Source organism: Pantherophis guttatus, chromosome 5, assembly GCF_059756535.1.
Source record: "Pantherophis guttatus breed Tessera chromosome 5, ASM5975653v1, whole genome shotgun sequence".
Lineage (NCBI taxonomy): Eukaryota > Metazoa > Chordata > Lepidosauria > Squamata > Colubridae > Pantherophis > Pantherophis guttatus.
In genome coordinates, this window is record NC_142067.1 from 54011543 (window position 1) to 54221523 (window position 209981).

At 41.9% G+C, this 209981-nt stretch overlaps 1 protein-coding gene and 2 long non-coding RNA genes across 7 annotated transcripts; 2 read left to right on the forward strand and 1 right to left on the reverse strand.

Annotated features, from left to right (window-relative positions):
- Nucleotides 1–6288: 6288 nt before the first annotated feature.
- LOC117654995 (uncharacterized) lies at nt 6289–8574 on the reverse strand. Its single transcript, XR_015728213.1, has 2 exons — nt 8469–8574; nt 6289–6444 (listed from the first exon to the last, which is right to left on the reverse strand). It is a non-coding gene; the product is annotated as an uncharacterized LOC117654995 (long non-coding RNA).
- A 154-nt stretch (nt 8575–8728) lies between these two features.
- Nucleotides 8729–196485, forward strand: DYRK1A (dual specificity tyrosine phosphorylation regulated kinase 1A). Of its 5 annotated transcripts, XM_060686405.2 has the most exons (14): nt 8729–9588; nt 53915–53984; nt 57452–57520; nt 135791–135934; nt 137665–137864; nt 173614–173706; nt 175160–175348; nt 175993–176140; nt 182498–182784; nt 189503–189649; nt 189752–189892; nt 191652–191958; nt 192177–192301; nt 193252–196485. In XM_060686405.2, exons 5-14 carry the CDS (start codon nt 137742–137744, stop codon nt 193876–193878), a joined length of 2187 nt encoding a protein of 728 aa, XP_060542388.1. In that variant the 5' UTR covers nt 8729–9588; nt 53915–53984; nt 57452–57520; nt 135791–135934; nt 137665–137741; the 3' UTR covers nt 193879–196485. The 5 variants fall into 5 exon arrangements, with proteins under 5 accessions (XP_060542388.1, XP_034257723.1, XP_087727384.1 ...); XM_034401832.3 differs by lacking the exon at nt 135791–135934; XM_087871258.1 differs by lacking the exons at nt 57452–57520; nt 135791–135934 and adding an exon at nt 82316–82482.
- Nucleotides 128046–128527, forward strand: LOC148113372 (uncharacterized). Its single transcript, XR_015728214.1, has 2 exons — nt 128046–128182; nt 128391–128527. It is a non-coding gene; the product is annotated as an uncharacterized LOC148113372 (long non-coding RNA).
- Nucleotides 196486–209981: the final 13496 nt, after the last annotated feature.

Below are 209981 nucleotides of genomic sequence, written 5' to 3' on the forward strand. Positions count from 1 at the left end.
TGATCTAAAACAGCGGTTCTCAACCTGGGGGTCGCGACCCCTTTGGGGGTCGAACGGCCATTTCACAGGGGTCGCCAAAGCCCTCTCTCGCCCTCCCCCACGTCTTCACTCACCCTCACCCTCTGCCTCTGTTGGATCGCCAGTCGCTTACCCCGCCCACTCCCAATCTATTGCTGCCTCCTGAGTCCCAGCTGATGGCTAGAGGGAAACAAACCATTTAAATTCTTGCCGCAGGGCTTCAAAGGGCCGCCCTACAGCTGATCAGTGTTAAAAGAAAAAAAAAGAGAAGACCGGTGCCTGCAAAAATAGAAAAAAACAGCCCCTTTCAGCTTCAGCATAGGTTAATTACCATAAGTTGATTTGATCAGCCTAGGACTCTCAGCTGATTTGCTCACAGCTGTTTTGCGGAGGGCTCTGTTGCTAGCTGCAAAGAGAGGAGCAGATTTTTTTCCCCCCTAGCTATGCTGAAAAACAAAACTGAAAGTAAAACAGGATCTTTGCTGCAACGTGACAAAATGAGGCAGAGAGATATTTCTTTTTCTTTTTCTTTTTCCTCACCAAAAAAGGTAGGTGCAAAACTGCAAACATGGGAAATTTAGGGCAAAAGAGGAGGTTCAAGATTTTAAAACACAAAAGAAAAAAAGCTCTATTTAACTAGGGAATTGTAATAATTGAGATACTATTAATTGTATATTGTGTTGAAAGCAGAAATGGTTAAGTTGTAGTTTGGAGGAATATATGGGGGAAAATATTTGGTTTATTATTATTGGTAAATATAATTAATTGATAAATAAGAAATTGGATTGCCTGGAAATAATTGGAATATTCATGTTCATATTGATTAATATACAAAAAAGATAGTTATATAACTAATTGATTTATATTAAAATGTTGAATTTGTATTAAACAACTGTATTACATAATTACATAATTAACCAGTGTGAGGATGGATATAAAAATAGATGACAATGGGAAGGGGTATAATATAGAATAGAAGGGAAAAATTGAATTTGATTAAGATTAGAGATGAGGATGAAGGGTAATATTGGCTTTTTTAAAAAAATAGATGAATAAATATGGCAAAAAGGAAATATAGAAATTGTAAATTTAATTGAAATGACTAAACACTGGTTAAATTTGTGAACCAGCCAAATACTCTGTTCAAAGAAAATACATTATATGTTTGTATGTGTGTTTCTAATTATTGCTATTTATTCATATTTGTTCTCTTATTCTTTAAAGTTTAACACTTCATTCTTTATCTTAATATCTTTATATTTGTTTGGGGTTGGTTTTCTTCCCTTTCATCTTTTTTATTGTACAGCAATCTTTCTCCTCAAACCTACCACCTCTCTCTTTTCTTTCCTTCTTACTTTCTCTTCCCCCACTCTTCTTCTCCTTCCTACTTCCTCTTCCTTTCTCCTTCTCCTCCTCTCTTCCTCCCTCTCTTACCCTCTCTTACCCTCACTCCTACTCTAATTTCCCTTCCCTTCCTTCATCCCTCTCTATTGCTGTATCCTTTTATGCATATGGACTACTCAGAGGGCTGAAAAAGTTATTTTTGACTGGTCCTCGCATTTTTGACCAGTCCTCGAACTTACCACTGTCCTCACATTTTACATTTTTGCCTTATCTTGTCACTATGGTGAAGAGAAGCAGTTGTGAAATGAGTGACACGGTTGTTAAGAATGCTACAATGGGCATGATGACCAGTCATAAGTGCGAAGACCGGTCAAAAGTGCGAGGACCTATCAGAAATCACTTTTTTTAGCCCTCTGGGTAGTCCTTTTGTGCACATGGACTACTCAGAGGGCTGAAAAAGTTATTTTTGACTGGTCTTCGCACTTTTGACCAGTCCTCGAATTTACGACTGTTTTCACATTTTACGTTTTTTGCCCTATCTTATGACCATGGTGAAGAGAAGCAGTTGTGAAATGAGTGACATGGTTATTAAGAATGCTGCACGGGCATAAATGGGAGGATGGTCATAAGTGTGAGGACCAGTCAAAAGTGCGAGGATCTGTCAGAAATGACTTTTTTCAGCCCTCTGAGTAGTCCCTATACACATAGCTATGGCCACCCGGTCACATGACCAGCTAGCCACGCCCACCCAGTCACATGACCTCCAAGCCACGCCCACAGAACCAATAGTAAAAAAATTTAGAACCCACCCCTGGTTGGGGGTCACCACAACATGAGGAACTGTATTAATGGGTCGCGGCATTAAGAAGGTTGAGAACCACTGATCTAAAAAGACCTGAACTATTTCCTTGGCAGTGGGCAATCCTGTTCAAAGGATGAAATGACCCATTTTTGTGAAAAAAACCCTACTATGATTAGTATGGATGTGACGCTGTGGACTGGACCAGATAACTCAGTAATAAAATCCAGAGACTTATGCCAAGAATGGAGAGGCATAGGGTTGTAACAGCCCTGCTGATTTCTGATGGTGGAACTTAGCTCTTTTGAGGTGTGGCAAAAGGCTACATAGCTCTTGATGTCTGGCCCTATTTTAGGCCACCAAAAGTCTTTTAACATTCTGTGCAATGTTTTGAACACTCTCCCCATGCCGTGCTCTCTATTGTGGCAATGCTGCAAAATTTCTGTCAAATATGGCAGTACCACTATTTTGCCTTGTACTTCAATGCCTATCTCTCCAACAAATATAGGAATATAGTATTTGGTGGATGCCCCTGGAGGTCATCCATCTGAACTCTCAAGAATTGGTCTAGTGGTTGCTATCTCTTAATCCTGGTGAGCAAATCTCTATGTGGTTGTGTTGCCCCAACAATTCAGTCATCATTTGCACAAGTACACATCAGAAATAAAAGGCTGTAAAATGCTTGCAGTTACTGGAGCTTGGTGCACTAGTAAGTATTCCAGTTTATGGGACAATATATCTGGCATCAGATTTTTTGAGCCTGGGACATACTGGATGCAAAACTCATGAGAGAAAAACTGGCTCCATCTCACTTCCCTGGTGAAAATTACTTGGTTTGGTGCAGCATTTTAGGATTTTTATTATCAATGTTGACATCTATGGATTAACATACTGCTTCAAAAAAAAAAAAGTATTATTTAAAAACTGACTTGATTGCTAATAGTTCTTTGTTAAAAATCTCAGTTTCTTTCTGGAGCAGTCAAAGCCCTTGAGAAAAATGCAGTTCCCCCCTCCCAGTGCTTCTTGTAAGATAATGGCCCTGAGAACCACATCAGAGGCATCAATCTGAATGGGTTAAGGTGTTGAAGGTGGGGTGGGGCACAAAAAGTTGTTTTAACTCCTTAAATGCTGTTTGCTGGGCATCTATCGAAACAAACTTTCCGCAAAGAGTGGGATGTGGGATAAACTTTCTGTACAAGTTTGCAAAGCCTAAGAAATTCTGAATATCCTTTGCTGTGCGGGGAACACTACTTGCATTTTCTGGGTATCCATTTGAACTTCTTATGTGGAAATGCAGTAACCCAAGAAATCTAACTGTTTCAACTCAAAAGCAATTGTTCTAATTTAGTAAAAAGGTGGTTTTCCCTCAGTCTATTCAAGACACTCTACTTGGTGGTCATAGTGAGATTCGTCTTCAGAATACATCAGGACATCATCCAGGTAATAGCAATAATACTTAGACTTATATACCACTTCATAGTGCTTTACACCCCTTTCTAAGCAGTTTACAAATGTCAGCCTATTGCCCCCAACAATCTGGGTTCTCATTTTACTGACTTCAGAAGGATGGAAGACTGAGTCAACTTTGAGTCAGTCACAATTGAACTGCTGGCAGTCGGCAGAATTAGCCTGAAGTAACCTGAAATACTGTATTCTAACCACTGCATCACAACAGTTCTTAAAAGTACCATAAACTTGTTAATCGTATCACTTCTTCCTGCCCATGGGGTAGGGTCAAGGCAACAGAAAATTTTAATTTCTTGATGGAGAAATCTTTCTTAATCTTTTCAATAGCTTTTCCTGTGAACTTTTGTGAGAGGCTATTGTCATTTTTCTGATTCTGGGCTGTATTCATATGGTATTCTGCTGCACCCCGGCTGGGGAGGGCTACTTGCTTATGGTAGGGCGATTCTCCACAGTAAAAGCAGAGTACCAAGTCTTTGCACCCATCTTTCTTCTGTGGTGGTTAATTTCTTGTCCCTATTGGGAGAGGACTCCTTCCTGTTTGGTCCCCACTGGCATCATATATTTATGTATATTTTATATATATATATATATATATATATAAAACACCATACAGCACTTTTCAGCCTTTTCTAATAGAAAGAGATTTCCAAAGTAGAGTCCAATTTCCTAGGGAGGGCATGAACTCTTCTTCGCTAGATGTATTCAACTCTCTATTAAGAATGTTTTAATATGGAAATTTACACTGACAGTGCAGTTATCCATATTAAATATCCTATTCTAACTCTATGATGGCATGATTCTAATATTTTAGTTGCATGAAGTTCTTTGGATTGGAATATTAGTTATACAAAAAAATGGTAGCCAGATCTGAAATAGATAGATTTTTCTCTGTGAATTCAAAATATTTTCCACCTAAAAAGACATGGCTGAGACTTCAACATTCAGTAATTAACTCTAAATTTACCTTAGTATTATTTGGGTTTACATCCTGTTCTCAGGAATTTTTTAATTTATCACCTTCTATAATGTGGTTCTTTAAACATTTCTTATATTTTATTATACATTTATGTGTCAAATTGCAAAAGTTGAATTTTGGAATAATATTCTGATAAAATTCAGCATGGAACATAGTCCAAATATCCAGAACGAATTGTTTATTCTACAATAGGTCATGTTCTAGATACTGTACAAGATTTTGTTTACCTATGGATAAATTAAGTAGAGATTATTTACCCACTATATGCTGCACAACACATTGTACTAGACCAGGGGTGTCAAACTCACATCGTCACAGTAGCATCATGTGATGTATCAGGACTTTTTCCCCCTTTGCTAAACCGTGCGTGGGTATGGCCAGCGTGTGACATATCCAGCCTATGGGCTGGGAGTTTGACAGCCCTGTACTGATTGACACTGATTGCATTGGCTGACTTCATCCAGCATCCTAGGTTAAAATGTGATTGGTTACTCAAGACTGTATACCAGTCGGAAAGAGGTTGGGTGGAGTCTGTTGAGTGTCCAAGCCATTGTACTGATCCAGAGCATCCAGGCATATATCAGTAAGATGACACTCAAAATGAGCTGCTGAGAGAATGTCTAAGGCAGCAGCAGACGTGGAAGGAGGATCCAGCAGAAGTGTCATGGCAAGACAAGACCCTGCATGGGATGTACCATCAATAAATAGCTAAGGTACTGACTTTGGGACATCCTACTAATGGCTGTAAAGGGCCAGACAAAAAAAAAACACAATACTTTAATAGCAGCACATGATCAGGCACTCAGCAACTAGATCCATAGCAGCAAGAGTCACATTAGATAGAAACCATGAATTGATGGTTCAGAAATAGAATTCTCACCTGCCACATTAGATAGGACCTGAAGTGAAGACTATGCAGAAAGGCGTCAGAGACAGTCCAACACAGTGGCAGGGAATAAGATACAGGCAGGAACACTGAACGGCACAACCAAGTATGTAGCATTGTGTACAGGTACATCTGTACAGTGTATAGGTTAGATCCTCCCAAGCCCAGATGGGAGATTGCACAGAATGTTGTGGATAACAGAGCTAAGATCCAGATGGACAGATAGGTAATAACCCAATGAATCAAACATTGTGGTAATATACAAGGAGCAGTGGTGGTGATAGATGTAGCTGGTGCCAAGTATAGCAACATCAGGAAGAAAAATATGGGAAGCTGGAAAAATATTGGGGCCTGAAGGAGAAACTAAAGAACATGTGGATACTAAAGGCCAAATTGGTGCTAGGACCACTCGGGGCTGTAACCCCTAAACTGGGGTCGAACATCAAAGATGTTTGTCCAAAGGAGTACAGTGCTAGGAACAGCTAAGATGCTGTACAGAGCCCGCAAACTCTCAGGCCTCTGGTAAAGAACTCAAGATTGAGAAGGCACATACCACCCACAAGGGGTGAGAAAAGGAATTTTTTATTTGGGTTGCATGAATTTCCTATACAGCAATATTTTTATTATAATTTGCTTGTAGTAACCAGCCTGTCACATGGTTAGAAAGCTTCTAAAGTTACCATTGTTAAGAATGTTAATAATGGAAACTGAACTCAGCACAAACACATGTATACATTCAAATGTATCCACAATTTAGGATAAGTAGACATAGGTAACAAGCAAGGTAGACATGCAATATTGCAGATGAAGAATCCTCTTTATAGCAGACTGGATAGAATTTGCTCCTCTCCATAATACTCCATTCCATTTCCTCTGTCAGTAGTGTAATCAGTCAGCATTCTGTAATCATTCTGTATTGTCAGTCACCATTGGGATGTTTTTGGAGTTCTTCCTCTAGGAAACATTTGCATGTTTTTAGTGTACTGTTGTTTTAATGTATTCATAACTGGAAATCCATGTTTTAACAACTGATCTCTCCTTTTCAAGCAACCATTCATACATCTGAGCATGAATGGAAGCTGCATTGGTCTGTCTAGTGGCTGACTTGGGAACGGGATGCCCCGGTAAATCCCCTGGGCATGAGATGCCCTGGTGGAGCTCCTAGACATGGGATGGAAACTGTATTGTTGCCCTGGCTGATAACTTGTTTTAGGACAGGGATGGAAGGAATGTACTCCTCCTCCTTTTGGGTTTTTTCCAAGGCATCCTTCTGGACAACCTATGAGGGTTACAATTGGGCACATTGGTTTACAGTTGTTACTGCTCCTGTCCAGAGTCAGTTAGTGATAATAGGGAGGAAGTCATACCATGTGTTTGGTCATTTGAAGTTGCTACAGTGTTACCTTTTTCTCTACCTCCATGTAATTTCTACATAAAGCCACTGGAAGTGGCTCAGGATGAGGTATCATTGGTATGCCAATAGCCAATTACACATTGGCACTCTGGGCTGCAATGCACCTGATCTAGATTAGGTGTCTAGTCTAGATCAGAGGTGTCAAACTGGCGGCCCCCGGCCGGATGCATCATATACATCCGGCCCACCCCGGCTCCACAAAGACAAAAAACGCAGTAATACGTCACCTGACACGATCGAATTTGACACCCTAGAAGTTGTTAGGGACTGGGTGGAGATAAACAAACTGAAGTTGAATCCCAGCAAGACCAAACTGTTAGTTCAGAAACATTCTAGCATGTAGCCTGCCAAAATGATAATTCAGCATGGGGAAACACACCCCACAAAAGAACGTCCACAACTGGGCTGTCCTCCTAAATTAACAGCTAGTATACCAGCTGAAGCTCTTCTTGAAGTATAATTGATAAATATCACTGATAAATATCTTCATCACCACTGAAGCTGAGTATTGCAATGTGCTTTAAATTGGGCTTAAAATTTAAAACTATAAAGAAGCCACAACTGGTGCAAATGCAACATTCCATCTATTAGTGGGTGCCCTATATCACTGGTTTTGTGAAAACTACACTGGCTACTGTAAGGCTTCCAAGTACAAAATACTGGTTTTGACCTATAAAGTATTTTATGGCTTGGCCTCCAAGTCTCTATGGGGTTGCCTATTTCAGATAGAACTAACTCACCTGTTCTGAAAGGATAAGTTGTGTGTCCCGTCCACCCCAGGTGAGATAAGACAGTGGAGTTTGAAATTCCATTTTTCTAGCTCACCTTAAGTATTATAGAACTTACCTCTGAATATTCAAATGAAATCTCCCTAACATTTTTGGGGAAAATGTCAAAAGTTGTTTTGTTGGGGACATGTTTTTGTGGTTTTATATTATTAACCTGATAGGACTTTTTGTTAAGCTAGCAATATAGAAATACTATAAATTAAGACAGCCAATTAGAGCAGAAATTAGAAGTGTGGTCCTCCAGATGCTACTGGATTTCAAAACATCTCACCACATTGTCCATGCTGGCTTTTGTTAACAAAAGTTGTGTGCTTAAGGGATATGAGGTATCTATAGAATTATTTGCACATAAAAATAAAAAGTTCAATGATGAATTAATTCCAGTTGTAATCGCTGATGCATCTTCCAGACATTCCCAAGTTTTCTACCATTATCAGTTGATTTCTTGCAAGAAGCCTGAAGTTTATAACAGAAATTATATTGGTCTCTAGCAAAAATATAGAGTCCCAGGGCCAGGCAATCAGTCGTTTGCGCTTGTATAAAAGAAATTGGCCCTCGCAAACAGAGGAACGCAATCCCGCATCTTGGATTTACTTAGGTGGTAGTCAGACAGAAAAGATTGCACTCTCCTGCTCCGGACTTGATCTACAAGTACGACGGATATTTGTGCCTGAAGCTATTTTGACTGCTTCCCACCATCTACATCCATAACAAATCCAAAAGCAGACGAAAAAAGGTAGCAGCTATCGCTTGTGCGGAACAGGTTCAGTTCTAACCTTGGAGCATTCTTCCCAGATTAATATTGAAAAGATTTAAGTCCTCCTCATTCGGTCCATTCCGAAAGAAATCCACTTAGATGACGGAAGCTAGCGACCGCGTTCTTCCACCAAGGGCTAATGATCACGAAAGAAACCCGTCTCGGAATTTATATCACAGAATTGGGAACGGAATGAAGCAGCAGTCGCCAAGGCGACCAAGCTCCGCCTTCGGCCATGCCTTTCTCTCCTCTCTTCTCAGCACGGATTCCCGCCTGGCATGGGCGGGACTCTTGTGGAGTGATTGACAGTTGCTATAGTAACAGGCTCTTCTCGTCGCCATTTTGTCAGTTGGGCTTTTTTAAAAATAATTTTTCTTCCCGCCCGAATTATAACTTTACGTGGATTATTTTTCCTTCGGATTTCGGTGGCGGAGGGGTACCTTCCCTTTGGACAGTTGCACCGGAACGAAGCGGGACGACTCCGGGAGCACGCGTGTGCGGTCTGAAGTGATCCGAAGCGCAGTTCCTGAGAAGCCGGTTCGGCGGCGGCGCTCAGAAAGGGGGAGGAGAGCAGGCGGCTGGCTGGCTGGCAGCAAGCAGGCAGGGAGGGGGCGCGAGTGAGTTCCCGGGGGCTCTGTTCGGCGCTGCGCCGCGTTCCCCTCTCGCCCGTGCCGCTCTGACTCTCTCCGCTCTCCCTGCCCTGGGCTCAAGCAGCAGCTGAAGTCGCCACCACCGAGCTCTGCCCGTGCCCCGCTGCCGATCGCTGCGCAGGTTTGGAACGCGCGCCATTTTGTGAGCGATAGAAAATCTGCCCGGCCAGGAAACGCCGCGGATCCGCCCGCCGGGCCGGGCTGCCCTCCTCCAGGAGAGGGAGGTGCGCGATTGGCTCCGCTTCGGGGCCAAGGCCCTGGTCCCTTTTGCACGGGCCCCGAGCGTGTCGGGCGAAGTGATCCACGCCGGGTGGGAAAGACTGCGGAGAGGCTGCTGGGCTGGGCCGCTGGCTGAGGAGGGTAATGAACTGAACCCAGCCGCCGCTCACTCCCCTCCTGAATCCCGAGACAGGAGGGAGGCCTTGGTCAGCACAGGACAACTGCGGCAGCCCGGACAGTAACCAGAGGCGGCCACCGCCCCGATATACGGTAAGTGGTAGAGCCTCTAGCAGTGGGCCGCCGGCTCAATGGCATTGGGAGAGAGGGGCCGCTGCCATCTTGAAGAGGGAGCCTGGGCCGCTTCGGTGGTTAGGCAAACGAGGAGGCCGACCTAGCGGAGGGAAAAGCAGACACCGGTTTCTTGTACCCTTTTATTCCCGGTTAGCTTTGCAGGGAAGTTCTGTTCTAAGTTGTGAAGGTGAGGCTGAGGCCTTTTCCCACCTGGGTAATGGATTGGTTCTGGTAACTCGGCGTTGCTCTTACCTGGCCCGAGATGGTGGAGGAGGAAGAAGTTCTGGTCTTTCCGCAACCTTTCGGGCAGGTAGGCAGAAAAATCGGCAGGTTTGAATTAGCACCTGTTATAAGAAGAGACGAATGTAAGGACTAGTCTGTTAACCTCCTAGGTACTGGTATAATCACAGCAAGTCTTCTATTTTTATTCATCTAGGGTCATTGCAGTATATACATATTCTAGAGTCTTGTCACAGGAAGGTCTTAATTTTAATATAAAATGAACTAAAAATAAAATAGATTTAGCATCAAATATCAGCTAAAAGGAGAATTTCACTAGAATAAATGCATTCAATTGATTTCTAAAGTACATTTTATCTTGAACTACACCTACTCAGAGATAAGCATTGATTTTTACAGAATTCTGTAATAAGACTGGACATTCCAGTCAAATCAGATTATTTCTCCATGGAGACTAGGCTATTTATTATACTTTCATTAACTTACCAGAAAACACAAAATATACTTTTATCTTCTGTAAACTCTAAATCAATACTCCATGGTTTTGTCTTACTATTTATACTGAATATATTGTTTAACTACACATACTGTTTTATGTAAATTCTATCCCTGGATTCCACATAAGCAGAAATTTAACTCATTAAAGATACACTTATCAAGGAGCAAATCCTGTTGAAATGAAACAAACATCTGAATATGAATCCTGTACACATAGGAGTTGGGTATGTCTTGATTTCCAAATCAATCAATTCTTTGATTAGAACAAAAATTGAACCTCTTCCGGTGTAACTTCATAATAACTGATTAGGACTATGGGAGAGCAGTAAAGAGAATTGATTAGGACATGTAAAAAAGATTCAATCTCAATTCCAAAGAATTGTATGTGTGTAGTTTTCATTCTGAATAATTTGCTAAAAGAAGTTACTGTAGCACAACAATCATTTTATGACATCCTAGATTACATTTGCTTGAAAGTAAAATTTTAGGATGGGTACATTGCATAGTATTTCTGGTTAAAAAGAAGTGTAGAAAGTGGTGTATTGTTGGAAAATGTAGGTTTTATTGCAGTAAATGCCTTGTATAAAATTATGTGCATTTCAATATTTTAAGTCTAAAGTTGACTTAATTCTAAAAGTGCTATGTCAGTGGCATGCACTATTGAAAATTGCAGCTATTTAATTCTCAAGATCACTTCCACTAATTTAGAGTTTGGTTCATCTTGCAGTTCTAAATATAGTAGACATTATTAGATTTTTAATAAAATTATGTTTGTTCAATTTAGGCTTACTTGATTTTGAACTAAATTTATAAATTCTTTAAATATTTGTTTTGTAGAAATGCAAGAAGAAAAAAGGGCTTGCTATGTGTGCTTACTTAGCAATATATCAAACTTTTAAAAGTGCATTTTTCTTCTTAGTATTGTATTTGGAATTGGAGCCTAACTTCCCAATCTTGTCTGCATGTGTTAGAAGTAAATCAGTTGAGCTTAGTGTACTAACTAAAATAAAATAAAATATAGGATTGAATTTGTAGTATAAACCTAGACTATCTTCCTTTGGAGTAGGCTGTTCTATTTTATTAGACAAAAATGCTTTAATATTGTTCTGAAGTATGTAAAACAAGGCATGTTACAGTGAAATGTAAGTAATAACTCAATTCCTTTTAGATTTCCTAACCAACTTTGCTAGAAGTAGCTTTTCAATTGGTTATTATATGTATAATGAATGACTTACATATTAAAAGATTTGTTGCCGATATCTTACATTGTTCAATTATTTTATTAATGTAAACTATCTGGAGTCCAATGATAATGGATATTATTAAATTTTAGCCCTGTCGCTTTATGCAAATATTATAATAAATGTTCTTTAGCTTTGAAATATGTGATACATAACTATCGAGATATGTGTAAGAGTAAATTAAGTCTTCAGAGTTAAAAGTTCCTTTCCTAGTACAGAATAATATGATTAAATGCAGAATATAGATTGATATTGATGCTATATTGTAGCTACTTGCACTTGTTTAAAAGTACTCTTAATTATAGAGTGATGAAATAAAGAAGAAATCATTTTTATATGGGAGATGTTCAAAGAAAATTTTTCTTTGAACATATCTATAATATGTACATGTGTGTGTATATGTACATATATATCAGGAATTCAAATTATTACACATTTATACAAGGTGGAATAGTGACAGACGTTATTCAGAGGCCAGCCTAATATATTTTTATTCTGAAAGTAAGTCTTAATGAATTCACTGGTCTCTCCCCTCTCCCTGTAAAAGTGCATGATTTATATTGAATGTTAACTGCACAATCCTGTATTTGTCTTTTCCGAAGTGAATTTATTTATAAGCAGAGAAGCTTATTTTCTAGTAAATGTGTAATGTTGCATCCAAGCAGGGCAATCTTAAAATTTCTGTTGGAGTGCTCCAATTTGGAGGAATCTAGCAGATAGTTTCTACAGCTGGATTTTCCTATTTGAGATTGAACCTGTTTCTGTAATAATTTACAAGAGAAATCTGACAATGCTGGGAAGTGTAAGACTGCAATCTAAATACAATTTTTAAAAATGCTTATAATAATTAAATGGCTATTACTCTTGTATTACTTTCAAAACATAGCTTGACAGCCTAATTGGCATAATGTGGATTGAGGCTTTTATATTGGTTATTTATAATACTTATCTTCTGGTTCTTATTAAATATATAGTCAGATAAAGTTTCTTTTATTTAACTTGACATTGAATATGAAAATATGAGGCAATGAAATAATTTAGTTAATTTTCCTATTTTAAATTTTTCATGCTCTGTTTAGAAATATTTTCTTTAATGTGGAAGAGTATGCTATAGCTAGTGAACAGCATGGATTGCAGAATTTATGCATCACAATTTAAAATTCTGTATAAACCAGTTACAGTAAACTAAATTGAATACACTATTGCCTTTCTGGAGAATGAATTCTGGCAGGTTATTTATTTAATGTATTTATTTGTTTGTTTATATCTTGCATTTATTATAAGCGAATATATCCAACACTCCTTTTTATTACCTCCTATTAAGTGGATATAGTTGAAACCTTAATGTTTAAAATTTGGAATACTTTGTTTAGTATAATTGTTTGTAAATAAACGATATGAAAATTTGAAAAATCAGTTTTGTAATGCTGATTCTGAAAGGGGTAAATTATTTTTCACAAATACTTTAAGTGGTGTAGGAAAATAAATAAATTTGTTGAACAAGATATTTCCTGTTGTCTGATAGAGTCATATATTTTAAATTTTGAAAACTGAGTATAATAAGATTCTGTAAAAATAAACCAAGATCACTACAGAATCAATTTCACTTTTAAAGTTATTGCTGATATATATGTGTGTATGTATGTATATGTATATGTGTGTATGTATGCATGCATGCATGTATGTATGTATATGTTTATTAAAAGTTTCAAATAAAATTCTAATTTTCCTAAAGTCAGAGATTATTTTTCTATTAGGTTGGAGCCAGACTAAATTCCTATTCATTACTTCATTTAAATAATAACTTATTTGTTCTGAGGATTTCAGTATAGGCAAAGTAAACTAATAGGCAGAGCAATTGTTTGTGGTCCCAGGAATGAAAGACTTTCATCATCAGTAGAGGAACATCCCTGGTGTATGTCAGTCTGCCTTGCTATACTTTTAAACTAGCTTTAACTTTTGATTCAGAAGTGCTATATTGTCTTACAACTGCAGGTGGTCCTCAATTTACAAGCATTCATTTAGTGACCATTCAAAGTTACAAGGGCACTGAAAAAAGTGACTTATGACTGGTTTTCATACTTACAGCTGTTGTAGCATCCCCATAGTCATGTGATCAAATTTGGATGTTTGGCAAGTGATTCATATTTATGACAGTTTCAGTGTCCAGGGTCCTCTTGATCACCTTTTGCAACCTTCTGACAATCAAAGTCAATAGGGAAGTTAGCTTCATTTAACTGTGTATTAACTTAACTACAGTGATTCACCTAACAGCTGTGGCAAGAAGGGTTGTATAAAATGGGGTAAAACTCACTCTTGTTTAGCAACATAAATTTTTGGCTTCATTGTAGTTATAAATAGAGGAGTACCTGTAGTAATAAAGTGTTAGTGAAGATTGTACTTCATGTAAATTCAACTGTAATAATGCTAGTTGAGGGAGAGATTTTTTGAGCTTGAGCAGAGATTCTTTGAGCATTTGAAAAGCTGCAAATTTGGACCATTATGTTTGAAAAGACATTATACTGCTGACAAGGGTCAGATGCAACAAAGTGCATTATGTTTCAATAGTATCTGTTATATTTGCATGTTTTTTATCAATAATTTTGGCTACTATGACTAGTATATATTATTATCAATATTAGTATAAAGTATTAAGTATTAGTAATAGTTAAAAACAGAAGAGAATAGATTGGAAAAGAAAATTAAACCCTATAATATTATTTTGATCAATTACATTTTGAATAAATAACATACAAAATAGAAAGTGTAAGCTTTTCTCTAACAGATATTTAACACCTCAGTCCTAAATGCATTTTCTTGTAATCAAATCTGTAGCTTTTATCTTGTGGAGATTTTATTTGAAGTCTCTATAAAGAACTCAGTTGAGCAGTGTTTCCCAGACATTGTTCAGAGTAGAGTTCCACAAAAATTGAATAATGATTGTATGAAAAAAAAAATCATTGGTTATGTGGCTTCTTGGCAACTGTGTCAAGAATTTATTCTAGAATTTCCTGTCCCAGTCCAGTCTGGGACTGATCTGGTCCAGTCCAATGGTTCTAAAAGTTGAGAATATGGTCTTCTCTTGGCAAAGACAGTTTGCTCCAGAAAAAAATGGTTACTGAGTATAGACACAGGGAGGGAGAGAGAGAGGGAGGGAGGTAGGTAGGTTAGAAAGATGACTGGTTGCTGCCATCTCTTGTGAAGCAGCATCAGTATTACTCTCTTTCCAGTGTGCAATAAGGGTCTGGTACATAAATTTGATCATAAGTGCATGCATTGGTTGGAAAATGATTTTTTAAAATGTTTATTACTGTCTTATTTGCAAATGGTTGCTACTGAAGAAGTTGCTAAACAAGGACTGATTGTATTAGCAGTGCCATTTTAGGGTATCTGCATGATTTCTGCTTTGCTCTTTTTAGGATATTTGCCATTGACAAACAGTACTTGAGTGCAAAATGTATTTGTAATTGCTCTTAGACCAGCTTGCTTATTGAGAATCAAACTTAATTTCTAATGCTCAGCTGAAGAAACTGAAGAAACTTCCACTAAATGAATTTTAGAGTAACCTAATTCAAGAGCGTACAGATAGTCCTTGCATAATAACAGTTTGTTTAGTGACCATTCAAAGTTAAATGGCACTGAAAAATGTGACTTATGACCGTTTTTCACAGTTACAGCCTTTGCGACATGTGATCAAAATTCAGAACTTGGCAATTGACTCATATTTATGATGGCTGCAGTGTCCCAGGGTTGTGTGATTCCTTTTTGCAAACTCTGACAAGCAAAGTCAATGAGGAAACAAGATTCACTTAACAATCGTTTTACCAACTTATCAACTGCAATGATTCACTTAACAACTGAGGCAAGAAAGGTTGTTAAATGGAGCAAAACTCACTTAACAAATGTTTCACTTAACAGTTGAGCTCAATTGTGGTCATAAATTGAGGATTACTTGTATAGTAAAATTTGCAGCTTGAATGTTTTTCGTTTATTATGTATAAATACATGAAACAGGATTTTCATATTTTCTTCTAATAGGAGAAAAAAGAAATAAATTGACTTAATGCTATAGGATTCAACTTTCCATCATTACTTATAACATTAAGTGGCTTGTGATCAACTGAAGTAAGAATAGTCATCCTATTCAAAATTATTTGTGCAAAGAAATATGGAGTCAATACTGTATTCTTTTTGAATTCAAACATGAAGTAGCTGTTGTGAGGAAAAATGCTTGTAAAACTAATTAAGGTTTATCAATGTTAATCACTAATTCAAGTTTTTCTTGGTAACTTTTAAAATCTTTAACATTCTATTCAAAATTTTCATTATAAAAATCTATTTCTGAATTTAAACCTACAGGTAGTCCTCGGGTTATGACTATTTGTTTAGTGATTGTTTAAAGCTAGTCTTCGTAGTTCACACTGTCACAATGTTCCTGCATCAAATGATCATGTTTTGTGATGTTCTCTGCAGAATTCTCAGAAGCAAGTCAGTGGGAAGACTGTCAGGAAGTTGGTAGTCATGGTCATGTCAGATCCCCATTTATTGACCTGTGTGGTTCTCATTCAGAAATTGGCAACTATGACTGCTAGGATTACTATTGCTAAGCAACCTGGTCATGTGATATCACACTTTACAACTGTGGCAGTTACTGATAGTAGTTATGGTCCCAGTTGCCATCGTAACTCATGGAGTACTCTTACCTGTATGAGTTTTAGTAATTTATTTGAAGCTCCAAATTGCTCTGTTGCAAAATAAATTTGGAACCACTATAGTTTAGTATATAAGAATAGAATTAGAATAGAATTCTTTATTGGCCAAGTGTGATTGGACACACAAGGAATTTTATCTTCAGTGCATAAGCTCTCAGTGTACATAAAAAATACATTCATCAAGAATCATAAGATACAACACGTAGTGATAGTCATAGGATACTAAATAAGCAAATCATACTAGGAAACTATCAATTCTAAATACATTTACTTGATATGAAGTGATAGCCAAACTTCCTTACTTAAAATCTTATGGAACTCAAACTAATTAAATTCTGAATAATGTACCATTGAATATCTCTCACATGAAGTTCTGCACATAAAAATTTATGGGTTACATGGCCAGAAAAAGTGGTGATGATGGTAGCAGTTGAAAATTTTTAAAATTGATTAAATTCAGAGATCCAAAATAATTCATCCAAATAATTGTGATGGAAGTGTTTCAGATTCCAATACTTACATTTCATACATCCTGTTAGACATAGTCATAGAAAATAGATTGATCTGCAGTTATGACTAATGACAGTAACTAATCTTAGTTTAAAAAAAAACACAGTTCAGATTATCAATTTTAGCAGAGCTATTGCATCTATAGAAAAGAGATGCTGGAATAAGTAAACATTTGGTCTGGGATAGCAATACTATGTAATAGGAATATTTGGGTTGCAGTTTGAAAATATATTCTATGTGTTTAGAAATGAAATTAATAAATGTAATGCTAACTGAAGAAGAAATAAAGTTTGATTATGTGCCATCAAGTTTCTAGTTCCTAGTGACTATTTATTTATTCTCTTAACAATCTGTCCCCAATCTGATCTTTCAAAAGTGCCAGTCATCACTACTGTAAATAAGTCTTGCTACTAGTTGTCTTTTTTCTTCTATCTTTCCTAGCATTAGGACCTTTTCCACAAAACTAGGCTTTGCATTATGTATATGCAAAGTAGCATAATGTGTCATTTGTGGCTCAAATGAGAACTCAGGATTGATTTGTTCAATGACCCATTGGTTTGTTTTCTTGGTTGTCTATAATATTCTCAGGAGTCTTCTCTAACACCAAAGTTCAAAAACATCAATATTCTTCCTATTCTTCAGTTTTCACTTCCATAGGGTGTCATGGGGAATTCCATGAGCTGTATGATCTAATCTTTGTAGGCATAGATACATCATAGGTTTGAATATCTTTTCCAGGGCTCATGCGGCTGCTCTACCAAGTTCTTTATTGTTGTTAGTTGTGAAGTCGTGTTTGACCCATCGCGACCCCATAGACAACTTTCCTCTAGGCCTTCGTGTCCTCTATCATCCTCTGGAGTACATTTTATTTAGAGACCAAGTTCTAGTCTGTAGTATATTTCTTGACTGCTGCTTCTTTGATTGTTGAGAGTTGATCCAAACAGGCAGAAGATATCCACCACTTAGTATCTTTATTGTAAATTCTAAGGCTGATTATTCTACCTGTGGTCATTAGGTTAGTCTTGTTTTAGTCTTATTTTTAAAAATTTGGCCTTGACTTTTATTACTAGAGCTTGTAGATCCTTTGCATTTTCAGCTTTCAGCATAGTGTCATCAGCATAGTACAGGTTATTCATGTTTCTTCCTCCAGTTTTAAAAACATATTTTTTCCAATCCTTCATCTGCATATAGGATGTAAAAATAAGGAGAGAGTATGCAGTTTTGTCTCATTTTTTTGGAGCCAGTCTGCTGCGCCCTGTTCTCCCTGTACTTGCTTTCCTGACCTGTGTATAAGTTTCTCATGAGGACAATGAGAACTTCTGGGATTCCCACTTTTCTGAGCAGATTCTATAGCTTAATGTGATTGACGCAATTGAAGGCATTTCTGTTCTCTATGAAGCACATACTGATTTCTTTCTGGTATTCTCCGCCTTTCTCAATTATCCAGTGTGCATCAGCAATAATGTCTTGTGTTTTCTAAAGCTGACTTGAGCATCTGGCATCTTTTTACCCATGTATGGCTCTAATCTGGTTTGACGATCCTAAGCATTATTTTGTTAGCATGTGAAATTAAGAATATTGTCTGATAATTTGAACATTCAGTTAAATCTTCTATTTTTTTGGTGTTGGAATGTAGATTGACCTCTTCCAGTCTGCTGACCATGACGTCATTTTCCAGATTGCTGGCATAGCATAGTTAGAACTTTTATTTATTTTTTTGTTGCTTGCCCTAATTCGGTGGGTATTCCATCAATTCCTGTAGCTTTCCTACTTGGTAATGACAGTGTTGATTTAACTTCACTTTCTAGTACTAAAGATTGTTAAAAGTAAAGAAATACTTTCTAGGCTATTGTTTCTTAAACTTTTTGCTCTCAGGACCCTTTACCATTTCTAAAATTTACGGAGGATTCCAAGAGAGCTTTTGTTTGCATAAGTAACATTTATTGATATTTACCATATTAAAAATCAAAATTAATGCATCCATATAATTTACTGACTCATGTAAATAACAATTTAAACTATATTAGATATTAATATTAATACAATATATGTTGTGAGAAATCCCTATTTTTAATAAATTAGAAATTTGTTACAAATTAAATTTGTTACAAGTTGAAAATTTACACTGAGAAATGTGACATTGTTTTAAATTTTGTCAAATATCTTCAATATCTGACAAATTTTAATCTTGTGGAATCCTAAGAGTGTCTTGGGGGGACATCCAGAAAAAACAGGAGGGGCGGGGAACAGATCCAGGAAATTACAGACCAATCAGCCTGACATCAATACCTGGGAAGATCTTGGAAAAGATAATCAAGCAAATTTGTGAATACCTAGAAACAAACAAAATTATAACCAGTAGCCAACATAGGTTTATCAAAAACTGGTCATGCCAAGCAAATATTCTTTGACAAAGTGACTAAATTAATGGATCAGCAAAATTCTATAGACATAGTATACTTAGATTTCAGTAAAGTACATGATAAAGTAGACACAACCTACTTCTAGGCAAGCTAGAAAAAGTGGGATAGACAAAACCCATACCAGATAGATTGATAAGTAGCTGACAAATTGTATTCAACCTGAAGTCCTCAAAAGAACTACATCCACATGAAGGGAAGTAAACAGTGGGGTACCCCAATGTTCCGTTTTAGGCCCAGTACTCTTCAGTATCTTCATAAACGATCTAGATGAAATAGAAGGGAAACTCATCAAATTTAAGAATGACACAGCTGGTGAGAACAGCCAACACCCCAGAAGACAAGCTCAAAATCCAAAAAGATCTTGACAGACTTGAACACTGGGCCCTATCTAACAAAGTGAAATTCAACATAGATAAAGTAAGGTTTTACACTTAGGCAAGAAAAACCAACTGTATAGGTGCAGACCAGTTGAAACTTGGCTTAATGCCAGTAACTCTGAGAGAGATCTTGGAGTTCTAGTGGACAATCATTTAAATGTGAACCAACAATGTGCAGCAGCAGTTTAAAAAGCCATTCTTTATAAAGCCTTAGTAAGACCACACTTGGAATATTGCATCCAGTTTTAGTCACCACAATATAAAAAAGATGTTGAAACTCTAGAAAGAGTGCAAAGAAGAGCAACCAGAATGATTAGGGGGCTGGAAGCTAACATATTGAGAACAGTTACAGGAATTGGGTATGTCTAGTCCGGGTGTCGGCAACCTGCGGCTGTTTGGGCCCTTTGCTGTGGCTCCCTGTCGGGTGACCCCATCACTGGCTGACCCCACCCCTTGCCTTCCAGTCACTTCTCGCCTGAGAAGGTAAGGGTTAGGGTTTAACAATAACAATCAATTTGATTTCTATATACTATACCTGATGATATCCATGTGTAAAGGCAGTGTTTTGGCTGTAAATAATGATTGAAGATAATAACGTTAACTATGAAGAAATCATGGAATTACAGAAATTGATACGTTGATATTTTGCTTCGTTTTTGTTTCAAGCCATACACTCCAACTACATTTTTCTCCTTTATGTTTCTAACTTTAGGATTCTAGTCTCCAGTCACAAGCAGCAAATATTGCTTGCATGTTCTGTCAATTTGAAATTAAACTTGGTCATAAACTTGATCTCTTTTTTTGCATTGGTGGTTGGACCATAAACTTGAATTATCATCATATTAAAGGATTATCCTCCATGTCTAACCAATATTATTTGGTTATTGATTACTTTGTAGCCAAGTACTGCTCTTGTTGTTTCCTTCCTAAATATAAAAGCAATACTATTCCTTCTTTGTTTTTCATGTCCTGAGTAATAATCAGTGTGGTCTTCTGACTGAAAGCATCTGGTCTCAGGCCATCATTTGTTGATGCCTAAGATATTAATTTATAGTTGTTTCATTTCATGTTTTGTTGTGTTGAGCTTTTCTGTGTTCATGTTTCTTACATTCCATGTTCCAACTGTAAAATTCTGTTTTTGCAGTTCAGATTTTCTGTATGGCAACATCAGCTACTAAACCATTCTGAAGGCTTTAATCTAACCATGTCATGAACACCATTAGTAGTCTGAAAGAAGCATGTTGAGTGCCATCTGACTTGAAGTACCCATTATCTGGCATTATATTATTAATCTTTTTATATTTTCTAACAATGTGAATTTTTTTTCATAAAAATACAGGAGTGTTTTACCTCTGTCTTCTCCTATGTAGTATAAATGTAGCCTTTGCCATTGTCAATAAAGTTATAATCAGTCTCCAACAACTTCCTATAAATGTGTTCTTTTTGATGCTCTTTTTGACATACCTTTAATGACTGCTAATATCCTTCTAACTTACACTCCTGACATTTTTCACTCATCCCTCCCAGGAATATCTGCCCACCGCAGTGTGGCAACACATCAGAACTGGGGGTGAGGGATAAAGTTAGCAGGCTTCAAATTGATAATGCTTTATTATGTAAGTGTTTTGTACTCAATGATGAATTTCTTGTATTATTATCATGGCCTCTGTTCCTCACAATTACCTATGTTTGTATTCCTGGTTCTGTTACAGAGAGTCCTTGTTTAGTGACCGTAATTGGAACCAGCAGGTTGCTAGTGCTATAGTCGCTAAACAGAAAATCGTGTGACTGCAATGTGCTTACTACCTAGTTCTTTGACCATTAAGCAAAATGCTGCAGTTACTAAGCAAAAAATTGTATTCACAAATTAACAATTTTACTTCTGCCTTCTCTATTAACTGCTTGTTGCAAGGTTGTCTGCAAAGCATATGAATGATAATGTTGGATATTGGAATGATTGTAATTGCAGAGATTGGTTGCACAGATAGAATAGAACTGCATTTTAGGTTTAAATACTGCCTGACAGTACTTTACAGCACTTTCTGGGCAGTTATTATTTGTACATTACCCCCGACAGTCTGGGTTCTCCTTTTACTGACCCTGGAAGGATGGAAGGCTGAATCAACCTGAATCAATTGGACACGGCTCCAGATTCCCTCCCCTGATTTCAACTCAGTCTTCTTGAGTAGAGACATTGAAATTGATTCGGCTTTGTAGAATTTATTCCTGGATTCTCTTCCAATGACTGTGAGGAAAAAATTGTGATATTTTCGCTAGGAAGCGATTTCGGTGGCTCTCCGGTCTGTTGGGAAGCACCCGAACGGCCATTTCAAAGAGCCCAGTTCCTGCCGTTCCTGCGCTTCAACGGAAAGGGGTAAAGCGCTCAGGTGGCTCAACGCCATTGAGCAGAGCCCCTGGCATTTCCCGCTGCACAGCGGAGGGGACCCAGGCCCTGACCAGTACTCCTGGTCACACTGACAGCGGACAGCGCGCAAAGTGCAGATCCAAGCTGCGGCAGCTGTTGTTCATTGCGAGCCTATCTATCTATCGAAGTGCTGGAAAATGGAGGCTTCTGAGCCACCCACCAGCTTTAGGAAGTAAGTGGGGACAGTGGGGTTTCCCCTATTCAATCCCTAGCCTGCGGACAGGGATATTTTAGCCAAGGAGCGGTTGTTACAGGCGCAGCGGCTAGAAGCTGCGCTAAAGCCAGTTCAAGCTCAAAAAACTCAAAGGCAGCGGAAAAAGATGCCAGGAAGCGCCGGAAAGCCATTGAAAGACAACTGGCTAAAATGGAGAAGGCAGCAAAATCCCAGAGCCTGGGAAGCTCTCCCAAGGGAGGAGCTGTCACTTCCCGCCCTTTTGCCTGTGCAGCCTTGCAATGCAAGCCTATTGCAACCTACTTGTTATAGTGCCTGGTCACCGGATAGCGCCAGAGAGCAAGTCTCTCCATTTCAAATAGGCACAAATGACAGGAATGAGGTTTTTACTAATGCATCCTGTCTGTCTGTAACATCAAGTAGCTATGCACCTCCTGAAAGAGCTAGACCTCCCTCTGTAGCAACCTTTTCTCCCACAGCGGTGGGGCTCCGTCCAAGGGAGGATCAGGGGCCAGGATTACCTGATCAACTGAGATCAATCATTTCCCAGGCTATAATTCAGGGAATAGCCATAGGTATGCACTAAGGGATTCAATCCACTCCGCTGCCCTCCAGCGTTCTCTACTTTCAAGGCCAACAGTTGGATGGAGTATCAGAGCATCCCTCCAGGGCTCCTTCCATCCAGAGCAGAGATTCTTCTGGGGAAGAAGATCAGTTCCTGGTTCTATCTGAAGATGAAGGTGTGGCTCCAGAGCCAGCACCTTTCACAGTCCTGTTTTCCCCTGACCTATTTAAGTCCTTGATGCACAAGACCAAGACCATGGCCAATTTGGGACCTGACCCCATTCTTCCAGAGGCTTCTCTGGGGATGGTGAACTTTGGTCACATGCTCTTTTCAGAGCCGACCATTGGGTGTGAGGTGATTCCTTCACCCAAACTTTTCCTGGATGTGATCCAGAGGCAATGGACCAATCCAGTGACAGGATTATCCCCAACTGCGACCAAAAAGAGGCTCTATAACGTAGCCACAGATCTTTCTGAGGTCCTGCAAACTCCAACTGTTGATGGACCGGTGGCAGCTTTGGCTTCAGCCACGCTTCACTCCACCGATGCAATCAATACCCTCAAACCAGAGGATAAGAAATCAAAATTTTCTCCTGTGCGCTGCTTGGAGAGTCCAAGCATGGGTTAAATCCATCTGTTTCGTCAGAAGCTGAGTTGGGAAATTCTTTGGCCACGCCTCCTCCCGGCCAAGCCTCTGTTTTTTTCAACTCCATCTGGAAGAGAGACTTGTTGAGTTGGCTCTTCAAATTATTGATTAATTTGCTCATAATTGGTTATTTAAAAAAAGAAGAAGAGGAAGGAAAAAAGGACAGCCTCTTTAAAAGTTTTACTGGCAGGGACTGCATGAGGAAGTGAGTCAGCACTGAGGGCTGCGTTACAGTAGCGATCGGATCGCTACTAAGGCAGCATTGCCACATGGATCGTTTTGGTGCGGTGAGGTGGCAGAGGCTTGAAAAGGCCACCGCTGCTGTTTGGAGAACCAAGGCTTTGATTCTCCGTCCTTTCCTGGCGCGAGGGAGCCGCAGCAACATCGCCACAGGGAATCATACTTTTAAGCAGGGTGGATAAAAATCAATGATTTTTTTAAAAAAATCAAAAAAATCAGATTTTTTTGATTTAAATCGGATTTTTTAAAATAAAATGCTTTTTGAGGAAAATATATTACCATCCAAAGGTTATTCCATCATGAAATAAAGATTAGTTTTTTAATTATGTAGAATAAGGCTGTATATGTTTAATTTTTTTGGTAAATACATTCCATTAATCCATTCACAATGTCATACTCTTCCAGAGGATTTTGTAAGATTATTGGGCAGTTTCTTTGCCTAGAAGATATTATCACAGATGCTTGGTTTACTTTTGCAGTTCTCAAAACTGAATTTGACTCAGCAGAGATCACATGCCTCTTCTTCACAGCAAAAATGTTATAACATGAACATAGTTGAGAAAAAGACCTTAATCCTATTGTTCTACAAACCTATGAATACAGAATCAACCCCTTCAGTACTAAGTTTCAAGATGGTCCCTCATGAAAGAGGCTGAGCAACTAGGCCTCTGGACTGAGAGACATCTGTCTCTCGGGGCAGAACATATCTTGGGGGCGAGCAATGTACAGGCAGACTGGCACAGCAGAGCCAAAGTAGACCAGTCAGAGTGGCGCCTGCACCCCTCCATGTTCCAGGAACATACTGTCCATTTTGGCGTTCCAGTCCTGGACCTGTTTGCCACACCGTCCAATAGCCAGCTGCCTCGGTTCTTCTCCAGGTTTGAAGCGTCGTGGATGGAGGGGGTGATGCTCTTCGAAGCCCATGGCTCCGTGGGCCCCTGTACATTCTCCGTAATAAGGGAAACGGCTGTCACTCTGGGGGTTCAACAGTTCCATGCATGTGACCGAGTCCTATAAAATAACGTAGCTCCGCCCCCTTGGCCCAGTGTTTCGACTCGGTCTATGCTGACCGGTTGTGTCTCCCTCTGTAGCTGTTGCCTGCTGCAAGCTAGTTGTTCCTGCTTATCAGCCTTTGGACTTTTCCTACGTTTATATTGTTTTTTATTGTTTTTTCTTCCTTCCGGATTGCCAGCGCTGCATTTTTTGCCGCCTCGCGCTCCCCTCAGCCATCGGGTTGAGCGCGGCGGCGCTTTTGCGCGCGCTTTCGCCTTCCAGCCATCGGGTAAGACTCTTTATTTTGACGGCGATTTGACTGTGAGGAGAGCGCTCCGGGATCGCTATTCGGCCCTTTGGTCTGCGATCGAGCCTCATTACAACCTCGGCTCTCCCTCGCTCTCCCGGTTGCCGCTTTAACAGCCCTTCGGCTGGCGGCGTTTGTTTGAAGTGACTGACGGCTCTAATTACCTCTTTAGCCGCGATCGCAGTAATAGCTTTGAGCTAGCGATCTGACTATTGCCGCCTGGATCGCTGAGCCTGCGATCGTCCCTAGAGACTTCAGAGGTGATTTTTTTGGATTTTGCGTTCCAGATCAGCGGTGGCAGTTTACCTTTAGTGTCGGCGGCCATTTTGTCCTGCCGTTTTTTTGCTGGGGCCTTCAAGATGGCGGATAGGCATCATTCTGCCTCACCTCATTCGAGCAGAGCTTCAAAGAGGCCAGCCCAGGAGGACCCGTTGGAGGGTCCCTCCTCTAAGCAGCCCAAATCCCACCGGGCCAAGTCTACTAGATCTGCCTCTGCAATTTCCAAGTATGAGCAACGGCGTCACAAGGCCATCGAGAAGGCCTTTACCAAGGCCCAGTCTCACGTGGCACAGGCCGCTATTTCTAATCCAGTGGCCACCTCAAGGGCGCGCTCTCCCACTTTGTCCCGAGCTTCCAGTGCCGCCCGGGAGCTTTCACCTGATGGTTCAATTGCACCTGAGCCTCCTCATTTGCCTGGCGCTGAGCCGCTTTTTCAAACAATTCCTAATTCTGAGGTTCCCCAGGGGCCAGTCACGGAAAACCCTATTGCTTTGACTCCTCCTGTGATGTCACCTCCACCCATACCTGAGGCCTTTGAGCTCATGCTGGCCAGGGTCATTAAGCAAGGTCTTGCTCAATGTCTACAACAGAGCAACCCCACACCGGAACCTCATCTGTTGCAAAATCTTCAACCGGTCCAAGCCAGAGATTCTGTATCGGAGCTGGATCCGGCGGATTCCGTAGCATCTCCGGATCACGTTTCTCTGAGTTGGATGATGTTCCTGATTCGGCTCTATCCGATGACGACGGACTGGTTTCTGAACAGACCCCCTTCATTGGACTTTTCAAGCCGCAGCTTTTTCGTTCTTTGTTACGCAAGGCCATAGTGACTACCCGTCTGGGCAATGTTTCTTCTGCTCCACCTGATCCTGTAGTCCCGGATCCAGCTTCAGCTGTCTTTGCGGAACCTGCGGTAGACCCGGAGACTATCCCTGCTCTTTTCTCTCCTCTTATTTCCAGGGGTGATCAGGGAGATTTTTGCAGAAAGGGCAGAGATCTTACTCCTGGCTCCCCATTAGCTAAGAACACCGTGGTTTGCTGACCTGGTCAACCTGTCGGTTGCACAGCCCTGGAGGATTCCTCAGGAAAAAATTTCCTCCGCCAGAAGGCCCTGATCCATCCAGACCCACAGTGGCTGTAACTGACTGTCTGGCAATTGAGCGGAGAGTCCTGAGCCAGGACAATTTCTCCGCCACGGTAATCCAATTTATACAGGCTTCTAGGAAGCCTTCCATCAACAGGATATATAATGCTACCTGGAAGGCATCTGAAGCTGGTGCTCCAGGACAGACATTGACCCTTCCTCATTGTCAATTGCCCAAGTCCTGGATTTTCTCCAGGAGGGGCTGGACAAGGGACTGACTCCTAACACCATCCAGAGACAGGTGGCTGCACTCTCTTCGGTATTGTCGTTTGGGTCCCTGGAGTAACTTTCCCAACATCCTACCATGTGCAGGTTTATAAGGGGTGCAACAAAAATGAGGCGTCCAGTGGTGCACAGGTACCCCACCTGGGACCTGGCAAAGGTGTTACAAGCTCTCACTGAGGAGCCCTTTGAATTACTGAGATCGGCTAGCTTGCACTTTCTCACCTGCAAGGTGGCCTTCCTCATTGCCATCACGTCTGCCAGATAGATTTTGGAGCTGGTGGCCCTCTTGGTGATGCAGGACCTATGTATAGTTCACCCTGACAGGGTGGTCCTGCAGTTGGTCCCTTCTTCGTTCCCAGGTGAAATCCTGATTCCGTAGGCTCAGGAGTTAATACTGCCCAACTTTTGCCCAGAGCCAAAACACACACTGGAGAAAAAATGGCACACCTTGGACAAGAGGAGGGCCCTCCATATATAAAGAGGCCTCATCCTTCAGGAGATCAGATGCCTTATTTGTCTCCTTCCAGCCCTCTGCTCTTGGCGGCAAAGTCACATCATCAACCATGGGATGGTGGATTCGGGCCTGTATCGCCAAGGCCTACGAGCTCCAGGCTCTCCCGGTGCCTCGGTGGCTTACGGCCCATTCCACTAGAAGTGTGGGCACGACAGAGCCATGGGCAAAACAGGCCTCAATTGAGGAGCGACTTGGTCGTTTCTATCCCCTTTCATCAAGCACTATAAGTTGGACACCTTCGCTTTGGCTGAGGCAGTCTTTGGCAGGCAGGAGTCCTCCTGAGGGTCCATTTTTAAAGGAGGACCTTGGACTAGACTGATTCCCACCCGTAACTCAGGCTGGCTTTGGTAAGTCCCATTCCTGGATTCTCTCTCCACCACACTGGAGAAGGGGCATTGGTCTCACGTGATATGCTCCTTCTCGGTGGGTGGAGAGAGAATCCAGTCCCACCCTAGCGACCATCTGGTCCACAGTCTGGGAGGGGCTCCTGTTTTCACAGGTCTCAAGTCTGGTCATCGATGTGCCTTTGTCAAAATCTGGGGAGACACCAGACAAGGGAGGCGAGTCCAAAAAAGATGACAGACTCAGTCTCCAGTCAGAAGCAGAGTCACCATCCATTCCTGGATTCTCTCTCCACCCACCGAGAAAGAGCGTATCAGGTAAGACCAACTCCCCTTCGCCCACAAAATGTCTCCTACAAGGAATTTCTATCTTGGACTCATACGGATCTTTTGCTGTTCCAGAGTTGATAGCTCATTTGGGTCCTTAGTTATACTTTACTAGGAATTACAGTAGAAGATTGGGAATGGCGAGTTGTAAATAATTTAAAATAATCACTGACTTGAATAAGATGTACTGGTCAAAATAAAATAAACATTCCCTGGAAGACAAATTCTGTATCTCTCAAATGGTTCAGGCCAGAGCAGGGAGGAGTCAAGCAAACAAGCACAGGAAACTAAGCAACTCAATAATCCAGGTTTTACTCCCCATCCATAGACAGGAGCCTTGGTACTCACTGAGTGTAACACAGTTCCGTGCAAAATCAGCACTGGGAGCTCTTGTCTCCCACATCCAGTCAAAGTGGCGTGGCCGGGCCAATGGAATGGAGCCGAGTCCTGGGACGCAGAGCTGAAGCCATGTGGGCACATGAGTGGCAACGGGAGAACAGCTGACGAGTGGCTGCGGTGTTGCTGTACTCTTCGTGTCGGCCTTGCACCCTGTTGCCTGCCGGTGCCACCCAGGAGAATGTCCCGTTGGCCGACGCTGTTCTGATGTGATCCGCTGCCACGGCCTCCGCAGCCTTTCCCGTTGGCTCCCAAGATAATAGCTCCATGCTCCCCCCCAGGTATGGCGAGCCCCGAATTGGGACTCGATAGGCGGCTCCCCTCTACCACGACCGCACCTGGAAGATAGGAGACAGACGGGTTAGGCACAGCACCTGACATGCATTTCCCACCCGACCCGCCCGATTTGTTGGGATAGGGCCTTGGAACAAGGTAAGCAGGCACGGGGCCTGCACATCCTGCTCTGCCACCTATGAGGTGTCAGTGACTATGTACCTCTTCCACCATACCAGGTACTGCAGTTTACCCCTATGGAGGCGTGAATCTAGGACCTGGTCTATTTCATATCTGTCCTCCTATACAGGCCCTGGTGGCTGGGGAAGGGCCCGGATGTTGCCCTCCTCTACAGGTTTCAGGAGGCTACTATGGAACACGGGGTGCACCTTCCCCAGCAAGGGTGGAAGTTTCAGTTCCACGGTGACAGGATTGATCACAATCACAATCGGGAAAGGCCCTAGGTACTTGGCCCTAGTTTTTTGCATCCCTTAATCTGAGATATTTAGTGGAGAGGTACATCCTGTCCCCCACCCTGAAACGGCTTATGGGATACGCGTTTTTTGTCGACCTGGGCCTTATGGATTTCGGCTGCCTTCCGCAGTGCCGTCTTTACATTATCCCACAGTGCCGGTATCCTGTTCGCCCACTCGCTACTAGGGAATGGAGGGTCTTGGGACCACTCAGTAATTGTTGATAGGTGACTTAGCACCACAGATAAGCTCCACCATGGCATTTGTCCATTTGTTTGCCCCGTTTGTGCTGAGGTGGAATGCTGTGCTGAGGCCTTGGGAGTACTTGATCATTTGCACTAAGTCTTGTCAGAACCGAATTGTACCCCCCCTGTCCGATATGATGTGCCGTGGAACCCTGTGGAGACGGTACACATGTCCAATAAACAGCTTTGCCAGTTTTCATGCTGAGGGTAACCCGGAACACGGCACGAAATGGACCTTTTTGGAGAATAGGTCAATAACCGTCCATATCACAGTGTGTCCGTTACTTTCAGGTAGGTCGACAATGAAGTCCATGCTGATCTCCCATGGCCGGAAGAGGTCAGCTACGGCTTGTAAGAGGCCAAGCGGTTTCCTGTCCTCTGTTTTGTAGCTGCAGAGACTGGACAGCCTTTGACGTGGCTCTCTATTTCGGCCTTTATTCGTAGCAACCAGAAGTGCTGCCTGGTAAGTTGTAGGGTTTTTAGGAATCCAAAATGGCCTGCTTGTTTAGTGTCATGGCACCATTGCAGCACACCGGGCCTCATGGTGAGTGGCACCTACAGCCTGCTGCTTTTCCATGAAATGCCGTCCTTTTGGGTGACTGTTAGTTCCCTTGAAGCCATGGGTCGGTTGTTCCGACCTTGCACCCTGTTGCCTGCTGGTGCCGCCCAGGAGAATTCCCTGCTAAGGAGTGGCTGGCCAGCACTGTTCTGATGTGATCCGCCGCCGCTGTGGCCTCCCCTTCCGACTCCGAAGGTAACAGCTCCATGTTCTCCCCACTCTCCCACCCAGGTATACCAGATCGGGACTCAACAGTATCAAGTACTTGCATGATTATTTTGTATACTCATTGTATTAAACTGTAAACATCATTTTTGTGTTGTGATGTATCATGTTAACTACCCAGAAACAACAGGGATTTTGTAAATCAAACATTTCAATTTCAACTTCATTGGTATTAGAAACATATATTTAAAATATATGTTCAAAATTACGTATGTAAATACATCTATTGCCCACTGGCTGACATTCTGCAATTTTACATATCTGACTTTGCAGTTGACATGATTTGTAGAACCTGGCTGACCTTCTTGGCATGGAGGCAAGAAAAATTTGGATCTGGTTTTTACTTGGATGGGGGAATACTAGGGTTGTAGGTTACACTGGGAAATCAAAATTATCGCAGAAGAAGGCAGTGGCAAATCAATTCCATACTGTTGCCAAAAAAACATCAGTGTGTCCTTGAAGTTACTGTGAGCCTCATTTGAAGCAAGCTTTGTCTTTAATACTTAATAGTATAATACATTAAGAAGTAAAATTTATTAAATAAGTCATGAGTTGCTTTTGTTAAACTAGATTTTATTTTAAAATGTTGGCCTTTTAATTTAGCTGGTCGAAACTGAAATGATGTGACAAAGCTGTTTGGAGAAGCAATCTGAAGGTAGTTTTGAAAAGGCAATCCAAACACTTGTGGAAATACAAAAAAGTAAATGGCTCAAGCATAGGCAAATTCTGTATTTAATATGTATATAGTTAATGTCTTGCATATAAATTCTAGTTACCATGGAGATAGTAATCCTATATATTTGTGGTATTCTGATAATGTGGCGACTGCTGTGATTGAATGGCCCTCCTTCTAAATATGTATTTAGAAAACTAGAATAATGGTATGCAAAAAGTTTTTATCCCAAAAAAGTCTGATTGTTTCAAACTGAGAAGAAAACCATAGGTTATGAGAGTTTTGTTTCAAATTTGGATTAAAGCTCACTATTTTGTCTTTGGGACAAATGTTAACCATTTTGAACATAGTTTTTAGTATTATGTATATTGCTACTTGGCTTTGGAATTGTGGCTTCTGATAGGATTGCTCTACCCCCGAGAGTTCCCTCCCCTAAAGAGTTTTGATGACTTAATGAGGTGATATAACTAAAAATCAAAAGCAGGGGTGAAATCCAGCAGGTTCTAACAGGTTCTGGAGAACTGGTAGCGGAAATTTTGAGTAGCTCAGAGAACTGATAAATACTACCTGTGGCTGGCCAGAGTGGGGTGGGAATGGAAATTCTACAATATCCTTCCCCTGCCATACCCACCAAGCCACGCCCACAGAACCGGTAGGAAAAAATTTTGGGTTTCACCCCTGACCAAAAGCTCACTATACCAATTAGCTTCTCAATATTCTTCATTAGCTTTGGAGAATTCTCAACTCTCTCTTCCAATTAAATATATGATTTGGTATTGTTTCCTTCATTTTTGTGGCATGTTAGATTTAGAATCATATGGTTTGATTTGAATATAATGTGAAACATTGTTTCCTTTTTAAATATAGGTAGTAACTACACTACAGTAACCATTTGATCATTTGCAAAAAACGGAAATTAGGCAAAACTGGTATAAAATGCAGTTACATGATTGTGGGATGCTGCAAATGACTGTAAATGTGTCCATGTTGCTGAATAACCAAAGTTTGATCACTGCAGAGAAGGCCTGACCACTGGATCTTTGAATTCAGATAGTCTCTCTTTTTTGGGGGTCAGCTGTAACTTCAAACAGTCGCTAAGCAGCCAGTCATAAGTCAAGAACTACCAGTACTATTCCTTTGCAGTTTGGTAAAACATAACTGGTTTCTGAACCAGACTTGATGGCAAACTAGAAGAAATCTAGAAACCTGTTTTACCATCACTAATCTGAGATTGCTTCTTTTTCTTTTGCAGTGTAAAGAGTCAGTTTCAATTGTTAAGAAAAATAAAAATTAACATGCAGTTTTTAAAGAACACATTTTTAAAAAAACAGTTGTTTTCTTAGGAATCAAGAACATCAAGCATAATAAAAAATATATTTAAATCAGAAGTATCCCAAAATACTTCCTGGATGCTCTTACCAAAAGGTTGCTTTGGGGTATATGCAGTGGTGAAATGCAGCCAGTTCTATTCAGCTCAGGCAAACCGGTAGCGCCGGTGGCGGGGGGCTCCGCCCATCCACCCGGATGTCATCACGGCCCAGTTTTGACACTATGCATGTGCATAAAGTCCTGTGCATGCACAGAGGTGTTGCGAGCAAAGCGCACACGCGGTCCCATTTGCAAACTGGTAGTGAAGGTAAGTGGTTTTCACCCCTGGGTATATGGTGTCATAAAATATTAATATGCTACAATTAGATACAAATTATTGGAAGATGGTAAGAAAAGGATGGATTGACTTGTCTGTTCCTGCAGAGACCGAGCTGTCAACTTTTTCTGGCCATGCCCCCGTCGTCCTCTCTGGTCCAGTTTCGGCTCGGTCTCAGCCTGAAGCTTTCTTGGACATCAACAAGGTTTCAGTGAGTTGGGAGTTTTTTTCGGAGCTGCACTTTTGCACCGGAGCTGCGGCTTGCCACCATGCACTCCGATTAGCTTGTAAAGTTGTCAGGCTGCGACGAGTCTTTTCGAGGCTTGCAATAGCCGTGGCATGCCACCACGATCTCTGCGGTGCTGACGGGATCGTCTGCTTCCTCATTTCGGAGCCTTCAGGGCTCAAATTAGCCGTGGCGCATCCGTGCATTTACCACTGAGTGGCAGGCTTGTCAGCTCTCTATTGACAGTCAGATGGGGCGTGCGAGCTGTCAGACAGCTCTGAAATGGAAAAGAAGACCATTGCTTTTTCAGGAGGCTTAACAATAGCCTCCGAAGACATATGAAGTCCTTGCCTAGTTCCGGCTAGGCATACCCATGGCCAAATAGTCTCAGGGGAGGTGCAGAGTCCCTGCCTAGTCGCGGCTAGGCACACCCACTCGACAAGTGCCTGAGGAGAGGCTCAGGATAAAACTGAGTCCCTGCCTAATTTTAGCTAGGCATACCCGTAATTAAGGCAATTGCAGATTGAGGCAGTGACCGTCTGCCAAGCACATAGCCTTAAGCCCCTGCTAGCCTTGGAAGGCTTGAAATCCCTGTCTAGTTTAGGCTAGGCATACTAGTACAGCAGGCAGGCAATAGCCAGCAGCAGCAGCAACTGTTGAAAATTTGAAAAAGAAAATGGCGGGCAGAGCTGCTGAACAAAGATCTAAAAAGCAGCTGTCTGACAGCTCTCACTCTAAGGTGGAAGCTGCGCTTAGCGAAAAGGCTAAATCCAAGTCTGAGGCTCCTGGTAATAAGAAGTGTTCGAAAGCTTCTGAGAAGGATGCCAACAGGAGACACAGCCTTAAAAAAAATTTCTCAGAGCTGAGAAAGGAACTGTCAGAGCAACCCTTTCATCTGACTGAGGGAGAAAATTCCTGCCCTTTTCAAAGTGAGCCGTTGCTTCCCTCAGGAGATGTAATACTACAGGCCTGGTCACCAGAGGAAGCAAGTGAGAATTCTTTTAATTTATCTCCTCAAGATGGCAATGAAACTGAAGTAAACCCCTTTTTCTGCCCAGCAACTGAATTACAGCAAGGCTGCAATGGCAGAAGGGCTGCTTCTGCAACCTTTACACCTACGTCTGCAGGCTTGCGGCAAGGTGAAAATTTAACTTCTGATTTACCTGCTGATATTAAATCATTGATAACACAGGCTATTTCTCAGGGCATTGCTGCTGGATTACAGCACATTCCTGCCCCAGCAGCCCTAACCACTGAGCCTTCCATCAGTTTCCAGCAGGGCCTTCAGACATCAGGGGACCAGGCAGGATACCCAATCACCCGATGCTGCCTCAGATGGTGAGGACTCACTGCTACATGAGGGCCAAAGAGAGGCAGATTTATCTGAGGAAGATGGGTTAACACCCGATGTGCCAGCCTTCACCGGACTTTTCCCTCCTGCCATCTTTAAGTTGATTTTACATAAGGCACGGGTGACATCAAGGATGGGACTAGATCCCAAACTAAGAACCGGTGGGCCCAAGGGTCCCAGTGATCATCTGTTTTCTGAGCCAGCCAAGGCGCAAGAGGACATACCTGGACCACAGCTTTTTATAGATGTACTTCAACAACAGTGGGCACAGCCAGGATCATTTCCGACCCCAAGCGGGCATGATCGACGACTTTATAATTTGGCACCCGAGCTGGCTGACCCACTTCAGTTGCCCTAGATAGATGGTCCGGTGGCTTCTCTGGTGTCTTCCTCTCTTGTGTCAGGCGACATAGCTGAAGGGTTAAAAGCTGAAGATAAAAAGAATTGACCTTGCACAAGGCGCACCAATCTTCAGCCTGTGCAATCAAGGCTGCATGAGCAGCCTCATTTTTTAATTGTACCTCATTAATCTGGTTGCGCCAGATGCAGCAGAGGGTTCCATCAAGTGAGACCAGGCTCCATCAGGACCTGAATAAGCTCATAGTGGCTACATAATTCTTGGCTGATGCTGCTATAAAATATGCCTCCAGAACCCTTGCTTCCTCCATAACATCAAGGAGGATGCTTTGGCTATGCAATTGGCAGGTGGATGCTAAGTCCAAATGGAGGCTAGCCTTGGCCCCCTATACAGAGGGCATCTTTTTTGTGAGGCTCTGGAACTGGTCCTTATTGAAAATAAGGACAAACGAAAGGTCCTTCCATCATCTTTTAAATGGGCAGATCGACGTACAACTCCATACTACCGCAGACCATCCTTTTGGCCACCCGAATCGGATTCCTCAGAACACCAACAATTCTTCCCTCAGCGGTCAGAATGACAGCCAGACAGGGCGGGGTTTTGCAACCAGCCCAGACATCATCTCCAGGCCAAACGGCCCTTTCAAGAGGCAGGAAGTCGTGCCTTTCGAGGACCACGATGACTATCCAGCCGATCTCCCTATTGCCAGCCAATTGGCACTTTTTGCACCCCAATGGGAGATGATAACAACGGACCTCTAGGTCCTCAATACGGTGAGGCTTGGCCTCAGCCTGGACTTCCTCTCCACACGCCCAAACCACTTTATTTGTTGCCCTGTCCCGAAGAACAACGAAAATGGAGATGCCATCCAACATCTGTTGGAGATTCAGGCCATCGAGGCAGTCCGAGAGAGCTAAACAGGATGGATTTTACTCCATTCTGTTTGTTGTTCCAAAGTCTTCGGGGAAGGGTGGAGATTAATTCTGGATCTAAAATAGTTGAATCTGTATCTGGTTTACAAAAGGTTAAAAATGAACTCCCTCCAATCTATCCTGGAGGGGGTTCGGGAAGGCGACTTCCTGGCATCTATTGATCTAACGGAGGCTTACCTCCATGTGCCAATTCTGCCGGCTCATCGTCAGTTTCTACATTTTTGCTACAAACGTCCACTACCAATACAGGATTTGCTCTTCGACCTGGTGTCGGTGCCCTGAGCCTTCACCAAGGTCCTGGCAGCGCTGACTGCATGCACTCTGGTCGATACCGATACGCCTGCAATGTTACTTAGACGACATACTTATTCAAGCATCCTCTCTCGAGAAAGCGACAGAGGATTTGCAATCTACGATCAAGGCCTTACAAGATCACTGCTTTTCAGTCAGTTTCCAAAAAAGTCATCTAATTCCCGCCACAAAACTCTTGCATCTGGGAACGGAAATTGACACCGTATTGGGACAGGTGTTCCTGTCACAGGACCACAAGGACAGCCTGGTTGCCCTTGCAAGGGAAGAACACATGGTTCCCATAGCCCTCCTAGCTCGACTATTAGGGAAGTTGGTGTCGTGCATTTCAATAGTGCCCTGGACGAGGCTGCACACCAGGATCCTTCACTGGTTCTTGCTCCTATATCAGTGGGTAGACAGCAGCAACTCCTGTACCAGGGCACAAGTTGCCCTGGAAGCGTTCTGGTCCCTCCAATGGTGGACATCCCCAGCTCTGGACAAAGGCTGTGCCTTCAAGGAGCCCGGCTTCCAATGTAATCACGATTTGGCTGGAGGGGGCATCCTTGATCCCACATGGCTCACGGCTGTTGGACTCAGGTGGACCTGAGCCACAACATAAGTTGGCTGCTGCTTTGGGCGGCACATCTTGCCCTTCGGCACTTCAGAGACATGATCCAGGAACAACATGTTCTGGTTCTCACCAGCAATGTGATGGCTAAAGCTCACATAAACCGTCAAGGGGGCACCCAATCCCAGGCCCTCATGATGGAAACAGAGCAGCTGGGGATTTGGGCGGAGATGCATTTGCTCTCCCTCAGAGCGGAGCACATCACGGGAGCAGCAGATATACAGGTAGACTGCCTCAGCAGGTCCACAATAGACCATACCGAATGGAGTTGCATCCCAATCTCTTCCAGGAACTGACCAAGAGGTTCGGTCAGCCAGTGGTGGACCTGTTCACCTCCCCAATGATTGCTCAATTATCTCGATATTTCACCAGGTTTCTGATACTGGGAGCAGAGGGGACCAACACCCTCCGCAGCCCAGGGGACTGCTATATGCCTTCCCATCTCTCCCCCTTATCACAGGGGTCATAAGGAAGGTATTGCTGGAGAGGGCAGAGTCCTGCTTGTTGCCCCCCACTGGCCCAGATGCCCGTGGTTCGTGGACCTGTAGCCCTTTCGATTTCTCAGCCCTGGAGGATTTCTCAGGAGAGAATCTCCCTCAGCCAGGGGTTTTTCACCCACCTGGAGCCACAACATCATCGCACAACATCATCTGTCAGCAAGTAGCAGCCCTGTCTACGGTGTTGGTCCGTGTGGAACAGACATCTTTGGCTCATCACCCAATCATTTGGAGATTTCTCAAGGGGTGACAAACCTTAAACTACCTGTGATTCACAGGTACCCCATTTGGGACTTGTCTAAGGTCCTGCAGGCCTTAACATGTGCGCCTTTTGAGTCTATATGGAGTGTGAGCTTACACTCTCTGACCTTCAAGGTCACGTTCCTGGTGGCTATCACCTCAGCCAGGCGCATCTTGGAGCTGGCAGTTCTTTCAGTCAGAAAAGACTTAGGCATCTTCCATCAGAATAGGGTAGTCCTCCAAATGGATCCGTTCTTCATCCCCAAGGTGAACTCCTGGTTCCATAGGGCCTAGGAGGTCATTTTGCCAGACTTTTGCCCAGGGCCAACTTATGCCCTGGAGAAGAAATGGCATACCTTGGATGTAAGGAGGGCCCTCCAAATTTATATCAGGAGGACATCCCCTGCTAGGAAGACGGAGGCACTTTTCGTGTCTTTCCACCCCTCAAGAGGTGCCAAGGTGACTCCTTTGACCATCGGCCATTGGCTGTGAGCTTGTATAGCTACGGCCTACCAGGTTCAGGCCTTACCGACTCCCAGAGGGGTGACGGCCCATTCTACATGGAACGCGGTCACAATGGCGGCCTGGGCAACACAGGCATCCATTGAAAACATCTGCCATGTGGCTACATGGGCCTCCCTTTCATCCTTTATCCGTCATTACAAATTGGATGTTTTTGCTTCAGCAGAAGCGTCCTTTGGATGGAGGGTTTTGCAACGTGTACATGTGGATATGGGACTTCTGACCAAGTTATGCCCCACCCTTAGGTTGGTCGGCTTTGGTATGTCGCGTTCTTGGACACTCCCAGGAGCTCTCAGGGGAAGGGGCATTGGTCCTACCTGATATGCCCTTTCTCTGAGTAGCTCTGGGAGTGTCCCTTTCTGCAGTCCAGGGGCTGCTACTTAACTTTGTTGAGATTTGATTCACAGCTACGTCCTTGCCGAAACTGGGCCAGAGAGGAGGAGGATGGGGGCGTGGCCTGAAAAAGTTGACAGCTCGGTCTCTACAGGAACAGACAAGTCAACCCATCGTTGGACACTCCCGGAGCTACTCAGAGAAAGGGCGTATTAGGTAGGACCAACGTCCCTTTGCCATCGGTTTACATATAAACTACTGAAAGAAAGATTTAAACTAGATAAAAAGATGGGTTTGATTTAGTTAAAAATGAATTGGAAATCTTACTTTGTGGTAGTGATGAACATATTATTGCTAAGATTTATAAAATGTTACTGAAACTGAATTTGGAAAATGAACATGTAAAACATTGTGTGATTCAGTGGGCAAGGAATTTTGGATATAATGTGCTTGAACAATGGGAAAATATGTGGATGAAAGGTTTAAAATTCACAATTTAAAAGAAAATTTTTATAAATGATGTATTGCTGGTATTTAATACCGCATAAGTTACCTAGAATATATAAAGGTATTTCAAATGAATGTTGGAAATGTAAAAGTAAAGAAGGGAACGTTTATCATTAATGGTGGACATGTGATAAAGAAAAAATTTTTTGGAGTAAGATTCATATATAAAAATGAAACCAGAAACTTTTCTTTTGGGGTTAATGGAAAAAGACCTGGGAAAAAAACCTTTGCTCTCATATATATTGACAGCAGCAAGACTGTTGTTTGCACAAGAATGGAAGGACATTTCGATTCCCACCATGGACGAATGGCTACAGAAGTTGATGGAGTTGGCAGAGATGGTTAAATTGACAGTTTTGATCAAAGAAAAGAACATGTACTTTTGTTACCACATGGAGACCGTTTCTGGACTTTGTGCTTGAAGTAGAAAAAAATGAAATTTGGGATTTTACTGATTAGATTGATTCGTTGTTATAGAAATGGCGAGTTTATATTATTATGGTAAAGTAAAAAGTTGAGGTTTGATTTTTAATGCTTTATTATACTGTGACAGATGCAGTCGGAAGTCAACACTTTTTTTTTCTTTTCTCCCTCCCCTCATTTTTCTTTCCTCTTCTCCTCCCCACTGTGTCCTTCTATTTCGTTTTATATTTTTGTATTTTATTGTATAATCTAATAAAATATTTCAAGATAAAATATTAATTTACTGAACACAAAGACAGAAATAGAAACTACTGCAAAATATAAAACTTTCAGTATGCACCCACAGTCTTTTGTCCAAATAGGTGTTTTACAACAGATAAACTGATAATTATAAGAGGTGTGTAATTTATTCCAACTGATTGACTCCATGGAAAATTAGGAATCATCGGTGATCCCTAAATGCCAAATTAGGTATTTCTTCCATAAAACAAAATTAAAACCAGGATATTTACATCTCCATTGTCTTGCCTCTTAAATCAGTTTCTTTTATTTTGTGGAAGTGGCCTCATGTCAAAGAAGTGATTTTTTTGCAATCATACACCCCATTATTATTTATTACATCTGTGCATGTAGATGGAAATCAAGATGGTGCTGAAGGTCAGCACTTTATTCTGTAGCATTCCAGCTTTCTAGTTAAGTAAAAAAAAATGTAAGAATAAAGAAAAAATTGTGAAATATTTGTGGGCTTTATGTTAAACACAGATTTAAACTCTCATTTGACATGAAACTTTCATTTGAGTAATACTGATTTGTTATGCAGTAGGTGCGTTCATGCAACATGAACTTAGTCTAATGTATCCAAAATGATCTATAGTTTTAATTTCTAAATTTAACTCTTATCCTGTTTTGCTAGTTCTGTCTCTGTAATGGGAACAAAATGATTTCAGTCTAAATTTATCCCTTTTTCTTTCATGGCTACCTGTGGTCCTACTTCTTTACCTGACCTTTGGGCTGTTATACATGATCATAATAGGTTCTTGTTGTATCTGAAATAGGTATATGTGTTATTTGATTAGCAGATTGTTGATCTTGTTGATGCATGAAGCTGATTCATGATAAAATTGAAGAGGCAGTGGTAGGAAGTTCTTATATTTACTCTTTGCCAAGCATTCTTGACAATAAGGAATTTTGAAGGCTCTGCAAATTCTAGATAGCCAACAGAAAATATTCCTACTGAATATATTTGGTAACATGCTTTTAGTGACTTTTTATCTCTAAAACTATATATATCTGTAATATCCATACGGCAAGATAAATTTTAAAGACAATGCTTCTAGGTTTGAGTCATAACACATTTTATAATTTGACATTAACATAAGGGTGTATACATAAGATACATTTTGAATACACATTTAAAACCCAATTTTATTTCTAATTTGAAGAGCATTAGGAGCAGCACTGCTTAGAAAATTCCATTTCTCTTTTTATACTTGCACTGTCTAGCTCTTGCTGAGGTCAGATGATCAAAATTCCTTTTGTTCCCTGTTAGGAGTCATGGTCTTTGTCAGAACTGCTGAATTAATAAAACTCAGTAATATTTTATAGAACACTGAAGTGGGGATAAATTATTACAGTTTAGTAATAATAAATTATTTTCTTGCCTGGCAAATATTTTGGAAATCTTTCACCTTATAACAGGGGTGTAAAACTCGATTTCATTGAGAGCTGCATCAGAGTTGTGTTTGACTTTGGGAGGCCAGGGTGGGTGTGGCCAGCTCAATGTCACTTGTGTTGAGGGTGCCTGCAGTGACCCAAGAGCTTTGCCAGTGAAAATGGGCTCCTGAGCTCCGTTTTCAGCTGCAACATCTTACTGAAACCCTCTGCCAAGAAAAATGGAGCTCAGGAGACTCCGTTTTTGCTGGCAGAGGCCCTGTGGGCTGTTTCCTTTGCTGTTTCCAGGGCAGCTCCATGGGCCGGCTCTAAGCACCCCGCGGCCAGATCCAGCCCCCAGTCCTTGAGTTTGATACCCCTGCCTTATAATATAATTCAGTTCCTCTGTTTGTTCCCCTCAGAAGAACAAGGTTTTGCAAGTTTTAAAAATCTAGCTTTATTTGTCTTTTGACTTGCATGCTGGGACCATCTTCTAAAAGAAAGCTAAGATTTGAGGGAAAGATGGGTAAAATTAATTTAATTTAAAATAAAGTAAATTTACAATTTAGATTAATATTAAAAATACACCAGGATTACTCACATATTTAATAGTTTCTCTTTTTGCTAACTTAAGAATATTTAATAGCTTAAGAACATTTGGAGGCTCTTTGTTCACTCTTAGAAATTAAACAGTGTCTCTTGGCTACACTGGTCCGCGTCTGGGCGTTTAATGTCGAAGCACCAAAAACAGAATACCAACCGGCACCAGGAAACTCCGAGTTCACAAAGAATGAAATAAAGTCAGCTCTGAGCATTCCAATTACACAGCTGCCTTTAAAGAACCCGCGCTGACCGCATCCCCACCCCACTCCCTTAATTGCTTAATTGCCTCAAGTGCCTCCGTAATTGCTCTTTACCCGCTCAAGAGCTGGTTTCAGTTCTTGAGCGGATGTAGTGTTTCTGTGGTTGGTAGCCTGGTTTCGTAGTCAAACTCTCTTAGTTAGGTGATGTATTATCGCAGCCTAAACACATCTAAACCACCACCATCATTAACAAACAAGCCTACCCGTCACCATCCCTAAACCCGAGTAGTGTGTGTGCTCATTCTCAGTTGACATGGCTCCATCGAACTGCCTCTCCCTCCAGTGAGTATGGTGAGCAGAGCAGAATGCGGGCTCGACAGCATCTGCACTACTATATAGTCAAGATATATATTCCAGGCTGCAGAAGTGTTGATGAGAATTGGCTTGCTCCTCAGCAGATGAAATTATTTGAATAGGTTGATCACTTTCCCAATGGTGACTATGTTTTTTTTATTTCTGCACATGTCACATGAATGTTTTCCATTAATTCCTTTGCAGAAAAATAATGGAATATATTTGAACAAAAACATCATTTCATTTTAAAGAACACACACACACAAACAAACATTTTTAATGTTTTATTATGTTTGTCTTACTTTTGCAAACTTCTTTCAACAATATAATTTATGGTGCATCTATTGAATGTTCCTGGGATTTTGTCAGATTTACCAGGTAGTCCAGACAAGTAATACGACCAGATGAGATTGTGCTACTTTATTGTAAGCTGTGTTAACAGAATCTTGCAAGTCTGAAGGTACAACTCTCCCACTGCCCCTTTTACAGCCCAAGAATTTAGGGAGGATCTCTTCCTTCTGAACATCTTGTTCTTCAGTGTGCTGAGCCAAGAATCCAAAGCATGGGTTAACTCCGCCTTTCTGCCCAGAGACTGAGTCCTTTAAACTTTGCAGCTCTGCCTCTCTTGACTGTGTCCCAGTTTCAACTCAGTCTGAGCCCAAGAGAGACGTGTTTTAGCAAGAGTCCATAGAGCAAAAAGGCAGAGCTAAATTCTTTGGATTCTCAGCAGTTTTTCGATAATGAGCAATACAGCTGCAGCAGCAACCAACTGTTTGGCGCGAGAGCAGCACAGTTAGCAGCAAACCAGCTGTTTGTCGGAGAATAGCATGGTTTTCGGCGAGCAATACAGCTGCCTCAGTATTCAGGTAATTTGCGGGCGAGGATTACAGCCACTTAAGCAATCAGCTGTTTTTTGGCTAATGGAGCAGTTTTGAGGGAGTGATCCTGCCCCTGCAGCAATTAGCTGCTTATCAAATAGTGAGCCACCCCCACGACTCAGCTGGCTTCCCCATTTGATTGGCACAGCCGCTGCAACGACTAAACTCAATCTGGCATAGTTGTAGAGCAACGACTAGGCTCAACCTGGCATAGCCATAGAGCAGCATGGCTGGAGCTTTTTTTTTTTTAAAATTTTTTTTTTTTAATTTTCAAACAAAAAACAACATGAAAGCATCATCCTTTCAAACAATTACAGACAGTGTTTTGGTCGGTTAAAATCTTTTCGTGCTCACAAACTCTTCAAGATATCAATATATGACACATGTTTCTTTTCCACTAAGAAAAAAACAAATGTTTACACATTTTATCTTAATTTCATTTCATATATCATATGTTTTTATTGTTTGGCTGTGCACCGCCCTGAGTCCTTCGGGAGTAGGGCGGTATAGAAATCTAATAAAATAAATAAATAAATTTCATCTCCATGTTTTATTATCTATCCATTGATAAAATAAATCCCATATCAAATAATATTGTTTATCTTCCTGTTCTCTTATTTCAAATGTCAATTTACTCATTTCAGCACAATCCAATATTTTCTTAATAATTTCTTCATCAATAGGTATCTTCTTTCCAATTTTTGGCAAATAAAATTCTAGCTGTTAAAACATTCACAATTAAATATTGCAATTCTTTATTAAATGTTTCTGGTAAGATCCCTAATAAAAATGTCTCTGGTTTAAAGTCAATATGTCTCTGTCATTTTTTCAAACCATGTGTGTATCTTAGTCCAATATCTCCTTGCTTCTACGCATGTCCACCACATATGGTAATATGATCCTGGGGTCTGATGACATTTCCAACACTTCTCCGATTTATTCTTAAACATTCTGGCTATCCTTGCCGGGGGTAAGTGCCACCTGTAAAACATCTTATACAAATTCTCCTTATATGCTGTAGACATTGTCATTTTATAATTATGCGACCACAATTTTTGCCATTTCTCTAAGTCAATACCATAACCAAAATTTTTCTCCCGTGCTATCATTGAAATACTAGATTATTAAACTTGGAGGGACATGATTTTTTGATGGGATGGCATTCTATGGTATAAAGGAACTAAAATACAGGGGTACTTTTGAAGACATCAGATACAGGAAGCTTTATGGTTGAATTGGGAGAAGGTTAAAAAACATCACTATCTGAAGATTCCAATCTGGGTATCTACAATTGAAGCTTTTTCATATACAGTAATATTTAAAAGGGAACAAATTATTAGATATAGTGAATTATTGGATGAAAAGGGTGAACTTAAAGCAGGAACTAGAAGATCAGGGATGTAAGATGGACTGGTTTTCATATATGCAAATATTTTCTAGATATCGAAAAGATGTCAAACAAGGGTTTTTATAATGTTTTGACTAATTTAGATAAGATTTTAATGGGTTCTGATGACCATGTAATTAAAAAGTTATACGGATATTTGCTAGAGGAAAAATTGGAAGAAGAACAAGTTAAAGAATCAATGATAGTGTGGCTGGAACTTTTGTTCAGCTCAGCTCAGCTCCCCAGCCATCTTCCCGCTCATTCAAATAGAGCCAGCATTTGGCACGCTTTTCAGAAGCAGACACCCTGGCGCCTCCCCAGCAGGGGACCAGAAAGCTGCTCTTACAACAGACAGTAGGAGAAACAAAGGATGGAGGATACTGCTGCCTCAGAGGACCACGAGATGGCTCACGTGAGCGGGGAAGAAAGGCCCCCCCCAGTGCAGCCTAATATTAATCAGAAAGATTCCTCAGCAGCGAGAGCAGGCAGTAGAAGAGTGGCTGCCCGAATAAGGGGCAAAGCCTTGTATTCCAAAAAAGCCTCTAAGGCTGAGGAAAGAGATGCCTGGAGACCCCAAAAAGCTCTGGAGAAAGAAATCTTCAAGGCTGAGAGCCAAGCTGAGAGACGAAGAGAGACAAATTCTCCTGGGGAAGATTCCTTCACTTCCCATTCATTGTCTGATCCAACCAGGAAACAGGAAACTCTCAGCCCCCAGATTCGGCCACCAGAGGGCACCAGAGAACAATCCCCACAGCTACCTTTTATAAAAGGCAGCATTGAGGATCCCTTTTCACCACAGTCAAACAGACTGCTACCAGAGGGTCATTGGGAGCCTATTTTAAAAAAGAGGCAATCTGTCCCAGAGGCTACATTTACCCCCACAGTGGCGGGGCTCTGCCCAGGGGAGAACCAAGGACCTGAGATTTCTGAGCAAATGAAACTCCTGATCTCCATAATGCAGGGGATTGCTGCAGCATTGCAGCAAGGAAACCAAGCTGATTCTGTGGCATCAAACTCATCCCTAGAGCAGAGCCAACACCTGATATCTCAGGTTCATGCAGACTTGGCGAATATTAGGGAACCTTACTCTCCTACTTTATCCATACAGAGTAAGGATTGGTCTTCAGTAGAGGAAGACCAGAGAGAACTAATACTCTCAGAGGATGAAGTGTTAGTTCCTGACCCTCCAGCTTTCACAGGGCTAGCCCAACCCTCTTAAATCCCTGTTGTTTAAAGCCAAGACCACAGCCCATATGGGAACTGAACCAAGCACATCAGAGCCAGCATTGGGGTTACCAGACCCAAAGGAGCTCCTCTTTACAGAGCCAACAGTGAAGAGTGAGGAGATCCCTTCATCGCAATTGTTCTGTGACATGGTCCGGAGACAATGGGTTCACCCAGGAACCTATGCCAACCCAAGTGGGAATGATAAAAGATATTATAATCCAGAATTTGCTGAGGAGCTGCAATTACCAACGATAGACGGACCTGTGACAGCCATAGCATCCTCTACTCTCCTGTCTCGGGACACGGCAGAGATTCTGAAAACAGAGGATAGAAGGGCTGAACTGATCCTCCGCAGGGCTCATCAGGCAGCAGCCTGGACAGTAAGGGCAGCAAGTACTTCTTCAATAGAGTCTCTTTACTCTGGCTTTGCCAGATGCAAACGAGAGCTTCACCTAATGACCAACGCCTCCAACAGGATATCAACAACTTGATATCCATTGATAGCGGCAACGGAATTTTCAGCTGATGCTACCCTAGATGCAACTAAATTCACTTCCAGGGCCATCGCATCATCGATAACAGCCCGCTGTCTGCTGTGGCTTTGCCATTGGCAGGCGGACACAAAATACAAATGGAGGCTAGCTTCTGTACCCTTCAAGGGTGGAAGCTGTTTGGAGAGGCCTTGGAGCCCATCTTGATGGGAACCAAAGACAAGGGAAAGATCCTCCGTTCACTATACAGGTGGGCAGAACGATGCCCCTCGCCTTAATTTTGCAGGCCTTCCTTTCGGCCAACAGAGACAGGAGTGGCCTACTCTCAGAGAACATACCCCCTCGTAACTGATCGCCAGATGGATAGAACCGGATTTTGAGACAGAAACAGACAACAATTCCAGAACAAAAGACCATTTCATGGCTCTGGAGGTTGACCCTTCCGGCGCTACAAGTGACCCCAGGTCCAACCCCCCCATTGGTGGCCGCCTAGGGCTATTCACAAATCAATGGGAGGCAACCACGACAGACACCTCAGTCCTAAACACAAAGAGACCAGGCCTCACGCTCAAATTTCTCTCCACACCCTCAAGATTCTTCATATGTTGCCTCATATCAAGAAACAACACAAAAAGGGGCCTCAATCCATCACCTATTGGATATTCAGGCTATCCAGCCAGTTTCGGTGGACCAACAGAGGCAGGGATTCTATTTAATCCTATTTGTAGTCGCAAAGTCCTTTGGGGGTGGAGAGTGATTTTAGACCTAAAAAGGTTAAGCGATCATCTTATCTATAAGAGATTCAAGATGCAGTCTCTCCAATCCATTCTGGAGAGCATCTGGGAGGGCGACCTCAACATCCATAGATCTGACGGAGGCATACCTCCACATACCTATTCTACTGTCCCACCGCTGGTTCCTCTGTTTTTACTACGCAGGATAGCACTATCAGTACAGAACCCTGCCATTCGGCCTGTCTTCAGCACCCAGGGTTTTCACCATAATACTGGTGGCTCTGGCAGCCCACCTCAGGGTGATCCCAATCCCAAATGACATCTTAATCCAGACCTCCTCCAATCTTCGGGTGGCAGAGGAGCTGCAGATCACAATCCAAGTCCTGCAGGATCACGGATTTTCCATCAATTACGAGAAGAGTCACCTGACTCCACACATTTTACCACATCTGGGGGCGATCATAGACACCTCATTATATGAGGTCTACCTATCGCAGGAGCATCAGGACAGCATAAAAATATTGGCAAACTGGACCTGAACGATCTGGTCAGTTCCACTGGTCCTCCTCTCACAGCTCCTGGGCAAGATGTTATCTTGCATTGTAATCGTTACCTGGGCACGTCTCCATGCCAGGATCTTGCAGTGGTTCCTCCTACTCTACCAAAGGTCCGGGAAGAGCAACTCTCCCACCAAAGTTCGGGTTCCACACAAGGTACTCCGGTCTTTCAGTGGTGGATGTTCCAGGCCATGACAATGGGATGTGGCTTCAAGGAGTCCAGCCACCCAGCTATCACTACGGACGCCAGCCTCTTCGGCTGGGGCGCTCACATTCAATCGCAGATCGCACAGGGACAGTGGTCACAGGATGACCTGACGAACAATATCAACTGGCTGGAGCTCGGGGTAGTACATTTGGCCCTCATATCGTTCCAGGACAAGATCTCTGGCCATCATATTCTCATTCTGATGGACAACGTAGCTGCCAAGGCACACATCAATCATCAAGGGGGCACCCACTCCAGACTCCTCATGCAAGAAGCAGAGAAATTGGATCTCTGGGCAGAGAAGCAGGGCAGAACACATCTCCATCAGGGCAGAACACATCTCGGGGATAACGAATGTACAGGCGGATTGGCTCAGCAGGACCACAGTCAACCACTTGGAGTCGCGCCTGTATGCAGACCTGTTCAGAGAGCTATCAGAACGGTTCGGGACCCTGGTCCGGGACCTGTTCACTACCCTGTCAAACAATAATTTGCTGAGGTTTTAATCCAGGTTTGCAACACCGGGGGCGAAGGGGACCAATGCACTCCACACTCCGTGGCCTCGAAGTCTCTTATACGCCTTCCCCCCCCCCATTCCACTGATTCCAGGAGTAATCAGGAAGGTGTTGGCAGAAAAGGCAGAGGTATTGCTCCTGGCTCCTCATTGGCCCAGATGACAGTGGTTTGCAGATCTGGCCAGTCTGTCCGTATTCAGGCCATGGAGTATTCCTCAGAGCAGAATATCCCTCAGTCAGGGGACCCTAGTCCACCCAGAACCACAATGGCTTCAACTGACTGTATGGCATTTGAGTGGGGGTTTTCAGATAGGGCAAGTTCTCTACTAGGCAGACCTTTAGGAGGCCATCAACCAACAGAATCTATGGCTCGACTCGGAAGACCTTCTATAGCTGGTGCTCCAAGGGCAACATTAATCCCACTTCTGTATCCATTGCCGAAATCCTGGAATTCCTTCAGGACGGGCTGGACAGTGGCGTATCCCCCAACACCATATGCAAACAGGTGGCGGCTCTGTGGTCAGTGTTGCCATGTGGGGATCTGGAGTCCCTCACATATCACCCTATTGTATGCAGCTTCATTAAGGGATCAACCATCCTAAGGCCTCCAGTGGTACATAGGTATCCCACCTGGGACTTGCCCAAGGTCCTGCAGGCACTCTCTTTGGCTTCCTTCAAGCTGTTACGGATGGCCAGCCAGCATCTTCTCACCTGCAAGGTAGCCTTCCTTGTGGCTATCACCTCGGCTAGATGAATTTCAGAGCTGCAGGCCCTCCATAAGGGGGGACCTGTGTGTATTCCATTCAGAGTGGTTCTGCGGCTGGATCCCTCCTTTCTTCCCAAGATTAATTCCTTGTTCCACAGGGCACAGGAAATTATTTTGCCAGACTTCTGTCCAGGCCCAACTCATGCCCGGGAGAAGAAGTGGCATACCGTGGATGTCAAGAGGGCCCTCCACATGTACATCAAAAGAATAGCTCGTTTCAGGAAAACAGAGTCCCTATTTGTGTCATTCCAGCCTTCTATGCTGGGTAACAAGGTCATGGCATCGACAGTGGATCGGAGGATAAGGGCATGCATCGCCAAAGCATATGAGCTTCATGCTCTTCCGTTGCACAGGTGAGTGATGGCCTACTCTACCAGGAGCGTGGCCACTACGGTGGAATGGACAACACAGGCCTCTCTCGTGGAAGTCTGTAGGGCAGCGACTTGATCCTCACCATCACAGTTCATCAGACACTACAAGCTGGACATGTTTGCTTTGGCTGAAGCGGCATTTGGCAGACGAGATCTCCAAAAGGTACATTCAGACCTGGAGACTCAGGACTAGACTGTATCCAACTCTTAGGAGAAGCTGGCTTTGGTATGTCCCATGCTTTGAAATCGGCTCAGCACACTGGAGAAGGGGTGTTGGTCTTACGTAATACACTCCTTCTCGGTGTGCTGAGAGAATCCAACTCTACCCTGGTGACTGCCTGGTCCAGAGTCCAGGAGTGGATAACAAGATCACTAATGCAGCAATTCAACAGCTACGCCTTTGTCAAAGCTGGGACACAGTCGAGAGGTGGGGCTGCAAAGTTTAAAGGACTCAGTCTCTGGGCAGAAAGGCGGAGTTAACCTATGCTTTGGATTCTCTCTCAGCACACTGAGACGGAGCGTATCAGGTAAGACCAATGCCACTTCTATCCATTATGCAGCTACAGGCTATGTTGTCTCTTGACCATTTCTTTAGCAGCAACTCTTTGCTTCATCTCCCAGGTCTTTTCTACATACAGCTAAAGATTTTTGAATATATTTTCAGATTTTGTTGCAGCCTTCCTGAACCTGGCATATTCCTGAAGTACTGGAACTGCAAGTTTCAAAATTCTAAGGCAACATGGCTGATTTTATACAAAAATTGTTGATCATTATTCTGTTGGCCTGCTAAATTATGATTCAGAATTATGCAGGGGAGCTTTAGGTTTATCTTCTCCATCTTCTTTTGATGTGACTACAAGGAGAATATTGGAAGTTTTTATATTAGATTAAGTATAGTATGCTGCAGGGGTGAAATCTAAAATTTTTCCCTACTGGTTCTGTGGGCGTTGCTTGGTGGGGGGGGTGGCCTGTGACTGAGTGGGCATGGCCTACTCGATGTCACTCACAGCCATGCCCACTCAGTCACAAGACCCCCTCCCACCAAGCCACGGCCACAGAACCCGGTCAGAAAATTTTTAAATTTCTTTCTCCTGCAGCTCCGCCTACCCGCCCCATTCCCCGGACTCCTACTGCTCACCTTTCTTCCGCGACTGGCTGTCCGGGAAGGCAAGCGCCCAAAAGGTACCGGAGTCGCTCACTCTCCTTGAATGAGCCACTCTGGTCCATGCGCCGACTGTGCAAGCGCACACCGTTTATTTAATTCAGTGGCAGGTTGGGTGTGCGCTTGCGCAGCCGCCGCGTGGACCAGAGCGGCTCATTCAAGAAGGAAAGTGAGCGACTCTGGTACCTTTCGGGCGCTTGCCTTCCCTGACAGCTAGCTGCGGGAGAAAGGTGAGCAGTAGGAGTCCGGGGAATGCACCATTCCCCAACTCTGGGGAACGGGGTGGGTGGGCGGAGCTGTCTGGCAAAGGGCGAGCAGGCAGCGGCTCCATGGCAAGGCTGGAGTTGAGAAATGGTGCATTCCCCGGACTCCTACTGCTCACCTTTCTCCCGCGGCTGGCTGTCAGGGAAGGCAAGCGCCCGAAAGGTACCGGAGTCACTCACTCTTCTTGAATGAGCTGCTCTGGTCCACACGCTGGCTGCACAAGCGCACATCCAACCTGCCACTGAATTAAACGGTGTGCGCTTGCGCAGCTGGCGGGTGAACCAGAGCAGCTCATTCAAGGAGAGTGAGCGACTCAGGTACCTTTTGGGCGCTTGCCTTCCCTGATAGCCAGCTGCGGGAGAAAGGTGAGCAGTAGGAGTCCGGGGAATGGTGCATTCGCCGACTCCGGGGAATGGGGTGGGTGGGCGGAGCCTTCTACTGCCATTGCTACCAGTTCTCCGAACCACCGGCCATCATCGCTACCTACCCGCCCGAGCCAGTCCGAACCGGGAGCATTTCACCCCTGGTATGCTGTATCAGTCTTAACTGTGATTAATTTTCATTAAGTCACTTTCAAACCATAGATTTATTTGCTAGTCTGTAAAATAGCATCCATAAACAGAATGCTAGTAGTGGGGAAGGATTAATTTTTAAACCAAGGATTGCTTATGTTAATACTTTATTTTGTTCAAACCTGTCAACAGTCTTATCCTAAGGACCTCCAACCTTATGCCTTGCAGTTTTTGAATTAAAACTCCAACTAGTATACATGGGCAGTGTTTAGGGACATACGAATTTTAATCTAAAACTTTTTCAGATACTTAGTTTTGAAAGATTGACCCATTGTTTTTTAAATAATCAAAGAATGCTGTAGTCTTATACTGTACTGTATATATTTTATATTGAAGTCATTTGAATAATGGTTGAGAGGGTTTTGATGCATTTATAACATTTCTAGCCTACATTAATGTTAAAAACAAGTAGTGTGGTGGCCTAGAGGTGAAGACGTTCGCCTCAAAAGGTTGAGAGTTCAATCCTAGATAGCAGCAGATGTTTCTCTCCTAGGATGCAAACAAAATAATATCTGTTGCAAACTTCTCATAGGCATCAGGAAGGGCATCCAGTTAGTAAATGCTCAGCTCCATCCAGTCGCTTCAACTCTGTTCTGAATTAAGGGACTACAGGGCCATAAAAAGGGAATTATTACTGTTAAAAATAATCCCCAAATGATTATTCCATGCCCCCCAAATTTTGAGCAATTAATTTCAGAAACAGAAGAAAGAAATGATCGTTTTTCTTTAGTAGCATCCTCTTTCTATACTGTCACATGTAAATGTATTATTTTTTAATTATGTGCAAATGTTTTGATAAATTGTATCTTTGGTGGGGCAGAACTAACATCAACCCACTGCTTTTAATAAGTAAAAGTGCCATATAAGAGCCATGGTGGGGCAGAATGCATTATTGCAGGCTAATTCTGCTGACTGCCAGAGGTTCATTCCTCACCAGTTCAAGGTTCATTCAGCCTTCCATCCTTCCAAGGCTGTAAAATGAGGAGCCAGATTATATTGGGGGTAATATGCTGATTCTGTAAACCACTTAGACAGGGCTGTAAAGCACTATGAAGTGGTATATAAGCCTTACGTGCTATTGTTATATATCGGCTGTTAATGTCTCATTGTCATAGGGTCTTACTCACTGAATGTATGAGAAGCTTTAGATTGTATTTTTAATTCATTTCTGTTTATTCCATAACATTTTAAACTTTTTCTGAAAGCTTTTATGTTTGTAGTATTTAATATATCCTAGTTACTGAAAGTTAATGTGTAACATCTGAAATGACAAAAAAATGTGAAAACATTTGGTTTTCAGTTAAAATCTTCGTGGAATTGGGAATATAAGTTTTAAGTGAATTGTGATAATTAATTCATTAAAATTGTTAAAACTTAAAACAAATTATATGGATTGGTGATGTTTAGATTGCTTTTAGATTATATTAATATAAAAATCCATGTATATTATATGTGTGAAATTATGGAGAAAAATTATAGCAGTATGTTGACTTCAAGTGTATTATATGTAGTCCTTGGTTTATCACAACGATTGGGGCCAGGCTTAGTGTCACTAAGTGATGCAGTCATAAAGCATGACTTCACATGACTGCATTGCTTAGCGACAACAGCAATCCTGGTTACCATTGTAAACCCAATATTCAAGAATGTGGGGGATGGGAAGTGGAGTATTGCAGCTCAGTAAATGTAGAAAATTTGGGGTGTGGGACATGTGAGTACAGGAAGGATGTGGATGGCACAACACTAGTTTAGGAAAGCCAGAAGGATTTAACAGAGTGACTTGCAATCTTCCCTGCCAGTTTCTCCATTGATTTTGCTTATGAGAAGTCATAGGGAGATCTCAAATGACAATCATATGATTGTGGGGATGCTGCAACTGTCATGTGAGCTGGTTGGGAAGTAGCCAAATTGCAAATTATGGTGCTGCAACAACCAGAACTTTGTGGCCTGAGTGTTAATAATACTAAATTTCAATTTCAATTGGTTATTGAGCAGGTAGTTGGTAAGTAAGGACTACAATACCCTAAACCAGTGGTTCTCAACCTGTGGGTCGGGACCCTTTTGGGGATCGAATGACCCTTTCACAGGGGTTGCCTAAGACCATCCGAAAACACATATTTTCAATGGTTTTAGGAATAATTTTATGGTTGGGGGTTACCACAACATGAGGAACTATATTAAAGGGTCGCAGCATTAGGAAGGTTGAGAACCACTGCCCTAAACTATGAAGAAGAAACAATGTTGATGTTAAGTGGTAGATAATAATTTTCTTTAAATGGCATTTTTATTAGGCTAGATGTCCATTAAAGCTGAATATTTGTTAAAATTACATAAATTCTACATGATGCACATAAAATTTATATAATTTTGTGCAGTTTATGTAAAATGTATGAATATTGTCTTGATTTATTTGCCAAACAATAGAATGATTCTTATTTGAGAATTCAGACTTTGTCCATTACATCTAGAATCTGATCAATAGAGAATGAGGTTTTATTATGCTGCTAAAAAAGTAAAGTAGTTTTTAGCATTGTACACATGACTCATAAAATTAGATCTTCTGAAAAATCCTTGAATATGGAAAACAAGAACGTTCTGTTTAGTGGAAAGATCTGATTGTTCATATACTCAAGTTCACTAATGTATTCTATTGTTGTATGATAGTATTACTAAGAATAGGTTGTAACAGTAGTGCAAAACAATATAAATAAAACTGGGACCTAATTCTACTAAGTTCTGTTTACTTTATCAATGTAAAGTAGTTAGATGGTTCTTATAAAAAAAGAACCAAAACATTTCACAATCCCTTTAGTACATCTGCTACCTATGTTATTAGTTGAAGTGTGATCAAGATGAGTTTGAAAGGAAACATTCAAGCAAGATTTTAGTCTAAAAGAATGTATTCCCATTAAAAAATTGTAATTTCAGAGTCAGATTATGGTATGAAAACATACATAATAGACATTAAAACTGAATGGAATAATAATACATTAGAAGAAAGAAACTTTATATGGGGATTAAGGTCCATTTAAGAATATTTTTAAATTAAAAATATTTATTTTTAAAATATTGAACGTCACCTAATGTCACTCTGGATTTATCTGTAAGTAATGATTTGCCAAACTCTCCCTGATCTAGTATGTTTTAATAACCTTGAGGCATAGCTTCTGTTTCCCCATATGGAGGCCACGAATTTTCAAATTAATAATATGGAGAAAAATCTTTTCCATAATTCAGTGTGATACACAGATGTGTGAAAATCTTCTTCTCGAGACCTTGGACAGTTACTAACTCATAGTAACTAGTACTGACATGACTTGTTAAAGGCAGAATCATAGCCTGTTAAAGAATTCTCCTGATATCATCTAACTAATTATTCTTTATGTTAAAGGGTTTGCTGCTGGCCTCTTCCCCCCACCCTACAGGATGGTATGAGATTTGAAAGAAGACGATGCATACAGGTAACTTTTTAAATTTCAAAAATCTATAAAAATGTTTTGGGATTATTAATACTATACTTTGTTTTTATTGAATTTTAGCTTATAAATAGCTATTTTTCTGTTATAATTAAGTTATCATTTGAATAGTTTTATGTACTTATGGAATCAGTTGGAAGCAGACATTGAATTTGGTATATTTCTCAGTACAGAAATTTAAGTTAAAGCATTTTTATCAGAGTTTGTGCAGGTATCCAGGAAAGGAGAATTCACTACCTCTCTTGGTAATTTAGTTCTGTTGTCAAATTGCTATTACTATGAGCATTTATTTTTTTAAAAAACATTCACCTCCAATCTGGTTACCTGTAACTTAAAACCATTATTCTATGTCATACCTTCTAGGAGGTAAAAACAAGTTTTGATCTTTTCCTATGTGAGGTCAAATGCATATCTAATTTCTTCAATCTCTCCATGTAAGATTTAAATTTCAGTTCCTTGATTATAGTTGTTGCCATACTTATTTGAATCTTTTAAAAATATAATGATTGGAATATAGCATATGTGGTAGAACCTGCTGTTTTTAACATGATGTTGGTGTGCCACATATTAGTTATCATGGAACATAGCAATGTCACACCAATGACACTTTAAAAGGATATCTGGTTCTGTGAGACTCCAAAATTAAATAGAGCATAATTATTAAAAATAGTGATTGAAATCATACAAGAAGAGATTTCATGAAAGTTTTTTGAAATATGAGCTGGTTAAAAAATAATGATCTATGAATTTATTCATGTACCAGATCAAAGGTATAGAGATAACTATTCCATTCTGGACTGTAAGCATAATATACCAGTTCTGAAAGCCCTTCAACTCTCTACAAATGCAGATTTAGTTCATTGGATGTGGGCTATTATCATTTAATGGTTACAGAAGCATTTAATAAGTAATACTCCATTTGTTGGCTGCTGGCTGCAGTAACCCTGTTTCTTCACTTAATAATGCTAGTATATATTCTATTTTATATGTTTGTAGATTAACTAAAAGCTTTTTTAAAATACTTATCTCCAAGATAGTTAAAGTTACTAAAATGGTATATCATTGATAAAAGTATATTAAAATGGCAACTCCAACATTTTGAAAATAAGAAAAGTGTTGGAAGTATTCAGCAATAAATCTGCTTATGGATCATATTGTAGCTTTAGCTGTGGCTATATAAAAGTTCTGAGAAATAGTGCTTACTTTTATTCTTGCTCTGTGTTAATAAATACTCCCCCCCCCCCAGTGATTTAAATCACATCAAAACATTACAAAGTAGTTAACAATCCTGCAGCCTGGCATATTTTCTACTAAAATTAGTTTGTAATTTTCCCAGTAAAGATTGTGATAACTTTGTTTATCAAAAAGTTAACGACTTTGTGATAAACTAGAGATTTTGGTTAGTGTATTGCATGACTCTAGGAATCATAAGAGTTACATGCTAAATTACATGTATGTTAGATGTAATTCAGTTTCATTTTTTTATTTGCTATCATGAACTTTTGTAACATTAATATTTAAAATACATTTTACATAGAAGTAAAATTCCTTATAGTAAAACAGTGGAAAATGAGAAAAATGAAATGCATTATATTGTAGTATATTTGTCTTTCATTCCATTCTTTTTTTCCAAATAACTAGAAAAAATAAAGGACAGAAAAAGATGCTAATGTTGCTAATGCAACCTCAACATTAGATCATAATACATGTGGTATCTTCTAATTTCATAATTTCACTATGCCTCATCTTTCCCCCTTACATGGGAGAAATATATTAAGGAAAGGAAGAAGTGATGTCTACATTTCCTAACTAGGAACCATCTCTGCAGGTCCTGGCTGAGGCTCTTTCTTTGGGCCTCATTTCTTCCTCTTCAGGAGGAATAGAATATGGATGCAGTATGCAGGAGGAGCCTAACATGATTCCTGTTTGTGGGATATAACAGACAACTCCTGTTTCACCTGTGATTCATCCTTCCTATTTAGGATCAAAATGACAGATATGGCCCACTATTTTCCTTTGAAGAGAAAAGATGGACCATAGGCAAAGGATTGGTAAAATAAGCTAAAATGGGAATATGGAAATGGGTAGGCAATATTCAGGAGGGATATCATTCAGAACATTGCAAACTGGATGGGTTGGCCATATAGACTGGGGTTTTCCCATTGTTGGTTAATTATTCTTCTTGTGTTATTCAAATTATTCTGTGTTATAAAAATTATTCTCACAATTTTTGTACCAATATGCCTTTTGTGAAGATTCTGTAAAATTAAAACTTCTGGCTTCAAATACATGCTGATTGAAAATATAAAGTAGCATTAGGTGAAGTGGGGCTTTCAATCATACATAGACAAACAAGATTATTGTAAACTATCATAAAATTCCTTGGAGAAAGGTTTAAGGTTTTATTTATTCATCAAATTTATTTGCCACCCATCTTGCAGTTCACATGGCTCTTGAGTGGAGGTAATATGCCATTTGAATGTGTAAAAGAAAAGTAGACGTACTTTGGATTTCTATTTTTTTTTTTTAAATTTAAAATTAAACCAGTGTCAAAAAATAAAACAGAAGAATTAAAACAATGCTTCCAAAAGAAATTTGGAAGATGTATGTCTAATGATGCATACATTTATATATGATGTTAAGGATTTAAGTGTATTCTGTGTAGCTCTTCTTGGGTCAATTTTTTGACCAAAACAATTTCTTTTGCTTTAAAATGCATTGATCCAGTCTTCAGTTTTCCAATATTTGAAATAACAAACCTGGCATATAATAATAATATTAATTTAATCAATTGCTTATGTTTTATCAGTTTATCAGATTTAGAAAAATGGATGGTACACACACAAAAAAAAAACCAATACCCCTGTGTTGTTTTTAGTGCCTAAAAGTTTTGAGTGACTTATAGAGCAACATCAAAAATTCTTAGCCAAAATAAAAGAAATAATTTGTTGGGCATTGCTATCAACTCAATCAACAGTACCCAGTAAACATATAAGTAGTATATAGTGTATCTTTGGCTGAATGTAGCATCACGTGTGGATTATCTTCATTGGCGAGTTTTTGATAATTTAGTGAGATAGGTTTAAATGACATTCTGTGCCACAGAGTGTTTCAGTGAGAATTCATCAAATTCATATCCCATAATTTCCAGACATTTTTCAAACTTCAAGAGAAAATGCTACACTAATGTACAAGTTTTATAATATATTGAAGAGTTTCTCTTGATGTTAAGTGAAGCAGGTGTGTACAGTTATTCTAAGTTGTAAATAGTTATAATAGTACTTACAAAGGAGCGACTGAATATATCTTATTTGGAACAGCATTTGTGATCGTTCCTTTTGCTGAATATATTCAGCATTAATGGGTTTTCCATTAATAATCAAATCTAATTGTATAAAATCCTCTATCTTCCCACTCCTTGTATTGAACAAATTTATTCTCGTGCTTAAAAGAGGGTGATCGAGGAATGGGAGAAGAGATCAGGAGCCAAGGATTGTTTCCATCTTTTCAAAACTTCTAAAGTAAGTTTTAAGTATGAATTTGTAACAGTAAATATTTCTTAATATCAGGAGGAACAACATAAATTTAACTGATAGGAAGTCCAGTGTTAATGCAGTACACATCCTTCGAATGTTATTTTATTTCCTAATGATTTAATTTTCTTAATTTTAAAAGCATGAAAATAATGTTTCAGTTTAGCAAACTTTCATCAAGCTTTGGTTATCTTTCACAGTTGCCTAATACTAGATTCTTAAACTAATGCATAAATGAGGGAATTCTTTGCTATGTAGGAAATCAGGTGTTAGGCAATACATTTAGGAGTATTTGTAACAAGAAAAATAATATTAGAGTAAGAATCACATTTTATGATCTGTTTTGTTTAAAAAGAATCTATATCTTATCCATTGATATTAATTATGGCTTGTGCCAATGAATATAGTTAAATTTTTGACATGCAAGGTCGCTTAACGTTTGGAATTGCAATCTTGTGCATGTTTAGTGAATAGTGAGCACAGGACCTCTCAGCAACAGTTCAAAGTTACAATGGCACTAAAAAAATGAACGTATGACTAGTTCCTAAATTATGGCCCCATGAGCATGTGATTAAAATTTGGGCACTTGGCAGTCCACACAGTTACAGCTACAGGGGTGCTTTAACTACCTCCCACCATGTGCCAATCTTCCCCCTATTTTTGCCTTTTGAAGTGCCTTGCACTTGGCTACATACCTCTGTAGCTCCCTGCAGCCACTGCCACCTGCTGCCTGTAGCTAACCTTTACGGTCATCTTCCTCCTGCTGGCCCAGGGTCCAGGCACTGAGTGAGGGTGCAGCTGTGAGATATATGATAACGGAAACTCTCACTCTTGGATTCACCTCCTGCAAAGTCTCGCCCATGGAAGCATCTCTACAAATTTTGGCCCCTGGAAGTGCACTCACAGGGAAGTGAGGCTTTCCAGTAGCCCATTGATCATAAATACTTCCCAGTGCCAGGAGCAAGAAGATGGAAAGCTTAGCAGGGGGCACCAATGGTAGGGTCCTTGAAGTATAGGGTACTGAATGTGACTGTGGTTGGGACTGAGCTGGGATGGCTGGGGCTTCCCAGGGCAGAATGGCTTTGTGGAAGTGAGCTAGTGCAGTGGTCCCCAACCCCCGGTCCGCGGACCGGTGCTGGGCCGTGGAGTACCTGGCACCGGGCCGCGCAGCGGCCGGGGGACATGAACGCTGCAGCGCAAAGGCTCCTGGGCCGTGCGCAAAAGCTCCTGGGCCATGCGCAATGGGCCGTGCGCAAAAGCTCCTGGGCTGTGCCCCTACCCCTGCGCGCGCTCAGCGGGCCACGGCGATAAAAAGGTTGGGGACCACTGAGCTAGTGGACTGCAGTGGGGATGGGCTTTTGCTTGTTGCTTGGGCTTTTTGCAGCCCCAAAGTGGTGGTGTGCCATAAAGCCGTTTAACCACAGTGTATTCTTTCACTGGCCTTCCTAAGCTTGTGCTGCATTTCAGCAACCCCTCCCCCAACTTCTGCAGGTTGCACCAGGCCTTCCCACCCCTGCAGCACTCCCATGCTCTGTACGTAGGATTACCACTTCTTCCCACCTAATGAACTGTGTATCTTGGGGTTATGACAGCAATTGGAATTCCTGGCACAGCCGTTTGTATGTAATGCAGTCACATGATATCTTACTTCATGACTGCATCACTTAGTGATGGAAATTCTGGTCCCAGTTGTGATCTTAAGTCAAGAATTACCTGTAATACTTACCATGCTCTTGTCTATTCTTTCTATTCTTTCATAGGAGAACATTTTAACTACTTTTTCAACAGAAGTTTACCCAATTTTAAGATTTAAATTTAGGCTTTAATAATTTTACTAAACCTGATATACTTTTAAACTGATTTATCTTTAGAAAAGGTCTTTTTTTTTAAAAAAGTAATGTTTAAATTAGTGATTTTTGCAACTTACTAATATGCTACAAGAAATTTTTAAATGATGGTTCTCATAAATTCTGGGAGGTTCACTGAGGTTCTTTTGTTCATTTCTTAGTCTTTGGGAGATGGAAGGTGCTAGACTGAATTGTTCATCTCAATTTAATTCAGATGTTTGGAGAATTTGTGGGCCTGTCATTTAAGGTGGAGAACATTGTGTTACTGTAAGAAATCAAGTTTAAACAATCCAAATACTGGTTAATTAATAATTAAATCCTCCTCCTTAGTATTAATAAGTTCATTCTGTAGATGATAATTTGTGGAATTTATTATATATAAATTATAATTATAATTTATAACATGTAATATTTAATGAAACTGAAACCAGGGCCATACCTTTGGAAAGTTTTTTCCTTCCTTCCTTCCTTTGTATGCATGAAGACGGTATTCATGTACATATACAAATTATTTGATCAATAATTTTTCATTGTTTTAGTGCCTTAGTAATTGAAATGTATAAATGTTTCAGTTATAAACATTTTATTTCATAATACCGTAAAAGATGAAAGAGTCAATTTAAGCCATCAAGTCTGCACTTCTTTTTCAGTGCAAGACTGAACTGTGGGTTCTATCTTTGTCAGTTCATGATCTTAATGGCAAAACGTAAAAAAAAAAAGTATCAAAAGGGTCACTGAGTAATTTCTAAATTACTTAGATGATATGCAAAGTCCTATTAGATATAAGCCATGATAAGTAATTTCTACTCAGTGCATTGCATCTTTTTCACTGTCTTTCTGATCTTCAACTAGTGTTGATATGTAAATATTTATTTATTTTAAACCAGTAACTGTTGCTTTCCTTATGTAGAAATGTGCCATTTTTATCTTTATTGAATTTGAAATAGTAAGTAGTATGTGTATGTGTTTTCAGTGAAAATGAAGAGTATATAGTATATATAAGTGCACTGCAAGATAATTCAGGTGGTAATTACTACTTAGAACTAAGTGTTATGGGGAGGGAGCTACCTTCTGACTCTTAAAGAAAGTATTCACTGCTGGGGATTTATAGAAAATAGGTTTTGTTTTTGATTTAGAACAAAATGATACTTTGGAACATTTCAAGGTAACTTGTGTTTTATTAAGCTTGAGACAGCTTATCTGTTCTATGTTCTATTAGAACAAATGTCACAACATTTTGAGTGTCATGCCAACAGATTATGAGGACTCCAGTTAATTTGTTTAATATGGCTTCTAACCTTCATCAATAAATATTACCTATCTGAAGTTATGGTTTATTTCTACCTGTGGGGCAAAATCTGACAAAGTAGTAACTTCAGTGATTTCAGAACAAAACTATGGCAAAATACCCAATTCCTATTATATTTTGTTGTCTTTTCCGCTACTTTTTGAGACTGTCTGGTTTGTCTCTGCTTTGTTTTTATAACTGATTAGCTATTATTATTTTTAACTGTATGAAAACTTTTTCTCACAAGAAGTGGGTACAGAGCCTGAGCTAGAGTATCACCAAAACAGAATACAATAAAGTGATTACTCTCTGTGATTTGGAAATTATATTTCACTTGATGCAGAGTAAAATTGTATTTGTCTTCTTGCAACCAAATCAGAGTGTTAGTGTACTACTTCTTGTCTTTACTGAACACTCAGGGCCAATGTTTACGGTTTCAGTTTGAAAAAGAATGGAAAACCTTAGGATGATCAATTCTTTTAAGGGGGTAAGATAAGTTGATGTTCTCTGAGTCTGTCAGAGTTGTTAAGTCCTGTCCTTGTTGCTAGGGGCTCCCAGCTTTTGACTCAGTCCTTCAGGCTAGACAGATGTGTGGGACTGTGTCACTTGCCATTTCTGATTGCTCTTCTTCTCAAACATGGATTTCTGAAAATTGTTAACCTAATAGTGAGTGACAGGATGATTCCACACCTGGGTTGAATCGTGCCCATCCCCTGCAGCTAGTTTCGGATTGCCTGTTAACAGGGGTATCCCAGCCCCTCTACTTATTACTATATAGCAAAGGTATCTCTGTTGAACAGCAGGCATTCTGGCGCGGCGTGGAGCTTTGCGCTCCCGTGGGGGCTGGGTTTGGAGCCTGTGGAGTGTTCACAGTCCCTGCAGCCGGGACATCTTGAGTGGACTTTGCAGGCTGGTCGGGCGGCCATTTGGCCTTTCATCTTGCAGAAGCCGCCCAATGTGTTGATTGACTGTCGGAGCTTTGCGCTCCCATTTTACCTGCCTGCTTTCTAGAAGCGACAGCCCAGCTTGATTTGTTTCCCCAGCTTGGTGGCGGCTTTGGACTTCTAAGACAGCCACGTGAGCCTGGAGCTTTAAGTTCTTTGTCCTGCCGCCAGAGGAGCTTTGTGCTCCACAGTTGCTGTCAGGCCGACATTTTGAGCTTCGCGCTCAAATTTCAAATAACGCAATTGCGCTTTCCAGCTGAGCTCCGCGCTTCAGCCAGAGATCTCCGTCCCTTGCTGCCTTTCCTTGCTGGAATTTAAGCCTTTGACTTGTGGATTGAGCCTTCCCTTTAAAAGGCTTCGAAGGAGCATTGTGCCCTCAGTGATTTGGGCTGCACCACTTTGAGCGGCCATTTTGCAAAACTTGCCTCTATTGCTGCCTTTTCTGTACCATACCTCACTTCAATGATTGACAGAGCCTGTGTCAGTGCCGGACTTGTTTCAAAATAAACACAAACACACACACACACACACACACACACACACACACACACACACACACACATATTGATAATACAAACGAAGAGGGATAAAATCTTCCTTTGTTTGCAGTAGGGTTATCACCCTTCGCGTACTATAATAGCCGGAAGGCCGAATCTGCCAAGCAGATGAACTTGGTTCCAGTGGACACGTGTCCAGGAACTTCTCAGGTCTGCGCTCCAATGGACAGGGCCACAGGCAGCAAGGGCTCATACTCCCATCATAAGCCTTGCAGCCACAGTAAGGCAGCTAGTAGAGGTGAGAGTCGTAGGGATCAGGCCTTGCAGAAAATCTGCAACAAGGCCAGCAAGCATGCGTCCTCGGACATAGTAGCCAGTATTAACTAACATCAGGTATGTATGTATTTTTTTCTTCTGCTTAAAATCTGCTTGAGTCTCCTAGTTTCTCCTGTATTGTCTAGTTTCCTTCATTATTGCTTATCTTTTGTTATGAGTTGCAATATGACTACAAACAATGGCATGACAAAGTAGCAACAATAGTGCACTGGAAAATCTGCAAGAAATATCATTTGCTTGCAAGAAATAACTCTGTTGGGACCATAAAATAAAAAAGGCATAGAAAGTGAAGAAGCTAAATTGCTTTGGGACTTTAGAATTCAAACAGATAAGACACCTGTCACATAACACCCCAGACTTAACAATTGTCAATAAGAAAAACACAGAAGTCTTGACTAGTGGACATGACAGTACCCGGAGACAGCAGACAGGCACATAATATCTTTCTTTCAATCATCAATCGGCAAAACAAAGTTTTGAAAAATAGGTTTATAGCTGATATGATGAAATGATAGCACAAAGTATATACCGTATTTTCCGGCGTATAAGACGACTGGGCGTATAAGACGACCCCCAAATTTTCCTGTTAAAATATAGGGTTTGGGCTATACTCGCCTTATAAGACTACCCCTCTTCCAACGCACACCAAATAAAAATTAAAAAAACATCAACTGGCTCACCCACAATGTAAAAGCAGCTGTGCTAGACCCAAAATGGCCCCTGAAACAAGCAGGAACCTCACACAGCCACAAAAAGCCACAAAAAACAACTTTCACACTTTACACACACACAACACAACACAACACAACTGGCTCATCCACAATGTAAAAGCAGCTGTGCTAGACCCAAAATGGCCCCTGCAACAAGCAGGAACCTCACACAGCCACAAAAAGCCACAAAAAACAACTTTCACACTTTACACACACACAACACGACACAACTGGCTCATCCACAATGTAAAAGCAGCTGTGCTAGACCCAAAATGGCCCCTGTAACAAGCAGGAACCTTACACAGCCACAAAAAGCCCCAAAACCCAACTTTCACACTTTACACACACAAAATTCCACATACAGCTTTGTGAGATTTTGTGTGTTTGTGTAGTTAGAGTGAAACACTACAGAAACACACTAAATCTCAGAAAGCTGCACAAATATTATTTTATTTTATTTTATTTTTATTTTTATATGAAAGCTAAATTTAAAACTTCCTAAACTTTAAATGGCTAGGTCTAAAAAAGAACAACTAAAAAAACCCCCAATTAACTTTTTTTTTTTTAAAGATCCCAAAGGGGAAAAAAACTTACCCAATAGAACAGGGGTCTCCAACCTTGGCAACTTTAAGACTTGTAGACTTCAACTCCCAGAATTCCTCAGCCAACTTTGTTTTGCTGGCTGAGGAATTCTGGGAGTTGAAGTCCACAACTCCCTGCCTGCTTGATTGCAGGCAGGGAGTTGCTTGCTGATGGAATGGATTCAGGCAAGCGAAGCAAGGCAAGCAGCTAAGGCAGTGGTTCTCAACCTTCCTAATGCCGCGACCCTTTAATACAGTTCCTCATGTTGTGGTGATCCCCAACAATAAAGTTATTCCTAAAACCATCAAAAATATGTGTTTTCCGATGGTCTTAGGCCAAGGGTCCCCAACCTTTTGGACCTCAGGGACCACCAAGTTCATAATTTTAAATTTTGCGGACCACTAATACGAATCCAGTGCACCGCTTGCTGAAGCACCTGGACTCCCAGTACGGGATGGGGTCCTTCAGGCACTCTCCCTCCTGTCTGTCTCTCTCTCTCTGTCTCCCACTCTTTCTCTCTCATTCTCTCTTTCTCTCTCTCTCATTTTCGCGCTCTCTCTCTCCCTCTCTTTCTTTCTCTCCCACTCTTTCTCATTCTCTCTTTCTCTCTCCCCCTCTCTCATTCTCTTTCTCTCTCCCCCTCTCATTCTTTCTTTCCCCCACTCTTTCTCTCTCTCCCCCCTCATTCTCTTTTCCCCCCCTCTTTCTCATTTTCTCTCTCTCTCTCTCATTCTCTCTCTGATTCTTTGATTCTCTGTCTCTTTCTCTGTCTCTCATTCTCTCTCTCTCTCTCTCTCTCTGATTCTCTCTGTCTCTGTCTCTTTCTCTCATTCTCTTTCATTCTGTCTTTTTCTCTCTTTCTCTCTCTGTCTCACTCTGATTCTCTCTCTCTCATTCTCTCTCTGATTCTTTGATTCTCTTTGATTCTGTCTCTTTCTCTGTCTCTCATTCTCTCTCTCTCACTCTCTCTGATTCTCTCTGTCTCTTTCTCTCATTCTCTTTCATTCTGTCTTTCTCTCTCTTTCTCTCTCTGTCTCACTCTGATTCTCTCTGATTCTCCCTTTCATTCTTTGTCTCTTTCTCTCTCTGTCTCATTCTGATTCTCTCTCTTTCTCTCTCATTCTCTCTCTCTCTCATCTCATGGGCCAGCCAGTGTCTTGGGGCTGAGAGGAAGTCAAGCATCTCCCTGAGAGACTGAGGGCCGAAAGAAGTGTGGGAGCGAAGCACTACTTGAACTTGTGCGGCATGAGCATTCGCCTTGGTATATTTGCGCCAGCCGATGGCCAAGGCAGCCCTCATCTGTCTGCTGAAAGTGCAGCATCAGGATTCTGCCTTGCTATATTTGCGGCGCAAGGCAGCCTTTGTTTCCTGCTGCTTGGGACTCAGAGCAGTAAATAGCGTCTGATCCGGAGAGCAGCTGGATTTTGCTCTCTAATCCGGATGCCAAATCGGCCCTCTGCAAACTCTCGTCTCTCGAGGAGCGCTCCCTGAAGCGGGGCTGGAAACTTTGGTTGGACTGCTTGAGAGAGGAGAGCTTGCAGGGGGGCGATTTGGTGTCTGCAATGGAGAGCGGCATCCGGCTTTTTCTCTCCGCTGTAAGAGCGCTGTAAGAGTGGCAGCCCTCATCTCCTAATGCTTGGGACTCGGAGCGGTAAATGGTGACTGGTCCGGGAAGCAGCTGGATTTTGCAGTCCCAAGCATTAGGAGATGAGGGCTGCCGCTCTTACAGCGGAGAGAAAAAGCCGGATGCCGCTCTCCATTGCGGACACCAGATCGCCCCCCTGCAAGCTTTCCTCTCTCAAGCAGTCCAACCAAAGTTTCCAGCCCCGCTTCAGGGAGCGCTCCTCGAGAGACGAGAGTTTGCAGGAGGCTGATTTGGCATCTGGATTAGAGAGCAAAATCCAGCTGCTCTCCGGACCAATCACCATTTACCACTCCGAGTCCCAAGCATTAGGAGATGAGGGCTGCCACTCTTACAGCGCTCTTACAGCGGAGAGAAAAAGCCGGATGCCGCTCTCCATTGCGGACATCAGATCGCCCCCCTGCAAGCTCTCCTCTCTCAAGCAGTCCAACCAAAGTTTCCAGCCCCGCTTCAGGGAGCGCTCCTCGAGAGACGAGAGTTTGCAGGGGGCTGATTTGGCATCTGGATTAGAGAGCAAAATCCAGCTGCTCTCCGGACCAGTCACCATTTACCACTCTGAGTCCCAAGCATTAGGAGATGAGGGCTGCCACTCTTACAGCGCTCTTACAGCGGAGAGAAAAAGCCGGATGCCGCTCTCCATTGCGGACATCAGATCGCCCCCCTGCAAGCTCTCCTCTCTCAAGCAGTCCAACCAAAGTTTCCAGCCCCGCTTCAGGGAGCGCTCCTCGAGAGACGAGAGTTTGCAGGGGGCCGATTTGGCATCTGGATTAGAGAGCAAAATCCAGCTGCTCTCCGGATTAGGAGCCATTTACCACTCTGAGTCCCAGGCAACAGAAGAGGAGGGCTGCCTTGCGCCACTCCTGACACAAATATACCAAGGCGGAATGCTATTGCCGTACAAATGAAAGTAGTGCTTCACTCCCACAGCTTCCAGCCATCGCAAACGCCGCTTCTTCCCGCTTCTGCCGCCCCCTCCCCCACCGCCACAACAGCACCATTCATTCCGGATGGCGAGGGCTGCGCTCGTTTTTCTGTATTGCACCACCTGCAAAACCCCTGTGAAAGGGTTGTTTGACCCCCAACCACTGAGCTAAGGTAAGCAAGCCGGAGGGGGAAAAGTTTTTCCCTTTTCCGTGGCTCTGGCGGTCCCAGCTGAATTGCCTGATTAGCAGGCAAAGCTGGGATCGTCAGAGCTTAGATCGCCAGAGCCATTTAAGGCTCGTCAGAGTCTTTCGGGCTGGTCTGCCTGGTTACAGGAGAACGACACCCGGCGTATAAGACGACCCCCGACTTTTGAGAAGATTTTCATGTGTTAAAAAGTCATCTTATACGCCGGAAAATACGGTACTACAAAAATTGATTAAATTACCATCACAAACTATAAAATCATAGACTAATACAAGTAAAATGCTAAGATTTTAAACATGAGAATTAATATAAGGAACATTTTTAAAGTTTACATGAAGCTGTGTCTCTATATTATTTATTACATTGATTTATACAGCAGCATGTGTTATGAATGTGATTCTTGAGTGGCTGATATGTTAAAATAATATTAAAAAATAAAAACTTCCAGTGGTCACTGAGGGTAAAAGCAGTCAAAATTAATGAAAAAGACCTTTCCATGGGCCATTAAAGATCCCCAACCTTTAAGCCAGGCTGTGGGTTGTGGACCGCATGCAGCCCTGAATAGCTAATGGCTAATAATGTGGCTCCATAAAATACTAAAAATATTAAAAAATAAAGGAAGTTTGATATTTATATACAGTAACTACATTATATATTTTATAAGTGCCTCAAGATAATTCTTTCTTCATTCAGTGAGGCAATCAAAAGTATTGGACAACTGTGCCCAGGCTCTACAAAGGTGAAATACAAATTCAGTTTGTAAATAAATACTATTTATTAAAAGTAATAAATAGATAATCTATCATTTTAGCCATTGTCTGTCCTCTGCAGGACGAAGGCTTCTTCCACATGTTTCCAACCAATACAGTCCTGAGCTTTCTTTTGCTGATTGGGCCTGCAATACTTGCTGATGTCATCAATCCAATAACAATATTCTTTCCTGATTCTAAATTCAAAAAGACTATAGAATCACTATTATATGATGTTTTATTTTGTGGGGGACTTATTTTTCTGTCCCTCTTAGCAAACTATAATTTAATAAACACTCCCCCCCCCGTGCTCCAGTTAATTATGTCCAGAAGAGATCCAAACTACTGCAGAGAAGTAGCAAAAACTCTTCAGCTGAATAACATTTAGCATTAAAAGTGTCAGAGGAAAGGAAAAAGACTGATTGGTTCATGGGTCTAGAAACCATCTGAGCTTGGAACTGAAGCTTGGTCTTCATAGGTTTGCTGATAAAGTTCAGACACTTTTTTTTTCTCTGATATCCTTTATCAAACAGATAATCAATTGTGTTCTCTTCTGTGCATCGTGATATTTTACATATTGTGTAGTTCAAACTGCTTCTGTTATGACTTCTGTCAGAATTTGCTTATAATAGAATCTATAATTTGAGAACACCTTCCTTCCTTCCTTCCTTCCTTCCTTCCTTCCTTCCTTCCTTCCTTCCTTCCTTCCTTCCTTCCTTCCTTCCTTCCTTCCTTCCTTCCTTCCTTCCTTCTTCCCTCCCTCCCTCCCTCCCTCCCTCTGTCTCTGTCTCTGTCTCTCTCTTTCTTTCTCCAAAAAAATCAGAGAATTCTGCAGAATGAGAATCAATAGACAATTCCACATCGTTCTCTCACTAATGGAACATGCCAACTCCACTCACACCAGCGGAAGAGGCCTGCTACGGATCCTGTCTGCTAAGAATTGAAATAGACAGGGTCAAAGAGAAGAGCTTTTTCTTGTGTGGCCCAATCCCTGTGGAACACTCTACCACCAGAAGCGAGAACAATACTCTCTATTTTGGCCTTCTGGAAGGGTATTAATTTTTTTTAATTAAAGCTTTTCCAGGTGGCTCACTGCTGAAGATGGCTGAAGGGACCAGAAGACCTCATCCCTGTTGTATCCATCTCTTAGCTTTCTTCATTTTGGTTTTAGTACAGTTTTTAATTATATTTTAATCCATGTAGTTATAATATTTTAATATTTTAATTATTTTTTACTTGCGTTATATATAATTTATAAGCCAAACAGAGTCACTTTGGGTGGCATAAAAATTTAATAAATAATAGTAATAATAAAAATTCTTTGGTGGCTTATTACTAAATATCATTGGTACAGTTTCTGATAATCCAAAGGATGGAAGAAAAGTGGTTGGATTCTAGGTTGATCCTACGTTGCCCGTGAAGGGTGTAACAAAATATAGTATAATATTAAAGATAGAGAATTATATTATTTACAGACTTCTCATTCAATATTGAAAAAATAAATTTATACTCCCGATTATTGAAGATTTTATGTATCTTGCGTCGTATGAGTAAGTGGCTTGTGGATATGGATTATATATAAACAGAAATAATGTTACAGATGTATAACTTTTGTGTTGTTCTTTCTATATCATGATTCCTGTTCTGCTTATTTAATTAAAAGCACTGAAAAAAGAGAATTATGTCTTTAATCCTTAGTATGGATTAAGATTTTTGTTTATAATGAATTTGGTAAATCATGCAAGATTAAAAGTGGCTTGATTGTATTAAGTTCAACTTGTTTTCCAAATTTGTTGTCACTAAAACAGGCTTGCTTATAAACTGTTATGAATAGTTGGTTGAACATTAAGTCCATGTTTAGAACCTTAGTTAATTTTTGGAAAAAGGTAAAAAAAATTGTGGGCAGGATAGTTGGAAGTTATAAGAAGGACTGAACTGGCATGTAATTTAATTAATTTAATTAACCTGTTTCCAAGTAACCTGCAGCACTGTGCTTAACTAAAAATATTTGGATATTTTATATATTAAATTTCATTCAGTCATATGACAGTGTTTTGATTATAGTCAGAGTTGACAGACTATGGAATGATTGGAACTTGGAATGCTGAGAGTTAGAAATCTTAGAGCAGCTGGTAAGGTTTTAAAGTTACTTCTATTTTGAAACTCAGACAGCATAATAATAGTTTGTTATTTTCATATTTGTTAATTAAAATATTGTCAGTTTCAAAAGAAACTAACAGTGTATTAAAAGTTCTGTATATTTTATATTACCTTATTAAAATACCTTTCAGTAATGATATATTACGAGGGACATGTTATATGAAATAATGAATATAATATGAGGGAATAATTTGCTTAAATCTCCTAAGATTGAAAAATTTTAGAGTTTGGTATAGTGGGTTAAGATGCTGGGATAGAAACTAGAACTAGGTGAGTTCTCCAGCGCGCTGCTCGGAGAATCCAAAGCATGGGTTATTCTTAGTTTATTAGCCAGAGACTGAGTGTATGTTCCTTTAAATTTCTTGGTCACGCCTCCTGTGCTTGGCTGAGGTCAGTTTTATTCACTCAGTTGAGCTGTGGTCCTTGCTTAACGACCACTTATGCAGCAACCATCATTTCTGACCTTTGACAGCTTCTGACAAGCAAAATCAATGCAAAAGCTGACAAGAAGTCGTAAAGGGCAACCACATGATGTCCTCTTTGAACAACAGCACATGATACTCTTATCAGTCTAATGAGCAGAAAGGCAGAGTTAACCCCATTCCTTGGATTCTCTCTCCACACACAGAGAAGGAGTGTGTCAGGTAAGACCAACGCCCCATTTCGGTTATTGCTAATGTTTGTTCTATTTGCATATTGCTTAAGTTTTGATGGTGGTGCTCCAAATTTGGTATCTCTGGGTTTCTTCAGTTAAACAGTGTCATTTTTTGGGATCCTGGAAATGTGCCTTCTTTGCCACAGTGCCCTTTGTAATAATAATGGATAGCCTCCATCCTGCTGATATTTTAGGGAGCCCTGAAGACCTGACTCTTCACCCAGGCCTTTATTCCGGATGATTGAAGCCCACTTTTGAATAATGTGTGTTTGCTTTGGTTGTTACCCAGTTGGTCTCATATTTTGTTCTCTATGTAAATTATTTAATTTTATTGTAATTGGTGTTTGCTCAGAGTCAAATGGTGCAAAAATTTAAGTAAATAGGTATTCTGTAGCTCCAAAGTGGTAAGAGAATTGGTACTCTGATGATGTGATGGATACTGTAAAAGTACTGTTTGTTAGTTATTTACATGTCAGAATTTAATCACCTCATCTGATGAGAAAATCTTGGGAAGTCCTCTTAAGAGTCATTCTCTCCATTCTCTGGATAGATGGCAGGGTTCTTTGGCATTTCCCTCCTCCATGATTCTAGAAGATCTTTAAAGACATTTTTATCATCACATATTCAAACTTAGGTAAGTTTTATTGGTGTCCAATGTGGGTTGTGTTTCCTTATTATTGCTTTTATAGATTTATTGTTGGATTGATTATGTAACCTGTCCAATGTCTTTTGATATGAGAGAGTGATCAATAGTATAAAATGAATTAAGTATTTATTTAGACAAATAATTCTCTGAGCAATAATTTAATGGTTTGTTTTGAATATCTGTGAACTAGTATATATTTTGTTCATCAAAGTGGCTAAACCAATACTTATGAAGCTTTATTAATTTTTTTCTGCAACAAAAAATTCCTAAGGTTTTAATTTTATTGCTACTTTTTATCATTGCAATTATTTTATGGTTCTATTTTGCTTTTACAATGTTAATAATTGGTAGCTTTTTAAAAAGAACTATATAACATGTTTAACATGGTAAATTGTTCAGCATCAAGCAGGAAGTAAGAAAAAATTGGATAGACCCCCATTGCTGTTCATTAGTATTTATGGGCAAGGAATGCTTGTGATTGACACAGTTTAGTTTAGTTTAGGGAAGTGAGCATGATTATATTTGTCTTGAAAATTATGCATGTTATCTATTGAGGGCCTGAGTAGTTCTCAACAAAGTTTAGGTAATATGCATGATGCTAGAAGTACGGATCTTAAAATCATTTGATTGAAAATCAAAATGGTTATGAAAAATGGAAGAATTTAATTTAATTTAATTTAATTTAATTTCGAATTTATATACCGCCCTTCTCCCTGAGGACTCAGGGCGGTGTACAGCCAAGATAAAAAACATAGAATACAAATATTAAAACATTTAAAAATATATATAAAATTTGGCCCAAAAAATTAAAAATCACAGACTAATTAAAAGGATTTAAAAGTTTTAAAATTTCTTCTTAAGCCAACCCGGCTTGCTGGAAAAGATAGGTTTTCAGGGAACGACGGAAGGCATTGAGGTCCTGGATTCTTCTTATCTCCGGGGGCAACTGATTCCAGAGGGTGGGAGCCCCCACAGAGAAAGCCCTCCCCCTGGGGGCCACCAGCCTACATTGTTTGGCTGATGGCACCCTGAGGAGGCCCTCTCTGTGGGAGCGCACGGGTCGATGGGAGGTCATCGGTAGCAGTACCGAATGATTGCCAAAATGATTGCCAAAAACCAGAGTAAACCGATGCTCTGACAGGAATAGAGACATTTTAGTATGTGCAAATTGCTTATAAAGTGATATGAGGCTTATTGTGGACAATAAAAAAGTTGGAAAAATTATGTATAAGAAATGGACAATTCAGGAAGCTTAACTAACTTTGTTCTTCTACAAATGGCTCTTGAGCTGGTTTGGACGTTATGGTAAGGAAGTGTAGGTATTATATATTGATTGAAGATCAGCACACTCTTTCTGTATAGCATTGTCCTTTTGCACCCTGTGTAAAGCATCAGGAGAGATGTACATGAAACAGGGAGAGAGGGAGGAGATATCTGCCTAGCTAGCCAGTTCAGCTGAATGAATTGTGGTGATCAGTGGAATGACAGATGTCATAGCTGATCATCCTCATGGTCTTAAAAGTCATAGCCAGACGATCTAAAGAGAGTTAAGAAAATAAAAATTTAAAAATACAAACAAGTATATAAAGTAGCAAAAGGCATAAAAACATTGATAGTGTGTAAGGAGAGGAAAATATGCTACATATAGAGAATAATGGTGTAAATCACATGCTTTAATCTCTTTTGCCTATTTCTTCTCACTTTTTCTCTCAGTTTAGGATTCTTCCCTTGAACAGATGTATTAAATGTTCTTTGCTTGCTTGCTTCCGTTCCTTTTCAGCCTGGAGTCAAGGTAAAATTTTTAAAAGGGATAGAGATTGAAGAGCAAAGGGGCAGAGTTTAGTTTTTGCACCTAACTGAGGGTGGGGGTGGAGAAAGATCAACAAGTTCACCCCCTCAGCTTTTTTCTTTTTTATTGAAAAACTATGTCTTTTGGGGGAAGGGTGGGGGTTAAATCAAGGGAAAGGTTTTGGGAATCTTGTCCTGAAGCTGCCGCCTTTGCATGCAGGGGTTGGCTTTCTAAAGCCTCACAAGAGGCAAGAGAGGCTTGCAGCCTCCCTCTGGCCAGCGGATCAGCAGCCAGCTGATGAGGCAGAAGGGTCTGAGATTCAATCTGCCAAATTGCTGTCAGCAGAAGTATCCTGCAGTACTGCATTCTAACCACTATGCCACCACGGCTCTTATATAGCTGAGTTCCTTGAGGATCTGTGGTCATTTCTGAAATTACTCTGAAATTACATTGGGAGACAGTATGAGACTTGCAAGGTTGATATCAGCCTTACTAGGTAGACCAGACAAGAAACACAACCAGATGAGCTAGTTCTACTTCATTCTAAAACTACATTAACAGAATTTTGCCAGTGTGAAAGTACAATTCTCCCACTGTGATATTTACAGCCCAAGAAACTAGGGAGGTTGAGCTGTAGGCTATGCAGTTTCTTTTCTGACTTTTCGCTAGGTGGTGTCTTTTAGCCCTGTCTCCCAAGGTTTTTTTCCATGTGTCATTACATTAGCATGTGTTAGTGTCAGACACATGAAATTTTGCTCATAAGATCAATGTGCACATGAAATTGTGCATACTGATAAGAAAATGATTTTTTTAAAAAAATTACCATTACCATTTAGTGAATGGTCAGTAAACAAGATATTTGCTAAATGAAGAAATGCTGTATTTACTGAATATGCCCATTAATAATTTTACTGGTGAATTCTCTAATTAGACCTGAACAAGTCCTTCCTTGATAATCTCTTTATAAGAAATTCTATGTTGATAATCAACTTGGCAGCAATCTTCTTCCTAGTATCTCAGGGATAAGAATATTTGATAACCTGTTTCTGGAATTAGATCTAATTAGTTCTCTATTGCGCTGAGGAGAGACAATTCAGGAATGGGTGTTGTTCGTCTGCCTGGAGACTCAGCCTGTCATCTTTTTGGTGACTTCCCAGTTTGGCTCAGTCTTCAGCCAGACGAGACGTATGAATAAGAACAGCTTCAAGCATCGATTCCTGGATTCTCTTCAATAACTGTGACATACAGAAGGGCAAATTAATTGTTGATCGCAGGAAAGTGATCTGTGCGGCTTTCTAGTCCGCTGGAAAGTTGTCACTCCAGCTTCTCTAACAGCTGAGGTCCCTGCCATTCCCACGACTTAGCAGAGGGGGGCTTAAATTCCCAGCCGGCTCACAAATAACGAGCCGAGGCCCCTGGCACCATCCCACATTGTGGAGGGGACTCAGTCACTGTCCAGATCTGTCCGGGCACACTGACAGCAGCTAGCATGATCAGCGCAACTTCAAGCTGCCACAACATTTGTTCTTCATGAACCAGTCTGCATTCGATGAGCTGGAAAATGGCAGCCTCAGAGCCCTCTACCAGCCACCAGCCTCAGGAGACAAACAGGGACAATAGGGATTTCCCTATGCCCTTCCCAAGCGGCAATCAGGGCTCTTTCAGCCAAGAAAAGCTGTCCATGGGGCAAAGCCTAAAAGCCGTGTTACTGCCTATACGAGCGGCAAGGGCTCGTATAGGCAGCGGAAAAAGATTCCAGACAGCGTCAAAAGGCCATTGAACAAGAAATGGCCAAAGCAGAAAAAGCTGCCAAGTTACAGGGGTCAGGGAATGCTCCCAAGGCAGGAGCACTCATTTCTCATCCTTTTGAAGAATAACTGTTGCAGCCTTGCAATGTAACAAGCCTTTCACAGCCAGTCTGCTATTGCGCCTGGTCACCAAATGGCGCCAGAGAGCTAATTTCTCCTATTTTAATGGAGACATTTGACAGTGCTGATGTTTTTACCAATGCAGCTTCCAATCTGCCTACAGCAGGAACAGGGAGGCAGGTTCCTCCTTTGAGGTCAAGACCACCTCCTGAGGCAGCTTTCACTCCCATTGCGGCGGCGCTCTGCCCAAGGGAGGATAATGGGTCAGAATTATCTGATCATTTAAAAATGGTTATCTCCCAGGCAATAGCACAGGGAATAGCTGAAGGCCTGCAGCAAGGGAGTCAGCCCTCCTCCCTGCCCCAAACCATCCCTCATTGCCAGGTTCAACAATTCACACCCATGGCACAAGGGCCCTGGAAAAGGACTATCAGAGTGCTCATTCTCAGGATCATGCCATCCAGAGTGGAGACTTATCTGGAGAAGAGGATCAGGTCCTGACTCTGTCAGAGGATGACGGGTGTTTTCCACCTGTAGGACAGCCCGGCTTTGGTAAGTCCCATTCCTTGATTCTCTCCTCAGCGCAATGGAGAAGGGGCATTGGTCCTACCTGACATGCTCCTTCTCATGGCACTGAGAGAGAGAATCCAGCCCCACCCTGACTAATATCTGGTCCACATTCTGGGAGGGGTTCATATTTTCACAGGTCACAAGCCTTGTCGTCGCTATGCCTTTGCCGAACTGGGAAGTCACCAGGCAAGGGAGGCGTCACCAAAAAGATGGCAGGCTCAGTCTCTAGGCAGAAGAGAAGAGCAACACCCATTCCTGGATTCTCTCTCTCAGCGCCATGAGAAGGAGCGTGTCAGGTAGGACCAATGCTGCATCTAATCACTAATGCAGAATCTAAGGTCAGGGCTGGTTGGTGCTAATAGGACTCAACAGGGCTAAGAGGCAATGTTCAAGTTCCTTACTTCTGAGACAGCATTGCACATTGACTTTACAGTAGTGGAGAATGGACCTGGAAACTGTTTCATAGTCTTACCCAAAATTAACTTATTTCACAAGTACTGTGTATTCAGATACCAAGGAAAGAGAAAATTCTCTTATCAGTGAAGTTTGATCAGATAAAATCATTGTCTGGTCTTCTGCCTTAGCTGAAAGCCAAGAATTGACAAGTTTCCTAAATATTTGTTCTTTTCATAAACATATAATCATTCACTATTTAAAATATTTAAATGGCACCCTCATAGGCATTGGTCTCAAAGTACACATCACTTTTGGTCTAAAATTGATCATCACTGTATTATTTTTTCTCCACAAACTTTGAGGCTATTATCATCTACTTCTTGATCTCTTTTGAAATGATCTTAACCACTAAATTAATTGTTTTCCTGTTTAATAGCTTGTGGATGATATACAAAGCCCAGTTCTTTGATGTAGTATTTGAAACCTTTTGTAATTTTCTTGTCAATGTAATTTTTATAGGGCATATAGTGGGTAATTTCTCTGATTTGAAGGTTTGCTCATTTTTTTTTGGTTATACTGCTTGGTTGTTTAGTCTTAGCTAATTTTCTAATGTTTATTCTGCCTCACTGCTTTTTTTATGTGTCACATCTGTTTATGACATATTTATATGGAGATTATCACAATGATGTGGGCATTAAATTTGCTACAACAATTTCTGCAAACATTTTTCCTTGATACTACATAATGAAACTTGAATTGCACACAAATCACATTGGTGATTTTCAGAGTTGTAATTTAATTATCCATCTTACATATAAACCAACAGGTTTTTAGATATTCCATTAATATATTGAAAGTTTTCAGGATCTTCTTTTTTAAAAATAAAAAGGGTAAATTTTGCTATTGAGTTGTCATGTCAAAATATTTACAAGTAATTTAATGAAACTAATTTCAGATTTAATTTTGTTGCATATAATATGTGAATTACATTGAACATAATTATGGAATATTACTGATGGAATGACTTCTGGATGATGCTCCAGCATACATAATCTCATATCAATAGTTGTGCTAGTAGCTTTTTTCCATAACGCTGCTCCTCCAATCTATAGAGTGGGATTTGTCTCCTCGTACTGGGGAATACTGAGATGAGATTTTTTCCAAGATCTGCTGACCACGCCCACTTCGCCTCTCCCACGTCAGTCTTTCTCACTCAGTTCTGGGGAACTGTTGTGTTTAATTTGGCTGCTCTTGCAATTAGCTAATTCCGATACTATTGAATTTTGGTGGTTTTTTTTTTTCACTTTCACTAATTATTGGCTGCAGGGGGCTGGCAACGTGTCTGGGGCTCCAGGCCGTTCCTTCCCTTCTAAATTCAGCCGTTCCGATCTGACCCGGCTGGGCGGATCGCGCTAATTCAGCCCTCACGCTGAATTTCTTTTAAGGAGCTGCTATGAGGGAGTTTTTGAGCTGCTTGGGACTGGAGGCGTGTTTGGGGCTCCTGATCGCTCCATCCCGACCTTACTAGGGTCAGCACAGTGTTGTGGATCTGTCCCGGCTGGGCGGATCCGCCTCAAATTTGCCGCCGGCGTTCAGCAGTCCTTCCGCTAAGCCGTTGCTAGGCTAACGCCGCAGCTCTAATCCCAGGACGGCTCCAGAGTCAAGGCTGAGGCGACAGCATACTCTGAGGTACAGGCTAGCTAATTTGACAGCGTTGGCAGTTTACAGCGTGGGAGGCCCCGTTTCTTCACTGGGGTTAGTTGCGGCCGCCATTTTGGATATAAAAACCCTGGCGGCCGCCATTTTGTTTTTCGTCGAGGGAACATCTACAGGCCGCCATTTTGGTCATTAAGGGGAGGTGGCCGCCATTTTAATGACGACTGGAACTGCCAGGTCTCAAATGTCTGACACGAGCCTCTGCATTTAGACAGGGAAGCCGCCAGTTTGGTTTGTTTCGTTTGCCATTTCATTGAGGCATTTTACTTACAAGCCTCTGCATTTACAGACTACTGGTTGTTCCCCTTTTCAGGGGCGGCCAGGTTTGGGCCTCATTACTTGCCACTATCTGTTCAAACGATGGCTTTAGCTTGCCTGTCTCCCTAATTACAGGTCCATTTAATTTGACTCTGGCCTGTATCTGAGACCTTGTTACTGATTGGCTCTCTTTTTGCCTTTGGTTTCAGTTTATCTTCTGGGCCCTCAACTTACCTAATATGGCAGATCTGGATCTGTCTTCTGACTCCGAGCAAGGGGCAGGCGACATTGCTGTGCAGGGCCATCTCAGAGAGAAATCAAAAAAGGCCAAGGCCAAGTCCGCTCGCTCCAAACACAAGACTCCTCAGGCGTCTCTCAGCAAGCGCGAATTGAGACTACACAATGTGCTGGAGAAGCAATTTGAAAGAGCAAAAAAATCTAAGCGCTCCGTGCTGCCTTCTGAGGAACTGGGCACATCTGCACAACTCGTCGTGTCTGATGATGACTCCATACAACAAATGGTCACCACGTACTCACAGGATCGCCATGTTTCTCCGGGGCCCTCGTGTTCTGAGCCTGCTCAACCCCCTCTAACCTCGGCCTCCAACACTGGACCTGAAGCAACTTTCACGCCGACTGCGGCTGGCCTTAGATCTGAAGACACTTCAGGTGAGATGGACCTGCAGTCTATTTTATCTGATACCTTAGCAAAGATACTGGTGGCGAGTCTCCAGCAGACTGTTAATACTGTACAACAGCGTGCTACCTCTGCGGTGGAACCTGCTGGCACCAAGCGTCAATCCAAGGTGGCCAGTTCATCTCTACTTCAGGACTCTACTTTGTCAGAGGAGTCAGACCAGGCACCCGAATGTTCTGAGGACATTGAGTTCTCTGAAGATGAGGGGTTGCCACCGGAAAAGCCCATCTTCACTGGCTTATTCAGGCCGTCTGTGTTCAAGTCTCTCTTGCACAAGGCCAAAGTTACTACCCAATTTGGCATTACTTCTGCACCACAAAACAGCAACCAGCAAACATCGGCTCCTCATGAAGCACTTTTTCAAGTTGCTAAGCCAGAGAAGGACGCAATACCATGTCCTCCTTTATTTGCCGACGTTATTCAAAACGCCTTTGTCCAGCCAGGGTCTCTAACGGCCCCTAGTAGTCTAGACAATAGACTGTATTGTGCGTCCACGGACACGTCGCCGGTGGCCAATCTTGCCTCTAATTCTACTATGACGACTGATGCATTGGATTCCCTCAAGTCAGAAGAGAAGAAAGTCGAGCTAGGTTTTCGGAAGGCTCATCAAGTGGCCGCTTGGGCCATCAAGGCGGCCACTGCCACATCCTTTTTTAACAGAGCCTCTCTGATTTGGCTTAGACAGCTTCAGGAACGCCTTCCGCCTAACGAGAAGCGTATGCACCAAGACATTAACAAGTTGGTGGCGGCTACCGAGTACTCGGCAGATGCGTCTTTAAATGCGGCGAAATTCGCTTCCCGAGCGCTGGCTTCCACCGTCACCAATCGCAGGATGTTCTGGTTGAAAAATTGGAAAGCTGATTCCAAGGCGAAATGGAAGTTGGCGTCTTCCTCTTTCAAAGCTCCATCCCTGTTTGGCGTGTCCCTGGAACCTCTTCTGGTGGAGGACAAAGAGAAGCGTAAAATTCTTCCGTCTACTTATCGTCGTCAAGACCGTAGATACGTGCCCTACAATCAAAGGCAGCCCTTTCGGGTTTCTTCCGGACCCAGCGGGTCCTACTTTCAATGTTCCTCCTCCACCACAGCTGAGCGAGGTTCTGACAGACAGTCATTTCGGGACCGTCAACGCTACCAGACGACGTCCAAAAGGCCATTCAGGGGCGGAGGCTTCCGTGCAGGCAAGAGAGGCAAATGACTCTGCCTCCCCAGGTCCCATTGGTGGTCGGCTCCAACAATTTCACCATCAGTGGGCTCTGTCGACACAGGACGAGTGGATCCGACGCACAGTATGTCACGGACTATGCCTGGAATTCATCGACTCCCCCCCAAGTCGCTTTCTCCGTTGTCCAATCCCTCAACTTCCACAACAACGGCAACTGATGGATGCGGAGATTGCCCACTTGCTGACAATCAGGGCAATAGAACCAGTACCCAAAGGTCAAGAGGGAGCCGGTTATTATTCAACCCTGTTCCTGGTACCCAAGTCGTCGGGGGGTCACAGAGGCATCTTGAACCTGAAACATCTCAACAAATCCATCTTGTATCGCAGGTTCAAGATGCAATCACTGGGATCGATTCTGGCTTGTGTTCGTCGCAATGATCTGATGCAGTCGGTGGATCTTCAAGAGGCCTATCTACACGTCCCGATACATCCATTTCACCGGAAATATCTGAGGTTCGAATACAACTCCCGACATTTCCAGTATTGCACGATGCCATTCGGGCTTTCTTCCGCGCCAAGAACGTTCACCAAATTGGTCTCTGTAGTAGCAGCGACGTTACGGGCTCGGCCAGTTCATCTTCTTTGCTACTTGGACGACATTTTGGTTCTGGCATCGTCTCTTCCTCAAGCCAAGACAGACATGGAGGCTGTGATTCGTGGGTTTCAAACTCATGGATTTATCATCAATTACAAGAAGAGCCACCTCATACCAACAACACGCCTCCTTCACTTGGGAACAGTGATAGACATGACCAAAGGTCAGATCTTCCTTTCACCAGATCGGGTTCTCAGTCTACAGTCATTAACTACTCAGATACGCACACAGCGAAAGACTTCTCTGTTTCTTCTGTCCCAACTATTGGGAAAGATGGTGTCCTGCATTACCATTGTCCTGTGGGCACGCAGGCATCTACAACCACTACAGTGGTTTCTACTCCCTTTTCAGAGGTCGGGCCGCAGCTCATCTCAGGCTCTGGTTCCAGTTCCTCCTCAGATTCGTCTGTCTCTAAAGTGGTGGCTCTCTCTGGCCATTCGGAAAGGGTGCGTTTTTCTGGACGTCGACCGCTTCATTCTGATATCGGACGCCAGTCTTGTGGGCTGTGGGGCCCACCTTCTGGACCAGATGGTTCAAGGTCGGTGGTCGCCAGTGGAGATTGCGAACAGCATCAACTGGTTAAAACTTCGTGCGGTTCGCCTGGCGCTATGACACTTCCAACCCATCTTGGAAGGTCAACATGTCTTGATAAGAACCGACAACATGACGACCAAAGCCCATGTCAATCGCGAGGGGGGCACGCGGTCCAGGGCGCTGATGATGAAAGCAGAAAGATTGCTAGCATGGGCGGAAAGACATACCGCATCCCTAAAGGTGGACCATATTTCCGGACTATCAAATGTCCAAGCGGACTGGCTCAGCCGGAGGGAGCTCGACCCAGTGGAGTGGAGACTACACCCCGACAATTTCAAGGAAATCACCAGGAGATTCGGCCTGCCTCTCATGGATCTATTTGCAACTCCACAAAACACCCACCTGCCACGGTTTTTCACACGTTACCAATGCGCGGAGGCGGAGGGCTGCAATGCCCTGAGATGTCACTGGCCGCCGGGACTTCTGTACGGCTTTCCTCCAATCCCGTTACTGCACCAAGTCATATGGAAGGTATTGGCAGAACAAGCGGACATACTTCTCGTGGCCCCTCTCTGGCCTCGGAGGCCTTGGTATTCGGATTTGGTGAGTCTCTCGGTGTCACAGCCATGGACCATTCCACCTCAGCAGGTTTCCCTCAGCCAGGGGGCCATCGATCATCCGGACCCTCAATGGCTCAGATTGACCATCTGGCATTTGAACGGATCCTGCTGAGGAAAGACAGAATTTCGGAAAAGGCCATTGAAATCATTCAATTGTCCAGACGTCCTTCCACGAATCAAATTTATCAGGCCACGTGGAAGGCCTTTTCAATTTGGTGCGTATCTCACCACATTGCTCCTACGTCAGCTGAGATCCCTGACGTTCTTGACTTTCTTTTGAACGTCTTGTCGAAAGGCCTCTCTCAAACACATTGAGGCGCCAGGTGGCAGCTCTTGCGACCGTATTGAGATGTGAACCACACCGTTCTCTTTCACAGAATCCAAGGATTCGTAGTTTCTTACAGGGAGCAACCAACAAGTGTCCGCCAGTGGTACATAGGTACCCCTCCTGGGACTTGCCTTTAGTACTTCAGGCACTTACTTCTCGTCCATTTGAACCGTTGGGATCCATTCCTTTAAAATACTTGACTTTCAAACTTACTTTCCTCCTGGCTATCACCTCTGCACGGAGGATTTCCGAGCTAGCTTCTCTCTCGATTCGCAAAGACTTGTGCATCTTTTATTCGGATCAGGTGATCATGTGACTGGACCTTTCATTCATCCCTAAAGTGAACTCATGCTTCCACCGGGCCCAGGAGCTCATTCTGCCAAACTTTTGCCCGAATCCACGGAATCCTCGTGAGGAAAGCTGGCACACTTTGGATGTCAGGCGAACTCTCCACCGTTACATCAAGAGGACAGAATCCTTTCGATTGATGGAAGCATTATTGGTGTCCTTTCATCCGGCTACTATGGGGAAAAGAGTGTCTACTGCTACTATCGGACGCTGGATTAAAGCTTGCATCGCCACAGCGTATGAATTGTCTGCTAAGTCGTTACCGGGCACATTCCACACGAAGTGCGGCGACCACAGCTGCATGGGCGACTCAAGCTTCGATTTTGGACATCTGTCGAGCGGCGACCTGGGCATGGCCCTCTTCCTTTATACGCCATTATAAAATAGACTCCTTTGCATCAGCTGAAGCCGCCTTTGGACGGTGTGTACTACAACAAGTGGCGTCTGAATCGGCAGCTGGGAGCAGTCAGCCTCCCTCCCTAGATGGTTAAGCTTGGGTAGATCCCGCTCTATAGATTGAAGGAGCAGCGTTATGGAAAACGAATGTTGACGTACCTGAACGTTCCTTTTCGGAATGCTGTGACTCCAATCCATGCCCACCCGTCCGGCTGCCTGCCTCCATTACTGACCTGCCTTGTTCCTGTATTGTTCCTTATAGATTCCTCCTGCGTTCCTTTCCTTTCGTGAGAAAGACTGATGTGGGAGAGGCGAAGTGGGCATGGTCAGCAGATCTTGGAAAAAATCTCATCTCAGTATTCCCCAGTACGAGGAGACAAATCCCGCTCTATGGATTGGAGTCGCAGCGTTCCGAAAAGGAACGTTCAGGTACGTCAACGTTCGTTTCAGAGAGACTCTCACATTGAACTGAACAAAAAATACTATGTCTTTATGTACGGTCCATACAGTTTATGTTCAGCCTAGTGAAGCGCCCAGAACATTTACTGTCATAGAGGACAGTTGATTACTTTCTTCTGTAATTAAATTATTTAGATATTAGAATGGAAATGTTTTTTGACAAACAACTTGAAAGAATAGAAATATATTGCCACATGAGTTCTGTGAATGTGTTCGTAGGGATAGTGAAGATTGAAGCAACAAAAGAATATTAAATAGAAGAAAATAATAACAGTGGCTTATTAGAGCATGAGGCCATTAGATAGCTTGCAAGTTTTAGAAGAATCAAATGTAGAAACATACAGAAATAAGCAGAGATTTGTAAAAGGACAATCTCTTAGATATAGGATCATATGGACAGATATTAAAAGGATTTGAGGACAGACATTATGCAATTAAAGGGATAGAAGTAATCTAAATGGGTTTATATTTAACCACCAGAAGGTATTGCAATGACAATGAATGCCAAATGATAGGGAATATAAGATAAGAACTTATGTAAGTATAACAATTTTAGATTTGTTTGATTGAAATAATTTCAAAAATGTTTTTATTCCCTAAAAATGGATATGTAATGAATATACTTTGAATTTATATAATCAGGTCAACACATAGTAACTTTGATCCATTACAAAAGAGTTGTGTGAGTAAATACAGTTGGGTAAGCTTTGTTCTGGGCTGTTTCAGTATAATTATAAACCTATCACAGACATTCTTAATTAAATCTCTAATCAGAGTAATGTAACATATGCTTTGTATCCACAAGTTACGAGTTTTAGTTATTGGTAGGGTCTCCGGTGGAAAAAAATAGTTTTGTTAAAGAACCTGGAAAAATGTTGCCGATCAGATTGGATAGTGTGCTAGTGATACCATAGATATAAAGTTGATATTATATAATATCATTCTTCAATAGTACTGTGTGCTGCTTTATATTTAGTTTTGGAAAGATTCTTTGAAATATGGCAACTGCTGCACTATCCAAGAAAAACCTCCAGTGCTATTGCAAGCATACAGTATACTACACCTTTCTAAACTGAATCTGATGCATTATACAATCTTATTCTGAAATACAATTTTCTAACTACATATTGACCATCTGCAAAGCTTGTTCACACATAGCACAAGCTGGTTACTGGTAGTTTGTGTGTGGCGTTTAGCATTTTTTCAATTACATATCACAAAGGAATATTGTCTTTCAGGCATTTTAAAATGTTATTTGTTATTATTAAAGTTTTTTCGAAACAGTTTTTGAAAAACTTTATACTGCCATATTTCTACATAAGCCCTGGATAAAACCTGAACTGTGAATCAAGATATCCTTAATCAAATGTTAATTTGGCCTTGACATTTGTGAATGCATATATGGTAGCTGGTATGTCTCATTTTTAGTCCCCCATCTAAAATATAAGGAATATTAAACATAATTTATTTTGTAAGAATAATAATTGCATTATTATAAGAGGGTTATGTATAAATGTGAACTGCTAAAATATACCTTTTTGTAGTGTTTGTTAAATCAGAGTTTTAGATGGCGTCTTGTAGTTAGCATGGAGGTATCTGAAAATACTTATCTATTAATGATCAGACTATTAATTTTACTCTGTGTAATAATTGTAAAAGAGTAGTATATTAAAATCCATATTTATGAAGCAGCTCGTGTTTTTCCTCATTTTCAGCGGTAGTTTAAATCAGTTTTAATTTGTAGCCTTATGTTTTTTAGTCAGGTTGGCCAATGTAATTTTATAATACGGGACAAGGAGTAACAGCTTTTTTGCTTTTAATATCATGTAGAATTTTGCTGGGGACATAATTTTGTAGCACTAGAAGCTCGGCTGGCACAATACAGTAGTTGCATCCTTTATGTGGGCTACTCTTTGGTTTTTAGATGTCATGTCCCCAGAATCAGGGGTCAAGACTTCTTAAGACAGTGGTTCTCAACCTTCCTAAAGCCATGACCCTTTAATACAGTTCCTCATGTTGTGGTGACCCCCAACCATAAAATTATTTTCGTTGCTACTTCATAACTGTAATTTTGCTACTGTTATGAATCGTAATGTAAATATCTGATATGCAGGATGTATTTTCATAGTTACAAATTGAACATAATTAAAGCATAGTGATTAATCACACAAACAATATGTAATTATATATTGTGAAATATTTATTTCTAATTACAAATAAATGAAATTTTGTCTTGAAGCATGGTGTACAATGGATAACAGTCTTAATATAACAATAGTAAACTACATTGCTACGTTTTGCGACAGTATGAGTAAAAAGCCAACGTCAGTGCGAAGGTTGAGATTGCTTCTTTCTCACCAGATCAGAAATTCTCGCGGCAGTCTTTGCAAGAGCACAATGAAGATCATCTTCCACAACAAGTCTACTTCTGTATTTAGACTTGATAAACAACAAGCTGGAAAACCCTGTTTCACAAAGATATGTTGTTAGAAATGGAAGAAGAAGGCGCAACACAGTCTCAGACAGAACAGGATATGACTGCAAACACTTGATCTAGAATTTTGTAACTGGCATTGTAGAGAAATCTGTTCTTGCTGCATCATTGTTAATAAGTTCAGTGAACTCCTCTTGGGCTGTCTCAGGAACATCTTCAACTTTGACTGTGAATGGGCTTCTGGCAAATGCAAATGGGGTGTCTGGTAGATTTGGAAAGTATGATGAAATTTCGTCTGCAAGCATGTGCAAGTGTTCTTTCACAGAAATTATCATCGTAATCAGATGTCAGGATGCAAGGACGTAATGGCAGTTTTGGACCATGATGTGCATGTGTAAATTTTCTGACATAATGTGTATGGAGATTCTCAGTCATCCAGGTCATGGTTGTCCTAAAGGTGCTTTTTCAAGAGGCAACTGGACTTTCTGGTTTCTCCATTGTGGGTGGAGACAGCAGCCAGTATGGGTAATACTCATCCAATCAGCTTAAGGACTGAGTCTGCCAATAAGCCTAAATCCCGTCCTTGTTGCTGGGTAGGCCAGCTTTTGACTCAGTCCTTCAGTTGGACTGGCGTGTGGGTTCTTTGCTCTCTTCCTTTACTTTGTAATTTTCGCTGTTCTATTTGAATTTCTGGTATTTTTGGACTTTGGACTATTTGACTACGACTTGGTTTTTCTCCCTATTGACTTGGCTGACTTGGACTTTTATTCTTGCTGTCGTGAGTTGTTACTGGATTTGGGGGCTGGGGGCTCATTTCCCTTGTCATTCTTCTCCCGCCCGCCGGGCGGTTAGCTCGCCGAAAGACTGCTTGATTACAAGTTTTGGGACATGTTTTTTTCTTCAGCCTTATTGCTGTCAGTTACAGCGCTGTCCGTCAGATCGTGTGCAGTGGCCATTTTGTTTTATCTACGAGACGCTAATCTCTTCAGTGTCGGAGTTCTGCCCGGCGTCTCTGGAAGCCTCCAACAGACTTCGCTTCATCGCAGCCCCTTTCGGGCTAATTAGCCCTTTCCGCTTTCGCAAGAGGATTATTAGAGACGTTTTGCCTGCTCATCGGTCTCTCTTTCGGCAAAAAGCGCTGTGCGGAGCTTGCGCTCCCTTTCTCAGCTGTTTAGCGCTTTTCAGAGCACGGCTCCTGGCGGCTTGCCTGACATTGCTATTGCCAGGACGCTTCCTTCTCTGCAGGGGCGAATTTAGTAGGTGCGTGGCCGGCCACCATTTTGTAGCCACCAACATCGTCGCGGCGGCCATTTTGATCCTCATCGATTGGAGGGTGGAGCTTCGCGCTCCTGTTATGTACACCAGCGGCTGTCTGAGGAGCTTCTTTAACGCTCCCGTCGCCCTATTAGCCCTTGACAAGTGACTGTTTGTGGAGCTCTTGCGCCCCCTGTTATTTAATGGCTGGGCTACTGGTGGGCTACTATTTACTGAGGAGCTTTTCTAAGCTCCCTTTTCCTTAAGGGCATATTGTGCTTGGTCGCAAAATTGCCACAATGCCTAAAGCCCAAGCTAAATCAAAACATGGCTCTAAAGCCAGTACTGCTGACCATGGGTATTCGGACTCTGGATCTACGAAACGCCCTGCAGACCCTGTGAGGTCTAGGGAGCCTTCCCCTTCGGCGCGGCCACATCACAAGGCCCATAAACGAGGTATGGCGTCTAGGACTGAGAAGCGACGGGACAAGGTCCTTACCAAGCTCTGTGAGAAGGCCAGCGCTGACCTGGCTTCAAAAGGAGCTGCTTCCTCTCCGGCTGTTGACAATCCTGTTCCTACGGATGTTCCTAGGCCTGATACGCCGGATCAATTGTCTCTTCGGGACTGTCCTGTAACGATTGTGACATCTGACCTTTGGGGCTCGACGACCTCTCCCCATCCAACAGCTTCTAACCCAGGGGCTTCTCAGGACACTTTGCCCGCAGGTTCTGTATCTATCGCCCCGTCAGCGGCTTCCAGTCATTTGCTTCCAGAGCAAACTCTTCTCCTGATAGAGGCGGCGGTGCAAAAGTCCTTGGCTGAAAAGGGTCGCTTATCTGGCAGAGCTGAATCGGTCATATTCGATTATTCTGTTTCTCCGGAGCAACCTGCCGTGGGGGTGTCCAGACTCGGGCTCCTGATTCTTCCTCCGGTTCTCATTTGAGCCAGCCCTCTGTCTTGACAGATGCTGATTACAGCGACTCCGCCTTGTCAGATGACGAAAATTTGCCTCAGGACCAGCCGGCCTTTACAGGGCTCTTTCCACAAGACCTTTTTAAGTCCTTGTTGTTTAAAGCCGTTAATACCGCTCGTTTGTCTTCTCCTGCTGCAGATCCTCTTCCTGGCACCTCTTCTGATTCAGTGGACCCTATGTTTGCGGAACCCTCCAGGCCCATCACATCTACTCCTATGCCTCCTTTGTTCTTATGACAGTGGCCCTCTCCAGGTACTGCTCCTTTGCCTTTGCCTTCATTGAATGATCGTAAGAATTTCCATGTGGCGGATGAGTTGGATTCCCTTCTTCAAATTCCTGCGGTGGATACTCCTATTGCCGCCTTGTTGCCTAATGCCAACGTTCCGGGAGATCCCGATGAAGGCCTTCGCAGCGACTACAGCCTCGTTTTTTAATCGTACCACATTGCTCTGGTTACGACAGTTGCAGGAAAAGTTACCTCCAGGAGACGCACGGGCCAGACAAGTCTTAAATAAAATCGTTGCAGCTCTGCAGTTTTCAGCAGATTCCACTTTGAATGCTGCTTGCTTTGCCTCAAAAGCTCTGGCTTCTACTATTGCGGCTCGCCGCTTAGTCTGGCTCCGGCACTGGCAGGCTGACACCAGACACAAGTGGTGTCTAGCTTCTGTTCCTTTTGGGGGGTCTTGTTTATTTGGTGACGCCTTAGAGCCGATCCTCACGGAAACTAGGGACAAGAAGAAGGTGTTGGCACCCGTGTACCGCAGGGGTGACTCACGTTTTTTACCATATGCTCCTCATTTCCAGTCTCGAAGTGCTGATAGTGGGGGGTCATTTTACTTCCCTCCACCTAGATTGTTGAATAACTTTGCCAGGCAACGTGATTCTCAGGATAGACCTCCTCGGGGCAAGCCCTTTAATTCTAAACGGCCCTTTCGTAGGGGAGATGGTCGTTTCTACCGATGCCGTCAGTAATTGCATCTCGGGCCCTCCCATCGGCGGCAGATTGGCCCTATTCGCCTCCGCTTGGGAGAAGTCCACCTCTGAGAAATGGGTCTTGGCCACCTTACAATCCGGTTTGGCCATTGAATTTCTCCCCTCCCCCGAGCACCTTTGTCTGCTGCCCGCATTCTCGTAATTCCGAAAAGAGAGCCCTTATGGACGCTGCGGTTCAGCATCTCCTTGAGATCAGGGCTATCCAACTTGTTCCTCCTGGTCAAGAGGAGACGGGATTCTATTCCCGGGTTTTCCTGGTGCCTAAATCCTCGGGGTGTGTGTGTGTGGAGACCCATTCTGGACCTAAAACGCTTAAATAGGTATGTGGTATACCGGAAATTTAAGATGAAGTCTTTGAAATCCATCCTTGACGATGTTAGGAGGGGCGATCTCCTTTCTTCTAAAGATCTTACAGAGGCCTATTTACATATTCCTGTTCTCCCTTCCCATAGATGTTACCTAAGATTTTGTTCATTATCAATACAAGGCGTTACCCTTTGGCCTTTCTTCCGCCCCCCCGTACCTTTACAAAGGTGTTGACGGCTTTGGCCGCTTCCCTTAGGGTCCGTTCTGTTAGACTTCTGTGTTACTTAGATGACATTCTTGTTTTGTCCTCCGCTCAACAGGCTGTTCTGGATGTTCAGCTCACTTTGGAAACTTTGGCTGCCCACGGTTTCTCCATCAATTTGGAGAAGAGCCATCTGGCTCCTTCTACTTCCCTGGTTCATTTAGGGGCTCGGATTGATTCTGTTCAGGGTAGGGTTTTCCTCTTCCCCAGAACGGCAGGATAACTTGCGAGGTTTGGTGTCTAATATCGAGGGGTGTCGGGCGGTTTCCCCCTTAGTTCTTTCTCAACTTTTGGGGAAGATGATATCGGCCATAGCCATTGTCCCCTGGGCTCAGCTCCATGCCCGGGAGCTCCAATGGTTTCTCTTACCTTTACAGAAGGCGGGCAGAGGCATGTCAACCAGGCTGATTCCTGTTCCCTCTTCGGTGCGCAGATCCCTCAGGTGGTGGCGATCTCCGGCTCTGTCGGGCTGCCTCTTTCTCGAAACCCAGAGGGTGGTGGTGACATCAGACGCCAGCCTTCGCGGCTGGGGGGACCACTGCCTGGGTCAGCTGGCACAAGGGACGTGGACCGAGTTGGAGGCTCGTCGTCCAATAAATTGGTTGGAGTTGCAGGCAGTTTTTCTTGCCCTCAGGGCGTTCCGCCATCTGGTATCTGGGACACATGTTCTGGTGCTAACAATGTGACAGCCGAGGCATATTTGAACAAGTTGGGCGGCACCAGGTCGAAGTCCTTGTTGTCTGTGGCCATGAAGTTGGGACTCTGGGCAGAACGCCACCTCAAATCCATTCGGGCGGAACACATATCCGGGGTTGACAATTCTCAGGCGGACCGGCTGAATCAGCAGCGGGTGGACAATGCGGAGTGGCAGCTCCATCCTCGGATCTTTCAAGACTTGATTCTTCGGTTCGACACTCCGGTTGCGGATCTTTTTGCAACATACTCAAACGCCCAACTGCCCTGATTCTTCACCTGGTTTCCGGAGCCTCAGGTGGAGGCCACCTACACCTTCCGGGCTCCTTGGCTGGAGGGTCTTCTGTACGCCTTCCCCCCGACGTCCTTGATTCCCAGGTCATCCGCAAGATTCTGGGCGAACGGGCAGAGGTAATCCTCCTGGCTCTTCACTGGCCCCGCAGGGCATGGTTTGCGGATTCGGTCTCCCTCTCGGTCGCTCCCTCTTGGCACATTCCACTCGATGTGGACGCTCTGACTCAAGGTGCCTTGAGCCATCCGGATCTTCCTTGGCTCAATCTGACCGCCTGGAGGTTGAGCGGCTCTCCTTGAGAGGCGCAAACATTCCAGGGGATGTTATTCGGACAATCCAGGCTTCCCGGCGTCCTTCGACGGACCGTATCTATTCGGCTACCTGGCGGGTTTTTTGCTCATGGTGTGACAAGATTGGTGTGTCTGCCCTGCAACCTTCTATCATGGATATCCTGTTATTCCTACAGCAGGGACTCTGACGGACTTTCGCCTAACACCTTACGTCGCCAGGTGGCTGCTATTTCTTCTGTACTTACCTGCGGGTCTCTCTCATCGTTGTCACAACATCCGCTGATTCGTCGTTTTCTCAAGGGCGCCACAAACCTGTGTCCTCCGGTGATTCACCGTTATCCTACTGGGACCTTCCGCTGGTTTTGAAGTCACTCATGGGGCCTCCTTATGAGCCCCTGCGGACGACATCTCTCAGGTTGCTGTCTTGTAAAGTCGGCTTCTTGGTGGCGGTGACTTCAGCTCGCTGTATTTCGGAGGTGGCGGCCCTGTCAACACGTGCAGACCTCTGTGTATTCCATGCGGATCGTGTGGTCCTCCGTCTGGATCTTACCTTTGTGCCAAAGGTCAACTCTGTTTTCCACCGTTCACAAGAACTCATATTGCCAAACTTCTGCCCGCATCCTTCTCATCCTCGTGAACATCGTTGGTACACTTTGGACGTCAGGTGGGCACTACGAATCTACATTAAGCGGTCTGCCACCATTCGGCGATCAGAGGCCCTGTTTGTCTCCTTCCTTCCCGTTTCTTTGGGACACAAGGTGTCATCTTCTACCATAGGACGCTGGATCCGGCAGACCATCGCTTCAGCCTATGATTTCCGTTCTTGTCCGCGCCCTGTCCGTGTGACAGCCCATTCCACTCGCAGCGCGGCTACGTCGGCGCCCTGGCCTACTCAGGTTTCGTTGCTGAAGATTTGTCGTGCAAATCTTTGGGCGTCTGTCTGCCATTTTATTATTGCCAGTGCCTTTCGATTCAGTGGAGTTTTTGCGCTCCCATCATTGCCTCCTGCTTCCTGGCTTCACATACGGCATTTATTTCTGCAGCCATTTTGTGCCTCAGCATTTGTACACTGCAGCCATTTGTGGAGTTTTCGAGCTCCCGCCTCCCTCTGTTGGCTCCTGTTGAGTGCTACTGACATTGTTTGGTGGAGTTTCCGCGCTCCCACGTATTCTTGGCCTTGCTCCATCTGTTACTTGCCTGGCCTACCTCACAGGATGCCTAAGGCTGTTTCTAAGTCTAAACACAGACGGCGAGCCAGTCATTCAGATTCTGGCCAATCAGACTCTACGTCTGTTACCCAGCAGTCTGCAGCAGAAAGGTCAGCTGTACCTCCGCCTGCTCCTCGGGATTTGCATTCCCAGCATAAATCCCGTAAATCGATGGTGACCTCTTCCAAAACTGACAGACGCAGGGACAAGGTTTTGACCAAGTTATGAGATCAAGCCAGCGCCCGTTTATCCTCTTCGGGCACGCAGACAACAACTGCTGTTGGGAACATTGACTCTGTGGAGTGTCCTCGTCCTGGTACTCCTGACCAATTATCCCTCCGGGACAGCACCATTGCCATCTCCACTTCGGATTTGTGGGGCTCTGACTCCTCCACGCAACAGGCTTCATTACCTCCGGCTACTGCACAGGAATCTTCAACTTCTTCCTTGGCCCCAGTTCTGGATCCCGGAGTCCTTTCTTTCCAATTGTGGCTGGATCAGCTGTTGCTGCAGTACAAAAATCGATGTCAGCGGGTCTTCATCCTGCCAGTGAGGCTGGATCTGTGTGTTCTGTATCCTCACCATCTCTGGAGCGACCTGTTCAGCATGGGACTCATTTGGACAAGGCTCCTGACTCTCCTACCTGTTCCAATGTTAGTCAGCTTTCAGCCACCGCTGATGCGGATTACAGCAATTCCGGTTTGTCGGAGGATGAGAACCTTCCTCCCGATCAACTGGCCTTCACCGGACTTTTTCCTCAACCTCTATTCAAATCTTTGCTCTTCAAGGCGGTTAATGCGGCCAAGCTGTCTTCTCCTTCTCCGGAGCTGGTTCCTGCTTCGGCTGCTGGTTCGTTGGACCCAATGTTCGCTGAGCTGGTCAGGCCCACCACGGCTATCCCTGCGCCTCCTCTCTTTCTAAACGTCATCAAGCGGCAGTGGGCATCTCCGGCTTCTGCTCCAACTCCCTCCTCAAACGACTGGAAGAATTTTAATGTCACGTCCGATTTGGACGCCCGCATCCAAATTCCTTCTGTTGACGCTCCGGTCGCTGCCTTGTTACTGAACGCCAATGTACCTGGCGAACCTGATGAAGGCCTTCGTCCTGAGGAGCAACGTTCTGACTTGGTCCTCCAAAGAGCACATCAAGGGTCGGCGTGGGCTATCAGAGCTGCTACCACGGCATCCTTTAACCGGACCACCCTACTCTGGCTGCGGTAGCTCCAAGAAAAATTGCCACCTGAGGACATACGGGCCAAGCAGGACCTGAAGAAGATAGTGGCGGCGGTCCAGTTCTCTGCAGATTCCACCCTGAATGCCGCCCGCTTTGCCACTAAGGCTATGGCCTCCGCCATTGCTGCCCGCCGTTTAGTCTGGCTCCGTCACTGGCAGGCGGATGCCAGACATAAGTGGCGCTTAGCTTCCATTCCTTTCGGGGGGTCCCTTTTGTTTGGTGATGCCCTCGAGCCTTTTCTGACTGAGACGAGGGACAAGAAGAAGGTCTTGGCAGTGGTGTACCAGAGAGGGGAGTCCCGGTTTTCTCCTTATGCCTCTCGGCCCCAGTTTCGTGGTGCTGACGGGGGTGGGTTTTCCTCCCTTTCCACTTCTCGTCCCTTTAATAGTTCAGGCAGGCAACGGGGTTCCCAGGATAGGCCTCTCCGGGGTAAGTCCTTTGAGCCCAAACGTCCCTTTCGAGGGGGAGGAGGTTGATTCATCCGTTGCCGTAGCTGATTGCATTTCGGACCCTCCATTTGGCGGCAGATTGGTCCTCTTTGCCACCATTTGGGAGCCGTCCACTTCTGACGGCCACCTTGGGTCCTGGCCACCTTACGATCAGGGTTGGCCATTGAATTCATATCTCCCCATCCTCCTTCCTTTGTCTGCTGCTCGCTTTCTCGGAACTCCGAAAGGAAATCTCTCATGGATTCTGCGGTGCAGCATCTCCTTTTGATCAGGGCTATCCAACCTGTCCCTTCTGATCAACGGGGAACGGGGTTTTACTCCCGTGTTTTTCTAGTACCTAAGTCTTCGGGGGGGGGGCGGCGACCCATTCTGGACCTAAAACGATTGAACAGGTATGTGGTTTATCGAAAATTTAAAATGCAATCTCTAAAATCTATCCTCGACGGTGTTAGGAGGGGCGATCTCGCTTCTATTGACCTTAATGAGGCCTACTTACACATCCCTATACTCCCTTCCCACAGACAGTATTTGAGGTTTTGCTACGGGGGGGCCCATTACCAGTACAGGGCTTTACCCTTTGGCCTTTCCTCTGCCCCCCAGACCTTTACAAAGGTTCTGGCCACTCGCAGTGCGGCTACTTCAGCAGCTTGGGCCACTCAGGCTCTGTTGTTAGAAATCTGTATGGCGGCTACGTGGACATCTGTTCCCTTCATACGACACTATAAACTAGACAACTAGACGGCGGGTGTTGCAGCGTGTGATTGCCTGGGAGGGTGTTTCTGACCAGCCTGATCCCCCCCCGCTTTCGGGACAGTAAATTTGGGTATGTCCCATCCTGGCTGCTTTCTCCACTCTCAATGGAGAAGGGGTGTTGGTCCTACCTGAGACGCAGCTTCTTGTAGAGTGGAGACAGCAGCCAGACCCTCCCTGTACTAGTCTGGTCCTTATGTGGTTTTTTCCTGCTTGCCTTTTGTTCTTCTGTTGTCTATCTCTTTTCCCACATGCCGAGTCTGTTCTTCAGACCTTCACCAAAAGCTGGTCTATCCGGCAACAAGGGCGTGATTTAGCTTGATTGACAGACTCAGTCCTTTAAGCTGATTGGGCGGTTATACCCCATCCTGGCTGCTGTCTCCACTCAACGAGAAGGTGCGTCTCTGGTAGGACCAATGCCCCTTCTATGAGAAACGTAGAATCAAAAATGTTATTTGAGCAGGCAAAGGCCCCCGTGAAGTTTCTGAAATTTATTTTTGAATGAATAGGCACGTAGAATTAGAGAAAGCTATTCACGTATGTGCATTTCTAGATGTTTTGGAAGAAATTTAGACACTAAATTGATTAAAACGCTTCCGGTTTTCTGTGCATTCCTGACATCTTAGCTATTCTGCTCCAGTCACTCCAAATTAGCTTCATTTATATAAGCCCTGCACTCCCATCTTTTTTATCATTGTTCGAGCCTCATTCCCAGGTTGCCAGAAACCCCATCATGTGCTTCTTCGCCAGCTCACAAACGATTCCCATCCCTTTTGGGAAATCAGCATCGCTCCTGCCTCAACCTCTGAATTTCTCACCTGATACTTTGCAAGAAGGGAGCTCTTATGTCAGCGGTTCCGGAAACTGCCAATGCACAACTGATGTCTTGGACCTCATGAACACTGGAGGGAGAAGCGACGATTCCCAGCGCTCGCCTCTTTCTTCCCTTCCTCGGCCGGAGGAGTTACAGTTGTTCCCATTCAGGTTTTCCCCGGGAGGGCTGGCTCCTCCAGCGGAATGTGGGGATCCACAGGTGTCATTCCACTTCGTTCGCTCCTCCTGCAGAGCTGAGCCCCTTTCTCTTTTTTGGGGGGGGGTCCTTTAAGAAAGCTGTGGAATTATGTATTCACGTTTAAAACAAAGCAAGCAATCCCGGGTGATCAGATGGTATCCGGAAGACAGAATCAAAAGCCAGCTACATTTCAGCTGGATGTGTTGTGCAGACGTAGCCTTTGTAATTTTTAAAAGCAAAGCTTTTACTACTCACTACAGCTTAGTCAGCAGAGCAGGACTATATGAACCATCATTTCACATATTGTGTTAATCCGCCGACGTTTCTGCCTAATCATTATCATGATGTCATCACGCCGGGTATTCGTATGTGGGCGTATCTGCATGTGGGTGGACTTGCCTGGAGACAGATAGAGGAGCGATGTCTCGGTTCCTAAGACCATCGAAAATATGTGTTTTCTAATGGTCTTAGGCAACCCCTGTGAAAGGCTTGTTCGACCCCCAAAGGGGTCACGACCCACAGGTTGAGAACCGCTGTCTTAAGAGGACTTTGAACATGGTATAACCTAGCGCTCTCAAAGGAGAAGGATGGAGATGGCAGACAACTTTATTACCTCTTATGTGCATCTTAAATTGAATGTATAGGCAGATTATCTTTCCATGGATTTTGTTACTTCCAATCTGTTCAGCATTCTGAGGCCTCAGAATATATATATAAATAAACAGATAAACCTAGCATTTTTAAACTTATCATTAGCAGGGAGTAGGAATGGAGCTAAGGAATTATTTAGTTATGTCAATTAAGGCTTTAGTGCATGACAGTGGTGTTTCTTAAACTGTGTTTCCTGGAACAGCAGTTTCCCAACTAATGTGAATGTGACTGATTCTGCACACAATTTTCAGTTCGTTTCAATACCTAAAAATACAATCCATGAATGTAGAACAAATAGTAATGAATTTCCAAACATTGGACTAAAATGGAAGGTTTTTGGATGAAAGTTCACAAATACCGTGAATGTTGAGGAAAAAATGTACTGAAGGTCTTAGCACCTTTCTACAAAAAATATTTGTAGAAGTGAATGTCCCATATCAACTATCTATTAAAATATGAAATATATTGGTATTTTGAGATTATGCGATGTTTAAGAAAGAGTTTGAATAACAGAGGCCAGACTTTGCTTCTTGCAGTTCTTCAACTTCTAGCCAGTAAAAGTATTCTTACACAAGTGAGGATATTAGGGGTTTTCCTTTATATCACATTTGGGAATTTTGCAGAGGATGATTTAGAAGCAGGGTAATGGACAGAAGCTGGTATTGAGGAATCCTTAGAATATAGACGTATGACGACTCAAATCCAAGTCCTACACATCTATAGAATTCATTGGGCAACATTTGGCCAGTCACTTTTTTGCATCCCAACTTGTATCACACTTGTGTTTGTTGAGAAACAAATAAATGTGAAGAGGGAGAGGAGGAGGATACTGGTTCTTGGTTTTATTAGTACTGTAATCACAAATATGTTCTAAATTTATACAGTAATTTTCAGTGATGTGAAATTAACGAGTTCATCTGCTTCTTTACTAGAGTATTAATGTCTTTGTGAAGCTTCAATGTGAAATAGTTAATAAAGCCCAACCGTTCAAAGATTCTAGGGGTTGTATACTTTTAATGTCTAGTGGAATTTAGATTACGTTTGGGAATTATACCAGTAAATATACCTGATCGACCTGATTTTTCTCTCTGGACAGTGGATAAATGACCGTGGGGAGGGACTTTATCGACCCTCTGTCATGGACTGATCATTCCCTCCTCAGGCTGGACTTTCCTACCGCCATCCCCCGCCGCAGGGGTGTGGAACCGGTAAGATGGTTCTACCCCAGGCGCCTGATTGAACCCGAAAGGTTCCTGAGGGAGCTTGGGTCATTTCCCGCCTCCTTAGCCCACGATTCATCCGAGGCCCTTGTGGCAGCCTGGGAACAGGCTTCAGTGGGGGCCCTGGATCGAATCGTGCCTTAGCGGCCTCTGATCCGACGCAGATCCCGGGCTGCTCCATGGTTCACTGCGGAGCTCAGCGAAATGAAGTGTTGGAAAAGACACCTGGAGGGTGGTTGGAGGTCCTCCCGACCCGAGTCCCACCGAACACAACTAAGAACCTATATTAGGTCTTATCTTGTGGCGATGGAAGTGGCGAAATGTAATTATTTCACCACTCTCATTGCATCTGCAGAAAACCGCCCAGCAGCCCTGTTTAGAGTGACGTGCTCCCTCCTTAATCAGGGAGTGAGGGAAGGACCCCTTGCAGGGCCGAGCTGAGGATTTTGCACAGTTTCTGCAAGATAAAATCACTCAGATTCGGACCGGGTTGGACTCCGACTGGACAGAGTCCGCTGAGGAGACTAGTCTTGATGGGGACATCTAGGTTGAGTTTGAGCCTGTTTCCTTGGATGACGTGGACAAGATTATGGGTAGGCTGGGGTCTTCCACGTGTTTATTGGACTCTTGTCCCTCCTGTCTAGTTTCTGCAGCCAGAGAGGTGACTGGAGACTGGATCCAGGTTGTTGTCAACGCTTCATTAAAGGAAGGGGTCTTCCCCACTGCACTCAGAGGCGGTGTTTCGACCCCTCCTTAAGAAGCCTAGCCTGGATCCTGACATTCTTGACAACTATTGCCCAGTCTCCAACCTTCGCTTTTTAGCGAAGGTTGTTGAGTCCGTGGTGGTGCAGCAATTTCCTCAATTTCTAGAGGAAACAGACTATCTCGATCCTTAACAATCTGGTTTCAGGCGTGGTCACAGCACAGAAACGGCATTGGTCGTCCTAGTAAATGATCTCTGGTGGGCCAGGGATGGGGATTGTTCCTCCATCCTGGTCCTTCTTGACCTCTCAGCGGCTTTCGATACCATCGATCATGGTAACTTGCTGCAGCGGCTCAGGGGGAGGAGGCACTTAGGGATAGGAGGCACTTTTTTACAGTGGTTCTCCTCCTACCTCTGGTCGCTTGCAGGCTGTTTGGGCGGGGGGTCAGGGATCCTCCCAGAGGCCCCTCACTTGTGGGGTGCCTCAGGGATCGGTTCTCTCCCCTCTGCTCTTTAACATCTACATGAAACCGCTGGGTGAGATCATTCGTGGTTTTGGGGTGAGGCATCATCAATATGCTGATGATACCCAGCTTTTCATCTCCACCCCTGACCACCCTAGGGATGCCCTTTTTGTGATGTCCCACTGCCTGGAAGCGGTGCGGGTTTGGATGGGGAGGAACAGACTCAGACTCAACCCTTCCAAGATTGAGTGGCTGTGGATGCCGGCATCCCAGGATCTGGAGATTCCATCTTTAGTGATTGGGGGATAGACCCTTACTCCCTCCGATAGGGTCCGCAACTTGGGTGTCCTCCTGGATTCTCGGCTGTCCTTGGATTATCATCTGACGGCCGTAACCAGGGGGGCCTTCGCACAGGTGCGTCTTGTGCACCAGTTGCAACCTTTTCTAGACCGGGATGCCCTCGCCACGGTCACTCATGCCCTCGTTACCTCTAGTTTGGACTACTGTAACACCCTCTACATGGGGCTGCCCTTGGGATGCATCCGGAGGCTCCAGCTAGTCCAGAATGCAGCTGCACGGGTAATTACGGGGGCTTCTCGATACTCCCGTGTAACACCTCTCCTGCGTGAGCTTTACTGGCTGCCGGTGGCGTTCCGGATTCGTTTCAAGGTGCTGGTGCTTACCTATAAAGCCCTTCATGGCTTAGGCCCGGGGTACTTGCAGGACCATCTCCTGTCCCGTGCGCTCTCACAGAGTGGGCCTCCTCAGGGTGCTGTCGGCCAAACAATGTCGGCTGATGGCCCCCAGGAGGAGAGCGTTCTCTGTGGGAGCCCCGACCCTCTGGAATGGATTGCCCACCGAGCTCAGGACAACCCCCGACCTCCTTTCCTTCCGTCGCGAGCTGAAGACGTGGCTCTTCCGTCAACTCAACTGATCCGTTGGGTGTACACTGTTATAATTTTAAACAGTTTTAATTGGGGTATTGATTTTAATTTTTATCTTGTGATTTGTATTGGAAATTGTCATTTTGTAAGCCGCCTTGAGTCCTTTGGGAGAAAGGCGGCATATAAATCGCAATAATAAATAAATAAATAAATATGTTTGAGTTTGGATTTCACACATTGTATTTCTGATTGATGTCACATTCTTCATTGCAATAAATTATCCTTTGGAATGAGAAAATGTTGACGTGTCAATAAAAATGTAAATCATAAGACAGTTGGGTAGAGCTGTTGCAGTTAGTTAAACATTATTGAAAATGGTCTTTAAATCTTATATAATTATAACTAAATCATTGTCAGGGCAAAGATGATACAGTGAAATCCAGTTGAGTCCAATTCTTTCTTTGCTTACACCTAATAGACAGAATCTTGTCAGCTAGCACTATAACCTTCTAACCTAATAGATACACCCTGGGAGATTGTAGGATATGGCTACCCTGAACCTTTTCCTCCATTCTGCGTCCAGTTTGGGACTACACACTCTTTTATTTTGTGCCTCTCTGGATTGTGTTGAATACGCCCTGGAAAGCAGTGGTGTGATTGGCGAGACCCTTCTCTACCCACTTCTTCTCCAGCTGCACATTTTATCACTTCATTTAAAGCTTGGAGGTAAGATTTTTTGGAAAGGAAAAAAAAAAGGGTTTGATTCATGCTCATGGGAGAAACGAAATATGTATTATTTATGTTATACTGATAGTCTGTTCCAAATCAATTAACACTGTGTTCATGACAGATCTTCCTTGCATAGTAGAGTTAAACAGCTCTAAAATTGTGAAGTGCTTTAAAGTTGTAAAATAAAATATAAATTAAAGGTTTAGAGGTTAAGAGCAAATTTTAATTAGTTATAAAAGAAAGATGCAACAAACATGGTCAGTAGGGGGGGGTCTACTTATCACTTGAAGTTGTGTCTAGCATAAATTTTTATTTACAATTTCAATTTGGGGTTTCTTAAGTAGAAAATGTAACTTTGTTACGCCCTTCTAGTTCTGTTGGAATGGAAATAGTTTGCTTATTATAGTTAAAGTAATGATTGTCATTTCTTGAGAGAGGGGGTACAATTCCCAAAAACAAAACAAAGCAAGAAAACCCAGACTGGTAGAAAAAGCTGGGACAAGCATGAACTGTTGGCCCCAATCATGGGGCCAAATTTATATATATCTTTTTAATTGTATTTTAATGTTTGTAGTTTATGTTTTTACTTGGCTGTTCACCGCCCTGAGTCCTCAGGAAGAAGGGTGGTATACAGATTTAAAAATAAAATAAAATAAATAAATAAACTGATAGTGATTGATATATTGTAATTATTTCAAGCGCAGGAAAATATAATGGATTACAGAAGGGGTTGAAAGATTCAATATTCTATCAGATTCTGATTTTATAGAAGACACTAACTCTTTCCTATTTAATTTGATATCTGGTATCTTGAAAGCCTGTGCTGATCAACTGGCCCCCATCTTCACCCTTTATATTTATAAAAGTGAAAACCACTCACACATCATCACAAAATCTCCAGAACTGTAAAGCTTACAAACTTGAAATTTGTCACGTATATTCCTCTTGGCTTCTAGGTGCTCACTAAGAAAGGATTTTTTGAAATGACCATCAGAGTATTAGGATTTCCTATATTATGATTAACACACTCTGATGCTAAGGAGTTCTACTCCCTCTCCCTACCTGAAAAGAAATCTGTTCCAAATGCAAAACACAAGCAGAGGAGAGGAGTTTCAGTTTCAGTTTTACTTTCAGACCAGCAAGCAGGGGATAGGATAGGGGAGGCTTCTGTGGAGCAAGCCTGAGAGAGAGAGAAGGGGATAGGAATTTGCCTGTCTCCGCTGCTCAGCTTCTCTCTCCGCTTTGGCAATTTTTTTGTCCAGGGCCTTCTCAGGGAGGAAGCTGTCATTTCCTGTGCTTTCCTAATTCAGCCGTTAGAGCCTTTGAATGAGCCAAGGCAATTGAATGCTCTCAGCTCCCCGGCTTGGTCGCCAGATGGCACCAGAGAGCAATCCTCTCAGCCACTATTTACAGCATCAGACAGCAATGAGGCTTTTTTGGCTCCACTGTCAAATCCTGCTCCGGAGGTCACCTTTACACCCACAGCGGCAGGGCTCCGCCCAAGGGAGAACAAGGGACCTGAAATTTGCAATCAGATAAGGCTTCTGATTTCTGAGGCCATTGCACACGGGATCGCTGCAGGCTTGCAGCAAGGACATCAGACAGCTTCTATGGCGTCTGACACCTCCCTGCATCAAGGCCAACACCTGGTACCTCAGGCTCAAAGAGACCTGACGTCCTTCCAAGAGCCTTGATCACCCACATCCTCCATGCAGAGCAGAGACTAGCACTCAGAGGATGAAGACCAGAAAGAACTGGTGCTTTCAGAGGATGAAGAGGTGACCCCAGAACCCCCGGCCTTTGCAGGACTCTTGTCCGGCCCTTTTTAAATCCCTCTTATATAAGGCCAAAACCACAGCTCACATGGGAGCTGATCCAAATATATCGGAGTCAACGTTGGGTCTAACAGACCCGAGTGAGTTGCTTTTTTCAGAGCCAACCACACAGAATGAGGAGATTCTCTCGTCTAGATTATTCCTGGATGTGGTCCAGCGGCAATGGGTCCAGCCAGGGGCATACCCACCTCCGAGTGGTAGTGACAAAATTTTTTATAATGTGGCCCCATGCCTTACTGAGGCGTTACAAACGCCAACAATAGACAGCTCTGTGGCGGCCTTGGCATCCTCCACCATCATGTCCAATGACATGGAGGATGCCCTGAAGATGGAGGACAGGAAGGCAGAACTGATGCTCCGCAAGGCCCATCAGGCAGCTGCCTGGGCAGTTAAGGCGACAATGGCCGATTCCTTTTTTTAACAGAACCTCCTTGCTCTGACTCTGGCAGATGCAAGCGAGAGTCCCGCCTGATAACCTCTGCTTCTACCAGGACATAAATAAACTGATAGCAGCAACTGAATTCTCAGCTGATGCCACCCTAAATGCTGCCAAATTCACTTCCAGGGCCATTGCCTCATCGGTTACAGTCCACCACCTGCTGTGGCTTTGCTACTGGCAGGCGGACATGAGGTACAAATGGAAGCTAGCCTCTGCCCTCTTCCAGGGTGGCAAAGTATTCGGGCAGGCCTTAGAGTCCATTCTTGTGGAGACTAAGGACAGGAGAAAGGTCCTGCCCTATACAAGCAAGCTGTCTGCTGTCCCTCGCTTTATTTTCTTAGGCCTTCATTTAGGCCAACAGACACAGGATTTGACTCCCATCAACCACAGAGGGTGTACTTCCTAAGGCAGGACCGCCAACAGGACAGAATCGGATATAGAGATAGAAGCAGGCAGCAATTCCAGGCCAAAGGGAACCTTCCAACCCTCCCATTGGTCGCTTAAGCCTATTCGCTGATCAATGGGAGGCAACCATGATAGATCCTTGGGTCCTGAACACGGTGCAAGTAGATCTCAACCTCAAATTTCTCTCCATGTCCCCGAGATTCTTCATCGGTTGCCGCATCTCAAAAAGCAACACCGAACAGTGGTGAAATGTAAAATTTATTGCTACCAGTTCTATGGACATAACTTGGTGGGTGTGGCTTGGTGGGGGTCATGTAACTGGGTGGGCGTGGCCAACTTGGGTTTTTTTTTTTTTTTAAAAAACATTTTTTACTACCGGTTTGGGCCAATAGGTAACAAAAAATGCTTTTAAAAGGTTTTTTAAAAGGTTCCGATGATCGTGCGGCATAGTTATGATCGTCGGAACCTTTTTTAAAGCATTTTTTACTACCTATTCGCTGGAACCGGTAGTAAAAAATGCTTTAATAAAGTAAAAAAAAGGTTCCCACGATCGCGCAGCACAGCTGATTGTCAATTGATGTCGCGTGATCGTCAGAACCTTTTTTAAAAAAAACTTTTTAAAGCATTTTTTTTACTACCAGTTTGCCCAAACCGGAGCGAACCGGTAGCATTTCACCCCTCACACCGAACATTTGGGCCTCTGGGCGAAAAGACATCTTTCCCTCAAGGCGGAGCACATCTCATGGACAACAAATGTTCAGGCGGACTGGCTCAGCATAGCCACAGTCGACCATTCAGAGTGGTGCTTGCATCCCGGCCTATTCAGAGTACTGTCGTAACGGTTTTGTTCCCCGATCCTGGACCTGTTTGCAACACCATTAAACAGCCAGCTACCGAGGTATTATACCAGGTTTGCAACACTGGGCGTGGAAGGGGTCAATGCACTCCGCAGTCCATGGCCTTGAGGGCTACTATATGCCTTTCTTCTGCTTCCCTTCATTCCAGGGATAATCAGGAAGGTGCTGGCAGAGAGAGCAGAGATCCTGCTCCTGGCTCCCCAATGGCCCAGGAGGCCATGGTTCGCCGATCTGATCAATCTGTTGGTGTCTAGACCCTGGAGCATTCCTTCAGACAGAATCTCCCTCAGTCAGGGAGCCCTAATCCACCTGCAATGGTTGGATTACGACCACAATGGCTCCAACTCACCATTTGGCATTTGAGCAGACAGTTCTGAGCCTGGACAATTTCTCCAGCAAAGCAATACAGACAATCCAGGCCTCTAGGAGACCTTCTACTAACCGAATTTATGAATCAACATGGAAAGACTTCTGTGGCTGGTGTTCCAAGGATCACATTGATCCCATCTCCATGGCCCAGATCCTGGAATTCCTTCAGGAAGGGCTTGACAAGGGTCTGTCACCCAATGTGATATGCAGGCAGGTGGCAGCTCTGTCCTTACTGTTATCATAAAGGAATCTGGAGTCCCTCGTTCAACATCCTATTGTGCGCAGCCTCATCAGAGACACAACTAATTTAAAGTGGTACACAGTTACCCCCAGAGACCTCTCCCAGAGCCCTACAAGTACTCTTCTCTGCGCCCTTCGTACCATTATGTCAACCAGTCTGCATTTCCTCACCTGCAAGGTAGCCTTCCTTGTGGCCAGCACTTTAGCCAGACGAATATCTGAACTGGCGGCCCTTCTCTATAAGAGAGGACCTATGTGTATTTCATTCAAACAGGGTGTTTCTGCAGTTGGATCCCTCCTTCCTTCCCAAGGTTAATTCCTTGTTCCATAGATCACAGGAAATAATCTTGCCAGACTTCTGCCCTGGCCCAACCCACACCCTAGAGAAGAAATGGTACACCTTGGATGTTAAAAGGGCTCTCCGCATTTACATTAAGAAAACAGCCTCTCTTAGAGTCCCTGTTTGTGTCCTTTCAACCCGCTACACTGGGTAAAAAGGTTACAGCATCGACTGTAGGCCAGTGAATACGGGCCTATATCGCCAAAACATACGAGCTTCCTGCTCTTCCATTGTTTCAGTGAGTGACACTCCACTCCACTAGAAGCGCAGCCATGATGGCTGCATGGGCCAAACAGGCCTCCATTAATGAAATCTGTAGAGCAGCGACATGGTCATCTCCGTCTCCATTTATAAGATACTACAAACTGGATGCTTTTGTTTCGGCTGAAGTGGCCTTCGACAGGCAAGTTCTCCAGAAGCTGCACACAGACTCGGGGACTTGGGACTTTTTACCTGTGTGCCTTGCCCCACCCCCTGTACCCCAGGGTGGGCGGGATCTTAATTAGGGCTGATTTTGTAGGTGGGGCTTAATTTGATTGCATGCGCTCAAAAACGTGATGAGGCTTCTTTTTAAGGTGGGTCGTCTTTTTGGAGAAACACGGTATTGAAAAAGGACCGGTTAATTGCAAGTGGCAAAAATGAATAAATTTGTGATCTTTGGTTAATTTTGGTAAAATAGAAAGTTAATACATACAAATGCTGATAAAAAAGTGAGAAGAATGCACCCTCTTATAAGAAATGAACAAGAAAAGAAAAATAGCTGTGTATAAAGCTGTGTGTCGCTCTTTATGTGGGATTGGGAGTAGGACATTTCAGATAATGATTGAGGGTTTATTTATGAAAGAGAATGAATGGACAAATTTCAAAACAAGTATGGGTAGAGAGGAAATGGAAATGGAAAATATGAGAACTTGATATGATCCCCAAGAAAAGGTAGACAAGTTTAAAGAAGAAAATACAGCATACAGCTCAGTAGAGGGACATTGTTGGGAGGATAAAAAGATACTAAATTTTATAGCAAACATGTAAAATACTGTAGATTTAATGAGATGTCCTTTTCTGTGTCTTTACTTATGTTTGTCCAGCATTCTTTTTCCCAATCTTTGTATAATGTAATAGAAGATTGGTGCGTGCGCGCACGCACACACACACACACACACACACACACACGCACACGCACACACACACACACTGTATACAATTGTTCATAAAATTTAAGAATTACTGTATATTTGGAATATTTTTACTTATTAATTATTATTGGTTCGGCTTTCTTTCCATTCATAGGACAGCTGTTATTTTTTCTGTAAATATTTCCTGTGTAAATATATGAATGAGAAATAAGTTGATATAATTCTATCAGTTCTTAAAAATATTTTCCTGCAGTGTAATACACTACAGTTTGAAGTTGCAAAATATATTTACAAATTAAGAGGTAAGAGTAAAATTTCTAAACTAAAGTTAACTTCTAAGCTAATGTATTCATCTTAGAAGAAAACATACCATATTTTGATTTCATTTAATAAGAACTTTAGCTTTTTTTAAGTTTTAGGCTTGTGTATTATTTATCTCTCTATATGGTAATTTAGAGTCGACTCTGACTCAATAGAACATAATTGATCAATTAATCACAGGTAATCCTTGACTTAACAACCACAATTGAGCTCAAAATTTATGTTGCTAAGTGAGATATTTGTAAAGTGATTTTTACCCCATTTTACGACCTTTCTTGGCACAGTTGTTAAGTGAATCATTGCAGTTGTTAGGTTAGTAACCCAGTTGTTAAGTGAATCTGGCTTCCCCATTGACTTTGCTTGTCAGAAGGTTGCAAAAGCTGATCACATGACCATAGTACAGGGCAACTGTCATAAATATGAACCAGTTGCCATGCATCCGAATTTTGACCATGTGATCAATGAGGGTGCTGCAGTGATCATGTGTGAAAAATGATATCACTTTTTTCAGTGCCATTGTAACTAAACAAACTCTTGTAAGTCAAGGACTCAAATGCTGTCTTTCAGAGATCTGTATTAGCCATGATTCTCTATGAATGTTTCAATCTGTAAACAAATTAGAAGATGGAAATTCTACTTAATGGAAACCAGAAATATATTACTGAAGTAATACAAAATGAGAAAAGACTTCTTTTTGGTTTTCTATAAGTCATGTTTTATGATGTCTGGAACAACAGTCCACACATAGGCCACTTCTGCTAATAAATAAATTAAGAAAGCAAATTAAAACCATTAAACAAAGTAAAAACAAACATTTGAGAGGGTTAAACCAGTAGATAGATTAATCAGTTTATCCATTTTTTTCAGACCCCTGTTGAAAGGTGTCAGTTGCTTTCTTCAACAAATATTGAAGATACTGTTTATTCTCTTGGATAAGGATTTCCCTGTGAAGAAATGATTACTGTACTTTTCAGAGTATAAGATGCACTTCACCCCCCAAAGGGTGAAAATGTCTGTGTTCTTATACAGCGTATATTGCCGAAGCCCTGCCCACCCACTGGCCTCCCACCCTTTGGCCGTTTTCAGCATCTGTGTGTCGTGTTTTCGGCTTCTGTATGCTCCATTTTTTGGCCTCCGCGCATTGCATTTTCAACTGATTCCAGGTGCCGGGGATTGTGGTGGCGATCCCCACCACCTGGAACGGGCCGAAAACGTAATGCACAGAGGCAAAAAATGGGGCATGCAGTGCCCGAAAATGCAACGTGCAGAGGCCGAAAATGTAATGCACAGAGGTGCCAATTGGCGGCAATGTGTTGTGATGATCTTGGCAGCCTGGAGGGGGTCTAAAACGGAGCGTGCAGAGACCAAAAACGCGACATGCGGAGGTGGTGATGGACTGTGGCAATCCCCACAGCCTGGAACAGCTGATTGGCGGTATTCCGGGAGGCGATCCAATCAGCTACTCGTACTAAATCAGGCTGTGATAAGGTGCTGAAGCTGACCAGGCTGTTCGCTGTTTGCTGTAAGGACGCTAGCCAGATGTATACCGATGGATGCTGGAGATAGATTTTTTTTTCCTCCCCAAAAAGTAATGTGTGTCTTATACTCCAGAGCGTCTTATACTCCGAAAAATATGATATATAAAATGCAGGTAGTCTTTAATCAGCTTTTCTTACTGGAGGTGCAAGTGATTTCTGTGGCATGGATAACACAGCTGCAAGCCTAATTTAGAGTTCTTATTTTAACTATCCAAAGAGGGGATCACATCTATGTTTATCTAGCCATATATTGAGATGGACAGAGGCCATTCTTTATGTGTCTCCATTAGCTGAAATATACTTTGTAGTAAGAAATAGATAGTTCCTTCCCCTCAGTAAAAAGTGTCCTAATTGTGGAATATCTAATACCTTCCGTTAATATCTAGCATTTTCAGTTAAAATTGGACACTAATAAGGATGTGTGATTTAAAGGTGTACTGAATTTTTTATTAGAAACTGGAATATTTTCTGGAATAATAACTGGAAGATATAAATCTATATAATGAGAATCAGGGTGTCATGATTACAAGTGGGAAAATCCAGACTTAATTCCCAATCTGACCATTAGATTTTATAGATAACAATGGACTAATCATTGAAGGAGAACTGTATAATCTGTAGTAGTCAAAAATCCATCTGATGAACTGAACTAATATATGATTTTAAATAAAATACATTAATTTGAAAGGGTACCATCAAATTCCTTCTGGTTTTTGGATTAGTCCATATCTCTAACCTGCCCAGTGTACACTTTCTTGAAGTCCTAGATGAAAAGCTGATTTCTGCCTCAGAAAAATTTCCCATTTGATCTGTAACTGATTCAGTTTTCTAGAGGGTCAGAATAAATTCAAATTAAAAGGCAGGCAGCATCTATGTTTAGCCATAGAAGCAGTGGAACTCAAAGCAAGCCTGATGTTTTCTGGTTTTTCTCCTACAACTTCAGAAGCACGTGGGATAGTAGTCCATGTTGTTATTACCTATAATGCATAAAAATTACCCCCCCCAAGAAATGTTCATTGCAAAAACTCCAAATTAAAAATGTGTCTTTTAGAGTCTAGCCAAAACTGAGGCTCAGCAGAGAAACAAGCAATGGATTTACTAAGTCTGTAATAAACATACCAGCAAAAATACTTCTTTGTGTTCAAAACTGAGCAAGCAGCCTGAAAGCTGAATAGTGCAACATTTGTAACATAATTGGTTCCATGGTGTACCTGAAAAATAAGAGCACAGTACAAATAGTGTATAACATTACCTTTCAAGGGCTGAAGATGCAGCAAAAATATTAAAACATAGTTGCACACATTTAATAAACAGAGAATATACTTGGCATTGAAATTTTCTTGAAGTGCCCAATTAGAGGGCATTGAAACAGTTGATGCCACAGGAATAAAAAAAGATTCATTGCTAGAGACAAAATATATAGGTTTACATGTGTCTATAGATATAGGGAGATACAGTTAAAATAGAGTATTTTAAGATTTTGAATCCAACAAATTTGTTTTCAGCAAGAGTGAAAAGAAATATAGTAGAATAAAGGTAGATATGTCAGAATCAGAGATAGTGTCTCTGTTCAGGGATTTACATTTCTGTCTGGCTACATTTTGATGGTAGCTAACATTTTCAATGGTATAGGTAAATATATAATGTTAAAACTATTTTTTATTTTAACATTTTTTAAAAAAGGGGTCTCATAGTTATTCTCTTATTTGGGTTCTTTGGAAAGCAAGTGTGTAATACTTTGGAAACTTAGCAAGTTTTAGGAACAAGACATATTTAACAGGAATCTCTTCATGCCTTGAAAACTGCTAGGCATATTTGGTTATCAAAAAGTAAGCGTTTAGGTTTTGTTCCTAAATTAACATTGTGTTATAACATATGATGTAACTCAAAAGGGATGATCTGTAGTTGTGTTGCTGTACTCTTGAGCTAAACAAGGACTGATTTCTAGTTTCACCTACTTGAATTATTTATTTATTTATTTAATTAATTAATTAATTAATTAATTTGTATACCGCCCTACTCCCGAAAGGCTCAGGGCGGTGAACAGCCATAAAAATAAAACATGTAAATACAAAATTTAAAATAGAGATAAAACCGATTAAATAAATTTGGCTGAACCATTTTTAAAACCCCAATAATTTAAAACCAAAACTTAAAATTCCCATTTAAAAGAGGAAAATTTAGGTCAGGCCAGCTTGATGAAATAGGAACGTCTTAAGCGCGCAACGGAAGGTACGCAGATCCGGGATCTTCCGTATCTCCAGGGGGAGCTCGTTCCAAATAGTAGGTGCCCCCACAGAGAAGGCTCTCCCCCTGGGGGCCGCCAGTCGACATTGTTTGGCCGACGGCACCCATAGGAGCCCCTCTCTATGGGAGCGTACTGGTCGGTGGGAGGCTATTGGTGGTAGCAGGCGATCCCGTAAATATATATCAAACTCAAACACATAACACTGAACGGTTTGGGCTGGACAGTTCAGTAGCCTCTGAGATACCTCAAGTTTTAGCTTTCTAAGAGGTCCAACTGCTTGAATAGAAACCAACAATTCAATTTTACAGAGTAGTAAATTGTGACATGAAGTCAGTATAAAATATTTGTATTCTGAAATGAAAATTAAAGAAACTAATTTTGGAAATTCAGCAGTTCCAGGTATTAAACAAAAAGTGAAATATTCATGGTTTTAAAATGAAATTAATTCATCAGAAAATATGATTTTATATTTATTGAATTCTTCGCAGAATGTTTTAAAAGTAATGGAATTCAGTTTACATTAATGCTATAAGAATCTGAGGTATTTTATTGCTTATATAATTTGGATATTGTCCTGTTGAAACATTGTCTTGAATTAAAATTATCACTTTTGTTAATATAAACTTTGGAAGAAAAAGCTGTAAGTTAATATATGTGAAAAAAAAGATGGTAATAAAGTTATGCTTCTTCCATGGGAAAATTCCAGAGCAACAGGATGCCACTGAAAAGGCCTCACATGTCATTTCCTTCCAGGAAATTAGAAAATGAAGTAGAGGTGAGTGTAAGTATGCCTTATTGGAGAGGAGCACTCCTTGTTTCTTTAGGGCTGAAGTATACTTTCAATAGGAGAGAAATGTGCTTAGCACTGGCTAAAAGTTTTCAAATCGTTTTCATAGTTTGTATTACAGTTTTCAACTTCCCAAAGGTTAACATTGCCAAGTTTCTTATATTCTGAGTCGATACTTTGGCTGATGTGTTCACAGAATGTGAAAGTGATAGAGATTCAGTATACAGGAACAAGATGGAGTTCAATAGTACTTCCCAATTACCACTTTGGCCCATGTGGTCCAAGCCAAAGTCACAGAGTTGAAAGAAATAAAGTTATAAAATACAATAGCCTGTTCGATACTAGAGTTCAATTTATAAGGCTCATCCATCTCCTAGCCATTTGTGCTTCAAAAAGGCAGCAAATTGGATATATGTGATCTTGAAGAGAAATGCAAATCTTTTAGAATTCTATTTATTCTTTCTGTTTGAAACATTTGTACAATTAGTGCAAATATTAATATCACTAAATAGGGCTCAAATTTATCTAGAATTTATTTAGTTCATTGTATATTTCTATAACTTTTATTTTTTAAAATCTTCAATCAAAGTAATGACCTGCACCTTCAAATACTCCTGATTTAATGAAAGGTATATTTCGGTTTGCCCAATATTTTTGATAATAAATGTAACAACTAATAATGAAAACAAATCTTTTTGGGTTTTCCTGCATCAGCAAACAGCCAGCCTCCTCAAAGGGAAGCTGCTCATGTCATTTGCTAAGAATTAACATTGCTAACCATGTTATTGTACATTTTGTCATTCCCCCCGCCCCAGGACTTTCCAAGCAGGAAAGTTGTTTCAGAGACTTTATAGATGTGCTCATTGCACATATTGGCACTTCATTTTAAAATATCACATTTGGTTTCTTCAAAGAGCACAATTAGGTGCTGCAAGCATTTCCATAGCCCCTCTATATCTTTGCCACTTCAGATCCAAATACCTGCATATCTATATTGACAAACAGAATAACAGAGTTGGAAGATTAAAATTAAAAAAATTAAAATGAAAGATTTCTCTTGCATTCCACATATAAATCTGTAGCTTACATTGATTTTGTGCAAAATAGGGTTTTTAAATTGGGAACAATGTTCACATGCATTTAATTTTAGAGAATTATATAATCCCTATAATTCCTAAATTGCCTGTGTTTCTTCTTTTCTTAGACTTCCAAGGTTCCTGGTATTCACATCATCCTGAAAAATATTCCAGATTTGCTTTCTACAAAATATGTTGTTAATAATAACAATAATAATGTTTATTATTACACAGTAATGTGACATCACAGCTGCTACTTCTTTAGTTGGTATTGATTGGCCTTCATTCATATTGAATTCTTCCCAAGAAGCTAGCATATCATAATCTATTAGCATAGTATTTAGATCCAAGTAGTGTGGCCTTTTGTAATTGATAAATGGAAATGTTTGTCAGCGCACAGATTTTCTAAATTCTGTCCAAGATTTTTTGGTATGGCATCCATAACTTGGGATGATAATAGCTGATATGCTATAATCTTTCAATTTCAATTCTTGGTTTTGTGATCTTTTCAATGCTTTGTATTCTATTCCACTATACCCTGATATTGCCACATCAATTATCCACACATTCTTCTCTTCAACCACTTTTAAATTTGATGTGTTAAGCACCAAATTTATGTACTTACATCACTTTATGCGATCTTGCATTTGGGTGTATAATCTATTCTTCTCATAAACTTTATATTGTTTATCATCTATTGAGATATTCTCCATAGTTGTTATGGCTCCGTTACCTGAGCCTGTGTTATCGGCAGGAGAGGACTCCGAGAGTGAAGGAGAGGAGTTGGTAAGGCCTCCCTCTCCAGGACCCTCCTCTCTGGCAATGCCTTTGGTGTCCGCCGAAGGTCAAGAGTTAGGCCCGGGGCCAAGCACATCCATGCAGCCACAGGTGGACAGTAATGAGGGAGATGAGTCTTGGCTGGATCCTCGGCAGCGTCGCAGAGATAACTGCGCGCAACAGAAGAAGAGGAGTGCCAGGGATTAGGCTGAGTCATTGGACCACACCCCACAGGGTATAAAAGAGGTGTGGTGGCCGGTTCAGCTCTGTGACAAGCAAAAAACGGATATTGGACGACCTTCTTTGTATTTACTGGATTTTGTTGATTATTGTGTATTGGCTTTGTTCCCGGACGAAGGGAGAAACTCCCCCCTCATGAGTAAAGAATACCTGGCAGCCAGCCACCGGGTTGCTGCCAATTCTGATACAAGATAAACTGTTGTCGGCTGAGTTCTTTAACTGTTGCCTGTCTGTGGGTGTGTGTGTGTGAGATGGGGACAGAACAATAGTGTGGCAATGGGAGGTGCCAGGCTGGGTTATTCTAGGCTCTAGCTCTATAGACTGAGTTGAATCTTCTGAGGTTCTGCCTGCCTGGTGATGTTCCTCAGTTTTTTCAACTCAGTCTCAGTTTATGGACGCTTTTTACTTCGTTCCAGAGCTTGTGAGCTGAGCTTTGAATTTCCCTGGATTTCTTTTGTTTTTAATTTTGATTCTTTTTCCTGGCTTGATTGATTGCTTCCTTTCTTTACAGTTGGGGAGGGCTCTCCGTGGCTATGGATTTGAGCCAGGGGGTGGCCCACATTGGCGCCTCCCACCCTCTCTGCCCACCACCGCGAATATGGCTGTCTTGGGGAGCTTTGTCAAGGGCTAAAATCCCCTCTTTTTCTGCGATTGTTTTCCACTGCGGCGGAGTTTTGTGTCAGCCGCTGGGAACGTGCCTGCCTCCTTGAGCCTGGGCGCGGTTCCCTCATTCCGTTTACAAAGGCGTTGGTCAGCTGTGCAGCTGACTTGTTCTCCCGCCACTGACGCCTACTGGAGATTAATTGGCCAGACCAGCCTTTTCAAGCCTGGCCATGGGCCTTGACGAGACTTTTGGCGCTGCGCCTCTCAGCTGTGCGGTGGCCCACCACGGACACTTTATGGAGACGTTGCAGCCATGCTAGCTTTTGGCAGCCTGGAGTGAGCCACTTCCTTGACTGTTTTGGGGTTTTTTTGGTGTGTGCTGCAGCGCGGAAGGTCTGGCAAAGCCGCAGGACTGTGCTAGCCTGTTCAAGCCTGACACGGTTTCCCTGAGGATTGAGCGGCGTGGGAGTGACCTTTTTCCCATGCTTCGATCTAGTGGCATCTAGTCTGGGCAGCTTTGATCCCCGGCTTCCCTGAGCTGCCACGTGGCTGGTGGGGCTCTCTGTGGAGGTGTATGGTAACCCTGTCCGTTAACCTGCCACTTCTTCCTGCCTGTGGGTTCGCTTTTGTGGCCTAACCTGGCTGGCCTGGTGGGCCTGATTCTTCGGACCGTTTGAATTCTCAACGGTTGACAGCCGCTATTTTGTGCTCCGATGGCCATTTTGTTTCCTGCTTCATTGTTGTTGGATCTGTTGTCAGGCCTTGGGCCCTGTAGTTCCCTCCATAGGGTTAGGGCCCTGCCTATTCCACTGGACTGTCAGTGGGCAGGCTATTTGACTCAGGCTGCCAGTGGGTGGTTAAACAAGGGCCTTGCATGCCCCCCCCCTTTTCTCTTTTTCCGGCCTTGCTCCATTTCCGGCTTGGACCTAGAGACTGGATGAGGATGGAGGACATTGGCAGGCATGAAGCTTTTTTGCCTGAGGGCTCCTGGTCGCCTCAACCTCCTAGGGTTGGTAGGGCTCCAACCAAATCTAGGACAGCCAGTGTGGCTGCAGCAGCCAAGATAACGGCCAAGGCCAGGGCATGTAGAGAGTCCTCCAAGGCGGAGGAAAGAACTGTGGAGATGAGGCAGAAGGCCCTGACAAGGAATTTGCCAAAGCCTCAGCAGGGGCGTTTGAATGGGGCTTGTCTATTTCCAGCATAGCAGAGTCCATGCCTACAGATTTGTCTGTTCAGCGGAGACAGCAGTTACCTTCTATGTCTACAACTGCCTAGCCCTGGTCTCCTGAGGCCCTGGGGGGGGACACACAGACATGGCCAGGGCCTTCTGAGCCAGCTCTTAAGGCCCCCGAAGCAACGTTCACCCCGACTGCGGTGGGGCTCCACCAGGGGGAGTTGGGGGAACAGGATTTGCCCCAATTCATGCAGCACTGGATTGACCAGGTGATAAGGTGAGGTATTGCAGAAGGGATTTGCCAGCATCAGCAGTTGCCAGGCCGTCTTCCCCCTTGCCCCAGGGATGGACCTTTGTAGAGGATGTGCGCTACCAGGATCCTGGTTCCCCTGCCCATTCCGAACTGAGTTTCTATTCCCAGTTGGAGGGATTCCACGGTGAGGGGGACTTTTCTGATTTTGAACAGGAATTATTCGGCCAGTCTCTGGACCCTTTACTGGTGGAGACCAGTGACAAGAGGAAGGTGCTCCCTTCCCAGGGTAGACGGGCCAACTTCGACCCGGCCCCATATTTTAGACGGGCCTCCTTTTGGCAAGGGAGAGCTGGGGCAAGCTTTCCCCAACAGCAGTGGCCCTTTCAGTCCCGCTCAGGGTACCAAGCCAATAGACCTGCCTTTAGGGGCAGGAGTACACTGCCACAGACTGGGAGGCCCTTCAGGGGCTACGCTGGCAGGGGTGCACGACACAGCAAGTGACAACAGGCCTCAGGTTCCCATTGGGGGCAGGCTAGGCCTGTTTGTGGACCTCTGGGATGAGATAACCACAGATGTCTGGTTCAGGGAGACATTAAGAGCAGGGCTGCCCCTCCAATTTCTTTCCCCTCTAAGGCTTTTCCTCCACTGTCCAATTTCAGGAGACCCGGTCAAGCGGGGACTCATGGAGGCGGCTATTCAGCATTTGCTGGATATTCGGGCCATTCAGCCGGTTCCGCTGGAACAGCAGGGGTGGGAGTTCTGTTTGATCTTGTTTATCATCCCAAAGGCCTCGGAGGGGTGGGGGTGAAGGGCAATTCTAAATTTAAAGGGATTCAACAACTATGTTGTGTACAGGAGGTTCAAGATGCACTCCCTGCATTCCATCTTAGTGGGGATCAGGGTGGGGGACTTTTTAGCCTCTATAATGGCTCCAATGGCACAATGGCTCCAACTAATCATTTGGCATTTGAGCGGAGAGCTCAAACAACTTCTCCAGCCGAATGATACAGACCATGCAAGCCTCTAGGTCACCATCTACCAGCGGTGAAATGCACTTACCTTCGCTACCGATTGGGGAGTGTGAACGTGTGTGCCTGTTCTGCGCATGTGCAGAGCCTTGTGCCCATGTGCAGAGAGTAAAAAATGGGATGTAATGACATCCCGGTGGGTGATCTCTTCTGTTGATCTCCTCTTTGTATACTGATACAGAGTATCAATGGGCCCAGATCTTGGATTTTCTACAGGAAGGGCTGGACAAGGGCCTTTCGCCCAATACGATAGGGAGACAAGTGGCAGCTTTGTCCTCTGTGTTATCCTGCAGGGATCTTGAGTCCCTTGCTCAACACCCTATTGTGCGCAGCTTCATCAGAGGCGCAACTAATTTAATGCCTCCAGCGGTACACAGATATCCCACTTGGGAACTGCCTAAGGTTCTACAGGCTTTCTCCTCTGTGTCTTTTATACCGTTGTGTTCCGCCAACTTGCGTCTCCTCAGCTGCAAACTGGCCTTCCTTGTGGTCATCACTTTGGTGAGACACATCGCTGAATTGGCGGCCCTCTCAGTAAGGGAGGACCTGTGCCTCTTCCATCCTAACAGGGTGGTTCTGCAATTAGATCCTTCGTTCCTTCCCAAGATTAATTCCTTATTTCACAGGGCACAGGAACTAATTTTACCGGACTTCTGTCCAGCTCCGACTCACACCCTAGAGAAGAAATGGCACACCTTGGACATCAGTAGGACTCTCTGCATTTATATCTAGCGGACAGTCTCCTTTCGAAAATCAGAGTCCCTATTTGTCTCCTTTCAACCCTCAACACTGGGTGCCAAGGTCATGGCATCGACAATAGGCCAGTGGATACGGACATGCATCGCCAAAACATATGAGCTTCAGGCTCTTCCGCTACCTCAGCAAGTGAAAGCCCACTCCATTAGAAGTGTGACCACTACAGCAGCATGGGCCACACAGGCCTCCATTGAGGAGATATGCAGAGCAGCGTGGTTCTCTCCTTCGCCGTTTATACGGAATTATAAGATGGATGCCTTCACGTGGCTCAAGCGGCTTTCGGCAGACGAGTTCTCCAAAAGGTGTACACAGACTTGGGGACTCTGGATCAGACTGCTGCCCACCCTTAGGACGTGCCAGCTTTGGTATGTCCCATTCCTTGGATTCTCTTCAGCACACTGGAGAAGGGCCGTTGGTCTTATCTGACACACTCCTTCTCGATGTGCTGAGAGAGAATCCAACCCCACCCTGGCGACCGTCTGGTCCAGAGTCCAGGAGTGGTCAAGTCAGATCAAAAAACACGTTCAAGTTAATCATTACGCCTTCGTCAAAACTGGGGAAACAGGCATGAGAGGCATGGCTACAAAAGATTGACAGACTCAGTCTAAAGAACAGAAAGGCAGAGTTAATCCATTCCTTGGATTCTCTCTCAGCACACTGAGAAGGAGCGTGTCAGTGAGATCAATGCGCAGCGCTCTCATGGCAAAACGTGTCGGCTAAGACCAATGCCCCTTCTCCATATCTTATTGTCCAAGCTCATTGTGAAGTGCACCAATGGTGATCACATGACTGTGAAGTGCTGTGACGATTGAAAAGCCCACAAGTACTAAAATGCCCAAATGTTGATTACCTGACTGCAAGGACACTGCAATAATTGTAAATTGGAGGACTTGTCATAAAGTTACTTTTTCAGCCTGCCTCAACTTTGAATATTTGCTAAACAGGATAGGCATTAAGCAAGGTGAATTTGTATTTATTTCTCTCTCTTATTGCAGTATGCTATTAAAATCTTTCAAATGAATTAATGAAGAATTCTACATAGTGACTTCCAGAAAATGCCTTGATTAGTTCTCCATCCTTTTGCAGATGGAGATTCACATCTTCTGAATTATTTGCATTCTTCAAATTATTTTTGGAAAGTTACAGCTGTACTAAACCATGGATGTATGCTTGCCTATAGAGAAACAAATTTTCAAGGGACTTACTGCTAAATTTGAACTAAGTCAAGATGGTAACTCACATATAGAAAGCGTTGCACCTATTCTCTGATGGCCAAATATATGCTGTATAGGCAAGGCACAGCATTTATAGCCACTAACTGACAGAAGTTCATGTTAGGATCTTACCAACAGGCTGTCTTACTTCCTTCAGAAGGATTAGCAAATTTATGGCTTTCTTTATTTGTATGAGAAACTCCTTCAGATTATAAATATGTAACATTCAACACTGAGCAGTAAATTAAGTATAAAATAGGTCTTAGATATACATAGATATAGCATGTATTAAAATGTATGTAAAATAAATAGGATTAAAACTAGATGATATTCACCCAGTATTGGGCCACATTAACAGAATTTTCTCTCGCCCTGTTAGGAACCATGGTTAATAAGTGGTGGGCAAGGGAGTGAAGCTTCATCTATGCATGTGTGAATCTAGCTTGCGTGTGAAACCCCCCCCCCCCCCCGCCATGGAAGAATTGTTTTCCATGAAACTGGTCCCTAGTGCCAGAAAGTTGGGGATTGCTGTTCTATAGGGAAGTCCCATTTTCTTAGATTGTCCTTTAATCTTCCTATCATAGCGCACAATGTATTTAGAGATTTCCACATAGGCCGCGGCTGTTCTTGACTAGGTAGACAATCGAGTGGTTATGACTAGTTGCTTGGTAGCTCCTTACTTGCCTTCCATAGGTCCAGGACAGTCTGTGGCAGGTCCTTATTATGAGGGATGGACATTTTGAGGAAGCTGTTCCTCAATCTTAATCTCAACCTTGTAGGTTGATGGGCATATAATAGGTGTGTTTCTGTAGACATCACTTTAACTCACTGTTTTTGCGCAGTGCTTTTCTGGCAGAACTTTGGAGACAGGACCAACTTTGGAGAGGGGATACCAGCTGTATTGATGTCAGTTTTGGACACCCTGTGATTAGTCTTGCTGTTTCATTTAGGGACATATCCACCTGTTTTGTATGTATTGATCTGTACCAAACAGAGCTGGTATATTCTACAACAGAGTAACATAGAGTTAACGCAGAAGTTCTAAAAATGATTGGGCACCCTATCTAGTGCCTGTTATTTTTCACATAATGATGTTTCTAGCAAATATTTTCTGTTTGGTGGTAAAACAATGGTTCTTAAAGGTAAGCATATGATGCCAGCCAATAATACCTGCAATGTTCTTGATGGCTCATATTTTTTTTCAAATGGAAAGTGCATAGTTGTATTTTTAGGCGGTTTCACTTCAATTGCTTATCCCTATAGTACACAGGTGTCAAACTCAAGGGCCACGGGCTGGATCTGACTCACGTCCTTAGAACTGGCCTGTGGGGCTGCCCTGGAAACAGTGAAGAACTGGCCCGCAGTGCCTCTGCCAGTGAAAACGGAGCTCAGGAGGCCACGCACAGCCCTCCCGAGCTCCGTTTTTGCTGGCAAAGTGCTCGGGCCATTACAGGCACCCCTGACAAAAGTAACATCAAGCTGGTCATGCCCACCCAGCCCCCTGAGGTCAAATACAACTCTGATGTGGCCCTGAATGAAATCAAGTTTGACACCCCTGCTATAGTATGTAGTCATTAGGGATGGGCTCTGTGACAAGTCAGAAAGCTTGGAAGACTCAAGCTCTGTTCCCAGTGACCAACCCAGATTGGATGCTGCAACATCATCCTGGTATGCAAATGTTTACCTTCATTTGTGTAGTCATTAAATTCAAAACCTTGGTCAATTTTTCCTCCACAACCTTGATCTGCACTGCTATGCTATTTCCAGATTGTTGACGTAAGCAAAGCTAGTAGCTTGCCATAGTGGTTGGTCATTGGTGTATATGTTAAACAGCATAGGAGCTAACATGCTGCCTTGTGGAAGTCTATTTCGTTGGATTCTCCATCAATTGTTGTTTCTGAAAGCCAGCATAAAATCTATTTTCTGGTTGGCATTCTATAATTTTTGGGAATTTAAAATCCTTTGTAAAATGAGGGACTTCCTTCAACAGGACCATTTGGTTATCCATATCGTAAGAGATGAGATCTATGAACCTCACTCGTGTGATTTCCTTCAGTTCAAAGCTGTCCTCTATGTATTGTGTTAGATTGAGAATTTAGTCTGTACACTTTTTGCTGGGTGATACAAGCAACAGTTCTACTATTACAGACAGACAATTCAGTAATAAATGTTCAAATACCTTGTGACTGAGAAGAGATAAGGACCTGTAGCTTTTTGAATCTTCTGATGGTTTGCCTGGTATTAGTATAGCTATTGCACGGGTCTTCCTCCTTATCGTGGGTATCTAAACAGTATTTAAGCACTGTTTAAGTACTGTTCAGTTTATAGCCATAGCCATTCAACTGAGAATTCGCTACCTAGATGATATTGGGGTCAATGTCCAGATGATAATGTTTGAATATTTTACAGAACACTTTTTCTGAATCTCAATATTTGAAACAGTTTTACTCTATTTTATTGTTCTGACACTGTGTTATGATTTGACGTTGTTTGACCAATTAATAAACAATAAATTATACAGAGAGCCTATTAGCTCTAGCTTGATGAGATTGAAGACTTACCTTCCAAGGACTGTGGAGGTGAGAGAATTATACAATGAAAAGGGGACCAGAATTTTATTACTCTTTAATTTAACAAGTAACTGCTTTTACTATTGGATTTATTGAAGAAGGAAATTCTACCAAATACTCTTCATTAAATGGGTGTAAAAACCCTGTTTCTAAGTCTAGTCTCTATAAATGTCAGTTTTGCCTCATAAAAGTTGCAATTGATTATATTTGCATAGGAAGAATATAACTTTCACTTAAATTACATGTCATTTCTATGTTTTGGTAACAGAACCAGATCTTCCTCAATTTTTGCTTGATATATTGCTATATTTTTATACTGATATTAAAGGTTGTGAGAGTGCATTTCTTTGTAAAGTCGGCATCTCAGACATGTTCTAAAGTTTCAGTTTCTTCGGAGGGATGGGGGCTTCATCTCTTCAAAGGGGTATCTGATTATATCCACCATCCATGATTACAGATAGAGATTGCTTTTATAGATAGATACAGATGCTGTTATAAACAGATTGACTGTTAAGCACATTCCAATTTTCATTTCTTCTTCAGTTTCCAGTGCATTAGAAACTATAGATACTTAATATCTATATCTATATCTAATTTATATCTAATTAGATTTCTATACCGCCCTACTCACGAAGGACTCAGGGCGGTGAACAGCCACAGGATAAAACACATAAATACAAAAATTTAAAATAGAATAAAAACGAATTAAATAATTTGGCTGAACAAATTTAAAATACCCCATAATTTAAAAACAAATTAAAATTTACATTTAAAAAGGGGAGAAGATTTAGGCCAGGCCAGCTTGATGAGATAAAAAAGTCTTAAGCGTGCGACGGAAGGTGCGCAGATGTGGGATCCTCTGTATCTCCGGGGGGAGCTCGTTCCAGATCGTAGGTGCCCCCACAGAGAAGGCTCTCCCCCTAGGGGCCGCCAGTCGACATTGTTTGGCCGACAGCACCCGTAGGAGCCCCTCTCTATGGGAGCGTACTGGCCGGTGGGAGGCTATTGGTAGTAGCAGGCGGTCCCGTAGATAACCAGGTTCTAAGCCATGGAGCACTTTAAAGGTGATAACCAAAACCTTGAAGCGCACTCGGAAAACCACTGTGAGCCAGTGCAGCTCGCGCAGGAGAGATGTTACATGGGAACGCCATGTCGCTCCCATAACCACCCGCGCGGCCACACTCTGCGCCATTTGGAGCCTCCGAGTGCACCTCAAGGGGAGCCCCATGTAGAGAGTGTTACAATAGTCCAGACGAGAGGTGATGAGGGCATGAGTGACTGTGTGTAAAGAGTCCCGATCTAGAAAGGGACGCAACTGGCGGATCAGGCGAACCTGATGAAAAATCCTCCCGGTCACGGCCGTCAAGTGCTCTTCTAAAGACAGCCGTGAATCCAGGAGGACGCCCAAGTTGCGAGCCCTTTCCGTGGGGGCCAATGATTCGCCCCCAATAGTCAGCGATGGCACCAGCTGACTATATCGGGACGTCGGAAACCACAGCCACTCGGTCTTGGATGGGTTGAGCCTGAGCCTGTTTCTCCCCATCCAGATCCACATGGCCTCCAGGCACAGGGACATCACTTCAAGGGCATTGTTGGGGTGGTCCGGGGTGGAGATGTACAGCTGGGTGTCGTCAGCATACTGATGGTACTTCACCCCGGAACCACGGATGATCTCGCCCAGCGGCTTTACATAAATGTTGAACAAAAGGGGTGAGAGGACCGATCCCTGAGGACCGATCTATACAAAATAATTTATAAATTTTCCTCTTATGCTATTAGAGATTTAAAAGTCACAATCTTTGAATTTTGAAAAGTTGAAGTATAATATTACAATTAGGTGTAAAACAATTCTGGAACAAATCTTGATCCACCTTGGTTCTTTGCTCTTCTTTATTAATATTTTCTTTAGCTAGTTTGTGGTGAGAGAGTGGGAAGCACACTGGTAAATAGTGAGGAGGATAATTCAAAGTATGCCTTTACTAGTTGAATTTCAATTTGTAGATCATTACCACAGACATTTAGAAAGTATGGTAGTTGGCAGATGTAACATATTCTTGCATGAGTAAGGAAGTGAAGATTGATTGATTGATTGATTGATTGATTGATTGATTTGATTTGATTTGAAAGGCTGCCTGACTTCAAAACAGCTTTGGGTGGCTTACAGTTTACAACAGAAAAGCAATATGGTATTCGACTTACAACCACAATTAGGGCCAGAAGTTCTTTGCTAAGCAGGATCATTGTTAAGTAAACTATTCCTGATTTTTTTTTTTTACCTGTTTGCCATGATTGTTAAATGAATCATTATAGTTGTTAAATGGTCATTAAGTGAATCCTCCTTCCCACATTAACTTTGCTTTTGGAAGCCAGCTGGGAAGGTCACAAATACTGATCACATGCTCCCAGGACGCTGCAACCAGCATAAATACATGCCAATTACCAAATGCCCTAATTTTAGATCGTGTGACCATGGAGATGTTGCAAAGATTGAAAATTTGAAGATTGGTTGTTAGTCACTTTTTTCAGTACTGTTATAACTTCAAACTGTCACTAAATGAATGGATGTAAGAAAAGGACTACCTGTAGACAGCAAATTTGTAAATATACAGCTAACTATACCCCATGTGCAAGTAGTCCCCTGAACCACAAGATGGGGGAGGGGAAAATAAACAAATAACGTATTTTTCAGACTATAAGACACTCCATACTATAAGACACACCTAGCTTTTGAGGATGAAAACAAGGGGAAAAAATCTGCCTCTGCTCCCAGTAATTTGCCTCCTTGCAGCAAACAGCCTGGTCAGCTTCAGCACAGCCTGATTTAGCACGAGCAGCTGATTGGTGGTTGGCTCTCCCTCACAGAATACTGCCTATCAGCTATTCCAGACTGTGGGGATCCCCACTGTCCATCGCCACCATTGCTGCTGCCGCCTATCACCACCGCCGGGAATGGGCCAAAAATGGGGCACGCAGAGGCCAAAAACGGGATGCACAGAGGCCGAAAATGGGCCACGCAGAGGTGGCAATGGGCGGTGGTGATTGTTCTCCTGTAAAGTTCCAATTCTTGTGTTCCATGCTGAATATTGTTTTTTCCATTTCCTTTTGCACAAGCATGCTTACAGTTCTGTTTATGTTACTGCTGTTAATGAAATCCTGTATTTCCTTTAATGCAAAATACTTAAAAATTTGTGGAATTTTGGGTGATAATATGTGCAATAGGTATTCTATTGAATTGCAGGGTGGTGATGTACTCTCGCTTTGATGCGGTGACATGGAATTTTGATCAGGCTGCTTGAAGAGTATTTTGTTTTGTTGCCATAATTTAATATTTTAAAAATAAAATGGCACGGTTTGGATGAGAGAAAGAATCATGAACGTCAATGTTTTTAAAAAGTTTAAGGTGTAGAGTAGAGGGATGTGATTGTTCTAACAATTGAGAAGCAAAAAGTGTGTTACACATTTATTGCATTTGTATATTGCATGATACAATTTCTAACTTCCCAATAAAAATAATTTTCTTCCCACTCACCAGAGGTTTATTTTTTTTAAAAAAAAACTTCCTAAAACTCATAAATATCCCCTCCCCATTAAATAGTTATGTGAAATATTTAAACAGACTATGGATATGGAAGATAAGTACTTTAACAAATCATACTCATTTATACAGGAAAAAATATTAATTCAGATTTTTTTTCCAGGAAATCCACCTATTTGGCATAACGGTCCACACTACTTCATAATTCATGAAGCATTGGGGGAAAATATCTGCCATGTATATGTGTAAGAAATAATTGTGGATTTGTTCCATTACTGATTTATAATCAACTATAGAAGCAGGAACTGTTTAAAATAATGGGAGTTATGTTGATACAGATCTGGCAGGGACTGTTATTTCTAAATCCATAACACATGAGGCTCATCAAAATCTTTATGAGTTTTGTTGTGTGGATATTAAACACTTAATTTCTAATTTGCTGGGTTTTTAGAGTCTAAATGGAAATTGTAATGCACTTAATATTCTCTTCAGAAACTGGAAGAGTTTTTATTATTATGAACTGTATCTATAACACATGAGTTATGCTGGCTGACACCAACTGGGCTTGGTTATACAGACCCCATAATCCCCAAATATTAGCAAGTAGATGGGTTGCACTATAAATTGCAATGCAACAGTAGGCTTAATGAAAAGGTATTCCAGGGTATAGTGGAAATCCAACCACAAGCAACCTGCAGAACAGAACAATATCAGGCTGAAGTGCAAACATCAAAAAAGAAAAAAAAATGCAGCATAAATACAAACCCTCCTCAGCTAATAAACCATAATCTATGAAAGAGGAAAATTGTAGTGCAGTGACACTGCCTATTCAGCTATTTTTGCATTGGAAATACAGTGTTGCGAGGTGAATTACTCAGGAGGTTTTTTAGTCCTGTCCAAATACTTTGAAAGAGATACTTTTGTAGGATCTATAGGAACACATAAGGAACACCTTTGAATTGTTAAGGCAGCTAGATCTTTCCAGCCCAGTGCTATTTGCATAGTCCTAATGTATATATAACTCTTATACTGGTCTGAGGAAATGCAAAACATAAGGTAAGTTTATATATATGTGAGTAGGGAACAAGGAACAAGATAAAGTGAAGCATAACTACTAAATAACATTGTATTCAGTGTTGTGTGATCGGAGATATCTTTGCTTTTCCTGACCTTAGTATGAAGCATCCCCTGCTGGACATTATGCACATATGTGTGGATTCTTGTTTTACATTTCGTGCTGGAAAAGCATGAGAGGAGATTATTTTGGGTTTCTAATATTTTATTTATTAGAATTATGCCTTTCCTTTCCTGATTAAGCTCAAAGCTGTTGATAGATTTCACTAAAGTGTCCTTCCACTACATAGCGGTACTGTTCTGTGCTTAAGAATATTTAGCGTAACATTAAAATGGCCATGTTTGCAGTATGCTCAATATCTGATCTTCAGTTTTTAATCAATCCCATATTATTGAGATGGTGCTCTTAATCATCAGGAACATTTGTTTGTTTTGGGGATTCACAAGTGTTGGGTTTCATTTATTCTTTGTCTTGTCTGTTCATGCTCTTCTTCCTTCAGCTAAAATTGTCTTTTGCTTGTGCATGTGGAATTATAACAATTTTAATGCAGATGGAAATAGTAGGCCAGTGGACTGGAGATAATTCCAGCTGTATCATATTTTCCTCTTCAATTTCTTGTGTTGGTCAGTGATGGGCAAGTGTAGCATTGCTTATGCCTTTTTCCTTTCAGACAATTTTCTATAGCTGATGAAAGCCAGTTTGCACATGGAAAAATAAAATGTCTTAATTCAGTAGTGGAGCTATTTGATTAGAAACTTTTTATAGAAGCTCAACCATTTTTGCTGCCTTTTGAATTATAAAATGATTTATAGCTGGTTTTTTTCTACCTGGTGCTCTAGAACATTGCATGCTTTTATTCATTAATTTAACTTGTTTCATCATCCTTCCAAATATGTAGCCTTCAAATGTACATGAAGAAAATTTTACCTAGTCAACTTAAAATGTTTGGTGTGTATTGATTTATATAGGTATCCTACATTCCATCTGGATGGAATACAGAGTGAGGCAGCAGCTAAAATTTCTGATACTGAAATTTTCTACCCCACCCCTATAAGCCACTGTTCTCTTTGCTTTTCTTAAATTTAAGTACATTATTGATTGCTATAAAAAGCATTCTAAAACATTTGAAATTAAATGCTAGACTATCCAGCAAGGTTTGTTATATTATAATTTATTATATTATTAAGGCAACTTGCTATAGTAGAATTGTATAGTTACAGAGAAATTTTCTCCTGCAGTAGTTAGTTCTAGTTCCTATATAGAGTTTTATTATTGCATTCCCTTTTTGGGGTGGTGGTGGTGAAACATTGAACCTTATTCTAATCCAGCACAGTTGCTACTAATTTTGCTTTAAACTAGAAAGTGTTAATACAAACTAGAAAATGTGACAAAGCTCAATTTCATTTCTTGTTTATTACTTGTTTTCCTATTGGACAAAGAGAAGCAGCTCTAGCCTGGCAACCAGAGCTTGCTATTTGCATAACCTGCTTTGATTGGCCAGCTCTCTGCCAAATGCTTCCAATCATATGGTGTTGTTTTAGTGGTAGGCTATGCTAATTAGCTGCTGTTGCTGGGGTTCAGGGTGCTTTCTGTGTGCTATTCTGCTGCATTGTGTTGCTTGGCCAGAGACATTGATAAATGAGTATTTAATGATCTGCAGCAGTTTCCACTTACTGCAGGCAGACAGAGATTTTAGAACAGGAGAAGAAATAAGGATTTAATTTCTCTTGCTTGCAATTTTAAGATTGTATGCTAGAATTTTTATGGAGATAAAGTATTCTTTAAAAGTGCAGGATTTTATGTTTGGTGTTTTGTATGGTATTTATAGATATCAGATAAGACTAGGAAGTTGCTTATATCTGAGAAATGTAATGCAATATTAAAACAGCAGTAATATAAATTATCTCAGTGCATAAGAACTGCATATGAGTCTCTTGATTTAATTTTGAAAAAATGCAATTGGAAAAATAATTCTTTAAAAATTAATCTGAGCCATTTACAACTTACTTGTCTTTTGTAATTTTGGTAAAACACGCCAAATCTATAATACAGAAGTCTTTCAGAGCCAAACTTCCTCAGCCTAATACCTTTTGTACTCCAGTAGTTGACAATTCCCATCATACTACCTGAGAATTCTGTAAGTTGTTCCTTAGGTTGAGGAAGGCTGGTCTATCACTAGTAGGTAGCAAAGTGATATGTGCCATAATTTGGCTTGTTTTGCTTGCTTTCTTATTTTGCTTTGCATTTCTCATTAACAGTTGTCATTTTTAAAAAAAATTGGTAGACTTCAGCTCAGCATTCAATACCCTCATTCCTAAATTCTTCACTCCAAATTGATTCAGCTAACCGTACCTGTAGGTGGATTATTAGCTTTTTTAGGGATAGGGATAGGGATAGGGATAGGGATAGGGATAGAACAGAACAGAACAGAACAGAACAGAACAGAACAGAACAGAACAGAATAGAATAGAATTCTTTATTGACCAAGTGTGATTGGAGACACAAGGAATTTGTCTTTGGTGCATATGCTCTCAGTGTACATAAAAAGAAAAAAACACATTAATCAAGAATCATAAGATGCAACACTTCGTGATAGTCATAGGTTACTAAATAAGCAATCAAATCATACTAGGAGACAAATAATATAAATCATAGAGATACAATCAACAAGGTGATAATCATAAGTAGGAGGAGATAGGTAATAGGATGGGAAGAATAATAGTAATACAGTCTTAGTAAATAGTTTGACAGTGTTGTGGGAATTAGTTGTTTAGCAGAGTGATGGCATTTGAGAAAAAACTGTACTTGTGTCTAGTTGCTCTGGTGTGCAGTTCCCTATAGCGTCGTTTTGAGGGTAGAAGTTGAAACAATTTATGTCCAGGATGTGAGGGGTCTGTAAATACTTTCACAGCCCTCTTTTTGACTTGTGCAGTATACAGGTCCTCAATGGAAGGCAGGTTGGTAGTAATTGTTTTTTCTGCAGTTCTAATTATCTGTTGAAGTCTGTGTCTGTCTTGTTTGGTTGCAGAGCCAAACCAGACAGTTGTAGAGGTGCAGATGACAGACTTAACAATTCCTCTGTAGAACTGAGTTGGCAGCTCCTTGGGCAGTTTGAGCTTTCTGAGTTGGCACCAGGGTGGATAAAAATCAATGATTTTTTTAAAAAAAATAAAAAAAACCAGATTTTTTTTATTTAAATCAGATTTTTTTTATTTAAATCGGATTTCTTAAAATAAAATGCTTTTTGAGGAAAATATATTACCATCCAAAGGTTATTCCATCATGAAATAAAGAATAGTTTTTTAATTATGTAGAATAAGGCTGTATATGTTTAATTTTTTTGGTAAATACATTCCATTAATCCATTCACAATGTCATGCTCTTCCAGAGGTTTTTGTAAGATTATTGGGCAGTTTCTCTGCCTACAAGATATTATCACAGATGCTTGGTTTACTTTTGCAGTTCTCAAAACTGAATTTGAGTCAGCAGAGATCACATGCCTCTTCTTCACAGCAAAAATGTTATAACATGAACAGAGTTGAGAAAAAGACCTTAATCCTATTGTTCTACAAACCTATAAATACAGAATCAACCCCTTCAGTACTAAGTTTCAAGAAGTTCAGTGAATAGAATAGAAACAATATTTTTCTGATTGTTTGGAGTGGAATAGATCTGCACAAGAAGAAAGTGAAACTAAGTGTGAGGAGGAAGGGGCAAGCAGACAAGCAATACAAAATGAAAGTGAAACTTTCTGAGCACAATACTGCACAGCCACAGACAGACAAGTCTTTGGATCTTTTTGTGTGTATGACCTGAGGTTTATCACATTCTTTCCTTGGAGGAAAAAACCTATAATGGCAGCAGGCCATAAAAGAGACCCAGTTTGGCAATATTTTAATGAAGTTCCTTTACCTATCAGTAAGGCAGGCATGAGTGCAAACTGTAAACACTGCAACAAAGAAATGCAAGGCCTGGTGGCCCGAATGAGGCAACATCATGAGAAGTGCTGTGATGAAGATGACCAAAGAAACACATTTGAACAGGCAGGATCTTCAGGTTGGTAAACATTTTTATTGAATCATATTTCTAAAGACTGCCTTGAACTGTCATGTTTGAGCAAAATTATATTTCTTATTATTACTGCATGTTACTGTCATTTGGTACAGTTATGAAGAAAAGCAATTATTCCTTTTGGGGCAGTGCTGTGTACAATAAGCAGAAATTGTATAAACAATAAAATAACAGCATTGACTTTTTTGTTTAGGGGAATTCATGGATTCTGGAAACTATCCACCTTCAAGATCACCATCCTCCTGTTCTACAGTTTCAGAGTTATCCATCCAGGATAGTGCTTCATTAGCATCATCATCATCAGACACCCACAGCCACATATCACTATCACCTAAAAGAAAGAAAAAACCCTTCCCTCCTGGAACCACCATAGATAAATTTGTGATAAAAACTAGCAGATTAGAAAAAGTTAATTGATGCAAAAATTGCCCAGTTTGTTTATGCAACGAACTCTTCTTTCCGTCAGACTGAGAACCCACATTTCATTAATATGGTTCAGTCACTGAGACCAGGATACAGTCCACCCAGCAGAGCAGATGTTGCAGGGAAACTGCTGGATAAAGTGTATGACAGAGAAATGGAGCAATGTGCAACAGCTCTGGAGGGTAGAATTGTTAACCTAAGTATTGTTGGGTGGAGTAATGTCCACAATGATCCTATTGTATGTGCTTGTATAACAACAGAAGAAGGGAAAGTCTTCCTTGCACAAACAATTGATACGTCAGGAAATGCACACACAGAATACTTACAAGAAGTAGCAGTAAAAGCTATAATAACATGAACAAAAATTCAAATGTCTAGTACGCAGTTTGGTCACAGACAATGCTTCAAATGTATCCAAGACGAGAAGAAATTTAGAAGAGCAGGAAGGGAATACAAAGCTAATAACATATGGTTGCAGTGCTCATTTGCTGCACCTCTTAGCCAAAGACTTAAGTGTTCCAGAAATAAAGACTAATGTTGTTGAAATTGCTAAATACTTCCGTAACAATCATTTTGTTGCAACAGCTCTGAAAAGGATGGGTGGAACCAAGCTAACGCTCCCACAAGATGTTAGATGGAACTCTGTGGTGGACTGTTTTGAGCAGTATATCAAGAACTGGCCTATTCTGATGACAGTTTATGAAGAAAATCGAGATAAAATAGATGGCACTGTCACGGCCAAAATCCTCAACATTGGGCTTAAGAGAAATGTTGAACATATGCTGAGCATCCTGAAACCCATCTCTGAAGCTTTAAACAAAATACAGAAAAATAGCTGTTTTATTGCTGATGCTGTTGAAATTTGGAAGGAACTGAGTGAACACTTAAAAACAGAACTACACATGGACAGAATTAAATTACAAGCATTAAAAAACGAATGGGACAAGTACTGTCTCCAGCTCATTTTTTGGCAAATATTGTCAATATCCAGTATCAGGGTCAAAACTTAAGTGCTGAGGAAGAGGAGTTAGCTATGACATGGGTATTCAGCAATCATCCATCTGTAATGCCAACTATAATAAACTTCAAAGCTAAGGGGGAACCATTCAAGAAATACATGTTTGCTGAAGATATTTTAAAGAAAGTCACACCAGTGAACTGGTGGAAGTCACTTAAGCACTTGGATTTAGAGACTGTTCAAGTAATGATTTCACTTTTAACAGCAGTAGCTTCTTCTGCAGGTGTTGAAAGAATATTCTCTTCCTTTGGACTCTTCATTCTAAATTGAGAAATCGTTTGGGACCCGATAAAGCAGGAAAGCTTGTTTTTCTTTTCCAGATTATGAACAAAGAAGAAGATGAAGACGATCAGTGAGCTACAGAGGACAGTATTTAAGTTTTTCATGTGTAGGCTGGGCTGACAGTCTAAGTTTCTTAAAATATATATATTTTGTGTAGCCAAATTAGTTAACAAACATGGATGTTTGTTTAAGCAAATAACATATGCTGTAATGTTATTGTTTCAGTTGAATAAATTTATTTAAATTGTTATTATTAAGGTAATGATTATTTTTCTCCTTCCTAAGTACAACAGAAAAGTTGTCCAAATATGAATGATTAACCTATTAAACGGGGGATTAAAAAAACTAATATGAAAAGTTGTTATTCTAAAAATCTTCATCTACTTGCATATTAAAGTTATACCAGCAAGAATTAGTCTTTATGTAGAAAACATATGATTTAAATCAAGCCGTACTGACTAGTGATTTAAATCAAATCCACCCTGGTCATAAGTCAAGGCACCCATGTGACCAGACCTGATTTTACAACATGTTTTGTAATGGCTGTTAAGTGAATACCACGGTTTTAAGTGTGAACCTATTCTTCTGAATGGCCATTTTTTGCTGGAGACTTGCAAAAAAAAAGTCACAAATCATGGCTACGTGACTGCCAGATGCTGTAAATGATGTAAAGGCAAGCCAGTTGCCAAGCTCCCCAAATTTCACATGACCATGCGGGGTTGGGGAAGGTAGCCCATTTTATGATGGGCAAGAAGTGCTTTATGGATATAAAATACCAATTTTGGGCTTATCATAATTTTGAACAGTTGTTAAGTGACTGGTCGTAAGGTGAGGACTATATGTGGAGCACCTGGAATATTATCCCAGGACAGGTTTGAGAGGCTTGTAAATGGCATGGTGGTTGCCTTGAAAAGTAAGAAGATAACTGTAGAGGAACTTTTAATGAAAGGAGGAAAGTACCGTATTTTTCAGAGTATAAAACGCACCTTTCCCCCCCCAAAAAAGAGGGTGAAAATCTGGGTGTGTCTTATACTCCGAATGTAGCCCTGCCCAGCTTCTCAAATGGAGGTTTCAGAGGCTGAAAAAAGCATCAGAAACAAAGCTTCGGAAAAGATGTCCCCAAACAGAGCTTCAGAGGTTTTTTTTCTGAAGCTCTGTTTCAGAGGCTTTCAGATGCAGGAAAAAAAAGCAAGGCACAGAGCTCACAACCAAGGAACCTGTTGCTAAAATTCACCTCTGGGAACAGCTGATTGGGGGTATTCCTGGAGGCTGGTCCACACATCAATCAGCTTTTTTCTTATTTTCCTCCCCAGAAACTAAAGTTTTATACTCCAGTGCGTTTTATACTCTGAAAAATACAGTAGTTCTTCGCTGCTTTATGTATAGTGTGTACGATAAACAGCTGTGAATTTGTTCATGTATAAAACTAATACACACACACACACACACACACACACACACACACACTCACAGTTCATTTAATTATATTTACTCTATTTCGAGTGCCAAAGTCATTTCAAATTGTAAAGAACTTCTAGAGTGCCTTAAGAATGTTATGTTTTTTATTCATAATATTGTGTGCTTAGACTTTGTTCAAATATGTGTCTTAAAGATTTCGCTTTTGGGGGTAAAAGGCAGCTAAACTAAGGAGCTTGTAGAACAAAGAATGACACTGATACTATTCATGTGCCTTTACTTTGAATCAATATTATATAGGGTAAATTCTTTTCCTTTATTCCAAGAAGGAAATTTGTTTGCTTTCTTCATTTTATCCAGGATTGTAGCATTGTTCTAAAACAATCTAGAACCATTTTGAGACTTGATTTTCAATTATTAATGTGCATACAGAGATGACTGGTAAAAATTACAGTGATGAAAAATAATTCACTATCCAATTGTAAATGTTCGCCCTATCCAGAAGTGTAGTATTGTCTTGAAGCAATTTAGAACCTCTTTGAGACTTGAGTTTTATTAATCAATATATACACATCTTATGGTATAAACTGGTACAAACTACAGTGATGAAAAATAATGAAATGTGTGACATTCACATTGCAATGCATAATTTGTCATGTGAGGTCAGGCGCAAAAAACCAGGGCCACACATGAAGGTTCAGATTAATTGATTTATTGTTAAAATAAACACATATTTGCACATGAATCTTCTCAACTAAAGCTCAGTATCTTATTAGAGTTAGATAAGAGTCAAGGCATTCAAGGAAGGTTGGACTTAGTTGGCTTCTGGCTATGAAATGACTCTAAATTGATCCCTTTTTTAACTCCTTCCCTCCCACATATTTTTTCCCTTTGTATCTCCACTGTGTATACCTGTGAATGCACCTGTAGGTTCATGGTCTTTGTAGTTCTTTCTATTCTGTTTTAATCTGGGCATGGAATATGCTTTTACTCTCCTTGTCTGTCCTCCTCCCAGTCTTTCTTGCAATTTAATCTTTGTATATTAATTAGGTATATGAAATTATTATTTTGAATGAAAGGACCATATAGGTAGTCCTCATTTAGTGATCATAATCAGGACTAGAAGCTCCGTCAAACAAAGAAATCCCATTATCCCTACTGTACTTGCTTTTTCCAATTCCCTTGCCCTTTGGAATGTTTGGCTCCCAACTGCTGTATATTACTGAAAAGACTAATCAGTTTCACACCTTCAGCTTTTGTTTCTCTTTTAACTAGACAAACATCCCTTTGGAATGTTTACCTGAATCCTGGGATAACAAAGAATTAATGTTTATATTTATATTCATTGGAGAGAAAGAGATTACAAGAGAATAAGAATGTGCATTGTTGGAAAAATAACCCCATGGTTTTTTTTGACAATACAAAAGGGGTGCTGTGGAACTAGAAAGAGTGCAGAGAAGAGCAACAAAGATGATAAGGGATCTGGAGGCTAAATTGTATGCAACTAAGGGATTTGGGTATATTTATTTTAATGAAGAGAAAGCTTAGGGGAAGCATGATAGCAGTTTTCCAAAAGGTTGTCGGAGAGAGATCCCACCTCGAAATAAGGATGGATTTCTTGAGAGTGGCAATGATTAATAAATGGAACAGCTTGCCTCCTAGAGTTGTGGGAACTTCATTGGTGGAGGTTTTCAAGAAAACTTTGACAACCATTTGTCTAAGATAGTATAAGGACTCTTGTCTTGGGCAAGGAGTTGGACTAGAAGACCTCCAAAATCCCTTCCAGTTCTGTTATTCTATGCTATGCAAACAGTCAGTGTATTCCCCCTTGTGTTGCTGTTCACTCTTTTATAATCCCTTTTTCTCCAATCTCTTCTTCTCCCCCTCTGCATATTTAAGCAATCTCTCCACGATTTCTGTGGGAAATCTCTTCTATGCCTGATCTCTCCCCCCCCCCCCAAGAGTGGAAAGATTGGAGAAGAAGAGATTGCAAAAGAGTAAGCAGACACATCATGGGGAATGCATCAGCTGTTTGTGTATCATGTTTGCAATTCCCAGTGCCACCTCATTCATTTCAATCTGCATTCCTCATTGTGTGCCTGCTTACTCCTTTGTAATTCCTTTATTTCAAATGTTTGCTTTGCAAGGGAGGGAAAAAAAGCAAAAGGTCAGCCATACAGCAACACGTATTGACTACAATGGCGATCACATGACTGAGGGATGCTAAAGTTGTAGGCATTAGTCATAAAATTATTGTTTCTGCACTGAGCTAACTCAAAGTATCCTGAATGAATATACCTGTACAGTATATATTTTTATGACTCTCACACAGCACAATCCCCACTTGATTTCGTTGGCTAACTTTCCTCTCCTGTTTCTGATGCCATAGTTGTAAACCTTCCACTTTGTAAGTCCTTATTCACCTTCATATATGCAAAATGTTATTCCACCTATTCTTTTAATTATCTCTATCTAAGTTAAGATTTCTTGAACAGGGCATAAGCTTGATAAACAGGCCTCAATCTTCTGTAATATGAAATTACAGAAATTTGACCAGATTGGGCGAGCCAGTAGGGACAATTTGAATCAGTTTGCCAAACAGGTAAAAGTCACCCCTGATTGGCCTCGCCTGGTCGCCGCTCAAGTCTTCTGGCCGCTCACTGCTCACCTCTTCTGGCTGCTTGCTCAACCCTTCCAGCTGCTCGATATTCCACAGAATTCAATGTTAAATGCAGCAGAGAGAATCTGAAGTTTTCTCCCTCCATTCACAGCAGAGCTGCTGCACCCTGTCCATTTAAGGTAGTCTCCAGGAGGGAGGGGGCTGGGGTGAAATGCTCCCGGTTCGGAAGGTAGCGATGGCGGTCGGTGGTTCGGAGAACCAGTAGCAAAAATCCCTGCGCCCTTCCCCCCCCATATGCCCAGCTGAGCCGTACGATCATCAGAGGCTGGTTTTTTTTACTTTTAAAAGCATTTTTTCTACAACATCTTCGGCCGAAAAAATGCTTTTAAAAGTTTAAAAAAAAAGCCTCTGGTGATCGTGCGGCTCAGCTGGGATCGTCAGAAGCTTCTAAAAGCATTTTTTTCTGCAACCTCTTAAGGTTGTAGAAAAAATGCTTTTAAAAGTAAAAAAGAAAAGAGTTGGCCACGCCCACCCAGTCACATTACACTCCCCCACCAAGCCACGCCCACAGAATCGGTAGTAACAAATTTTAGATTTCACCCCTGCCAGGGGGGACCATAAAGGGAGCAGCAGCTCCGTTGTGAATGGAGGGAGAAAAGTTCGGATTCTATAATGAAATTGTGTAAAAAAAAATGTAACGGATATTGTGTATGCTTAATGTTGTGTGGAGAAAAGCTGGGCAACGATATTCTACTTTTTCTGAAATGAATGCTATTTTAGATGTTTGGGCTAAAATGATTCACAGAAATAGTACACCTCTGTTTTCAGTGCAGAGTATTGTCACATCATTATTGGCAATTGCTTAAAATATTTTTTATAGTCTATCAGTCCATCCATCCATCTATCCATCCAATTTATAGGGCTGCCCATCTAAAAAAAAGTGACTGGATGGCATACAACAAAATTATAAAACAATAATATATCTTAAAATTTACAATCTGAAAAAATTTAAAGCCTGTTATTAAAAGCTTACAGTAGATATTAACAGCAATGGAACCACCTCAGTAAATAATTGGCTCCCCAAAAACTTCCCCAAGAAGTTTTTAATATTCAAGAAGTTCAAAATAAGCACCAGATTAAAATAATATCATTTTCTATTTTAAAAAAATAGAATACTGTCTCCATATTTTAAACCACTAACCTCAAAAAACAATAATGCTGTTATTAAAAAGGTTGAGCTAAAAGTTGATACACTCTGGAATGGAACAGCAAACCAGATTGCCACAACATTGTTACACATTAAATAACATTTAAATTGAAAAACTAAGTTTGAAAGCATTAATAAAGAAAAATGAAGAGGATTTAAACAGGTTTCTCACCTAAAAGTGAAAAAGAAAAGTTGTTAATGGAGATACATACCAAATTCTCCAATAAAACCTATTGTTTTACAACCAAGTAAAGCAGGTCTATACTTAAGTTGAAAATTCAGTACCTTCTCAGTTGATGTGTACAGAATTGTGTGTATGTATATACACACAATCCTAGCTGTAATGAATAATCAGAGTTAAGGGAGATGATTTTGTTTTGTATCTACTCAAGACATGCACCATTGATTGTTCTCCCGTCTCTTTGAAAGCGTCATTCTTTCTTTAAACATAATTCTTAACATGGTGGTAATGTTTATTAATACAGTTTCGATACTAAATAAATATTTTTGATATACATTTACATCTTAGAGAGGGCTGTAGTCTGGAACATGCTTCACGATAGCTAGACCTCTCTAAACTGATCACCAGATGCTAAGCTAAGTGACCTTGTGTTTCTTAATTGGCAGGGGAAGTCATTTCCCTTTGTTCAGCTTTGCTGCTATACCACTGGTTGAGGGGAGGAAAAGAAGATTGTGGCAGCAAATACCAATTGAAGGCAGTAACTGCTTCATCACTCTTGTAGAGAGTAAGGAAGGATGATCTTGGAGGAGGTATGCAAGAGCCATTGCCTAGGCAAAAGGGGCTGACACATTTTATAAGCTTAGAATAGCAGGATAACATTCAAAAGTGGTTCAGGTAGATGCCTGTCTAATTCACTGAACTATAAGAAGGGGAGGAGGTACAGCGTAATCAGACTTGAAAGAGTATTATTATTATTATAGCTAATCTTAATAAAAGTAGTTTCAGCCTTACTGTGGAGTTTTCTATCTAGTAGGGCTGACAACTTAAAGTGTCTTGATTGGTTGGGATAGGTTTGTTTCTTTCTATATACAGTTTTGTTAGAACTCAGTGCATATATGAAAAACATCTGGCTGGATCCAGATAAAAGTATGTGGAAGATAACAGCTTGAAAGATTGGTTGAAAAATGACAAGTAGATGGGAGTGCTTCCATCTAATCTTTGGAGATTCTCCTGCCTTTTTAGCCACAATCTGGCATTCAGCAAAACTTCCTCCTTTTGGGAGTGGCTTTTTGGGCTAGGGGATTGTGAGAGAATTTGGTAGAAGATACCCATATGTTGGTTGCCTATCTCTTTTCAACTTATTACAGTAAAATCTTGATTTTTCAGACCTCAATTGCAATGAACTTTGCATCAAATGAATCAATTTTCTGATTGATTATAGGTGGCCCTCATTTAACAACCACTTACTCAGCGACCATTTGAACTTATGACAGCACTGAATGAGTGGTAGTTATGACTGGAGCTCGTACTTAACACCGTTGCAGCATTATCACAATCACATGATCACCATTTGCAATCTTCCCTGCTGGTTTCTGCCAAGCAAAGTCAAAGGGAAGTCAACAAGAAGTTGGAAGTCACATGAGGTCCTTGTTTAACAACCTGCACAATCATCCTTTAAGTGCTGTTGCTAAGCACAGTCATAAGATTTTTTGGCTTAATGATGGAGTTTCTGGTCCCAATTAGCATTATTAAATGAAGACTGCCTATAATTTCATTTGTGCAGTGGTGTCACAATACAAACAGCATAATTTATATTATTTGTATAATTACTATATATAACGCAAATCACTTCAACTGAGTAGTTCTGAAATTTATTGATACTGTAGTTATCAATAGTTAATAATTCGGTAGTTTTCAAATTTGTTAATACAAACAGTTTTTGACTTATCACAATTGGGACCAACATTTCCAACACAAGTTGGAAGTGGTCAAAAAGTACAAGGCAGTTGCCAAGTGCAAATTGCAATTATATGACCACAGGGATGGTGCAACGGTCATAAGTGTGAACAAAGGTTGTAAGTTACTTTTTCCAAGGCCATCATAACTTTGAACCATTGTTTAAAAAGTGGTCATAAGGACTATATGTAACTGAACTTCCTTCATATAGTCCATTAAAACAAAACTTCATTTTTTTATTTCAAATATGAATTTATTTTAAAATAAATGCCATTTCAGTCGTATTCTAGTCACATGAGAATTATCTGCTGTGATAGGATTGAAAAGAGGAAAATTTATGGAGAAGAAAAATTGATAGCAAACATAGGATTCATAATTACATTGAGTGCATGTTTCATTGCATCCCATCCACTTATTTTTTTTAAAAATATGTACACATAACTTGTGGGCATGCAGTTTTAACTCATTTTGTCTTTGTTTTAAGCGAAACTTAGATAAATATCTCTATGTCTACATTTAATGTGAGGATAGTTCATAGCTGATATAAGAAAACTATACTGAACTGTTGTGCTGTCATTTCTAGGAGGAGAGACTTCAGCATGCAAACCTTCAACTGTTCGGCTTGCACCATCATTTTCATTCCATGCTGCTGGCCTTCAGATGGCTGGACAGATGTCCCATTCACATCAGCAGTACAGTGATCGTCGACAGCAGAACATAAGCGACCAACAAGTTTCTGCCTTACCATATGCTGATCAGATTCAGCAGCCTCCTACTAACCAGGTACGTTGACTTTAACACTTGTACTAAGATAGCATTTTACTTAAAATAGGGCACATTCTTCTATTAACAGCTTCTGTATACTTCAACTCATCTTTGATGCTAAGAATTTGGAAATATTGGCTTGAAGTAACATACAAATTCTGCTATAAATATATTTCATTTTCTGTAAGGAATAATATGTTTTTAATTTATATTGCCATGAATCACTGTGATTGCAGTAGACTGCACTTTTTTGGGGCAACATAGTTACTTGCAATATTTTGCCAAAGGCAAAAGTAGTGTAGTCAAGATTCAGCTTTTATTAATTTTTCTATTTCATTCATACCTGAAAACGCAACTGTAAAGGTACTAATGTAAATTATAGGAAAATATAGAATAACAGAGTTGGAAGGGACCTTGGAGGTCTTCTAGTCCAACCCCCTGCTTAGGCAGGAAACCCTACACCACTTCAGACAAATGGTTATCCAATATGTTCATTATATTTGCTCTGTTTTAACAGAGCATAAAAGATTTGAGAACAAAATAAGTAGACTTGGAGTCCATCAACTGACAACTGGTATTATCTTAAATATTTCTGTTGGGATTCTATGGAACACTTAGGATCACATCACAATTTTATGTTTGCATAATTTTGTTCTTAATTATCTTCACACTATGTTGAACTTCTTAATTCCTTTCTGTTAGATAGCAAATCTAAATTAGATACAGGTACTCTTCAACTTACAACCATTTGTTTAGTGACCACTTGAAGTTACAACAGCACTGAAAAAGGTGTCTTATAGTTGTTTTTCACATGATCATTGCAGTGTCCCTGGGGTCATGTGGTCAAAATTTGGATGCTGGACAACTGGCATGTATTTATGATGGTTGCAGTGTCCCAGTGTCATGTTTTTTACAACCTTCTGACTAGCAAAGTTAATGGGGAAGCCAGAAGTCAATGGGGTGGGAATCATTGATTCACATGTGTGGATTTGCTCACTGTATTGTACTGTGCGGTACAAACAATTGATCAACTTCTCTAATATCTTCATATCTAATGTTGTTGTTACTTGCTTATCACTCAGCAAATGAGTCTGTTAGACCAATCAGGCACTGTCTACCTGCAATGTTTTCTTATGTTTTAAATAAATTGTATCACTGCAATATTACTGTGAAAAACTACTACTGAAAACAACAGACTCTTGCTGAATTCTTTAGTTTAAAGTTGCTGAGTGAGCAGCTGTGAACATTTATAAATGTGTTTTAATTCAATAGAAGACCAGATCAGAAGGAATAGGATTAAAATAGTTTTTTAATACTACAGCTCCATCTGGTGGTCAGACGGAAATCCATTCACAGATCATATTTGCTACTATGGGAAATTAAAAGTACTAAGTTTGATAGAATTCACTCTCTGATCATTTAATATAAAAATTTAAAGGAAATGTTAGTATACTGTATTTGCAAATGTTGTTGTAGTAGAAAAACATTTAGGTTTATGAAATTCTGAAATTAGGTTCGTAATTCAAGTAAAAAGTGAAATTTGGTCTTTTTATCACAAGTATATAAGGTCTGTTAAGAACTCACTGTTTATCACCCTACAGTAGCTTTCTAGCATTTCTTCTGCTTCATCTCCCTTAGTTCTGTCAAGCGCAGGAAATCAAGTCCAGACAGTTCAAAATGAATATAAAGGTTTATTGCAAGCTTATGCTCTCATAAGAATCTGAACTACTAATGGTCAAAGCAAATTGATGGTAGATAAGAGTCAGTGGAATTTAAGGTGGGCTGGACTCTTGTGGGGATGAAGGGATTTGAGACTGATGATGATGCATTTCATTCTTCCCTCAGGCTCAGCCTGGTCATCTCCTATATCTGCTCTTCACTTTGTTCCCCCCTTCCATGGGTTCTTCTGTAGTCCTTTCCTCTTCAAAATCTGAGTTCTCATGGGAACTTGGCAAGGAGGGAAGGAAAGCAGTCTCAAAGGAATCTGCCTCCCCCTCATTTAAAGTCGCTGGCAAACCAGGTAGTGGTTGCTGCAACACAAAAACATTGTTAAAGATTCCCTCCCCTTCCCTGCCTGAAAGTTGAAGGCCAAATGTGAAAGGCCCATTGTGTCAAGGGTCCTGCTTCCCCCTGGTGCAATTAAGAGGGGCTGTTTAATCTCTTCCTCAACAGGTTCCTCAGGTGAAACTGAATGGAGAGCTGGAGCTTAGTGCACCATGGCTTGTCATGGAAAATGCTGGTTAAACTGACAAACCAGTGGCATGAGCATAAGGAGCAGGGGCATTTTCCCAGGAGCAATCTGCAACAGGGGAGCTTTTCCAATGATTCAAATACAAATGGCTTTACCTCTTTTTCTAGAGTCTAGTACATGGGTGTCAAACTCATGGCATCATGTTGCCATCATATGATTTTTCGTGACATTCTCCATTGTGGGTGGAGACAGCAGCCAGAACGGGGGTGTGCTCGTCTGTTAGGCTGATAGACTGAGCCTGTCAAAGTTGCTAAGTCCCGCCTTGTTACTGGGCAAACCCAGCTTTTGGCTCAGTCTGTCAGCCTAGACAGGCGTGTGGGACTGTTCCTCTTGCTATTTCTATCTTTTACTGATCGCATATTGTTGTTGGCTTTATTGGTTTTGACTTGGATTGTTACTGGACTTCTTTGGATTTCGATTTCACACTTAGACTATTGTTGATCTTATTGGTTTGGACCTGGATTGTTGCTGGTCTTCTTTGGATTTCAATTTCACAGTAAGACTTTCCCCCTGTAACGAGCTTCACTGGTTATCTGGGGTGGTGGTGTTACTTTTTCCCTATTTCCTGAGATTCACATTTCCTTTATTTGACTAAGTTTTGGGGGCTGGTGGAGTTTCACGCTCCCGTTTCTTTTCCAAAGCTTTGGTGGCTAATTGGCGGTTTGCGAAGCTTCATGCTCCCCTTCAGTATCTCCCGGCGGCCATTTTGGATCATTTCGCAGCCCGTTATTCCTCGGCTTGCCTTTCGGCTCCTTTTCCTTTGATTGCTTTTTCGGAGCCGTCTAGTGGAGCCTCGCGCCCCAGCTATTGTTTGTGGAGTCTCGCGCCCCCAGCTATTGTTTGTTCGGGCATCGCAACAGCTCTTTGCTGTTGCGATGCCCGAACCTCTCAAGAGGTTTTGGGCGCGAAAACTGCCTAGCCGCTCTGTCGGCTCTTACTAATTTTTCCTGTCAGCACGTTTGGCGCGCCACCTTTTCACAGCTTTTGGGACCTTGCAGCAGCATTCTATACGGCTTTGGAGGGGTTTTCGCGCCTCCTTGTCTTGATAGCATAGCCATTCCTTCATTGCGGAGGTTATCGTTGGTGGAGCTTCGCATCCCCCCCTCCTCCTTGCTTGCGCTTTCGCGCTTGCCACTATTAAAGGGCACTACTTTGAACCTGCATGGCTCTGTGCCTTATCATTTCAAGTGGAGCTTGTTTGCGCTACCGTTTGTTTGGCTAGCATCCAGCGCCTGAGCTCTCCCGCCCTCGCCAAGTACTATTGTTTGAGGCCTCCAGGCTTTAGCCTGTGCCTCCTGGGCAGATTACCCCCCTTTTTCTGCAACGACTTCTGCCCATTGGCTGTTCGCCGCCTACAACCATTATATTCAAACATGCCCAAGGCTTCGCACAAATTGAAGCACAGTCACAAAGCGGGGCGCTCTGAGGATCCACCACATACAGGGGCCTCTTCGTGCAGTAAGGATGTAACTTCTGGATCCCTCTCTAAGCCGTCGGGTTCAGACTATTCCCGGACTCATCGCAAATCCTCCTCTCACTCTCACCCTTCCTGTGCTGAAGGTCGTCGGGATAAGTTACTTCAAAAGCTGTGTGCCAAGGCCAGCGGGCACCAGCAATTGGCCAAGGAGACGACTACGATCTCTCCGCATGCAGCCACAGCATCTGAACCTGGGGTACAAGTGGATCAACTTTCCCTCCAGGACTGTCCTGCGGTGATTCAACCCGCCGATCTGTGGGGCGCCGCTGTAGTTTCGGATCCTGTTCCAATAACAGATTCTGGCACGCCTCCACCTGCGTTGCAGGTCTCATCTGAGGCAGTGTCAGCACCTCCCCCAACTGAATCTGGTTCTGGTGTGGCACAGCAACATAATTTTCTCTCGCCAGAACAAATCCAACAGTTAATTGTAGCAGCGGTGCAACAGTCATTGGTGTCCCAAGTTCTGCTCGCCCGCTGAGCTGCTTCAGTCCGCTCCGATCTCTCTACCTCTCGGGTGGATGTCTCGCAAGACGATGCGCTTTCCATAGATGCTCCGGATTCTCCTGTTTTGTCCGTTTCGAGCCGTGCTTCATCGTTGGCCAAGGACGTCTCTCATGATTTGGACCTGTCAGAGGACGAGGGGCTCCCTCCGGACCAACCCGCGTTCACGGGCTTGTTTCCCCAAACTTTGTTCAAGTCCTTACTGCACAAAGCTGTCCTTACAGCTCAGCTGGGCTCCCCGCCTCCGGCGCAGACTGGCCCTACAACGTCAAAAGGGGCTCTGAATTATCTCTTTGCTGAACCATCCAGACCTATGGACATTATTCCTACCCCCCCTCTGTTCCTTGAAGTCATCCGGAAACAATGGTCCACTCCCGGATCGGCCCCGATACCCACTTCTATGGACCGATGGAATTACTGTGTGGCACCGGATCTGGCTGACCTTCTCCAGGTTCCATCCGTAGATGCTCCAGTGACTGCTCTCTTGCCGCACGCCCCGGTCCCTGGCATTTCAGATGAAGGCCTCCGCCCTGAGGAGCAGAGCAGGTCTTGCAATGGGCACACCAAGGGGCCGCCTGGGCCATCCGTTCTGCATCGACAGCGTCATTCTTCAACTGCACTACGCTCTTATGGCTTCGTCATCTGCAAGAAAGTTTGGCTACTGAGGATGTCCGTGTCCGACAGGAGCTGAACAAGATCATAGCTGCCACACAGTTCTCTGCGGATGCTACCCTTAATGCCTCCCGATTTGCAGCCAAGTCCCTCACTTCCTCTGTTACCGCCCGGCGTTTAGTCTGGCTTCGCCACTGGCAAGCTGATGCCAGGCATAAATGGCGTCTGGCTTTGGTCCCCTTTTCTGGTTCCAAGCTTTTTGGGGACCCCCTTGACGCTTTCCTCACGGAGACCAAGGACAAAAAGAAGGTCCTTCCGGCGGTCTTCCGTAGGGGCGATGCAAGGTTCCACCCTTACTTGTCCCATCCCCAGTCTCGTTCCTATGAGGGGTCTTCCTTTTCCGTTCCCTCTACCAGACCGCAAGGGGGTTTTCAGCCTAGACAGCGGGGTGTTCAGGACAGAGCGCCCAGAGGTAGGACATTTGTTTCCAAACGGCCCTTTCGAGGGGGAGGAGGCTGCATCTCGGACCCTCCCATTGGGGGTAGATTGGCCCTCTTCGCCTCTGTTTTGGAAGGTACCACTTTGGATAAATGGGTCCTGGCCACCTTACGATCTGGGTTGGCCATTGAATTTCTCTTCCCCCCACTCCGATGTTCTTTGTGCGCTGTCCGCTTTCTAATGACATCCAGAAACGGTCCCTTATGGAATCGGCGGTTCAGCATCTCCTTTCAATCAGGGCTATTCAACCAGTGCCCGAGATTGAGCAGGGCACGGGATTTTATTCCCGTGTTTTTCTTGTACCAAAGTCTTCGGGGGGGGGGGGGTGGAGACCTATTCTGGACCTTAAACATCTCACATACCGTTTAAATCTCACAAACCGGTATGTCACATACCGCAAGTTTAAGATGCAGTCTTTGAAATCTATTCTTGACGGTGTTAGGAGGGGCGATCTCCTCTCTTCTATAGACCTCACCGAGGCCTATCTCTATATCCCCATCCTCCCCTCCCATAGGAGGTTCCTTAGGTTCTGCTATGGGGGGCGCCATTACCAGTATTGGTCCTTGCCCTTTGGCCTTTCGACTGCCCCTCGTACCTTTACTAAGGTACTGGCTGCCCTGGCAGCTTCTCTTAGGGCTAAATCTGTTCGTCTACTATGCTATTTAGATGATATTCTAATTTTGTCTTCTACCCACCAGCAAGCCTCCTCTGACCTGCAGCTTACCCTCCATACTCTGGCTGCCCATGGCTTCTCCATTAACTTGGAGAAGAGCCATCTAGCCCCTTCTTCTCGTTTGGTTCATCTGGGGGCTCTGATAGATTCAGTGGCGGGGAGGGTCTATCTCTCGCGTGAGTGACAGGATAGTTTGAGGTCCCTGGTCTCTAAAGTTGAACGGGCTAGATCGGTGTCTCCCCTTGTCCTGTCCCAACTCCTGGGCAAAATGATATCCGCCATCTCGATAGTTCCCTGGGCCCAGCTGCACTCAAGGGAACTCCAGTGGTTCCTTTTGCTGTTGCAGAAGGCGGGCAGAGGCACTTCTCCCACGAATGTTCCTGTCCCTAGAAAGGTGATCAGGTCCTTAGGGTGGTGGCGGTCTCCGGCAATATCCCGAGGTTGTCTTTTTTTCGACCCACAGAGAGTGGTGGTGACAACGGACGCCAGTCTTCAGGGCTGGAGGGCCCATTGTCTGGGTCAAGTTGCTCAGAGCACCTGGTACAACGTCGACTCCCGTCGCCCCATCAACTGGCTGGAACTGCGGGCGATCTACCTGGCGCTTCGAGCCTTCCATGCCTCATCCAACTCCCACGTCCTAGTTCTCACGGACAATATCACAGCGAAGGCCCATGTCAATTGTCAAGGGGGCACGCAGTCTCTCTCTCTCTCTGATGTCGGAGGCGTTACGGTTGGGAGTCTGGTCGGAAATTCACCTTGCCTCGTTGCGTGCGGAACACATTTCTGGCGTCACCAATATACAAGCAGACTGGCTAAGCCGTCAGCGACTAGATCATGCAGAATGGTGTCTCCACCCGCACATCTTCCGCCAAGTCACGGCACGCTTCGGGACTCCGGTGATCGACCTCTTTGCCACATCGGACAATGCTCAGCTGCAGAGGCCATCGACGCCGTCCGCTCTCCGTGGCCTCCGGGACTCCTATATGCGTTTCCTCCGGTCGTTCTGATCTCCCAAGTGATTCGCAAGTTGTTGCTGGAGCAGGCAGAGATCATACTTGTGGCCCCGCATTGGCCACACAGACTTTGGTTTGCGGACCTAGTGTCGCTGTCGATAACCCAGCCTTGGCAGTTACTTCAACCAGAGAACGCACTAACTAAGGGGGCCATGAGGCATCTGGACTTGCAGTGGCTCCTTCTGACCACTTGGTGGTTGAGCGGTGTGCGTTAGGAGAGGCCAATATCCCTGCAGATGTGATCCACACTATTCAGGCTTCGAGGAGGCCTTCTACGGATCGAATTTATTCGGCCACCCGGCGGGCCTTTTGTGCATGGTGTGGTCGGAACGGGGTTCCACCATTTCAAGCCTCGATTGTTAATATATTGGTTTTCCTGCAGGAGGGCCTTTCCAAAGGATTTTCTCCCAACACATTGCGAAGGCAGGTGGTGGCAATCTCCTCGATTCTTACCTTCAGATCGTTATCCTCTCTGACCCAGCATCCTTTGATTTACTGGTTTCTGCGAGGTGCTACAAATCTTTGCCCTCCAGTTCTACATAGGTACCCAACTTGGGACCTCTCCGTTGTTCTTAATTCTCTTACGGCTACTCCATATGAGCCTCTACGGACAACTAGCCTTCAGCTTTTAACGTGCAAAATTACCTTTTTGGTTGCTATTACCTTGGCTCGCTGCATCTCAGAGATGGCCGCCCTCTCTATCCGGGAGGACCTCTGTGTGTTCCACGCGGACCGTGTGGTACTCCGTCTGGACCCAACATTTGTGCCTAAGGTTAATACCACTTTCCACCGCATGCAGGAGCTTGTCCTGCCCAACTTTTGCCCTCGTCCAACCCACATGCTCGAACGGCGGTGGCACTCTCTGGATGTCCGACGGGCATTGCAGATCTACATTAAGCGAACGGCGGTCTTCCTCAGGACGGAATCTCTTTGTTTCCTTCCTGTCGGTTTCTTTGGGCAGTAAGGTGTCGTCCACGACCATCGGCCATTGGATCCGGCAAACAATAGCCAAGGCCTACGAACTACGCTCCCTTCTAAGACCTCCTCGACTTACTGCGCATTCTACCCGCAGCGCTGCGACATCGGCGGCCTGGGCCACGCAGGCCTCATTGCTTGAAATCTGCAGCTGGCTACGTGGACTTCGCCTTCTCCATTCATTCAGCACTATGAATGGACAAATTTGCCTTGGCAGATGCCGCTTTTGGTCATAGGGTGCTACAGCGGGTTGTTTCGGGGAAGGGTATTTCAGACCAGCCTGGTCCCACCCAATTGTAGGGATGTGAATCTTTGGTATGTCCCATCCTGGCTGCTGTCTCCACCCACAATGGAGAAGGGGTATTGGTCCTACCTGAGACGCACCTTCTCGTTGGGTGGAGACAGCAGCCAGACCCTTCCTTGGCCAGTCTTGTCTCTATCTCTTGTCTACTTTCTTTCTCATTTGTTTGGTGTCCCACACGCCGAGCCTGTCTTCTTGTCTTCCCCAAAAGCTGGGTTTGCCCAGTAACAAGGGCGGGACTTAGCAACTTTGACAGGCTCAGTCTATCAGCCTAACAGACGAGCACACCCCCGTCCTGGCTGCTGTCTCCACCCAACGAGAAGGTGCGTCTCAGGTAGGACCAACGCCCCTTTTCCCCATTCCTGGAGCTGGGGTGCGTGTGGCCTGCATGGGACTCATCTGGCCCATGGGCCACCAGTTTCACACCCCTGGTCTAGTATTTCTTCCACCTCATGTTCTGATTCTCCCTCCATTATGGCTGGTGGTGGAGGACAGCACTGGGATTGTATTGCACTTGGGGGAACATCGTTGGAGAGTAAGTATAGGTAAAATACTGGATGCACCTTCATTGATGGAGGTAATTGGAGGTGGAAGGCTATAGGGTTGAGAAATTTAGCATCTAGCTTCTTGGAAGATCTTGAAGTTGCTGAGAACCTGGTAGAGAGCCAAACCTTGTCTCCCATAGCTATGGATGGACCCTCCTTGTGATGGGCATCCATTGCCTTATTGTAAGCCTGTTTTGCTTGCTGAAGCTGCTGCTTCAAAAGGTCTTGGGCAGCAAGTTGCTCCTGTAAGAAGTCAACCACCTCTGGAACAGATGAGTCCAGTGCAGGGTGGTCAGACAACACTTTAGAGTGTGTGTCATTCATGGTTTTAAATGGTGTCATTGAAGTTGATGAGTGCAGCAAATAGTTGTAAGAAAATTCTGCAAGTGGCAATAACGATGGCCAGTTCTCTTGGCTGTAGATGCAGTAACACCTAAAATACTGTTGAGAGAGCTGGTTCATTTTTTAGCTTCTTCGTTCATGCCAGGGTGATAAGCTGAGGAGAGATTGACCTTGATATTTAGAAGCTGGAAAAGTGCTTTCCAAAATCTAGATTGGAACTGTATGGCTCTGTCTGAAATCAGTGCTGAGACCAAGCTGGGTTAGCAAAAGATGTGTCCTAGAAAAAGTTGGGTTATGTCTTTGGCATTGGGCAATCCCTTGGAATATGAAATGAGCTATCTTGGTGAAAAGATCTATCACCACCAGAATGGTAGTGAAGCCTTGGACAGCAGGTAAATCAATGATGAAATCTAAAGAGACTATGCCATGGGTGGGGTGGTTTGATAGCGGCTGCAAGGGCCCTGCAGGCTTAATGGAAGGGTTTGGCCTCCCTGCATGTGTGGCAAGAGGCCACATATTTCTTGATGTCTGCTGTCATCCTGGACCACCAAAAGTCTCTTCAAGGTTCTGTGCAGAGTTTTGAACACACACCATGCCCTGCTGTTTGATTGTCATGGCAAAAATGCAGAACCTCTTTCCTGCAAAGGAGGGGTGGGGGGAGAACTACTACTCTGTCCTTGTGTTTCAGGACTCCTCCCTCCATCAGGAACAGGGTTACAGTATTTGCTGGGGTTTCCTTGAGGTCACTATCCTGTCTGTGAGATGTAGTCTAGTTGTTGCTGAGTCTTTATCCTTGTGATTATCGTAAATCCTGGTAGAGTTGGTAGCTCCCAACCTCTCAGTGGTTGATGGTGGCTGTCAATACTGGAAATTAGAAAGTTGTAGAATTGTTCCTGGTGTTGGAATCTGTTAAACCAGAGCGCATCTGGTTGCAAGAGAGCATATCTGTCATGAAGTTCTTGGAGCCTGGGACTTATTTAATGTAAAAATCAAAATGTGAGAAGAATTGACTCCATTTGATTTGTCTGGATGAAAGCGGTTTTGTTTGTTGCAGGGTGAGTAGATTCTTGTGGTCCACAGGAAAGTGTGCACTTTCTAGGACATGGATCCCCAACCCCCGGTCTGTGGACCCGCACCGGTCCGTGGCATGCCAGCAACCAGGCTGCACAAACAAGCAAAGCCCCATCCATGAGATGCAGGCAGCACACAAAATCATACCCTTTCCAGTCCGAAGAAAAACTTCTCTCCACAGAACCAGCCCCTGGTGTCCAAAAGGCTGGTGGCCACTCTTTTAGGAAGTGTCTCCAGTGTTGGACTGCAGATTTAACAGCAAGGAGTTCCTTATTAAAAATGTCATAATTCCATTTTGGGGCAATCAGTGCTCTAGAAAAGAAAGTGCAAGGCAGATGGCTGTTTTCTCTCCCTCCCCCCCCCTTCTGTAAAAGAACAGCTCCAATGGCCAGATCTGAAGTGTCTGTTTGACACAAAACTCTGACGTACCTAGGTGCTGAAGGAGGAGCTGGTGTGCAAAAAGCTGCTTTAACTCTTCAAATACTGTTTGATGTGTAGACATCCAAGAAAATTTAACTCCTTTCTTTTTCAGTTAGGTCTGGGTATTGGCTTTATGATCGAAACTTTCTGTATAAGTTAGCAAAGCCCAGGAAACATTGGATCTTTGGCTGTGCAGGGGCTTGCCAGTCTATGACAGCTTGGACCTTCTGGGGGTCCATCTGTATACCTTTTGTGGAAATACAGTAGCCCAAGAAGTCTAGTTGTTGCAGATCAAAGGTGCATTTTTCTAGCTTGGCAAAAGTTGGTTATGCGCACACAATCTGATTGCTGAGCTTCATTCTCAGAGTAGACCAAAATATTGTCCAGATAGAGCACCACATCTGAAAGGACTGGTTTATAAATCAGGAAAATACAGGTCCCACATTAACACACCCAAATGGGACCTCTGTGTATTCAAATTATATAATAAAATGGGGGGAAAGTTAGTTGATTAAAGGAAAGGAAATAACTTTCCCGAAATATAGTCATTGAGTTAACAATAGCAATTGGGACCGGGATTACTGTTACTAAGCAATGTGGTCATAAAATGCGAAATCACATGACTGCATTATTTAGCAGTAGCAATCCTGGTTGTCATTGTAACCCCAGACCTCTGCGGGCTGTTAAGCAAAAAAGCAAGGAGCATGGTTGTTTGTGCCGGGGGTGGAGGGTGCAAGCAGGTGCTACAGAGTGCTGTAGGTGTTGTAGATGGGCGCTATGGAGCATGGGCAGGTTGGCAAGGGCTGCCCTATGGAAGGCAGGTGGGTTGGCAGAGCCTGTTCTACAAATAAAATTATTGTTGTTGTTGTTGTTGTTGTTATTATTATTATTATTATTATTATTATTATTATTATTATTATTATTATTATAGCACAGGCAGGGGTGCTGTGATCATGTGCTACAGAGCATTGGGAACAACCATTCATTTAGTGAATGTTCAAAGTTACAACAGCACTGAGAAAAGTGATTTACAATTGGTCATTGGTCATCGCACTTACAACCATTGCACCATCTCCATGGTCACATGATCAAAATTTGGATATTTGGCATCTGGCATATATTCACAACAGCTACAGTGTCCTGTGATCATATAATTGTCAGTTGGTTTCTGCCAATTGGCAATTGGCAGAAACCATCTGCCAATTCTCAGATGGTTTCCAACAAGCAAAATCAATGAAGAAAGCTAGATTTGCTTAACAACTGCATGATTTACTTAACAACTACAGTGGTTCATTTAATAACCATGGCAAAAAAGGTGATAAAACACAGCACATCACACTTAATTACCTTGCTTAGCAAGGGAATTTTCTGGAGTGCTGCTCCCACTGTCCATAGCTGCTCCCACTGTCCATAGCTGGGATCTTCCCTCAGATCTTATCAGTAACTGGGTGATAGCTGCAGAAACTCTCTCTCCGTTAGGCACGCCTCCTATCCCATAATCCTCCAGTCTATCACTCAGTTACTGACAAGAACTGAGGTGAAATTTGAGCTGTGGACAATTGGATCAGTTTTTTTGATTAAAACTCTCTCCACTCTTTCCGTTTAGGCTTTTTTCTTTATTTTTGATTAGAAATTTTTTCTTGTTCGCTTCTTCGAGTTGACAGCGAGTGCCTGGCTGTGGATTGCGTGTGGTGTGTCCGCCCGCGCCGCCCGCGCCCCTAGGAGTTGCAGCCGCCGGATTCCGACTCTTCGGGGCGGATCCGGCTCATTATAGCAGCTGCGAGCGTGGGCTGGGTGAGCTGTATTGCCGTTAACGCCACGGCTCGCTCCTTCATTACTAGCTGCTTCGGGGTTTGTGTCACTTCGGCGGTGCGCTCCCCGTGCTCTTATTCTCGACCGGAGGCTTGAACGCTTGGCGCGCAGGATTGCCGCCATTGCTGTATTGCCGGGAGTTGCCCTATTGGAGAAGCATCGTCCCGGAGGTGTGCCCTTCGCCTTATTTCACCAACGGACTGGCGAGCGAGCAGTTCAGGTACTCTGGGCTCCTTATCCACGCCCTTCCTTTCTGATCTGTTGGGAAATAGGCCTCGCTTGTGGACCTCGTTGTTGTGGCCGCCATTTTGAGCCCGGCTTGCTACAGCTGCCATTTTGTCTCCTGCACTATCGGCGCCTGACAGGTCTTCTGACTTCGGACTCCTACCCTGCTTAGTGGCCCTTGTCATCTGACCCGGCCCCCACCGTTGTGACTGTTGCTGTATATAGTTAATTTCTCAAATTTTTACAAAAAAATAAAAATAATAAAAAATAATAATAATAAAAAAAAGAAAGAAAATAATAGTAATAAGTAATAAATAATTCAATAAGACTAATCTCTTATATAAGTAAGGAGACAAGAAGACCGTTCAACCAGGTTCCGCCTCTGGTTGAGTTCTGCGCCATGACAGACTATTCCTTGTCTTCTGATATGGAACCCGAATTGAGCCCAGACCGCAGTGCAACCAAGCGGTCTAAGAAATCCTCTGGGAAGCGGTCTGAGTCATCCAGCCGCAAATCCCATAAATCCAAAGCATCAAAAGGCTTGGATAAGGCTGCACAACGCCGCCATAACGCTCTTGAGCGACAATGGGACAAGGCTAGACGTGCGGCAGTAGCAGACGTGGGCCTGGGCGACGGCACTGAATTACCTGCAGCTTCAGTTTCGGTGACTGAGGCCTCTCCACCCTCAAGGTCTCTGGCCTCCTCACCCGACCGCTGCCTTCAAGAGCAAGCACAGTCTGCGCAACCGCTGAGCCTTACAAAAGGAGTCTCACAGTCGCTGCCGGATGTGTCGGGGGTTGGTTTGGCCTCTCTCCAGAGATCCTATCAAGCTCCGCCCGAGGCCACCTTTACACCTACGGCTGCTGGGCTCCGGGGGCCCGTGGCATCATCTGCAGTGATGCCAATGGATTTCCAGGCCTTTCTCTCTTCAGCCTTTTCATCATTTCTGGCGGCTGGCCTTCAACAGGCGGCTCAATTTCCGCCCCAGAACTTCATTCCGCAGCCTGACCCTCGGCCTCAGCAGCCCTCGTCATCACATACGGATCGGGCGAATATTTCTCGTCCTCAGTCCGAACCGGATCAAGTTGAGGACTGCCCAGAGGATATGGAGCTCTCAGATGACGATAACTTGCCTCCGGACGCTCCGGCCTTCACTGGACTGTTTCGTCTGTCCATGTTTAAATCACTTTTGCACAAGGCTCGTATCACAACCAACCTGGGCACTCAGAGTGTCCCCTCATCTGGTGCCTCGACATCCACGGGCCCTCACGACTCTCTATTTCTTTCGTCTTCGCCGGGCAAGGATGTTATTCCCTGCCCCAAGCTTTTCCTCGACGTGTTGTAGGCTCCTTGGGGTCAACCTGGCTCGCTTACTTCGCCCAGTACACTTGACAAAAAGCTGTTTTGTGCTGCCCCGGAACTTGAGGATCTCTTGGCTCTTCCGACCGTAGATGCTCCAGTGGCAGCCCTGTCTTCCAACTCTGTGGTTTCCTCTGATCCGTTGGACGGACTTAAGGCGGAGGACCGTCGGGCTGAACTGGCCTTTCGCAAATCACATCAGGCCATTGCCTGGGCGGTCAGAACTGCGACTGCAACCTCGTTCTTTAACAGAGCCTCTCTCATCTGGCTCAAACAACTTCAACAGCGCCTTCCGCCGGAGGAAACTAGACTACACCAGGATATAAACAAGATTGTCGCTGCCACCGAGTACTCGGCAGATGCGTCGCTGAACTCAGTGAAATTTGCATCCAGAGCCTTGGCGTCTACCGTTTCCTCCAGGCGCTTATTCTGGCTTCGTAATTGGAAGTCTGACCTTAAGGCCAAGTGGAGGCTTGCATCCGCTTCCTACAAGACACCTCACTTGTTTGGTTCTGCCCTGGACCCCCTGTTGATTGAGGACCGTGATAAACGGAAGGTCCTCCCGACATCCTACCGCCGTTCTGAGAGGCGTTACACCCCGTACAGTCAGAGACAACCATTCCGTCCCTACTGTGGCACTGGTGGTTCCCTTTCACGCAGATCCTCGTTCACGCCCGACCACCCTCAAGGACGGGAGTCCTTTCGTGACCGTCGCAGATTTAAACACCCCTTTTGAGGCTCCAGCTACAGACAGCCCCGCAGGGGCAAATGACTCGTTCACAACGGGTCCCATCGGCGGCAGACTCCACCTCTTCCATCGCCAGTGGGCCCGTTCCACCAGGGACTCTTGGGTGCAGCGCACCATTTCCTTGGGACTCTATCGAGTTTGTGGGATCTCCTCCGAGCCGTTTCGTGACCTGCCCGGTCACTGCATCTCCGGATCGCCACTTCTTGATGCTACAGGAAATTGCTCACCTCCTTCACATCGAGGCGATAGAACCTGTCCCCCCCCCCCCCCGCTTAATGCAGGTCAGGCTTCTACTCGACCCTTTTCCTGGTGCCCAAGAGTTCGGGGGGCTGGAGAGGCATCCTGAATTTGAAACTCTTGAACCTGTCGGTACGGTACCGCAGGTTCAAAATGCATTCCCTACGGTCGATACTGATGGGGGTGCGCCACAACGACTGGCTTCAGTCGGTGGACTTGAGAGAAGCCTATCTCCATGTTCCGGTGCTTCCGGCTCACAGGCAATTCCTGCGATTTGAGTACGCCGGACGGCATTTCCAGTATCGGGCAATGCCATTTGGCCTGTCCTCCGCGCCGCGTACGTTCACCAAGCTCGTGGCGGTGGTGGCGGCCACGTTGAGGCAACATCCAGTGCGAGTGATGTGCTATCTCGACGACGTTCTCATACTTTCCTCGTCTCTCGATCAGGCACTTCACGACAGGAACCTGGTCCTGGAGGTGTTCCAACGCTACGGGTTCTCGATAAACTTCGGGAAAAGTCACCTGATTCCAACTTCGAGGCTCGTTCATCTAGGAGCTCTCATCGATTCGACCAAAGGGCAGGTGTTCCTATCCTCGGACAGAGCTCGCAGTATCCTCGACCTAATTCATCAGATTCTGGACCTGGAGAAGGTTCCGCTGGTCCTTTTAGTGCAATTGCTGGGGAAAATGGTGTCCTGCTACAACATCGTTCCATGGGCACACAGACACTCCCGAGCGTTACAGTGTTTCCTCCTCCCATTCCAGCGCTCGGGCCGAGCATCATCCAGTCACCGAGTATACTTACCTCCTCAAGTACGTCTGTCCTTGAGGTGGTGGATGTCCCCGTCTTTCCACAAGGGCTGCGACTTTCTGGAGCCGGCCAGACTGACCTTAACAACAGACGCCAGCCTCCAAGATTGGGGGGCGCACCTCGGAAATCTGGTAGCACAAGGTCAGTGGTCTCAAACGGAACGTCTCTGCAGCATAAATCTGCTCGAGTTGCGGGCCATTCGATTGGCACTTCCATCACTTCAGGAGTTCGGTGGAGGACCATCACATTCTGGTCCTCACGCACAATACAGCGGCCAAGGCGCATGTAAACAAGGAGGGGGGCACGAGATCCAGGACAATGATGTTCGAGGCGGAGCACCTCTTCAACTGGGCAGAGCATCGCTTATGTTCCATCAAGGCGGACCACATTTCGGGGGTGGACAATGTACAGGCCGACTGGCTCAGCCGGGAGCAGATCGACCCGGCGGAGTGGCAACTCCACCCTCGCCTCTTTCAAGAGATTTGCCTAAGGTTCGGGACCCCGCTAGTAGATTTGTTCGCCTCTCGAAAGAATTATCAACTGCCCCGGTTCGTGTCCCGTTATCTGGATCCATTGGTGGAGGATCGCGACGCCCTGAGGTGTTAATGGCCGAAGGGCCTTCTCTGTGCCTTCCCCCCCATCCCTCTGATGTCCCGGGTCGTGCGGAAATTGTTATGGGAGAAGGGGGAGATACTCCTCGTCACACCCAACTGGCCTCGCAGGACCTGGTATGCAGACCTCGTCACCCTCTCCGTGTCGCCGCCATGGGTGATACCAGACCACCAGGTGTCTCTTCTACAAGGGGCCGTTTGTCATCCGGAGCCCCAATGGCTCCACTTGGCTGTCTGGCATTTGAACACGTCATCCTGAAAAAGGCACATCTGCCTGACAGCGTGACACAGGTTATATAAGCTGCCCGACGTCCTTCCACGTGTCGTATTTATGAGGCCTCATGGAGGGCCTTCTGTGCTTGGGGGGCTTCTCAGCATGTGGACCCCACCTCAGCGAAAGTGGAGGAGGTACTGGAGTTCCTACATTCGGGACTTAAGAAAGGTCTCGCTCCTGCGACGTTGAGGCGTGAGACAGCTGCCTTATCAACTGTCTTGAAGTGTCCCCCCTACGATTCTCTTTCACACCATCCCCTTATCAGGGGATTTCTCCGTGGCGCTATGAACCTGTGCCCTCCCCAGGTTCACAGATACCCCACCTGGGACCTACCTCTTGTCTTTCAGTCTCTAACTTCTTCTCCTTTTGAGCCTTTGGGGTCGGCTACTCTGAAACATTTATTACTTAAAATGGCGTTCCTGTTAGCTATCACCTCTGCCAGGAGGGTGTCAGAGCTTTCGGCGCTTTCCATTCGTCAGGACCTTTGTATTTTCCGCGATAGCGTGGTAATCCTGAGGCTTGACCCTATGTTTGTTCCAAAGGTGAACTCACTCTTTCACCGGGTACAGGAACTATACTTACCGGACTTCTGCCCGTCGCCACGAAATTCTGCCGAACGACGCTGGCATAAGTTAGATGTTAAGCGAGCTCTTCGTATTTACATCCGTAGAACTGCCACCTTTCGTCGGACGGTGGCTCTGCTGGTTTCATTCCACCTGGCCTCCATGGGCCAGAAGATCTCAGCGGCCACGGTCGGCAGGTGGATCAAGGCGTGTATCTCCTTGGCGTATGAGTTGTCGGCGTGACCTGTTCCGTATCGTATTCTACCGCACTCCACCCGCAGCACGTTCACTTCGGCTGCGTGGGCAAAGCAGGCCTCGGTGGAGGACATCTGCTGCGCCGCCACTTGGTCATCCGTGTCGCAGTTCATACGGCACTACAGGATTGATTCTTATGCTTCTTCAGACGCCTCCTTTGGTCGGCGAGTCCTGCAGAGCATCATTTTGGACAAGGGTTCGGAGGCATCCAGTCTCCCACCCCAGTGATTTAAGCTTGGGTATGTCCCAGCTATGGACAGTGGGAGCAGCACTCCAGAAAACGGACGTTGTCTTACCTGAACGTCCCTTTTGGGGAGTGCTGCGACCACTGTCCATTCCCTCCCATGTTACTGTTTTCGCTCTGGTGTTACAGTTTTTTTGTTTCAGACTGTCTGCCTTAGTTCCTTCCTGGTATGCTGTTCTACGTGGACTTACCGTTGGTCTTCGCTGAGGAGTCTTGCTGTGTCTTCGTGATAGACTGGAGGATTATGGGATAGGAGGCGTGCCTAACGAGAGAGAGTTTCTGCAGCTATCACCCAGTTACTGATATGAAGATCTGAGGGAAGATCCCAGCTATGGACAGTGGGAGCAGTTATGGACAGTGGTCGCAGCACTTCCAAAAGGGACGTTCAGGTAAGACAACGTCCGTTCTGGTCCCTGACATAGTCATAAGTCAACGACTACCTCTTTATTGAAAACACATGGCTTCAGCGGTTCCTAAAAGCATTTCTTGGCTTAAGAAAAGAACACCACCTTCCATTTTTAGTAATAGGCTCCCTATTTGTATAGTTTACATATAATTAGATTGTTTTTAAATCACATGTTCTGAGCCTAGGAACTGCCTGTAAAGAGTCTGTGGAAATTATTAATCAGCCAGGTCATGGTTGTCCCAAAAGTGCTTTTTCCAAAAAGCAACTAAACTTTCTTGGGTTTGTTTCTCTTGGAAAACATTTTGCTTCTCACCTGAGAAGCTTCTTCAGTTTTTACTCCAGTTCTGTTCCACACCAGTCAGAATTGTTAGAACTGAAGAAGCTTCTTGGATAAGAAGCGAAATGTTTCCAAAGAGGGGGGAAAAACCCCCAAGAAAGTCCAGATAGCTTTTGGAAAAAGGAGCTTTTGGAAGCCTGTATAAAACTTATACTGTAGTACTCAACCTTAAGGGAGTATTTGTTGTGATCCATAACATGTTCATTAGAAACAAAGCAACTATAAAAGTTTGTAGCCCTGATCAGAGGATGTGTGTGAACTGAATACCATCATAAATGAGAGCACTCCTACAAAAGCTGAACACCAAAGTTTGCAGTGAATAAATATCAATTTTCTCATGGACAGTTTCCAAGATGAACTAGAACATATAAAACGGGTGAAATCCAGCAGGTTCTGACAGGTTCTGGAGAACCAATAGCGGAAATTTTGAGCAGTTCAGAGAATTGGTAGCAGAAATTTTGAGTAGTTCGGAGAACTGGCAGAGTGGGGTGGGAATGGAGATTTTGCAATATCCTCCCAGGAGTGGGGAGGGAATGGGGATTTTGCAGTATCCTTTCCCTGGAGTGGGGTGGGAATGGAGATTTTGCAGTACCCTTCCCCTGCCACGCCCACCAAGCCATGCCCACAGAATCGGTAAAAAAAATTGGATTTCACCACTGATATAAAGTGAAGTACTACTTTAATAAATATATTTTATCTTTTGTGGGGACAATGAAGGATAGAAAGAGATGCTTAAGAATTATGGGGACTACAGAAAAACAAATTAAATTACTTCTTTGTATCTGTTCTGAACAGATACAAAGTGATTGATAGTGACTTTCTCACTGTCAAAAAGATCTCATGGATCTGCAAAGGGATTCATACTTTTAAAAAAAAACTTTTTAATAAATAATCTTGATTAAGGAATAACCGCTAACTGATCAGGTTTATGAATAAGATTAAACTATATAAGATGATAAAAACTAAAATTCTAGAATGTTCTCTTTAAACTTTAATCAACCAACAACCTAATTCCTTGTTTACACTGATGGATTCTGAGTCATCTACAACTAATCAGGACACAGCTCTTGTAATCTTGTGCTCAGGGTATAGCAGTTGTGAAGAAGGCATAGTTTATGACAGACATTCTTGGGAAACGGATTGAAAATAAAAATGCCAGTGTACAAATTTATGTATGTCTTCATCCATTGTACTAGATTCAGTTGCCAAATTTGTAAAAAGATACAAGATAAAGCAGAAGGGTAAAACCAAAATTAAACCACAGGAATGTCTATTTTATTTTATTTATTATTTCTATTTTTATGATTGCCAATCTCAATATCTCTGGTAGCTTACAATAATTTAAAAAGTATTTTAAAACCCCAGAGTACAATACAAAAACCATATAAAACCCATGTAGAGTAGAGTAGAGTAGAGTAGAGTAGAGTAGAGTAGAGTAGAGTAGAGTAGAGTAGAGTAGAGTAGAGTAGAGTAGAATAGGTAATATATAGGTAATGCTTGCTTTAACCATTTGTTTAATGACTGTTCAAAATTACGATGGCACTGAAAAAAGTGACTTACGACTAGCCCTCACATCTATAATTGTTATAGCATCCCACAATCCCACGATTGCCATTTGCAACCTTCCCAGTTGGCTTCCAACAAAGTCAGTAGAAAAGCCAGCAAGGTCATATAATGCCTTATTTAAGGAGCACAGTTGAATTACTGAAACTACCATGGTTAGTCGAGTCGCATGCTGTTTTGCTTAATGATGGAGTTTAAAATCCCAATTAGGGTTATTTATTTATTTATTTATTTTTAAAATTTATATGCCACCGTTCTTCCGAAGGGCTCGGGGCAGCTCACACACACAAAAAAACAACAACAATAACACCTAAAACCAATATGAAAATTAAAATCCCCAAAATTAAAATCTCATAGTTGATCAGGGAGTTTGCTGGAACAGCCATGTCTTCAGGCCAGCGCGGAAAGTGCGGAGATTGGGAGCCGTCCGGAGCTCGGTGGGTAACCCATTCCAGAGGGTCGATGCAGCCACAGAGAACGCCCTCATCCTGGGGGTCGCCAGCCGACATTGTCTGGCCGACGGCACCCAGAGGAGGGCAGCTCTATGTGAACGCACTAAGCCGTGGGAGGCCGGTAGGAGATGGTCCTGCAAGTATCCCGGGCCCATGCCATGTAGGGCTTTATAGGTCAATACCAGCACCTTGAAGTGGATCTGGAAGGCCACCGGCAGCCAGTGCAGCTCGCGCAGGAGAGATGTTGCACGGGAGTAACGGGAAGCTCCTGTAATAACCCGCGCGGCCGCATTCTAGACCAGCTGGAGCCTCCGGGTGCACCACAAGGGCAGCCCCATGTAGAGGCCATTGCAGTAATCCAACCGAGAGACAAGGAGAGCTTGAGTGACTGTATGGAGGGCATTCCTGTCTAGGAAAGGCCGCAATTGGCGCACTAGGCAAACCTGTGCAAAGGCCCCCCTTGTTACAGCCGTTAGATGATCCACCAGGGACAGCCGTGAATCAAGGAAGACGCCAAGATTGCGAGCCTTTTCAGAGGGAGTAAGTAACTCCCCTCCCATCAAAAGTGATGGGGTAACTAGATCAGGCGATGCCGGTATCCACAGCCACTCGGTCTTGGAGGGGTTGAGTCTGAGCCTGTTTCTACCCATCCAGACCTGTACTGCCTCCAGGCACTTAGACATCACGGAAAGGGCATCCCTGGCTTGGTCCGGGGTGGAGATATACAGTTGGGTATCATCAGCGTACTGATGATACCTCACCCTGAAACTACGAATGATCTCACCCAGCGGCTTCATATAGATGAAGCATATAGATAGCAGGGCGGAGAGAACCGACCCCTGTGGCACCCCACACGTGAGGGGCCTAGGGAGGATCTCTGACCCCCCACCCAAACAAACTGCGTACGGCCCGAGAGATAGGACGAGAACCACTGTAGCACAGTGCCCTCTACTCCCAATCCCCGGAGCCGTCACAGTAGGATATCATGGTCGATGATATCAAAAGCCGCTGAGAGGTCAAGTAGCACCAGAATGGAGGAACAACCCCCATCCTGGGCCCACCAGAGATCATCCACCAGGGTGACCAATGCCGTTTCCGTGCTGTGGCCGTGCCTGAAATCCCATTGGTACAGGTCTAGGTAATCAGCTTTCTCCAGGAATTGCGGGAGTTGGTAAGTCACCACAGCCTCAACAACCTTTGCTACAAAGCAAAGGTTGGAGACAGGACGAAAGTTGTTTAAGGAGGCCGGATCCAGGGCTGGCTTCTTGAGGAGGGGACGAACCACTGCCTCCTTAGTATGGCAGGGAAGACCCCATCCCTCAAAGAAGCGTTAGTAATCGCCCGGATCCAGTCTCCGGTCCCCTCTCTGGTTGCCACGACAAGCCAGGAGGGACATGGGTCCAACAAACATGTGGAGGCTCCCAATCTACCCACTATCATGTCCACTTTCTCTGTGGAAACAGGGTCGAACTCAGCCCAGATATCACCTTCAAGACTTGCTCCCATTCCCTCGTTGGATTCTGCCCAGTCAGAGTCCAACCCTGTCCGGATCTGAGCGACTTTGTCTTGCAGAAATTGAACAAAATCCTCAGCGCTGCCTTGTAAGGGATCGTCCCTCGCTCCCAGTTTGAGGAGGGAGCAGGTCACGCGAAACAAGGCCGCTGGGCGATTTTCTACAGACGCAATGAGAGCGGCGAAATACTCCCGTTTCGCCGCTTCCTATCAGGGTCCATCAGGCGCCTGGGGCAGAACCAACGAGTCTGTTCCACCTCCCAGCGGTGTGGGTTGGCGGATGGAAAGTAAGCCTGAGGAGGGAATGGTCGGTCCATGACAGGGGTTGAATAGAAAGTTCCCCCCTACCCCAAGCATTTATCCACTGCCCAGAGATAAAAATCAGGTCGAGTGTGTGTCCACCGCTGTGACTTGGGCCCTGTACAACTTGAGTCAGGTCCATGGAGGCCATGAACTCCCGAACCAACTCAGATGTCTCACCGGCTGACGGGAGATTAAAATCTCCCACAATCATCATGTTGGGGAGCTCAACCATCAGTTCGGCTATGACTTCGAGCAGTGCGGGCAGGACTGCAGACACACAGCTGGGAGACAGGTACGTAATCAACAGAGCCGACTGTACTACAGGGTCCCATTTCAACAGAAGTGATTCACACCCGCCTATCTGAGGGACAGTGACCTCCCTAGGACTAAGACCTTCCCTAATAACAACCGCCACTCCACCACCCCTCCCGTGGAATCGAGGCTGGTGTGGAACATGGAAGTCTGGTGGACATAGATCAGAGAGAGGAACCCCTCCCTTCGGCCCCAACCAGGTCTCCGTGATACAGGCCAGGTCCGCACCCCCCTCGTCTATCAGATCTTGCACGAGGGGAGCCTTACTAACAACGGACCTGGTGTTAACATACACCAGCCTGAGTCCCGGGCTCTGCACTCCTAACCCCTCAGGGACACAGGCAAAGCCATGAGGGCCAGAACACTGGACCCTCTGCAAGCAGCGAGGGTGCGCCCCTCTGATGTCCTTACGCCCTCTGTTCACTCCACCCGTATGTCTCCCAACCACCACGGAGATGGAACAACCCTCATCCTCCCATGCCCCATCCGGCCCCCCCTCCCTGCACTCCCCGCCAATGCCGTCCGACAGGCCAGCTCCCTGATCCAATGGGACCCCCCCCAGGTCCACCCAAGAAACAGCCCGCCCGCCCCCCCCGCCTCCCGGAACCCCTTAAAATTTTCTCTAAAAACTTTCCCAAGAAACCCCTCAACCCCCTCCTCACAACATGCCACCTCTCAGGGTTCCAAAGCCCATCATCAAGGTAGGCCCTGGATAGTGAGGAGGGCCAGGCCTATGAGAGGGGGGAGTCTTGCACTGCAAAAAGCTCTGCCACTGAATACATCAAATCAACCAGGATGGGGATAATATCTGGGTAGGGTCCAGACAACCTAATCTAAAAAGTCCTGGAGCAGAAGAATGGATCTCAGTGTAGGTAAAAATGGGGTCCACTGCCGTCTCACGGCGGTGGGAGGAGTCCCGTGCTGATTTAAGACACTTGGAGGGAAATTTCCAAGCCACCCTCTCACGGTGGCTGGGCCAGATGGACATGGGAATAAGAATTTGATGGTCCGTCTCCTCCGGTGATAGATGTTAATAACAGCCAACTCCGTCAGCACCTACATTGTACTGTTCAAGTCACCGTCCGACAAGGGGGCTCAGATGGAATTAGAGCAAATCAGTAGAAGCTGAGTAATAATAATCTCACAGGAGGAAAGATGTATGTAAAAAGGGAGAGTTTGCAGCCGGATACAGACCTGAGGCGACTGATCACAAGGCCGATAGCCAGGCCAGAGAAGGGGGAGGGGGGAGGAGAGGCCATCCGAGGCGACCTGATAACCAATCCTTGGCTGTCTTCCAGCCTCTCCAACCCCAGATCTTAATTAAACAAGGACTATCTATAACATATTCTACAGATGAAATATAAAAACTAATCAACAATCAATATAATCTCCTTCCTTAGCCATCAGAACAATTGTATTTAACCAGCTTGGATGGGCAAAGATCGTTTTTGTTTGATCAGTCCATTTGTCTCTTGTTATAATTTCTGTAACAATATATTATCCATTGCTGGCTTTCTGGGCCTGTCGTAACTTCACCCGAGCCCCTTTAGGCAGGCTGTTTCAGGAGGTCCCAGGATGGCCTTTATGGCTGCCATAATGGTCCTATAGCACAAGGCCATGCCATACTTGGCCCACTCCTAGTAATCCCTTGCTTTTCACAATAACATCCAGAGTAAAGCAGGGATATATACTATCACCACCATTGTTTATCACCTATATTGAGAGCATAAACAAAGAAGCCAAACCCAGGAATGAAAATAATATCAATGAACTACTTTTTGCAGATGATTAGGCATTGATAGCAAGTACACCTAAGAAGCTGCAAGAACATCCTATAGCCAAGATCACAAGACAAATAATATGAGAATCAGCAAAGAGAAAACATAAGTAATGATAATTGGAAGAGAAAAGCATACCCTAAACATAGTAACAGAAGAAACAAGCATATAAGTTCAATATCTGGAAACAACATTCACGGATGATGGTAAAATGGACAAAGAGATTAACACACAATGCAATATTAAGGCAAACCAAGTATTGGGACAACTTGCTCCACTTCTACAATAAAAGGCAATACTTATCAGCACAAAGAAGCAGCTCATAAAAGCATATACATCCCCACCTTATGTTACCAGTACCAAACATGGACACTTAGAATAAAATGTAAATGAAAGTTAGTCAGCACAGAAATGAGATATTAGAGGAAAGCTGCTGGAGTAACCAGAAGAGATAAAATCAGTAATGAAACCATAAGAGAAAGAATTGGCATAGACTTAAATTGCATACAAATACAGCCACATGACCACAGAGATGTCTTTGGATAGTGCTGGCTCTTTGGCTTAGAAATGGAGATGAGCACTGCCCCTAGAGCTGGAAACGACTAGCACACATGTCCGGGGGAACCTTTACCTTTACCTTACAGCAAATAAAGGGGTTTGCTCACCTAAAGAGGATGTTGTGAAATTCCATACCTTACAAGGCATATACAAAAAGAAGAGAAGATGAGGGAGACCCAGAAAAAGATGGAGCGACAACATCAAAGACAAACTAGAACATCAATTAACGATGGTTGAGGCTGCCAGAAGAGCAAAAACCAGAATCTTGTATCTCCCTCTACATCTGAAGCAGTAAAAGAGGAAGTAAAGAAGAAGAGAAGAAGTGAGTTCTGTGTAGACACAATGGAGAGAGAAAATCCTTTTAAGTGCCATGAAGTGTCAGTCTTCATAGTCCACTGGCATTTAGAGGTAAACCTTGAGAAATATGCAAAACTTGGAAACATTTCCAAGTTTTGCAACTTGCAACTTGGAAACATTTTAATTTTAAAAAATTATGTAACATGATTACAGATCTAACTAAATCTGAAAAAGGTATCCCAAGGCTGGAACACTCATTTTAAAATGTTCCAGTCTTATTTCACATTCAGAACAACAGTTTTTGCATTTGAAATGGAAGAGTCACACATTTCATGTTCAAAATGTCAAAGTAAAATATTTGGCAAATCACTTTATTCACATTTATCAAGATGTTAAACTGCAGTGCTGTGTGACGACTACATACCGGTAGAATATCCCTACTGTTCTGGATATCCAGACATTAAACATCAACATTCGAGTTTTATAAGGCTGTCAAAGAGAGATGGATTTTTATGGACTGTGACAATAAGTATCTCTTTGCTTTCTACACCAATAGAATGAAAGAATGTTTGTGAACCCCTTAGAATTATAATTCTGCAGTACTGTGACCTGCAGTGTCATTTGAGTTTCATCTAAGTGTTATCTGTGTGTTGATTGTGATTAAACAACACATAAAATAGTTTATTGTGTTGCATCTTTATTGAACTTAGAATCTCAACATTCACTGTTTTTATTGGAAAAACGTATGGGAAGCTTTATATGTAATAATTGATAATACCTCCTTACCTATTAGAACTGTGACTTTGGAAAACTTTTTTTGTACCTGCTGATCAGTCCTGCACATCATCCTTGAGATGTTTTGGCCCAATTTATTTTAAAGAGTGGCCTCAAGACATAGATAACCTTTGAGCTTTATGCAGTAAATCCTTGCTTCCAGTCATACCACAGCATTTCATTTGGGTTAACTAACTGAGACTTTAACTCAGCCATTCCAAAACATGTTATTCCTTCTGCTCCAGCCACCTGCAGTATATGTACAGTATTTATGTTTATAGATTCACTGTTGTGTTCATGACCCATATTTTTCAACTTTGCATGGAGATAACTGGACAATCTCCTTTCAAATTTGCTGATGCAACCCAGAATCCATTGTTCTCTCAGTTGTAAGACTTGGGTCTTGAGATTCCAAATCATCATACATTTTGTACCCAACTGTGAAGCTGTGTGCTTCACAGTTGGGTATAATATTCTTCTCTTGGAATTCAGTGCTTCATTTTCTCCAAATATATTTCTCATTAATGCTAAAAAGTACAATTTTCATGTCACAGAATACGGTTTCACTGCATCATCCAAGTGACTATTGTCAAATCTAAGACAGGTAGCAATGTACTTTCTGGAAAGGAGTGGTTTCCTCCTAGATATATTTCCATGCATATTACTTTCGTTCCATTTTCCCCTTTGGTAGACTGATGAGCAGTGACATCAGAGAATGTGTGAGTGGCTTATACATTTTTGTTGGTACTAAGGGGTTCTTTACAGCTTCCTTGAGCATTATATTGGGATTATTTTTGTTGGGTTGTAATTCTGAGAAGAATTTATAGTGATATTTCATTTCTCTATTTCTAACTATCTGTAAAGACACAGATAATGAAAACAGACATGGAAAAACAAGGAAAATCTTTGCATTCAGAAGGCAGTTCCAACCTCAAATTGATATGCTAAAGGAAGCTGGATAGATAGTACTCAATTCATAGGAGAACAGATTAAAATAGAAGGTATATATTGAAGGTTGTGCAATAAAGTTGTCAATATTCAAGAATATTGGATATCTTAGAAGATACTGCTTACCTACAAGAACCTCTAGTACTAAAAGATGAAGATATCAGAACTCTGGTCATTTCCAAGTTGGAAATGTGTTGATGGAATTACCCATACCCAAGCAAGCAACAGGAGAATTAGTGAAAGTTCTAACTAACTTATGCCAGCAAATTTGGGGAATGATACAGTGGCGCACTTATTGGAAGAGATCATCTACATTCCAATACCAAAAAATGGGAGACTAAACTGAGTGTGCAAATGATTGTATAATATCCTTAATTTCACATGCTTGCAAAGTAAAGCTAACCGTCATCCAGCGTGGATTAGAATTTTATTTGGAAAAAGAAATGGCAGATGTTCATGCTGGCTTTAGGCAAGGCTAAAGAACATGACACATTATTGTTGATACATGCTGGATAATTTAAACAATCAAAGAATATCCAAAAGAAATCCATATGTGCATCATTGATTGTAGGGAAGTTTCAGTTGTATTGGTCACATCAAACGAATATACCGTATATACTCGTGTATAAGCCGAGTTTTTCAGCACATTTTTCATGCTGAAAAAGCCCCCCTTGGTTTATACTCGAGTGAGGGTCCCACTTACCTGTTCTCCGGTGCAGTGTGGGTGGTCTCCGGTCTCTCCCGCTCATCTGCGGGCGCCTGCAGCCTCTGTGGGTGGTCCGATAACTGCTGATATCACCACTCTTCTTTTCTCCTGCACGCCATGGTAACGCTGCGTATGCAGTAATGCAGCGCATGCAGTAACATAGTGCGTACACAACACAGCGTGTATATTATTTCCCACCCTAGGCTTATACTCGAGTCAATAAGTTTTCCCAGTTTTTTGTGGTAAAATTAGGTGCCTCGGCTTATATTCGGGTCGGCTTATACTCGAGTATATACGGGTACTTAGAAAAATGGGAACTTCAAAGCATCTCATTGTCCTCATGAGAAACTTATATACAGGTCAGAAAGCCACTGTATGGACAGAACATGGTGAAGTTGGTTGCTTTTTTTTTTTTAATTTATCTGCTGAATATATATAGGAAGCTGGACTGGAAGAACATTAATGTGGTTTTAAAATTTGAGGAAGAAACTGGAAGAACATGAACATGGTTTTAAAATTGGAGGAAAAACATTAATTATTATTATTATTTATTATTTATTTATTTATTTATTAAATTTGTATACCGCCCTACTCCTGAAGGACTCAGGGCGGTGAACAGCCAAATAAAATACATATAATACAAATGTTAAAAAATACAATTAAATAATTGGCCCGGAGAACGAAATTTAAAACACCCCAAATTCATAAGACAAATTTAAAATTTAGAAATTTTAAATTTTTTTTAAAAAGTTTAAAAGAGCGGTTAGGCCAGGCCGGCCTGCTGGAAAAGAAATGTTTTGATGGCACGGCGGAAAGCTCGCAGGTCCGGGATCCTCCGTATCTCCGGGGGAAGCTTGTTCCAGATGGCGGGTGCCCCCACAGAGAAGGCTCTCCCCCGGGGGCCGCCAGTCGACATTGTTTGGCCGACGGCACCCGGAGGAGCCCCTCTCTATGGGAGCGTACTGGTCATTGAGAGGCTACTGGTGGCAGAAGGCAGTCTCGTAGATACCCCGGTCGTAAGCCATGGAGCGCTCTAAAGGTGGTAACCAAAACCTTGAAGCGCACCCGGAAGACCACAGGGAGCCAGTGCAGCTCGCGCAGGAGGGGGGGGTCACATGGGAACGCCACGTCGCTCCCATAACCACCTGCGCGGCCGCATTCTGGACCAGCTGGAGCCTCCGGGTGATGATGATGATGATGATGATAATGATGATGATGACACTACACCGATAGCTGAAAATGCATAAGACCTGCAAACTATAATAGAACTCACAGAGCACAGACAGCAGGTAGAACAACCAGCCTTAGGCTTGATAATTAAAATATTGAAGCAATGGATAGCTTTGGTCTTTTAGGATTAACCATCAACAGAAAAGGACCAAATAGTCAAGTCAATTATCATGAATAGCAATAGCACTTATATACTGGTTCACTGTGCTTTACAGCCCTCTCTTTTAAAAAAAAACAAACAAACAAACTTTATTCGTATTTAAAAAAAAGACATTTAAAACAATTATAAGAAAAACTGACAAGTTTCTCTTAATCAAACACACAAATTACATATACATATACAGTACATATATAGTGCTCAACTTCATCTATTAACTACTTTCTAATGTTATATATACATATATACATACGCATAGTGACTTATTTCCTTCTATATCTCTCTGACAGTGGAGATACAGCCCTCTCTAAGCAGTTTACAGAGTCAGCATATTGCTCCCAACAATCTGGGTCCTCATTTTACCAACCTTGGAAGAATAGAAGGCTGAGTCAACCTTGAGTCCCATCAGGATTGAAGTCTTGGCAGTAGAATGCAGAGTTAGCCTGCAATATTGCATTCTAACCACTGTGCCACTACCACTTATCATGAAGGTCTGGAGAAGTTGTTCAGATGCCATGATGTGATTATACTTACAAATATCAGAAACATGCAAGCCATAATATTGCCTGTGATATTCTATAGGAAAAAATTAGATTTTGAAGAAGCAGGGTTGAAAGAGTATTGATGCTTTTGAACTCTGATGTTGGAGAAGACTTGAGAATACAATGGGCAGTGAAGAAAATAAAGAAAAGGATCATTCAAACAAATCAACCAAGAGTTCTTGCTCAAGTGACAAATAATCAGACTCCGATTACCCATATAATAAATAATGTGAGAACCTAGCTCTCTAGAGAAAGCTCTAATGTTGGGAAGGATGGAAGGAAAGGGAAGAATAGGATGTCTACAACAAGGTGAATGGACTTAGTTACAGTGGTGATGGATGCACCATTGGGAGACTCAAAGGATGATGTTAGAGACAGAAGTCATGGAAAAAATATATTTATGTGTGTGCTAATAGGTAACACAATAGGTGAGAGCACATAATCAGCATGGGTGAAATGCTCCCTGTTCGGACTGGATCACTCGATCCAGTAGCGATGGCAGCGGGTGGTTCGGAGAACCGATAGCAAAAATCCAGCCCCTCCCCCCCCATGTCCAGCTGAGCCGCGCGATCATCAGAGACTTTTTTTTTAACTTTTAAAAGCATTTTTTCTAAAACCTCTTTGGCGGAAGAGGTTGTAGAAAAAATGCTTTTAAAAGTTAAAAAAAAAAGTTGGCCACGCCCACCCAGTCACATTACCCCCCACCAAGCCATGCCCACAGAACCGGTAGTAACAAATTTTACATTTCATCACTGATAATCAGTATATCTGCCTGGCAGTTAAATTGATGCATTCCCAGTCATTGGAATACATGGGAAATCTATAAGAAGTTAAGATCTTATGATGAGGATTTGATTCAATTCCATGATCCTGTTTTATCAAAAGCAGAAGTTGTAACTCATTTATCATTTCATTGATTGTAGTATCTGATTCAATGAGCCCTTAAGAGGGCTTCAAAGACAGTATGTTCAATAAAAATGTGATCCGACTTCCGGTTTGCTTCTTGCCGCCGCTAGACGATCCCTTGGGATCGCCGCCCCATTGCCTGTAAAGAGCCGCCTTTACAACTGAAAGGCGGCTCGAAAGGCGGGGGCAGGTAGAGCTCTCTGCCTAGCCCCAAAAGTTTTTTTTTACTTTTGGGGACGAAGCAGATGATGCTCCCTATTTCCCTCGCCGTTGCTCCGGGCTTTGGGAGACCTCTGCTTATGCAGAGCTAGGCGACAAGTTCAAGCCTACAAAACTAACAGAACAATTAAAAAGGATATGAGCTGGACCTGTGACCCTGAATCGCAAGTATTTCATCTATTTTATAACAATTATTGAAGAAGGAAATGGAAAAGGAGAAAAAGAATTTTTAAAAATGGCGACTGCCGAGGCTTGAGAAGGGGCTGAAAGGGAGAGTCCTTCCGTTTTCTATTAAGATACAAAGTAGCGGAATAAATACTTCTGGCTACAATTGAAGAAGCTCTACTTTTGTGTTTTGTTCTTCCTGGAGATCTGATATTGATCTTGGTTGGAAAGAAGTTTTTTTTTTCTTCTTTGCCTCTCTTTTCTTTTTTTAAAAATAGTTTGTCTATGTGGAAATATGGCATTAAAGCTTGCAAAGCCGGACGAACAAGCAGGGGGGGGGGATTCCCCCATTAATAAATTACGTGAACAAGTTCTAAATCTCCAGTCTCAGAAAACTGATTTTAATATAATTGAATTTCTCTTGGAGGAGATTGTAAGAAGGGATGAGATTGTGAATCAGAACTTTAAAAAATTTAAGCAGGAAATTAAGGAATTAGTGCAATCAAAGTTTGATATTTTGGACCGAAAGATCATAAAAGTGGCTAATGGTTTTGCAGAATTTATGATCAAGTTGGATGCAAATACTAACTTATTAGAGTCTAAAGTGGAAGAAATTGAGGACAATTTGGATAATAGAATACAAAAAATTGAAAATGATTTGACAAACACTCAAGAAAATAGCTCAGAAGAAAATCCTAAAATGGAGGCTGATCAAAAGACTTGTAATGCAGAAAACATACAACAACAGATTGAAAGAGAAGTTTTAATGATGCAATATAATTTTACTGAATATGCAATTAGACTCAGAGGACTGCAGGAAAATGACAGAGATGATTTAAGGAAAATATCTTCTGAAATTCTGGCTGGGATTTTAAAGGTTCAACCTGAGGAAGTATTTTGTAGGATTGACAGAGTTTATAGAACAAATTCCTGGATTGCAAAGCAAAGGCAATTGCCTAGAGATGTGGTGATTTATTTTACAGATAAAGATATAAGAAATAATATTGTGCAAAATTCTTTCAATTCTACTTTGCAATTGTTTGGAAGAAAGATTTGGATTTACAAAGAGCTCCCGCCTAAGATGTTATTGGAAAGGAAGAAATTTGGTTTTCTGGTGACTGAGCTAAAAAAAAGAAATATTCTATTCAGGTGGGACGCTCCAGTTGGTATAATATTGAGATATTAAGGAGAAAGATACCAACTAAATACTGTTGAAAAAGCGGAAGAATTTTATCAAAAAATCTTGAAAATGAACTTAACATCTTTAGGCACAATACAGGATAAGCAGAAGGAATTGGAAATAAAGGCAAAACATCGAATTATAGAGGCTGCTGTGGATAAATTGCTTTTGGATTCTTCAGACACCTCAGCTGGACTATCTACAAATACGAGAGAAGTGGCATCGGGCTCCAACGTGATGATTCATCAAGTCATAGACAAGTATGGAAACCAATTAGCTGATACACAATTGATAAAAAAGAAATATCAGACACAAAGGCAAAACCAACAAGATCAAGTTATAAAGCAGAATGAAAACCGATCAGTTGATATACAATTTGCAGAGAGGAAACCAGGATGGAGATTAAACCCACAAAAAGAAAAGAAAAAAAGAAATAGGTCTCATAAAAATAGAAATTTCTAAATTAAGCAACAGTGAAGCCAGTTATTTTAAAAAATGAATGAATATGTGAAAAGACAGTGGAGGCGAAGTATTGGTTAATATTATCCTGAGGACAGTGACAGACCTCTGCAATGCCGTAATTTTGGGATGTGAAAAGAGCCTTAAACTGTTGGATTTGAATTATCTATTTTGGATTTCTTTCTTTTATTGATAAATATATTATAATTATCTTGAGCTATAAGGCAAGAGAGCTACGCAGGGGCATGCAGAAGATCTGGTTGTTACCCATTAGGATGATGGGAATTAATAATCCTGATGAAAGCCACAATTACAGCTATATGGAATATAATTATAATGTCACTCGGGTGGTTGTTTTTTTCTTTTATATATATATGAGGATATTCATTACTGATGGGGGCAGATGATGACTGAAGATTTTGAACAAACTGTTGCACCAGGATGCTATGTTACCCTATTATGGATGATGGATTTAACAATCCAGTGGAAAGACATCAAAGAAGATATTATATGGATTATAATTATTTTTTATATAATGGAATATATATATATATATATATATATATATATATATATATATATATATATATATATATATATATATATATATATATATATATATATATATATATATATATATATTAGCAGAGTGGGCAGTGGATTAAAGATATTAAGAATTGTTGTGCATGGCAATTTTGTATGAAGTGGGTGGAAATAGGTTACTTTATTGATTGTTTAGTCTAAGAAAAGGGATGTTTAAGTGATATATTTAGGAGAGTGGAGCAAATGGATAGAGTTGAATAAATGTTAAATTAGGATTTATGGGGTAGGCTGCTTAGAAATGTTATATTAATATACATAAAAGATTAAATGTTAAAGTAGGATTTATTATATAGTTTTAAAGTGGAAGGTTGTTTTGAAATGTTGTATTAATATATAGATATAAGTATGGAGGAGGAGAAAAAGGGCAGATTATTGCTAAATTGGGAGTTACAATAATATTATAAGTTATAAATTAGAAGTTATACAATGTTACAGTAGAATGTTATTTTGAAATGTATGGTAAAAGGGGGAAGTAACAATATTAATAATATTATTAGTAAGGGTCAGTATTTAGAGGAGGGAGTAAGGGGATGGTAAAATATTATATAATCTGTTATGAATTGGGTTTTTGTTGTGAAGAAGTCACGGGGGGATGGGTGGTGAGGGGGATTAGGGGGGAGGGGGGGAGAAAAATGGGGGGGGAAATTTGTATTCAAAAACTTTTTCAATAAAAAAATAAAATAAAAATGTGATCCAATATACTGTTTTATGTATGACTTGTTTAACTAGAGCTTATTTGGAGCTTTGATCAGATTGAATGGCTACTATGGATACTTCTAAAAGATTTGCAGGCTCTATGCTTACAGCTGTAAATTGTTAACATCCTAGAGTGACTTAACTTTGTAATGAATCCTTTTTTCTCTCTCTCACCTAGATATTTGTAATAAGTTCCAGGTTATAATTTTCATCAGAATTAAATCCTGGATAATAGATACTTTATTTACTTTGAAGCTATCCCAAGGTTAAGAAGCAGGATTTTTTTTTTTTTTTTTTTACTTTGAACGTCTATTGTCATTTTGATTCTTTGGTTAGGTTGCACCCTGAAAGGAAGGAAGGCCAACATACTTAATTGTGTGCTATATTATATTTGTAGACTCACTCAATTTTTCACTCTCCCTAACATGTCTTATAATATCATGTCCCAATCATTTATTTAATGGAAACAGTGTGATGCCTCTGCTCTACCCCAAAGCCCCTCAAATCACCCTTTCAGATCAATTCGGTCAACCAGAAAAAGTGTTTCCTCAATGTTCTCCATTGTGGGTGGAGACAGCAGCCAGGATGGGTGATGCACTCGTCTGTCCTGATTGGTGGACTGAGTCTGTCAAAGTTGTTAAGCTCCGCCCTTGTTGCTAGGGCCTTCCAGCTTTTGACTGAGGGTAGCACACTATTTTGGCCCTGAAGCCTACATATACTAAACAATATTGTGCAAGTGGGAGGGTCAAAGGGTTATCTTCCAGCTTTTTTTTTCCTCCTTAACTCTTTGAGGTAGATGTTCAAATTGTGTTTAAAACTTCAGTCCCATTCTACATTTTAAAACAACTAGTGATGCTTAAACTGGCAATTGATCCTGTGTACTTTGCTATTAGATTTCAGCAGTGTCAGTTAAGGGTTCTTAAATCTGTATGTTACCTTCCTTGCATTAGAACTTTTAACATCATTGCTAATACTGTCAGTGTAGTCTGCTTAAAATTGGTATATCTTTCATTTTGTCTGTCGAATTTCAAAGTCTCTGCTTCTATATTCAAGTTATTTAAGGTTGCATCTTACAATGTCCATTCTGCATTCATCTGAGTTAAAGGCCCTATTTTATAAAATACTTCAGAAGCATGGCAGGAAAGTCGCCTCTGGACAGAGTTTGATTTGTTTGGGAAAAAAGTAACATGTAGAACTGTAGTTGTATTTTCAAGATACTGTAATGCAAACCTGTAGAAATTACTAGAATAGACTTTCTTTGGATAATAGATGTTTAGGTGGAAGATTCTGCTATTGAAATCCATCAGGGAAAACTACTTCAGTCACTATCTCCAAGTCTCAGCTCCTATGCTTATTTTTATTGAATAATGGCCATATTCCAAAATTTAAAGATTAAGGACAAATTTATCAGGACAAGGTTCATATCTGTTCAATGGAATTCTTGGTGTAATAGCAAAATAGACTGGAAAGGGATACTTTTATTATTTGAAAGGATTTCTTCAAAAGAATATTCATCTGCTTTAGAAACAGTTGCCCTATATTTTATAACCAAAAAGCAATTTAGTTTTATTCTATTTTTAACAGAACAATCTCATAAAAGGGTGTATAAACCAAAATCTACTATACATTCATAGATGTATGTTAGTAAAATAAATTTTAGCACCTGTCATTTTAAATGTTTTGCTTTTTAAATATATTTCTGGTTATTCTTTTGATGAATGTATAATATGTAATCCATTATTTTTAAATAACATTCTGATTTTATCTGATTAAGATTATGTGATATACTCGTATAAAATTTAACATTTATCTGATTAAGATTATATGTGATATTGTTATTTTACAGAGGCGAATGCCACTAACTTTCCGTGATCCAGCAGCTGCTCCTTTAAGGAAACTGTCTGTGGATTTGATCAAAACATACAAACATATTAATGAGGTAAATTTTGCATAATTTATTGAGTTAACTTTTATTTTGATATAAGTTTATTTATTGTGGCTAGAAAGTGTTTACTAATACTAATATACAAGCTAAATATATAGTCTTAGCTGTTGTTGTAATGCATTTCTTTGGACATTAATTGTTTAATACAAAGAAAACGTTTTCTAAATTTATATTAATAATACAATTACAATACAATTAATGTTGAGTGGAGATATAGTCTTCAAGAGAATACTTACTACTTGAGTAGCATTTTAGAAGAGGAAAAAAGCTGCTTAGAACAATATTTAAAATCTGTTTTCCTTCCTTCCTTCCTCCCTCCCTCCCTCCCTTCTTTATTTTCATATATTGTATGAATGGCTATTGTCTGCTCTTTTTTTCTTCTAATTTTGCATTCTTAAAATTATTTTTTTCTGCTTTGAAATTATTCTTATTGCAAATTTGTTATAGGCAAAATTACTTGTCTGCTAGAAGAAAATAAAAGCTATCTTATTTTATGAATAAAAAGTGGGAGATGCAATAAAATACTATAAGATTGATTTATCCACTTCACTTGAATGACAGATAGTGTTTAGACTTGTTTCTGAGAGGGTAGAAAAACATTCATCACCATAGCAAAGCTTTCTTTCATAGATCATAGCCAATATTCTTATTTGCAAAGCTTTGTAACCCTGGATCTTAGGGATTTCCTTTCTTTTCTCTAAGCCAGGTAGAAAGCAGAAAAATGTTTCTTGCTTGTATCCAGATTCCAGCCATCATAAAGACATTAAATCATTATTGTCTAAAACTGTTCTACAGTCTTCCCCTTCTCTCTGCCATTAAATAATGTCCTTTGTCCAAACACCAATTGGTCAATAATGTAAAAATCAGGACTCTTCTTTATGCAGTGGTTAAAAGTTCAGTATCACTACATAAATAACAGACTCTAAAAATGATATTTTATCCACTCAAGCCCTAAAAATAGATAAGGATAACACAAATGAATCAACGACACTGTACTTGTTCATTGGTATCCAAAGCTACTTTTAGCACAGAGGAGAGCAGTGTTCTTAGTAATAAAATAGAAGACTAATGTCATATAGGTTGAACTATGAATGCATATATTTCTTTGCACCCTTTAAAATTACGTCTGCTTTTGCAAGTTTTGTGCTTCAAGCTTCTTTGATTTACTGAACTTGTATGAAGCTGTTATGTTTCAGCAGCTCCAGATTTGCTTTTAGAGCAGTTGGTCAAAGGCTACTGAACAATATTCATACTCTTGTGTAGGTCCTTTTTAACTGAATAAATTATGCTATAAAATAAAAATGCAACCATCTAATGATTAATATCATCATTTTATTTTTATTCACCATTTTATCATTTTATTACCAATTAAATTATCATTTCAATCTCTTTTGCAATAGTGTATGATACAAACTGGCTATGCAATAATTGCATTTCCTAATCTCAGGTTTACTATGCAAAAAAGAAGCGACGACATCAACAGGGACAAGGAGATGATTCTAGTCACAAAAAAGAGCGGAAGGTTTATAATGATGGATACGATGATGACAACTATGACTATATTGTGAAAAATGGGGAAAAATGGATGGATCGTTATGAAATTGATTCTTTAATAGGCAAAGGCTCATTTGGACAGGTAATGATTGAATAATTTGAATAAAAGCAGCTTAAAGCAATATCCTACCCAAGTCATTTATGGGTGGTTTTGATATACTCTTCACAATCCATTTTGCAATTTTTTTTAGACTATGATGGTGGTGGGGAAGAAAACCCAATTTTTCCATTATACTACCTTGATTTAATGTGTTGATGTGCACAGGTCTGTGTAGAGCTATAGATATTTAATGGATTTGATAGCCAGATAATACATTATACTTCCTAACAGCCTACCAATATATAATGCAACAATATAGTATGCGTATATCATTATAGATACTATTCATTTTAAATTCTGTGTAGATCTGCCCAAAGTCCTATTTCAATTCTTTTTATTTCTGATTAGGCAAGTAGTTTTAACTGTTAGATTTCATGTGATTTGACAAATATAGAATTTTAGAAAACTTTTAATCACTAATTAATTCCAAAAATTTTCAAGTTATTTTCCTCCTTTCAAAAATCTAGACTGTTTCTATCTTCTACACAAATACATATGTGTTAAAGAAGTTCTGTTGCTTATAGAAGGCAATTTATTTCAATAATTGTTTTGTCTTTCTAATTAACATGCAGTTGTATCTATTTTGTGTTTTTCTTTTCTACATTTCTGCATTTACATTTCTACAGGTTGTAAAGGCATATGACCGTGTGGAACAGGAGTGGGTAGCTATTAAAATTATAAAGAACAAGAAGGCTTTCCTAAATCAAGCCCAAATTGAAGTGCGACTTCTTGAGCTTATGAACAAACATGACACAGAAATGAAATATTACATAGGTATTTATCTTTTCAAGAGATAGCTTTTGAGTATCTCAGTTTTTATAATGATCAACCATTATATTTTCATTGTCCTTTTGAGGTTATAATATATTTCCTTTAAAAAAAATCTTCTCAATCTTTGCAAATATCCACTTTTAAGCTATTTAAGGAGCATCATGTAATAATTTCTATAATTTCTTAAACTTTCACCAGTTATGTATTCAATCTGGATCTATTTTTGTACAGTTAGTCTTCATTAGCTCAAATTTTTTTAGATCCTTTTGGGTGTTTTATGCAGAAAGTTACCATTATTCATTACATAAAATAAATGGATCTAAGTTTCTTGCTGAAGCTTTCTATTGATCTTTTTGATTCATGAATGGAACCTTGATGCCTACATATAATAAGAGCCTTTTACGCAATTGTTCATATTTTGATGGTTCATTTCAGATTGTTCTGGTCAGGATGGATTTGATTTAAATCAAGTTGACTTAAATCATGATTTAAATCACTAGTAAAAGGCTTGATTTAAGTCAATTCGATTTAAATCATAATTTTTAAAGAGCAACTGTCATCTCTGTCCTGCATCCGCTCTTCCTATGACCCACTGTTAACTCAACAACAGTCCCATTCACTTTAATGGGATGGATGGTGATGCGGCAGTGACAAAACAAGATGAGGGACCTGCAGGCAGCAGGTGAGTGGATGCCCGCTAACAGGTGCTGCCATGATGGATCTGAAATGACAGGTGCTCTTTAATAATATATTTATAAGCTGCTTAGAAGATTTCACTTTCATTTTTATTGCTTGCCCTTCCTCCTCACATTTAGAGCCTGGTGGTACAGATGCATTTCTCTTCAAACAATCATACAGTTTGTAGTGTACATAGATTTGCAAAACAATGGGATAAAGGAATGTTCCTGAACTTTGTTTTATGATTTATCTCATGGTTACTGTGAAATTGTGTGAATGCAGTGCATGATATCTCAGCCTGCAGAGTTTGGATTCATTGAATGAGTTTACCAGAAATGTAAATATTGCAGAATATACAGCCTCATGCTACATAACTAAGCTCCATTTCATGCTGAATAAACTAAATTATTAATGTATCTTAAATAGAAAACTATCTTTTGATATATGTTTACTCCAAAAGCATTTTATTAAAATAAATTTGCTAAAAATAACATTTTTTTAAAAAAAAATTTAATCATTGATTTTTATCTACCCCGGTTCTAGTTGATATATATTGATTAGAAACAGTTTAATGTTAATAGAAAATTTGCCTTTCTTCCAAATTGTAACTCAGGAACATTACTTATTTTATTTATTTATTTATTTTATTTGGCAGTATTTATATGCTGCCCTTCTCCCGAAGGACTCAGGGCGGCGAACACAGGTTAAAAACATACAATGATAAAATAATAAAATCCCATTAAAACCAAATTAAAATCAATAAATAATAAAACCCAAGAATCAGCATCAGCCCATTCATTGGAATAGCCAAATCTTCAGGCCTCGACAGAAGGAGTGGAGATCCGGGGCCGTCCGGAGCTCGGTGGGTAGTTCGTTCCAAAGGGTAGGGGCGCCCACAGAGAATGCCCTACCCCTGGGCGTCGCCAGATAGCATTGCCTGGTCGACGGTACCCTGAGGAGAGTGGCTCTGTGAGAGCGGACAGGACAGTGAGAAACAGGCAGGAGATGGTCCTGCAAGTACCCTGGGCCTAAGCCATGTAGGGCTTTATAGGTCAATACCAGCACCTTGAAGTGAATCCGGTGGACCACTGGTAACCAGTGCAGCTCGCGCAGGAGAGGTGTTACACGGGAGTAACGAGGAGCTCCGGTAACCACCCGCGCAACTGCATTCTGGACCAGCTGGAGCCCCCGGGTGCACCTCAAGGGCAGCCCCATGTAGAGGGAATTGCAGTAATCCAAGCGGGATGTAACCAGGGCATGAGTGACCATGCGAAGGGCATCACGGTCTATGAAAGGGCACAACTGGCGCACCAGGCGTACCTGTGCAAAAGCCCCCCTGGTCACGGCCATCAAGTGTTCTTCTAAAGACAGCAGGGAATCCAGGAGGACACCCAAGTTGTGGGCCCTTTCAACGGGGGCAAGTACCTCTCTCCCCCCCCCATCAAAAGTGACGGGACCTCTAGAACGCATGATGCCGGCAACCACAGCCACTCAGTCTTGGAAGGGTTGAGTCTGAGTCTGTTCCTACCCATCCAGACCCGCACCGCCTCCAGGCACCGGGACATCACGGAAAGGGCATCCCCGGGGTGGTCCGGGGTGGAGATGTATAATTGAGTATCATCGGCGTACTGATAACACCTCACCCTGAAACCACAAATGATCTCACCCAGTGGCTTCATATAGATGTTAAAGAGTAGGGGGGAGAGAACTGACCCCTGAGGCACCCCACAAGTTAGGGGCCTCGGGGGGGACCTCTGTTCCCCCGCCCAAACAAACTGCGAGCGACCTGAGAGGTAGGAGGAGAACCACTGTAAAACAGTGCCTCCCATCCCCAACCCCTCAAGCCGCTGCAATAGGATACCATGGTCGATGGTATCAAAAGCCACTGAGAGGTCAAGTAGGACCAGGATGGAGGAACAACCTCCATCCCGGGCCTGCCAGAGATCATTCACCAGAGCGACCAATGCCGTTTCCGTGCTGTGCCCACGCCGGAAACCCGATTGGTACGGGTCTAGGTACTCCGTTTCCTCCAGGAACTGTGGAAGCTGTTGTGCCACCATAGTCTCAATAACCTTCGCAATAAAGCGAATGTTGGAGATGGGCCGATAGTTATTAAGTGAGTCTGGATCCAGGGCAGGCTTCTTGAGGAGGGGTTGAACCACCGCCTCCTTAAGAGAGGCGGGGAAGACCCCCTCCCTCAAAGAAGAGTTGATAATTGCCTGGATCCAGTCTCCGGTCACCTCCCAGGCGGGCGAAACAAGCCAGGAGGGACACAGATCCAGCAAACAAGTGGAGGCACCCAGTCTACCCACAATCCTGTCCACTTCATCGACGGAAACAGGGTCAAACTCAACCCAGATGTTACTCCCAAGACATTCCACAGTCTCCCGGATGGATTCCGCCCAGTCAGAGTCCAAACCAGTCCGGATCTGAGCGATTTTATCTTGCAGAAACTGAACAAAATTCTCAGCCCTGCCCTGTAAGGGGTCAACCCCCGCCCCCTGATTAAGGAGGGAGCGGGTCACTCTAAACGGCTGCTGGGCGGTTTTCTGCAGATGCAATGAGAGTGGCGAAGTAATTACGTCTCGCCGCTTCAATCGCCACAAGATAAGCCCTAAAATGGGTTCTTAACTGTGTTTGATCAGATTCAGACCGGGAGGATCTCCAACACTCCTCTAGGCGTCTTTCCCGGCGCTTCATTTCCTGGAGCTCCATGGAGAACCAAGGAGTCACCCGGGATCTGCATCGGGTCAGAGGTCGCAAAGATGCAATTCGGTCCAAGGCCCCGGCAGCCGCCCACTCCCAGGATGCCACCAGTGCCTCGGCCAAGTCGCAGGATTGAGAGGCCGGGAATGTCCCAAGCTCCGTCAGGAACCGCTCAGAGTCCATCAGGCACCTGTGGCGGAGCCATTTTACTGGTTCCACCTCCCAGCGGCAAGCGTTGGCGGATTGAAAGTCCAGTCTAAGGAGGGAATGGTCGGTCCATGACAAGGGGGCAATAGAAAGTTCCCCCTTACCCCGGCCATTTATCCACTGCCCAGAGAGAAAAACCAGGTCAAGTGTGTGTCCTCCCCTATGAGTTGGGCCCTGAATAACCTGAGTCAGGCCCATGGCCGCCATGGAGGCCGTGAACTCTCGGACTGTCTCAGATGTCTCGCCGATCGAAGGCAAGTTGAAATCTCTCACAACCCAAAGGCTGGGGAGTTCAACTGCTACTTCGGCCAGCACATCGAGCAGTGCGGGCAGGGTTGTGGCCACGCAGCTGGGAGATAGGTACGTGACCAACAAGCCCGACTGGACTCCAGGGTCCCACTTCAATAGGAGAGACTCACACCTGCCAATCTGAGGGACAGTGGCCTCTCTAGGACTAAGACTTCCCCTAATAACCACCGCCACCACCCCCCCACCCCTTCCCTGGAGTCGCGGCCGGTGCAGCACACGAAAACCTGGGGGGGGCATAAATCAGAGAGAGGGACTCCCCCCTCCTGCCCCAACCAGGTTTCTGTAATGCAAACCAGGTCCGCGCCCTCCTCCTCAATAAGATCTCGTACGAGGAGGGCCTTATTCGCAACGGACCTGGCATTCACATACACCAGTCTGAATCCAGGGTCCCCCACTCTCGCACCCCTAGGGAAGCAGGATGAGCAGTGGGAGCGGGAACGCGCCACCACCTGAATACAGCGGGTGCGAAGTCCCCGCCCCCTGCTTCCATTCCCTCTGCCCCTCCCCACCATCACAGATATAAAATGTCCCACTCCTCTCCGAGCTTCGTCTTCACCTCCATCCTCATCCATCCCGTCATCCATATACTTCCTTGATAATCATAATAGCGAACTGTTTATAATCAAGTGAATTAACTGAAATTCATTTGATTGTAAACAGTTCACTGTTTAGATTATCAACATATAACAGTTGATATAAGATATAACAGTATTTACCCCATAGTATATTAGCTTTCTCTCATACACTAACTGAATCTACTGATTCAGTCTTTCTGAAGACTCATACACATAATCTCTCATACACTAACTGAATTAACTGGCGATAATACAGTTCTAAATTTTATGAGCAAGTTATGTACTCAGTACCCCCTTCCCCTTGGGACATTTAAAACAAACATTTATGTATATCATTTTATTAAGATAGAAATGATGGCCCAAAAAGCAGGTTCACCAAGAATAATATTGAATAAGCAATCACATTTCTATTAATGCCTTCAACGTGGCACATATGTTTTGTCCTGGTTTTGTTTCTGAATAGTGTAGAAAGATATGAATGAATTAATATGCTTGTCCTTGGATATATTTGTTGAGTTTAATTATTGCAATGGAATCCTGAATCTCCCTAAATGAAGCTCAGATTTTGGCTTGATAGATGACACACTCAGATTATCAGTTTCTCAGATGATCCAGATTCAGTAGGACTAAATTGCTCCAAGTTACATTGAGAAAAACAAAATAATGTGCTATGTATATGTGTTTTCAAAGTTCTAGTCTTCACTTGTAAAACTCAGAAAGGGTTAGTGTCTGTCATATTTAAAACACAACCTTTTTTCATTAAATTACTGCCTGTAATTTAGTCCACCATCAAAAGAAGCTAGACAGAAATATGAGATACTATCTTCCTGATACTTTCTAAGGTTAGACTAGCCTTTTCTTTATTTAATATATTTTGAAAAATATTATTTCCCCCCAAATATGACATCTGATTGTTTTTACCTAAGCTCCTCATTTTTAGGAGCATTTTCATGCCTTAATTTTACAATTAGTATTTTAATTGTAAGACATGTTAAGGAAGTAGATACTCAGATTATTTCTTTAACAGTGAAGGAGTAGATGAAACTATCAAAACATCAAGAGACACTAAGGCAATATAGGCATTTTTAAAACACTTATAATTATGAAATTATAAAAAGTAGTTTTTTCTGAACTAATGGTAGTTCTGTAACTAAAGTTAACTTTATGTAATTCAGAATGATCTAATTACTCTGCTGTGCATTCTGTTGCAGAATGAAATATAATGTATAAGAGCAATTCTAAAGCAACACTAATGAAATTTGCTTTTAAAGTTAATATAAATGTAAGAAATTTGGAAAGAATTTTGTAACAAATTAAATGAAAATATAAAGATACGATAGAAATATAGTAAGATGATGGGGACGAAGTAGAGGACACAAAATATGTACTCAGATGACACACTGAATGATTAATGATGTATTGTTTGTTTAAAAAAAGAAATTTGCTTTTACATATGTACTTGATTCTAGACAAGAAATTAAAGGCACACATTCTCTTCGTAATGGCAGCAGTATATTTCTTCTTTAGTTGTTGCATTTAGCTCAATCAAATTTTAGTCTAATTTCAAATAGTTTAAGAAGAAAGGTTGAAGCCTCAAGCATAGGAAGTCTATAAATGAAGGAATATAGTTCGTTTTAGAAAAAGTAAGTGCCACCATTTTAATTTTAGCATCATGTGATTTTCAAAGAAAGAAATTACCTATAACTTTTTTTCAAAAGGAAGTTTTTGTGTATGAATATAGAAAAGTAAAAGGATAGTTGTACTTTAAAAAAGAGTTTGGCAGACTTTTGGGCAACCTTTGGAAACAATAGCTTCCTTAGGGAGATACTTAAAGGTTTGAGACTATACCTGTAATTTAACACCTCCCCCTTCTTTTTTCTTTCAGTGCATTTGAAGCGTCACTTTATGTTCCGAAACCATCTCTGTTTAGTTTTTGAAATGCTCTCCTATAATCTTTATGACCTTCTGCGGAATACAAATTTCAGAGGGGTTTCATTGAACTTGACGCGAAAGTTTGCACAACAGATGTGTACTGCACTGCTTTTTCTTGCAACTCCTGAACTTAGTATCATTCACTGTGATCTAAAACCCGAAAACATCTTGCTGTGTAACCCCAAACGAAGCGCTATCAAAATAGTTGATTTTGGCAGTTCTTGCCAGCTTGGACAGAGGGTAAGTATTACCACATCAACATATTTCAGTATTACTTGTTGTTTTGTTTTGTTTTGATTTTAAATAAATCAGCATATTCCAAAAATAATTTTATATGTTCCTAATTACTACATAAGGACAAAATAAGCAAAATGTTTTTAGTGATAAGGGGACTACCCATATTTCTGCATGTTTCCTAACTAAGCATTCAGAACGTATAGTATATGTGTATGCAAAATGTATACATTTTACATATGCAAAATGTAACTAACTATTTTTCCGCTCTTATCACATCGGCAGATAACCGCCCAGCCGCCCTGTTTAGGGTGACCCGCTCCCTCCTCCATCTGGGAGCGCGGGAGGATCCCTTGCAGGGTCGTGCTGAGGATTTTGTTCAGTATCTGCACGATAAAATCACTCAGATTCGGGAAGGCTTGGTCTCTGACTGGGTAGGTACAGACGGGATGATGGGTGCCGGTCTTGGGACTGCCATTTGGGAGGAGTTCGACCCTGTTGCTCCCGAGGACGTGGACAGGATACTGGGGCAGCTGAACGCGACCACATGTTTATTGGGCCCGTGTCCCTCCTGGTTGGTGCTGGCCTCCCAGGAGGTTACGCGAGGCTGGCTCCAGGGGATTATCAACGCTTCCTTGAGTGAGGGTGTCTTGCCATCCGCCTTGAAAGAGGCGGTGGTGAGGCCCCTCCTCAAGAAGCCTGCTCTGGATCCAGCTGTTTTGGCTAACTACCGTCCGGTCTCCAACCTTCCCTTCTTGGCGAAGGTTGTTGAGAGTGTGGTGGCGCGACAGCTTCCTGGGTACCTGGATGAAGCTGTCTATCTTGATCCGCTCCAGTCCGGCTTCAGGCCTGGGCACAGCACGGAAACGACATTGGTCGCGTTGTTGGATGATCTCTGGAGGGCTCGGGATAGGGGCTGCTCCTCTACCCTGGTCCCATTAGATCTCTCAGCGGCTTTTGATACCATCGACCATGGTATCCTGCTGCGCCGGTTAGAGGGGTTGGGAGTGGGGGGCACTGTCCTGCGGTGGTTCTCCTCCTATCTCTCCGACCGGTCGCAGTCGGTGTTGGCAGGGGGGCAGAGGTTGACCCCGAGGTGCCTTGTTTGTGGGGTGCCGCAGGGGTCGGTCCTCTCGCCCCTTCTGTTCAACATTTATGTGAAGCCGCTGGGTGTGATCATCCGTGGCTTTGGGGTGGAGTTCCATCAGTATGCTGATGATACTCAGCTGTACATCTCCACCCCAGGCCATCCCAACGATGCCCTTGAAGTGATGTCCCGGTGCCTGGAGGCCGTGCGGACCTGGATGGGGAGTAACAGGCTTCGACTCAACCCTTCCAAGACAGAGTGGCTGTGGCTTCCGGCATCCTGATATAGCCAGCTGGTGCCATCGCTGGCTATTGGGGGCGAGTTATTGGCCCCCACAGATAGGGCTCGCAACTTGGGTGTCCTCCTGGATGCATGGCTGTCTTTAGAAGAGCATATGACGGACGTGGCCAGGGGGGCTTTTTATCAGGTTCGCCTGATTCGCCAGTTGCGTCCCTTTCTGGATCGGGACTCCTTACGCACAGTTACTCAGGCGCTCATCACTTCCTGCCTGGACTACTGCAATGCTCTCTACATGGGGCTCCCCTTGAGGAGCACCCGGAGGCTCCAACTGGTGCAGAATGTGGCCGCGCGGGGGATTATGGGAGCGAGGGGGCGCTCCCATGTGACACCTCTCCTGCGTGAGCTGCATTGGCTTCCAGTGTTCTGCCGGGTGCGCTTCAAGGTGTTGGTCACCACCTTTAAAGTGCTCCATGGCATAGGACCTGGGTATTTGCGGGACCGCCTTCTGCCGCCAATAGCCTCCCACCGACCAGTACGCTCCCACAAAGAGGGACTCCTCAGGGTGCCGTCAGCCAGGCAATGTTGGCTGGCGACCCCCAGGGGGAGGGCCTTCTCTGTGGCATCTCCTGCCCTCTGGAACGATTTTCCCCTGGAGATACGAAGGATATCAGATCCCCGGGTTTTTCGCCGTGCCCTAAAAACCTTTCTTTTCCATCAAGCAGGGCTGGCGTGAACACACACACCCCCCCCCCCCCGCCGCCTTTTTAGCTTTTTTTAGCCTTTTAAATTGTCAAATGGGTTTTAGTTGAAGGTTTAAATTTTGGGCCACAGTTATATAATTCTTTTAATAATTTTAAATTTTGTATTGGTATGTGTTTTAGTTCTGGCTGTGCACCGCCCTGAGTCCACTAGGAGAAGGACGGGATATAAATTGAATAATATATATATATATCCATGTGGCTGCAGTCTCCATAGTAGTAAATGATAATTCTGTTTGCAGTAGTGCACAGTTAAACTGTTGAACTCTTTACTAAATCTTAGCCAGAATGTTAGATTTGCATTTAAATAACATAAAATAAAATAAAAACAAAAACATATATTTGCCGGTGCAGAGTTTTGATGGCTCAAATAGCAGAGTAATTCTGTTTCAGAAAGCAGAAGGACACAGTTTTGTTTTTGTTTTTAAGGTTTCTTGAAGTTAAAACATCAAGAAAAAATATCCCAAAGAGGTCACAGCAAACCACTTTCATATTGTCAAGAAAATATATAGATGTGGAGTCCTTATTGCTCTCTGGGGTTGATTGTTTGCTTGTAGAAGTTTCATTACCCAATTAAGCAATATCATCAGTGCTAGTGAGTGTAAGATTTGTTTATGTACAGTATCTTGCCCTGCCAATATTGGTGTGGGTATGATTTTTTCCTTTGTAAATCCTCGAGTATAGTTTTCTAGTTGATCGTTTGCCTGATATATTCCTTGATTATCTGAGTGTTGGTTGCTGGAGAGGATGTGTTCTAGTCTTTTTGTTTCCTACTGTACATAAACAGGGAGCAAATTCCACACTTATTTAACATTGATGATGTTATCTACTTGGGTATTAAAATGCCTGGAAGCAAACAGCTCCATAGTTCAACCTTGAGTTAAATAGATTCTCTTTTATTGAAATATATAGATATGTCCCTGTATCACCTGAAGTTGAACTCTGCTTGAAGGAGGCTTATTTTATTACGTTGTTTAGAATCTAGTAGCAAATTTATATTATAGTTTTTATAGTATAATTCTACATGTCAGGCACAAGCAATCAGATCTACATGTGAAGGGTTGAATCCTTATTGCATCCTATCTATAATATAAGAATCTCTCCAGACTGCTTGCTCTCTCTTGGGAAAGAACAGATAAGGTTCCATGGAACGTGTGTGATGGTGTGTGTGTGTGTCAGAGAGAGAGGGAGAGGAGAGCATCCAAGCTGTGCAATGACTTCAGATTAACCCCTGCTTGATCCCTCCTCCTTTCCTGGTTGGTAGCTTCCCAACATCATATGAATCTTTCACAAATAAGGAAACAGAATTGCAGTCTATGAAGCAAAGTATTGTTAACATTTTCTGCTGCATAATTGCATATTTAACTTTAACCTTCTTTTTTTTTTTTATTGAAAAAGTTTTCAAATACAAATTTCCCCCCCTTTTTTTCCCCCTCACCCTCCCCCTCCCTAACCCCCCTCCCCACCCATCCCCCCCTGTGACTTCTTCATAACAAAAAAAAACCTAATTCATAACAGATTACTTACTCCCTCCTCTAAATATTGACCTTTACTTACTAAAAATATTATTAATATTATAACATCCCCCTTTATCCATACATTTCTGAAAAGAGAAAAGAAAGGGAAAAAAAAAAGACATTATACTATAACATTATAGAATAACTTCTCCACTTAACTATACGATAAGTCCTACTTTAACATTTAATCTTCCATATATATTACTATAACATTTCAAAGCGGCCTTCCCCATAAAATCTAGTTTAACATTTATTCCACTCTATCCATTTCCTCCACTCCCCTAAATATATCACTTAAAAATCCCTTTTCTTAGACTAATCAATCTACTAACTAGCTTATTCACCCACTATCATGCAAAATTACCATACACAACATTTCTTAATATCTTTGATTCACTGCCCACACTACTTAAAAATATATGTCTATATTTTCCATTATATCTAAATAAAAAAAAAAAAAAGACAATGACTTTAAATTTATAATCCATATAGTATCTTCTTTGAGGTCTTTCCACTGGATTGGTAGAACCAACATCCATAATCGGGTAACATAGCTTGCTGGTGCAACAGTTTATTCAGGATCTTCAATCATATCTGCCCCCATCAGTAGTAAATATCTTCTTATATGTATAAAAGTAAAAAACAACCACCCGAGTGACATTATAATTATATTCCATATAGTAATAATTATGGGTTTCATCAGGATTATTAATTCCCATCATCGTAGTGGGTAACAACCCGATCTTCTGCATGCCCCAGCATAATTCTCTTGCCTTGTGATTCAAGATAATATAATATGTTTATCAACACAAAAAGAAATTCCGAAGTGGATAATTCAAATCCATCAGGTTAAGGCTCGTTTCACGTCCCCAAATTACGGCCATGCAGATCTGCCACAATCCTCAGGATGATATTAACCAATACGTCGCCTCTTCCATGTTTACACATAATCATTCATATTTTAAAGTCACTGGCTTCACTGTTGCCTGATTTAGAAATTTCTATTTTTATGCCACCTATTTCTTTTTTTTTTTCTTTTTTTTTTGTGGGTTTGGTTTCCATCCTGGTTTCCTTTCTACAAATTGTGTATCATCTGGTCGGTTTTTATTCTGCTTTGTAGATTGGTCTTGCTGGTTTTGTTTTTGTATCTCATGTTTCTTTTTTATCCCTTGTATATCCCCTAATTGGTTTCCATGCTTATCCTTGCCTTGATAAGTCATCACATTAAGGTTAGATGCCACTTCTCTCAAATTTGTAGATAGTCCAGCTGGGGTATCCAATAAATCCAAAGGCAATTCATCTGGTACAGTCTCTGTAATTCGATATTTTACCTTTATTTCCGGCTCCTTCTGCTTATCCTGTATTATACCTGAAGATGTTAAGTTCATTTTCAACCTATTTTGATAAAATTCTTCCGCTCTTTCAACAGTATTTAGCTGATATCTTTCTCCTTGGTATCTAAATATAATACCAACTGGGGCGTCCCACCTGAATGGAATATTTCTCTTTTTTAACTCAATTACCAGAAAACCAAATTTCTTCCTTTCCATCAATATCTTAGGTGGGAGTTCCTTGTAAATCCAAATCTTTCTTCCATACAATTGCAAATTAGAATTGAAGGAATTTTGCACGATATTATTCCTAATTTCTTTGTCTGTAAAATAAATCACCACATCTCTAGGCAATTGCCTTTGCTTGGCAATCCAGGAGTTAATTCGATAAACTCTGTCAATCCTACAAAACACTTCGTCAGGTTGAACCTTTAGAATCCCAGCTAGAAATTCAGAAGATATTTTCCTTAAATCCTATTATTTTCCTGCAAACCTCTTAATCTTATCGCATATTCTGTGAAATTATATTATACCATTAAAATCTCTTTTTCAATCTTCTGTTGCAGATTTTCTGCATTACCATACTTTTGATCAGCATCCATTTTAGGTTTTTCTTCTAAGCTATTATCCTGAGTGTTTGTCAAATCATTTTCAATTTTTTGAATTCTATTGTCCAATTTATCTTGAATTTCTTCCATTTTAGACTCTAGTACATTAGTATTTGTGTCCAACTGTATCATAAATTCTGTAAAACCATTAGCCACTTTTGAGAGTTTTTTCTCCAAAAAATCAAACTTAGATTTCACCAATTCTTTAATTTCCTGCTTAAATTTTTCAAGTTGCTGATTCACAATCTCCTCCCTTCTTTCAATCTCCTCTATAAAAAATTCTATTATATTAAAATCAGGTTTCTGAGACTGAAGAGTTAAGACTTGTTCCTTTAAGTTGTTGGTGGGAGAATCCCCCCCCCTTCTTGTTTATCTGACTTTATGAGTCTCAGTGCCATGTTTCCGCCCAGGCAGGCTTTGTTAAAAAAAAAAGCAAGAAAGACTTCTTTCCAATCAACAACAATATCAGGTCTCCAAGGGAAAAAAAAGGAGAAAAAGACACAGGAGCGAAGTTTTGTCTACAAATGTAGCCAGTGGTATTTATTCCGCTACATTGTAGTAATAAAAAACGGAAGGACTTTCCCTTTCAGCCTCTCCTCCAGCCGACGCCATTTTAAAAGGCTTTTTTCCCTCTTTCTTTTCCTCCTCTCTCTTAAGTAATTTTTTTTTAAAAAAATCAGTAAAATACTTGCGGTTCAGTATTACAGGTACAGCTCACATTTTCTTTGAGTAGTCTGTTAAATTTGCAGGCTTGCTTTTGACGCCTGGCTCTGCATCAGCAGAGGTCTCCCAAAGCCCGGAGCGGCGGCTGGGGATGCGGGGCATCTCATCCGCTCCGTCCCAAAAGTAAAGGAAAAACTTTTGGGACTCCGCAGAGAGTTCTACCCACCCCTGCCGGCTCTATCTCCGTTTCCTCATGGAAACGGAGTTTTTTCGAGCCGCCATTCCATTGTGAAAGCAGCTCTGACAGGCGATGGAAGCTGACGATCCCAAAGGAACGTCTGGCAGCGACAAACAGCAAACCGGAAGTCAACTTTAACCTTCTTTAATTACCAAGTTTTGTAGTATTTAAAATTTTTTCTCTCCTTATTTTGTATTTCAAACAAATTATGTGCAATATAGAATCATTACTTTCTAACTAGATTTTTGGGGATTATTTAATGTCTTTGTTTATAAAATGCAGATATATCAATATATCCAGAGTCGCTTTTATCGATCACCTGAGGTGCTATTGGGAATGCCTTATGATCTTGCAATTGATATGTGGTCCCTTGGTTGTATCTTAGTGGAAATGCACACTGGAGAACCTCTTTTCAGTGGAGCAAATGAGGTATGTTAATATTCATATGAATTTTTATTATGTTGAGTTGCCTATTTCTTAAGTTTTAAATATTTGGTTACGCTTCTAATTGGTTTTCCTCATTTGAAACAGGTTGATCAGATGAATAAAATAGTGGAAGTTTTGGGTATACCACCTGCTCATATTCTTGACCAAGCACCAAAAGCAAAAAAGTTTTTTGAGAAGTTGCCAGATGGCTCTTGGACCTTAAAAAAGACCAAAGATGGGAAAAGGGTAAATAGATATTTTGATCTTTGATCTATATTAATCTGTTTGTAACTATGCTAGCTCTCTTGGCTACGAAACAGAGATGAACACTGTTCATTAGAATCAGAATCAACTGGAGAGGGGAAACATTTACTTTTGCTAATCCTGATTTAAATGAGAACAATTTTCCTACATAGAGAAATTATTAATTTCTATAATTAATTATTAATATTTTCTACTACTAGGAAATGTAATAGTAAAATAAATGGCAAGCATACATTGGTTTTCAGTCCAAAAATATTTCACTTTAGAACATTGTCAGAAATAAACTATGCAATAATTGTAATTATTTACTCTACAGCTTTTACTAAGAAGAATAAAAACAAAAGTTAAAAAATATAAAAATGATCTGGCATCCTAAACCCTGAAGGGAGCTATATTAGTTTAGAGCAGTGATGGCGAACCTTTTCGGCACCGAGTGTCCAAACCGGAATACGCGCGCCAGAGTACCGGAAACCCAAAGAGCACCTGGCTGGTGCGCATGTGCACGCCAGCCAGCTGGTCTTCACATGCGCCAGAGCGCTGGAAACCCAAAGACCAGGTGGCCGATGCGCACCGGCCAGCTGGTCTTCAGGTTTCCGGTGTGCGTGAAGACCACACCAGAAACCAGAAGAGCAGCTGGCGATAGCGCACCTGCCCACAGAGAGGGCTCTGCATGCCACTGATTCGCCATCACGGGTTTAGAGTTTAAGACACTGGACAACGTAGGCACATTCTCTCTCCATCCCCCCCCCCCTCTCTCTCTCTCTCTCTCTCTCTCTCTCTCTCTCTCTCTCTCTCTCACACACACACACACACACACACACACACACACACTTTTGGAAGTTGAACTCACATACTATAAACTTTCTAAACTGGGGAAATTGTAGAGAAATGGTGTTGTAAGCTACTCAGCATTACTTTTTTTGTGTTATTTTATATTTATTTCTAAATTTATTGGGTCCTCATCTTACCACAGGATAACTGTGGCATATAAATTTAATAAATAAATAAAATATTCATAGGGGAATAGTTTATAAGCATTGATATCTGATCTCTGAGTGGCTGTTGTAATACATAGATGAAATATTAATCTACTGTCATGGCATGTGGAAATGACCTTCAGAGATGCAAGGAAAGTTGATATCTAAGGAAGATCGAACAAGATAAGGAGGCTTAACAGTCAGAGAAAGAAACATGCCCTAGTTCGGTCAAAAGAGGCAAAAGATTTATACTTGCAGATTTGCAAATTTGATGTCTACCCTCCCACGTACTTTTAACAGCCTTATTTTGGGGGTGGGGGCACTAGGGTTAGGATCAAATAAGTTTATTTGACCATTAAGCCACACTGGTTTCTCTGGTTTTCTTTTAAAGTAAATGAATATTGTTAATAACTGTAAAGGTTTCAGAAGTGACTTGCCATTATCATCTTCCTAGAGCTGAGAGAGAGTGACTGGCCCAAGGTCATCTAATTGGCTTTGTATTTAAGGCGGGACTAGAACTCAAGGTCTCTCAGTTTCTACCCTGATGCCTTAATCTGTACACTAAACTAGCTCTGAAGATTTCAGGGACCCATCCAGGGGTCATCAGGAGTCAAAAACAAAAACCAACAACCACATCGAAAACCAAAATACCCCAAATCAAGGGTAGTTTTTTTAAAAAAAAAAACAACAACTGGAAGTATTTATATTGTTAGAAAACTGATCTGAAATAATAAAAATGTAAATAATTTCTAATTTTCTAACAGGAGTATAAACCACCTGGAACCCGTAAACTTCACAATATACTTGGAGTTGAAACAGGAGGACCAGGAGGGCGTCGTGCTGGGGAGTCGGGTCATACTGTAGCTGACTACTTGAAGTTTAAAGACCTCATCTTAAGGATGCTTGATTATGATCCAAAAACCCGAATTCAACCTTATTATGCTCTGCAGCATAGTTTCTTTAAGAAAACAGCAGATGAAGGTACAAACACAAGTAACAGTGTCTCTACAAGTCCTGCTATGGAGCAGTCGCAGTCTTCAGGAACCACTTCTAGCACATCTTCAAGCTCAGGTACACTCGTGATTCCTACAACATTTTGGAAATGAAGTCATTGGAAGAATATTTACTATATATATAAAAATGTTTTTATATTATTTTAAATCTGGCTCTCTCCTTTTTAAAATACTTTTTTTCCTTTGTAATGAACTTATTTATTATGCTTTCCTGTTGTCACATCAAAATTACTGATTATATCATCTTCAGCGTATCTGTTTTGCTTATGATTAAAGGTGGCTCTTCGGGGACAAGCAACAGTGGAAGAGCACGGTCAGATCCAACACACCAGCATCGACATAGTGGTGGACACTTCACTGCTGCTGTACAAGCTATGGATTGTGAAACGCACAGTCCTCAGGTAGTTTTCAAAGGAAGTTTCTGTTAACTAATTATTGGTATGCTTAAATAAACAAATAGTTCTGCTCTGTGATGACACTACAGCCGTGATGGCGAACCTATGGCATGGGTGCCACAGGTGGTACGCGTAGCCATATTGGTGGGCACGCGAGCTCAGCTCCGGCCCGCATGCATGTGCCGGCCGGCTGATTTTTCAGACCTTTTGAGCCCACCAGAAGTAGCGAAACAGGCTGTTTTCTGCCTCCAGAGGACCTGGAGGGTGGGGAGGCCAGCTTTTCTCTCTCCCCAGCCTCCAAAGCCTTTCTAGGAGTCTGGGGAGGGTGAAAACGGCCTCCACACCCCACACCCCCACCCCCGGAGGCCAGAAATGGCCCATTTGCTAACTTTCCTAGAAAGGCTCTGGAGCTGGGGACAGCAAAAAACGGGCCTACTGTGCCATCATGTGTCCAGAGTGGGGGGGTGCGCGCGGGGCAGGGCGCATAGAATTGTGTAGGCACGTGTGCGCGCGCCTCCCCCCCCCCACTCCTGGCACGCAATGACAAAAAGGTTACCCATCACTGCACTACAGTAACAATCTTTTACCAATTCTGCAACCATTATTTTATCATTCAGATAATTATTTGATAATTATTAAAACCAAAATAATTGCCAATAGTTAACTAATGCCAAGCTAATAGTTCCTTCTAAATCACATTACTAAAATTGTTTGAACAGTTAAATTATGCATATTTGATAACCGGGTCTAAGAACTTTTGTTATACCGCAGGAGATAGATACTAATAAGTAATGGTCATGTTTCATTTTTTTAAAGTTTTAAGTTATATTTTTGGCAAGAGATAAATCAAGTTCAGTGTAGTACAAACCTAAGTCTGCTTTGTTTAGATTTTATGACATAAAATAACTTAACCCCTCCTTTGTGTGTGTGTGTGTTTGTATGTATTGTTGTTATAGGTTCGACAGCAGTTTCCTCCTCCTCTTGGTTGGCCAGGAACTGAAGCTCCTACACAAGTCACTGTTGAAACCCATCCAGTTCAAGAAACCTCTTTCCATGTTACTCCTCAGCAACAAAATGCATTACACCATCATCATGGAAATAATTCCCACCACCACCATCACCACCACCATCATCACCACCATCATCATGGACAGCAGGCCTTGGGTAATCGGACCAGGCCAAGGGTCTACAATTCTCCAACAAACAGCTCGTCCACCCAAGATTCCATGGAGGTGGGCCATGGTCACCACTCCATGACATCCCTGTCTTCCTCAACAACTTCTTCCTCTACATCTTCCTCCTCAACTGGTAATCAAGGCAATCAGGCCTATCAGAACCGCCCTGTGGCTGCTAACGCGTTAGACTTTGGACAAAATGGAGCTATGGACGTCAATTTAACGGTCTATTCTAATCCACACCAAGAAACTGGCATAGCAGGACATCCAACGTACCAGTTTTCTGCTAACACAGGTCCTGCTCATTACATGACTGAAGGACATCTTACAATGAGACAGGGAATTGATAGGGAAGAATCTCCCATGACAGGAGTTTGTGTTCAGCAAAGTCCTGTGGCCAGCTCGTGACTAAACTGAAACAGATTTGTTTCTTGTGTGTTTTTATAGAAGTGGTGTTTTTCCAAAAAAAAAAAAAAAAAAAAGTGCAAAGCTGCTTGAATCAGGAGGAGATAGACTTATTGAACCGCTACAGAAGGGCAAAGCTAACTATTTTTTTAAACTTGAACAGATTGCAGTGAAGTTTTTAGAGCCATGTTCATACCTATCCTAGATAGCTTTGAGAAGATTTCTCACCTTTTTGCCCGTTTTAATTACTACAACCAAGTCACATATATATTTTTCCCCTTGTTCAACAGAATGAATATTCAAGAGTTGATCTTAGTTGCAAGCATATTTTAAGGCATGCCCAGAATCATATAAATGGGCATTTTGAGGTTTTTCTTTCTTTCTTTTTTTAATATTAAGGGGGGAGGGGTGGGGAGTAATAATGAATTTCCATTCCCCAAACATACATGAACACAAAAAGCAGTACTGTAAGGAAGAGGGACCCTAAGATTACAAAACAGAATCTTTAGCTGTAAAAAGGATGGTTGTAATGGTATTCATGAGACACATTAAGCATGCTAAGTGGCGGTGATTAAGACTCCTTATCTGAACCTATTGAGAATCAAAGCAGCAATTATATTGGGATTCTGTGTCTCATGTTTGAGGCTACAATCAGTTAGTATTGAAATAAGACTGGTCCTGTAAGTAAGGTGCACTGAGAAGCAATCAACAGGTTGGTCTTGACCAGTCCAGGGGAAGTCTTAAGTGGTGGTCTTTGGGATAACCTTTGGCCTTATGGATTTGGACTCTAAGTTAGAAGAGCCTACCATTTCAGATGCAATCACTTTTGGACATGTTTTTGCAGACAGTCCTTAATGCTGAAAACACAGAGAATGGGTAATTCAAGAGGCCTTTCTTTTAAAATAGACTTTGTGACCCACTTATTGTAAGGTATTGCAAGGTCACTTTGCGTGTGTCATAAAGCTGACTTCCTTATTGGTTGAAGGTCACAGGAGTAGTGGTTTGCTTTTGATGAAAATAGCTACAACTGTGTTCCTCTCTGCTTTTCACTTTCTTTTTTTCCTTTCCTTCCTATGTCTTCTTCCTCTTTTTGCTTTTTCTGGGCACGTGGTTTCTCCACTGTTACTTCTGCACAAAGATGTCTTCTGTTCAACCTGAACATTTTTAAAAATGCAGAATTTTATGTGACTGCTTTTTTGCCTCACAATTATGCTGTGAATTTTACAAATTTTTTTTCTTTTTTGATAATTTATTGTACCAAAGCTGTTTTTATAGCACATAGATGTCTGTAACCAATAATGTAGCAGTTCTGCACTTTGACACAAGGTGTAACTAGACCATTTTTAAATGTCAGTTGAAAATTATGGCTGTACTATTGCTTAAACAAAACTGGAACTGTTGTTTATTCATAGCCAATACATTTACAACAGTCTGTGTATTGAACATGATAGATAGGACATCTAATTCAACACTATAACATCTGTTACATTATAAACGTGTTAAAGCTTCTGAAAGTAAAAGGGACAGTAAAGCCAGAAGCTATGAAACCAGCAGTTAATTTGTTATACCCCTTATTAGCATAAATGTAAACCTGAAGGCAAGACCTTGATTGCATGAACAGATCCAAAACACTAAGATGAGTGAAATAATTAAAAAAAAAGGCTCAAGTGAAATCTGAGGCTGAGTAGGCTGTACTTAACAGGAGGTCTGCTGCCTTAATTTAACATAATCAGCATGGCAGTTGGCTAAATTTCAGAACCCTTTTGAAGATTTTTGAAATTACGAATACGAACATTGTGAATAAAATAGAGGAATTGGGGTAATAAAGTGGTTATCTTTCCAGATTAACACTGTTTTGCCCTTTACATGAACAGAAGCAGTAATCTACCTCTGCCAGTAAACCAGTTTAAAAGGCCATTCAACAAGATACCGTGCACTTCAGACTGGTTAGTCCTTATAGCAAACTAGGTCGGTTCTTCTGAACAAATTTTTTTCTTTCTTTTTTATAATCATTCCTTATATTGGCAAAAGAGAGGCTGAATGCAGTGGAAGTATGAAAGAATGCTTTAGAAATAAGGAGTTTTTGTAAAGCAACTTTTTTATCAAGGTATCCATATTTATTTTATATTGCGATCTCAAGCCTGTGAATTGATGTTTTTGAACTTCTGCAGTTCAAAAATGTTTGCTGGGCAAAAGGCTGTCGTCACAACAATGGAGCATTGAGCTTAGCAATACAAAACAGAATCCAATATGTACTGCTGTCTAGGAATATAAGGGTAACAAATATGGGTAATTTTTCTTGTGCTGGTTGCCATACCTTAACAAGCACCAAAAATACTGTTTTAAAATTTACATAAAGAAAAATCATAAACTCCAGTGCTTCTGCATACTGTGTTATGTTACAGTCCAGTTTTGTGTGCTTTACTACACAGTTTGGTTACAGGACTTCTGTGCATTGTAAACATAAACAGCATGGAAAAGGTTAAATACCTGTGTTCAGATTGTAAGATCTAGTCCGGACTTGCTGTGTATATTGTAACGTTAAATGAAAAGACAAGCCCTTTGTATTATAGTCATGCAGTCTTATGTATGATAAACAGTTGAATAATTTGTCCTCAGACTCTTTACTGTGCTTTAAAAAAATAACTTAAGATAAAATGTAAACATAGTAAAATCTTCCTATGCAATTAACCTACTTCAAGGCCTGGTCTGCTAGGTATGATTATAGTAACGTGTAAATATTAGAAACATTTGAGACAGATTTTAAGAATATGGAAGTAAAACTTGGAGGTGTAATATATTATTTTGAGTTTTTAATTCAAATAGCAAGACATTTTTTTTGAAATGCCCACACCTCTTCTCTGTTTTATTCTGACTGTAAAGCATAATTTTTAGTTTTTAATTGTATACATTTTTACATTAAGTACTTTTCATATATTTCTTTTATTTATATAGTGCCTAAACAAGAGTGATCTCACAGCTGTACAAACTGTAAAACAGTTCTGATACTGCCAACAAGCTTACAAACCAGCCACAGCACTACAGGAATGTACTTCCCCAAACTAAGTTCAAGTATTAAATTAGAAATACATTTTTGAAAAAAAGATACATTTAGAACTTCTTAATCCATTCATCATGATTTTCTTTGGTTTTTAAAATTGATGATCCTTTTTCACTTGATACCTCATTATGAGGTAATGTGCAGGGACGTATTGTACTGCATCATTGTATTGTTTATGGCTGTGAGAAGCTGTTAAACCAAAAGTCAAAACATGCTTGTTCAGTCTCTTGTATGCAATGTTCAGAAAATGGGCCATGCACATTGTCAGTATTCCATATTTAATCAGGAACAAAGATTAAGAACAAAATTCGGCCCCATACAGGACCAAATTCTGTTCTTACCTGGAGCACTTGGCAAAGAAATCAATAGAGCTCTAGCTCCCTCAATTGCCTGCTATAGTATGTATGGATATTGCTGCAAGAAGCAAGTACATTCTTCATGAAACCCTTCTTCTTCTCTATGTAGTATGTGGGTAGCAAGAAGAGAAGGGTAGAACATAACTATGGTGAGGCTGTTTGTAGGCTTTCCATGCAAATATACTTGCATGGGCTTATCTTTACAAAACAGGGTCTAAACTAATAAATAATGCAAAATTTATCACGAATAATTGGGTTTTAGCCTAATTTCTTCTAAAATGTTAAAAATGTGAAATGGCGGTTATCCTTTTTTAGGGTAAAAGGCTTTATACCAATGGTTTATATTTCAGTTATTCACTATGCCCAAATAACTTTTTAAAAGTAATATATGTTATGACAGGTTTTAATGTAAGTCTGCACAATACATTACTTTGTATGTCCAGGTTTGCACACACAAAGGATTGATGAAACCACATGAGGATCGATCATAGTCAGTTGATGTATTACTGTTACAAGGTTATCAACCAGTTTACATTTTTGTCACATGCAGATGGGGGGTGGTCACAAAAAGTAGCTGATGGAATTCAGTTTAACTTTTGTTCTATAGCAGTTTCCCATTATTGTTTTAAATGTAAATAACTGATAACATTCAGATAGGATTGACCTGAAACTGCACCTATTTGAACACAGGGAAAAAAACACTTTGTAAAAGTCCTTCAGTAAATTGAGGACAAAGAAGAAGCCATAAGAACTGGAAGAGTTTGCAGAAGTGCAAATTCTGCAATTTTGCCTGTTTTTATTCACATTGTTTAAGGAAGGAGGAGTTAATTATTTCTTGCCCCAATCAAGACTACTGGTAATGAAATTAAATGCTGTGTTTGCAGCATAATCTGACTCCTTGAAGACTGGTTTAAATCCTGAAATTTAAGAATGGCTGAGTTCACATGACAATGATTGAAAATGCAACGTATTTGTTGTTGTTGTGTTCATTCAAGTCTGATTTGAACCTTTGGGTTATGCATCGGCACAGAAGCCTGTTCTGAATCTGCTAAAATTTATAATATTTTTTGGACTATGCATTGCTACTACTGAGCTTCCAATCTGTTTTTAGCCTGTACAGTGTTAACACTTTGACCTAAAGTAGAATAGTCTTTCTGATTTTCTTTGGATTTTTTCTTCCTTCCAATTCTTTGAAACTGCTTTAAATTGTTAGGACACCTTGTTTGCACAGATGAAGCACTCCCTTTTGATGGGCATAAATGGTTTTTTCTTAGCTTGATGAAGGTCATCAATTTTGTTTAAGTAAGGCTGCAAAGCAGGTACATCATAATTGATCTCATTTGACAGTTGCACTGGGAATAAGCTTTCCAGGAAAGGGTGGGGAGGTGTAAATTCCAATGGTTATTGCATCTCTGTCTGATAAAATTATTTCCTGCCTGCAGAGGAGCCTCATTTTTTTTTACTTTACCTACGTAAGCTGAGAGTTCAAAGATTCTCTGGAATTCCACATGAGACCAGAAGGTCTGATTTCAACTAGCCTTGAGAAGTTGTGGTCTTCTGCAATTCCACAAGTATTCCTCAATTTGTATTATGCTATATTGATTCATATTCTCCGACCTTGCTGATTCACCTTCAGGCAAGGAAATCTATCTTGGAAGGAAAGATTTCACCAAATCACACACGAGTGCTCCAGACCACCCTATCTGGAATTGTCAGAACTGAAATCTTCCCATTCTACTGACATTATAGTTGACTACATTATGCTTACTCTGTTTCTACAGGTCATCTCCAATGTCAGTTTGGTGTCTCCATTCTGCTTGGTCCTTTCAGCATTAAGCTTTTCATCAAAAGCTTAATGGGCAGCTCAAGATATAAAACAGACTATCATATGAATAGGTGGTCTCCATATTCTCAAATGCCATTAGCTAATTATGCTTTAGACCAGGGGTCTCCAAATTTTTCAGTCTGAGTGCCACATTGGACATTCAAGAGATAGATGTCTGTGGAAATTCTCAGTCATCCGGTCATGGTTGTTCCAGAGGTGCTTTTTCAAGAGGCAACTAAACTTTCTGGTTTTTCTTTGAAGACCAGTTTTTCTTCTGTTTCTCATCCAAGAAGCTCATCCAAGGGATAGGGGAAAGCTCAGTTTTATAAACGAGAGAATAAAATTTAATTGAATGTGTTTCATTTTGCTCTGTGATATGATTCACAACAACAGCAAAAAAAGAAATGTGATGACTACAAAGAATAATGCCGTACTTGTATGGACAAATGATATAAGAAAAATGTCAAACATTAGCAAATGCTCTGAAGAAATAATGAATTGGTTACTTCAGATGAGAAAAGAAGGCTATTCTTTTTTTGAATAAATTTTATTTAAATTTTACAAATTTACATTAAATGAGAATCTGCCCAATTTTGTGGCACAGAATACAAATAATAATTATACCCCAAAAAGAACTTCAATAAAACAAAGCAAAGAAGTTCTGGCAATTTCAGGTTTAATCCACATGAAGCACAGAATTAATGTGAATGATGAAGCTGATCTTTTATTTCAAAATGAGTGAAATGCTGTTGTTATATCTGGGGCGTAAAACAAAAACGGAAGCTATGCTGGATCAGGCCACCCCCTCTCCCCTTGCAAGCAGAGGAAGTCACCTTCCAACTTGCTCAAAGGCAGCGCAAATTTTAAAGGGGAAGGTGCTTCCCCTTCCTCATCCAGCAACCTTCCAGCTGGCTTACAATGCCCCTCCATCGGAAAAATCTAGGGAATCCTACTTTCCTTTCCAAACAGTAGTGAATACAACCCTGCTTTCTCTCCCTGTACTGTTTGAAAAGGATTGAAGCACAGCACCTAGGAAATGCTGGCAGGCCGGAAAGAACCTTCCAGAGACCCAGATGTCACCTGTGGGCAGTGGTGGGTTGCAGTTCAGACACCTGCTTTAGAGTAATCATGGGACAGATTTTGCAGACATGCTTCCTGGTCTTCCAGATTATTTTCCTCCAAGGTCTTTGAGGCAGATCACGAACCTGGGATCCATCTCAGCATGTCTTCTTGACCAAAGATCACCAATTTCTCAGTGTAGCCTACCTCTGCTAAGGCTGCTAGTCAGAAATTGTCCATTGCTACTGAGCCACTCTTCCTGTCCCATTCATCACTAATAGCATTCCTGTGGATCTCTGAACTTGATAATCAGAGTAGTAATTAAAAGTTTGTGAACCGTTCTTTAATTTTCAACATTTCTGCATAAATATTACCTGAAACATTGTCTGTTTTCTACACGAGTCCTAAAACGAATTAAATGAAAAATAAAGGAGTCAAAATATTATCATGGTTCATTTATTCATTGAGGAAAATGATCCAAAGCTACATATCAAATATATAACCCTTTGCTTTCAGTAATTATGGTGCTTCCTTTAGGCAGCAATATCTGCAACTTCTTTTTTAAAAAGAAAATATGTTAACATTTTTAATAAACATAGTAAAAATTAATATAAACCAAACTACAAGAAAATAGGGGAAAAGGTAGAAGAAAAAAATGGAAAAGAAAGAAAAATAATATAGTAAATAATGTATAAAGAACTTAACCTCTTCATAATAACAAATATGAACAATTACAAATGTCTTAAACTTTCTTTTCATTTTATGTCTTCTCACAAATTTTTATTACAACTTTAACAAATTTCTTTTTTAAATTCAATGTGAGAAAGTTAACCCTGTCACTCAGCAGGAAAAAGGAGGTCTTAATCCTGCTGTACAGGGCTTTAGTCAGAACCCATTTGAAATACTGTGTCCATTTCTGGAGATCTCACTTAAAAAAAGATATTGATAATCTTGAGAAAATTCAGAGATGGGCAACAAAAATGGTGCTAGGCCTGAAGAACAAAACATATCAGGAGAGATTGGAGGAACTGAATATGTAAGCCTGAAGCACTGGTGGGTTTCTACTGGTTTGCCCCGGATGGGGCGAACAGGTAGTGATAGCGGCGGGAGGCTCTGCCCACCTGCCCGGACATCATCATGGACGCTCTGCGCGTGTGCAGAAGCACTGTGCTTGAGCGTGCGAGTGTGCGCGCTCCCAATTCCAAACCGGTAGCGAAGGTAAGTGGAACCCACTACTGGCCTGGAGGTCAGAAGGGAAAGTGGGGACATGATTGAAACCCTTAACTATATTAAGGGTGTGAATAAGGTTCTAGAAAGCAGTATTTTCAATATTAAGCAAAAATCAAGAACACGGGCATAACCTCAAAGTGACAGGAGGAAAGTTCAAAAGTAACATTAGAAAGTATTGAAGAGTAGTGGGTTGAACACGACAGAGTCTGGGTTGTCAGCAACTAACCAGGAAAAATAGTTTCTGAATCATATTCTATAATCTAGTATGGACAGATTCAACGGCTGTGAAAAAGATAAATTCCTTGCTATATGAATCATTAGGAAAAGGTCTGAAACAAAAGCTGCCGATATTGCCATATTTTAGTAGAAAAGCTGAGAGACTTCGGCTTGGAATAAAAAATGATTGAAAGAGATTATTATCAATTTGTAGAAAATTATACATGACATGGAGAAAGTGCAGCTAGAGATTGTTTTTCTTTCTTTTTATATCCTTGTTTCAAGCTCACCCAATGAAATTGGAAGAAATTTTAGAACCATTCCACATGTGCAGAATTAGCCGGTGAAATTTATTATGACAAAATGTAGTTGGGTTCTTAATTAGGATGGCTTTAAAATAAATTAATACATTCATAGAGACAGGCTTATTACTATGGAAAGTTGGGGGCTGTATGCTGTCAAATAATTGCAGAGGAACAACAGTAGGAGAGCATTGAATTCTCATCTTCAGCTTGCAAGAAAGTCAAAGGCATATGTTGAGTTCTTGAAGTGAGAGCTATTTATATGTTCTGAATACTGCAACTGTTGATGAGGATACACGAAGCAATTTCATATTTTATAAAAATACATTTTTATCAAATCCCATTTTATAACTATGCATTAAAGCTGGGATTGTGTTTACTGAATATTCCTATTAGAATAATTTTCATTCAGCTATTTAACATAAAATTAACCCACATGTCCTTTCTAAACAGTTAATTTGACAATTCCTGAAATGAACTGCTTATGTGTTTTTATTGTAAAAATTCCAGGTTCAATTCACTAACTATGTTTCCTTCTGAAGTGTTAGATTTTTTTTAAAGGAAAAGATATCTAGAAGTTTTCTCCTTGAGACTATGCAGAAGAAAAGATGAAGCATTTTAAGAAAAGAGTACCTATATTAAGAGAGGGAATGGTTTGGGTTTCTATGGCAGCTACTGTAGTTGTGCAAAAAACGTAGAAAAGGAAGAATGGATTTAATGGAATGTCAACATATCCTGAAAGTTAATGTTTTACCATCAGGAAAAAAATTAAAGCTGAAAAGCTCAGTATTTCAGGAAGACAACAATCCAAGGCATACTTGCAAATCACCTCTGGCGCTTACAAGAAAGAATGACAACAATGTTGGAATGCCTTTTGTGTCATATACAGATTGTGCCACCTTCTATTCCACTTAAGGATTCATTGAAATATACAATATCAACAGGATTGTATAATCTGTTGCTTACTACTGTATATTTACATTTCTGTGATCTACAAAAAGTTTTGATTGTCACGCGTTATTAAAGAACTTCCCATCCTTATTTACCATTGGTGATGGGGTCTGATTTGAAATGTCAGATAATCTGTTTTGAAAGATTGAAGTGAGAACCAAGGAAATATGCTATCTTGGTACTTGATCCTTTTAACAAGGAGGATTTGATTGAAGATTCAAAAATAGAGGGAACAGGATGATCACATGAGAATTTTTAAAGACAAAGTATAACCTGGTGGGATTTCATTAAAAGTAAATAAACAATAGTGCAGTCTCGGATAATATTATTGAGGAAGAAAACTGGGAGACTTCTATGAAGCTAATATGGTTGAATAAGCATCTTTCAAAAGCTCTTAGACTAAACAAGGATGCTTTGTGCTGGAAATTGAAGGAAGGGCTAATGGCCAAGGAAATCTACAAAGCTTCAACTAAGAAATGTAGGAATAAAGCCAGAAGATAAAGGAGGAAAATGAGCTAACACTAGCAAGGGAACCAAAATTCAGTTAGAAGGATTTCTTCAAATACGTCAACAGATAGAGGAAGACATGAGAGATGATGGGATCATGATGTATTGCAAATAGAGACATTTTAATAGATGATCAAGAGAAAGCAAAGAGACACAACTTCAATTTTGCCTCTTTCTATACATTCAAGCAGAATAGTGATTTGAGTAGCACAGCCTGAATGAATAAAAAGGGACAATGAACAAAAGGGGGGATACAGGTCAGTTAGGGCATGGTAAACAATCTTCTAGCTAATCCAGTTTTCCTGGTCTGATGAAATATATCCCAGAATATGGAAAAGTTCTTCCTCTGTCAATTATATTTTAGGAGTCCAGGAGAAAAGCATCAGAAGACCAGAGAAAAGTAAATGTGATCCCCCACCTAAAGAAATGGGAAAAAAGACAAAGATACCAATAATCAGCCAATTAACCTAACACCAATTCTGGTGACTGTCAAGACTCAGCACAGCTTTGTCAAAAGTACGTCATGTGAGGAATATCTCTTTCTTTGAAAAGATAACTACATTAGTGGACAACAGGAATGCTGTGGATAAAATCTAAAGGTTGCACATGACATTCTCATTGATTCAGATGGTAGTATAGTAATGTAGATCCACAAATGGTTGGCTAATGGCACTTAGACAGTCAACACTGATGGCTCTATATACAGTTGGAAAGCAATAACCAGCTGGGTCATGTAAAAATATGGATTAGGGTAAGTATCATTTAACTTTATTATGAGTAATCCAGATACTGGGATTATTGGGATGCTTACAAAATATGCAGTTGATACAAAAATTGGGAAATGTAGCCAACATCAAAGAAAACAGAATAATATTGTAATGTAAATCGATGAGGTTGGAAAACTGTTGAAAGGAACAAGATACCCTTCAAGAGGGAGAAATTTAAAATATTTCATCTGGTGAGGAAAAATATAGAGCACACATATAACATGGGGAATTTTGAGTTGGAAACACAACATCAGAGATGAATTGAGTGTACAAATTACTAACAAGTTGGATGTGAGTCAAAAATATGGGACAGCTTCTAGAAAGGCTAACTGTTTTGGGGTCTACAAGTACCAGCATTGATTAAAGTCTTGTGACGTATTTACTCCTTTCCAAGTGAGGTAGAGCAACACCTAGACTTCTTGGTACATTTCTGGACACCGCATTTCCAGAAGAATTGATAGAACAGGTTTAGAGATGGACTACAAAGATGATGCAGGAATTTGAAAACATGCCCTACAGGCTGAAAAAACATGGAGAAAAACAGATTGAGGGGAGACATGATATCAGTGCTCATGTGCATAAAAAAGTACTATAGGAAAGATGTTCAGGAAATATTTTCCATTGCCAGAAAAACTAGGACTAGAAATAATGGATAGAAGTTGAAACTATCCCAATTTTATTTGAATATAAGAATAAAGTTCCTAATATATTTTACCATTGAAGCAGGTTTTGATTTTCCATCCTTAAAGAAGAGGCTAGGTAACCATTTTTAAGAATGGTTAATTGTTTTTTCTGCACATTACAGATAATTGAACTAGAATATCCTTGTGTTCTTTTCCAAGTCTGCAATTCTATGATTCTACTAGTTGACTACTTTTCCATTACTGCATTTAATAGATGCTGTCAATATGTAGAGATGGATTAAAGCAATCCTGAGTTAGTGAACTGAATAGCAAATCACATTTGTTTTGATGAAAAGCAATCCTTCCAGTTCATGGTGGAGGAGATGGTGATTGGAATCAGTCTTTGATCTGTGACAAATGCTAATTAAGCAACAAAGTCCCACTTGAGTTCCACCAAGTCTTTTACTCTCAGTACACACCAATAGGCTGACCCTGAGAAGTTCACCTCAAAATTTTAGATGGTGGCACTGGTGGAAGCAGTGGATATGAAAGCTGGGATCCTGAGCTGCATATTCAAAATTTTGAAATAAGTCTTTGCATAAAGCAAGAAGTCTCAGGAGGAAGTGATGTATATTGATTGTTCAAATCCCCACCAGCCCTGCCCATTATCCCTTGCAATCTGTTCTGAAGGATTAGAAGTATTTTAGGAGGCCCTATTGCAAAATGTACATCTCTTTCTTTCTGTATTTTGATCTCATACAGTGCCCAGAAATTAAAAATACAAATAAAAAATACTGAATTCTCATAAGATTGCCAAGAGGTTTTGAGATTGAGCTTTCATGAGATTTTGCATTCTGACATGAGATTTTAGTGATTAAAAAATATTTAATTTTACTATGGGGATTTTATATTTGAGATATAGCAAAAATATTGCAAAAATATTGCAAATCCCTACAATAAACTGTAGCTTGTGGAATTAATAGTAGCAACAAGCCACAACATAAATCAAAATGTACAAGCAAACTTCCAGCTTTGATCTCAGAATCTCATTTGCTACCCCAAAGCAAGCATTGCTGGCAAATTTGGTTAGTAATTGACATAAAAATAAATAAATCAGAATTAAATAAATAAGCACCTTCACACTAGATAGAGAAATATCTGAATAAATTAGATGTTTTCTGATGGAATACACAGGCTTAATTAGACATTTATGTAACAAACATATAACAGATCCCCAACATTAAAAAAAAAACAAGCAAACCAAAATTTACATTATTGCAGCCCTAGAATGCTCCAAATTTAATACAAGAAGCAGCAAAAGTTGGAGAACTCACCTTCTAGAGTATTTTTTTAGAAAGCATCCCTATTTCCAAACCCTCCCAATCCACAAAGGCAGTGGGTGGGGGAGGTATAATATTATATTCATTTCTTGGAACTAACTAACTGGGACACTAGCTTTTGCATCAGTTGTCTTCTTTAACATATAATTCCCTCATAAATTTCTAAGAGGATTCCCTCACTTTAGATTCATCCCAAATTATTTTATCACTGTTCCATTCAGCCTTGCCTAGCCTTCCTCATCCACTTTTAATTTTAAAAAAATCATAATATCATCCTGCTTTTTCTCTGCCTTTTTAAACTATTCTTTGCTCTCTTAGACTAATTTTGCAACCATTTTTCCCTCTCTGGCGACATTATATATCTCAGTTTCTTTGCAGCAATCATTTTCTTGTATGTATTTAATCTCATGCCTCTTTCAGTACTTCATCCATGCAGTATTTTTTCAACCCTTCCCACTAGGATTAGGTTGCATATTTGTGTGACAGTTTGTAACAACATTCTTTTCATTCTGTTCTAGGCTACTTTTTTTTCTCTTTTAAAATGATCCACTGTCATTCATTCTCTGAGGAGATAAATGTATTATTTCTATTTTTTTTTTAATACTGGACCCATACTTTTTTTCTCTGCGCATTCTATTTTACTTCAGTTTCACTTTTTCCTTTTCTTACATAGCTGTTCCCCCCCCCCCAAGTTCCACCCTTGACATTACCCAAATAATAATCCGTGGCACATTCAAAATCTCTTATCATTCTTGTTTCCTTCATTGATTTTCTCAATCTGTCATCATAAAGAGTTAAATAAATCATTTTGCGGAATGGGGTGTGGATTTGGTCAATTTTTGATACCTGCCAACAGCCTGAACTAATACCTGCAGGGTTTTTTTTCCTGACTTGCCATTGCCTCCTTTCTAGTGCTGAGAAAGAGTGACTGGTCCACATTTAGCTAGGTGGCTTTGTGCCTAAGGTAGGGCTATAACTCATGGTTTCCCAGTTTCTAGCCTGATGCCTTAACCACTACACCAAACTGGCTCAATGGTTTTTAATTATTTGAGAGCTAGTGATGTGTTAAAGTGCTAGACTAGAAATAGGGAAAGTCAGACCTAGTCCTGCCTTGAGTGTGGAAGCAGCTCCTTGTCATATCATATATAAATTGCTTCAATGTGCAACTATTTTCCACATTGCATTAATGTGGAAGTACAGTAGATGCAGCTAATTCCAGCAGTGAGGCTGGACTGGTCACTTCTTTAACTTGAACTTTATTTAAGAGAAATTCAACCAGTCTAATGGAGATAGGGACTACTTCTCCCTCCCACTCCAGTTTCCTCAGGTTTTATCTCTTGTAGGGGAAACTTCTCTTTAAAAGTACTAATACTATGGATGAATGAATCAGATCAAAGTGCAATTTGAATTTTTTATTTGATTTAAGGAGATATTTTTATTCATATCTGCAGTTAAAAAATAGTTCATCCAAAGTTTCAGAAAAATATGTGTGCATTTGCATGTCCATTAAATGTTCAAATTAATTCAAAAATGTATGATTTGATACATCACGTAAGCAATTCACCTTGAAGATTCAATCAAAGAGATAATTTGATCAAATTGCCTCCAAGTCAACATTTTGAATAGAAACTTCCTACATTTTCACAGTATAGAAGTAAAGAAGAACAAGCAGGAAGACAATAGAAAGCTATAGTTGCAACGATATTCTTCTAGAAAAATAGTTCCTTCTTTTATGTCTTTCATCTCTGGCATTATAAACATGACATTATTATAGTATTGCCTTTTTAAAAGACCACATGCCCATTTTTAAAAGAAAAAAAGATAGCTCTTGCATTGCAATTTCCTTGGAGGTATGCCCACCTGCTTGGAGAATGGGGTGGGGTCAGTGTTACAGGGGACAGACCAGATGGCATGATAAATAGCATTCTGAAAAGCTGAAGGGAATACTGTAGAGCAGGAGTATCAAACTCAAGGCCCGGGGCTCTGATCTGGCCTGCAGGGTGCTTATCTCTGGCCCGCGGGGCCACCCTGGAAACAATGAAGGACTGGCTCGCAGTGCCTCTGGCAGCAAAAATGGTACTTGGGAGGGCCACACGCTGGCAGAGGATTGCAGGAGGAGAGCCTGTTTTCTCTGGCAAAGCACTCGGGCCACCACAGGCGCCCCCGACATGAGTGACGTCAAGCTGGCCATGCCCACTCTGTCCCCCTGAGGTCAAACACAACCCTGATGCAGCCCTCAATGAAATTGAGTTTGACACCCCTGTTGTAGAGGAACCTAATGTCTGCCTTCTTAAGGTTTTGTGCCTGAAATATTATGCAAGGAAGTGTTTGTGATCATTGACTCTTCGTTTTAGTTCCTTAGATCAACATATCTGATCTTCAGGAAGATTACAGACAATACAGAATTATGTAAGATTTCACACATGCATCCCCTCTACACAAATGAGACAAATGAGAGTGTGTGGGTCTATTGCTTGCTACTTTGAATTGAGTATAATGTCAGCATATATTAAAATCCTAAGGGATGTAGGATAGGGTTAAATTTTGGATATGCTACAAGAAACAGAATGGTACTAGACTTGCAAAATTAAGGCAGCTTAAAATATTTTCTTTAAGGTTCATTAACAAAAATAATTTAAACCAAACAACCTTTCTTCAGGGGTCTATTGGTCTCCCTTAGCTTGCTTGTTTTCTTGCAGACATTTCATTATCTTAACTAGGTAACATTATCAGTGCTAGTAAGGAGTGCTGTTTGCTGTCAGTTTATTTATTTATTGTTTATTTATTGGTTCGATTTATATGCCGCCCTTTTCCAGAGACTCAGGGCGGCTTACAATGCGTTAAGCAATAGCCTTCATACTTTTGTATATACCTGCTTAGTAGGGCTTTCGGGGCCCCCAAGCAGTGTTCTTTTTTATACAAAGTCAGCTTATTGCCCCCACAAACTGGGTCCTCATTTTACCTACCTCGAAAGAATGGAAGGCTGAGTCAACCTTGAGCCTGGTGAGATTTGAACTTGCAGTAATTGCAGGCAGCTGGTGTTACTTAACAGTGCTTTAGTCTGCTGCACTACCAAGGCTCTATACTTATACACTTACTTATATTCTAGTGTCTTGCCTGTCTGTGTGGGTGGGGGTGGTCTTAGGGATTCTTTGGTTGGTCTGTTTATTAATGGCTCTTTGGCAGTTTCATGATTGGGGTATTGCTTATTTGCTTCTTGATCTGAAGTTGATTTTGCAGTTAATCTATGCTGATCTGAACTGAAAAATAGCATTCCTTACTAGCACTGATGATATTACCTAGTTAGGATAATGAAATGTCTTCAAGAAAACAAGCAACCTCAGAGAGCACTAAGGACTCCTCATTTCAACCCTGAGCTACAAATATTCTCCTTTATTGGAACCTTTCTTCAGTTTGCTAATTTGTTTCCTCATGTGAATACCACATGTAATGACAACATGAAGTATTCACAAGCTTTGACTTTAAGTTACATTAATTGTAAAAATTGTAACTATGCCAACGTATTACTTTTCATATATTGAAGAAAAGTTAATAATTCTATCTACAAAGTTGTTTTTCTTGTGCCTGAAGAAATGAAGAAAACTCTTCCAGGACCACTGGATAGCCTGTCCAGAGTCTTAACTAATCTTTATTTTTAAAGGAAATCAACATGAAAAAAATCCCTGTGAAGATATCTGAGTTTCTTAGAATCATCATTGGTATTAAAAAGTCTTTTCAGTACTTTCATGGCAATAAATTAATCACATAATTTTAATAGGAAGTACACTTCAGTAACCATTATCTGCATCAAAATCAACAATGAACAGTTCATTTCATTAAAAAAACATGTTTCTAGCGTGCACCAGGGA

Excerpts from the sequence above, each read along its gene's own strand:
- DYRK1A (XM_034401696.3), top strand. Across the intron at positions 175,349-175,992 it reads GCAAAGGCTCATTTGGACAG|GTTGTAAAGGCATATGACCG; the intron begins GTAATGATTGAA and ends ACATTTCTACAG. Across the intron at positions 189,650-189,751 it reads TTTTCAGTGGAGCAAATGAG|GTTGATCAGATGAATAAAAT; the intron begins GTATGTTAATAT and ends CATTTGAAACAG.